General features: G+C 40.9%; 1 protein-coding gene across 3 annotated transcripts; it reads right to left on the bottom strand.

Moving 5' to 3' along the window:
- Positions 1-44,883: 44,883 nt before the first annotated feature.
- DAPK1 (death associated protein kinase 1) lies at positions 44,884-202,874 on the bottom strand. Of its 3 annotated transcripts, none has more exons than XM_063454973.1 (26): positions 202,744-202,874; positions 197,004-197,148; positions 121,329-121,550; positions 114,682-114,820; positions 110,223-110,352; positions 110,087-110,135; positions 109,977-110,003; positions 107,610-107,762; positions 107,158-107,203; positions 105,087-105,176; positions 104,201-104,293; positions 95,796-95,915; positions 93,878-93,976; positions 93,052-93,150; positions 92,321-92,419; positions 91,042-91,239; positions 89,248-89,445; positions 85,659-85,757; positions 83,300-83,377; positions 79,520-79,742; positions 73,736-73,924; positions 73,403-73,600; positions 52,604-52,742; positions 51,592-51,712; positions 47,960-48,148; positions 44,884-46,742 (listed from the first exon to the last, which is right to left on the bottom strand). In XM_063454973.1, the coding sequence occupies exons 2-26, from the start codon at positions 197,063-197,065 to the stop codon at positions 45,507-45,509; spliced, it is 4,296 nt and encodes a 1,431-aa protein (XP_063311043.1). In that variant the 5' UTR covers positions 197,066-197,148; positions 202,744-202,874; the 3' UTR covers positions 44,884-45,506. The 3 variants fall into 3 exon arrangements, with proteins under 3 accessions (XP_063311043.1, XP_063311044.1, XP_063311042.1); XM_063454974.1 differs by having other exon boundaries at positions 73,736-73,918; positions 202,714-202,874; XM_063454972.1 differs by having other exon boundaries at positions 202,714-202,874.
- Between the last annotated feature and the right edge of the window lie 85,484 nt (positions 202,875-288,358).

Raw genomic sequence — 288,358 nt, forward strand, 5'->3', positions numbered from 1 at the left:
ATATGCTCCGTTTCTATATATACACACATGGCCAGACACTGAGAGTATAATGTCCTTATACATCATACAGTCTAATGTTGATGGGCTGGCATTCAGTTAGAACGGACTTGGAACCAAGTTTTCTAGGTGTTACTAGGGAGTAGTGATTCATCGAACGACCACACACATTAGATATACATACATTCTCATGGGGATCCAGTGAGGCACTCTGGGTCTCAGTATACTCTAGATAGTGTCTAAGTCCATTGATTAGTGGAATGCTGGGTTTATGTGAGCATAAATGTTGGATAAAGTTAGGGAAGGGAAAAATGAAATCCCGTTTATAATGCTGTAAGCCAGTGCCGAAGTCATATTACCAACGTCCATTGATGTACATTCTCCGATAGGGATTATCCCCTCTCTGTAGGTGCCACGATGAATGTAGAGAAACCAAACTAGTAATGCTGTAGGAAAATGTACACTTCACATTTTCAACATCTACTAGTTAAAATATTCGAAAAGAAACGAAACAGACCCCTCTTTCTATCAACCTAGAGATTCTTAGGAATGAATAAACGGAGTAAAATTAAATTCTTCATTCAGTCCTCTAGGGTATAGGGTCTGAAAGGAATAAATCCAGCGAGACTCAGCCTTTAGCAGAGAAATATTAATGTCACCCTTTCGATGGTTAAGAACCAGTTGTTGTAATACCTGGAACTTCAAGACTTCAGGTTTAGACGCATGGTTGGTTCTAACATGTTTTGAAATCGGAGTTTCAATGTGTAGATTGGAGATGGAATTAATGTGCTGTAAGATGCGTCTACGTAGTTGCTGATAGGTTTTTCCTATATACTGTAGCCCACACTCACATGTTATTATATAGATAACATTGGTGGAACTGCAGTTGATGAATGCATTGATGGTTATCTCTGTTGACGTTCTTTTATTCCAGACAGACCTAGTTGGTGCAATAAATTTACAGGCTTTACAGTGTCCGCATTTGTAAAGGCCTTTGGTTGTTAACCAGGTGGAGGTAGGAGGTGTTGTCGAACCCGGTTTCAGGTGACTATGTGTTAGTATGTCACCAAGATTGTTTGCTCGTCTAAAAGTCATAGAGGGTTGTTTCGTGATGGTCTTGCTCAAACTGGTGTCATATTGTAGTAACGGCCAATTTCTGCTTAAGACATGTTGTGCTGTGTTCCAATGTTTATCAAAAGTTCCTATAAATCTTGTCAAACTAGGGGTGGTACTGAGTTCCCTAGGTGGTCTATGTAGGCTTTCGGATCTGTCTACATTAGTGGTTCTTTGGTAGGCTCTTTTAAGAATTCTGTTGGGATAGCCCAATGACTTAAATCTAGTTCTTAACTCTTTCGCTTCTTTCTCAAAATCCTCCTGGTTGGAACAGTTTCTCTTAGCTCTTAAATATTGGCCATATGGAATGTTGGCCTTTAAATGAAAAGGGTGGTAGCTTTGCCAGTGCAGCAAACTATTTGTTGCTGTTGGTTTCCTAAATAGTGATGTGCTTACATCCCCATTTTCATGTATGTTAATGTTCAGATCTAAGAAGACCAGGTGTTGTTCGTCAATGACATGAGTGAGTTGGAGGTTAATATCATTGTGATTGAGTTCATCAACCAGCTGTTCGAATTGGGAGAAGGAACCTGACCAAAAGATCAGAATGTCATCTATGTAGCGAAACCATTTCTGATCTTTTGGTCAGGTTCCTTCTCCCAATTCGAACAGCTGGTTGATGAACTCAATCACAATGATATTAACCTCCAACTCACTCATGTCATTGACGAACAACACCTGGTCTTCTTAGATCTGAACATTAACATACATGAAAATGGGGATGTAAGCACATCACTATTTAGGAAACCAACAGCAACAAATAGTTTGCTGCACTGGCAAAGCTACCACCCTTTTCATTTAAAGGCCAACATTCCATATGGCCAATATTTAAGAGCTAAGAGAAACTGTTCCAACCAGGAGGATTTTGAGAAAGAAGCGAAAGAGTTAAGAACTAGATTTAAGTCATTGGGCTATCCCAACAGAATTCTTAAAAGAGCCTACCAAAGAACCACTAATGTAGACAGATCCGAAAGCCTACATAGACCACCTAGGGAACTCAGTACCACCCCTAGTTTGACAAGATTTATAGGAACTTTTGATAAACATTGGAACACAGCACAACATGTCTTAAGCAGAAATTGGCCGTTACTACAATATGACACCAGTTTGAGCAAGACCATCACGAAACAACCCTCTATGACTTTTAGACGAGCAAACAATCTTGGTGACATACTAACACATAGTCACCTGAAACCGGGTTCGACAACACCTCCTACCTCCACCTGGTTAACAACCAAAGGCCTTTACAAATGCGGACACTGTAAAGCCTGTAAATTTATTGCACCAACTAGGTCTGTCTGGAATAAAAGAACGTCAACAGAGATAACCATCAATGCATTCATCAACTGCAGTTCCACCAATGTTATCTATATAATAACATGTGAGTGTGGGCTACAGTATATAGGAAAAACCTATCAGCAACTACGTAGACGCATCTTACAGCACATTAATTCCATCTCCAATCTACACATTGAAACTCCGATTTCAAAACATGTTAGAACCAACCATGCGTCTAAACCTGAAGTCTTGAAGTTCCAGGTATTACAACAACTGGTTCTTAACCATCGAAAGGGTGACATTAATATTTCTCTGCTAAAGGCTGAGTCTCGCTGGATTTATTCCTTTCAGACCCTATACCCTAGAGGACTGAATGAAGAATTTAATTTTACTCCGTTTATTCATTCCTAAGAATCTCTAGGTTGATAGAAAGAGGGGTCTGTTTCGTTTCTTTTCGAATATTTTAACTAGTAGATGTTGAAAATGTGAAGTGTACATTTTCCTACAGCATTACTAGTTTGGTTTCTCTACATTCATCGTGGCACCTACAGAGAGGGGATAATCCCTATCGGAGAATGTACATCAATGGACGTTGGTAATATGACTTCGGCACTGGCTTACAGCATTATAAACGGGATTTCATTTTTCCCTTCCCTAACTTTATCCAACATTTATGCTCACATAAACCCAGCATTCCACTAATCAATGGACTTAGACACTATCTAGAGTATACTGAGACCCAGAGTGCCTCACTGGATCCCCATGAGAATGTATGTATATCTAATGTGTGTGGTCGTTCGATGAATCACTACTCCCTAGTAACACCTAGAAAACTTGGTTCCAAGTCCGTTCTAACTGAATGCCAGCCCATCAACATTAGACTGTATGATGTATAAGGACATTATACTCTCAGTGTCTGGCCATGTGTGTATATATAGAAACGGAGCATATACATAACTACTGCTTGTGAACATCTTGTTGGAGAAACTGGCTTTAAGGTTGATGCTCGTTGTCCCATGGACACTATTGTCACCATTGCCTAAAGACAATATGATCATTATTTATCTTTACAGGGTACAGCAATCTGAATGATGTCGGTTGAAGTGCCGAACTTGTACCCGATCCCAAAGGGTTAAATTAACACTCACTTACTTCCAGCCCCTCCCCTCCCAGTATTGGCTAACAATCGACCAATGGGAAGGGAGGGAGGGATATTTAAACTACCACCAGGCAGTAACCCGGTTCCCCTGGACGAGCCAAGTATTGGCGAAACGCGCGTCGGGACGCCTGATTATTTTATGCTTTATACTAGCTAAAGATGGAGCTTGAAAACTAGGGACAGATAGAAGTTTTCTTTGAAATATTCTCCAGTTGATTCTCTAGCGCAGGGACGCCTGTTTACTAATTATCGTAATCTCTATGGAGTTTGAAAGTAGGGACCGACAGTATGTTTCCTTTACTCTCCAGAGAATCTTTGAATAATTGAACTGAAGCAGTTAGCTGTTGTTTTTTAACCGGCGGCAGGGACACTTAGCTTAACTATACTTACTGCTATAAACTAGGGATTTGGAGGTTTTGATCAGGTTTTTTCTGGTCACAACTTAGCCCTGTGTGTTACGCTAATTAAAGACTATTACTTTAGTGTCCCAGCTGCTGTGACATTTTTTGCAGCAAATAAGAGGGGGTTCAAATCTGGATTTGTTTGGGTTTGTTTACCTCCAGGGTGGCGAGTTTTTTGGTATGAGGATGGTATTTAAGTTTAAACTATGAAAATTTTAACAACTTTAATAACCACTATAATTTTTTCCTCTACCTGCAACCACCGCGGCTGCAAACAGACTGAGGCTATTGAGCCCTTACAGTAACAAAGGCTAGTTGATTACAGCCTTTTTTGATTTTTGTGTGTATATATATATTTTTTCTACTCGATCTACATTTTTCTTTACTACTAATTTTTAATGATTTATTAAAGGTTATATTTTAGATAATCAACGTATACTGTGAATGGGTTGCTAAATATATACTCGCTCCATATAGAGAAGAGAGAGAGGTCTATCCTATTGGACACCTCTCCTCCTTCAATTTGGGGTACGAGTATTCGGCTCTACTTTTCTAATTTACTTCTCATAGGGGTTACCCCCCAATTATCACTAGCAACCTGACACTGTCTCTCTACCTGAGTCTCTTTTGTATTTCATTGTGTAATATGGTACAGAAAGGAAGAAATGGAGTTAGAGCATATTAAAAGATGATAATAATGTAGGCAGTACATGTACTCCTGAGTAAACAGTCTCATTTTTTATAGAATAATTATGCTAGACTCACATGTCGCTATGAGCAAAATAATGGTAGAGTAAACGCTAACCAAATTAGACATGTATATTCACGATAGAGCAAGAAAAGGGTTATAAAAACAAGAGTAATAAACAGGCAAGGTCAGTGTGTCTAGGTACAAAGAAGATTTTCCATAAGTAGAGAGACACTGAACAAGTTGGCTAACAAACGCTGAGTGTCAACAAGCTAACACAAGCTACAACAACCTGACTAGACGGAAAGCTGAAGTCAGATGTATATAACAAGGCATATTGAAACGATGCCTGCACTGCTATAGAGAAAAGACTTTGGAACCTATAGTAAAGTGGAATAATAGTATCTTCCTAAGCAGGGCCGGATTAACATAGGGGCTGATGGAGCTGCAGCTCCAGGCCCAGGCCCATTGATTTAAAAAAAAAACACACTACACACTACTCTTAGGGTTGCCAGGTATTTTTCATGTATTTCTTATGGTTGCCAGGTATTTCTCAGAAGTATTTACCAGGTATTTGAGGCTGCCTAGCCGTTGCCGGTATTGCAGTAATACCGGCAATACAAATGTCTGTCTCAGTATAAACAGATATTATTCTGCAATACCAGCGCCGGCCAGTAGGGGTCGCTGTTTGTGTGGAGAGAGGCAGTGATAAGAAGTTACAGCATCTCCCTCCCTGCCTCTCTCTACTCACTGATCCGCAGGGGAGCAGCTCTGCACAGAGAGTCCAGACAGCAGTTTCGAGCCTGCGAGACATGGGGACAGTGAGAGACTTGGGGACGCTGAGACATTGAGACATTGGGAGACATAGGGACACTGGGGAACATTGGGAGACTAGGAACACAATGGTCCCATGTCTCCCAGTGGCCCCTAGTCTCTCAGTGTCCCCATGTCTCCCAGCCAGTGTCCCTAGTGTCTCGGTGTCCCCGTGTCTCCCAGTGTCCCTGGTGTCCCCATATCTCCCAGTGTGCCTGGTGTCTATCAGTATCCCTAGTGTCTGTGTCCCTAGTCTCCCAGAGTGCCCTAGTCTCTAAGTGTCCCCATGTATCTCAGTGTCCCCATGCCTCTCCCATTGCCTCAGTGTCCCCAAGTCTCACAGTGTCCCAATATCTCTAAGTGTCCCCTAGTATCCTAGTGACATCGGGACACTGGGAGACATGGGAATACAAACACTAGGGGACACAGGGCGACATGCGGAGACTGGGCGACTTTGAGACTTGGGAGATATGGGGCACTCCCAGTGTCCCCATGTCTCCCAGCCAGTGTCCCTAGTATCTCAGTATCTCCATGTCTCCCTGTGTCCCCCAGTATCTCCATGTCTCTGTGTCCGTAGTGTGCCACTGTCCCTAGTCTCCCAGTGTCTCAGTGTCCCAATGTCTCCTAGTGTCTCAGTGTCCCCTAGTATAAAAGAAAAAATCTAAGGCACTCACTGTGATAGATTTAAGCAGGTTTATTGGACACCGCAATGTTTCGACCTGTACCCAGGTCTTCATCAAGTCTCCAGTGTCCCCTATGTATCACAGTGTGCCCTATGTATCAGAGTGTCTCAGTGCCCCATGTCTCCCAGTGTCCCTGGTGTCTCCCACTGTCCATAGTGTCTCAGTGCCACCTAGTCTCTCAGATCCCCTAGTATCCCAGTGTCCCCATGTCTCACAGTGCCCCCAAGTGTCTCAGTGTCCCCTAGTATAAAATAAAAAAATATCAGGCACTCACTGTAATATATTTAAGCAGGTTTATTGGACACTGCAATGTTTTGACCTGTACCCAGGTCTTTATCGAGTCTCCAGTGTCCCTATATATCACAGTGTCTCAGTGCCCCATGTCTCCCAGTGTCCCCATGTCTCCGTGTCCCTAGGTCTCCCAGTGTTCCCTAGTATCTCAGTGTCCCCATGTCTCCCAGTGTCCCCATGTCTCTCAATGTCCCCTAGTGTCCTAGTGACATGGAGAAACACTGGGAGACATAGGGACACAGACACTAAGGGACTGGGAGACATGGGGACACAGACATGTCCCCTTTTTGTGTATGTTCATCCCTTTCAGCAGTTCTGGTTATGTGATTTGTGTCAGTGGCCCACCCTTTTACCCCTTCCATAGACTTCCTGCTTTACTGGACACTGTTGTTAGGGGGTATGGGATGTGACGGGTTTACTTGAAAGATGAAAGCGTGAGATTAGCATAGGGTATGTGTTTTCTCATAGCTGCATCCTATAAGTTTCTCTCCAGCACCATATCCATCAGATACATGACGCTTAGGAGGTAGGACTGTTTTAGTGTTGTTGGTCAATAAGATTTTGTAATTAGGCCCATCATAATTGTCAGCACCAGGCCCACTGGGCTCTTAATCTGGCCCTGCTCCTAAGTTGCGGCCTAGTGCCCTAATAAGTACTGAAGCAGTCAGCCCACACGCATAGCTGGGAGAGCCAAGTCCCAGTGAGAATACTGGGGCCTACAAGCCTCCAGCATACGACCTGGCGGTTCCTCCCGTCTCCTCCCTCATTTAAGCATAAGTGTGCTGGGCTTACTTTTGCAATCTTTCTTGCAAAAAGCACTATTTTGATGACCCAGCTTAGAGGGTCTGTGAAAGCGACTTTTCGAAGATGCCCCAAGCTGTTGAGGAGATGGGACGTCGTCCGTAGAACACTGAGGCCATCAACGTGGGGGCAGGCCTGTTGCTTGCGGGGAAGACTCAGCCTCCTGTCAGACACTTCTATAGCGGGGGCACTGGGGTATGTCAGCTGGCTTAATCTCTTGGTTGGTGCATTGCAATCTGTTTGCCAGCTTGGCCCAGAATGCTTCAAAGATTTTCCCAATCCCCGTTAGAACAGCTGGGCTGTTTGACATGAGGCAGCCGCCATCCTCAGAATATGTCAGAGACCGAGAGAGTAATCGTGTCTCAAGGCCTCCGCCCCCAGGTAGGCCACGTTCAGTACTAACTGGCTTGAAAATCAGGATGGAGTAGTCCCTTAAAATAAGTAAATTGTTGTCCGGAGCTCATGTAGCATGTGACCGCTCAGTTTGGCCCCCTGGTGGGTTTTAAAGTGAGTATATGTGTAAATGTATGAATATCATGCATTAATATATGGCTGAGGCATGTCCGTGCATGATTGTAGAGTGTAAATCCATGTATATACCTCCCAACATTGGGAGATATGGAATTGGGATGGGAGAATGGCTAACTAACTCCACTGGCATAATGGGCTCAACTAACCACTGGCAAGTGAAAATTAAGCCCTGGTGAGTGGAAATTCACCTCTGGTGAGTATGGGTCATGATCTTTTGCAGGTCAGATAAGAGACTTATGCCAGGGTTGTTATTTGAGACTTTATTGGAGCTTTTAGACATATTAAGGCAAATTGAGGAAAAACAGACTTTAGGCAATATGCCACAAAACAGGATACTTGAAAAATGAGAAAGAGTCTGTGATCTCCAGGTAGGGTTGAAACAAAGGCAGGCTGGTTACAGAGGCAGGCTGGTAACAATAGAAGGCTGATAATGGAGGCAGGTTTGTAACACAGGAAGGCTGGTAATAGAGGCAGAGGTCAAAATCATACGTGAGAGTGGAGCAGGTTTGAAGGTAACTCTGGAACAGGTTGGTATGGAGCAGGGTAGAAGGTAAATCTGGAGCAGGTTGGTATGGAGCAGGGTAGAAGGTAGATCACCAACTTCAATGTAAAGGCCCTGTTGTGAGCAGGGTGTAGCCTTATGTAGCTGAAGCAAGTAATTAGTCCTAGGCAGGTGAGGACTGAGGTGACTAGTGGCTAGGGAGGCCACTAGTGGTTGAGAGCTAGAACTTCTTTTAAAGGAATAAAAACAAAAAGGAAGATAAAACATAGCTGTCAGTATACGATCCTGACAGTATGCCATGAAATCATAATGGTTGCAGTGATGAGTAACGTTTAAGGCCTGGCTAATAGCATACAACTTGAACTTTAAATCCAGGCTATTGCTATTGCTACCCAGTTGCTAATAAAATACATTGGGGACCTGGCACATGCCCCCCATAGACATTACAAAAAATGTAAGGGAACATTTTAGTGCCCCCATGTATAGGTGGGGATAGGGGATTTAGTTAAAATAAATAATGTGGGCATATTGTACCGCCAAACCCCACACATTGATGGCAGGTGGGTTCTAAGAATATAAATAATTGTAGAGTGACATAGTGTGACTATTCTCATAGCTAACCTCCAATAGAAGCACAGCACTGCCGCACATCCCCAATGTATGCGACATTCCAAGAGGCTGGTCGAGTGGCTGCAGGCCGTAGTACTGGAAGAATGGTAAGTGAAACCTTTTTTTCCCCAGTTTTAATCTAGATTTAGGGTGGGCACTGAATTGAAATAAAGAGGAGCAGACTATAGCATTCCTTTAATAGCTTCTAGATTTCTATCTACCAACTCCTCCTTTGGCTTATTCAATCGACTAACCTTCACACATAACTGACAATACGTTTAAACTTGTTTTTTTCAACATTTGATCTGTCTCTGACTATAAAAGTTACTTGAACACTATCCCAAATCCCTATGCACATTTAAAATAACTGAAGGATTTTTAGTATCCCTTCAATGGCCATTTAAGTGTAAGCTCTCCTACCAACCCAGTGTGTTCCCTATTAAGGGTTAATACGTTTGTAAGGGTTTAGAAAAAGTAGCCTCTCTGTCTCATTAGAGATTTTACCTTCTAGCTGTAAACAGAAAGGTGAATTGTGTAGGACTCCCCTAAGAGGTTTTGCCTTGACGTGACAGGTGAGCTTAAACTTGAATGTCCATTGGGGTGATACTAAAAAAACTCCAGTTATTCAAATATGCATAGGGGTTTCGGATAGTGCGCAAGTAACTTTTTTTTTCTTTGGTTTTTATTGTATGTATTGGGGCTGATGTGTACTATAGTCATTTCTGCTGCCCAGGAGTTGTTGGCGTTTTATAAATGCTAATAATAATAGGTGATTGAAGACAGAGCAATGGAAGACAGGGATATTCTAGTCAAAATAGGAGAGCCAGGGACCTTAATTCAGTGTGAAACTGCTCAAAAATGGATTAATACTAAACAGAGAGATGGTGCCAGGGGACTCCAAGAACTATCATCAACTCAATGAGATAACATGGTTAGAGTGCTTTATGTGTCCCATAAAGTAGGAATACGTTATAGTAGCATCTATAATACCCATTACCTAAATGCCTTACTAAACTAAAGAGGTGCTGCACTTACCCATCACTGTAGTCTACCACAGTCCCTGATAGAACAGAGGAGATTCTCAACAAGTTTTCATCCACCATGGGGGCTGATACTTCTTCCATGACCCTGGGTCTCACTACCCAGACAGATATCCCTTTTGGAATATCAGCTGCATAACCATGGGACATCCAGAATATTTTTTCGTGACTCCTGGTTGACTCCTTACAGGTATTGTCATACCATATCTTCACTGTGGAGCATAAGCTGATGTTATACATTTTTTGGACTCTATGCTCTAAAGTGCCATCTATGATTTTCCTTGTCTTTGTTTTTATTTTTCTTATTCTTAATGGAGGAAATTTTCTTAATGGAGGAATGTAGCCTCCCCCCTCCCTGGCCACAGGTAGTGGCAGGATGGGATGGGGGGCAGGGAGGCAATTGACCCCAGGTCTAAGGCTGCCAGCCCTCCCCTGGCAACAAACCTTGGAAAATATTCCTTCTTGACCCTAAAATGGCAGTCAGATATCTCCTTGGATAAAGCAGCTATTACCCCACTAATTAGAAATTATATCCCTGTATGTTATGTTTTTGGAAATATTTATTCGATTGCTGTTTAAACATCTGTATGGACTCTGATAAAACTACCTCTTCAGGCAGAGGATTCCACATCCTTATAGTCTTACTGTAAAAAAAAAACCTTTTCTTTGCCTTTGATTAAATCTCCTTTCTTCCTGTAACATATTCATCCTTACCTTGTGCCGCTCCACAGCTATGCGCCAGTATACCTGATGTCACGGGTGGCGGTACGGAGACCGGGACCCCTGAGTGCCTGATGATGGGAGTCTCAGCGTGGAAATGGACCATCAGGGTAACCACACGCCCCCTGGTGTTGGGCACCAGCGTTTGTGCAGCCACATACCTGGCCCTGATGCAGCTACTGCGGATCCCAAGAGCTAAATGCTAGATGATATGCAAACCTCCCAGGAACTGGATAGGGAGGTTCTGCAGCAGATATGTATCCAGTACAGAAGCAAGGCAAGACTAGGACAGGCACCTAACAAGAAAAGACTAGAAGAATCCAGAACCGGAGCAGGACAGAAGGTAGAACCCAGAACATGAACAGGGCAGAAGAGGACTGTACATGTACTGGGAATACAAGACAAAATAAAACAAGACCAGAGATGCAAGGCAAAACAAGAGGAGACATAACTAAGTACTATGTATGTAAAACATTGGCGATTTAGACATACATAAATGGCCAAGATGTATGCAGCCTGCCACTGCAGCAAAGTGCTCCAATTACGGTGGGTTCCTATCTGCCTAGATATGCATGACTAAATAAACAATAATAAAACACACACAGCACTTACCTGCAAGAAAGGGGCAGAGGACTTGAAGCAACTGCCTGCAGGAACCAACTGAAACAAAAGGATAAATGGAAAAGGAAAGGGTGTAGCAACAAAAAAACAAACATTTAAAGGAATCCAAGAGACTGGGAATTCCAGGAACGGAATAAAGAATTGAACCCAGAAAACCCATCATAAAGAAAACCAGACATGGAATAGAAAACCAAAAAACCAAGAAAAACTAAACAAGAATTGTAAAAAGAGTACTGGATACCAGAAGCCAAGGCCAGACATCTCCGCAGAACAGGACAGGATGTGACATCCGACTACTGCAACATGTTGGTGGACGCCGGCCACTGCGGATCCATGCCATTTTACAGCCCCACGGCAATGACGACGTTCTGGGGTCAAAGGCCGGTTACGGCCAATCGAATCCGTAGGAGGCTTTTTAAAACACATTTTTACTTCTTCTCATTATCCTGTCGTGGTTTCCCTTAGTAGGTTATCCGACAGACACACACAAAGGAGCTGGGAAGAGTAAAAGACAAAGGGGCTGGGAGAGAAGGAATCACACAAAGGGACTGGGAGGAGTAAGACACACAAAATGTGGGAGGATGTAAGAGTCATACAAAGAGGAGAGATAAGAGACACACAAAGGGAAAAAATAGGAGATAAAATACACTAAAGGGAGTAAGATATTTAAAAGACACAAGAAACACAAAAGGGTGGTTAAGAGGTACACAGGTGAAGATTTTTTTTGGGGGTAGAAAAATGTATCTTCGCCTATGTATCCAAAGTTCTTTGCACCAGCCCTGCCCTGATGCCTCCCATCTGTTCTCTGTAACCTCCTCCTTTGGCCTCACGCAGTTGTCTACTTCAGCAACTCACTCAGCCAGAAACAATCTCGACCTCATCTTCACCAATCTCTGTACCACCTCTAATCTCTCCACTGTTCCATTTCCTTTGTCTGACCACGATCTGCTAACATTTGACATCAGCATACCCCGTACCCAAATTTCACCACCCTCAACTCTCCAATCTTGCAGAAACCTCAACTGCCTTGATCTCCAGCATTTCTCCACCAAACTCCAAACTCTCCTTTAACCCATCTCAAATCTAACTTGCCCTAACTCTGCAACCTCACTCTACAACTCAGCTCTCCTTTAAACTCGACATGGTACGACATGGTACCTTCTACACTTAAACGCAGCAAGCTTCTACACTTAAACGCAGCAAATACACACATCAAGATATGGGAACCCTGGATAACCGAGACATCCATTAACCAATAATGTAGAGCATACTAATAAAAACTGGTCCTTAAAGTTAGAAACTTTCATCAGATATTCTCTAATGGCTTTGGTGCACTGTTTGAGTACTTTGTCATGTATGTTTTATATGTTTAGTTTTATAAGACATGACTATGGGGAAAGCAAGGTCTCAACATATTGGCTGATATAGATTACGATGGTACAATAGGTTAGATATTGATACCCTATTGCCGGTCTTACATCTAATAAAAATAATATAAGAAAAAAGAAAAAAAATATTTTTTATAGACTACTTCTTTTTTTTTATATTTATTTTATTTGTAGATTTTTGTTTTCCTTTATACATATGTCCAATATTCAATAATTATACAAATTTTAATATTGCAGCATTAAAATAGTTCTTGTAAGTATCCACAACATTGAGTGTATTTCACAATCCAAAAACAGAGAAGAAGGAAGAAAAAAAAAAAAAGGGAGGAACATATCGGGTTACAGTTATAGGGATCAATACATAGTCAGTTCTCAATTTAACAATTCTCCATTATATAGAACATATATTTCTCGAATTGAAAGGTATTTATAGATTTACATCTTATATTAAACCTTTATCTATTTTGCATTTGGTCCCTTCCCTATTTGCCATAATAGTCATCTATAATTTATATAAGTTCCAAAAAAAAAGACATAAAAACATGTATGAGACTCGGCGTGGGCTGGGTCCTAATCCAATATTGCGTTATTATATAGGAAATCTGGAGGTCCAGGGTTGCCAGAGCTCTCTCGAAGCTCTAGTTGTAGATTCCATCTTGTATTGGAACCTTATTTGGTCCATTATTTCTTGCCAAGATGGTGGGTTAGTTGATTTCCATGCTCTAGCGATATTGATTTTTATTGCGAAAAATATATGTGTCATAATATATTTTTGTTGTTTAGCAAATGATTTATAATCCATGTTAAACAAAAAAAATTCGGGACTAATTACAGCAACTTCCTTGAAGATACTTTTCATTAAACCTAGCATTTGGGTTTTGATATTATTCAGCCCCGTACAAGCCCACCATATATGGAGCATGGTACCCTCTTCTCTACCACATCTCCAACATTCTTTTGAGTAAATTGGGGATATTTTATGAAGTCTAACCGGGACCATATACCACCTATAGATAATCTTTAAATGTGTTTCGAACAAAGATATATTTTGTATACTTTGTTTTACTAACATTGTGGCATTTATCCAATCTATCAATGGGAGGGACTTTCCCATGTCCCTCTCCCATTTACCGAATGGAGGCACATCAATAACATTGTCTAATGTATCAAACAATTTATTAAATCTAGAGATTCCCCCCTTTTTTTGACTACAAATAATATAGGGTTCAAGATAGTGATCTTTAATCAATATTTTAGTTAGAAGAAAATTCTTAATCCTCAAATATTGAAATATTTTCCTAGGTAAGAGTTTATATTTAGATTGTAGTTGTGTAAATGTCGCTAATTTAGATCCCTCATATAAATTTCCTATTCTTTTTATTCCATGGTGTGACCAGGTTTTAATATTCATATCTGATATAGCATAATGAAGAATTTCTATGGGTGTATTAGATAATAATTTCCCTTTAAGGTTCAACTTAATATTCAAATATTTTGCAAAGTCCACCATATCTCTTATAATTTTATTAGAAAATTGCTCCGTTTCCAAAACCCCCAGATTCAAAAGTCCTAGCCACCCTAAAATACATACCATTTGTCCTGGTCCTAGTTCCTGTTCGATTTTAATCCAGGATTTAAATATGTTTTGATCCAGATTTAACCATGTCATAAGCTGGGAGGCCCTATTTGCTTCGTACATCTTGATCACATCAGGAAAGGCTATACCCCCTTTCCGATAGCTTCTACATAGGATCTCCGCCGCTATTCTAGGTGGTTTAACCCGCCATATATAACTAGAGAATAGACTTTGAAAACGCTTTAAAATACCCCGTTCAATACTATAGGGAATCATCCTAAGGAAATATAAGAGTTTTGGCATCAGGTACGATTTAGTAATATTAACTCTTCCTATCCAAGATGGTTCTAGTCTCCTCAGTTTATGTATCTGGAATTGTAGATCTTTATACAAATTGTCAAAATTTATCAAAATTGTTTTTGTGGTATCAAATGTTATCTTTATACCTAAATAATCAATTTTATCTTTTATACATTTTATATGGAAATTGGAGGACAAGACTTCCAACTGTGTCTTGGTCAATAAAAATGGAAGAATTTGAGATTTGTTAATGTTGACCTTATAGTTAGAAAATTTACTGTATATAGAGATATCTTCTAATAGCGGTGGAATTGATGATAGGGGGTCGGCAAGAGTGAGTAACACATCATCAGCGAACAAAGATATCTTTAAACAATCCTCTTGAAAATCTATTCCCTTTATCTTTTCGTTCTGTCTTATCATCGTAGCCAACGGTTCAATTGTAAGAATAGAAAGGAGTGGAGCTAGCGGACAACCCTGCCTAGTCCCATTCCCAATATCGAAGGGGTCGGAATCAAAATATGGGCTGCTAATACTTGCCGAGGAGTTTTTATATAAAGATAGAGTTTTATTTCTAAATGATCCTTCTAATCCGAAATGGCCCATGACAGTCCAGGAATCTCCAATTGACTCTGTCAAAGGCCTTCTCGGCATCTAGGGCAATGATAACAGATTCCCTGTGTTGTCCGCTCACTCTATTTATTACACTAAAAATCCTCCTTGTATTATCTGAGGTACTTCTTCCTTTCACAAATCCTGATTGGTCCCATTTTATCAAATCTCCCAATACTTCTTTTAAACGGTTAGCCAAGATTGCCGAAAATATTTTAATATCAATATTTATTAGTGATATTGGTCTATAGTTAGCAATTATTGTGTTGTCTTTATCTGGCTTAGGAATCTGAATAATTGTTGCTAACATCATCTCTTTTGGAAATGGAGCATCGCTAGATATTAACGAGTACATCTCCAAGAGAATTGGAGTAATTATTTTCGTGTATGTTTTATAAAAGATAGAGAATCCATCCGGACCTGGTGCCCTATTTGATTTTAATTTCTCTATCGCTTCTTCAATTTCCAATTCTCTAAAAGGGGCATTTATATATTCTAGTTTCTCTTGGCTTAGCCTAGGAAGTCTAAGATTCTTAAGAAATTTGTCGATTTCACCATTACTAACCTTGACCTCTTCTAAATTGTACAATGAACTATAAAATTCGGCAAAAGCCTCTGCTATATCTTTAGGTAAATTTACAGCCTTTCCTCCCTTTGACATCAGTTTTTTTTATAGATTTATCTTTATGTTGATTCTTAATTTTATTAGAGAGATCTCTATTGATTTTATTATTATTATGGTACCATCTTTGTCTAAGGAAGGATAGATTTTTACTGATCTCCTCGTATATTTTTTCCTTAATATTTGACTTTATATTATTGATTTCCTCTATTATTTCCCTAGTTATTGATATTTTATTTAACCTTTCCATTTTCGCTAGTTTAATTCTCAGGACTTGTAGTGACTCACCTTTCTTCCCTTTATATTTGGAACCAAACTTTATTAATAATCCTCTTATGAAACTTTTCATGGTACACCATACAATTGGTGTTGCAACTTCTCCGTTGTAATTAATTTTTCAAAAATTCTCTATTTCTATTTCTATTTGGTCCCTGATATAATCAAGTTTTAAAAGGCTTTCATTAAGCCTCCATTTAGTCCTTGGGGTATTACCTTCTTTTATCCTAATTCTCAAGAAAACTGGGGCATGGTCCGAAATTTCTATAGAACCAATTGTGGATTTTATGATGTTATTTAAAAGTCCTTCTTTCACAAAGAACATATCTATACGAGAATACGTTTGGTGTACATGTGAGAAGAATGTATAATCTCTTCCTTGGGGATTCATAGTTCGCCAGCAATCAAATAAGGAATTTTAGCTAAAAAATCAGATAAACCAAATGTTCCTAAATGACAAGGGTTACCATTCTCGTAATATTTATAACTTCTATCCTTAGCCAGATCAATGACACTATTGAAATCCCCTCCTATTATTATACTGCCACAAGCGATTTCGTCTACAATATCCATAATTTGGTCTAACAAATCTGAAGGGTTATAGTTCGGAGCATATATATTTACAAAAGTATATGTGAGGCCATTAATTTTTATAATTAAAACCTGGTATCTACCATTTTTATCAGTTATTGAATGAATGGTTTCAAGACTAATTCGGTTTGAAATAATAATAGCCGTTCCCCTTTTTTTCTTCTTACCTTCTAAATTCGATGCGTAAACTGTTGGAATTTTTTTATATTTCCATAATCTATCAGGAGGTTCAATCCAGTGAGTCTCCTGAATAAAAGCTACGTCAATTGAATTTTCAATTAGAAATTTATATATTGCTCCCCTTTTTTGAGGTGAGTTCATGCCCTGGACGTTCCAAGTAATAATTTTAAGTGACATCTCTATTCCAGAAATCCCTATCCCAACCCAGACCGAGTCTCACACAATTAATCCCGAAAACAAAAAAGAAAAAAGAAAAGAGAAAAAAAATAGCCAAAAATACAAAGAAATAAAAAGTAAAGTTTAAAATTAATTGAATTGTGAACAAAAATTTGTTGAGGGGACTAAACCCCCCTTTTTAATAATCCAAGAGAAGATGATTCCCATATCACCCTTGGACTAGCCTGCCCTGTTATGCAGGAAAATAAGGTTCCCTTGGAGGGCGGGAGGGACGCCCTAGTCAATATAAATTTTTATCCTTAATCAGCAATTACTCATTTCCAGAACTACCATAGCAATATCCATTGACATCCATTATATATAGAGATAGATGATAAAGGTATTTTATCCCTATGATTTTTATATATATATATATATATATGTCTATATAAGCTGTACATGCTCAAAACAATGTCGTTAATTCAAGTTATTCAACTTATATTCATCGTTAGATTTCCCAAATTATAGGATATAGACAAATATACGTGTAGATGTGGGTATAGATATATCATTCTATTATTTATAATAGGTGATCTGTACCCTATAGGATATTAACCAGTCAAGATATAATACAATTATATATTTACAGGGGGAGAGAGAAAATAAATAAATAAATAAATAAATAAAAACATTCATTTCCAACACATTATTATGTCAATATAATCATTAAATAAGTTGTTCCGACTCCTATTCCAATATTACACCAGGCACAGATGAGAGAGAGGAGGATAGATGCATAAATAAACAAATACATTTTAGTTTACTTCCTAGATTTATAATTAGTGATAAGTGAATTATTCCGTTTTAGATATCCTCCTTCCTATTGATATCTCTGAATTTGTTGAAAAATTTTTACTCCTTATATATTACAAAAGAATTTGCAAAAGAAAATATAATTTGTGAATAGAAAAAAAAACATTGTTTACCCCTTTCCTATTATTATCAGTGAAATAATTTAGAATGATTTGTTCCTTGTATATTTATGTGTTACTATTTGTTAATATGCCAGCCTAATATTTATAAAAAAAATTATTATTAAGCTCCAACTTGTGATACTGAAAAGTTAAATAAACTATTTCAATCATTATGACTCCTTATAATTACTGTGTTATAAAGTGCTGATATATCATCTTAGTATTTGGGTTGTGTTATAAATCACAGTGTTTACATAGGCTTATTACCATGTGTTTAATATAGGATGTGAGTACCTATTAAATATTATTCCCTTTTAATATAAATGTATCCCTTCCCCTTCTTTTCTCTCTCTCCCTACAAAAAAAAAAAAAAAAAAATAAAAAAAAAAAAAATTAAAGATTCTTTTTTCCCCCCTCTTTCCTCCCCTCTCTCTCTCCCCTCTCCCTCTCTTCTAATATCATTGATCTATGTCAGCTTCCATGTTGAAATGAACTGTTGTGCGTCTTCTATATTTTTTAGAAAAAAATGTTGATCTTGATAGTATACTTGGAGAACCGTTAGAAAATTCTATTTGTACTTAATCCCATGAGATCTTAAAGTGGCAGTCTGAGTAGCAAAATGTTGTCTTGTTTGACGAGTCATCATAGATAAATCCGAAAATAATTTTATATCTTTAAAATCAGGATCGTCCAATCCTTTATTTTGCATAGCTTGCATAATCCGGTTCTTCACCTGGTTATTGGAAAAACATATATCTCTGGGCACATTGGATGTCAGATGTTTTGGTTTAGTTAATCTATGGAATCTCTCAAATGGTAAGTCTCCTAGAGGACTTTCAGGAGTAAGTCTTTGAAAGAGGGTTTTTAGATATTGGTCCAATTGTTCAAATCTGATGTTTTCAGGAATCCCTCTTACTTTGATATTATTCCTCCGTGAACGATCCTCTAAGTCACCTATTTTTGTTTCTAAGGTTTGTATTTTCCCCTCCAGGTGATTAAATTTCTTCATCAATTCCTCGTTATTAATTTGTATTTGCTTAAGACTATCGGCTTGTACTTGCAGATTAATAGATAGATTTAAAATTTCCTCTTTTAATATTTTGGAGTTATCTTCTGCATCCTGTTTCAGTTTGACATATAAATTCTCCAGGGCTTCATTCAATATTTGCAGTGTTACCTCCTGTGAGGGTATCTGAGTTTGTTCTTGACCTAGGGCAGTAGATTCTCTTCGTTCTCCGTGGGATAGTCTACTCGTAGTGCTTCTTTCTTGAGGTTTAGGTGAATAAAAATTATTAATCCTGGGGCGGAGCCTGAACGCCGATGAAGACGGACGTGTGAATCCTGAGCTCCCTCACCCCGAGCACACAATCAGCCAGCATCAGCGGTAAAACTTACCCATCCGCTCCTAAAAACGAGCATTATACAACGCTTACACTGCCCCCACCACATCTGCACCATGGGAGGCAACAAAAGACGGAAGGAACATACCCCTTCGGTGGCCACGCTATTCCGCGCCTCAGAACAGGGGCGGCCATCTTTGGCCCAATCCGCACAACGATCCGACTCAGAATCGGACGACAGCGATGTCCCTGAAGACACTACAGCCCCCATCACGATGGGCAACTTACGACAACTCCTTAAGGAAACATCGGAAGACATCAAGGCCCACACAGCAGCAGAACTTGAAAAGCAAATGGCGGGCCTCAGAACAGACATAGACGCACTGGCAGAACGCACCGCACAGGCCGAAACCGATATCTCAGACCTAACTGCGGCGACTAAGTCTCATGACCATGAACTATTACTCATGCAGGACAGAATAATCCAATTGGAAGATGGCTTAGAGGACCTCAGCAACAGATCCCGCCGGAGTAACATAAGAATCAGGGGCCTGCCAGAAACGGTCACCACGGAAGCCATCCTCCCAGCCGTCAAAGAAATTTTCTCCAATCTTTGGCCAGAAGCCTCTGCCAACGACCTCCAGATAGAGAGAGCACACCGAGCATTACGGCCTCTAACACCGACCCTAACTAGGGATGTAATCGTGAAACTGCTCCTATTCACCACAAGAGAAAAACTAATGGCCGCGGCCCGCACAAAGCCACCAATGTACCAGGGACACCAACTACAACTGTTCCAGGACTTGGCACCAGTAACCTTGCGCAAAAGGAGGGAACTCAAACCCCTCACAACTGCTCTGGCACAAAATGGCTGGAAATACATGTGGGGCCACCCTTTTAAATTAATGGTCCGAAAAGAGAATCACTCCTACACCCTCCACTACCCTGCAGATATGCTGGACTTTGCCAAACATATCGGGGTACCACTTACCCACGCAACAGCTCCTACTACCAGAGTCACCTCACAACCAGCCCGCCAAGCAACCGGAGACGACCCTACAACACAACGCCAGTCCCAGAGAAACAGGTCGATGCAGACACCCAAGAAGTGAACGGAACGAGACTCATGAGGACATGGACCGGGGACACCGGTAACCTTACCTGGACTAACCTCCACGCAGGTCTGCAATACAGGTTTAACCCCTACTGAACTACCCCCCCGGCACATGGTCCCCCCCCCATTCCCGCTTGCCTGAGCGCCCAACCCCATTGGGCACATCCACCAGCAACGGGGAGCCAACCCTCAACCCAGCAGAGACCACCCATAGGGACCCAACAACCCCGGCCCTACACGCTACCAGCCTAGCCCGGCTATTGCTAGGCCGAAAACTAGGTCCCCTGGGTGGGCTCAGGAGATAACAAGACCCCCCCCCCCCATCCCTCTTCCCCAACTTCTAAGGCAACCAGTAGGCCTACTCAAGAACTGACCGAACATCCTCCCCCCGGCTACCCCATGAATCACGGGGGACCCCCCCCCCACCTACACCCAAACAGGCCTGTCCCAGGAACCCGCTTGAACCCTCAACATGGACAATGAGGTATTGGTGACCCACAGAATCCAGGCTCCAAAGGCGCACAGGCGCTGTATCTCGGTCCCATGAAAGTTTATAACTTGAGATTTATGTATTACCTGTATGCTATAAATAATAACAACCAACCTATGGACTAACCATGGGCCGCCTGCCAAGCCCTCGCTTTGGGTAACAGTATATTATTGTAATCTGTATGAAATGCAAAGGGTTAAGAGGGACATAGCGACACCTGACTCATAGCCGGGGAAATGCACTACAGGGGACGAAAGGCCTGACACATACGGAAGGTACCGACACACAGGGAACTAGACATGGGTGGTTTCCCCCCGACAGCTTCAGTCAACACCACAGCCTCACACAGGGCGCCTGCCTCACCCCGGAGAACCAAAGATGATTACAAACAAGCTGGGCCTACACAAAATGCACCCAGGAATTAGGGACGCACACTCAGAGATATACAAGCCCTACACCTACAGACCAACGACCTTCAAACCCTAAAGGCCCCTAGGCACCACCCACAAGACTGGGAGATGGCACACACCCAAACCGAACGAAAATAGAGGCCACCCGCACTTTCTAGATGGGACATGACCTCTCCCCTTAACCACACTAGAGACCAGAAAACAGTCAGACCAAGGGGAAACAGATTGATATATGTTATCTAATGTTGAAATGTTAAAATGTTGTAATGTTGAATTGTCATAACTGTTCTTTTGTACGTATACCATACCACAGAGATTGGCGCTGATCCACACCTCCCACAGGCCAACTAACCACTGCACCAAGGGAACCACATGACCTCCCACACACAGCGCTAGAGAGGGAAACCCATCCTCAAAGGAGGGGAACACCGAACTGAGACGACATACAAACTTAACAAGTAAGCAAAACCACTGTCCCCCCAAGACCAAAACACCTCACACCCAGAGGTATACCCTTAACTGCGCCACCCTCCCCTCCATAGAACCCCCATTCTCCTAGAGAAAGAACAGAAAAGCACCTCTAAGGTCGAGACCCGCTCCCCCACCCGACTCGCAACCCCCCCCCAAAAAACTGCACGAGTAGAAACCTGTGACCCGAAGAGAAATAGACCCCACAATACCGCAGTACCACCCAGCGACCCCCCCCCCACCCACGACTACTCCAGTTTACTAAAGCTCACAACAAGGGCGCACCTAGACCACCAGGAAGTCTCACCACTGACGGAACAAATACAGACCCAACACAAATATGACAACAGGCAACCGAGGAATACGACTGGCACACGCAGACCCATGGTAAACCCAACAGGAGACAATAAGACAATCAAACCCCACCTAGTACTATAGAATAACGACCATGATCACACACTAATGCTCATTATCACTGCACAACCAAACAATCAAGCTCACCGTAAACTTACGAGCTCGGGGGAAGGCACGTGATTCACCGACCTTCTTGACCCCCACCACCTCTAAATCCGGCTCCAACACCCCACCCTTGACTTCCCATTTCCTCAGCGAGTCAAGGAGACTAGCTCCGCTCCTAACACCCCTGGCCAATAACTTGTAAGACCAGGAATACCACACTACCCACCATACTCACACACCACTGAATAACACTCCCATCCACACCAGACACATCACTACACCCCAACACCACACTACCCATCCCAATCCCCCCCCCACCCCAGCAACTCGTACAGCTCACCCGCCTGGTCCTCATACACGTAAACCAGGAACGTTATACTCCTAATAAAACTAAAAGGTAAGAAGGAATATATATGGCACCCTCATTGTCATGCATATCAATCAATTGTAAGGGTCTCAATAACCCACTCAAAAGGCATCAGACGATGCGTTGGGCAAGCAGAACCCACGCACAAATCATCCTGCTACAGGAAACACACTTCCAACACAATAAGACATTCCCACTGCTAAACCGGAACTTTAATAGATACTTTTTAGCAAACTCGCCGACCGGGAAGCAAAATGGGGTGGCGATCTTACTCCACAAGGCATGCCCCTTCACAGTCGATAAAACAATTGGTGACCCTCAGGGGAGATATGTAACGGTTGCAGGAAAAATAGGCCCCCAGAAATTCGCATTTACATCGATCTACGCCCCCAGTGTCCCCTCAGCCTCTTTTTGGCAATCACTACAAGCACACCTAGCGCTATTCTCCTCACACCACCACATCATAGGAGGAGATTGCAACGCTACACCCTCCCCGGTAATGGACAGGCATAGAAAGGGCCCACACCCACAAAATCGCGGACAAACAACACAATCCGACAAATTATTTAAAAACTTCCTCGCACGTACCCGCTTAGTTGATGTGTGGAGGACCCAATACCCGACCACGCGGGACTATACATTTTACTCCCACCCTCACCGATCCCACTCGCGTATAGACCTATTCCTGACATCCCCATCCACTCTTCCTCTGATCACAAACACTTCGATAGGATCAATCACATGGTCAGATCACGCTGAAATTTCACTCGCACTGACCCCACCACTCACCACCCGCCAATGGTCCTGGCGCTTAAACCCCAAACGACTCCACGACCCCACAATCAGAAACACCATGTCTAAAGCCATCGCGGACTACTTTACCCTAAATACGCACTCGGTCACCTCACCGGGCATTCTATGGGCAGCGCATAAAACAGTGATTAGGGGCACCCTGATAAGTCAAGCCGCTCATCACAAAAAGCAACGTCTAGCAAACCTAGAAAACAATCTAAGAGAACTCCGCCAATTAGAAAGCGACTTCAAAATTCAACCCACACCAGACCTAGCGACTAAAATACAACAACTCCAAGCCGCGATAAAAGACTTCATGTACACAGATACCACCAAAGCCCTCCAATGGACCCGCCAACTTTTCTATGAAAAGTCCAATAAAGCGGATACACTACTCGCCCGCAAACTCAAATGTAGAACAGCCCGTAAAAATATCACCAAAATTAACTCAAAAGATGGGACACCACAAGAGTCCCCAGATAAAATAGCCACTATATTCCAAGAATACTTTACAGACCTATTTGACCATAGCCCCCAACACATACGTGACCCCACCCCCTTGACCACTAAAATCAACAAATACCTAGACTCACTCACCCTACCCTCGCTAACACCCGAAGGAGCTCACCGACTATCAACAGAAATCACAGCGGAAGAAATAGCAAATGCACTCAAAACTCTCAAACCCAACAAATGCCCAGGCCCAGATGGGTTCACAGGCCTTTACTATAAGACCTTTGCGACAGCACTTATCCCACATCTAAGTAAACTCTTCAACTCACTTATGCAAGGAGACCCTCTCCCACCCGACATGCTACGAGCAAACATATGCCTCCTACCAAAACCTGGAAAGTCCCACCTTGACCCCGGACACTTTAGACCAATCTCCCTACTAAATGTCGACGTAAAACTATTTACAAAAGTAATGGCCGAAAGACTGAACCCCCTACTTCCCCTCCTCATACATCCTGACCAAGTGGGATTTATCCCACACAGACAAGCCAGTGACAACACCCGACGCACCTTCGACCTCATCTGGTACGCAGACTATAGACGCCTCCCAACCCTCCTCTTATCCCTTGACGCGGAAAAAGCATTCGACAGATTACTCTGGCCCTTCCTTTTTGCAACACTACGAAAATTCGGCTTCCCAATACCCTTCATTGACGCGCTAGGATCCCTTTACTCATCCCCCACAGCCACTCTCCTCCTACGCTCTACCACACCCCCCACCTTTCCCATTAAGAATGGCACGAGACAAGGATGCCCACTATCCCCAATACTGTTCGCCCTCTCGCTCGAACCCCTCCTCCAGACCCTCAGACACCACCAAGAAATTCAAGGACTTAACATTAGGGGGGAAATATATAAGATAGCAGCGTATGCGGACGATGTTCTCCTCACAATCACAGACCCACTACACTCCCTCCCACCCTTGTCAATTGAACTAGCGAAATACGCTGAAGTCTCGGGCTATAAACTCAACCTTGAGAAAACAGAAGCCCTTCCGATCCAGGTAGACAAACCTACACTTCAGATACTCCAATCACGGCACCCTTTCACCTATCAGCACACAGCCATCAAATACTTGGGCATCACACTCCCCACAGACCTCGCACAAACCTACAACCTTAACTACACGCCCCTAATTGAAACCGCCTCACAAGACCTCGAAAAGTGGAACAACATGGCAATCTCCTGGATAGGCAGGATGACATCCATTAAAATGAACCTCCTCCCTCGGTTCTTATACCTGTTTCAAACACTCCCAATTCCGATCAACGCCTCAGACTTCAAAAAATTACAAACCAAGATAGATAAATTTATATGGGCAGGAAAAAGGGCAAGGATAGCTCGCAAGACTCTGTACATTCCAAACAAACAGGGAGGACTAGGACTCCCCAATCTCACCCAGTACTTCCAATCGACCCAGCTAACACAAACAATCCAAGTCCATGCCACCCCAGGCGCTAAAAGGTGGGTGGACTTGGAACACATCATATTCGGATCAGACTTTCCCTCCCTACAAATATGGCTCCCAAAAGACGCCAGACCACCGATCCCCCCCACTTCCCCAGCGATACTAACCATGATCAAAACCTGGGACAAAGTCACTGAAAAGCACAAACTTATCTCACGCCCCTCCCCACTAATGCCCATTCTCAGGAACACGAACTTCGCGCCAGGTATGTCCCCGAGAGACTTCGCCCATTTCGAAGACAATAACCTAACACGCATCCACCACTTTTATAAAAACCAAAACATCATACCCTTCACAGATCTCCCCCAGCAAACTCCCCTCATAACTAGAGACCTGTTCAGATATCTACAAATCCGTAGCTATGTAGAGACCCCACACATACAACAAGCAAGCATTACCCCACTCACGCCAATAGAAAGCGCATGCATAAACCACCCGCTCCAAAAGGGACAAATATCGAAGATATACTCCCTACTGAGTAGACACACACGAGAAGGCTCTATGCCATATGTAGCAGCCTGGGAAAGAGACCTGGGCCCCACGAGGGAACAAGGCGACTGGATAGACATCTGGGAAGCCACCGCAACAATATCAATATGTGTCAATCACAAAGAACAAGCTTATAAAACCCTCTTTAGATGGTACCTCACCCCACTACGCTTAAAACAAATGAAACAAACAAACTCAGACCTATGCTGGAAAGGATGTGGGAGTAAAGGTACATACCTACACACATGGTGGGAATGCCCCAAGGTAACCATACTATGGCAACAAATAGCACAAAAGGCGACACAGGCACTTCACATAACCATCCCGATGGACCCATGGCTTTGGCTGTTATCCAGACCCCTTAGAGATATCCCTAGAGCACAGAATAAACTCATAGCTAAATTGGCACTAGCCACCAGGAGGGCAATAGCCGAAACATGGGGAAGCCCAGACACCCCAACAATGTCACAGATAACACGAAAAATAAATGAAGCCATGACTATGGATAAACTCACAGCCCTCATACATGACACCACTAAATACTTCAACAAAATCTGGGACCCGTGGTTATATGAATTTCCACCTAACTGAAACAAATCAACACGATAACGACGGTCCAGGCGGGTGAGCCCAACCGAGGCGCATAACCCTAAATAAAACAAGTCCCCCTCCCTACCTATAACCCACAACACTTCACCCCTAACTTCACTCCAAGCCACACCCCCCACCCTCTCACTTACACGCACTATACTCACACCACATCACACCCAGCCTACCTCATTCCAGCTCACTTGCAGCACACCACCCGAAAACTCACTACGACCACTTTAACCCGCTAAAACAAGTACCACATAACAGAGAAAACCCGAGACTATGCACCTGGGGACTCCCAGAGACAGACGTACACCCACGACATTCGACACACATCCAGTCGGACTTAGGCCATCATAACCCATATAAAACCATCAAAACCGACGAGGAAGGAACCATCAGTGAGAACCCACAATCTCGACCAATAGAATCCACAAAACACAAGGCTCACTTACCCAATACAAAGACTATCTAACCATAATGACCACCCTACCCCACTACCCCACCCCCTATACCCTTGGTCCACCCCCACTCGCACTCTCTCCCCACGTTCCCCACAAGGGAACAATACGAACCAAGGCCGAAACAAAACCCCGAAAACAAGAACGCTAGGGGCACCCTAGAGTTCAATTTACGATTCATCTATCATACAAACAAACAGACAAGTCACTACTAGACGACATACACCACGAACCTACTCACAACTAGAACAACAGAGCGGACTCGCTCCCCCACAAACACACCGGGAACAAATACGTAAACAAATGACCAAGCAGACAGCAAAATCACAAGCTATTCGACTAAATGCTTCACAAAATTCTACAATCCAATTTATATTGAAGAGCTTATAACATCAGGGAGAAGTCCGAACAATATTGTTAAGTAGATATTATGGGTATAATAGCAACCGATAAATGTCGAATCCTAGATCGAATGACTAGCAAGTGTACATGTGATGTCTGAATACTGTAACAGTACATGTATAAGCTGTAAATACTACACCACGAACTAACCCCCAGTTTTCTTTTTTGTACCCCCACCCCATAATACAAAATCTTTCAAAATAAAGAATTTATAAAAAAATAAAATAAAATATTAATCCCCTTTGTCTTGTCCGCAACTGTATTGCTATTTTTCTCCTTTTCCTTTTCTTTTTTAGAAGGCATTGTCTTTTATATCGATCTACTTCTGTATCTATTTGTTAGGTGTAACTGTTCCCTTTAGTATTTTCTACTTCCTTGCTTTTCCCCCTCTTTCATAGCTGTTTTGCTGTATTCGCTTATTTCAATATAGGCTTAGATACTTGTGGGTGCCTCATCTCAGGTCCCTATTTAGCCTTGTACTGCAGAGAGCCTCAGATGGAATTTTTTCCCAAGTAAGTGGTTAATCTCATAAGAGCAGACATTAGACTGTGAGAGTAGGACCTGCCAAAGATGGGGTACATTGACGTTGTGGCAGGCTTATGCAATGTATGATCATATAATGTAACTAAATCCCCATTTTTTTGCCTAGATTAGGTGTTTTTAAAAAAAACTTTTACAAACTAATAAAATCTGTCAACATTGAAGTTGCTGTTTAGTAGATAGGAGAGTGCGCTGGATCTTGTGTATTTATTGTATAATATGGCCCCCAGCAGCACCCCATTTAAGCATGTTTAGGTGAGTGCAACCATCCCCCCATGTTTCCTTTAGATACTTGTGTTCAAACTTCCAGCAGCGGCTTTATAACCGTTTGTAAGCCACCCCTGAGGGTGCCATAAATCAACAATAAATTTCGTGTAAAGGAATATCTCTGGGCTTAGTTACTTGTATTCATACTTCCAGCAGCGGCTTTATATCCATTTGTAAGCAACCACTGAGGGTGCCATAAATCAACAATAAATTTGGTGTAAAGGAATATACGCCCATCAATCGTACCACACCGTCATTCAGCCTCAGCTTTATATCATCGGCCTTAATCAATCAGTTGTTAGTTGTCAGTTATTAATTCTATATCGATATTTAGTTAAGGTTCGAATTCCACCGTTATCAAAAAAACGTCACTGTAAATATCGTGGATTTAGGGGGACGGTCACCAAATCTGTGACAGTTATTTAGAAGTTGTCACTGTCACTGCCATAAATCAACAATAAGTTTGGTGTAAAAGAATATACGCCCATCAATCGTACCACACCATCATTCAGTCTCAGCTTTATATCATCGGCCTTAATCAATCAGTTATTAGTTGTCAGTTGTTAATTCTATATCGATATTTAGTTAAGGCTCGAATTCCACCGTTATAAAAAAAAAAAAAAACGGTCACTGTAAATATCATGGATTTAGGGGGACGGTCACCAAATCTGTGACAGTTATTTAGAAGTTGTCACTGCAGGTGCCATATAACAAAGATAAATTTCATATATATACACAAGATAGTCAATTCTATTTTAGCTGTAATCCAGCTGTTTCGCAGTTCGCAACTGCAATTTAATATAATATACACAGGGTAGTCCGATATTAATTTGCACAGCATCGATCTTCCAACATTAGCTCAATCAGCTTTATCTCCTCAGCCTTAGCGTTCAGCCGCCATCTGTATGGTCATTTAATCAGACCCTGGTTTCCGCCATTGTCTGAGTAGCAATCGTTATATCTGTAGCAGTTATCTAGAAACAGTCATTGAGGGTGCCATTTATCATCATTTATCAACAGAAAAACTTCATATATGTGTGCTATATTAATTAGCAATATAGATAACTTATTTGCTCCACACCAACCTTCCAACCTTCCACCTTTCCAGCTTCCTCAGCCTTAACAATCAATTATTTGTTCGGTATCGACATTTAGTTAAGGAACATTTGAGAGGCAGGTTCTACCGTTGTCTAAAAAACACTGCTGTATCGGTTATCTCCCAGCATCAGCCTTATGTCACCCTTGTTTCGGCCTTGTATCCTCAGCCTTAACAATCTTGATATTCAGCTGTTGGCATCAATGGCACCGACGTCGGTTTCACCGTTGTCAAGGAGGGGGAAAAAAGAAAAGAAAAGCAGCCGTTGAAGCTATATCGGTTATCCAAAGGCGATTATCTGGTAGCGGTCACTGTGCATCCATACGGGCATCCATTCGAGCGTCTCCTCACCCCTCCCTGGAACCTCGTGGAGCGCGTGCGTGCGTGTCACGTCATCACGTTCACGTCCACGTAGACTAGTGACATTTGCAGAAGAGGAATCAGTCAGGAGACTACTTCTTTATATATAACAACATATGATGAATTGGTATTTATTCTATTATTAAGAGATAATGGTACAAACTTATGGGATAAATACCTTTCTGATGTTTAAAGAAAAAAAAAAAGAGAAAGAAAAAGAAAAATAAAGAATGGTTACAGTATCTTGACCATGGATTTGAAATTCACCTTGAATTCTTATTTTAATGAATAAATCTGATAATTTTTCGGAAGGAATTCAGAAGATATATGGATAGATATATTATGTGTCTAGATGAACTTTTAATTCAAATCTATTTTGACTAATTTAGAGATCCTCGCACTTACATTTAAATTACAATATTATAGATAATTTAAATGTTCTGTCTTTAGCAATATCAAATTAGTATACATTGTGTAAAATACTTTGTTATTATTATTATTATATAATGTAACTAAAATAAATTCAGATGATAGCGACCTCTTGTGATCGTACTTGGTATTGAACTATTTTTCTTTTACCCTAAATAAGGGCTGGTTAAAATGAAATATATATATATATATATATATATATATTCTTCTCTAAATTTCTCTACTGTTCTCTCTCTTTCTTTTCTCTATCGGTATCGTAATTTTTTTTCCCCTATCCCATACTTTCAGAATGTTGTTGCTAAAATTACAACTACATCCTACATGGTAGCCTATGGTCAATGCAGTTGATTAACACACCAGACAGATTAGACACTATCTTCATCTGCTTATAGAAAAGCGAAACTGATCTTACGGTGATGCTAGTAGATTGACTGTATACTATACTTTAACCAATGTATCAACACAAAATAATTACTTTAGTTATCTTTGTTTATTAATTAAAAAAGGCAATATGCCATACTAATTCGTATGTGCAAAATATTTTTTTGTTTTCCTTAATGTTATATGTATACGTAACACTCTTTGAGCCCAAAAGAATGTCGAACAGCCAAGATATTATGCACTGATGTATAATGATGCTAATGTTTAAAAACAAAGAATGAAAAATAGAAGGCTTTTACGTTCCTTGACTTCCAAAAACGTTTTTTAACCCCTTAAGGACACATGACATGTGTGACATGTCATGATTCCCTTTTATTCCAGAAGTTTGGTCCTTAAGGGGTTAAAAAAAATGATTTGTTCACTAAATTGTTACCTGTGGACATTTCACAAACAAATTGCCCATTGTAGACCAAAATAGACAGAAATGGAAAATATCTAAAGTTCTACTATTTTCTATTTCTTTTTTTGCCTTCTCACTGTTTAGAGAACAAACCCTGTAGTTTGAAAAATGCAAATCGATAGAATGTTGTCACTTTTAATTTAGTATTTTATATTCTCTGTTTGATCTATACTTTCTCATACACAGATAAGTGACAGAATGTTGAGGTTGATTTTTGTTTTAAAGGCATATCTCCTAGTATCGCTGGATGAGTACCTTGTAATTGACGTGGTATTGCCAAGACTGACGTCTACTTGCAGATATTAGATTATGCAACTTGCCAGTCACTTAGCTGTTTGGGTCCTTCACAGGCCAAGGCCAAGTATGACAGAGGGAGAGGAGATTGAAAAAGGAGAGCTCTGTCTCTATCATAGTGGAGAGAAGCGACTTTGATTCTGCTGCTGGCCCCTCTAAATCTGAGTTTATGCTTTCAAATTTTAACTCACTAAAAGAATTGACATGCTTTCCATAAGGGCAAAAATGCTATTTGCCATTTGTAAATTTCATTAATTTATAGAGTCTACTTCAGGTATGCATTTCATTGGTTTGAAATCAGGAGATATTGAAACACTAATACCTTTACCTAGGCCTATGAATTCTGTGCCACAGTTTTAACAGCACAGCAGAAGGAGAAAGAGCGATAGGAGTTAAAGGGACACTATAGTCACCAGAACAACTACAGCTTATTGAATTTGTTCTGGTGAGTAGAATCATTTACCGTCAGGCTTTTTGCTGTAAACACTGTCTTTTCAGAGAAAATGCAGTGTTTACATTACAGCCTAGTGATAACTTCACTGGCCACTCCTCAGATGGCTGTTAGAGATCCTTCCTGGGTCATGGCTGCCTAAAATGCATCCAAACATTCAGTGTCTCCACCCTCTGCATGCAGACATTGAACTTTCATAGAGATTCATTGATTGGCCAGGGCTGTGTTTGAATTGTGCCGGCTCTGCCCCTGATCTGCCTCCTTGTCAGTCTCAGCCAATCCTATTGGGAAGCACTGTGATTGGATCGGGCCACCACTTCTGATGATGTCAGAAGATAGCTTGCTATTCTGAGGCAAACAGCATGCAGAGCTACAGCTTCAGGCTTAAATACAAGTAAGATTTTTCTATATTTAGGGAGGCATGAGGGCCCCAGGGGGGATAGATGGTGGTTTTAACACTATAGTGTCAGGAATACATGTTTGTGTTCCTGACCCTATAGTGTTCCTTTAATGCCAGCATGGCTGCACAATTGCTCTTTCACAAACTGGACACCGATTTTTCACAATTTTTCCTCACAGTTATAAATGACCTGGTATCTGCTTATTGATTGATTTATGAACTTTTTTCCCATTACCATTAACAGATACTGTCAGTATGCAAAATTTTGATATATGCTGAGCTTGTTTGTGCATGTCTAGCGTCTAGTAAAGTTTTGTTTTTAGAAACTTGCTTCTCCAGTGTCTATCTATGCCGCAATCAGCTTGAAGGCCTAAATGTACAGAATTAGAAGGTCATCATTATTAAAAGCCCTTTGGCACAAACTCACATTTCTAACTCTGCGCCAGGGCTCATGTGATTCCTCCCCCCCCCCTTCTTCCCCCTTAAAGTAGTTAAAGGGTTAAAGACACTTTAATACATGCACTTTATTCCAGCTTTGTGCAATTAGAACTTCTCCGTAGGAAAGCTTGAAAGAATACTTTCCTATGGGGGATTTAATGACGCTGAACATCCTCAGCGATGCAAAGCATGACAGTCACTAGAGGCGGTCTTAACTCTGCAATGTAAATAGAGAAACTGCAATATTTTAGATTGCAATGTTGTAAGGGCAGGAACACTGCACCCAGACCAATTCAATGAGATTAAGTAATCAGGGTGCCCATCGTATCTCTTTAAACTACAAAATAAGTCAGCCGTGAAAATAAGACAATAAAACAAAACAAAAAATAATGATACATGAACCGATACATAAAAAGATACCACTATATTTTTTATATTATATCAAGCTTTTATATAGCATTACGTCTTTTTATATTGTTTTACCTTTATACACCCTTTCGGAAATTGTCATGTAGTAGATATGCCCCCATGAAACCATTTCTATTCACTCTTAATTAAATTGGGGGGGAGAGGGGAAATAACCGGAGTATATAGACAGGTGCCATCAACAGAATGTGAACATCGACTGGTGTTAAATTTATCTCAATTCGATTAGGTACACGATGCATACAGAGGAAGGAGGAGGCGTGACTTATGCTTATTAGCCACGCAGAATTGGCATCTCCGCATATAATCCATGCTCAAATATATTTTATTAAAGAGATGTTTTTACAACAACAATAACGCTTTCAATGAAAGAGAAAATACCATATATGTTATACATAAAAAAAAAAAAGAGTAAATATCAATGTATCCAGTCCATATGTATATCAATGATGAAAGTATTGAACAGGCGCTTTATAGTCAATTTTCATTGTGATAACATATTGGTATGAATGAACTATGCAATTAAATTGCAATGTTAATAAGTAAAACTAAAAATTAAACATGGGGGGGGGGGTAAGAGGACAAAGGAAGAAGAAAATAAAAAGGAAAACAGGGTAAGGGGAGTGCATCCATCCACAATTTTTTTCAACTTAAATTCTAATGAATATAACCAATTCTAGTATACATAACATGACACAACAATACCTAGTTCAAATAATCACGTAATAGAATAAAAAATGTTGTCGTCAAACTATTTTCCAAACACATTTCTTTATGCAAGCAATCAAAACCAACATGCTCGCTGGTGGGGTGTCAATGCTCTGTACAATGCTACTACTCTGAGTGGACAGGGCCCACCTAGATTTACCTCTAGATGGGAAGAGGAGACGGAGACAAACCTCACAGAACAGGAATGGGACAAGATGTGTACACTGACACACAAAAGTTCCATTAACACAAAAAAACAAGAGACTGGGTATAAACTCTTGACCTGATGGCATAGGACTCCCGATGTCCTAAACTGCATAAATAGCAATATCGACACCGCAAGCCGCCACCATTACAGCATGCCCAGTAAGGGGCAATACCCAAACACACTATTGCACAAATTGTCTGACACTACCTAGCAGTGATGTACTATAATACGATCCTATGGCGGAGGCTAATAATCTAACATGTGATGTGTCTCTCTGTAAGCAAACTGCTGTGATATTGGTTGTGACCTGTTAAATAATCACTTTTACGCTCTATATTACTTGTGAAACTGTACATTTCTCTCTTCTCCCAGAAAAAAAAAAAGTGAAACTGAAATAAAGATTGTCAAAAAAAAAAAATATATATATATATATATAAAAATAGAGGTTGTCACGGTGCCTTCCGGGTCCTATCAGAGAGTGGTCTTGGACCCGGCGAGTGCACTTTGTTGTGGCGGGTTCCCAGAGCACAGTCTCGGATCAGACAGATGCACATAATTTCCCTCCTTCCTTGACAGCGGATTATTAGATAAGCTGGCAGCTGCAAGTCAGAGCCTTTTAAAGCTCTTATTTCACATGGCTGTGAGGATCGGGGTTGTGCATTTGAAGTCACGCACACACGTTTCTGATCATCACATGGCCTGTAGTGCCCTACTTTTTCTGGGCCCTGTCGTGGTTTTCTTTCTGGTTATCCAAGAATGCGTTTTTAGTATTAATTCCTGTGTATTTTGACCTTTCTTCTTATTTGACTAATCTGATTTCTGGATCCCTTGACCTTTGGCTTGCCTACCATTTATGTACACTCTCCTTTCCTGACTTCGGCCTGTCCGGTATTCTTTTGTAACGTTAAATCCGGCCATTCTAATCTCTGGTAATATGTTTTAGGGTTTCTTTCTTTTCTTTTCTTTGTTACTTAAGTTCTACATGTTGGACATTTGGTGTATCCTGACAGTGGTTTACTATATGCACCAATTAAACCATTAATATGGAAGCAGATACTATTTGATTACTGTTCACAGTAATACAAGCAGAAAGGTCTAGGATAGGTACACAAGTTGGTATAACATTTTATATATAAGAACTGGTGTGTTATAACTAATGTTTAAAAGGAATTGGATTATTGGCAGAGGCAACAGCATATTAGTATATTTAGTGGTTTTTGTAAGGACAACTTTTTTTTTTTTTTTTTAAATATATTTGTAATAATAGCAAAGATTCCAATGTTCTCTAGGGAGGATAGACCGGTTGCAAGATTGCATTTCACAAACCAGTCTAGTCATTTACGTGTTTCCTATATGAAAGGACAGTATTATTAAAGCTATTTATGATCTTCAAATGCTCCAGTAAATAAGAGTATTAGTGAAGACATATGGAATGCTGTTACTCTTGTAAATCGAGTTGGAGACATCGAGGACAATGTCTTGATAATTAAACCTAATAACACTGAGCTCAAGTTATTGCATCTCCAAGAATGTCAACACAGATAATTTGCATGACATGATTGTCTTCTGAAACAATTAGTCATTTTTCAACAGCACAACCATCAGTGGCTACATGTGTTTTTGAAATAATGATGTGAGTCATATTAATACTTCATAGTGTACAGACTAGAAACACCAGGTCTCCCTAAACAACAGAGGGTTTTTAGATAAACCTTTTTCCATGAATATTGTGGGAGGTTCCTTGGCTCTATGCCAACCACAAATCCACAAATACTTCTACAACAAATGTAGGACTTCCAGATATCACATGGTAAAATACAAAAACACTGAGGATTTCATTAAAGGGACACTAATGCCCGTTATCTCAGCCCTGCAATGAAAACATTGCCGCTTTGATGAAATTTGTTTTGTCAAACCACTAAGCCCGAATAAAAAAAAAAAAAGTTCAGGAGGGCAGAATTTCATGCATGTGGTGATTTGGCAGAATTGTGTTTCCCGATAAATATTCTGGAAAATGAATCGGATAAACCAAAGATGGCCTGAAAATTGACTTATAGTGTACTGCAAAGTTTATACAATATTATGAATATTATTAAATATGTATATATTTAGCTGTAAACTGGTGCAATTTCCACCTTTAAATTTATATATAGAGTGAGAAAAAGTAACTAATAGACAGAAAAAGAAGTAGTAAATCTATATTTCTGTAATTATATGTGGGGTGTTCCAGGTATGCAGTGGTTAGTACCTGAAAAGTTGTAAAAAGGAAGGACAAATGATGAAGCAACATCAGGGTGCTAGCATGCCTGGACTGATCACACAGAAGAGCTACTGTACCTCAAATTGCTGGAAAAAAATAATGCTGGCTATGATAGAAAGGTGTCAGAACAAACAAACAGTATTGCAGTTTGCTGAATATTTGGCTGCATATCAGCAGACTGGTCAGAGTGTTTATGATGACCTCTGTCACCTGCGCTGAATGTGACTTCAATGGGGACAAGAGCATAAGAACTGGACAATGGAGCAGTGGAAGAAGTTGCTTGGTTTAATGATTCATGTTTTCTTTTAGATCCAGTGGATGTCTGGATGCCTGTGCATAGTTCTCCAGTGGAAGAGACACAGCAGGACACACTATGGAAAGAATGCAGCCGGCAAAGGCAGTGTTATGCAGTAGACAATGTTCTGCTGAGAAATCTTGGGTCCTGGCACTCATATAGATATTACCTTGACGCTTATCACCTAACTAGAAGTGCGTTCGCGCACTTTAAACGTGTGCCCACATTTGCCTACTTTCTCCTTTTCAATCTATCGAATGCGTATATCGATGTGCACTCGGCGGTTTGTATTTTCTATCAGGCATTCGCACGGGTCCGTGCATTCGCCTACGCCTGTTTTTCATCCTTCAATCTACCAAATATGTCTTCAAAGCAATGCGCGTTCGGTGGTTTGTGTTCCTTCCTGGTCGACCCTTTGGACCGTTCTACTCCCGAACACACATACTCAGCATTTGTTTCGAGTTTTGTGCTCATTTTTTTCCGCCATTCAGTTTTTTCCTGTATTACTGTTCTGTCTCTGTTCGCTATTTCAAACGACCGTTCAGCAGATTTCCCGCAAACGCATTTTGCATTTTTTTTCTGCGCCTTGTGAGAGCCGCGGCAGCCATTTAACCCTTGCCGGTTACTAGCAATTAAACAGGGGTGAACCCCTGATTTATAAAGTACCCTAGCTTATGCTAGCTGCTGCTTTTACTGGAACACTTCTACACTAATATTACTGGGGGTGAGCCGCCCCCCCCCCCCCCCCACCGCCCAATCGTGTTACATATACGCTGGTACCTTACCTTTCAAGAAAATATTGGCTATTTGATCTGTCACTGTTACAGCTGCTATGATTGGCCTGTCTGTGCCACTGTACCTCCCTATGGGATATACTCCTGGAGGTTTTATTATTACTGGGTGAGCCAAGTTATTACACTATATATATATATATACACACACACACACATATACACGGAACAAATTGAGAGCACTCAATGGATTTAGTAAATAAAAAAAATGTATATTAAATAACACGCATATAAATCAACGTTTCGACCGTCTAGCGGTCTTTATCAAGATGCTGTGACATGTAAAATTATCAAATAAATACATTAACAAGTGTTGAACTTACCCAATCACCAAGTGCTCCCTGTGTATCCAATCTGCTATGTGAATAGAGCCGCAAAAACGCATAGCAGATTGGATACACAGGGAGCACTTGGTGATTGGGTAAGTTCAACACTTGTTAATGTATTTATTTGATAATTTTACATGTCACAGCATCTTGATAAAGACCGCTAGACGGTCGAAACGTTGATTTATATGTGTGTTATTTAATATACATTTTTTTTGATTTACTAAATCCATTGAGTGCTCTCAATTTGTTCCGTTTATACTATTGCACAGAGAAGCACCTGGTAGTTGCTATTCAAATTATTTTTGTTTGGGAAGAGTGCCAGAAATTGTTTGTGATATATATATATATATATATATATATATATGAATGAATCGGTGCAGAAATTGGCTTCTGTTCACCTTGACTGCTACAGGGACCTGTCAAGGTTAGTATTAACCCAGGGGTGGTTCAGCCGGTCAGGTTTATACCTAGTAACCCGGCTTGGGGTGAACCCCCATATACCGCTGCCGAGTGGAGCTGTACTTGCAGTCTCCTTTTACCTGGGTGATCCCCAGTGTTGCATCTACATACATTACTAGGGGTCAGATTTTTGACCACCATAAACCCTAACAGTCCCTGCTACCAATTTGCCTATTAACTCACAAATCTATTGAGTGATCCCCAAGTATATTGGGTGGTAATAATGGAAGACTCAGATGCCCTCAGAACTCCAGGCAGTAATCAATGCGGCAGTTGCTGCTTCTGTGGAGAAGGCCTCAGCCACGGTGTTCCAGCCACTCAAGACGCAACCAAAGCACCCACTAAACGCTCCCAACAGAAAGATGTCTCGGAGGAGTCCGACTTCTTTTTCAAGGAGCAAGGCCGCCCTGCTAAGCGCCACTGGATAGGCGAAGGGTCAAAAATAAAAACCCGCTAAGGGTAAAGCTCCCCTTAAAACAGTAAAACATATAACGACGATAAAAACAAAAATGTGTAAACAAAAATGCAAAAAAACAATAGGAACGCTAACTTTGGCAAGCGTTTGTGACTAAGTGGCTACTACAAAAAAATGGACATACCCCATTTTGAATACCCTGGGTTGTCTACTTTTTCAAATGTTATGTCATGGTGGGGTTAATTTACATTTCTGGGCTACCATACGGTCTCAAAAGCAACATAGCTAATCTGCAAATAGCAATTTACAAAAACAGAAATAGGCAAATCTTACGTTTGACCCTGTAACTTTCCAAATCACCATAAAACCTGTACTTAAAGGGGACTATTGTACTTGTGAAACATTACAATACACAAATATGAGTGTTTTAGAGAAGTAAAATGTATTCTACTGATATCATCTGTGAAATGGCAGTTTGTGTATAAAATGCAAAAATATATATATAAAAACGCTAATTTTGGCCAGGGTTTGTGACTAAGTGGCTACTAAAAAAGACTGTACAAAAGAAAATCCAGCGCACTCCCTTATCCACTAAACATGGAATTTTCCCCCCAAGTAAGCATCTCATGAAGCAGACATTAGGCTGTTAGAGTAGGACCTGCCAAAGATCGCGTACATTGACGTTTTGGCAGGCTTATGAAATGTATGATCATATAATGTAACTAAAATCCCGTTATTTTTTTGCCTAGATTAGGTGTTTATAAAAAACTAAAAATCTGTCAGCACTAAAAAAGACTAGACATACCCCATTTTGAATACCCTGGGTTGCCTGCTTTTACAAATGGTATGCCATGATGGGGTTAGTTTTCATTCCTGGGCTGCCATAGCGTCTCAAAGGCAACATAGGTCCAGCAAACCAATCTGGCAAACATGGAAAAGGTGAAATCCCTACATCTGACCCTTGTAAGTCTGCAAAAAACAAAAAAAACTGTACATTTGGGGGCATTGTTGCACTCAGGGGATGTTGCTGAACACATATTAGGGTGTTCTTTGTCAGGAATACAGAACAGGAACTGAGAATCCATGCCTAAAGTACAATGTGAGAGAAAAATTAAGAAAAAATTACTACTCAAAAGACAAAGACTGGTGGTAGAATTAGAGAAAGACCGTCTTTTCCACTGGGATCATCACCCTCTCTAACTTTAATGGAGGGCATGTCTTCTCAAATCTGTTATAGTTGGACAGACTACATGGGCCAAATGGTTCTTATCTGCGGTCACATTCTATAGTGACTAAATGTCTTTATCTGCTAAAAGTGTGAAACTCCTCTCACAATTGAATGAAAAGTTTCTATGTTAACAGGAATGCCCAGGGATTCATAGGCGTGCGCAGCCTACTGCATTAGGGTGTGCACCCTAAAGCACAAACACACGCCGCATGTGTATGTGTATATATATATATATATATATACATATATATATATATATACACACACACACTGCTGTGTGTGTGTTGTTAGTGTGCTGTGTGTAAGGGTGCTGCTGTGTGCGTGTATGTGTGAGGGTGCTGTTAGTGTGATGTGTGTGTGAGGGTGCTGGTAGTGTGCTATGTGGGTGTGGGTGTTTGTGAGGGTGCTGTTTGGGTGTGAGGGTGTGTGTGTTTGTTAGGGTCCTGTTAGTGTGCTGTGTGTGTGAGGGTGCTGTTTGTGTGCTGTGTGTGTGAGGGTGCTGTTTGTGTGATGTGTGTGTGATGTGTGTGGGTGTCGTGTATTTGTGAGGGTGCTGTTAGTGTGCTGTGTGTGAGGGTGTTGTGTGTTTGTGAGTGTGGTTAGTGTACTGTGTGTGTGAGTGCTGTATGTGTACTGTATGTGTGTGGGTGCTGTGTGTGTGCTGTTTGTGTGAGGGTGCTGTATTTCTGTAGGTGCTGTATGTGTGTGTGTTCTGTATGTTTGGAGGGATTGTGGAGGTGGGGGCAGATTAGTAAATATCCCCCCTCCCTTCGTACCTTATGTAGGGAGGGGGGATCCTTGCTGCCATGTGCCATCCCTGGTGGTCCAGTGGAAAGTTAACTCTAGCCTGCGGGGCTAGAGTTAACTCTCGCGAGATCTGAGCGTTGTCATGGCAACGCCAAGATATCGCGAGAGGAACCTGGCGGAGCTGCTGTCTGGAGTTCCCCGGGTCCTCTCCTGCCTCCCTCCATGCTGCTGTGGGCCGGTGAGGTAGATCTTTGATCTCCCGCCGGCCCATGGAGGCTTAGAGCAGAGCCGGCACTCAGATAGCGCCGGTTCTGTGTGAGCCGACAGGGGAGAATAAAGTGTGGGAACTCTCCCAAGATTTCCCCCCCCCCCAAAAAACAATATACACTCCAATGTGTGTGTGTGTATATGTGTATATATATATATATATATATATATATATATATATATATGCACACACACACACACACTGACACGCATACTCAGACACACACTCATACATTCACAGACAAACATACACACACACATTCACATACACTGACACACACTCGTACATTCACACATACACATACACACACATTCATATACACACACACATTCACAGACACATACACTGACACACACTCATACATTCACAGATACACATACACTGACACACACTCATACATTCACAGATACACACACACACACATTCACAGACACACACTCATACATTCACAGATACACACACACACACACACACACACACTGACACACACTCATACATTCACAGACAAACATACACACACACACATTCACATACACTGACACACACTCGTACATTCACACATACACATACACACACATTCATATACACACACACATTCACAGACACATACACTGACACACACTCATACATTCACAGATACACATACACTGACACACACTCATACATTCACAGATACACACACACACACATTCACAGACACACACTCATACATTCACAGACACACACTCATACATTCACAGACACACACTCATACATTCACAGATACACACACACACACACACACACTGACACACACTCATACATTCACAGATACACATACACACACACACACATTCACAGACACACTCATACATTCACAGATACACATACACACACACACACACACACACTCACAGACACATACACTGACACACACTCATACATTCACAGACACCCATACATACAGACACATACACTGACACATATACACACACAAATTATTATTTTTTAATGAAAAAATGTCCACCCAGCCTCCCTACCTGGAGTGCTGGCGTGGACTTGTCCTTGGGGTCCAGTGGGTCGGGCGCCTGTCTTCATCTCAGCCGCGGCGAGGGAGCTGTGTGCTCTCTGCTCCCTCTCACCGCGCGGGCTGTCTGCTGTAGCTGGGAGCCGGAATATGACGTCATATTCCGGCTCCGGCATCAGCAAACGGCGCGCGGCGAGAGAAGCAGGAAGCACACAGCTCCCTCGCCGCGGCTGAGATGAAGACAGGCGCCCGACCGGGGGGGGGGGGGGGGGGGGGGTTTGGGGTCCATCACCTCTTGCCTCCCCATGACAGGAGGAGGAAGGGGGTCATTTGGGGGCGCTGAGTGCCTGCAGGACTGTGAACAGGACTTAATCCATAGGCGTGCGCACGCCTATGCAGGGATTGCATTCCACATGGTAATTTACAGTGGTTTCATTGGAGGCACAGATTTGCCCTCATATCGCACTTCCTCTCTCTCCCAAAGAAAGCATGAATTAATCCTCTCTTGGTATCTACCATAAAGGAACGGAATTGCTCCAATGGCAATAAACACAATGTACCCCTTTCCTCAGTTTCAGGTAGTACCCCCATCTTTCCTTGGAGGCTGTTGGAATTAATAAAATACATGATTTTCTAGATAAAAGCACCAGGTTGATACTCCCGCTTTTGCAAACAAGTTTCCAGATCTTGATGTTCTCTTTTTTGCATATTTAGAAACTTGTAGCATGATTAATACCATACTTCTACACCTTGGCCCCACTGATTGAAAACATCTGATCAATAATATCATCATACAGCCCTCCCTCTTACTCTAATAGCCAATATCTATTGGAGTGTGAAGGGATACAAAGGTTTTGGAAACTAGGCATGGGATTATTTGAATTCCTTGTTGGGTGGACCACTACATCTTGACATAGCTACGGCAATTCTGAGGCACAGCTCAATAACTCCCATGCCATTTCCAAATTAGTTCATATGATATTCGCTGCGGCTCGCAAGTGTGCTTCATCATTGGATTCTCTCCTCCCCTGCTTGCTTTCATTATTACATACTAAAATACCATATTTATTTCAAATCCTAATTGCACAAAATCACCTAAACTAAAAAATCCTTACATAAACTCTCTGGATAGGTTCACCCAAGCCAAGATTAAGTCAACTTTAGAATTTACTAATTGGTATCTCGCCACTTAACTGCAGGCCAATTCCGGGACGAGAATATCATTTTGCCTCTCTATAAATCACTGGTAAGACCACATATTGAATATGCTGTGCAATTTTGGGCACCTGTTCTAAAGAAGGATATCATGGCACTAGAAAAAGTGCAGAGGCGGGCTACAAAATTAATAAAAGGAATGGAACATATCAGCTATGAAGAAAGGTTAACAAATTTAAACCTATTTAGTTTAGAAAAACGTCGCCTGAGAGGGGATATGATAACATTATACAAATATATTCGGGGCCAATGCAAACCATTGTGTGGAAATCTATTCACAAACCGGACTTTACATAGGACACGAGGCCATGCGTTTAGACTGGAAGAAAGAAGATTTCGTCTAAGGCAAAGGAAAGGTTTTTTTACTGTAAATACAATCAGGATGTGGAATTCTCTGCCTGAAGAAGTGGTTTTATCAGAGTCCATACAGATGTTCAAACAGCTACTAGATGCATACTTGCAAAGACGGAATATTCAAGGATATAATCTTTCAATGTAGGGTAATAACTGCTTGATTCAAGGATAAATCTGACTGCCATTCTGGGGTCAATAAGGAATTTTTTGTCCTAGCTTGTTGCAAAATTGTGCTTCAAACTGGGGTTTTTTTTTTTTTTTTTCTCTTTTGGATCAACAGCAAAAAACAGGTGTGAGGAAGGCTGAACTTGGACGCAAGTCTCTTTTCAGCTATCTAACTATGTAACTATGTAACCTTCCTTGAATTATGGTACTTCTACCGACGCTCATTCTCCCCTAGCCACTTAATGTAGTAATTTACCTACCTGCACTTACAATTTTCTTCACTGTTATTATTGTTTTAAATAGGTCATGAAAATAAAAACTGTTTAAAGAAACACAATAGGGTCAGGAACACAAACATGTATTCCTGACCCTAGAGGGTTAAACACAATTTATTTGGCTTGCCCCCTCTTAGCCACCTTAAAAGGTAATAAAACTTCCCTTATTTCTAGCTCTGTGCAGGTCTGCTAGCGCTGGCCACGCCCCCAGTCTGCCTCCTTGCTGACATCAGAATTTAGGTTTTGCCATAAGGAAAGCATTGGAGTGGCTGAAATTGGCAAGGGAGCGGGACGGGGCCCAAACACTGGTTTGGCCAATTAGCACCTTGGAAAATTCAGCGTCTCCATACAGAGTGTGGAGACACTGAACAGCAGTGCTACACACTGTGAAAATGCATGCAATAAACTGTAGTTGTTCTGGTGACTATAGTGTCCCATCAAAGTAAAATAATGTCAGTCTAAGTATGTCTTTGGTTGGAAGATTACGTTCATGTAATCGCACTGCTGAAAAGATTTACAATGAACTATCACTCACACAGAACATAGCAATAAACCAAAAAAAGCCAGAAACAAAAAAATAAATCTATGAACAGCAAACAGATTAACAGAAACAAACTGATCAACAAAACGCTGGTATTTTGGTTGCTAAAAATTAAAACTGATTAAAACCAATAGATCAATCAGGTCAGTACTTTGCATTTAGGAAGGGACAGACGCAATGCAACAGGCAACATATTTATTAATATAGATATATATATACATATATAAAAACAAGTTTTAAAATTGTACTACAAATAAAAGCTTAAGAAACAGGATCATTTCAGTATATACATCTAGAATATTTCATTTATATCACATGCATGTTGTGTATTTTATAATTCAGTATTGGTTGTAAGTTAAAATCTCAGCAAGAGATCTTACTTGTTTGTTTAAAGTACAGGTACTATCATTACATCCTTCATACTATAAAATAATAAAAAGATGCTTGCTGTATTTAAACTAAAAATAACTGATAACAAAGGTTATTTTGCAGTGAATCTTGAGATGCAATGTGTACTGCACAGACCAGAAAGACCTGCTCCTGAGATGAACGGATATAAGATTTGAATCGGAACTTCACATTGCTCAGAATTTTAAGCCTGTGTTTTGGAGTAGCTGCAAAACAAGGCTTAGTAAAGCCACGCTGAAGAAGCCAGCTTGAAAATAAAAATAATACTTTGACACATCATTTCAGATATATGCCCCATACCTGGTAACACTAATCATGTACCTGAGCAATGCAGTCACTATAGAGACTGCACTGGAAAATCCTCTCTTTATGATTTACATGTATTTAACTACTGTGATCTTTATAAAGCAGGACGAGTACCTTGCATATAAAGCACAGCAGTATATGAAATACTCATGTTACAGTTATCATGCAGACTGAAGAGGTAGAGGGAGATGTAAATTTATCGCAGTACATATCCTGACGGATCGCAATCTAGGTGTTTACAGTTCCGCGTTTCTGAAATGCAACAACTTAGCACCTACTTCACATCTATATCTTCTTGCTCCTCCTTTGAATATAAAACATTAAGCAAAATCAATAGGCGACCATGATTTATACAAATTAACAACTGTGCAAATAGATTAGGAAAATTTACAAAATAATCAGTTTAAAAAAATAAAAACAAAATGGACAAATTTATCCAGATGGCAGTAATTAGCAGCACATTTGTAGAGAAATCTGGACTGTGTTGAAAAGTATGATCCTTTAAAAAGCTATGATAAAATCTAATATTTCTTACTAAAAAGTACAAAGATCTATTACAAGATTTTAAGGGCATGTCGCATTCCTAAATGGAAGCTTATAAATTAACGATTAAAGACTCAAACTCTAGTAACACTTATCAGAGCTTAATTCTTTTACACTGGTTTCAGTATAACAGAGGTAAATTCATGCCAATCCATAGTCATCGTGACACTACTGAGCTGATTGAATTATAGGAAGTGCCGCTGTTACAGCTTCCTGCATAAGCTTCTTGTCCATGGACATCCAGATGCACCTTAAATATGTTGGATGCTTTGAGTAAGAAATCTGCTGCATCTCTGCGCCCAAGTTCCCTCAGTTTTGACATTAAAACAGCAACAGTACTTTCAGAACAGTTACTCCATTCTTGCAAAACAGCACAAACTGGGCTTGGAAGAAAATCTTTTTGTGTTGTATGGCTATTCGTATTGTATTTGGCAACTAAATCCAGCAAGCCCAGGTTCATCGCTAGAAGACACCAGTCTTTGCCCATGGGGTCTGGAGGATCTAAAAGTCTGCTGAGTTTTCGTCTTGTTAGAACATTCAGATCTGAAATGTGATGGTCCATTCCTAAATTTCCTTGAGCGTAAATGTCCAGACAGCCAAAGCACAATATGCTGCTAAAACTTTCCTTGTATCCAGCCATTGTGTTTGCCAAATAGGTTTCTTTTTGACCCTGAGCTCGGAAGAAATCTCTAGGTTGGTAAACCATCACTGGTTCATGGTGTTCCCTTAATTGTTGAGGGCTTAAGTAATGTTTTACAGTTAAAAGTCCAGGCAATGTTGTGGAAAATAAGTTGTCAATGATACTGCAAATAGAATCTTGAAGTAAGCAACATTTTATTTTCTCGGTTTCCAGGCCTCTCACTTGTATTTCAATACCTTGACCATGGTTGACCAGCAACACCAAAACTTCAGCCCCTCGGTTTGCAATTTTGCACCCATTTACCCAAAGGCGTATGTCTGCATCACCATCAGTGCTCTGTTGATGTGTCCATCGGCACAGATTGACTTGGACTTTGTGAAATATTCCGGAAGGGAAAGGAGTAAGATGTTCCACAGGAACAATTCTAACTCCTCCATAAATCATGATGTCCTCTTCTTCATCTGTCCATGATCTGTGAAGGCTGTCTGTTTTTATGAGAGCAGGGATGTCTACCATTGATCCACTGCTAAGATCTCTGGCACATATGTCCATTGCATCCAAAATTTGCACAAGTTCCTCAACATCACTATCAGAGACCAGACGTTGAATATCCTCCATGGTGTATCTACCTCGATAATGATGCAGGGCTTTCGGGTTCTCCACAGACAGAAGTTTTCCAAGCACATTGCAACACAGCCATCGTGGATCTAAAAGCACTACATCTTGAACGGTCTCACTCTGCATTACGTTGACCTATGCAATTAATGTACAAATAAAAGAACATATTACATTAGATGTAATATACAGACATACTGTGCAATTAGAGCACACATTATTTTAGGTTAATGGCTTACATATTTAACAGCATGTTACAAATATGTCAAATGATATTCCTACTAGAAGAGATGGCATTCACTGACCCAGCTATTCACACTGCTGATCTTAGCGATTTCATATAACGTGTTTCACCAATTTAGGCTTTATCAATGGATTTTTTAATGTCTTCAAAAATTACTGTTAATAAATAGATTTTGGTCATTTTACTCGTTGGTACCATTATCTTTTATTTACTTTTTTATTTTATTTATTTTTTATTATGACTACCTGGCTTTTTACCCAATTATCTCCATAACTCCTAAGAATCCAAAGGTGGGGATTATACCACCCGTGCCTGTATCAGAGCAGTTAGCCTGCCCTATACATTGTGAGTACATTTTATTATATTTTATATACCAGCATTATTTTACTGAGAGCACCATTACTGTTTTATTATCTTCTCCCTGAGCTCCTGTTACCATCTTAAGAACCATTTCAAAGAACGCTCACCACATATCCCAGAGGCGGGGATTATACCGCTGTATGCCTACTACACTAGAGCTAGTATAAGTTCTATTAAATGTGAGTGGATCTACTATATTTAAATACTTTTTATCCACTTTTGGAACATACTGCACCATCACTGTTTTTTGTTTTATCTCCCCCCCTGGCTGTCTGTCACTACACCGAAGAGGATACTCACCGCATATCCCATAAGCGGGGATCATACTGCTGCAAGCTATTCATACCAGAGCTGGATTAAGCTCTACAAAAAGTGAGTATTATCTCTTCTATTTTATTTGGATACCTTTTGGATCACCCTTTACCATTATTATTTTCATCACTCATCGCCCTCCTCCATATACCTGCAAGGAGGATACTCTACAACTTCAGAGACCAACATAGGACCAAAGTTCCATTATACTGGACTCTATTTAAAAATTATTACCTCAACCAGGACTTTTAATTTCATTTACTTTGCTCACCGGCGCAGTCCCATCCCTTTGTTTGTTTGCCTTTCTTATTTATTTCAAGGACACGTGAGGGAGTCCTTGTTTGGGATTGCTGCCCTTTGTACCTCTTTCTGATATATTAGCGCTGACTCTATTCTCTGTTTTTTCAATATGGGATAATGTGAATTAATTAATTCTTACCTCCCCGATGCTGTGCAGTTGTTGTGCTATATTCCGTACATCGTATTCACTCGCCAATGGATTAAGCTGCTCCTGCACATCATAAACAAACTGCTGGAATGAGAGCAGCTGGTTGGGTCCATTTAGCTTTCTCCAAGATGGCAGAATGGAGATAATTTTCTCACACAAAGAGGTCATTGGAGGACAAGCCTAAAATAAAACAAATGACAATGCTCTGCAAAGGAATGGGAAGCTGCTACAGCAACAATAGAAAAGGTAAACCAAAATTGTAAAAAAAAGAAAGAAAAAAAAAAGAAGAAAACCAAAACAAAACCGCACAAACTGTCTCCACATCAGCAAAAGCTTTTGTATTTCACAGACATGTTACATTTCTTCTACCTACTCCATGTGTGTCCTGTTAGGTATTAAAGGAACACTATAGTCACCTAAATTACTTTAGCTAAATAAAGCAGTTTTAGTGTATAGATCATTCCCCTGCAATTTCACTGCTCAATTCACTGTCATTTAGGAGTTAAATCACTTTGTTTATGTTTATGCAGCCCTAGCCACACCTCCCCTGGCTATGATTGACAGAGCCTGCATGAAAAAAAAAACTGGTTTCACTTTCAAACAGATGTAATTTACCTTAAATAAATGTATCTCAATCTCTAAATTGAACTTTAATCACATCCAGGAGACTCTTGCAGGGTCTAGCAAGCTATTAACATAGCAGGGGATAAGAAAATCTTAATTAAACAGAACTTGCAAAAAAGTAAGCCTAAAAATGGCTCTGTTTACAGGAAGTGTTTATGGAAGGCTGTGTAAGTCACATGCAGGGAGGTGTGACTAGGGTTCATAAACAAAGGGTTGTAACTCCTAAATGGCAGAGGATTGAGCAGTGAGGCTGCAGGGGCATGTTATATACACCAAAACGGCTTCATTAGGCTAAAGTTGTTCAGGTGATTATAGTGTCCTTTTAATACGCGTTAGTGGTTCATAATAATCTATCTTTCTGTCTGTAAATAAGATTTTTTCTCATATTTACCGGTTTCTTTCCACACCCTGATCTAACACACTGATCTAACCAACCCCATGTCATATCCCTAGGAATGCTGAAAAAATGCATTGGGCATGCTTGGGAAAGAATTGCAATTAAAATGTTCTTGCATTACTGGACATATGGTGATTTACTTTTGATACTGTACTTTACACTAACTTGATCATGTATAACAACACTGGACTTGAAGGGACACTATAGTCATCAGAACAACTACAGCTCAATATATTTGTTCTAGTGAGTATAGTCAATCCGTGCAGGCTTTTTGCAGTAAACACAGTCTTCAGAGAAAATGCAGTGTTTACATTACAGCCTAGGGACACCTCCAGTGGCCACTCCTCAAATGGCTACTAGAGGTGCATCCTGGGACAGGGCTCTGCCCCCAGCTCACCTCCTTTATGATCTCAACCAATCCAATGCTTTCCTATGGAAAATCATGATGATTGACTGAGATCATCACTTCTGATTATGTCAGCAAATGGAGGCAGTTCGGGGGTAGAGCAAGCCCTGGCAGACTGGATATAAGGAAAGATTTTACTATATTGAGGGAGGCTAGATAGTGATTTTAACACTACAGAGTCAGGAATACATGTTCCTGAACCTATAGTGTTTCTTTAAAACAAAAAGGAGGATCAAAGCACGCGAGCATAAGAAGGTGTGGATTATCAAACAAGGCTGACTATTGAACCCAGTCTGTTTTCCTTCTACAGGGAGTGCAGAATTATTAGGCAAATGAGTATTTTGACCACATCATCCTCTTTATGCATGTTGTCTTACTCCAAGCTGTATAGGCTCGATAGCCTACTACCAATTAAGCATATTAGGTGATGTGCATCTCTGTAATGAGAAGGGGTGTGGTCTAATGACATCAACACCCTATATCAGGTGTGCATAATTATTAGGCAACTTCCTTTCCTTTGGCAAAATGGGTCAAAAGGAGGACTTGACAGGCTTAGAAAAGTCAAAAATAGTAAGATATCTTGCAGAGGGATGCAGCACTCTTAAAATTGCAAAGCTTCTGAAGCGTGATCATCGAACAATCAAGCGTTTCATTCAAAATAGTCAACAGGGTCGCAAGAAGCGTGTGGAGAAACCAAGGCGCAAAATAACTGCCCATGAACTGAGAAAAGTCAAGCGTGCAGCTGCCAAGATGCCACTTGCCACCAGTTTGGCCATATTATAGAGCTGCAACATCACTGGAGTGCCCAAAAGCACAAGGTGTGCAATACTCAGAGACATGGCCAAGGTAAGAAAGGCTGAAAGACGACCACCACTGAACAAGACACACAAGCTGAAACGTCAAGACTGGGCCAAGAAATGTCTCAAGACTGATTTTTCTAAGGTTTTATGGACTGATGAAATGAGAGTGAGTCTTGATGGGCCAGATGGATGGGCCCGTGGCTGGATTGGTAAAGGGCAGAGAGCTCCAGTCCGACTCAGACGCCAGCAAGGTGGAGGTGGAGTACTGGTTTGGGCTGGTATCATCAAAGATGAGCTTGTGGGGCCTTTTCGGGTTGAGGATGGAGTCAAGCTCAACTCCCAGTCCTACTGCCAGTTTCTGGAAGACACCTTCTTCAAGCAGTGGTACAGGAAGAAGTCTGCATCCTTCAAGAAAAACATGATTTTCATGCAGGACAATGCTCCATCACACGCGTCCAAGTACTCCACAGCGTGGCTGGCAAGAAAGGGTATAAAAGAAGAAAATCTAATGACATGGCCTCCTTGTTCACCTGATCTGAACCCCATTGAGAACCTGTGGTCCATCATCAAATGTGAGATTTACAAGGAGGGAAAACAGTACACCTCTCTGAACAGTGTCTGGGAGGCTGTGGTTGCTTCTGCACGCAATGTTGATGGTGAACAGATCAAAACACTGACAGAATCCATGGATGGCAGGCTTTTGAGTGTCCTTGCAAAGAAAGGTGGCTATATTGGTCACTGATTTGTTTTTGTTTTGTTTTTGAATGTCAGAAATGTATATTTGTGAATGTTGAGATGTTATATTGGTTTCACTGGTAAAAATAAATAATTGAAATGGGTATATATTTGTTTTTTGTTAAGTTGCCTAATAATTATGCACAGTAATAGTCACCTGCACACACAGATATCCCCCTAAAATAGCTAAAACTAAAAACAAACTAAAAACTACTTCCAAAAATATTCAGCTTTGATATTAATTAGTTTTTTGGGTTCATTGAGAACATGGTTGTTGTTCAATAACAAAATTAATCCTCAAAAATACAACTTGCCTAATAGTTCAGGGATCAGGGATAGGCAACCTTCGGCACTCCAGCTGTTGACTACATCCCCCATAATGCTCTTACACCCATAATGCTGGCAAAACATCATGGGAGGTGTAGTCCAAAACATCTGGAGTGCTAAAGGTTACCTATGCCTGTTCTAGATGGTCTTATGCATTTAGATGCTTTTGCCCTTCACAATTAATTCTAATGAATACATCCATTATTTATCAGTAGTTTACTTCTTTAAGTATAAAGACATTTTTATATGGCAGACGTGATAATTTATCCAGGTATTCTGCCTTAAAATAAAACATTAGCAGTTAATGATTGCTACAGGAATCAAAATGAATTACGGTGATTAGTTGGCTTCTCAATTCCTGGAGGTGGTTCCGTAGAAGCTTCATATCCTTCGAACCAGACGCACCAGCATCCAAGACAAACAACTTGTCGGATATCTGCAGATCATTTCCAAACCTGAGGAAAACAGAATTTGCTTTTACTTGGAAAGATTATTATAACTCAGGAAGTTAAATAAATGCAGTACTTATTTTACTTGTGGCACCATTAGGTAGGGTAGTACAGAATAAAACTGTAGCTAGAAATGCTTTAAACAAAATATTCCAAATTAGGAATTCTAATTTGTTAACAACCTGCTTATTTGCAGAAGATCGAGGGTCCATCTCATATTCAAAGCATACTTCATACAGCTGTGAATAAGGTAATTGAGATACTATATAGCTGCTTAGCTTTGATTGGCATCATGGAGAATTCTAAATATTTTTATACTGTGGTCTTGGCATTGCTTACTCCATTATTGTTGTTATTTGTGATATACTAATTGATTCAGAGTACGATCTAATATATTTGACTTTTTCTTTCCGTTTCCAATTGTTTAGCCCATGTTAGGTTCTGTTCTGTACTCTTAAAAACTACAAGTGTATTCACAATCAGACAACTTTCTTAAAGCCCAGCTACTTTATATGAACAGGCACATCTAATCATTCTTAACTAAAAAGTTGTCTTGCCTCAACATCAAATTCCTCCTACATTTCACTTTTTAGGAGGGACAATTTTTTAGATGCTAAAAATGTTCAGTGTTTTTAACCAAGCTCACACAGCTTTTAGATTAGTACCAACAGGTATTTTAGTGATGTTCAAAAGTATTTAGAATTACATAATTTTTTATCACCTAGAATGTTTTGTTATAGCTCAAGCCCAATAATGACATCCCCAGCAACCACCCAAAACAAATATGTCTCTCTTTGGATTCTAAAGTGTTGTACAGGCTAGCCATAATAATTTAATACAAACAAGAATAAAATTTCGTCATTCAAAAAAATTGCTGAGTGCTTTGATAGTTCTTACCGATTCTTGATTTCTTTCAGTAGCGACATATCTTTGTCGTATCCAAACTCTCCTCCGGCTGGGCGAGGCAGATTGACGATGTCAGCATGGGTGGCCACCAGGACAACTCTAAGCAAGTTTTTCAACTTCCCTCCAAACGCTACAGCACACAGTGCAAGGAGATAAAAGACAATTATACTGCAATAACTGTATGAGCTACATTGCATTTGAAATAATCATTTCATACACTAAGTCACAATATTTTCTAACATAACATAAGTCATACAATAGTGGCATTCTTTCAGATCATAATAAAAATAGCTTTTGTTTATTCTTTTTCTGATCTCCTATGCTCAGGTGGATGTTTCTCTTATGTGTTCTTTATTTCTAAGTTTATTGATGTACCAACACATTGCAACACGTTTCCATAACTGTCCCACACTGTATTACTCATTGTACTTTAAAATTATTTCCAAACGAATAATAATAATAAAAAAAAAATACCCATGTGTCTCCCACTTCCGAACACCACAAGATCTATTCTGTACTATCTCGCTTTGGGTCTACCTATAGGAACAGAGAAGGGTTGGCACTGGGCAAAATGAGACATGTTTACTAAGAAAGGTAGTAGGGATTGTACAAAAATCCCACCTTTAAAAAGGACATAAAATCACAGTCTGAAAATGTGGGCCAGGTATTGCACGGATTGTTTCACCAGGAATCAGACTGTTAAGCAGATATTTTCCACGTGTCCATAAAATGTAAAGATTTCATACATTACATGTGTGTTTAATATAATGGTATATGTTAGGTAAACAATGGTTCATGAATGGATTTTTTGATATTTATCAACCAGGAACCATATTGAAAAATTTACTATAAAATACTTGCATCCTAGCATTACTGCTACAAGACAATATGATGTATTAACACTCTGGATAATCCAGATAACCACTTGATTAGACTTGAAAAGCCTAAATTGAGAAAGTGATCTTATGACAGGGAAAATTAAACTTCATGGCAATATTTGATCTCCTACTGCCCTCTAGTGGAGGATTTTTTTAAAGACTAGTTGTAAAAGAAATATTTAAATATCCCACTAAAAATGCTCATTTTGCATAACATTTTTATTGGAGATCACAAAAAATAAATATATATATATATTTGATAGATACACACACACTCACACTTCTAGCTTTATCTAGTGATTTAAATATTACTGTCAAAAAGGATACACTATTTTGTAATAAAGTCTGTTTAATTTATTTCAGTTGTATTGAGGAATAAAATATCTGTAAGCCATCTATCAATGAGTAATTAGAACATTACATATGGCGCATGGCCTAGCTCACTTGCAAGATGGCAGCATAAAAGTGGAGTTCAACTGTATCTGACCTAACATCAGCCAAAAAACTCAGTAACCAGTCCTTTATTGGGCAGTAATCAGAGAACAAACACTTCCCAACCATCCCACTGCTTCATGGTCCCCATGAAGTCTGGTCCCATGGGTTAATTCTTGTCCGCCCCTGCTGATCTAACAAGCCATGAAGCCTCTACATTAGCGGCGCCATCATCACCTAAGCCTAGCAGTCCTGGCAAACCAAGCTTGGAAGCATGTGGAGTTGTGTCAAGTGTGGAGCAGTTGAGAGCTGACCTCAATATCTACACAGCATTTTTCACCAAAATGGACACCGCTACACTGGAGATGTATTTTAGAGGTGTCAGATGGCAAGATATGGTGGATCTCTGCTGTGATAGCACAGTCCTGGAAGATGGGATTGTGACCCTAGAAGTTACATATCAGCAATCAAAATAATATAATTGGGCAGGGCAATATGCTTTTGGATCTTTGGATGCAGATCGCAGATTTGGATAATAGGGGTCAAAGGTATCCAGGGATTACCAGATTACCCCAAGGAGCCCTTGTAAGCAACATTACAGGAGAGATCATTCTAAGCTGGGTCAATCGAGCTCTCTGCCTTCCAGGCCGAAATGGCACACAGCAGGATGTAATTTGCATTCCTGTCGACAAAAAGAGTGCATCATGCTTAAAGCACACGAATGCCTTACATGAAACTTCACTGTCTACTTATACCAGGGGCTACTTTGAAAATCTGGTATGATTTGCGCTTTCAGCTATTGCTTTCTTCTAATTACAGACTGGGTATTTAACCCAGTTAGCTGAAATGCTTCAGGAGAGGCAACCTACACCACTCGAGAAATTCTGCTACCACCAGGTCAGACACATCTACTCAGGATGAAAACCTACACAAAGAACGTCTGCTGTTTGTGGAGCTCTGCTATCAGGTGTAATCATTATACCAAGGTGTCTCCACTCTCAATTGATCTTCCCCAGAGCCCAGCCTGTCCCATTCAGGCTCAAGTCGTACTGGGAGATGTTCTGCAACTAAATTTCACAAACCAGGAATGGCCAAAAATGTTCATAATGATGCACCACAGTTCTTTAGGCTCAAAATATCAGTTGGTATGACACGCCACAAATTCTTTGAAGGGGCAATGGACCAGTGCTGGAGAAGCCCTGGGCAGTTGAATTGTATATCTTCTGGGACTGCCCAGTCCTAATTCCTTATTGGAGGAAGACATAACATTATGAGCATGGTGGTGGATGAAGCAGTGGAATTTCACCCATCAGATATGAATTAGCTATCTCTAAATATAAGAAAACACTATCTAAACATTTTCCAACGCTGCCCCATCACTGATTTCGGCCCTTTGGCTGAAAATAGAACTAACTTCACATTAGAATTGGCTGGGCCATGTAGAAGAGTCGCCAGATGGAAAAATGTATGGCTGCATTGAAAGGCCAGACTGACTAGTATGAAAAAGTGTTGAGAACTTGGCAATTCTACCCCTCCTAGTGTGTGGAATCAAAAATTGTGGGCACAGGGAAAAAGGGTGGCACCTAACCATAGAAATGGATAAAGCCGCTAGAAAGAGTGCGGTCCTGTCCCAAAAATGATCAGGGTTACTCTCTGCATGAACACAAAATTGGCAGACCACTTTGTGTTTCACCTAATAAACACAATATGCAGAGCCTAGGTTAAACTAGGTAAGTGCAGTAAGGTTGACTGCAGTTAAAAAACTAAGCAATATGCATGGTTTATCACTGTGGGACATACATATAGCACACATTCTCAGTTTATGGAAAAGAGAAACGTTTCTAGGAAATAAATAGGAGTTTCAGAGGTACAATTAGGACACATAGCAGGATCACCTTTAAATCATTCATTCAAAAGCAATACCATATAATCAAATCAAGCTGTAGTATTTAGCACATATTACCTAAGGTGTAATATTATTATCATGAAAGCAGGCAGAAGAGAGTGTAATATAATACAGAAGAACCCAAAATGTACATTTTTATCACACTTCACTATAAATGGTTTAGTAATTTAACTGCACCCACAATTTTTCCACACTCATATCCCTTTAAGAACACAATTTTGACATTTTAAATGAAGCCATTTTGAAAAAATATATGAATACAATAATTCATTTAGAGCGGAGAAAAAAAGATTAATGGTTCCATGTCTTTGTGTTCTGAAAAGTTAAATTGAGCAGATCTTCATTGCTTTAGCATGGCTCCCATTATGTGAATCAGACAAGCAACCTATCCAAATCAATTGATCCTTCACCTCTATTTCATTTGCTGTGAATCACCATAAAGTGCACATTAAACAGTTATAAAACAATTTATGCCTTCACACCATTGATTAGAAGAGAGGGAGACAGCTCTGAATGACATTACACAATGGACCACAAATTAATATGTAGCAGTAAAGGGCAGACTGTCCTAAAGCTCAATAAAAACCACAATTGCTTCTCAGTAGAATGACCACCCACATGGAAACCAGGCAAAGAAGTGCAGGATTCTTAATGGAGACGCATTATCTAAACGCAAGCTGTTGATGAAAGGTGGAGATTAGCTATAATCATTTGTGCTGGCTCATGGATATAAAACTTATTGGCGACTTTCCGGGGCCACATACATTTTTAATACAACAATGGATGCTACCATTTTGTTGATCTGTCAAAAGGCAACACAAGATTATTAATAACATTTATAAAACTACAACATATTTGTAGAGTTCTTCAAATGGAAGACACGTCATAGTAGCCCCTTCAGGACCGGACTGTTTTGGCCATGTTGTGCGTTAAGGACCAGGGCTGTTTTAACACTTTTGCAGTGTTTGTGTTTAGCTGTAATTTTCTTGTCTTTCATTTACTGTTCCCATACCATTTATATACAGTTGCAAAAAAAAGTATGTGAACCCTTTGGAATGATATGGATTTCTGCACAAATTGGTCATAAAATGTGATCTGATCATCATCTAAGTCACAACAATAGACAATCACAGTCTGCTTAACCCCTTAACGCCCTTACGGCGTTCTATGCCGTCGCGGCTTTAAAGGGCTTTAAAGCCGTTGCGGCGGCATAGAACGCCGTAACGGCTTGCAGCCCCAGGAGCAGAGGTGTACTCACCTCCGCCGCGATCCTCTTCAGGGGGGCTGTCTGAGAGCCCAGGCAGCCCCCCTCCGGCAAATGAGGCCCCCGGGGGCCATGTGATCGCTCTCAATGAGCGATCACATGGCCCCCTATAGCTGGCTATGGATCTGCCAGCAGGGGGACTGTCTAAAATATTAGACAGTCCCCCTGCTGGTAGGTAGTGTAAAAAAAAAATATTAAAATGTTATAAAATAAATTAAATGCCTTTTTATATATATATAATATGTATATACATATTATATATATGTAACGTCATACGTAATGTATTTTAGTATTAATATTCGTATATATATTAATATTAAAATACACTTCGAATGACGTTACATATATATAATATGTATATATATATTATATATATAATAGATCTACATATATATATTATATATATATACACGCATAATTACAATAATAAATAAATAAAATAATTAAATAAATAAATAAAATATTGAAACAAAATATAAAATAAATTATATATTCATATGTAATTTCATTCTAACGGTTTTTAATATATATATATTGGAAACAGAATACACTTAGAATGACATTCTATATATATATCTATCTATATATAAAATACAAATAACCGCAAATATATATATATAGAGATAAATACATATAATTACATAAAAGATTACATTAGTATACACGTAGAATTTATATACCTATAAATGCATATATATTAAAATTCTACGTGTATATTTAAGTAATTTTTTAACATAATTATGTCATTTGATTAATTAAAATTTGATTGACATGCCTGACAACACAGGGAGAAAGTGCAGAGAATTTAATTCGCAAGCACTATATTAGACCCTGTAACTCTCCAAGACACCATAAAACCTGTACATAGGGGGTACTGTTTTACTCGGGAGACTTCGCTGAACTCAAATATTAGTGTTTAAAACTGGTAAATTGTATTACAACGATGATATTTTAAGTAAAAGTGACGTTTTTTGCATTTTTTACAAACAAACGGCACTTTTATGGACTATATTATTGTTGTAATATGTTTTACTGTTTTAAAACACTAATATTTGTGTTTAGTGAAATCTCCCGAGAATAACAGTACCCCACATGTACAGGTTTTATGGTGTTTTGGAAAGTTAGAGAGTCACATATAAGGCTTGCATTTCATTTTTTTGACATTGAAATTTGCCAGATTAGTTATGTTGCCTTTGAGACCGTATGGTAGCCCAGGAATAAGCATTACCCCCATGATGGCATACCATTTGCAAAAGTAGACAACCCAAGGTATTGCAAATGGGGTATGTCCAGTCATTTTTAGTAGCCACTTAGTCACAAACACTGGCCAAATATTAGTTTTTTGCTTTTTTCACACAAAAACAAATATGAACGCTAACTTTGGCCAGTGTTTGTGACTAAGTGGCTACTAAAAAAGACTAAACATACCCCACGTTCAATACCTTGGGTTGTCTACTTTTTCAAATGGTATGCCATTATGGGGGTAATTCTCATTCCTGGGCTACCACACCGTCTCAAAGGTAACATTACTAATCTGGCAAATTTCAATTTGAAAATGGAACGTTCTATATTTGACCCTGTAACTTTCCAAAACACCATAAAACCTGTTAATGGGGGGTACTGTTGTACTCGTGAGACATCGCTGATTACAAATATGTGCATTTTGTTGCCGTAAAAACAGTATTATGACATTTACAGCTAAAATGTGAGGCGGAACTACAAATTTAAAAAAATTAAAATTTCTCAGTTTTTTTTTAAATTTTATTCATAATAAATTGTTTCAAATACAAATATTTTATATGAAATGAAAGCCCTGTTTCTCCTGAACAAAATGATATATAATAAGTGTGGGTGCATTTAATATGAAAGAGGGGAACTACCGGTGAACAGACATATAGCGCAAATTCCAGTTTTTGTTTACGTTTTGTTTTGATCAGAACGTGTACTATTGACTCCGTCCTGAAGGGGTTAAACTAATAACAAACAAAGAATGAAATGTTGCCATGTTTTTATTGAACACACCATGTAAACATTCACAGTGAAGGTGGAAAAAGTATGTGAACCCTTGCATTTAATAACTGGTTGAACCTCCTTTGGCAGCAATAACTTCAACCAAACGTTTCCGGTAGTTGCAGATCAGACGTGCAAAACGGTCAGGAGTAATTCTTGACCATTCCTCTTTACAGAACTGTTTCAGTTCAGCAATATTCTTGGGATGTCTGGGGTGAATCGCCTTCTTGAGGTCATGCCACAGCATCTCAATCGGGTTGAGGTCAGGACTCTGACAGGGCCACTTCAGAAGGCGTATTTTCTTCTGTTTAAGCTATTCTGTTGTTGATTTACTTCTATGCTTTGGGTCATTGTCCTGTTGCAACACCCATCTTCTGTTGAGCTTCAGCTGGTAGACAGATGGCCTTAAGTTCTCCTGCAAAATGTCTTGATAAACTTGGGAATTTTCGATGATAGCAATCCGTCCAGGCCCTGACGCAGCAAAGCAGCCCCAAAACCATGATGCCCCCACCACCATACTTTACAGTTGGGATGAGGTTTTGATGTTGGTGTGCTGTGCCTCTTTTTCGCCACACATAGTGTTGTGTGTTTCTTCCAAACAACTCAACTTTGGTTTCATCTGTTCACAGAATATTTTGCCAGTACTGCTGTGGAACATCCAGGTGCTCTTGTACAAACTGTAAACGTGCAGCAATGTTTTGTTTGGACAGCAGTGGCTTCCTCTGTGGTATCCTCCCATGAAATCCATTCTTGTTTAGTGTTTTACGTATTGTAGATTCGCTAACAGGGATGTTAGCATTTGCCAGTGACTTTTGTAAGTCTTTAGCTGACACTCTAGGATTCTTCTTTACCTCATTGACCAGTCTGCGCTGTGCTCTTGCAGTCATCTTTACAGGACGGCCACTCCTAGGGAGAGTAGCAGCAGTGCTGAACTTTCTCCATTTATAGACAATTTGTCTTACCGTGGACTGATGAACAGCAAGGCTTTTGGAGATACTTTTATAACCCTTTCCAGCTTTATGCAAGTCAACAATTCTTAATCGTAGGTCTTCTGAGAGCTCTTTTGCGCGAGGCATCGTTCACATCAGGCAATGCTTCTTGTGAAAAGCAAACCCAGAACTGGTGTGTGATTTTTATAGGGCAGGGCAGCTGTAACCAACACTTCCAATCTCATCTCATTGATTGGACTCCAGTTGGCTGACATCTCACTCCAATTAGCTCTTGGAGATGTCATTAGTCTAGGGGTTCACATACTTTTTCCACCTGCACTGTGAATGTTTACATGGTGTGTTCAATAAAAACATGGCAACATTTCATTCTTTGTGTGTTACTAGTTTAAGCAGACTGTGATTGTCTATTGTTGTGACTTAGATGATGATCAGATCGCATTTTATGACCAATTTGTGCAGAAATCCATATCATTCCAAAGGGTTCACATACTTTTTCTTGCAACTGGATTGGTTTTTTTTCCAGGAAAAGAAGGGCTTTCTTTATATACCATTATTTGTATCATGTCATATAATTTAATTTATAAAAAAAATAATAAAATATGGTGAAAAAGCGAAGAAAAAACAAAAACATGTTTGACTATTACTTGAAAAGTCTTTTACTCATATACAAAAGCTAATATAAAAAAAACTGCTAAATAGATTCAAAACTTTGTCCTGAGTTTAAAAACACCCAGTGTTTACTTGCTTTTTTTAAAGTCAAATTTTTGGGTAGTAATTTTTTTGTGTGTGTTTTTCACACACATTGTACTTTAGGCATGAATTAACAGATCCTGTTATGTGTCACTGCCAAACACCCTAATATGTGTTCAGCAACATCTCCGGAGTACTGTGATACCACCCATGCACAGGCTTGTTGGGTTGTTTGGGGGCTTAAAGGCCACAATTTGGCAGGTGCGCATATCCATTTTCCAAATTGGAATTTTGACATGTAATCAACCTGCTCCCATGTCCTATTTGGGGCAATGTATTTTACTCCCATCAAACCATATATTTTTGAAAAGTAGACAACCCAGGGTATTTCAAATGGTGGTATTTTAACACTTCATGCACTGAATTTACTACCAGCCTTTGTCAAACTTTTGGGTAGCAATATTTTGTGTGTGTTTTTTTCACACACATTGTACTTTAGGCATTGACACCCCAATATGTGTTCAGTAACATCTCCTGAGTACAGTGATATCACCCATGCATAATTTTGCTGGGTTGTTTGGGGGCTAAAAGGCCATGATAGAGACTTGTGCATGTCAATTTTTCAACTTGATATATAGGTATGCTTGGACTATCTTCAGTTTGGCATATTTTTGCATCCCCCAGTTATGTTGCCTTCATGGAAGTATATATTTTTATAAAGTAGACATGCCAGGGTATTGTATATAGGGTGATTTAAAGGGACACTATAGTCACCAGAACAACGACAGCTTATTGAATTTGTTCTGGTGAGTAGAATCATTACCTTCAGGCGTTTTGATGTAAATACTGTCTTTTCAGAGAAAAAGCAGTGTTTACATTATAGCCTATTGATAACTTCACTGTCCACTTCTCAGATGGCTGTTACAGATCCTTCCTGGGTCATGGCTGCCTAAAATGCATCCAAATATTCAGTATCTCCTCCCTCTGCATACAGACACTCAACTTTCCTCATAGAGATTCATTGATTCAATTCATCTCTATGAGGAGATGCTGATTGTCCAGGGATGTGTTTGAATCATGCTGGCTCTGCCTCTGATCTGCCTACTTGTCAGTCTAAGCTAATCCTATGGAAGCACTGTTATTGGACCACTTCTGATGATGTCAGCAGACTGCTTGTTTTTCCTAGGCAAACAGCATGCAGATCAACAGCTTCAGGCTTGAATACAGTAAGATTTTGCTATATTTATGGAGGCATGAGAGGCCCAGGGGGGCTAGATGGTGGTTTTAACACTATAGGGCCAGGAATACATGTTTGTGTTCCTGACCCTATAGTGATCCTTTAACATCCTTCCCAAAATCATTGTGCTAATAAATTTTCAGAGAATGTGCATGGTGGTAATTTTTGAATTCTGCTTTTTGATTTTAGCTAGCTGGTTATATGTTACTGCCAGAAAACACCCCGTTTTCTGAGTACACCTATGCCCCTCATGGATTGGTTTGCCATGATTTTATAGTAACAAGTTTTGGACCATTTTGGCTGAATATAGTTTGCTTGCTTTGCTAAGCACATGTTGAGTGAGGTGCCTTTTTCTATCCCAAAGTTGAATTTATGGTTTGAAAGTATATATTTTTTTATAAAGTAGACATCCAAGGTTATAGAAGATGGGGTGGGTATTTTGACTTCTTTCCCCCAACCATTTTGCCCCAAATTCAGAGAAAGTGTGTGGTGGTAATTTTTGGATTCTTTTTTTTTTATCTTAAAAATAAAATGTGTAGCACCAATTCTGGACTCCTCTAGTACGGTTAAATGGGTCTGGTATGCCTAGTGCAACACACAGGGATGAGGGAGTCTGACTTGAAGTGAAGGGCTCAAAAACTGGATATAGGCAGAAATTTCACCAAAAACTGTCTGAAATGTGAAGTATTGTGATTAACACTGTAAATCCCGTGTCATGGATCCAGGAGCTGGTTCACTTAAAAAAGGCTTTGTTAAAATTCAGGATGAAAAACATAAAATTTGTATATATGGTGTGTATACCTTTAAATCTGTTTCAAACAGGATAAGATTAGGTACACGCCAAATACTATACTTCTAGAAAACAGGAAATTAAAATCACCTTCAAGTATAGGAGACTGTTTCCTATGATGTAAAAAATCAGTGTAACACTGATGCGAGATGGCACAAAAATATATATAGGGTGTCTGTGTCTTTAAATTTATGATCCTTGAGTGAATAGAATATATACCAAATGGTGTACTTTGAAGTACGGAAATATATTATTTATAAGGTAGAAATATAATGTAAATGACTGTATTTCGTAAAATTGATACAATTCAATAAAGTCCAATGAATTCCAGATGAAGTTTAAAAATAATTCAAAATTTATTAGAAAAAAGGCGCCTATATCGGGGCATTCAAAGTAGTAGAATAAAAATATATAAAACTGCATAAAAATGAATAAATATAAGTCAGGGACGTTATGCAAGATTGTTACCAGCACATCTGTGTAGGTTGTTCCGTTTTCGTAGTGAGGACCGATTAGGATGGATATGGATAGTTTGTTGCTCTCTCTGCCGGCTGTTTGTGAGGTTGGCGTGCGTCCCAGACCTCACTCTGGATGATGCACGCTGTTGGCCGGCGGGTCCCCCAGATCTCGGAACACTCTACGTTGGATGGGAAAATACTGCAGCTGGATCTTTGGTCTGCGTCCGTACCCTGCTAACTTCTTTGTGGTCTAACGCGTTTCGTGGGTGTCAGCCCCACTTCCTATACCATCACGTCTCTGAGGAAGTGGGGCTGACACCCACGAAACGCGTTAGACCACAAAGAAGTAAGCAGGGTAAGCAGGGTACGGACGCAGACCAAAGATCCAGCTGCAGTATTTTCCCATCCAACGTAGAGTGTTCCGAGATCTGGGGGACCCGCCGGCCAACAGCGTGCATCATCCAGAGTGAGGTCTGGGACGCACGCCAACCTCACAAACAGCCGGCAGAGAGAGCAACAAACTATCCATATCCATCCTAATCGGTCCTCACTACGAAAACGGAACAACCTACACAGATGTGCTGGTAACAATCTTGCATAACGTCCCTGACTTATATTTATTCATTTTTATGCAGTTTTATATATTTTTATTCTACTACTTTGAATGCCCCGATATAGGCGCCTTTTTTCTAATAAATTTTGAATTATTTTTAAACTTCATCTGGAATTCATTGGACTTTATTGAATTGTATCAATTTTATGAAATACAGTCATTTACATTATATTTCTACCTTATAAATAATATATTTCCGTACTTCAAAGTACACCATTTGGTATATATTCTATTCACTCAAGGATCATAAATTTAAAGACACAGACACCCTATATATATTTTTGTGCCATCTCGCATCAGTGTTACACTGATTTTTTACATCATAGGAAACAGTCTCCTATACTTGAAGGTGATTTTAATTTCCTGTTTTCTAGAAGTATAGTATTTGGCGTGTACCTAATCTTATCCTGTTTGAAACAGATTTAAAGGTATACACACCATATATACAAATTTTATGTTTTTCATCCTGAATTTTAACAAAGCCTTTTTTAAGTGAACCAGCTCCTGGATCCATGACACGGGATTTACAGTGTTAATCACAATACTCCTCTAGTACTGTTGTTGGAACTTGACCATCTTCATAAATGATTGTGGAAATCAGCTTGAGCTGAAATTGGAGAAAGATGTTTTTTTCTAGATTTATTTTTCTTAAATAGTAAAAATGAATTGTGCATTGCATAAGATAGATAGCCACCTTTTTATACCAAGCTTTTGTCTTTCTAAAGATAAGATATGGCTGCATCAGCTGATCAGTCAAATCAACATCCCCCTTGTGCCTGTTATAAGCACTGATGCAAACATTTGTGTTGAAGATGGTCTACCAGTGTGCGTATTTTGTGAAGTCTATCATACTGGGGGTGATCTCTGGGATGAAAGAGGGTATTGTCATTAAAGTGTAAATATCAGAGCAGCAACTCATATCTTGTTGTAGACATAGTTTGGGAGTACACTGGACTATAACAGATAGGGTGCTCCAGTAAGAGCGAATCGATGGCTTCTTTATAATCCCCATGCAGGGCGCACCGGCCCTGGGGGCGCAAAATCAGGCTGACCGGAAGGAGGGAAGCGCACTGCGCTCCCCTCCAACCGACGACCTATTGTAGCGTGGCCGAGCGCCCGGTTCTGCGGGCGCGCGAGGGAGCACTCTCCCATGTGTGCTTCCTCTTCAGCTCCCTCGCGCTGTATACTGATACCGGAGCCGGAAGATGACGTCATCTTCCGGCGCCGGCATCCCTACGCGGTGCGCGAGGGAGCTGAAGAGGAAGCACACATGGGAGAGTGCTCCCTCGCGCCCGCCCGCCAACCAGCCTGCCTACCCGCCCGCCAGCCAGCCTGCCTACCCGCCCAGGAGCCCAGCAGCACCACTGGACCCCAGGGAATCCCTTCAGCACTCCAAAAAGGTAAGGAGGCTGAGGGATTAAATTAAAAAAAAAGTTAGTGTGTGTGTGTGTGTCTGCTAGTGAGCGTCAGTGAGTGTGTCTGCTAGTGAGCGTCAGTGAGTGTGTCTGCTAGTGAGCGTCAGTGAGTGTGTCTGCTAGTGAGCGTCAGTGAGTGTGTCTGCTAGTGAGCGTCAGTGAGTGTGTCTGCTAGTGAGCGTCAGTGAGTGTGTCTGCTAGTGAGCGTCAGTGAGTGTGTCTGCTAGTGAGCGTCAGTGAGTGTGTCTGCTAGTGAGCGTCAGTGAGTGTGTCTGCTAGTGAGCGTCAGTGAGTGTGTCTGCTAGTGAGCGTCAGTGAGTGTGTCTGCTAGTGAGCGTCAGTGAGTGTGTCTGCTAGTGAGCGTCAGTGAGTGTGTCTGCTAGTGAGCGTCAGTGAGTGTGTCTGCTAGTGAGCGTCAGTGAGTGTGTCTGCTAGTGAGCGTCAGTGAGTGTGTCTGCTAGTGAGCGTCAGTGAGTGTGTCTGCTAGTGAGCGTCAGTGAGTGTGTCTGCTAGTGAGCGTCAGTGAGTCTGTCTGCTAGTGAGCGTCAGTGAGTCTGTCTGCTAGTGAGCGTCAGTGAGTCTGTCTGCTAGTGAGCGTCAGTGAGTCTGTCTGCTAGTGAGCGTCAGTGAGTCTGTCTGCTAGTGAGCGTCAGTGAGTGTGTCTGCTAGTGAGCGTCAGTGAGTGTGTCTGCTAGTGAGCGTCAGTGAGTGTGTCTGCTAGTGAGCGTCAGTGAGTGTGTCTGCTAGTGAGCGTCAGTGAGTGTGTCTGCTAGTGAGCGTCAGTGAGTGTGTCTGCTAGTGAGCGTCAGCGAGTGTGTCTGCTAGTGAGCGTCAGCGAGTGTGTCTGCTAGTGAGCGTCAGCGAGTGTGTCTGCTAGTGAGCGTCAGCGAGTGTGTCTGCTAGTGAGCGTCAGCGAGTGTGTCTGCTAGTGAGCGTCAGCGAGTGTGTCTGCTAGTGAGCGTCAGCGAGTGTGTCTGCTAGTGAGCGTCAGCGAGTGTGTCTGCTAGTGAGCGTCAGCGAGTGTGTCTGCTAGTGAGCGTCAGCGAGTGTGTCTGCTAGTGAGCGTCAGCGAGTGTGTCTGCTAGTGAGCGTCAGCGAGTGTGTCTGCTAGTGAGCGTCAGCGAGTGTGTCTGCTAGTGAGCGTCAGCGAGTGTGTCTGCTAGTGAGCGTCAGCGAGTGTGTCTGCTAGTGAGCGTCAGCGAGTGTGTCTGCTAGTGAGCGTCAGCGAGTGTGTCTGCTAGTGAGCGTCAGCGAGTGTGTCTGCTAGTGAGCGTCAGCGAGTGTGTCTGCTAGTGAGCGTCAGCGAGTGTGTCTGCTAGTGAGCGTTAGTGTGTGTGTCTGCTAGTGAGCGCCAGTGAGTGTGTCTGCTAGTGAGTGTCAGTGTGTGTGTCTGCTAGTGAGTGTCAGTGAGTGTGTCTGCTAGTGAGTGTCAGTGAGTGTGTCTGCTAGTGAGTGTCAGTGAGTGTCAGTGAGTGTGTCTGCTAGTGAGTGTCAGTGAGTGTGTCTGCTAGTGTCAGTGTGTGTGTCTGCTAGTGTCAGTGTGTGTGTCTGCTAGTGTCAGTGTGTGTGTCTGCTAGTGTCAGTGTGTGTGTCTGCTAGTGTCAGTGTGTGTGTCTGCTAGTGTCAGTGTGTGTGTCTGCTAGTGTCAGTGAGTGTGTCTGCTAGTGTCAGTGAGTGTGTCTGCTAGTGAGCGTCAGTGAGTGTGTCTGCTAGTGAGCGTCAGTGAGTGTGTCTGCTAGTGAGCGTCAGTGAGTGTGTCTGCTAGTGAGCGTCAGTGAGTGTGTCTGCTAGTGAGCGTCAGTGAGTGTGTCTGCTAGTGAGCGTCAGTGAGTGTGTCTGCTAGTGAGCGTCAGTGAGTGTGTCTGCTAGTGAGCGTCAGTGAGTGTGTCTGCTAGTGAGCGTCAGTGAGTGTGTCTGCTAGTGAGCGTCAGTGAGTGTGTCTGCTAGTGAGCGTCAGTGAGTGTGTCTGCTAGTGAGCGTCAGTGAGTGTGTCTGCTAGTGAGCGTCAGTGAGTGTGTCTGCTAGTGAGCGTCAGTGAGTGTGTCTGCTAGTGAGCGTCAGTGAGTGTGTCTGCTAGTGAGCGTCAGTGAGTGTGTCTGCTAGTGAGCGTCAGTGAGTGTGTCTGCTAGTGAGCGTCAGTGAGTGTGTCTGCTAGTGAGCGTCAGTGAGTGTGTCTGCTAGTGAGCGTCAGTGAGTGTGTCTGCTAGTGAGCGTCAGTGAGTGTGTCTGCTAGTGAGCGTCAGTGAGTGTGTCTGCTAGTGAGCGTCAGTGAGTGTGTCTGCTAGTGAGCGTCAGTGAGTGTGTCTGCTAGTGAGCGTCAGCGAGTGTGTCTGCTAGTGAGCGTCAGCGAGTGTGTCTGCTAGTGAGCGTCAGCGAGTGTGTCTGCTAGTGAGCGTCAGCGAGTGTGTCTGCTAGTGAGCGTCAGCGAGTGTGTCTGCTAGTGAGCGTCAGCGAGTGTGTCTGCTAGTGAGCGTCAGCGAGTGTGTCTGCTAGTGAGCGTCAGCGAGTGTGTCTGCTAGTGAGCGTCAGCGAGTGTGTCTGCTAGTGAGCGTCAGCGAGTGTGTCTGCTAGTGAGCGTCAGCGAGTGTGTCTGCTAGTGAGCGTCAGCGAGTGTGTCTGCTAGTGAGCGTCAGCGAGTGTGTCTGCTAGTGAGCGTCAGCGAGTGTGTCTGCTAGTGAGCGTCAGCGAGTGTGTCTGCTAGTGAGCGTCAGCGAGTGTGTCTGCTAGTGAGCGTCAGCGAGTGTGTCTGCTAGTGAGCGTCAGCGAGTGTGTCTGCTAGTGAGCGTTAGTGTGTGTGTCTGCTAGTGAGCGCCAGTGAGTGTGTCTGCTAGTGAGTGTCAGTGTGTGTGTCTGCTAGTGAGTGTCAGTGAGTGTGTCTGCTAGTGAGTGTCAGTGAGTGTGTCTGCTAGTGAGTGTCAGTGAGTGTCAGTGAGTGTGTCTGCTAGTGAGTGTCAGTGAGTGTGTCTGCTAGTGTCAGTGTGTGTGTCTGCTAGTGTCAGTGTGTGTGTCTGCTAGTGTCAGTGTGTGTGTCTGCTAGTGTCAGTGAGTGTGTCTGCTAGTGTGTCAGTGAGTGTGTCTGCTAGTGAGTGTCAGTGATTGTGTTACTGTGTGTCTCTTACTGAGTGTGTTTGTGTGTGTGTATTAGTGAGTCTGTTTGATGTCTGTTAGTGAGTGTGTGTTTGTCAGTGAGAGTGTATGTTTTGTAAGTGAGTGTGTATGTATGTCTGTCGCTGAGTGTGTCTGTCAGTAAATGTGTGTCCGTTAGCTGGTGTGTATGCATCTGTTTGTGAGAGTGTGTGTGTGTCTTCAGCACTTAGCTTTCTCCCTTGGCGCTGGGGATTCCTCCGCCTCTCAGCTCCGAATGCTCTTGCCGCGCACGCATTCAAACCGCCCATAGGAAAGCATTACTCAATGCTTTCCTATGGACGTTCAGTGTTTTAGAATAGCGGAAGCTCCTCTAGTGGCTGTCAGTGAGACATCCACTAGAGGCTGAATTAACCCTCGGTGAAACATAGCAGTTTCTCTGAAACTGCTATGTTTTCAGCTGCAGGGTTAAAACTAGAGGGACCTGACACCCAGACCACTTCATTGAGCTGATGTGATCTGGGTGTCTGTAGTGGTCCTTTAAGTGTGTGTGCATCTGCATGCACTGGCGTACATACCGCGGTCGCAGGGGTCACAGCCCTGCAACCCCTGCGACCAGGTGCCCGCCGCCATGTGTTGCAGCCCCGGCCCGCGCAAAGTAAGCGCGAGAGAGGGGGGGTGGGAGCACGGATCAATTTGCGCACTGGGGCCCCATGGGTCATGTGTACGCCACTGCACCTACCCTGGTGTCTGCCGCAGGCTGTGTGGAGGGGGCGAGGATATGAATTACATCATATCCTTGCTCCCTGTGTACCACACAGCGCGGCTGGCGCCCTGTGATGGGGCTGGGCTGCAGGACAGGACTCCAAGCCAGACAGCATGCATCCAGGGGACAAGATTGAACTGATGTAAGTATGTAATTGTGTATGTCTCTGTATGTATGTATGTATGTATGTATGTATGTATGTATGTATGTATGTATGTATGTATGTATGTATGTAGGTCTCTGTATGCCTGTATGGCTTTGTATGTATGTTTCTGTATGCCTGTATGTCTCTGTATGCCTGTACAAAATGTATGTGTCTGTATGTTTCTGTATGCCTGTATGTCTCTGTATGTACAAATGTATGTGTCCGTATGCCTGTATGTCTCTGTATGTACAAATGTATGTGTCTGTATGCCTGTATGTCTTTGTACGTATGTGTCTGTATGCCTGTATGTCTCTGTATACCTGTATATATGTATGTGTCTGTATGACGGTATGTCTCTGTATGCGTGTATGTCTTTGTATGCCTGTATGTCTCTGTATGTATGTATGTGTCTGTATGCCTGGATGTCTCTGTATGTATGTTTCTGTATGTCTATGTATGTATGTGTCTGTATGACGGTATGCCTCTGTATGTATGTCTTTATATGCCTGCATGTCTCTGTATGCATGTATGTCTCTGTCTGTGTCTGTATGTCTCTGTATGAACCTTATTTTAAACGAGGGTGGGGGGCACCAAAATGCATCTTCGCCTGTGTAACTAAAAATCCTAGCACCGGTCCTGTCCCCATGAGCATAGTAAGAACCCAGATTTTTTTCAGTTCAGGGACATCTGTGTGGTGCCAAGCATGTTCTCTGACTGCATAGCTACCCAGATTGGTATTAATAAATTGGGTAGCATATAGATACGTCTGGGAAGCAATCTCCTCCCAGATGGTATCCCCTAAAAATAACTCCATGTATTGCATAGGGGAGAAGTCATCCACATGCACTAAATGCCTGCGTTCACGGCCGGTGCGTCCATAAGGCGGCACAGGCGGCCGCCTTAGGGCGCACCGGCTCTGGGGGCGCAAATTTCCAATGACCGGCAGGAGGGAAGTGCGCCCTCCTGCCTGGTCACCTCCTGGATCCCCGGAGCGGCGCTGAAGTTCATTAGGAGGCGGCGAGGGAGCTCTCTGATCGGCTCCCTCGCGCGCCTTTTGCTGATGCCGCGGGAGCCGGAATATGACGTCATATTCCGGCTCCCGCGGCATCAGAAAACAGCCTGCGAGGGAGCCGGTCAGAGAGTTCAGAGAGCTCCCTCGCCGCCTCCTAATGAACTTCAGCCGCACGCCTCCCAGCAGCCCCACTGGACCACCAATGAAAGACCCACACCAGCACTCCAGGTAGGGAGGCTGGGTGGGAAATTTAAATTTAATTTAGATAATTAATTACTGTGTGTGTATGTGTGTGTGCATGTGAGTGTAAGTGTGAATGTCAGTGTGTGTGTGTGTCAGTGTGTGTGTGTGTCAGTGTGTGTGTGTGTCAGTGTGTGTGTGTGTCAGTGTGTGTGTGTGTCAGTGTGTGTGTGTGTCAGTGTGTGTGTGTGTCAGTGTGTGTGTGTGTCAGTGTGTGTGTGTGTCAGTGTGTGTGTGTGTCAGTGTGTGTGTGTGTCTGTCAGTGTGTGTGTCTGTCAGTGTGTGTGTGCATGTGAGTATGTGTGTCAGTGTGTGTGTGTTCGAGTATGTGTATGTGAGTTTGTGTGTGTGTGTGTGTGAGTATGTATTTTTCTGTAAGCCTGTCTGTATGTATGTATCTGTATGACGGTATGCCTCTGTATGTATGTATGTGTCTGTATGTCTTGTACGTATGTTTCTGTATGTCTCTGTATGCATGTATGTAACTGGATGTATGTTTGTCTCTGAATGTCTGTATATATGTCTCTGTATGCCTGTATGTCTTTGTATGCATGTTTCTGTATGTATGTATGTGTCTGTATGACGGTATGCCTCTGTATGTGTCTGTATGACGGTATGCCTCTGTATGTGTCTGTATGACGGTATGCCTCTGTATGTGTCTGTATGACGGTATGCCTCTGTATGTGTCTGTATGACGGTATGCCTCTGTATGTGTCTGTATGACGGTATGCCTCTGTATGTGTCTGTATGACGGTATGCCTCTGTATGTGTCTGTATGACGGTATGCCTCTGTATGTGTCTGTATGACGGTATGCCTCTGTATGTGTCTGTATGACGGTATGCCTCTGTATGTGTCTGTATGACGGTATGCCTCTGTATGCGTATGACGGTATGCCTCTGTATGCGTATGACGGTATGCCTCTGTATGCATCTGTATGATGGTATGCCTCTGTATGCATGTATGTCTTTATTTGCCTGCATGTCTCTATATGCATGTATATCTCTGCTTGTATGTCTCTGACTGTATGTGTCTGTATGTCTCTGTATGATTATTTCTGTCTTTGTATGACAGTGTACCTGTATGACTTTGACTGTGTGACTGAAAAATGATGCCTGTGTGCCTGTGGCTTGGGAGGAAAGACACACAGGTGAAGATGCATTTTTTTTTTTTTTTAATGAGGGTTGGGGGCGCCAAAATGCATCTTGTTGGGCTCAGCTAACTGTGGATGTACCCACTCATCCTCCACATTCGGCATAGCGGGGTAAGCACAGCTTCTTTTTGCAGCCGGCTCACACACAGATGATGTGTCAGAAACTGACCTGGTTCAAAATCGGACGCAGTGTCAGAGTCTGACACCAAGAAGGCATATGTCTCCTCCAAACTGTACATGCGCTGCATATTTCACCAACACACTACCTAACTAACTGACTAAGCTAACAAATTACTAACACAATTTCTTTACAATCTATCTAACCCTATGCTAAAACAGACTAAAACTTCCTATAGCAGCAATCTCTAAACTAACTCCTGCAAAAATAATCTAATGGAGATTTGGGGGACGTTAACTGACTTCCTAAAATTTGCCGCTTTCAAAAACCAGACTAATACACAGTTAAAAAAAAAAAAAAATAACCCTTAATGGCAAAAAAATAAAATAAAAAAATACAGACAGTACAAATGCACTGCTGTAACAGGATTTGACAGGGAAGGGGTTAAAAAGGAATTGTATTTATTTTTGATAGTTTTTCACAGGTTCTGGACTACAAACTATCACGATCTCTGTCTCTCTCCCTCTCAAAACGCTACAGAGGAGAGAGGGGCAGAGATCACTGTCAAAGTGAGTGTTTATAACACCCACTTTGACAGGAGCCAATTATGTGCGCTCAAACGACATAATTTGCTGTTACTATCTGCCTCGCATGCCTGGCAGATAGTAACAACGGGATTTCAGCGGAAACCCGCTGCTCGTTTTCCGTTATGACGGTTCAGGACCGTCATCGGTCCTCAAGGGGATGTTTCCAATGACGGTCTTTAACAGTTATCGGTCGTTAAGGGCTTAGTAACACGAAAGACTATGGCTGTTATAAAAACCAAAACAATGTACACAAAGAAATTGATGAAAAAAATAAAACATATTTACTAAAAAAACAAACCTTTTTACTAGTGGAAAAATCCACACCTATTAGAGAAAGAAGGTGATGAAAGAGAGCAGAGAAAAAAAAAATATATACAACACACAAGTAGACAATTTAAATTCTGTATGTATTGTGACTGACCATTTCAAGTTTCACCTAATACAAAAATTAATAGAATTCCAATCATGGTCAGCGATCATACAAGTTTCAGTAGCACTCCACTTTGTTCTAAAAATGTAGACCTCTGTAATATTTACCCATGTATTGGGATTTCTTTAAGTATTATTTATAAATCATCAACATACTTAGCAGCGCTGTGCAATAGACAAGTCAATTTGGACATACAGGAGCAGACTAGCTTACACGTTAAGGGAGTGGGGTAAGATGACACAATAATATTGCCTTTTTCTGTTCTAGTGGCAGTGAAGGCAAAATGTAAGGGACACTAAGAACTATAACCACTACAGTTCATTGTAATGGCCTAGATTCTTTTATCACAGTCTCCCAGATTTTTGTCAAACTAAGCAGTGTGAGAATAACCATGATTCTCCAGTCGCCTATAACTACCATTTTAACCGGCAGAACCAAGGATAGCATTAATAGGTTGACACTGCTGGGGTGTGTATCCATTTGCATGTTCTAAGCATGTGTAATAACAAATGACATTGGTATTTGTGGGGAATTAAGGTTTGGTTTCCCCCGATAAATATAAAAGAACATTGAATTTTTGTTATATTTCCATTATAGGCAAATGATAAGCATACCTATAGGTTCTTCTACAGGAACAAGAGACTTTAAAAAGTTCAGCCAAAAAATGACTTGATTCAGCTGGGTCTCATACGGTTCCTCGAGACTGAAGACTATGGCGTGGATGGATGTGGGATCATTTGCAGCAAAATAGTCATAACTGCAATAATACGTTGGGTTCCCAGAAAACTCCCATACACTGAAATCTCCTACACCTAGAAAAAAATAAAAAATTAAATGTTTATTCACATAAAACAAAGATAAATAAACGATTGTTATGGGATTTGTAGGCTATTTTATTAACAGTTTAAGGAATAGGTGGGTCGAAAACGCACAAGTAATATACTTACCATTCAGGTTAGCATTTTGAATATCAATTGCTCTAGTGGACTGGTCATCTGTGGAGCAGTGAGGGTGATGAGATGGTGAGACAAACACCTCTAGAACGCCTTTTGTCAGGCCTGGTTCAAACATCATGCTTCGACTTCTTACACTGACATTCTCGCAGCCAGGGTAAAGATCAGAGATACTCACTGAAACTTACAGAAGACAAACATGAGTCAGGTTAGAAGCCACGGCAATGCACATTTGTACTGTGAAGCACCACAGAACTTAGAATCAGTTAAAACGAAATGTGCATTCATTTTTCCTAGATGGGCTGAGAATATGTGAATAAACTTTAAAAAAAAACAACCCCCAGTGCTCCTTCGAATTAGTCTACTTGAATTATGATGTTCAATACATATGCTCTGAACGTATAACTCCCAGAAACTCCAAGTTACAATTCAAAACTCACATAATAGTTCTATGCTCCAGTTTTCCTGCAGCCATGCTAAACAGTTATAAAAGAACTGCTGAAAGTCACTATTCTGAACACTTGAAATATCTGCTTTTATCTGATGCATACCCACCACCAATGCGTAAGATACTCATACATTTCTAAAACAATCATTGGATGGTTCTCAAATTCTTAGGTTCAAAGATTCCTAACATAGTATCAAAGAGAGAAACCGCACCAAACATTGTACACCTATTTCCAAATTATAGCATTAATTAGTATTGCATGCTGCCTTAAAATGGTATTTCAGAACATTCTATGATCTATGAGTAGCTTCCTTGGATTGTGAAGATTATCTAAAGCAGTCTTTAATTCAAATGTACTGTACACACAGAAGTTGGAGGCAGCGCACTTGCAAACTTCAAGAGTGATTTCTAGTGTAGTTTATTTCATTTAATTTCTGTTTATTGTGAAAACGGATAAGAATTAAGGTGTATGTATGTATTCACATTTAAAATCAAGTTACTTAAGAGATGCCTAGGAGAAAAATAAAAATAATTTATATATAATTTATATATATATATTAAGAATTTTTATTTTATTTTTCATCTAGTCTGTCAGATTTGGTGTTGTTTAGTACCCATTTGGAACCAGATGCTTTCACAGCACAGTACACAAAAATAACTGTAGGTAAATAAATGAAAGCCAGTTTAATTGAGCCAGTCTGACATGTTGGAAAGAAAATTTTCCTGACCCAACAATTTCCATAGCGATGATCAAAGGATGTACTTTATTATTTTCATTAAAGTTGCCTTTTGCTCAGCACATTTGCAGTATTATCTCAAACTCAATTTACAAAACTACATGGCATCAAACACTAGTCAGCACTTCCATGGAAAACACCTACAAAGTACCATTTCCTTTAGGGAAAAAGATCAGTTTGTCAGGTTATCCATCGTAAATTGTGACCATGTTTTTCTGACTAGATACAAAAAAAATGTGTGTGTTCTAGACAACTCATTATTACGAAGTAAGGAAAACAGTGGAGCCCATAGATTAAACATACACTGGAAGTGGAACAGTTGAAAATCAAATTAAAACAAATACAAATGATCATAGTTCGGAAAGTCCGATATCGATGCCTACACCAGGCATCGATATCGGACTTTCCGAACTATGAGTGGAGATGTAAAACACAAATCAGGGAAATTACAAAAAGTCTTTGTGAGATGTGATGTCTTCGCAATTATCCACAAATAGATTGTATACTTAAAGGATCACTATAGAGTACATATAAAAGCAAGAAAGACAGGTCCCCTAGCCTTCTTCCTTGCTTTTATATGAACTTCCCCTTATTAAAAATAATTTTCATGGTATACACTTACCTCCGTTCCAGCTCAGCGATCCCCGTCAGGCCGTGCCCCCTTTTTCATCAAAATAACGAAGTAGCAGGGCTCAATCAGACGCTTCTCTTAGAGAAGCGTCATTGCGATCTGGTACCCATCCGCGGCTTCGCACTGCACCAATCGCGTTCTTCATAGAGCAGCAATGAATGCCGCCCTATGAATGAATTCCAAGCTCTACCGCGCGTTCGCGAGCTGAGCCGACAGCTCAGCTCGTTTTCTATACCCACCCTCCTCCTACGGCAACCCACCAGCCCAAACTGTGTTTGTTTGCATAGAAACACTAAATATAGAGATCTCTCTATATATAGTGTTTGTATACAAACACACAAATATACCCACAATCAGTCACCCACACCCACCCACCCACCCACACTCACAATCACACAGCAACTCACCCACCCACCCACCCACCCACCCACACTAATAAAATAAGTTTACTTACGGTTTGGATCCTCCTACTCGGTCTCCGGTTTTCAGCCTGTCAGCTCGAGCCGACGCTGTGTGCAGGAGATTTTATCTCCCACACTGTCGGCTCTCATTGCTGACAGGCTCCAGGGTTACTATAGGACATAGGAGGCACTGAACGCGCCTCCTATCTCCTGTATGCGGATAGCACATTTGATGTCTTCACCCAAGCGTGAAGACGTCGAACGTGGATGAATGTGAATTATGCATTCATCAACTCGGAAGTCCCTCTGGTGGCAGTCTGAGTGACTGCAACTGGAGGTGTTCCTAGCTTTCAATGTTAACACTGTATTTTCTCAAAAAATTGTGTTTACACGAGAAAGGCTGCAGGAAGCTTTAGTTCTCACCTGAACAACCTCATTAAGCTTAAGTTGTTCAGGTGACTATAGTGTCCCTTTAAGACATTGAACATTTACAAAGTGTTTAAAGGGGAATTCTCATTTTCCAGGATGTTTTATATTTTGTTTACTTATCCCTTATATGTAACAAATATAGATTTGCAGTGTGAGGAAAAGGAAAAAAATACATACAATGTAGAAACCACACATTTTTGACCAGCAACTGGGCACCTCCATCTTAGCTCCCTGACAGCCATTTCCATAAGCTCTGTCCTTTGCACCTGTCAGTCAACAGAACGAGAACAGGAAAACAAAAACAAAGTTTCCCTCTTCATCTGCAATGAGAGTCTTGAATGTGCCTTGACTAAACAGGATTGTGATGTAATTTGCCAAATCTTTACTATAAACTTAAAGAAAACGGAGAATCATATGAAAAGAGGTTAACACAAGTTATACGAGATTTGCAAGGTTCCATACAATGCCATAATTTATAAAGCAATGACAATTTCCCTTTAAAGTCAAAGTCAAGCTTTTTATTCCTTTGCTTCAAATGCATGTTATGCCCGGACCAACGAGCCTGGAATCGGTAGGAATAGCTTAATGTAGGGTTAATGTATACTGCAACCATTGCTAACAAAAAGGAAAGTGGAATGCTCAATATCAACAATCTGTACCTATGCCTCTATACACTCAGCTCTTAAGGCATTCCTTTTAACAAAGCAGAAATGTTCCCAAACAGAAAGTTCAATAGCTGCCTGCTTAGCTACATTGTTTTTTTTCTGTGCTTTATGTGCAAAAAAAATAAAAAAAAATAAAAAAGGTTTTTAAGCAGGTTGCTTTGTAAATGGATTGCCGTATATTATAAAGACTGACTTAAGCATCAGAATCATTATATCATTCATTACCACTGTACACTAGCACTGGAATACAAATCATATGATTAAAAGCTGTTCATTTAGCAAGTGAATAGGAGAGCCCTGTATCTGTGTAAAGAATCCTGCTCTCTGGCATTAGAAAGGGCTTCACACAATGGTATAAAAAGGTGTGTAGTACAAAAAGAACACTCCAAGCACTATAACCACTACAGCGTTTCAAGCGGTTTGTAATGGGGTCTACCACTTCCTGCTTTTCAGAGAGCAAGAACCTTTCTTGAGCTAAGCACTGCCAGGCTTAGTTGAGGCAGAGAGCCAGTGGAGGAACCTAGCAGTTGCCTATGATTCAAACCAGAAGGGAAGTGGCAGGAGATGATGCCGTTCGATCCCGTTGCAAAACGGTTATACTGCTTACATTGTGGAGGTGCACTGCTTGTACCATTATCAGAAAGCAAAAACAAAGAAAACAAACGGAAAAAAAAAAACACACATTTTTATAATATATATTTATTTTGGGAATTAAGGATGGTAATTTATTTATTTTTCATAATAATAATAAAATGGGCATCGGAGGCAAAGGGCAAAGCCCAAGCAGGGTAGTGTTTTCACACTTTTTAGTGCATTTGTTAAGTGTTATCAGCTTTACTTAATTAACCAAACATCTGAAACAATCAAATGGTTTGAAAAAAATGGTTCTATATGAGACAGAACAAGATCAGCCAGGCCAAGTGTGACCTCCGAGCGGCAGTTACATTTCTGCAAGATTGTGATCCCTGTAATACAAGCTCATCTGCATTCCAAATCTAACCCTTCAGAAGGTATAGGGTGTAAGATTTAGCTTATCTGCACATGTGACAGATGCAACACTTGTGATGAATAAATGTGTCAGTAGCAAAGCTTTTAAATATGCGTTTTAAAATATTATACACCTTCACATACTTCACATCTGAACTACATTTTTGAATAGAAGGCCCACAATCTGATAGTTCTCCAAAATGTAGCATACATAAGGATAATTTAATGCATTACTTCTGGGAATGTCCACCCATATTGGCTTCAGCTTTGTTGTGCACAATACACAATTTTTCAAGTAAAGTACTTGGTCATGCATTTCAGCATCAAAGTGGGCACTGTTCAGAATTTTGAAGGGCATGAATGGGTAGAAGTCTACGGAAGGCACATAATCCATGTTTCACTCTTTCTTACAGGTGTAAGAAAAGCCATTATAACTATGTGGATAGATGTCACCCTCCCAACCTGGCTGGTCCAAAAGCTTCATACAAAAAGACAGGCTAAATGGACCTTGTATGTCCTTCTCCCAACACATACGAGAACCAAAAATTATCCTTTAAACATACAGCATAGTGTTCACTAGAGGCATTTAAAGAAAAAAACTATTTCACTGGATGTGGAACACCACACACACCTGTGCCCATACATGACCATATCAAGTTACCAAAAATATTGCTTGACATCCACATTTAATAAATAATCCTAGCAGAGTTACAAACCTTATTGCAGGAGTTATCACTAAAAACTACCTAAATATCCATATTCCAACACACCATTTCCTACTTAACAGGTTGGCCAATTCTGTTCTACCAAATATATCATCCATGGTCTATTCAATGTGGTTGGGTGACATGCTTATTCTATTGCCATGTGGAGAGAGAACCCATTTTTATAATTATTAAAAGTTCTGACCTATGAGTCAGACCACAAAGAAGAAAAAGAGTGCACCATAAAAACAAAAAAAAAATGGAGAAAATGCAACCACGCAATACATTATAATGGACATAAGCGCCTCATCATTCCCACCCATACATTAGTTATCCTCCACCCTGTACTGTTCTCACTGAGTTACTTGTTCTCCCTAAATGTTTCCCTATTAGTCTCTGGCTCTCTTGAACTGGTAACATAAACTACAGTGACATACAAGGGGACTCATCCAAAGGGACTCATCCAAAGGAAACAATTTCTCCCCCTGGCATGTCAGAAGTCAGAATAGGTTGCCAATACCTAGTCTGGCCTTACTGTACACAACTAGTAGATTGTCATGATCAAAATCCCAACAGACACTAAAATCCAAGACCCAAAGCTAAATGGTGCTTTAATGTGCCTGAACGCTGAAGGCAAAGCTGAACATTTGGGGAGCATAAGAATCCAGGCATAGTTTGTTTTTAATACTGTGCTTATACTCTAGTATATATATTTAATTTTCTATTTTTTTTTATATAACCAGAAAATTAGTTTTTTTGATAAAAACTCTACTCACCAGATGTCTTGGAAGACAATGGGGAGGAGGGAATACGGCTTGAATTGGTGGATGAAAGACGGGGTCTGCGCCTTCTGAAAAAGCTCCGAATAAGTCCACATTTTAGGGACTCCACCAGTGTTGTTTTTCCTGATCCTACATGTCCAAATAATTTCAGCTTTATTCTAGGCTGTGGGCTTTGCGAGGGCCTGAGCTGCTGGATAAACAGACTTCGGTGGGTGTCCTGAAAGATAAGTGCCAAGAGAGTCATGAGTTTATCTTTAAAATGCCAGCATCTCTTTGTATTCCTGCAATATTGATCATTACAATTCATACAGAATACATATAACAGGTTGGGTTTTCTAACTTCCAGATAGATCATCATATAAGACAGAATAAGGAATGCCCAAAAAGGTTAATGAGTGAGTGCGTTAAAATGCATCTTCCTTGCTTGGCAAGGAGCTTTTCAGGCATAAAATGGTCCTTAATGATGTAAGAAATCTACCTGTACTTTGATATATAGATTATGGTTTACAAAGATTAAATACATTTAATAGGAAAACTTCTACTGATTAATATCGGACAGATTTTGTTTATTGGTTCTTTAGAATAAACTAATGCTTATTTCGTTGTCTTGGCTATATATGCTGAAAGATTACATTAGGCATTTTTTCATAATAACTGTGCCGAAGGCAGACTTTTTCCAAGGTTCGACTTGAGATACAAAGTTAAATTTTTAGAACTACACACACACACACTTTGAAGTGCCCCTCTAAAATATCAAATTATATCAGGTGAGATGCACCTGCTTGCAGACATAATTTAAATTAACATATTATAATTTAACAAATATTATTGTATAATTAGTGGCACTGCTGTAATACAAAATACCTCTTTTACTGTTTGAATAATTGAATAAATGTGTCCCATTGATGCAACATTTACATTATTTTTTATATAATCAATACTTAAATTAAATGTATAAATAAATATATATATATATATATACATATACTGGTTTGCATATGCGCACAGGGCGGCATAGGACGCCGATCAGGAAATGCACTTCACCTGAGGGTAAGCTCGTTTATGCTATGTATCTTGTATATAAATCGAATTGTATGCATGTATTAATGTGTTTGGTCCTGAGGAAAGTCCTGTTTGTAGGACTGAAACGTCGACCTCATTTTAATTTGTTCGAAATAAAGATTGGATTTTAAAATTATACCGTGAGTGCTGCTACCTTGTTGGATTTTCTGGATATTCAAGCCCTGGCAAAGCACCCGGTTCTCGAGGGATACTACAGCGTGAGTGCAAGAACTTTCTCCTTTTTTCTTTATATATACATATATATATATATATATATAATTTTTTTTTTTTTAAATATTAATTATATTAAACATTTAAATAATATAATTTACACACTAAAAATAAGCAGTTTGAACAAGCACATATAAAATCCAAGCCTGCATAAGTTTCGTAATGGAAGATACATAAAACTAGAAATGTGATAACTGCATGTAAATTTACATGTGGTGTTTAACCCCTTAATGACACAACTTCTAGAATAAAAGGGAATCATGACGGAATATATCCGTCGTCTGTCCTTAAGGGGTTAAGATAATCTGTAGAATAAATGCACTGGATATTTTCTTGAATAGAGACACACCTGTCTACATGGGAATACATTTCTTTAATGCCTAGGACTGCACACATCAGATGAGCAAGGTATGCAAAATAAGGGGATCTGCGCTCTTCTATAAATTGTACTTTGAAGCAGAAAAGCACATGATGATCCGAGATAAAAAAATGAATAAGACTCAGCTGAGAATCCGGCCAGACTACAACTAAAGTCACTATGAATCTTGATTTATTTTTTTTAGTATCACTCGACCTCTGTAAGGCAACACTAAAAGGAAAATTGGATCTTACCATAATAACTATTACAGAGATATTTATTGTTACCTGGGGCAATAACTGGGTTTATACCCACCTCCTAGATGATGGAGAGATGCCCAAAAGGTGTTTTGATAAAAGACACTCAGAGTGCAGCCTTATCTCTGTGCTGATGGTCACAGGTTAGTCACATACTGAATTGACTTGAGAGGGAAAGGGCTGCTTTTTAATCTCTAATTTATCAATGTCTAGATGAAATGCGATTATTTAAGATCTTTACTGCATCAGTGATTTAGCTATGCTCTTGATGTATCCTTTCTATACAGACAGGAAGCTGTGAAGAGAACACCGAGTCAAAACTGGCAAGCCTTCACTTAAGACTAATACATAACGCGATAATAGAACACAGTAGATTTTCCTTGCTGGCATTGTAGGGCTCTTATGTTTGTAATTCATCCATTACAATTAATAGATTTTATTTTTGGTCTTTCAAACGCATCAATAGCATTTCAAAATCCAGCTTCACTTGAAGCGCCACAAACACTGCAGTCCACTGTAGAGAGCATTGAGTCTTTGGGTGCAATCCACCCATCAAAATTTTACAAAAAAATGTGATTTCCTGGGACCCCCCCAAAAAAATAAAAAACAATAAAGGATGTGTCTGCTGCCCAGAGAATACTAAAGCTTTACTTCCAAATTACTCGCCCACAGTAGAGCAATCATGAGCAATCAAAATTATTGTAGTACCGCTATTAAAGTACCAAATTTACTTTAAAACCTAATTAGCAGCTTGCTTCCAAATGACAAAATGAACATGAGCGGGTATACTAGCCAATATAAGAATATCTAATCTAAACAAGGCTAGCCATCTATGAACAGTGTCTTATCTTCTTGACAAAGGCTCAACCAAAACGTTGCAGTGTTCTGCTGGTTCCAATAAATGGGTCCTTAACCCCTTAAGGACCAAACTTCTGGAATAAAATGGAATCATGACGTGTCACACATGTCATGTGTCCTTAAGGGGTTATAGGGACACTATAGTCACCCAGACCACTTAAGCTCAATTAAGTAGTCTGGGTGCAATGTCCCTCAGGTTTTAACCCTACAGATGCAAACATAGCAGTTTCAGAGAACCTGCTATGTTTACATTGCAGGGATAAGCCAGCCTCTAGTGGTTGTCTTCCGGACAGCCACTAGAGGCGCATCTGCGACGCTTGAGGCATATTATGCCTCCATCACGCAGAGTGTCCATGGGAAAGCATTGAAAAATGCTTTCCTATTGACAGCTTGAATGCGTGCGCGGCGCTTGCGCATTCGGCTCCGCTGACGGCGGGGGAGCAGAGGTCACCAGCGCCGAGGGAGCCCGGCGCTAGATTAAGTGGCTGAAGGGGTTTTTACCCCTACAGCGCCACAGGAGGGGGACCTTGAAGGTGGGGGCACCCTCAGGGCACTATAGTGTCAGGAAAACCACTTTGTTTTCCTGACACTATAGTGATCCTTTAACCCCTTAAGGACACATGACATGTGTGACATGTCATGATTCCATAAGTTTGGTCCTTAAGTTTCTTTTTCTATATCTAGGAACCTATTTTCTAGCATATAATGGTTGACCATATAAGTCTCATTTGTACCTACTGCTCTGTAAAAAGTGCTACATGCCTCTGTGGGAAAAAAACAGATAAAAAAAATAAATATTAATATTGGCAATTCTGTATGACAGGTATCTATGTGTAAAATTGCTTTTGATCACACAAGTAAGACTATACATACAGCTAGCCTCTAAACCAGGACATATCCACCTCTGAACTGAAGTCTCTTCCAGTTTTTTTCACGGTAATAAGACATTTAATAATTTCAATTTGTTAATACTCTTTTCTTTGAACATACAGAACTAACAACCATTACCTTCCGGAGTCTAGCGAGCAAATTGACTACGGCCTCATGCTGCTCTGCTCGGGCTAAATCCTCTGCGCTCTTTCCATCCTGTGAAACAAAAATCGAGAACTGAAATTGTAGCAATTACTTTATTTCATCATCCATTTGTTAAAAGAACTACACCATTAACTTATGACAGACATTATCAATCAGGTAAATTTTATCCGAATATAGGGAAGCATAAGTGATCAATCCCTTGATGCGTATACCGCAGGGCTTTTGTACTCTATAATGGATCAATTTGTTGGTATTATGCTTCAAATGAATGTGTATGCTATTGGAAAACATTTGGCCAATATTCCCAAGTATCAATGGCTGCCCAATATTTTCCCCTTTTGGTTAGTCTTTATAAACATTACATTGTTGAGTAGCTTAATTACCCTGACTCTATGATAACCAACTCCCACTAACAGGAAAAACACAGGGCAGAGTTTCTCTCAATGACAATGATCCACTTGATTGACCTCCTCAGCATAGATTTAGCCCATCAATTATATAATGCCAACCATTACACTGTAGTATATTAAGAAATTTATTTAACAAAGATTACAATCCTTCCCAAAAATAATTATAGAAAATTACATATTTCGTTATGAATGCAAAGGTGTTTTTTTTCTTTCTGATTTAGGACCATTCATACATAAGTGGCCAGACTAGAGATTTAGAGAAGACAGGTGTGCTCACACAGACAATCTAAATCAAACAAGGACTGCAGATATTATTTTGCTTCAGTGGACTCTAAAGAAGAAACCTAGTCTGTCATCATTTTCCTTCTGACATTCAATTATAGAGTAAGGATAAGTCAGCAATTCAATGCACAACTGAAAGGCATTGCCGAATGTTCTATTCTAGCATTAGTGCTCATTAAAAGGTAAGTTGTCTTTGTCTGTACATTAACGTAATTTCTCTATGGCTTTATAAGTGAGATTATTATAAACACTAATGATCTACGAGTAGACAAGTATATGGGAAGGAGTTGCTTAATGAGTGGTGTACTTATGTACATATGATTAAGCAAATATTCCTAGATTTCTTTTTTATGTTACATAAACAAAATAAGGGGAACGAAGGTCACCCATGTCACGTATGGTGGGGCTTTTTGATACAGGGTTCTCTTCAATGAATGCTTTGACCATATATGTTAAATATATGTAATACAATCCTTATACCAACTCCAGGATGAAATTAAACTAGACTGATAGCAGCATTTGATTGTAGGAGTGTGGAGTTTTGCTGCACAGGACTTCTCTAATCCAATGCACTGGATGATTTCACGAGTGACGTCAGCTTGACTGCGGACATTGACGGAGGTGGAAATAAACAGTACTTTCACCACAATATTGTGAAAATAGTGAATTACAAGTATGCAATATACTTATCAAGGTAATGATCTTGTATAAACCAGAATACAAACAGAAGACATATGGGATACAGCTGTTAAAATCTAAAAAGAACATAAACAAAAAACATAGTGTGATACAATTTAAACAGGAAAAAGTGTGTTTTAAATGAATGAACTCACAAGATGAAGATTTCAAATGGGCTCATAGGGTGCCTCCCCTGATGTTGTCCCTCTTCTCAGTCTGCAAGAATTGCTGGAAATCAGGACTCCAGATGGTAAATTTGAAAAAGTAGCAGCTTTATTATAAATAAAAAGGTGGACAAACACCCAAATAATGCTATAAAAACAGCAAAAAGTGGCCTTGAGCGCATTTGATCTCTTCATCTTGTGAGTGCATTCATTTGCAGCGCACTTTTTCCTGTTTAACCCCTTAAGGACCAAACTTCTGGAATAAAAGGGAATCATGACATGTCAGACATGTCATGTGTCCTTAAGGGGTTAAATTTTATCACACTATGTTTTGTTTATGTTCTTTTTAGATTTGAACTGCCGTATCCCATATGTCTTCTGTTTGTATTGACTGAGGTGGAGCTGGAGGCTGCTGTGAAGGAGTCTCGACGCTGAAAGCTGGGTTAGTTATCTTTATTTACCTTATATTTTACTGAGAAATGAGGGGCAGAGATCACATCACAATAAGGGAGCCCATAATTATTTTTTATATTAAGGACTACAGGTTCCCTTTAAGCTTCTGCAACAGTCATGGTAATATGCATAAGTGACGCATAGTAAATATAAAAAAAATCTCTCTCTCTATCTCTATAATTTTAGATATTATTAGTGCTGGGCATTGCTATACATTATAGTGAGATTTTTCAATAACATTCTCATCTTAACTGCAAAAATGCTGCAACAAAATACAGAGTTATCTGACATGGAGTTAGCATTTTCACCAGGTTGGCTAGTGGTTTAACATAATTATTATGTTACCATGGTTAACGCCTCCACGTTAGCACCAACAATACAAAGGTACCGAACCACTTCCAGGATGCCATTATTTGCTGCCAGGTGTAAAGGAGTCCGTCCATACTAGGAGAAAAGAGCAAGGGCAAGTTGTGTTTTGAGCAGTGGTATTGAAAAGAAAGTGATGCAAATACACCTTTTCTATTGTTGAAGTACTACTAATATGGCATAATGTTAAAGAAAATACAATTTAGTCTCTTACTGGGGTAATGGAAATAAAATGTAGTTTTTCGCACCATGTAAAGTAGTATATAATTGGACACATTCACAACTTTGAATAAAAAAACACGGAATTTGTATTTCTGATTTTGGAATATTTTTCCAACACACAAAATATTAAAGGGACACTATAGGCACTGTAACTATTCCATTTTATTGAACTGGGTATCTCCTTGTGGCTTCCCTCAGTGTTGAACTATTTCTGAACAGTTTAACACTAACCGGTTTATTCACTATAGTGAGAATGGACTGTGAATTCAAACTTAAAGGAACACTATAGTGTCAGGAATACAAACATGTATTCCTAACACTATAGCCCTAAAGTGGCTGTTTAGGTTACTGCCCCTCCCCCCTGCCCTCATTAGAAAGGTGATTTTACTTCTTTTTTACCAAGCTGCATCTGTCTCGCCTTAGCTGGCCCTGCAAATTAATGGCTGAGATCATCAATCTTGATGATCTCAGACAATTCTAAACATTGCTATAGGAAGGCATTGGGAGGCTATTGCACATATGAAGCAAAATGCTGTGTTGCGCCAATCAGCATCTCCTCATAGAGATTAATTGAATAAACGCATCTCTTTTGGGAACGTTCAGCATCTCCACTCAGAGCGTGATGACGCTGAACCCCAGTGCTGCACAATACTTAACTAGGAAGCACCTCTAGTAGCCGTATGAGTGACTGTCCCTAGAGGTGTTACTAGGCAGCAAAGTAAACTGTTTTTTTTTTCCGAAAAAGCAGCGTTTACAGTAAAAACCCTGCAGGGACAGGCTGTAGACACCAGAACCACTACAATAAGCTGTACTGGTTCTGGTGGCTACAGTGTACATTTAAGGTCAAAATAGTAAAATTGGAAAAATTCTTTAAGTCAGCTACTCTGACCTTGAAATTTTAAATACTCTTTGGATTTACATTAGTAAATAACCCTGTAAATGGTGGTATTTGGTTTCCTACAGCCCAGCCCCCACTGGAAATTACACTCTTCCTTAGCCATAACAGCAATGGGCAGCTGTGATAGGCTGAGAGTGGTCAGCTGACACTTTCAGCAAAACTGACAGGAACAATACCATTAGGAATACAAAACTGCATTTCTAACACTATAGTGTCCCTCTGACTCTGCAGTGTCCCCTCCCCAATCATGAATGGTTAAAAACCCTTTCATTCAATTACTCGATACAAGTGCTGAGGTCTTTGGGTGCTGGATCTGGATCCCCTTACCGCAAAGTAAGTGATGGGGGGACGACCTTGGGCATTAGGGCTTCCCATAGGAAAGCACTGAATTAATGAGATGAAGTGGTCTGGGTGCCTATTGTGTCCCTTGAAGCTCAATGCTGCTTGGCTTTCTTCCTCATTAGTCCGAGCAACACTACAGGGACTGGCTTCTGCAGAGTCTTGTTTAGGATTAAACTATGGAAAAACTCCTAGAATGTCAGTTTAAATAATAAAGAATAGTGAATAATTTGTAACGCAACTTTTTTTGAGCTTCCATGGATACTAGTTCGGGCAAAGGACTGAGTGAAATATAGAAACCCATTTACCAGCATAATACAATTTAGTCTTTAATAATTCAGAGCAGAAAATCATAATTATGTAGAATGAAATGAGACACTTTTTGTTCCATGTTTCCTGTATAATTTCTAAATCTTTAAGTGCAGTCTGAGCACACATGATAGAGATGGCATGCAGGGCACACACTATACATTACACATTCTAAACTTTCACAAAAGGGGGACAGATTGGTCTAAAGGGGGGAAGCTGGTTCAGACCAGTAATGACACTTGGAAGTATGCGTTGTAGATGCCTATGCTTCAGGTAAGAAATCATTTAACACTTTACAGGTAGATATTAATAAATATATTACATAGACAGATATTGGGTAACAAGAGTACTTTTCTAAAGCTTTAGAGCATCTTCCTTAATAATCCCAGTGAAGGGTGAGATATGGTTGTGTTTATGACCAATGATTATATACAAGTATCTCAATTTGAACCTGCATAAGTGATTAATATTGGTTATTAAAACACAAACAGTCTGATTATTAATTTTACTGGGTATTAAAAAGTGAGGTGGAAATTGCTAATCTCAATCAAAAGAGGAAAATGGAAACTAAGAGGGAGTGACAGAATTTGCCTAATTCAGCTACTTTGGGCTAAACTTTGCTGTTCCTTTCCCGATGCTACACATTTCCTGGTTTTGTGAAAACCCCCACATGCGAACAATCTGATTGTTCCATTTAAACAATAGACTTGCTGAAACATAGAGACATGGGAACATGACATTTTGCATAAGAATGAAATGACACACATTAAATGTGCACACAATGAGTAACACATGTAATAATTAGCATGGAGAGAATGCCTGTACATTTTTTTTTTTTTTTTTTTTTTTTAAGCCTGGATTCCAAATTTTGAAGAAGCTATGGACATTGCGAAAAGAAGAGCATTTAGGTGCACGTAGTCTTTCTATGGTAAATGCAAAAGTTGTCTAAATGCTCAAAATATTAACCTCCCAAGGAAATCAGTGATGTGGGTCAGGAGTGTAGAAAGTAGCAAGGGGAGTCTTGCCTGGCACTGGATTCCAGGTAAGTTTAAAGCTTATTTTGCAGCTTTATAAGGGAAGGGGGAACATAATTACTAGAGCCTAACAGGGCATTCTAAATAAACAAATTAAAAAAATGTTTATTACGAAGTGTTGGATTAACTCTTTACTGCTACTGTGGAGATATCTCTCAGGGTAAAACGGGCTCTACTCTGGCAGAAAGTACTGCTTGATGAGAGCCATACGTTTCCATGGTGATTGTTCTTTAGTTAAATCCAGAATAACTTCTATTTTTCATTTGACAATACGTTCAGTGTCTGGGCCATTTTTATAGGTCAGCATGCAGGACATGTATACTAGAGAATAGATAGAGATTTTAGAATGTCCTGGTAACTGATGGATGTCCAGAATGTAAATAAATAATGTCATCATTTTGTCTTGAATGGTATACTTGAGCTGGTGGCATAAATGAACTACTTCTATCAAAAGTCTCTACGACAGCAGCTTGCACCACAACTGTAGAAGTCGAGAAAGTCTGTGAAGTGATGATTTCTGCACAATCTAGCATACAACATTATGTTAGACTTCCAAAGTTTGTGAACTGGTCTTTAAAATGAACAATACTTTTTCTGTCCAAAACATTTTCCCTCTACCATATTATAAATAAATGTTTTAACAACAAAATAATTAAATTTTAAATCAATGCATTTGTATTTGCAGCGGGGGGAGACTTTTTGGGGGGACTTGGATGTAATTTACAATTTATGCATATTGTTACAGATAATGCTAGCTGCAGCTCACCTTGTTAGGGATATCCAAATTACAGTTAGCTTCACAGAGCGCCATAACAATAGGAATATTCCCATCTTTGCAGGCAACATGCAAGGGCGTGTTACCATGACGATCCTGGAAGTCTACAATGCACCCCTGAGTGATGAGGGTTTTAACTACTTCCATCTGACATCTTCTCACTGCAAGGTGCAGGGCTATGTGCCCATCCTGAAAGAACAGCACATAGAATCTCATCAGCGACATTTGGAATTCAATTTAAACACCCACGTTCTGAGCTCCGTATACAGGTGTCTGCTCAAATCCCAATACACCGAGGTAATTTGATGTACAGGCTGATTTCAATCTCTGCATCTGGCACGGCAGGAAGTGTTTTTGGGTTATAAAAAACTAAAAATATGCTTGTACACTGTTGTATCAAAACTCTCTGGCCTATGAGAACAGTAGATAGAAGTTTGTTTTATAGTTATACAAACCTATTAACAGTTCTCATTAATGCAGAATGCTTTTTTTTCTTTAGAATATTCTAGTTAAAATAAGTTACCAAATATCAGGTGTGCTTACTTAGATGATTAATGGTCTAGGCTGTTTTGGGTCTTGGCCCAGCATTAAGAACCATTGGTGGAGGCATAATATATATATGCTGATAGACACAATGTGTGTTAATTCTACAAGTGAAAGCATGGTACTGCGCATCACATGTAGGCCCAAAAAAATAGAAGTGTCCTCTGGGGTAAATTATATAAATGATCTTAAGAATGTCTGCTTAACTTAGAAGCTTTCAAGATTATTTTATTTTTCAATGTACAACAAAGCTTTTTGGGGGTTCTTAATTTAGCTTATCCAGAGCGGCCTAATTGGTCAGAGTGACATACACAGCTTCATAAGAAAACACAAGCATAAAAACAGAACAAACAGAACTTACAACAAACGGTTAATTACAATCCCAGTCACAGCACAGGCTGAAATATATATTTAATACACAATCCTCTGTCCCCATGTTCTTTCATGAGCCCATTAATGTTATTTAAAAAAATAAACAATGCCACAATTAAACGATTGTACTTATACAAAATGCTAAATGTAGCTCATAAAATCATTCACGCATGAAATAAATATATTGTTTACTCACTAGAGTAGATTTTCAAACAAGCAATTAAAGGTTTATCGTTATTCTGCTGACTGTAAAATGCAGCGATTGCGCTGCAGACTATCATTTTAATATACTTCTTATATTTGCTTGAAATCTTACACACAGGGTTTAATGCACTGAATGAGTAATTTCTGCATTTTAAATTATTGATGGCCATTCCTACTGTACTGCTCATAATACCTGAATAACATTTTATGCATTAAGAACAGTGAGTGTGTACAGTCAGCTCTTGTGAATTCTCAGACAGAACCGTGCACATGACTGACTTCACATTAATGCCCCTGGCACTGATTTATAAAATGCTAATGCCAGACAAAAATAAGTGCCAGGACCTGCATTTTCATCCAATTTCAAGCCGTGCAGAAAGCTAAAAAGCAAGTCAGCGCCGCTCATTATTTACCCAGCTGCACAGGGTTCGTTGGCAATTTCTGCTAAACTGAGTGGGTACATGTCAAGACTGGCACTGCTTTTCTATACTGCTGAGAGTCCTTGCTAATGCTTTTATGTTTTGCTACCAGGGTTAACAGTGAGGGATTGGAGATTACTGGCTACAGGAGAGGTGTCTGTGGAGATGTAATTCACTGAGAATGACTGTCCCTCAAGTGCCTGTGTATGTAATTTCTAACAATGTGAATCATTCAGCCTTCATTCACCTTGTCTGTTGCATTAAGGTCAGCTCCGTGTTCAGCCAAGCATTCCACAATATCGTGGTATCCTCTCGCCGATGCAGTCAGAATGGGCGTCTCCCCTTCTCTGTTGCGAATGTTAACACTGCAGCCAGCTTGGCACAGAGCTTTTGCAACAGGGTAGTAACCGTGCCAGGCAGCACAGTGAAGAGGAGTTTCTTCTTCCTAGAAAGTATAAATACAGAATTATCACAACGTAGCACAGTACCTAAGTACATGTATTCAACGTGCATTGCGCTTGCTAACAAATTCAGGCCAAACAGCATTAAAGTAAAAATGGAGGAGTTAGAACATTTTTATAACTTGGCTATTATGGTTTACAACCTATTACAACCAATGTATATTATGGTGGAAGATAATTGAAATTGAAAAGGCAAAACCGGCATCCCTCAAATAAAGCACAAAGCGAGAAAGATGGATCCAAAGAGAGATAGATATATAGTTGAACAGACAAACAAGACGTAAAGCACACAGGTAAACATTTAAATATTCTAACAAATATTTCTAACAGTAAAAAATGTGAGAAAGACTTAGACAATATGGTAAAAAAGAGACAAATAGCAAATATTATGAATTTATACATAAGACTATACAGAGAATCTTACCAACAATGTTAAACAAGCATATAGCGTATAAAAAGAAAGCCTGCCTAACACAATATGCCTCCATGGAATCTGTGGAGATAAAGTTGGCGTGGCACCGTTTAGAATGGAAAATGTGAACCTCCCACACAGACACCTGCTCGTGGCCTTGTATTCTGGCTCCAAGTTACACGCGATATAACACACTGTGCTACCAGTCAGGCTCTGTGTAAGCAGGACTGCTATTCTGCATGTGTAAGCAGGACTGCTATTCTGCAAAGCCTTGGATGTTTGAAGTAAGACAATTAGTGACAGCGGTATACATATACTTAAAAAAAAAAAAAAAAGGCAGGTGTGGGAGGGTAAGTCTTCAAATCTATTATTCTAATTAACTCATTCTCTGTCAGGGGGCATGTAAAACATTACTTTGCTCTGCAAAATAAAGGCATTCATATTGTGATTATAAAGCACTGCAGTGTTTCTTTGCTGTACTTGAAATCATACATTAGCAATAATTTGTATTCATTTCACAGGTCAATAATTACTTTCACTCCGGTCCTGATGGTTTGCAATTATAGGAGTAGCATGATCAACAGAATTTGGGAGCTATACTTGGATGAGTAAGCATTACTGGGAAGTTTAAAAAGACAGGTTGGCAGGCTTACCTTATCCTGAATATCTGGAAGTGATCCGATACTGCATAGATACTGTATGACATCAACGTGGCCATAACGGGCTGCAACGTGAAGAGCAGTCTCTCCAGACTACAAAGAAAAACAGTGATGGTGAGTTCGAAAACAGCAATATTAGATGTGGGGATGATGTTGGGGGAAGTCTTGCCGGTGCATGCTAACAAATCCATATCCTGACTTGTAGGTTTGTGACAACTTGACACGGGCTGCCAAAAATAAAAGCAACTAAATCTTTTTAAAACCATACTTCCTGATTCTATCCTTCTATTACGGAGCGTTTCCAAGTAAGTGTGCAGATATTATGACAAAGATATTATTATCCAACACGGGAAATATGCAAGCCAGTAAAAGTCATAACCCAAGGCAGCATTCAGTATCTAATGAGAAACGCCATTGATATTTCTGATTCTAACCATGCAATCAATTTAATGGTGATAACGATCTTTTGACGAAACCAAAAAGGTGTTTCAGTATTTTATTGGCTGTAGATAATAAGCATGTCCAGAGGACAATTGTTATGTGATACAGATTATAATTTCTATGTTTCTTGCACAGAGTGGATGGTTTAGTTTATCTGTATCTTACTTGCAGTATGAGAAGTGCCATTAACAGTGGAATGCACAAAGTGCACCTTTTATACCAGAGCAGTTAGCTTCCAGATCCAAATCAAACGTAGCACAAACGTACTATAGGCCCAAGCGTACCTTATCCTTAATATCTAAAGGGCACTTGTTCTGATGAAGAAATTTCAATGTCTCAACATGACCATGACGGGACGCCCAGTACATTGCGTTGGAACCAGCCTAAAAGAACACAGTATAATAATCAGAGATACAAGTGAACATTAAAAAGATCAATTTGAAAAACATACTGTACAAAAAAGGAATTTCATTTACTTCTTAGCAGAATAAAAAGTACATCTTAGACATTATAACAACTTCCAGTTGGAAACAGTAGTCATGGTGGCAGGACTCCATCCTTGCAGTACTTCCTTTGAGAAAGGATTCAATCAGAGTAATCAGTGCTAAAAACTGGGAGCTACACCTCCCAGCTTTCAAAATACACTGTGTGCTAATGTGCAGGGACTTGCACACACCGCTCCATGAAAACTAGCTGCTTCAATGTACAGAATGCCAAATCTATCTGAGCATACACACCACCAATCATATATCTAGGTGCAGACTTTAGCCTTGCAAATGCTCACAACTAGAGAGAACGCTTGCATGTCCTGCTACGTCAGTACTGCTTTCCAACTCATTAGTAAGAGTTGCTACACAAGCAAGGTGGTGTAATACCCTTGCTCTCTGAACAACAGGCCGCTTTTAAGGCCCTATTCTGTCACTTTTATCATTTTGTCAAACAAAAGCCTGCAGAGAGAGTACGGCACCACAACCACTTCAAGAAGTTGATTTGGGTATGATGCTTTAAAACCAGCCATTGCCCTTCCCCCTTCTTCAGTAAACACATGAGAAATGAAACCTTGTGGCTATTGAAATTAGCTAAAATAAGGACTATTCCATTTATACAAACCTTATCCTGTATTTCAATAAGTGCTCCACGTTTTGTTAGCAATTCTAGCATTTGGATGTTTCCGCAGCCTGCAGCAATTAATAACGGAGGAGTGCCATGCTGCAAAACAGAAGCAAGAAGTATAAAAATGCTGAGAAACCATATACCGTTTGAATACTACTTGGATTCTAGTGCAGTACAATCCTATCAGTAATAGGAAATTCACATGAGAAAAAAAAAAAAAGTTTCGTTTAAAAAAAAAAAATAAGTCACTACTACACAAAGAAATCTTACTGTGGACCAAGTTTGTGTAATTTAAAAAATATGTGCAGCGTGTAGTTTAAAAGAAATGTCCATCAGGCTGTACATACCTTTATACTGATGCAGGCAAGGACTTTATGTACTAGAGAGTTAACTGAGTTATTAACAAGGGAATTGCAAATGTAGGGCTCCCACAGTCCCTACGTTAAAGGGGGTCCACATGAAACGTGGAATATGATGGCAGGTTTATTTTTCTCGTAATCCCCTCCCCCCCCCCCTCCCCCCCTCCCCCCCTCCCCGCAAAAAAAAAAAAAAAAAAGGAGTGGCATCACCGAAACCGGTGAATGAATATGGGGGATGGGGGATAAAGCACTGTTATAAGGAGACTAGGGAGTGATGCTAACAATATTTAATTTGCAAGGAAAGCATTTCAGAACCCTTTGAGCATAAGTGTTTGATTTCTCTTCCTTTAACGGAAATATAAATCCATCAGCTCAACAGGAGGGTCTGGAGATACAGCAAATATAAGGTACTTCATAAAAAAGGTAATTGGAAAGAATGGCAAAACTATAACCTATAAGCATAATGCCCATAGCGGGGAAGGTAATAGAAATGCTGTTGAAGAAAAGAATCGTTTCATACTTAAAATCAAATAACTCGCAAGGTCTCGCACAGCATGCATTTACTGAACTCAAACAAAGATAATATAGTTATTTTACTGAATAACTGAAGTGCCAGGATAACTTTGAGTCATATAACAGAACTGAGCAGTGTTCTACACAGCTCTACATGGTGAGCTAATCTATAAGTTGCGTGCAGTAGATCTCAGTTGCAAGCTGAATGATTGCTTTAATCAATGGTGTACAATCAAGGACAGCAAGGCTACAAGAGAACCAAGTCGTAATGTGTGTTATATGGTTCATAGCTACCTAGCATAAGAAACCAGGGCATTGAATGGATGGGACTGATACACAAAAAATGTTCTTGATTTGTAAATCCTGCATTGCTAAAATGTGTTGGTTAACCCAAAAGGTGGCCACTGAAAAATACATTTATCAATGTATCATCGGAAAAGTACATTATTTTGCAGGATACGTTCAGCCTGTTCTCACAACTGCAACTTGAAAGGTTGCAGATTGTAATTTTACTAAACAATATAAATGAAATAAATATTACAACCAAGTAAGTAATATCTAGTTACGTGTTCTGGATTAAAATTATTACTCTACACAGCGGTTTATTTATAAACTAAAAGTTAAAGGCTTTACAAAAAAACTAGACCAAGGTTTTCAGTAACTTTCCACAATAGATGCCTATGATGTTTTTACAAACAGGGCTGTCAGTTTGAGGTGCATTTAATATCGGTTGATTGGTTGCATCAAGACAACCGCCAAAGGAAAACATGCAAAACTAATAATTATTAAAAACATATATTAAAATGGCATATCAATCTATGAAATGCAGGAATCCAGAATAGTAAAGTGCAGACATAAATTAGTCTTCTGAACTCATGAGAACATGGTATTCCACAGGGTAAGATTTCACCTCCAGGAGAAAGTACTTTAGAGGTACTACTTTTATCAAGACTGGTATATATGTAACAGATTCTGCATTTTGTAATTTTTACTGAAATAATATTGCATTAGTAAAATATACACTTTATAGTACAGCAATTTACCTTGTTTGGCTGGTTAATATCATAGTTTGTCATAGAGCCAAGGAGATGTTGCAAGCCAGGAACATTATCATCATTTATGGCATGAATTATGGCCTTCATTACGAATGAGTCTTCTTCATCCTACAACGCAAACCAAAATTATCACAACTCAATAAGCAATAAAATGCAGGCAATGTACAAAAATATTAACACATGGGTTCATTTAGATGCAAGATACAGTTCAGTGTGATTTGGAGAATGTCAGAATATCTGACAGAATGGAGGAACATAATCAGATAAGATGTTGTTGAGTAACAAAACTTTAGGGGAGATTTATCATGGCAAGAATGGGTGCTACTCTGGGGTGATGTGCTACATAAAGAACAATTACCAAGGAAACCAACAGCACTTCTCTCTACATTTAGCACTTTGTACATCTAATGGCACCTGCTTTGCCTTGATAAATCTCCCCATATGACATAACACAATGTTAGGACGGGGGCGGGGCCTGACCGTCATGGTGGAAGGACGCATCCAGACTGAGCTCCTCCACTATTCTACCAAACTAAGCACTTTGTGCCCCCATCAAGCTCATTTTGGGACTAGTTATGAGGAATTCTATTTACCGTATCTACCCGCTACGCTGAGCAGCAGTCAGCAACTCTCCAGGAGCTACGTTACTCCACCATGACATATGCAGCCTAGTGCGCACCAGGCAGGGTAGACGGCCGATCCCACGGCCTGGAGATGGTGGGAGTGATCCCTTTCCAACCCAGGGAAGCAACCCCGACCTAGCTGGAATAAAGAGTGAAGCGATCAAGCCTGCTGAAACGCACAGGACAATTCCAGAATGGTGAAGATCGCATGTTCCCCCACTCCCAGCAGGCTGTGAAAACAACTAAACCAAAAACATGCATGTGGTATAGAATTGTCCAATGAGTGAAATTTCCTCACAATATATTTGGTGTAAGATCATGTTGGCCTCCTCCTGGATGGCTGCCTGAAAGGATATAAACAAACAAGTGTCTATTTGACCACTGTGGCCTATATGTGGCCTATATCTATATATATATATATATATATATATATATATATATATATATATATATATATATATATATATATATATGTCTATATATATATATATATCTATATATATATATATATATATATATATATATATCTATATATCTATATCTATCTATCTATATCTATCTATATCTATCTATATCTATCTATATCTATCTATATCTATCTATATCTATCTATATCTATCTATATCTATCTATATCTATCTATATCTATCTATATCTATCTATATCTATCTATATCTATCTATATCTATCTATATCTATCTATATCTATCTATATCTATCTATATCTATCTATATCTATCTATATCTATCTACATACATACACACACACACACAGAGTGGTCAAATAGAAACGTGTTTGTTTATATCCTTACAGGCAGCCATCCAGACAGTCCAGCACCTAGTAGACGGATGCAAGATGTTAGCAGGAACAGCATACACGGAGAGACACAACCAAGTTGCGTACAGAAACATCTGCACAGAATATGGATTGGACCTGCCTAAGTCCAGATGGGAGATACCACAAAGGGTAGTTGAGAATGACAGGATTAAGATCCTGTGGGACTTCAAGATGCAGACAGACCAGCAAGTGCTGGCCAACCAACCAGACATTGTGGTGGTAGACAAGGAACGAAAGACTGCAGTCGTGGTGGATGTGGCAATACCCAGGGACTATAACATCAGGAAGAACAAACATGAGGAGGTGGACAAATACCACGGAGTGAAAGAAGAACTAGAAAGGATGTGGAAAGTGAAGGCAGTAGTAGTCTCAGTTGTGATAAGAACACTCTAGGCTGTTACTCCCAAGTTGGGGGAGTAGCTTCAACAGATTCCAGGTGGTACAACTGAGATTGCTGTCCAGAAGAGTGCAGTTCTAAGAACAGCTAAGATACTGTGCAGAACCCTCAAACCCCCAGGCCTCTAGTAGAGGACCCGAGAATGAGGAATAAACATACCACCTAGGAGGGGTGAGAGAAATCTTTTTTTACATTTTTTTTATATATAAAATCTGAAGCTCTATGAGGCACGAAGCTATAAAGACATCCTATATTTACCCTTGCTTCTTAAACCAGACACTGAAAATAAAAAAAATATGCCTCTCTAATCAACCCAAACATGTCACAGCATCTTCAGGTCAGAAAGCCAGAAAAACAAAGCAAAATAATCTAAGAAGCACGCTGCCACACTGATAAGATGATGACTAGCAGAGCAGTCATTCCTCTAGCATCCAGAGCAGGCATTGTCTAGGAGTGGCAGTATGTCACATTTTATAATACTGAAAAGAAAATCAAATACAGAAACAAGCAGGGTTTGGCTCTGTACACAGAGTTTATGGATATTTGTTTCTAGAGAAGGCAGGCACTATGCGTCTGCAAACAATACTCCAGTATCTTACATCCCTTACATTTTAATTTTGTATTGAAAACGTACAGCACCATTAGAGTTTCTTTATTTACGGTAACAATATCAAAACCAGACTTTGCGAAAAATTAAGTTATTTCAATTTCAAAGAAACTTCATTAATAATTACAGCTTTTAGTTCCCTTTGGTTTTCTGCACTACAATCACGCTCTGATAATTCCCATCATCCTCTGATAGAACATCTGCAACAAGAACATCTGTGTTTGGAAACCTATTGCCAACTTGGGACAGCAGAGGTAAACCTTTTACATATATGTTGCACTATGTTTACTACTAATTAAACATATGCTGCAGTTATTGGCTCTCTTTTACAGTTACGAACCTTTCGATTACCCAAATCAACACACCACTAAATTCCTTTTACATCAAGTTAAATCGAAACTAGCCAGATGTGTTTATGAGAAAAACATGGTCAAAGGACAAACATAAAACAGAATTGCAAAGAAATGTGTAGGAAAGATCAGGACTGGATTTACCGCAAGACAGTTGCCGATAACAAGTTCTTACCCTGACTGAAAATGTGAATTTATGTTGTTTTCAAATACGATTTTTCTTTTGCTATGTGGTAATTATAATTTGTTTCCCTATTCACAAAGTAAGTGTTGCATTTCCTAACTGTAGAGCATTTTTAAATTTTTTTTTATTTAGAACTCTGTATCTGTGGATGAAAATCTAGCCTGAGGTAAGATTAGGTTAGGTTTTAAAAGAAGATGATGTCCTGGGAATAGTTTTGACACAGTTGTTACTATACATCTATTAGCAATACACACACGAGTAATCCCTTAGTACTGAATACACATTTAATGTAGATCTTGCTATGGGTCATTTTTTTGAGAGATGGGTTCACTAAAAACAATGATATGGATACAGAATGACCCACTGCATCTTGTGATTTGCATATTTTAGTTTAACCCCTTAAGGACCAAACTTCTGGAATAAAAGGGAATCATGACATGTCACACATGTCATGTGTCCTTAAGGGGTTAAGAAAAGTTTATTCGATGTTTAGCTTCTTAAACATCACTAAACCACAGGACGGTTATTCCCCACAACCAGCCAATATTTAAAAGGAATGCCATAAAATAAATGTATGAACCAGTAGATTTTACACAGACAAAACAAGAAGAAAAGACAGTGTTACAGATAAAGGGATGTGGCAGCTCATTGACTGAATGTGCAATGTCTTTATGTGTTGTTTAAACAAGTTCCTGCAATAATCACTCTAAAGGTCAATCACTGTATCTGAGCATTACTGATTCAGAACAGGTGCTTCTTTCATACACAATAGCCTTAAATATCCTTTATCATTTCAGCATAACAATACTGAAGTGCTTGGTCTAAAAGCCACTGTTCATTATGCCATTACGAAGACAGCCCAACCTCTGAATATAGAATTTTTGTTAAAGGGACACTATAGTCACCAAACTACCTACAGCTTAATGTTTACATTACTGCTTAGTAATACTTCCAGTGGCAGTCACTCAGAGAGCCACTAGAGGTGCTTCCTGGGTCAGTGCTGCCAGGGCCAGCCTTAGGCCTTTGGGCGCCCTGTGCAAAAAAATCTTCACAGCGCCCCCCCCCCCCCCCCCCTTCCCGTCCCCCCCACACCCTGTCACACACACACACAGGCAGACAGTGTGGCGAAACAAACCTCGCCACTATGAACTGGAGAAGCCTGGTTGCCCGCCTGCTGCCTTTGGACTTTGGCCCTGGGAGATTGGGTCCTTTAAAAACCGTATTCGGCCCTAACAGAGTGCATGTCACTCATTCTGGCCCTTTAAACACAGTGGGGTCATTCGGTACTTGCCCTGTGTGAGCGGTGATAGCTCATTCATATAATGAAAGACTATGGGAAAGACTTAGCTCCATGGCAATTGAACTGTGTGAATAGAATCTGAGCGCTATTCGGTAGTTTTGTGCGCTCAGATCCCAGCTATCTGGGGATATGTGAAATGTCTGTGTGTTATGTGTAAAATGTGACTATGTATTTTAAAGTGTTTTACTGTCTTTGTGTCCTCATGTGCATAATGGAGTCTGGTCTCTGTCCTGGGAGGTAATTGGATTACTTCTCCATTGTCTCCAGGAGAGAGGGCTCTGTAAAACCGGTCTGAGCCAGATAGCCATGTGCCAGCCAGGGCCCAAAAGATATTTTACTAACTTTTGAACCCCTGGTCTGATTCATGCCATTTTTTAATATGTTGTTCCCCTGAATGGATTGATTGTGAATATGTAATTTTTATGTGAATGTGATGTATGGTTTTAGAGTTATGAAAGTTGGGTAGAAAGTATGTTTTAACTGTATGTGTAATTGAGTTTCCTCTCAGGATGAGGGGAGGGAATATGTGGGATGTAACTGATGTGATTGGTTGTTTTATACCTCCCTGTGGGCGAACCTGTATTTGCAACAACTGTAATAAAAACCAGGCTGGGTGTGCCAGCACCTCAGATTCTGCTTGACCCTCAAAACAAAGTGTCGTCTCGTTATTGGGGGAATTGGATTGTATGCTGACTGCCAGGAGTGTAAGCGGATTGTATGCTTTTCCTGTTCAGCTATTCCAGGGTTCGTGTGTTTCCAGTTCGTGAGTTGGAAGATTCGTACAGTTTGGAGTTCGGGAGATTGGTGCTTGCAGTAGCTGTGGGTCTATGGGAAAGGGGATTATCGCCTAAACGTTTTTTTCCCCTTCTGAGCTAAACGGTCCGTTACAGACAGCCATACACACACACAAACACACGCAGGAAGTCACACACAGACAGCCACACACATACACACACACACAGACATAGAATGTGACGGCAGATAAGAACCATTCGGCCCATCTAGTCTGCCCAGACAGTCACACACAGGCAGACAGCCACACACACAGGCAGACAGCCACACACACAGGCAGACAGCCACACACACAGGCAGACAGCCACACACACAGGCAGACAGCCACACACACAGGCAGACAGCCACACACACACAGGCAGACAGCCACACACACAGGCAGACAGCCACACACACAGGCAGACAGCCACACACACAGGCAGACAGCCACACACACAGGCAGACAGCCACACACACAGGCAGACAGCCACACACACAGGCAGACAGCCACACACACAGGCAGACAGTCAGGCAGACAGCCATACACACAAGCAGACAGTCAGGCAGACAGCCAGACAGTCAGGCAGACAGCCATACACACAGGCAGACAGTCACACACACACACAGGCAGACAGTCACACACACACACACACACACAGGCAGACAGTCACACACACACACACACACACACAGGCAGACAGTCACACACACACACACACAGGCAGACAGTCACACACACACAGGCAGACAGCCACACACACACACACACACACACAGGCAGACAGTCACACACACACAGACAGACAGCCACACACACACACACACACACACACAGGCAGACAGCCACACACACACACACACACACAGGCATACAGTCACACACACACACAAACACATGCAGGAAGTCACACACAGACAGCCACACACACACAGACATAGAATGTGACGGCAGATAAGAACCATTCGGCCCATCTAGTCTGCCCAGACAGTCACACATAGGAAGTCACAGTCACACACACAGGCAGACAGCCACACACACACACACAGGCAGACAGCCACACACACACACACAGGCAGACAGCCACACACACACACAGGCAGACAGCCACACACACACACAGGCAGACAGCCACACACACACACAGGCAGACAGCCACACACACACACAGGCAGACAGCCACACACACACACAGGCAGACAGCCACACACACACACAGGCAGACAGCCACACACACACACAGGCAGACAGCCACACACACACACAGGCAGACAGCCACACACACACACAGGCAGACAGCCACACACACACACAGGCAGACAGCCACACACACACACAGGCAGACAGCCACACACACACACAGGCAGACAGCCACACACACACACAGGCAGACAGCCACACACACACAGGCAGACAGCCACACACACACAGGCAGACAGCCACACACACACACAGGCAGACAGCCACACACACACACAGGCAGACAGCCACACACACACACAGGCAGACAGCCACACACACACAGGCAGACAGCCACACACACACAGGCAGACAGCCACACACACACAGGCAGACAGCCACACACACACAGGCAGACAGCCACACACACAGGCAGACAGCCACACACACAGGCAGACAGCCACACACACAGGCAGACAGTCACACACACAGGCAGACAGCCACACACACAGGCAGACAGTCAGGCAGACAGCCATACACACAGGCAGACAGTCAGGCAGACAGCCATACACACAGGCAGACAGTCAGGCAGACAGCCATACACACAAGCAGACAGTCAGGCAGACAGTCACACACACACACACACAGGCAGACAGCCACACACACAGGCAGACAACCACACACACACACAGGCAGACAGCCACACACACACACAGGCAGACAGCCACACACACAGGCAGACAGCCACACACACAGGCAGACAACCACACACACACACACAGGCAGACAGCCACACACACACAGGCAGACAGCCACACACACACACACACAGGCAGACAGCCACACACACACACATGCAGACAGCCACACACACACACACACACAGGCAGACAGCCACACACACACACACACACAGGCAGACAGCCACACACACACACACACAGGCAGACAGTCACACACACACACACACAAGCACACGCAGGAAGTCACACACAGACAGCCACACACAAAAAAACACACACACAGACATAGAATGTGACGGCAGATAAGAACCAGACAGTCACACACACACACACAGGCAGACAGCCACACACACACACACACAGGCAGACAGCCACACACACACACACACACAGGCAGACAGCCACACACACACACACACAGGCAGACAGCCACACACACACACACACACACAGGCAGACAGCCACACACACACACACACAGGCAGACAGCCACACACACACACACACAGGCAGACAGCCACACACACACACACACAGGCAGACAGTCACACACACACACACACAGGCAGACAGTCACACACACACACACACACACACACACAGGCAGGCAGTCACACACACACACACACACACACACACACACACACACACACAAGCAGACAATCACATCATTACCTATGTTCCTTGTGGAGGCAGACAGGCAGTGCAGCTCCTGGATTCTGGTTGTTGGGGAAAGTGGGGAAAGCGGGGACTCCTTCCTGCTTCCCCTGCAGCAGTTAGACGGCATTTTAGCTCCGCCCCGCCGCACTGTAATTCCCGCCCCCGCCGCAATTTTTTTTTTATCAAGGCCAGCCATGTGTGAGCTGTGCGGCCGCAGGGCGCCCCCTGCTCCATGGCGCCCTGTGCGGCCGCACAGCTCGCACACCCCTAAGGCCGGCCCTGAGTGCTGCACACGCTCTACATGGAGGCATGGAATGTCCCTCATGGAGATGAATTGATTCAATGTACCTCTATGAGGAGATTCCGATTTGCATAGCGCTGCATTTTGTTAAGCATGCACAATAGCTTCCCAATGCTTTCCTATGGGACATAAAATGTGATGATCTCAGCCATGGAGGTGGAGCGGGGGTGGGGCCAGCCATGAGGTAAATCTGCCAAGCACTGGAAAAAAGGGGAGTAAATCACGTTACTTAGCTGACAGGGGGCAGGCTGCCTAAATAGCGCATTTAGACCTACAGTGTCAAGAATACATGTTTGTATTTCTATGGTGTTCCTTAAGTGTAACACTGGAATGAATACAGCTGTTTTTTTCTGATGCAATTTAGTTTATGATTTTTAACCACCCACACTAAATATTTTTTATTAAATAAGAACGACTTATATTGTTTATATTACATATTTACCAGGGTGTCATCACTTCTAGCAATGCTCATGTTGCTCCTGGACAAAAACGATCTGGACAATCTTTGGCACAGTGAGATTAAACGGACAGATTGCTAAAAAGACAAAAACATATAGCTTGTCAGTCACAGTATCCATATTGTAAGCCATACACAAACGAACAGCATTATTCACAAAGATGAAAATTCTAAATTAATTCAGAGAGAATTGCAAATTTAAATGGATACTATAGGCAGCACAACACTTTTAGCTTAATAAAGCAGTTTTGGTGTATAGAACATTCTCTTGTAATCTCACTGCTCAATTCTCTGCCATTTAGGTGTTAAATTTCTCGTATGTACAGAGCCCTAGTCTCACCTCCCTGCATGTAATGTGCACAGCCTTCCTAAATACTTCCTGTAAAGAGTCATCTAATGTCTACACTTCCTTTATCGCACAGTCTGTTTAATTTATAATTTCTTACCTCCTGCTCTGTGTGATCATGCAGAGCAGGTTCCGGTGTTGGGTTTCTCTTTCCTGTTGCTACACATTGATGCCCTGTTTCTGTTATTAGTGGACTTGTCAGAAACAGAAGATAGGTGGGTAAAGGGGTTGGGGGGTGGAGATGGGAATCCAAATCACATTAGAACGGTCAACATGCTTTACTGGCTGAAATGGTCACAAGCTGCACTGCTTCAGCAATTTTACTCATTACCTAATGAACATTGCATTTATACCTTGCATGTAACATTTAGCAAGATAATAAATAACTCTTATATTTTACATACATCTACTTTCAGGATAACATATACCAAGTACAACGTCACTGTTTGATGTTTAACTACAATTTTGTCAGCGATAACAAAACAAAACAAAACAGCCAGTAAATTGTCAAATTTGTAAACTTACTTTCCATTTTCTTCGCGCAGCAAACTTTTTAAATTTTTCCATGTTTACAGCTGAGGCTTTTCTACTGAGTGCCTGTTGTGTATCTTTAGGCTGCAACACATTCCCAAAGAAAATTGAGGCAATAATGGCAATTTTGTTTAAATGGCAAGAAAAATAATAATTAAATAGAAAGAAAAATAATAAATCAAATTTTACACACACACAGTACAATACGAATATATAATCTTTTTGTTGGATTTTCATCTTAACGGGACACTCTAGTCACCGTAACCACCCTATTTCACTGAAATGGTAATGTCTAGAATCCCCTAGTGCCAACTCACTGTTCAGTGTTAAACAATTTCTCAATCAATTTAATACTTGAATGATGTTCCGAGGTGCTGATGGTACTATTATCCACTGTCAGCCTACCGATGCTTAGACGAATGGTGAATCATTAGTCCAAGCCGCAGAGAGCAACAGGGTTCTAAACCATCAATTCAGTGTTAAAGGTACACTATAGGCTTCTAGACCACTTTACCTCATTGAAGTGGTCTGGGTGCACTGTCCCTGTCTTCTTAACCCTGCAACATTGCAGTTTCAGAGAGCATGCAAGCAATGTTTATATTGCAGGGTTAAGATTGCCACTAGTTGCCACTTTAGTGTTCCTTTAAACAATTTAAAAACAATGTTTCACTTAACGGTAGGATGACACCAATGAATCCAGGCACCATAACAACTTAAATTGGATGACGTGGTTATGGTGCCCAGAGTGTACCATTAAGCACAGATTTTGAGCCTTCAAAAAGCATTAGCGTGCACTAGTTTCCTTTGATATAATCAATCAGTATTGGATTGCTCCCAGAAACTGGATTTTTTTTGTATTATGGAACAGAGCCACACATGCACAAAAAAAAATCTGCATATCTCTCTCTCTCTATATATATAATGCATTAACATTTTTAGCATTAACAAATCTCTTTAAAAAGGTAAAAAAAAATAATACATATTACTCATGTTATCTCCTGTCTGCTCTAAGCACCACTGGGTCATCGGGGAGAGGAATCTAGGACATATATTGGAATAGCAGAAAGCTGTAAGGTAAAATGAAGTTCAATTTCCCCCAGGGCACACACTAAGAAATTGAGTGGAATCACACTGCCAGATACTTAAATTAACACCATCAATAAAAATATTTAGCACAAAGCTCATTGCCAAATGCTGGCAATTCACACATGCAATTATGTAGCTTATTTTTCTCTGAGCCCATATACACACACACAGAAATCTTCTGTTATTAATGAGGCTTAATTTGCGAAGCCACATTCTGTAGATTATACGCCTGATTATTTTTATTCTAGTGCTGGTTTACACATCATTTAAAGAACCAGCTGAGGAACTCTGGTCTGCTAGAAGAAACCACATATGCTACGTTATTGCACTGTATCTGCTGTCACAGACATGAAAAGTATATGATCTGCGGCTGATAAACTAGTCCTTCACAGATCACTTGAACTTTATATAACAGATCGTATAAAGACTGAGCAAAGCCTTATTAATAACAGCACTTTACACGGAAGAACACACTGAGATCTTTCATATCTAGCTAATTTTATCAATCTTGGAAGAAAGAAGATCCTGGTTAAGCCTGCCAAGTTTAGAATTTGCACGAAGGGTTTAAAAATGTTTTTTTTTTTTGTATTGCTAGCAATCGTAATGTATGGCTTTTTTGACATGCGATATACTTTTTATTCAGTAGTAAAATTTAGTCCAGAAATGGCTTAAGTACATAAATACACTGTTAATTATAATAAATCAAGATTAGTCCAAAATTATTAACACACTCAGTAGCATATTCAGGGTAAAGCCATTATACTTGTTCTCAACCAGAAGTGTCATGTTTGTAAGGCAAGAAACTTGCGTGAAACTTGTCTGGTTACAAATACGTGTCTGTTAGTCCACCTATTCTACAGCACTACGGAACTTGCTGGCAGCTTTATCAATAATAATTTCTCCATGAATTTCTACATTTTACTATTGTGCAGATTTCAAATAAATAAACAAACAATTAAGGATAATTTTACAACAGTACCTTAATCCATGGGTGATGTAAACTGTCTTTAATCGTCATCCTTTTCCTTTAGAGAAGAATAGAAATGTTAGAACACTTAACACTTGTTATCCAATTAACACTGCGTAAATACTGTCAACAGGTAAATTCTTCTCAAATGCCCATCTATTGTAGCAGAGCAATCCATCCCAACTAAATAACCAACACATACACCTAGAACTCAACAGAAGCATATCAAGGAAAAGTCAACAATGTCAAACACGCAATCCCCATACACAAGAAAGGAATGTCTGCAGCCTAAATACGTAACAACTCAAAATATTGAAGAAATTACTTTAATTTTAAGCTGTATTCAAAATTATTATTAATTGGCAAACCTATGAGGAAATGAAAAATAATGACATGACAGTTTTTTTTTATTTTTATGAAGACAAAAAAATATAAAAAAAATCCACAGAATAAGAACAGCGTACTTTGGGTCCTTGACAAGAAGTCGCCTGATGAAATCTTTGGCCAGGTCACTTGTACTACTGAAGAACTCTTCCTCAAACTCATAGCTCACAGCAGATATATTAGCTAGTGTTTCCTGCTTTGTTTCACCGAGGAACGGAGATGCACCACTCAGTCTAAGAAAGAAAAAAAAAAAATCGAATAGTTACTTTAAGGCTTTTTCAAACATACTAGCAGAGATTAATATATTTTAATTGAGATTGTCTGTAGAAGACAATGGAACAGATCGGTTTATTACATGCTTATAAAATGGCAGGTAGCAGATATTTTTCCCAAAATCGTTTTCTCTACAGTATTTTATTTTTAATGAATGCATTTAAAGGAGAGAAAAAAAAAGAAAGATGTTCTTAGGAGACAATTCTAATGACAATGAGAAAAGGCAAAATTGTCGGGTCTTTATTCTGCTTTCCTCCTTAAAATTAACGGCCCAAGAAGGAGGATGCATAATTAAAACTTAATGGCATTTCCAGAATTAAACCTTACATTAGTACACTGCCAACACACAAAGTGGTACTCATTGAAACACGAGGAACAAAATACACTAATTATCACTGTATTTTTTACACTGTATTTTATTGTTAAAATGTGTAACAGTTGATCAATGGTTATGTCTCATTGACAGGATGTAATACTGCTGGCTGTCACTGAGAGGATGTGATACTGCTGGCTGTTTCAGAAATTATACGCACATTATAACCAGCGTACACCATATAGTTATATAGCAGAAGATGGAGTATGTAGGCAAATGGCACACAAATATCTATACTTCTTTATAATGCCACCTTGTATATTATGTTGGCAGTGTGTACACAATACACCACCATTGAAAGGAGAACAGAGATCACTCTGTAAGTATAAGGAACACCAGACATCAACACCAGTGATGTCCAAGAAAGTCTTTCTTGCTAAATAGATTCAGAATACTCTAAGATCATAAGATTCACATGAAATTGAAAAACTGCCTTATAGAGAGAACTGATGGAATTGTATCCTACAGGTATAACAGCGCTAGATATAGCAACAGCTGTGACCAGAATCCAATCCTGAAAGGTCTGCAAATGTTATGTAGATGCACGTTATACGCTTGTCATGGGCCCTTCATGAGTTCATCTGATGCATGTAGACAGATTTGTCAGCCAATAATCACTCACTTCATAGATGCCAGACTCTAGAGTTCCCTCTATTGATTGGATGTAAAATCTAGAATGGCTGTATCCTTTTTAAGTACAAATGAGGCTCTCATAATGAAAGTTTGTTTGGCGTACTTGTTTTCCCAAGCTCAGCAGTCTTTGATCGTAAACAAAATGCATGCGCTTGAATGGGCTTTTTTTTTTTTTTTTAAACATTTTATTAATTTATTGTCATTATCTGCATGTTCTTTATACAACCATTTTAGTGGTATATTAAGATGTGTATTTAAATATTTTGTGACTTTCCTTTTAAATATATTTTTACAACATATGCTGAGGGTTTTGTTCCCTTTTCCTTTTCCAACCGTACAAAGGTAAGTATTAGATGTAGAAAAAGTTGAAACCAAAGCCAGAAGTTGAAAGGTATTTGTAAAATGTTGTTTTTTTTTTAACTAAATAAAAATAAAATTACCTAAAAGAGCTAAAGCAACACTCCCACCGCATATCGACTCCATCTTAATTAAGTTGTTATAGTTGCAGGAGTGCTATCTTACCTTACAGGATGAAACTTTTTTCCAAATGGTTTTGCCCTCACATAGTCCTCCACCGACAGCCTTAACGTACAGGAAGGTATGCCTTGGTGGACATTGATAGATATCCCTCTCAGTCTATCACTGGCCGCACATTGAGAGTAACAATATGGACGATTACTTCCAAAGGGAAGCCAGTGATAGCCTATCACAAGCCTTCAAGCAAATCTTTAAGAACGGCACATTGGCCACAGAAGGAGACAGTGCTCTCAGGTGCCAAGTTTGGAGGTAAATCGATTTTAAATGGTATAACCCCGTAAGGTAGGACAGCGCATAGTGACTTCAGTTGACATTACTTAATTGAAAATCAATTTGCTATGGGGCTAACCCAAGGCCAGAGGTGCCCAAAAAGTAGCTCTCAGGATGCTTTGCCATTCTAAATGCATGCAAATCATCAAGGGATTTGTAGTCCTACAAAATCTGTGGATCTACCTTTAAAAAAATACATGTATGCTTAAAGCATTATTTGTTTCATAAAGTATTTTTTTATTAATGTGATTTTTCAAGAGAACAAACAATATAACCAGTTTTATGAAAAACAGGCTACACAGAGAAGAATGCATGCACTCTACTGGAATGCTGTGTCTGTAATACTAAATTGGATACTTACAGAATATAGGTTATGACACCAATACTCCTAAAACAAAAACAGAGAAAGTTAGAATTAGAAGCCGAAACAGAGGAAATGACAGAATGTGTCAATAAGTAAATTCAGCTTACCACATATCTGACTCAAGGCCAAGAGGCTCATAATTCACAATTTCTGGAGCTAGATTTGAAAGAAAATGATAGAGGTCACATTCATGGTATTTTAATAATATTCTGGAATATTACCACCTGATGAATGCATACTAACCAACAAATTCTGGTGTTCCAAAGATATTCTTGAATTCATTTCCAGTGTCAATCTTGTGAGCAAGTCCAAAGTCTATGATCTTAATGCGAGGCTTTGGAGTGTTCCTGTCGAGAAGCATAATATTTTCTGGCTAGGTACAAAAAAAAAAAAAAGCCAGCATGTTAAACAAATGATAAAGTAAGGTAATTTCATATAAATTTGCTATCAACTAAAGAACAAATGACTCCTGCCAATAGAGTAATGCATAAAAGGCACTCAAAACTATTGTTGCGGGATTGAAAGCATTTGAGATATATGCACCAATTACTAATATTTGGAGCCACATTTTTGTGCTGAATGAGGTTACATACACGGTAAAGAGAGCAATGTTTTGTAAATACTAATTTCCATAGCAACGAATATTAAGAAAAATAAATTATACATTTATATTTGTACTTCCCATGAACAATAAAAATGTAACTTCCTCTGAGACTGTGGGGACTTTTCAACCATCCTCGATTACGTTTGAGAATTAGAACCAATAATAGATGTGAAACCTAGCTAGTGAAATTCCCCTAGATATTCTGAGGACTAGGACTAAGATTTGCAGACTGCTTTTTAGCAAATAATGGAAATTGTTTGACTACTACTACAAAAAATAAAACAAAACACGTTGTCTCTCTTATTTATTAAGCCAAATATGTCAACACCAGAATAAACATCTGCCCTGTTAATCGTACATTAATTTACCTCCAAAACATAACTGTTTGAGGGCACTTCACTCTGCTAATAAAATATTTTTTGGCAACTATATGAATTCTTCTTCAGGGTTGCCTGTGTCTAAAGAAAACATCAGAGGAGGACACAAGCATTCCAGACTAAAAGTGTCACCCAGAGTTTTATGAAAGTTAGGCATTGTATTGTGGACCAAAGTGGAAAACTGGTCTATGAGATGATTGTCGTGAGCCATTGTGCAGCTAAAGTGTGTTGTGCAACAAAAGTGATTTAGTCGTATGTGTGTAAATGCCAAGGAAAGACATTTATTTCCTTGGATAATATTAAAGACCAGGGATCAAGATCAAAAGGTCTATGGGGAATTCATCCTAATCAATTCTGGATTTGCTTCCAGAAATTAGAAGCTCTCGGATGAATTGCCACCTGCGGAGCCAAGTACCTCTGTTCGATAAACTCAAAGAATTAAGAAGCTTTCTCTCCCCCAGGGGGTGGGGGGGGGGGGGGGGGGGTGGGGGGGAGGTGGTGCCATACAACTATCTGCACCAATTGTGCTGCATAAAAATACATACTAAAATTGGGAGGACCTAGTTTATGATGATAAAGCACATTCCAAGATATTCTGTGTCTCTTATTGTTCCAAATAAAATAATTTATGCTGGACTGCATTGAACAAAGTGACTGAGTGGATCTTGATGCAATTGTATTTGGAAAGAGCTTTTGGATCAAAAGAAATTAATGTCAAGATATCAGAATACAGTGACTTTGATTTGCAAGCCATATAAAGAACATATCAGTTTCATTCATTGGCAGTCAATGGATTAATGGACTGGTTTTGTCCAAATTAATTTTATAACCATAGTTCTCCAAAAGTATGCAGAATCTCAAAAAGAAAAGAAGAAGGAGTGTATAGGATCTGATAAGGACATCGGCATAGGCAAACATGTTGTATTCCTCTCCGAAACCTTGAAAAAGCAGTGTGTTTCCTAATCTTATGAAGGAGTGGTTCTAAGGAAAAGACAAACATTAAAAGGCAACTGGGGCACGCCTGATGTGTGCTAATATGTAGTGTAAAGGGGGAGCATTCTGTAACTGAAAGAATGGGCTAAACTCTCAACCCTGAATATAAGACAAACATAAAGGAAGTAGGAAAACCCGAGTAATGTTAAACGTCAAAAAAATAGGGACACTGGACTGTGTCAAAATCTTTCTCCACATCCAGAAAAAAGGACTGGAGAAGGCATGTTCCTATCAACTTCCCATCAGATTATTAGTTTTCTTTTTCATTACAGCTAGTCTTCCAAGTAGAAAGTGGGAAGACTACTCTGAATTTAAAGTGATCCACCTACCTGCTACAAACATTTTTTATCAAGGCAAGTATGTACGATTACATATACCACAAAGGTATTTACCACCCACAGGAACAACGTCACAACATTTTATTTTGATTATATTATAAAAAATAAATAAAAATTTAAGTAAAGTCAATCCCAATACCAAATACCCAATGTTCTCCTTCCCTAACCCCTAACAAATCTACAATAGCAGGTGATGTTATCAGCCCACTAAGAGTGGTAAAAAAAAATATAAGTTTAACAAAACATTTTAATTAATCCAGCTGTGTACATTTTACAGGATTATGAAACTCCTTGAAGAAAACGTTTGAAAGCCAATTCATAATGCCAAAACTACACGCAAGAGTGGGGAAAGAAAGCAAACAAGCCAACCGATAAAACATAACAAAATCATAACCTCTACAGTAACATAAGCTTCAGAATAAACACATTCTTAATACTTCCTTTAACCCCTTAAGGACACATGACGTGTGTGACACGTCATGATTCCCTTTTATTCCAGAAGTTTGGTCCTTAAGGGGTTAAAAAGGAAACCGATCGGGGGCTGAGCCACTGAGCGGATCAGTCGCATGTCTGCTGAGCTCCAGGAACTTTAGGCCTGTACCACAACTTTAAACAAGCCAATCCCGCAATAAACAGACCTAAATTGGTGCCAAAGCATACTGAAGAGGAGGCTGCCTGATCCCACAACTACCACATCAAAGCTCTGGCCGCTCCGGCGATACCCCGCGGTCTGCGGCCTAGTGGAACGGGGGACGGGGTGGACGGCCACCGCCCTGCCCTACTGTCACGGGCTGTTAACGCACACGCTGGAGAAAGCTGAGGCGGGAGCTGATCTCCTCCCTCCCCCCCCCCTTTGGACCGGTGGGGGTAATCCCGGTCCCCACTGGCCGCTACACATACCTACGAGCGGCAACAATAATGCAGGCGGAGATCGCCATGTGCTCCCCCAAGATGGCGGACGGATGCGCGGCACTGAAGTCACCACACACCCTGAACTTACCTGCCAGCCTGGAACAAAGAATCGACGAGCTCTTTCTCCGCTTCTGGGCAAAGCTGGAAGCCCGAGCCGAAGCCAAACACTCACAGAGCCAGGAGGGCCCACGAGGGGGAAAAGAACAGCAGGCGCAGGTACACCCTCCGATCACTCGACAATTGCGAGCTACAGCCACTAGCACAAAAGGCTCACCTGGGCCAAGGGCCAAAAGGGGGAAACCCCCAACGCACCGGCCACCACGACGGAAAGCCCCCCGCTATAGGTGGCGAAAACGCATCAGGGACCAATGTTGCACCCCCCATGGGAAAGATTTGGACTCCGACAGGAACCCCCGAGTCTGTGGCCATTTAATGCGGGCCCCTCCCGAGGTCTGGGGCAAGAGGGTTACCGTGAAGCACGCAGACCCGGCACCCTTATGGGCACTCACCTACCTGTTCCCGAATACTGGGGTGGGGTGAACGACCTAAACCGAGCACGGGACTGATAAACTGCTGCCAGTCAACCCCATCAACCAACGCCATGAACTTACCAGCCTTATAACCCACTCCTCAGACCGCCAGAGAAGTGTGCAGCCAGTGGATAACGGTGGTGACCACTAATGTTATAAAAGCATATTTTATTAAGCAAAATTATCTTCACCCTTTGTTTTGTTACCTAGCTTTGCAGCTTTTCATGCAGGCACACCATGATTAACTTTTAATCGCGCACGAAAGCATACTGTTTTTACTATTCATGCTAGTCTAGCAACTGTTTAGCTTGGAATATTAGCCTGCAGTTTTGTAAGCTCTACCAATAAGCATTATGTTTAGCGAGGTATGCGAACCGAGCGCTTGCAGACTTTAGTCCCATGATGTGATTTAATCTACAGCTTACTAACCATAACTAGTCTTACGTATTACACTGGTATTTTTAGATTTAGCGGTAACGATATTAAAGCTAGAGATGGCAGTATTGAGGCGAGAGATAACAGTAATACAGCGAGAGACAACAGTATTAAAGCGAGAGAAAACCGTATTAATGTGAGAGATTACAGTATTAATGTGAGAGATTACAGTATTAATGTGAGAGATTACAGTATTAAAGCGAGAGATCACAGTTTTAAAGCGAGAGATAATAGTATTTAGCCATAGTATGTTACTATATATAAAATGAGGTTGATGATCATAGGAGACAATGTCAATATGTTATGACGACCCCATCCTGTACAACTTTTGAACGTCTCCCTCTCTTTTTTCTGTACCCCCATAACCACATGCCTCAACAAAAATAAAGAATAAAAAAAAAAAAAAAGGAAACCGATCATTGGACTAGGTCATTCATTTGTAGTGGCATCCACGTACATGAGGTATTGCACCCTCAACAAACAAAGTTCTTGAGAGTTAAACGTTTAAATTACCTTGAGATCAAAGTGGGCAATCTGCAGAGAATGAAGGTAATTCACACCATTAAGGATTTGCTTGAGGAACTCTGTGGCTTCTTCCTCAGTCAGTGACTCCTTCTCAGCCAGAAAGTCAAAGAGCTCCCCACCTGCAACTCTGTCAGAATGCAAGGAGGAAATGAAACAGATAGCTCATAAAAGAACAAAATAAATACATACAGGTGTATGAATTGATGTGTTTCAATTTTTTTTTTAGCACAATAGGGTTTGCAAATATCCATAACATTTTCTTTACTCTGGTTCCCAGAACAGAATCTGTCTTCCACCCTCACTATACTTAATTTAGAAAAACAATTTAGTTTTCTTTTTTTTTTTTTTTTTTAAGTGGTAGCCAACAAAAATATAAGCAGTAGATACAACTGAAAATCAACAGGCAGACTATATGTTTTGTTTTCAAGTAGAACAGAATATGTGCTTATTAAAGACAAACCTGGCTCATAAATTAGGGTTTGAACCCGGACAAACACAGGCTAAACATAAAAAAAATAAAAAAATAATTAATATGATTTTACAAATCTGGTACAAACTACTTAAAGAAAATAATTGACAACTTGGGACTTTATTACTCTTAAAACCAAAAAAAAAATACTTTCAAAAAGATATATTCGTTAATGGATGTTAAAGCTTATGCACAGTAACTTACTTGATTTAATAAGTATCGTTATTTGAATTCCAAATAAAACAATGTTGACTACCACCACCCCTTATTTTCTCATATCAATAAATCATTGTATTGTTTAATTTTTAATGTATACAGATATAATATAGTAAAGCTAAAGATTGCCATCAGGGACTTCCTGTGATTTTCTTTCCTTAGACATTCTGCACTTTGAGAAAGTGCTTACAAACTAAATGCAATGCTACAAAGTAATCAGTTGAACTCTGGATATCATAGATTCTGATAGATTAAGGACAAGAATAGATACAATACAGGAAGTCTATTTTTTTTTTTTTTTTTAAATCACCAACATTTTAAGATAAGAGCAACCCAGAAACAATAGTTTCATCCATGTCATGACCGAGTCCTGTTTAAATTTACATTGTGCTAGCCAAATTCTTTGCAAATGCAAATATTTGCAGCTGTACTGAAAAATATTTAACAAACACCCATTCCCAGTGCAGTGGGAACAGGGAAACACAATGAAGCTCCTCTTTCACTTTGTCTCACCTGTCATCCTTTCTCATTTGTCCAGAAGCAAAGTATTCTGGAATCAATAAGAGAGGATGTCAACTGAGATGCTGGCAGTGGAGGCTGGTCCAATGAGGCTGGTGAGACAGTGCCCTTCTTAGCTTTTACACAATTGTAAAAAAAATAAAAAAAAATCTGTTGGTGTTAGAACTGTGAACAGGGTGAAGAAATGTGTTTCTGGCAGAACCACTTCATCTAAAAGCAAAACATTTTTGGAGACAGCAGAATTTTGTGCATGTGGTGATTCAGCGCATCAGAATTTTGTCCACCAAAGATGATTCAGGAAAACTAAACTAATCAGATTAAGAAAAATGATGAAAAAATGGACAAATCAAAATATGTGCATAATATTTATATATTAATATCATGCAAAATTTATATTATTTTCACTTTATGTGCAAATAAAATAAACAATTAGTGGCTGTCTCCTAAGCATAAATCATCTTTTATCCCCAAAACAACTAACTTTCTGTCCACCACAAATCACAAATCAAACAAACACGCTCTTCCATTACGCAAGTTATTTGTTTTGTTATTAGTCTATTTGGCACTTAGGTAATCAGGAATTCATATGATCACCTAATGGGACCAAATTTGCCTGAATTACCTTCTACAAGTCTAGTTGTTGAGGTTAGAACTTATGATAAGTGTTTAGTAGAAAAGAACATGCTATTAACACGATTTGTTCTGCCTTTCTCCCTTTACTGATGGCTATTCTTTGGTTCTAGAGCCCTTAAACGTGCTTCTGTCTGCTCTAACCGGATTTCAGCTATTGGTTTTGTAGAGGGTGGTCAGTTGTAATAGACAGGCCTCTTTAAATTGGTGGTTTTCCAAATATGTATAGCAGTAGGTATATGGTGTTGAACAGGGAATGACCCTTTGAATGACCCAGGGGATTAATGAACAAAGACCCAAAATTCGGAGGGTAAAGTTTCATCATAATATCTAGTGGTCACCAGTTTTAAACTTCCTCCACTGCCACTGGGTGCTGGACTTCTCCAAGTAAAAGAGAACAGGAAAAGAAGTCATTGAATACATAAGACGAATAGTTTATAACAAAAAATAAGTAAAACAGGTGTTCTGCAGTTGTAAGGATTACTGTTTTATATAAAAAGTACTAAACACCTGGTATAGTCTTCAGGAGTAGTAGTAAAGGCAAACAGTACATGTGTGGCAGAACCAGCCTCACCACTGGAGAAGACTGATTGCCAGCCTCCTGCCCTGTGACTATGGCCCCATGTTAAAATGCTTGATTTTCCCATGCAAAGACCCGAAAGCCGGGTCATTCTGTACTTTCCCTATGTGAGAAGTGTTACCCCAGATAGCTATGCCATAGACCCCATTCGTATAACGAAAGACTATGTGAAAGACTTTGGCTCCATAGCAATTGAACTGTATGTATGTGATCAAAGCGCCATTCAGTCATAATGTGCGCTCAGATCTAAGCTATCTGGGGATATGTTGAATGTACCTGTTTTATGCAATAGCTGCACAGTTATATATTTTTATGTATTTTATTGTATTTTGCTACCATGTGGCTAATGGAGTTTTGCCTCTGTCCTTGAAGAGAATTGGATTACTCCCCAATTATCTCCAGGATAGAAGACTCTGCATTAAACTGTATCTTCCAAACTACTGAACGGATCTGGGTGAATTTTTGGATATGTGGTTCACCCAGATCCCCCGGTTCTGAGGATTTTTATGGGGTTATTGCATGTTTTGGGGTCCCTGTGATATATTTTATAAAACTGTATTTCTCTGCCTGTGATAATTATATTACCCATTGTGTTCAATAATCATATCACAGGCAGAGGGGGGATTTTGTGTGGGAGTGTCTGTGTGTATTGTACGGATTGATTGGTTGTATTTCAAAACCCTGTGGGCAGTACTATGTTTGTGGATTGTGAATAAAAGAGGCTGTATGTGACAGTACAGTCAGTTCTGCTTGACCTCAAAACGAAGTGTCGTCTCGTTATTGGGGGAATTGGATTGTATGCTGATTGCCAGGAGTGTAAGCTGATTGTATGCTTTTCCTGTTCAGCAGTTTACAGCATTCACATGCTTGAGAACATTCGTATGCTTCTCCGGTTCGGTGGTTGTGGTGTCTGCTGCAGTGCTTGGAGTCCTCAGGAAGTGCTAGGAGCATCCTTCAACGGAGGTACCCAGTTGGGGTGCCCGTCGATCTGTTACAACATGAATGCTCAGGAAGTATGATGTTCCAAATTAGACATCTGTTTAGATGTTCTGAAAAGTTTTGCTATGAAAATGTGGTGTGAAGAGGAATCCCTGTTTTTTTTTCAGTAGAATAAAAAAAAAAAAAACAAGGTAGTAGTGAATTGATTAGTGTAAATGAGTGCATTGTATGTCTACCTGCTGTCTCTTTTTTGCAAAATAAATATTAGTACAAAGAGAAAATATATATATATATATATATTTATATTCATACATTCATGATTAAAAAAAAAAAAAAAGGGAAAAACACCACACAAACAAAAGGATATGACATCCCTCTCTGTTTCCTTTTTCAGTGACCACATTGTGCTTTAACATCCAGTTTTTGTGGTAAACTCACAACCAGCCAGACTGGGTGTCTGAACCACATTAGTGCATATGCCAGCATGCTGGCTACTGATTCATACAACAAATAGAACACACTAATTTTAAAAGTAGTTAACGAGTAGTTTCAAGTTATCTTATTTTAAAGGGTGGGTTTATTCTTGTCACCAAGTTAATCGCTACCGGGACATCCGGTCATTTAAGAAAAAAATACTGATTATCAATTCTACTACTAAAATTACTGTTAGTTCTCATCTATCATCATGAGGCATGGGTTGTAGTGCCAAGGTTTACCTATCATTGACTTGCACTGTTCTTTTCAACCAATTATTTCCCAACAACAAGACTTGGGGGAGACTACTGTACATCACAACCTTTGAATAACATTAGGGAAGAAAAAATTGAAATAGCAGAAATATGTCAAATGGTCAGGGATGTTTTATATTTGAGGGTTTTCACTTCATTTTACAAATGTATTTCTTCAATAACTAAATATCTCTGAAAATCACTGAAAACGCAATGGGAACCAAGTTTGCCTCCCGGTACTCCATTATCTTTATGAGGAGTTGCGGAGACCAATATATCTGGTCAGATGTATTATGAGGCAAACTTGATCAAATGGTGTTTTATAAATTATTTACTTTGGAATTAGGAGGAGTTCATTTTGATAATTTATTAAGCTTCATCAATGCAAACCAGGTTGCAATTCCTAAACGTTTCACACAATATTTTTGTTCAACCACTTGAATTAAAGCTGGAATTCTGCACTTTAATTGCATTTCGGTTGTTTCATTTCAAATGCATTGTGGTGTCATACAGAGCTAAAATGGCTTGCGCGAGATATGAGACCAACTCTTGATATTTTTACAGCTGGGTACCTGATAACTGGTAGGGTATATGGGCTGATGGCTCAGATCTTGTTCTTGCCATTGAGCTGAGACTTTGTAATGCTTTTGCGATTTGATTTTTCTACAGATTCTAGACGTGTTCCCATTATTTGGTTTTATTTGTAGATTTCTGTGCAGGAAGCTATAGTGAAAGGTTTCTGGGAAGGCAGCCATATTTTTCACCATATAACTAAGCTATATATTGTAGATTCTTTTAACTTAAAAATTGGTGGAATATATTGTTTTGTATTGCTACAAAAAAGGATTATATGATGCTTTAAAACCTACAGATTGTGCTATTCAGTACCAGGTATCAACAGTATCTTTGTTCCATACAGAATGATTTTGATATACTTCTAAAAGTAAATGTTGCCCCTTGCTGATCAGTCATTCATATAGCTACTAGTATCAACTATTGTAATGCAGCAGCTGAATAAGAAACTAAAAAAATCCCTGGTGTCCTTTTTTTATTTGCACACTACATTCCCAGCTGCAACAAGTTCCACACAGCTCAAATACACACAGGATAAAAGCTCAGGTGAAGCAGTAAAGAATCCTACACATGTGGGCGATTTTGTAGCACACCCTGAGCCACACAAAGACAGTGTCAGCATCTAAACATCATTGGGGAATGGAACTGGATGATTGAAGAGGTAAACATACATTATATAACGTGAGCTTAATAAAATGCCTCTAGGTACGATTTTATATAAGGAAAATACTAGTGGTCAGACGGATCAGGGCTCTGCAGTAGGCAACACTAGAACAAAAATTGTGATTTCTGTACTTGACAAACAGGGGCAACTAAGAATGCGGCTTTCAAAGGGCACCAAATAATCTACAACACACTCAATTCACCGGTCCTCTCAAGCAAAAGGTATAAATCAGGATCTGTTGGTAATTTTAGAAAAAGAGCATAATAGTTTGATATTATAATTATCTTCAACCAGTGCTGCCTGCTTATAAAATGAATCAAATGGCTCTGTTTTTCATATCGACAAAGAGAGAAACACTGAAGTAGCAGCTAACATTTGCTGTTGTTCCCAGCTCTGTTGCTTTGCATACTCCTTTTAATTTTTCAACTCATAAAGCACACAAAATACCCCTCTATATACACTTTGGCTTTTCACCTTCCTACTCAAACCTTCATATCTTGAATATCTCCCATCATGCTGCACTGCCTGCCTCACCACCTCCTCCCTTCTAATGTTACCCCCAACATTTTTCCTAGCCATTGGTTGTTTAGGAGTTAATGAAACAAGCAGATGTGGAACAAGAGATGTTAATTTCCTTGTGAATCCAAATAAAGAGAAGGCAGAATTGGCAACTGCCGACAGTTGACATTCTAATTAATTTAAAATATTGTGCTTTACTGTCTATTTCTGGCAAAGACATATGTATAGGCAGGAAAGTCTATGCATGGAGTGTACAGAAGCGAATTACAGCTAAGTAAAACAAAAACATTTATGACGGAAAGACAAACTGAAGTGGAAGAAAGCTATTGCACAGTTACATTTGGTACCAGATCAAATCAATATGTTTAACCTGTTTGAGTATGATGGCTAAGCTTTTGACACTCTAGGAGTTGTGAATAACATTTTTTAAAATGCAAAAGGCTGACTGAGCATCATGATAACATGATCTACAGTAGCCAATGTGTCAACGGAAAGCTAGCATTGCCCTACAACCGAGAGCTACAGTGCTCAATCAAGACATATCGGCACTGAATGGGTTTGAATGGCTGAATGCTAAAAACCTTCTATTTCACATTCAGATCCCTGTTGTCAAAGTAAGCTTGCTACAGACTGGTCCTGTTAAACAAAACTCATCAGTGGCATAATCAAGGGCTCTTGAAATAGCCGGCTTCCGGCAGTTTGCTGCAATTCATGTGGTTGCACAGGATACCCCATTACATCATGCTTTTCCAATCCTTAGGACACAAACAAGTAACAGGAGAGCTTTGCAACACTTACAGTTCCAGAATGAGAATGACATCAGTTTTGTTCTCGTACACCTCATGAAGTGTGATCACATTGGGATGCTGAATCTCTTTAAGTATGCTGACCTCCCTCTCGATATCCTCCCGGGTCACCCCACGCCGGCTCGATTTGGTTCTTCTCTTCTTGATGAATTTTGCAGCATACTGCATGCCAGTACCCTTCTCCTGACATTTCTTTACCACGGCAAACTGCCCGCTGTAAGAAAAATACAAATGGTTATGAAAGTATTATCTTTCTCCACTGATTGATTATACAAAGCTTTGTTTTGAAGCTCTTCGACAAAAACAATAGTCAAAGGTAATAACATAGTATATTTGCATACAGAGTGGCGATATTTTAAGAAAATATGCATTACATTTAAACAATAAATAAAGCCAAGCTTTTGGCAATTGTAAAGAAAAATGAAAATCACAAATATTTTCGAGCAAATTTGATTGAATCAACTCCATTCATTCCAACATTTTATTATAAACTTTTTTGCCATTGGCATGCAGAATGGTATCTAAACTTGGCAATAAATGGTCACGCAGAGTGCATGACCTGCTTATTTGAAGAACTGTTTCAGCAAGAATGTAAGATAAACTTTAAGAAAAAAAAAAGCACACAACTTATCAGAAAATGTTTGAAAATAAAAGTAATAAATCCTTGTGTATAATGTTGTAATGTTTATATACATATAAACACACGCACACACAAACACAACATGTTAATACTTTCCACTGAGTTTTCCGACATACAATAGCTACATATGGACAGTCATGTTTAATTATTTTTCGGTCAGAAACACCATGCTCAGTTAGATGTTCTGAAGTCATCCCATGGAGCATTTTTTTTAAATCCCCAGCACAAACCACTTTAGCTTAATAAACCACATTTGGTGCATAGAACATACCCCTTCAATGTCACTTCTCAATTCTCTGCCATGTATCCACCAACACTGCTTCATTAACCTAAATTTGCCACCTCCAGAGTGTAGCAGATGATTTCCATAAGAACATGCTACAACACATCTACAAAGGCTCTCTAAAATACATTATTACAAATTATATCAACTCTTGCATTTCAGTTCTCACAGTTTAATCTCAAGCATTGCGTGAAGGCTGTTCAGTACAGTTCATCATTGACAAGTCATCACTTTCTCTCCATTCATAAACAAGTTGCAAAGTAGAATGATTGCTACTTTTAGTAAAAAATTAGATTGCAAGCAATTAACTAGAGGCGAATACAGTTGGATCCAGGGTCTTCACTAATTCATGGTATGTCTATCTACTATAGACAGCAGAGAGCTCTTGTAAAAAGGTTTACGACTTTTAATAAAGGAAAGTCAGTCAAATAATTTGGAGGTGACCTTCGCAAACTACATCATCTTGTGAAAATCATGGATGCAATCATAACGTCAAAAGCAGTTCATCATATCCATATTATGGGGGAGGGGACACACTAGATAAACTATCTTGTTGATTGAGCACAAATGTAACCTGCCTTTATTCTATTTACCAAATAGGATGAATTTTCACATGCTGTAAATTAAGTTATTCCTTACTATTTTGGCATACAATTTTAAATTACCTGGTCAAGACAATTACTCAAACCAACCAAAATTTAAAGGTTTAATTTATATTCCTTAAAAAGGGAGACAGATGAAATAGTCATGGGAAAAATATAATTCTATTTCTTGACACAAAGTTATAAAAGTAGCAGAATCATTTCCTTTGGTTTCCATGGTGACTGCTAGAAAGTTTCACCAGAGTAACTAATGCTAAATATTCGTAGGTAGTCTGCACATTAGGCTCACACAAAACATATAACCTATAACAGTGATGGCGAGCATTTTTGAGCCCGAATGTACAAACCGCAATACAAAAACTTTTTTCCAACACTGCAACTAAACTTGAATACTGAGGTTTAAGTTTGGAAAAAAACAACTCATACAGTTGTCCGAACTAGGGGTGTAGTGTGAGCATGGAAGTGCAGTGTATACATGGGGTGCAGTGGGAACACTGTGTGTATGGGGCCAGTGTGTGTATAGGAGTGCAGTGTGTGTATGAGGGTACAGTGGGGGCAGTGTGTGTATGGGTGTGCAGTTGGGGCAGTGTGTGTGGTGGGGCTACAGTGTGGGCAGTGTGTGTATTTGGGTGCAGTGGGGGCAGGATGTGTGTGGGGGTGCAGTGTGTGTATGAGGGTACAGTGGGGGCAGTGTGTGTATGGGTGTGCAGTTGGGGCAGTGAGTGTATGGGGGTGCTACTGTGTGTGGGCAGTGTGTGCATGTGGGAGAAGTGTTTGTATTGGGGTGCAGTGGGGGCAGGGTGTGTGTGGGGGTGCAGTGTGTATGGTGGTGCAGTGTGTGTATGGTGGTGCAGTGGGGGCAATGTGTGTGTACTTGGGGGCTGATTAAAACAAATCATGTTTTCTTAATTAAAAACATATGCTTTATATTCCCCCTCCCTTCTTACCTTTGCCCAGGGAGGGGGGATATCGATAGTGAAAGCCTGGTTGTACGGTGGAGAATCCCTGGCGGTTCTAGTGGGGAGTGAACTCTAGCCTGCAGCTCCTGGGCTAGAGTTCACTCTCGTGAGAATGCAGCGTTGTCATGGTAACCACGGCAACGCTCCATGCTCGCCAGAGGAGACCCAGCAGAGCTGCAAGCTAGATCTCCTGGGTCTCCTCTTCCTCCCCTGCTGGCAATGTGCCTGCGGACCAGTGATCTCTGATCTCCCCTCCGGTTAATGAAGGAACCCAGCAGGGCCGGCGATTGGATAGCACCGGCAATGCAGGAGTGAGCATCGGCTCTCGGGAGGGAGGGGCAATTGCGGCGCCCCTCCGGCGACCTATGGCAGCGTGCCCATAGGTTCGCCATTGCTGACCTATAATATATACCCTCAACCAAGTAGCAGGATGTGTCTTCATTTACTAAGCAATATGACAGTTTAGCTCTGACTTCAATCAACTGTAAAGGTTGTTACTTAATCACTACTGAAGTCTGAAGGCCCAATTAATTTTTTTGTCATTATAATTTAGTCCCTAAATATTCTGTGAAAACATAGAACCTGGAGTTTGTATTGCACAGGTAGCTCTATACACTCCTGCTGTCTCTAAATTAGTTAATTAGTTTTATTCCATTTATGAGTAGGATTCTAAAAACTAGATTTTTTACAATGGTCTAGACCGCTACTGGTACTTTGGAACTTCTACCAATATCAACAAAACACAACTGAACCAATAATAGTTCATACATTTGATAGCGAGACAACCTATAACAGCAGAGAGTATATGTTTTAAATTAACTCAGTCTGCACCCATTGGCATTTCTCAGTTTAGAGGATATATGACATTAGGCATGTTGTCCACAAGAAGAAACTAGACCCAAATCCAGAGATAAATACTGACTGCTAATCAGTTCCTCTGCAATGACGGATGCCCTACCAATCATTTATATTTTTCTGCTGGTTCCTAAAGAATGAGGAAGTTGGGGAGGAGAAGCTACAAGGCAGGAAATTCAAACAAAATTGTCAAATCTGGACACTTTATGATTAATATTATTGGTATTTATATAGCGCCAACTTATTCCGCAGCGCTTACAATATTATGAGAGGGGAAAATGTAACAATAAATGAGACATTTACAAAATGATACAGAAACAATAGGTAGAGGAGGGCCCTGCTCAAACCAGCTTACAGTCTAGAGGAGGTGGGTTATAAAAACACAATAGGGCAGCAAGGTGGACAGCAACCCAACAAGGTGGAAAAGTAGCAGAACTGGAGGTGAGAGTGGAGTATGGCACGTTAGGAGAGCAAGAGACAGATATGTGGCAAAGAAGTTACCCCAGGAGGCCATAAGTATTTCTGAACAGATGGGTTTTCAGGGACTTCTTAAACGATTGAAGACTAGGGGAGAGTCTGATTGGGGTAGGCAAGAGCGAGTTAGCAGTAAGGGTGAGAGCAGTGGACAGGAGGTGGTCACTGGCAGAGCGGAGAAGCTGAGAAGGGTTATTGAGCTATGGTGAATCTTAGTGATAAATAATTGTCACGTAAAAAAGCTCTTAAAAATGAGAGTGCAAGAATGGACTATGGGTGTTCTTTTTCCATAAACAATAGACAAGAGACTGAAAAGGAGGAAAGAGTGTTACAATTATTATTTACCTTCTGTTGCCTCATTCCCTTTTGTCTTAAACATTTATTTCACTACAAACCACCATATGCCTGCTCCCATCTTCTTCTAGTTGCATTTTCACTTTCCCCATAGCTCAATATCCATACATCACCTCTCTATTGGAATAATGAATAATTATATATTGTTTTTTTTATCCCTTTAGTTATAGCTGTTAGCCAACGCCACAAGCTCACAAGCTGTAAGCTTTTATAATGCTCGAATGGACGTGCGATTGTGCTGCATCTCTACGATGTCAACAGAACTGTTAATTATTAACACACCCTAAAGCTTCTGCTTTCAGGATTTTTATGACCTGGAACTTGTGCAAACACTTGGACTCTGACCAAAAGTTCCATCCAACACATTGCACTGCATTACTGAAAACACCTTCCGATTCCTCAAATTCCTTAAATGAAGATTATATAACCCTTGACCAGTTTACAAAGATACACTGAAGACTATCAACTATTCACACAAGTGAAGTACAAATGCATTGCTTACGACAGAAGTATTTGACATGGCCGACTTGTTTTTATAGGATACATAAAAAAAACTTTGTTGGAACCCTGCCAAACATCACCTGACTTGAATTTTCAGACACATTAAAAATACCAGTAAAATGGGTGCTACATTTTTCGACTGCGAAACAGTTTTATATATCAAGGGCACATGTTGAAAAAAGAACCTCTTAATGAAACAATCTCCGATTGGAAAAGACAGCAAAATCCTTTCACTGAAAAGGTGGTCTGCGGTGTAGTTTAGAGAATAGCAGTAAAATGGTTACAATATAAATACGAACATCGAGACAATTTCAACCAGTTTGTTATTTCTGAAAAGTATTAAGTAGCACAATAAATTTAAAGAGTAGGATTACGCTGAAAAAAAAAGGTCTTGACATACTAGTGATTTGCAAACTGATCTTCTAACGCCTATCAAATTACTGCTGAATTATTACTCTGGGATGTATTCTTTCAATGAATTTGGCAGGCTGCCCTTACCTACTTACATAAATGATACAAACCCAGCAATATATGGTTATTTTGTAGTGTGTTTTTTTTCTTTTCTGTTATTGAAACAAGTAAATACATTTGCTTTTTAGGTCAAGCTGAATTTTGATTTGAAATACATTTGTGTGGAGTGAAAAATGTCCAGCAAGTGAGCGCTGTAATGTAGATTAGCCATCAAAAAAAACCTCTTAATATACATGCAAACATAGTTCAGCATCCCCAAGCATGTTTCAGCATTTCAAACATCTCAGAAAGAAAAAACAAATACGAAAAAGGGTGCAGGATTGCTTAATCCAAGCACAGGTAGGTAGCAATACAAACAGAAATAGTAAATACCCGGGTCCTGGGTGAAACAAGCAGAGTGGCGTCGTGTGCAGTGTCAAGATCCGTTTAAAACTGCAGCACGAGCGTCGAAATGGCTGGCGGCATAGGGCGGCGAAGGGAAACCAAAAAGATGGCCGCCGCGAGCGTCGTGCACATGCGCGGCGCTCGCGAGCGGCAAAAATGAAGAAAAGAAACTGACTGCCGCGTGAAATCGGCGGGCAGTGAAGGGAGCCAAGAATGGGGAGGGCTGGGGTTGGAGAAGGCCCTCTAAAGGTACCCGGTCGGGAGAGGGGCTAGGGGGCGAAGCACTCGCCCAGAGGGGGGAAAAAACCCTGATCTGCCAGGCAAGGCAGACATATTGGACACCACAGGACCCAGGGGCACACAATACAGTACAATGGAATAAATAAATAAATAACACTATATAAAACTGAGTTAAGAAGTACTACTAGTAAAAGTAAACATGTGGGATCAATACATAAGCCCCTAAGTGAATAGGGATAATATAAACCGTCCCACAGCAATAATATCACAAATCAAGTAGGAGAAAATGTACTTAGCTGGTCTGAGGGAGCAGCGAAGAAAGAGGAAGAGAGTGCTACACCTTATATACTGAAGGGGGTGGATACTGATTAGTAGCACTGTTGAATATGCTAATGTTATGTTGTTTTTTCTCTTTTACATACATTTTTTCTCTTCGCTGCTGAGGGAAATTTAAAGAAAGAGAAGCATAATAGGAGCCTCCATGTCTTTAATAAAATTCATGGCAAATTTAACATCTAGATCTAGAGCCTGCTGTCCTACTGTACAAATTATGTAGAGTTCTTGTGAGAAAAACAAAACACGTCTTTCCAGTGTCTGAAAAGCCTGTGCCTTCCTAGATTTTCAGTGGAAATAATAAAGTTCAGCAAAGTAAAAGAATGTTGGCATGAGGCTAAAGAACAAATATGCAAACTCAACCTGTGATTTCATAACAATCCGACTAGGTGGGTCAATTGGTTCTGATCTGCTGTCACAATCTATCGTGACACGTTCATATTTTGTCTAACCTCTAGATAACACAACAGTAATGCATGATTAATATCTCTGTTTTTCACGGGTCAAACCTCTGCTCTGATCAATGATTTTCTATCAAATCTGATCATCATTGCCACTTGTTTTCCTACTAGGTATTTTGCACACGTACATTATCTCACACCACTCTCAGATAATGACATGTATCTATTGTCACTCCAGCAGCTGGAATCACAATTACCATCACAATAGTCATTTTTTCCCTAGACACTCTGAGCACGCTTATTAAGGTACAGGGAAAACAAAAATGCTGACCAAGTACATTTCTACATACAGGTTGATGAGGTCAAAGGCAAAAAGGTAAGATTTTCAGGTTATTATCATGTTACATTGTTAGTACACTTATACCTGAGTCAGGATAAAGATAAAGATATTATTACAACTCAGCAGGTGCTATAATTCTTGAATGCACCTTTAGTCCAATCATAAAACAACGAGTTCTGCGGAGATAAAGAAGCTGTGGCATTTAAATGACTATGCACTCTGAATTGTACATATTCTTCCTGTTGCACATTGGAAGACATTGCATTATTAGTATTTCCCTCCTGGACAAGTTTACATGCTGCTATGGATTATTTTAAAAGGACACCTCAGGGTTGATAAATTATTAGTTATACAATGCTTGAAAACTAAATATATTTATAAAGCATATATTAATAAACAGATGTCACTACACTAAGATATTTCTCCAACCGCAAATCTCTAGACTCAGGTATGTCTGCAGCAAAATCCACTCCAACCAGGAAGCTTGTAAGATAACTCAGACAATCACCAGTCTCCCACAGAAGCAGCTCCAGATGGTCTTAAAGGGTTACTACAACCACCATGACCACTTCAGTGATATGCTTGAAACACTGCACATACTGAGTGATTGTTTTTTTGGGTGCTGGGGCTAGACTTGTAAACACCAAAAATTTATTTTGTGGTCAGCACACACTTGTCAGCTTAATGTAGTTATGGTGAGTATAATCATTGCCTTTAGGCATTTTAATACATAATAAAAGGCAGTGTTTACAATGCCCCCTAGGTACATCTACAAGTGGCCACTCCTCACATGGGTACTGGAGGTGCTTCATGTGGCAGTGCTGCACAGTAATCAGCACTGTCATTCATGTTAGGAATTTTCCTCAGAGATGCATTGATTCAATGCATTTCTACTTTAGGTGCCGATTGGCTAAAAATACATTTGGCCCCACCCCCATGCCGATTTCAGCCAATCCATAGGAAAAGCATTGGATTGGCTTAAAGTCGGCGATTCTGATGTTACCAAGGAGGCAGATCGGGGGTGGGGCCAGCACCGGCAGACCGAAGCAGTGCTGGAAATAAGGTGAATTTTCACCTTTTCTAAGAGGACTAAATGGTGGCTTGAACAGTATAGGGTCAGGAATATAGTTTTGTGTTCCTGACCCTATAGTGTTCATGAATGATTTGGAACACTCCCTCCCCTTCTCCCAACCCTTCCCCAGTTCAGATTTTGCACATGTGCTCTGAGAAGCCTATGATTGCACTGCACAATGCTGTGGCTCCGCCTGTCACTGGATTAAGACAAATTCAAAAGTTTCTAATAGGGTTTGGTGGGCTATGGACCAAATATTAATTTTCTGTGGGGCATTGTAACCTAAGAAGAAGAAAAAATAAGGATTGAAGTAAGTTTACAGTGTATTTTTCACACACATTTGTCAAGCCCTATTTTCATTAATGTACTTTGTGGATTCCTAAAGATTGAGCATTGTGGGTTATAATCTGAGGCCGAATATCAACATAATATTTATAAAAATATTTACAGGATTTGTAACCCCCTTTTCAAATAGAGTTGGCAGTGCACTCATTTGCTGATGTTTATTACTTTACAACCTTCTATATTTTTTATCTTTCAGGGTTTATTGAACTCCAGGTAAGATGTCAGGAAACATGGCACCATAACCACTAGCATACACCATTGAAAATCTACTATCACCTGTATTAACATTTTTCAAAAAAGTTATTTTAAATTTATATTCCAAACATTTAAAATAACATCATAATCATGTTTAGAAAAAGTAAAGCCCATGTAAACATTGCAAATGGAGAGTTGAAATAGAAAACGGTTCCATTTTTCCTATTCTCTGTATGCTTTCTCTATGCTGACTGCCAGATGCAAAGGACAAGGTTTATAGCAACAACAGGGAGCTGGTGAGAAACCAAAAAAGTGTAGATTTACATTCAATTTTTTGTAAACATTACAAACAGATTTTGCTAAATTTAAGTAAATATTAAAAATCATGATAAGCAATAGTTCTTATTTAATAGTTAATTAATAACACTAGTCTGATAACTAATTGTATTAAGTTGTGTAAAAATTTGTTTTAAGTGGTTTGTCCAAATCAAATTCTTTTTAATCCACAATGGAATGAATTCACGCAACCAGGATTTATCTGTAGAATCTTGCCCCACAGGTAAATCCCCAAAAGATTGCTTTATTCCAGTGTGGATTAAAAGGAATTTGATTAGGACAAACCACGTTAAATCAAGTTTGGCACAAGTCTGATAATGTAAAGCTATTTTTGCTTTGACAATCTTCCCCCTCCCCTAACATGGTAAAAAAATTATGTAATCTTACCGTACACATTAAAATCCGCCAAATTTAAAAAATATGTCAAATTAAATATTCCGGTCCAGATGGATGGAAAAATGTCATAACTCTTATGTACCTTTAAGCAGTTGAACTAGAAGAACAGTCTTCAGGTTAAGCTTTTGTTTATATGTGCACTTCCTTTATAGTTTATTAGGTACAGTGATAGCGGTCAAACTGGTATTTTTGTTTTCAAGGGAAAAAACACCATAAACCAGAGTCTTCTCTGAACCACTCATTTCTGTCTAAACGCAATATTCTGACCTATTATAAACACAACTATTGTACTCCCATAGTGGGGATAGTTACAAGAGTTATAACATGACATCCTGTGAAGAGTGACTATTTAAGTGTGGATTTCACAAATTCTCCCTATTTAACGAATATTCCCATTATCCTCTGCTAACAGAAGATGTTCTACTTTATTTAGTTTGAACAAGAATGGCATTATCCAAATTTAGTGGCTTTTTTTTTTGCCGACACATTGCTCCTACCAAAAAAAAAAAAAAGTAGCACGTTTAAGCCCATTTAATATATATTTGGCAGTGAAAGGAACGATTTTAGGGATTATTTTACAAATAAGATAAGCGCACATGAACTAAAAAATTTATGAATCTTCAGAAGAATTAGCGTGAGCAGTGAAGTGGCAGTGATTGGCTGAGTGTCAACTAATGATCCCAGTCAATCACTTTTTGCCTTTAGGGTGTAAACAAGAGCAATGTACTTATATTTGCTCACAATGAGTTGCCAGTAATAGGTTGCGATTATCTGATGCTCTCAGCCAGCAACTGCCAAATCCTCACAGCTTGTGTTAATGCTTCCGCATTACCCAAGCAGAAAAGGGGCGAGACCAACGTCTGGGGCTATGCCTGTAATGTTAAACCATTTAATAGCAGTTTAAAAATGTAAAGCGAACACTGCCTGAGGACTAAAGGCAGCATTTCTTCATTGAGATGTGAGGAGCGCTCTTTTTATGATTACATTTGCACTATTGTATATAATATATCGAGCTCTGACAATAGTACCCACTGTTTTTTTAAGTAAGCCCTAAAACAGATAGTATGCCATAGTAATAATAATTGATATTAATTCATAATATTGAATTAGAAGACCAAGTGTCTCCTAAGCCATTATAACTTTAGGTGAATGATTTGATAGTGTATTTTAATTTGCCTTTTGCAAATATGATGTATGTAATCTAAGGAAGATGATGTCTATGTAATGCACAAATGTAAAGTTAAGAAATGGTTATGGTTAAAAAGACTGTGAAGGAGGGGTCTCAGGGTTATAAATACTATAACTGTGTGATTAGGAGTGTGCCAAATTAAATCTCAGGAAGCATATCCATACACAAATTGGCATTCGGAGGGTCGGAGTCATTTATAATGTTGCTGAAATTCTATTTTAACCTGGAGCCCTACCTAGCAAGCAGACGTTTATGAACTGAAATGTAAAATTCTGTGTGTGAAATTACAACTTGTATTTTGTTATTTTTAGATCTTTTATGGGATTTGCCTTGTTTGTTGGCACACTGACAGGAACACACCACTCTCACGTCTTCAAGTCAGGAGGCTAAATATCACATGAGCTACTTTAGCCTCTGCTAAAGGCTCTGTATCAAGTACATGTTCTAGTTACTGGCAAAGGCAACCTTCGGCACTCCAGATGTTGTAGACTACACCCCCCCATAATGCTTCTACACCCATAATGCTGGCAAAGCATCATGGGAGGTGTAGTCAAAAACATTTGGAGTACTGAAGGTTGCCTATGTCTGTTCGTAGTATAATAATGGACCAATCGCAATTACATACAATTTACTTAATCAATCTGCATGTACTTTGTATTTTTTAATGACAAGGAAAGGCAAAAGTGTACCTATGTATATTGAGTGATTGCTCAAAAATACGTTAATGCGGAGAGAGCTAAGGTGAGCTGTACACAGAGTATTCAACTGTGGGACAACGTCTACCTTAGGTACGATGCTCAGCAAAAAAAGGAGAAAAAAGAAAAAGAAAAATAAATAAATTTTATTAATAAATATAAAACCACAACGTGCTAGTGTACAAAACTGTAAACCTAAGTTAGTGTTAACCAAAAACCCAACATAGGTGTAGTAAGTGAAAAGATACACTTATATTGTAGGTCCATATAATAAGGTTTCGTTCAGGACGAAACCTTATTATATGGACCTACAATATAAGTGTTGCCCGGGAGTTACCGCAAGTAGGGTTTGAGGTCTCTTACACACCTACCCAGCGGCCTGGAATAAACTCAATAAGTCCTGATATTCTTCACTATATATGAATAAGATAGAGGTCCTGGAAGAGATTGTTCTCTCTTTTTAATATCTTTTCACTTACTACACCTATGTTGGGTTTTTGGTTAACACTAACTTAGGTTTACAGTTTTGTACACTAGCACGTTGTGGTTTTATATTTATTAATAAAATTTATTTATTTTTCTTTTTCTTTTTTCTCCTTTTTTTGCTGAGCATCGTACCTAAGGTAGACGTTGTCCCACAGTTGAATACTCTGTGTACAGCTCACCTTAGCTCTCTCCGCATTAACGTATTTTTGAGCAATCACTCAATATACATAGGTACACTTTTGCCTTTCCTTGTCGCTATGTTACCTTTGGGGTTACCCCCCGTTCTCTAAAAAGTGTACTCCCCCTTTGGCTCTTTCTCACTCCCTGCTGTCCTTGTATTTTTTAATGTTTTACTTACAAGTCACTGGATGTTGTGAATTTTGATGTGTTAAGTATTCTGTGTATATCAAGTGTTGATTACACAAGCGCAGATTTCTTTTTCCATTTACACCAACTAAAAAGAATTTCGTAAAAGGTGTGTTTTTTTTTTTATTAATAGTCATTCGTTGCACACATCGGTTTACTTTTCGAAAATGTGGATAGCCTATGGCCGTGTCTTTAATCAACCATAAAAAAAATTTCTGTTCCTGTTCGCTCTTTTAGATCATAAATAGGCAAAAAGGTGGGAGAAAGAGAGGGTGGTTGTGGAATACAGTCGGAGGTTTTGTGGGTCATGTGACCTGACATACTTACTGACAATCTTGGATGTGTTCGATATTTTGCATAGAAACTTCAAAATCTCACATTTGTTATTGCGGTTATCTTATTTTTTTTTTTTGTGGCAACAATGAAGCCTAGCAGATCAAGGGATCAGCATGTGCTAATTGCATGTCATGCAATGTATATATATATATATATTTTTAAATACAAATGTAAAGTTGGAAGAGTAATATGATCTAACCCTGACATAAGTAAGCTGTAAAAGACAATCTCTCTCAGATACAAAGAAACTTATTATATGTAGAGGAAGCCTATATTTCTAAAACCTGCAGCGGTTAAAGGTTATCACATCTATTTCAACAGCTTCTTTTAACAGCAGTTTTAGCAGAATAAGTCTCAAGATATATTCACAAGTACAGCACTATATGGGACGCAATGCTTATTTATGATTCTTTGGGTATTGCTTTTTTATTTTTTATGAGAGCGGCCCATAAACTAAACTAAACTTTAAAAAAAAAAAAAGGAACACAATCATTGTAAAAATCTAATTTTAACACGTTTCTTTACGTGGTTAACTGCCAGTAGAGAAGTCATTGCTCTTTCCTTGTTAAATGTCCATTATTTGATATTGCTATCCAAGCAAGCAGATAATTTTTTCAGCAAATTCAGATTTTTTTTTTTTTTGTAAATCTTTCTTTTATTGAGGCATAGGGTTATGGTGATACAGAATAAAGAGAGGGAGACTTGCAGGGGTTACACAGGTTAATATCGTCATATCAAGTTACAAAATCTCCAAGAGTTGTCCGCCTCATTTTATATATTTTTTTTAAACAAGCTTAAAACATTGAGCCATTCAAACATGTGTGTTATAATGTATGTCTCGGTTATCCTGCTTAATTAACATGACGTTGATACATCAAAACATATTTTGTGTAAAAACATAAAGAGATCGGGCTTTACAATAGTAACACATTAGTTTAAGTACGCTTATGGGTCGTTCGGTGAAGACGATTGTAAGCAAGCTAGAAGTAGATGCAATACAGCAAATCAAAGCTTTACATTCAAGGGTATTGTCATGTGGAGCATCTAAAGTGAGTGATTCAGGTTAAAACTGAGCCGTGGAGGCCAAGATAGGCACAAGTTAAACTGAGACCACAGGATTATAACAGTCGTTTAGTTTAGTTATGCTAACAGATAACAAGTAGGCCAGTATATCGCATGAAATGCCACTTAGTGTCTCGTGCAGTTAAGCCTAGGTATGGTGTTTAACGGTCTATGTCAGCCAGACCGGGATAGAGGGTTTACACTGGTTTCAGCAGCCTATTAGCAAGTCGGTTCGCCAGTAGGGGTACCGCTCGAGTGGCCTATGGTTTTTGCACCGTATGGTGGCAAGTAACAGTAGGATATATGTGGGTTAGGAGCCTAACAGAATACACCAGCATAGTCGCATTAGTGTGGGCAGCAAGCAGCTTAAAAATATCGCTGGGCAGGACTGGTTAAAGGGTATACATGAGACATTGGACATATAGAGGAGACATATATTACATCGCTGAAATATAGGGCAGCATGCATGGTGACTGCCTGGAATAAAAATGTCCCTTCTGTTACTGTATATCGTCCAGTGGAATATGCCTGCTGTGCTCCTGGGTGTATGGGTTCTGTCCGTTGAACCATGGGTCAAGTGTGGTCAGGCTGTCAGGTAGTCCAGAGCAGCCCATAGACAGGTTCCTGTAGGCGGTATCCGGGTTGTGTGGCCCAGAACATGGGTAGGCTTATAGGGGGTCTATATTTGGTGGTCGGTGTGTCCGGTCATCTCGGTTATATCTCGCGCCGGGTGCGCCGTGGTACCTCAGTTGCTTGGTCGTAGGATTTCCCGGCGTTGTGACATTGCCAGCACCATGGGTCACCAGCCTTCGGCCTGGGGCCTTCGTAGGCGCTCGCGCCCTTGCGCCATTGATCCCATCAACAGGATCGTGGGCCCCGGGTTCCGCCGGGTTGCGGTCTGTCCCCGGGGGATATGGCAGGCTGTAGAGGGGATCCTCTCGGTGAGCGCCCAGCCCAGAAGAGGGGTGTGTGGTCCCACAGGTAGCTCCGTCTCCAGGAGTAGAGTGATGCGTGTCAGTGAGTTACCGGTTTTAGATGTTGCTGTCCGGTATATGTCACCACAGGTTTGCAGCTTTGTATTCCATGCTGGGTCCTGTCTGTAGTCTGCCTCTGGGTCTGCCGGTCTGGCCTCGCACACGTGGCCGCCGCCATTTTGACTGCGGGTCTCAGGCCTTCTCGGTGGGTAAGTAGTGCCTCCGAGTGTGGTCATAAGGCTTGGACCGGGATCACCCCCCCGGTCCGGTGGGGGGGGAACAGGGCCGGACCTGCCGATGTGCTGTGCGCTTGATCGGCTCCGTCGGGCAGGATAGCGAGGTGGCGGCCGTCCACCTCACTCACCGCCAGGTCGGGTCCCGCTTGGTGCTGCAGGGATCCCGCCTCCGGGGGACTGGAACTTCAAGAGCGAGCCTCACCCCGACTTCGGTAGTCCGCATACAAGGTAGTTGGTCGCTGGGTGCCCCATAAATCGCGGGTTATAGCGTGTATATCACTCGGTCTGCAGGAGCTGCTCTTCCCTGCGACCGCTCGGCTCGGCGGCCCGGCCCCGCCCCCAGCAAATTCAGATTTTGTAAGAAATTGGCAAACCTAAGCTAAAGTCAAAAGCCATTTCCCCTAAAAAAAAAAACAAAAAAAAAACCTTTGCTTCCCAGCAACAAGGCCCCCGTTAGCGCTGGCTAGGACTCCTTCTGCTATGTCATAGCAATGATGGAACATAAGGCACATGTGTGTTGCTCACCATGCACGCATTAAAGTTTTTCCATAGGAAAGCAAATAATCAACAAGCAAATAATCAACAAGAAAATAATCAACAAGAAAATAATCAACAAGAAAATACCTCTAGTGGCTGCCTGGAACATATCCATTAGAGGTGGAGTTAACTCAAGTTTCTCAAAAACTCCAATATTTTACATTGCATGGTTAAACAGACAGGGGCACGTCACACAGACCACTTCAATGAGATAAAGTGGTCTGGGTGCCTATAGTGCCCTTTTAAATGGTACACTGCAAATTGCATACAGCCCAACAATGGGAGTATGCAGAGGGACAGGTTGGTAGACCTGTGAGATGGTGATGTGACTCCCAGACGCATCCCAGAATGGTCAGATCCACTTGAGAAAAGGGACGGGCCCTCTTGAGAAAAGGACTGAAGAACTGAAGTGCTCTCTGCAGGGTCCTTGTGCAGTGCTTCATGAGGACAGTTACTTTGTGTCCCTGGATACAGGACACCTGAGAACTAAACTGGGACAGGACCCCGAAATAAGGACTGTTGGGAGGCCTGAAAATGCACAAATCAGACTTTATTAAACTCATTAATATGAAGTAATGAACGACTAGACTAGACTAGACTAGACTTCTATTTATATGGGATCTATATGAAGACAGAAAAGATCTGAACAGTGCTGATTTGATTTTAGAGTTTGGCCAATGCCACCACGTCAACACAAGCATTTATTTCTATATTATCCACATTAACCAATTTGGATGGAAACAATGACACATACAAAATTGTTTAGGCTGCCAAGCTGCACTTAATCTATGAGGACTATGAATAATTATTACTGGGTAGATATGCAAATAATTTCACTCACTAAAGATTGGGCACTTTGAATGTATTCCACATAAATTACTGATTAGAGCAGACATTTAGTAGCAAGACAGTTTGTTTCAATTACCTAAGCAAGATAAAATTAACCCTGCTTCACTTCCTGTAGTAAGCTTTAAAGAGACACTGCAGGTTTTTTTTTTTTAAGTCCATATGATGCAGAGAAACGATAAGAGCAGTCCCTCATACTTTTATCAAACTGTTTGAAAATGGAGGACGCACATCACCCAAAGAACAATTAAAACTGCCTCACTATTAGTCCAAATAAAACATTTGTATGGGGTGTAGCGGAGGGCAGTATTATAATCCCCGATATCCGCTGGTTCCACAGGTACCTCCACAGTCAGCGCTGAAAAGTAAGGCAAGTTCCCAAATCCTCCCAATAACCGGACGAAACACAGTCTGGGAGTCAACTAACTGGCTTTATTCACAGCTGGCATATTTATACAGTTCCCCATGCAAGGGGTTTCCATACAGTAAATCCAGGGGATTTCTCCCATCATGCAATGTAATTTTCCCAACAGGCTGTGCTGCACGAGAAGGATACTCCCACTAAAATGGACGATTAAGTGGATTATCCCCTCGTGCAGCAGAACTGACAATCTGTATTAAAATACGGTTTTCACATTTTATTCGGTAGATTTAAATGACCGAACGTTCGGCAGGTAGCTGGGACCTGAGCGCATCTTTTGGGAGAATACCGCTCAGCTCCCAGCTGAACTGACCGAACGCCGCATAAAATACACTTAACCATCGAGTTCGGTTTAAAACTACCGAACACCGATGGGAAACATAATGCGATGAGAGCGGAACTCCCGAACGCTCGGGAAGTCCAGCGGTGTTCGTATCATTGAGTAGCCGTTTTCAGTACCAGGCGCTCGACGACCGATCACCGCTGGAGAGACAAAGGATCCAAGATGGCCGACCGCCGCATGGTCGGTAGTCGAACGACGGCCACCTAGGAGAGCCTTTAATTACCGATTGCAACAATGTTGCAATCGGTTAACGAGCGCCACACGACTGCTAAGTGTGTGGTCCACCTGGGGAGCCCGTGTTCGGTTGGCGAACGGCCCGGATGGCCGCAATTCGTCAAACGAAGGGTTTGCATGCTGGTAGCTTAGGGCTGCCAGCATGCGAACGGTGCTATACAATACACACATAATATAGAAGATACAGTCCCCCCTTACATCCTATGGACAACCTCTACATATCATAGTCCAGAAGTGGCTAGGTTTGCCACATGGGGTATAGCAGAAATTAGTAGTGCATAATCTCTCAACCTTTTTAGTATTAAAACAACATCAATATTAATGCCTGTAAAATACAAAGGTAAATGCAATTTAACATGATTCAAGTTCCAATAGACTGTAATTTATGGCATTATGATCTTTGTGGATGCTGTGCTCTTTGCAGAACAACCGACTGGAGGCCAGGGTTATCAATACCCTTTTCATATTAACCTTTTATCATAACCACTATAGCCCACTGTAGTGGTTGTGATGGTAACCGTACCCTGTTAATGTGGCAAATGGTTTGCTTCTTACCTGGTCCTCTGAAGCAGTGTTTATGACAGAGTTGCAGAAGCCTGATGATGATACTGCTTATTCACTGGCTGAGATCATCAGCTTACTGCTCCCAGCCAATGAATTAGAGTCATTAAATTTGCTCAGAATTGACATTAGCCTGTTCCTGCCTGTCTGATGATACCTCAGTGATGCTGCTGGAGATAGAGTTACACCTCTGGCAGCAGATGATTTAACCTTGGTTTTTGCAGTGTATTAAAATTTAAATGCTGCACATACAGGCTATAGTCACCATGGCCACTTCAGATCACTGAAGTAGTCATAGTGCATGGAGTCACCCTTTATTTATCCTTATTCTCTTTACTCAAATTGATTGGTCACTATGCTTGAAAACTCCATGAAAGGCTACTGTGAACATACAGCTTACAGCTCTGTATTACCAGTGATACTAGGTAATAAAAAAATAAAAAAATAAATCAAGTGCTGTGTGATCAATATGGGCACACAACATGCAAATGAAGAATAATCCAAAACTACCATATGCATTCCAAATAATAAAAAGATGCTCGACAGACAAAAAAAATTAAAAAAAGATCAGAGAATAAATATACTGTAGCATATTTAATAATATGTGTAGCAGGAATAAAAGCAATTCAAAAGCACACTCAGAAAAAAAAAACACAATAATAAGTGATACTGGAGGTTACAGCAAGTTTGATAACCTCCTGGTAGGAGACACATTGAAACACATGCACACACAGACTTTGTGTCCCCATTGCACACATGTAAACTCTCACATATTCCTGTAGCTTGCAAGTTGCCTATTTTGCCTCCCTTATTTCCATATATTCCCTCAGCACATCAATTTATTCTCAAACCTGGCTTCATGTTATTTTTCAACACAAATTTTTATCAACTGTAACTCTAAAACCTTAACAGAAAGTAGTGTTTGTGAGTGGGTCTTTCTATTGGCTCTGGCAATGTCATTAAAGGGAAAAACGAACCGTTTAATGCATTATATAGACAATTCATTATAAGAACAAAAAGAAAAGAAAAGACAAGAATAAATATCAGAAACAGACAGACCTCTCACACTAGGATTAGATTCGCCAATCATGAAATCTCATTCTTGTTTATAGGGTCTGCTCTTGTCCCATATGCTTGATTGACAGCTCTGGGGGGCAGTCTTCTAATGCCAGCAATATTTACAACTTGCAGCAGTTAGAATCCAGTCTCACTTACGAGTGTGCATGCAGGGTACTCACTGCACCATCAGCTGTGCAATCATACATAGTTTTAATAGTGCCTAGACCAGGGGCACAATCGGCACTCTAGATGTTGTGAACTACATCTCCCATAACGCTCTTACCACCATAATACTGGCAAAGCAGCAAGAGAAATGTAGTAAGTTGCTTACCCCTGGCTGAGACTGCCACTTTTAATGTGCCTTTTTATGCTCTATTTGTATTGTGCATGCCAGCAAGTGTTTTTTTTGTTTGTTCAGGGGTGAAATGGGGGGGGGGGGGGGGTGTTTGAAAGAAAACTCACAGGAAGCTTCTTCTACCAGAAAGTATCCGCTTCAATAAAAGCAGAAGTTGTTAAACCAGTGCTCATGCCTTTTAACTTCCGGTTTACTTATGCAAGTCTTATTTGCTTAAGATTAATTCATATTGTTTGAATAATGAAAAACAGATATAGTTATCAGAGTGCCTCTATGTACAGAATAAATACCAGAGAAAAAACAACAAAGATGAAATCTAGTCAAAGATACTGGGCTTGGTGTAAGGAATCTAAAAAAACGTGTAAATATGATCCAGAGGGATATGCCAGCATCCATTGTGAAATGCCAATACCTACTGCCCACCTAGACACAACGGCCATTTAATAACCAGTTTGTTTTACTAACCTATAGTTAGGCACTGGGGTTATCACAGAGCATAAAAAGATACAGGAAAGCAGTTTGCGCCTAGGTAAAACAACAAAGTATAAGGAACAGATATAAACATAACAAAAAAACAAAATAAAATATAAAATAAATAGTCCCAATGTTATTCTGATGATTTCCTACGTGATTTCTGATGAGGTCCTACGTGGTGGAATCTGTTCTCATAATGTGCATATGCAGGAAAAAAAGGGAATACTGATTGTAAAGAGTGAATAACATACAACAAAGTTGTAAGTACCCACTCACATTTACTAGAGTTACCATAAAAGCTCTGGTAGTAATAGTGTGTAGTGATACAAAGTACAGTATGTATGGATACATGAAGGTATGATCTCTCTCATGGATCACAGTGAAATATGTAAAGACAAACATTGAATAGGGCAATATTGCTAACAAAGTGACTAAAGTGCTTAAAACAGGAATTGCATTCACAAATAAAGTTTTTACTAAAGCTTAAATTTGGAGGTATAAGGCAGTTCTATCCCCACCTACAGATATAACTGGTTCACAGATTCTTCGTCCGCACTTGCAAATATGGAAGAAAAAAACTGTATATAGGGCTTTCTGTATGTAATTAAATAAGAAAATAAATAAAGATGTACCGGTACTTACAATTTTTGGAGCAGTAAAATTGCTCTATTTTAACAGCGTGGATTGTACAATTCCCACTGATAGAAAATCTAAATTTGCTGTACTTCAGGGTATGCCAGGAACAGATGAGGGTTAAAAAAAACAAGTAAACTGATAAAAAAAACAAAAAAACCAACTTCTCCAAATTTGAAATTAACTACAGTTGTTTATTGAGAATAGGTTAAAAACAGAACAAAAATAATCCACAACTCGTTTCACCAGTAATATAGGGCTTTATCAAGTCAAAAGATCGTCAGACTGGAAGACCTAGTGGCTGTTTTAGGTGCTCAGTGGACCACCAGGCAATGTATCTGTGCCCCCCTTCCAGACCAGGAGGCAAGCAGAAGATGGGCAAATGTTAATAAAGGGAGTTCCAGTGTGGCTTTAACACAGCCTCTCTATAAATTGTCCCTCCCACACACACACACCGTAAAAACCCATACAGTGTGACCAACTCAGACACCCTGCCACGGTCACTGCCCCCCTAACCTTGTCACTTTCACCACTCAGCCCCCATCCCTGATACACTCACCATAGAAACATAGAATGTGACGGCAGGTAAGAACCATTTGGCCCATCTAGTCTGCCCAGTTTTTTAAAATACACAATGACAGCAAGTAATGCTTCAGAAATATATAAAGCATTTGAAAACAGTTTCACACTCAATGATAAGAAGGCTTTGGTGGACTCTGGACAGGATTACGACTTTATTGATATTAAGTAGTTTTGGTGCTTAGAGTATTCCTTTAAAAGAATATAAATATCTCAACACAGTGCTGGAGATGCGGGGTAGGGCCGGGGACGTTCCTACACATTTGGTGGGAGTGCGCAGAGATACAACCTTTCTGGTGGGGGATACATAAGATGCTTCAGATATTCACGGACCAGCCACCCCCCCCCCCCCCCCCTTTGACCCTGCTGCAATGCTCCTCCATCACACTACCACACCAACTAATTGATACAAAACATCAATTACTATTAGGATACTTAATGTAGCAAAACAGCTCATCCCACAACACTGGAAGAGCAAGGACGCACCTACACAAGACAAGTGGTTCACACAAATGGAGGCCCTAAGGGGGACTGAAGACATACACATGAAATCTACGGACAGAACACAACAATACCTTGACACATGGACACACTGGATTCTGACAACAGCGGGAGCCGGGTTCACAGACAAACTCAGTGACTGGGGCAGACATTAAAACCGTCAAATACCGGGCCCAAACGGAGGACGAGATGAAGCCCTATTACCCGACACCGGAGTAGACATCCCCACTACAGCGACAGACCCTACCGCTCAACTAGACTTAGAGACCTTGCCTGACGGACCTGACAATCGTGACTAGTACTGTGCACCCCAAACCTCTCCCCCACCCCCCCTTCAATCCCTTCCCCTGCTCTCTCCCCTCCCCTCCACCCCCGCCCCCACCCCACCCACAACACATTGAAAATATCATATGCCCAATTCTAAAAGAGCGCTGGGACCTGCAACATGTAAACACTAACGCAACAGACGACTACACAAAACACTGTAGGGTAGTACATGCACGTCTAAAGTGCTCGGGGACCAGCGGGCCCACCATATAATAGCTAATTGTACCATGGAGAGACCAAGTGACCATTACTTCTTGCCACGGTCATTAACCCTAGGTGAAATGGGACCTGCATGTCCACACTGTCATTTAATATACCATGTGAAAGTACTACCCACTGTTTATATATCATAGGACCTGCGAGTCCAACACGTAAATGCTACTTGCGTTAAAATGATCAGCATTTTCTTTTTATTCCAACGCGATAGTTACTAAGTGAAATTAATGGGACCTGCGTGTCCTTGCCGAAGTTTTCTTATGACATGATCGAAACTGAAAAATTGAAAATACCCAATAAAAATATATTTACAAAAAAATATATATATATAAATATTCCTTGTTTTAAGCTATTTCGTTTTTGCAATGTGACATTAACTTTAATGCAACCCTTTATACAGGAATTCCCCAACATTGGGAATCAATTCTATACTTTAAATACCAAGCAGATTTTTGCAAACTTGAGAACAATGTCATTCAATTTTAATGCTTCTTTTATACCCTTTTTAAACATTAAAAATCCTTTAAGATAAATGAAAACCTCTTAACTCATGCAAAGTTATCTTTCAAGAGCTTAGATAAATATTTTTAAGAACAAAGATATTCTATTTCTCGCCAAATATTGAACACTTCCTCAAAATAAAGAAAAAATATTTTACTTGGCTCTATGTATTAATAATAATTTGAGAAGCTACAGGAACCATGACATCTTGCTGCTGCACACCCACAAAAACAGATGGTTTCACAGTTATGCAACTTCTGCCACAGAACAAAAAAAATATATATCTATTTTCTGGCTAAAAATCTGTTCAGCGCTACATTTTAAGAAAAGAAGTAAAAAAAAAAAAAATTAAAAAACAAAACAAAAAATAAACTGTTGAGAGGTTCTATGGTATGACAGAACAGACAGTCGCGTGAGGTTTATTAAAAAAAAAAAAGTAAGGATGCTTTCTCTCAAAATATACTACTGGGGACTGCGGTCAACATTAACTTATGGAGTGCTTTCTGTCTTCAGGATCTGGTTTGTATCCAGATGCTAAAAACATAAATGGGATAGACAATGAGATTTGTCTTTTGAAACTTGTTTAGGTTTGGAAACTAGAAGACCAGTGGGAAGTTTTAAAAAAAAATTCCCCAGAAAACAATAAATTGACAGACTGATTAACTTGAATGCATGCAAGGGTTTCCTAGAAAACAAGGGGTCATGGATTAGCATTGTAAAGTCAATATATGGACAAAGGTTTGGAATGCATCAAGTAGTTTGTTGGCTTCTACATACAACACTTGTGTATTTTTCTCAGATATGAATACCAAAGCAAGAGAGTGGGGATGTGCATTTGTCTAGTTGGATCTCACTAGAAAAGGTAAAAAGCCCCACATGGAAACTTAGTCTTGACCCATTAATGTGGCATTTAATTGTAATTTTAATAATGTACTACACATTACAATCCTACGTCTTTATAACCATACAGACAGAGTACTTGTTGGCTTCTATATTCACACAAGTCTGTAGATGACTTGTGTGAATTCCAGGACAACATATTGAAAGTGGAAGAATAGTCCATTATTTTCAAGATTCCTGGTCCACTTTTGGTCAAATGCCCTTATTATTAGTCTTTTTACGTATCCACACCAACTAATTATGGTTGTTGTGTCAGAAAAGCCTCTGTCATGTGTTCTTGGAGGGGCCTGCTTGCCAGCCTTCTGCCTAAAGACTATGGGCCTTTTAAAAACTTGTGTGATTTAAGTACTTTTGTACTCCAGAAAGAGAGACCGACTGCTAGCCCTAATTCCCTGGAACGTTTTTGGGCACAGGAACATGTGCACGGTCGGTCAAAAGTATGACTTCCATGGAAACCCCGAACCGCTTAACTGATCTGGGTGATTTTTGGATATGTTGGTCCTCCAGATCTGGGCCATCAGTGAACGTGACTTTTGGGGGGTTTTGGGGGTACGTTCGAGGTGTTGTTAAAATTTATGTTTTCTGTGCCTGGATAGAATTGAGTTTAGTACAGTTCCTGACTCCATTATCTCTCAGGCACAGGGGAGGGATTATCCTGTTTTGTGTGGGAGTGTCCTGGACCTGAGAGCCAATGTTATTACAGTGTGTACTTTGTCACAGTCCCCTCTAAGGTCCAGTGGGGTATGCCCCTGGAATATGTTATGGAAAACTCCTTGCATGGGGACTTGCATATAAGGCCAGTTGTGGCTGCGATTAAATAGTTCCTATTCAACCTTAAGAGCCTCGTCTCATGTGTGTAGGGGACACATTCACTCTGGGGATTGCTATAATCACTATACTACCTTGGATTACAACACTTGCTCTTGCAAGAGCATCCTGCTTTACTCTCTGGACTAGGAGAGGTCTACCCACTGGAAGCTGAATCCTGGTCTTGGGTGCAGGGTGGAGGACAGCGAGACCCCAACCAAGCTGTAATGCTGGCTGTGAGGTTTAGGGTGGTTATGGTGTTCCAGTGCGGTGCTTATGGTGCTGGCAATTACTAGGAAGCAGCGATTGGTGGAGGCACCCAGTCGGGGTGACAGGCGGTCCGTCACAGTTGTGGTTGTCCACAACACACTTTATAGTATATGACTTTATAGACGTGCAATATAGGAACATAAATTCTAACACAATAATGTTTTAATCATAAATTAAATGTTAGTTGGCTCTTAGGATGTATAAAAAAGAAAAGAAAAAAAAAGTGTCAAAAAATGAAACTAGGGGTGTGAAGATTAAGTATTTTCAAACACCTGATTCTGGAGAAAAAACAGATTCACCAGTTCGAACACATGCTGAATACAGCTAGCTTGTCAAGTGACTAATTTCAAGCCTGTTCTGCACCATGAAAAGATCAAAAGCAGGATTTTCTCCTTTACACCATTAAATGCACATAATCTATGCAGATAATCTGCATGTCAGATATAAAGATAATCAATTTGACATCCATTCGCCAAAAGCCTATTTTAACTAAATTTAACAGAAAAGCAGAATGACATATGGGAATAAAAGTCGCATGGTGCTTCATCAATCTGTGCAGTTAGCAGTGTAAGAAGGAACAAGATGACAGAGTTTAAATAAATATATTAACTAATCCATGGGTACACTGCTGCCTACACTTTCCTTTTCATGGGCATTCTGCCTTCCATTGTTTTATATGGTTACAAAGAACAGGACAAAATCTCTGCGATATGAAGTGGTAAAGTCAACATTCACAAGTTGCTAACACCTAATGCCCCAAAAAAGTCTCAAATATATGATTAAATCACAACAGGAGATGAACTGGATCAAATGCCATCAACTTGTTTAATATTCACCAGAAAAAGGAAGTAGATAAGGTGATGGCCCCAATGTGAAAAAACTGTTAATAAACCAAAATATTAATATTACTTAAACGCGCCTTGTATTTTAAATTGATGCGTAGCTGTAATTACTGCGAAGCGTAGGCACAAGAACATGTCAGGACTATTGCAATAATGGATTTGACTAAATTGTTTATATAAAGGGTATACTCCAATCATCATAAGCTCGCTATAGTGGTTATCATGTGAGCAGTACCATGGCTTGGTTCTCCAGAAATGAGGCAAACTGTTTAGCAATATCTTCCCCCTCACCTGGGTCCCTGACAGGCTTCCTCCTTCAGCAAAAGGGAAAAGTCAGAAACCACATCCGTTGCCTTCATCAGCCAATTATTGGAAATTAATGTTGTACAGAATTTACATAAGCCAGCCTGGAAGTCTAGTTTTGGGCTGCCTGATGACACACACAAAGGATGCTGTCAGAGTTAGAGTAACATCTCCAACAGCAGAGGGGTTAAACTCCATATGTGCAGATCACTGAACATACAGACTCCAGGAACCATACTTCAAATCAGTGAAAGGGTCATGGGGGTTGGAGTAACCCTTTAAGAGGTTTTGTAGGTTTTCCATTTCTATCAAAATACACGTGTTTTGTGATTTTTTTTGCTGGCATCTGACATTTCGTTGCATGCCTACATGAACTTTCAAGCCTCTAAACAGTGTGAATGGCAGTTTAAATCTCAACTGATTGCAATAGTTTGCTTGTTTTAAATTGTTGATTTGCCAGAGTATTCCTTTGTAAACAAAAGAAAAACATTAAGTTAGACTCACGGGACATAAAAAGTCCCTGATTAGGTATCCCTACAGGAATACACAGATACAATGATGTGCTTTACTGCATCACGCAGCAAACACACTGTACACATATGAGTGTCTGGGAACGAAAATTCCCGTGATGTTTCACCATTACATACACTGAACAAGAAAAAACAAAAATCATTCATAGCCAAATTACATTTACAATGTATATGTATGAATTAGGAATTCCCAGTAACATTAACTATGTAACAATTTTATATGTAGGATTATTGTTGAGGGACTTGAGTGTGCACCATTGCTCCAATCATCAGAACCACTAATGGCCCCTCCCTGTAGTGGTTATGACGCCATGAGTAACCCTGGCTGGTTCCCTGGTAATGAGACAATGGTGTCTGCCGGGCTCCGAAGCTCCCTTGTGATCTGACACTTAGGCCAACGCCAATTATTGGATGCGTGTCCAGTGACAGCTCTAAGCCAATGACGGACTTTCTGTGCAATGAAATTTACACAGAATTTACATTAGCCAGGCTGATGAATACCAGTATTAGAAAAAGGTGTCCAGGCACTCAAATGTCTTCAGGCACCTTTATTAGAACAAGTGGAGCAGTGATACGTTTCGACTCCCAATGGAATCTTCGTCAAGTCCAATGATGCTGTCAGAGGGGTTAAACCATGTATGCATAACATATCATAGCAGAAAACGGCATATACAGACACCAGCACCATAACCACTGAAGTGGTCATGGTGATTGGAGTAACCGTTTAATTCTGTTATGCTTGATGAAAGCACGTTAGCAGGTTTTAAATGAATGCAGAATATTAAGTCAAAATATTTATGTAGAGCAAATATTCTGAAGCACTGCAACACCGGTAAATGTTGCATAAATAATGGTGATCAAACAAGCTGGAATTACAGATCAAGAAAGGAAGATGAATTGCACGTTTACTATAAATTTAGAAGCTGCTGCCTCATGTAATAGGAAGTATTACAAGCGACAATGTAAAACTGACAAATACCATAAATTCCCAGGAAAAACATGTTAAACTAAAACAAAATAAAAAGGTGTTTAGCTTGGAGGCCTAGATGAGAGGCAGAATTAGGAACATCTCTAAATCCTCAGTACACAAGCTCTGACAGATGTCAAGCGAGGCAATATGTATACTTTGACATTATATGTCAGATGCGCTAGGCTGGCTTTAAGCAATACACAGTGCTGAATATATGGAAAAAGAACATTTCAGCACGTAAAGATAACAGCCTGGTTTTATTGTTACACTGAAGTCTAGTGTTGCCACACCCCTATATTTCTGTAGCAGAATATAAATGAGACATTCAGGTAAGTCAACTTTAATGCACTTTTCGCTCAACATGCTGTGTTATCATTTTTTTTTTTAAATGTTTTTTATTTAATAAAAAATATATATATATATATCTCAATCAAAAACAAAACACTACAAAGTTGTAGTATTCTGCACCATATGCATTTTTAGCCCCCCCAAACAAAATAAAATAAGAATGTGGAAATCAATAAGCCTGTATTAGGAGACGACATCCTTACAGACACATAGTAGATAGTAGGTAGGTATGATAACATGTCTGTCTGTCTGTCTGTCTATCTCTGCTTGCAGTTTCCAGCTAGATTAAGGATTGCATTAAGCAGATTGATTGTGTATTATAAACAGGCTGAGAAAAGCAGCCACATGAGCTAAGCACACACTCCCATAAAGATGATTAACAGAATGTAATGTTATTCTACAGTTACTGCTGGCCATGGGGCATTTTCTGGGTACTGCCAAGCCTAGCATTGTCCGAGCTAGCTTTGAAATTATTTATATGTTAAAATAGAAAAATTAAAGAAATCACAGAAAACCCTAGGCGTATGTTGCATAATTTCTTACAGTATGTAAGTAAACAAAATACATACAAAACATTACATTGCGTTTATTTTTAAGACTTAAAAACTCCCAAACATTTCTTAATGATCGAATGACCGCAACTTCAAGAGGTGTAAAACCAGGATGAATATGAGGCAGCCAACCAGAGCTGTCCTTAAAAATCCTACAGTGTACTGATCTTGCACAGATAAAAATGCCCTAAAATTGATTTCTACAGCTGTAAAAACTACTTTTAGTGACAACCAGACCAAAGAACATAGGCTTCATATCAGTATTGTTCAGCTGGGTCATAGACTCTTTGGAGTTATGGGCAAAACAAAAAAACAACAACATCATAATGTTATCTTAGAGGGGAGAGATATCAGTTATACCTCACTGACCAGAAGTGTGCAGTCCTATATGTACATGCGTGGCTGCCTTCACCTCACCATTGCGTCAGTATGGTGTATTAGGATCTTCATTGGAAAGGTTAAACTGATATGCTTATGAATCAGGTTCCCTTAAAATGGTTCAAGTTAGTAAAACATATGTAACACTCAGATGTGGGCTCTGCCATAATTCTAAGGTATTTTCCCCGGAGAACACATTCAAATGTATCTAGTTCTCCTGTATAACTCAGATAGCGTTGTGAAGAAATTACTCTTATATTCAGTATTTCTGCCTGTTTCCTGCTATTTCTTCATGTTTGGAACTGCCGAACAAAGACCACCCCTGGCTCACTTAACTTCAAAGCCGGCATCACTTAAACCCTCTACGTGTCCGGCCAGCGTTCGTACTGCCGAACGCCACGTGGCAGAGAAAACCGCGGCCATCTTTTTTTTGTCAAACAAAGGCAGCGGGACTTGGTCGTCGAGTGTCTGGAACTAAAATCGGACACTCGACTTCCCGAACACCGGTCTCAATCATACGGACGCTGGAACTATATGTACCGATTAGCTAGAAGAGCGCTATTCGGTACGATTGTGCATACAAATGAGGGGAACAATCGCTGCTAGGAGCCAAGGGAATCCATTCAGTACTTTTATTCGTTTTTCTCCCTTTTCTAAAGTGACCGGCAAAACCACCCAAACTTGTGGAACTATTTTGGGCAGCCCACCCACGGTGAACCGGTCACAAAGTACTTCCATAGTTTTTGAGAACCCCTGAACCGATCTGGGTGAAATTTGAGTATGTTGGTCACCCAGATCGGGGCTATCAGGGGACATAATATTTGTGGGGATACCTCATGTATAAAGGGGTGTTCCAGAAATTGGGGAAGCTAGTGATTTTTCTACCTTAGGTTGCTACTGTATCAGACCTGATTATCTCCAGGGCTAGGGGAGGGAATTACCTGTTTGTGTTGGGTGTGTTTATATTTTTACTGTATATGATTGGATAAATATTACTCCTCCCTGTGGGATGTCCCCTTGCATGGGGACCTGCATAAAAGGCTGTGTGTGTGAATAAAGCTTAGTTCTACTTGTATCCTGATCCTTGACTCTGGCTGTTATTTGGAATTTGTATGCTTTACTAAGGGAATTATCTTGTGAAGCTATTTGTATTTCGTATGGATTTCGTGCCTTGGAACTACCGAACGGAGATCTATCTACACTAGACCCTGGCGCTTCGGGAGGAAACTACCGAAAGAGGTTTAAATATACTTTGTTTCCTTACAAGCGTATTAAAAGGAAAACTATTACTTTATTGATAAAATATTATACTTATTACAGAGTATTTCATACATTACTACCAGTGCTCAGTTTAACCTCATACTCATACCACTCATTTGATATTAATTGTGGCTCTTCCCACCGCTCATTCATTGGTAGTAGTGAGCAATTTACAGTGAGTAATTTACATTTGTGCATTATCAATGTCAAGCTGGTCCGTCCAATCAGATTGACACTTATTGGCTAAGTGCGCTAAAGCTGGTTCAGCCCAACATTTCCAGCCAATCGACATCGTCCAGGCTGGACAAAACTGACATTGATAATGTACATGTGTGACTTTCACATGGTAAATGCAGCTGGGGGACCAGGCTGTCAGAAGAGTACATGACTTTTCAGGAAGAGGCCGCAAGAACAGTCTATAAATATTTCTAAATTGATAAAGCATTTAAATAGTGTACCCTGGAAATCCACATTTGAAAATGTAAAAAAAACAAACATTAAAGCTAGGTTTATTTTTTGTTTGTGTATATACACAACACTTGGCATTGCGGTTTTAAAAATGAACACTCACACGCTCACTCATCTTGTTTGTATATAATCCGATTATCTCCCACCAACTCCCTCCTTAAAGCGGCACTGTCATGGCCGAATCCCGCTTTTTTTTTTTAACCCTCCTCCCGACTCCACTTCATCTAATTGACCCCCTAGTCATCCCCAAATGCCCCTAAGCCCCCAATATTACAGATTTATTTTTTTTATCTTTATTTTGTGCCCGAATCTAGGTCCCGGGCGCCGCCATCTTTGTGTGGGTACATGAAGGCCCTGTGGGACACATCACCTGCCCATACTAGGCTGTAAAATTGAAAGAGGACCCTATCCTAAAAGACATTGTCCCAACAAGACCAAAAATTATATTAAGGGGGGCACCGAATCTGAAAATGCACCTGACAAAGAATTATACTAGAGATGAGAAACACAACCACAATTTCTTATCTCTAAATAAAGGTTTCTACAAATGTAACAGCTGTATAGCTTGTAAACAAACAAATCCCACTGAAAAAAGAAGAACCTCGTTTAAATCAAATAACACAGGTAAAATATATACAATTAAAGAAACCATCACCTGTGAAAGTAAAAATGTTATTTTTACTTTCTTAAACAGTCTTAAATTAGAGGGACAAAGGTTTAAAAATAATATCAGGAAGTATTACTTTACTGAGAGGGTAGTGGATGCATGGAATAGCCTTCCAGCTGAAGTGGTAGAGGTTAACACAGTAAAGGAGTTTAAGCATGCGTGGGATAGGCATAAGGCTATCCTAACTATAAGATAAGGCCAGGGACTAATGAAAGTATTTAGAAAACTGGGCAGACTAGATGGGCCGAATGGTTCTTATCTGCCGTCACATTCTATGTTTCTATGTTAGAATGCCCATGCGGCCTTCAGTATATTGGCCGCACAATTAGATCACTAAAGATACGAATAGCTGAACATTGCAGGAACATAAAAAATAACTACATTAATCATTCTGTATCATCACATTTTTGTAAACATAATAATGATCCTAAACAATTAACTTTTACGGGCATAGCCACAGTAAAGAATCACTGGAGAGGTGGGGATCTCATCAAAAATAGTCTATTACCTTTTATATATGTTATTATTTTATGTATAACTATATATGCCTTTAAATTATTTGGGTTATTATACTCTTTGGCTGTATACTTTTATCTACTAAGACTTTTATCAATGTGCTTTATTTATCCTCATAGCCCATAATGCCAATTTTCAGCCCCCTATTATCTTTTCTTTTGTTTTATTTAGTATATATATGTATTATTATAGTAGTGAATGTCCGATTGTATTTGCGTTCCATAGGTGGAACGCACAGTTAGATTGACTAACAGCGCCGCGTCACTTCCGGCGCGTCATATATTGCCGTTTTCTACATTGCCAAATAGTATTATACTCCGCTTGTTTTTTTATTTTTATATGCATAACTACACTTACTCCACCACCTAATCCTACTGGAACGCAGCGTTACTACTTTGGTAACGTTTGCGTTCCATTGGTGGCATGCACAGCAAATCTCTGTGCCTGATTTTTTTTTTTTTATTCTTTATTTTTGTGGTGGGAACAGTCCCACTGGTTTTGATGGTATCTTACAATCATCCATTACAGGTAGATAAAAGGAATACAATGGAATACAAATTAAACATCACAATAATTAATAATAAACATGGGTGTTTCTTGGTTGAACTCGTTAGTTTCTCTGGTACTCACAGGGAGGGAACTGTATTAACCCAAATCTGTAGAACACACCCGCCGCCTATGCGGACTCATGGTGTGCAGTGCACTGTAGCTCTTTGGCACTCCGTGTGGGTTTCGAGAATATCGGGTTGGCTTCTCAGTTAGTAGCACTATTGGGCTTAAGGTGTACATTACCGCATGCCCTGCTTTCGACTCGTGAGGACTCGGGGTTTACACAGGTAACATGTCTTGCCAGCTGGTAAGCCGGATTTAGGATGCGCAGCGCGGGGTGTCAGGGTCAACATGCTGGCAGCTTAGACGGACCCAAAGTGGACCGTATGGCGGTTCGCGCTGGTCCCCCCTGTAGGGGTTAAAGCTTACTGGCCACTGGTATGAGTGCACAGGACCGAGTATATAACTAGAATAGAGAATAATAAAATAAAGGGCTGAGGTTCTTCCTCTTGGTGACCCTGATAGAGTCTTATAGACCTTTATAGCACCTATGGTGTGGCCCTTTTGGTGTGTGTGCTGAACCTGTGTGGGGTCTTAGTGTGGCTACAGGTGTTGTTTGTAAGCCGCTCATATAGAGTTAGAATACACTCTTTAGCAAACTGCGGCGATGACACTTATAAAATTTGGGCACCCTTCTGGACATCCCCTGTACGTATCTCTAGTGGAGTGAGGGTAACAGTGTAAAATTAATGGCAGAGGTGCGCAGTCTTATGGGTCGTGGTGCTGAGCCCCGGGTTGCTGTGGTTAGATCTGTGGACGTAACAGTGGCAGTCATCATTAATAATCAGGAGTCCCGGCATATGAGGGGGGGGGTATCCCGTCATATGGTTGAAAATAACCTGTTCAGGTCTGTAGGGGGTTGTGTGAGTGCTGTTTGCTCCGCTTCCTCTCCGCCCTAGTGTTGTTCTCTCGGACCTCAGTCTCCCGGTTCTCGGTCTCGCCCGCCCCGTCTGTGGGCACTTGCTGCTGCAGCTGGAGGGCCTGGATGAATCTTGCCGGGTTTTCGTCCGCAGATAGTGTGAGGATTGAATCCTTTTGTGGGACCACTAGCGTGCCTGCTGCTCCCCACCGGTACCTGATGCCTTTGTCTCTCAGTTGGCGGGTGATCGGCAGAAATTTTCTCCGCTCCAGCAGAGTTGTGAATGGGATGTCAGCAAAAACTTGTATGTGATGGTTGTCCACGGTGACGGTGGGGGTCTTCCTGGAGGAGGCCATCATTGCCGCTTTGATTGTGACATCTTGGGTAACGGCTATGATGTCCCTCGGTGCGTCCGCCGGGGCGGTCGGGGCTTTTCGGATTCTGAACGCTGCCGTAATCGGCCATGTTTCTCCCTCCTTTTTTGCTCCCATAGTCGCAGCTACTTTGTTTGCGTTAGCTAATAAGGCCTCCGGGCCTATATCTTCAGGGGTTCCGCGTATGCGGACATTTCTTCTGCAGTGGCGCGTCTCCATCACCGTAACCGAGCGGGTGAGTCTTTGGAGTTGGAGTGTCAGTTCGTCCATTTGCCTTCTGGAGTTGGTAAGTAAGACGTCTCTTTGTCCCTCCCGGGTTTCCACTGCCTCCAGGCGCCCCTTCATGTCGGTCACTTCTGTCCTCACACCGGCCAAGTCAGATTTCCACATCTCTCGGAGGTCCAGGAGGAGCTTTTTGATATCGCCCTTTGTTGAAGGTGAGTCATCCGAGTCCGACGACTCCGACCCATATAATGCGGTGGCCGGGGTCGCGTTCTGTAAGTTCTCCTCCTCCATAGATGAATCAGACTCGTTGGCGTTTCTGGGCCATTTAGGCCTGTGGAGCGTGCTGCGGCCTTTCAAAAGATCGCCTGATGTCGGGCTGGTGTGAGCTCTCCAGGCGGGCGTTTTTTTTGTTTTTCTTCCCCATCTCTCTGTAGGGGGTCTAAAACTTGTTACTGCTAGGTATTTGGGTCTCTGCTCGGTAGATTTGTGGCTTTTTGGGTAAATTTTTGATTAGTGAAGCAGGAGCTCCACATAAACACGTCCTGTGTGCTGCTCTGCTAGCCACGCCCCCCCTCTGTGCCTAATTCTAATAGCGCCGCGTCACTTCCGGCGCGTCATATATTGCCGTTTTTCTACATTGCCAAATAGTATTATACACAGCTCGTTCTCTTATTTTTATATGCATAACTACATTCACTCCACCACCTGATCCCACTGGAACGCAGCGTTACTATTTTGGTAACGTATGGGCTCCATTGGTGGAACGCATAGTAAACCACGGTGTCTCCATGCCGCGTCACTTCCGGTGTGACGTGTGCGGTTCACCAATGGACACAGGAAACAGGAAACTCCAATCAAGACTCACCAGGATGGAATTCAAGGAATCCCATATATAAACGGACTCTTTCAGGACATATCCACACTTCTGAAGAAGCGTTTGTGATAGGCGAAACGTGTTAAGTGGACTTTGAAAGACTTTCTATATAGTACTTTTATTTATTTTATTCAATTATTGTTAAATAAATCTTTATTTATATATTTTTGAATTTTACTTTTTTCCATCCTGGTTATCATCCTGCTCCTTGGTGGGGATTATACCACCTACGCTATAGAAACTAGAGCAAGTTCTGCTCTAGTAAATGTGAGTACTGATTTTATATCATTTTACTTATTCATTATTTTATCAATATATATTGCACTATCTGGATTCTCCTGTCTCTCCACATACTACTCCATCCGAGACGACTGGGACCACTACTACCTCATATATATCCTTAGACGGGGATTGTTCCGTCCAGGCGTACTAACGGCAGAGCTCTAGGTCAGCTCTGGGATATGTGAGTGGAATATCATTAGCTTTATTCAATCACATATTTACTGTATTTGACATACTGCACTATTATTTTTTGTATGCTCTTTATTTTTGAGGTCATACTGTACAAGAGAACTATTACTTCAATATTGTGTACGTATACTTTATTGTATATTTATCTAGTTCTTTATACTTAAGGCGCGGTTCCCTCCCTTTCTTTTTCATGTAAAATTCCTGCGCATGCCTAGTTAAACACTCAGGCATGCAAACGGGAATTTCATCTATTCATTCATTCGTCAGAAAGATGAATGAATAGAAACGTCAGACGAACAAACAAACACCGAATATCAGTGTTCGTTTGTTCATACGTTCAGTTTATTACAAGGAGGGAGCTACCGGCGGTAGCCGTGCTCCCCACCACTTCCTAAGCCCCCATGTCCTCCCTCACTCTATGGGGGTCAATGTGACCCCCATAATAGCATAAGGGAGATTGAAATCCCACGCCCTACAATTTGACTCAGAACACGGATTGGTTGACTTGGAATTCAACTAATCAGATTGCTCTGTGTCATTTTACACAGCATGGGAAAATCCCAAAGAACTTTCCCACGCTGTGTAAAATGATTAGCACTCTGATTGGTTGAATTCCAAGTCAACCAATGAGTGTTCTGAGTCAACTTGCAGGGCGTGGGAAGGCTTTCTAAGCCTTTCCTCGCAATGCGGAGCTCAGTCTGCACCGTGCCCATGCCGGGTGAAGATGGATTAATTTTTTAGTGTCAGTTTTTTTGTTTTGTTTTTTCAGCTGTTGGTCGATGGGCTCATGGGTGGGGGCCAGGGGAGGGGGTTCTAGGTCCCCCCTTCAGTTTAATAGCCCCCACTGTTTCTTATTTTACAGTGAGCAGCCATAGGCTGCTCACTGTTTACTAGACATGCCCCTACTAGCAGTACAGCGAGTAGGGGCAGCATTTACCAATACTAAGTAATCTTTACTTAGTATTAGTAAATTTGGCTGAAATACCAATTTAGGTCTTTCATCCTTTTGGTAGATGGCTCCCTGATACCGTGGGAATTAAGGAGTTATCTACCAAGCGATGCAAGATGCAGCCGCGGCACGAATCGGATCGGAGTTTCATTAATTCTAATTAAATTCCGATCCGAACAAAGTTCTGAATTGCGTCCTAACACGAATGGAGAAATTGTTCTCATTCTGTTAGGACGCAATTCAGCAGTTTCGCCGGCGTTCTAAATGACAGGACGTTCGGGAAAAGTGAGAGGAAGCATCGGGAACAGGGAGGAAAGCTAAGAATTATGGGAAAATTTCTCTGACCACCGGAAATGAAGCACACGTTGCTCCTCTGCTGGTCAGAGATGGTCAGGCGCAGGAAACCTCCATAAGACAAATAGTCCCTAGTTTGTCTTATGTTTTAAAGAAAACTAGAGCAGACAAGAAGAAATGAACAGATCCCGAAAGAGGGAGAGAAGAGGAATCGATTAAAGAAAGGTAAGTTCGGCATGACATTTAAGATCTAACCCTATGTTTGACAAATATAAAAGTTGTTTTAATTTGTTTGCTTCTGCTCATGTATATTTACTCCCCTTTGGACACCTGATATTTAAACACAGTGAAATCAATAGGATTGCTAGGTGCATGACAACAACATTGCCAATAGGTTTGGCCATTGTAAAACCACATAAAATAACACACACATTATTGGCACAGCCATATTACTTTAATCACCTTTCTTTCAAGGCAGAGGGAAACCAGTCTGAGTGATTCCTGTAGCATTTGTTTATAGCTTTTTGCAAGTTATAACTTGCTTTCAACACAAACAAATCATAACAATCCTTAAAGCAAATAATCTTGCTATCCTGTAATTTTAGAAAAATGTAATAAAAGTTTCAAATGATTAAAAAAACCACAAAAAAAAAACACCCCGTCATATGTGCAATTATAAAAGGTTATAAAAAGTGATGGCAGATAAGTGCCAGTCGGCCAATCTAGACTGCCCAATTTTCCACATACTTTCATTAGTCCCTGGCCTTAAAGTTAGGATAGCCTTATGCCTATCCCACGCATGCTTAAACTCACTGTGTTAACCTCTACCACTTCAGCTGGAAGGCTATTCCATGCATCCAGTACCCTCTCAATAAAGTAATACTTCCTGATATTTTTAAACCTTTGCCCCTCTACTTTAAGACTATGTCCTCTTGCCATGGTAGTTTTTCTTCTTTTAATATAGTCTCCTCCTTTACTGTGTTCATTCCCTTTATGCATTTAAATGTTTCTATCATATCCCCCCAAGCTATATATATTAAAGTTCCTTTACCCTTTCCTTGTAAGTTTTATCCTGCAATCCATGAACCAGTTTAGAGAGAGTTCAGAGAAGGGCTACTAAAGTATCAATATCCTTCTGGAGATACGGTCTCCAGTACTACGTACAAGACTCCAAGTGAGGTCTCACCAGTGTTCCGTACAATGGCATGAACACTTCCCTCTTTCTACTGCTAATACCTCTCCCTATACAACCATGTATTCTGCTAGCATTTCCTACTGCTCTATTACATTGTCTGCCTACCTTTAAGTCCTCAGAAATAATCACCCCTAAATCCCTTTCCTAAGACTTTTGAGGTTAGGACTATCAAATATTCTGTATTCTGCCCTTGGGTTTTTATGTCCAATATGCATTATCTTGCACTTTAAATGTCAGTTGCCACAACACTTACCATTTTTCTAGTTTACCTAAATAATTTGCCATCTGGCTTATCCCTCCTGGAACATCAACCCTGATACATATCTTAGTATCATCAGCAAAAAAGCATACCTTACCATCAAGACCTTCTGCAATATTACTAATAAAAATATTAAAGAGATGGGTCCAAGTACAGATCCCTGAGGTACCCCACTGGTGACAAGCCCAAGCTTCGAATATACTCCATTGACTACAACCCTCTGTTGCCTGTCACTCAGCCACTGCCTTACCCATTCAACAATATTGGAATCCAAACTCAAAGATTGCAGTTTATTGATAAGCCTTCTATGTGCAACAGTGTCAAAAGCCTTACTGAAATCTAGGTAAGCAGTGTCTACTGCACCACCCTGAACTATTATTTTCGTTACCCAATCAAAAAAATCAATAAGATTAGTTTGGCATGATCTCCCTGAAGTAAACCCATGTTATCTCTTGAAATCCATGTGTTTTTAGATGTTGAACAATCCTATCCTTTAACATGGTTTCCATTACTTTCCCCACTACTGAAGTAAGGCTTACTGGCCTATAGTTGCCCGACTCCTCCCTACTACATTTCTTGTGAATGGGCACAACATTTGCTAACTTCCAATCTTCTGGGACTACTCTTATTAACAACGATTGGTTAAATAAATCTGTTAATGGTTTTGCTAGTACACCACAAAGCTCTTTTAATAACTTTGGGTGTATTCCATCAGGTCCCATTGACTTATTTGTCTTTACTTTTGACAGTTGAAATAGAACCTCTTCCTCTGTAAACTTACATGTAACAAATAACTAATTTGTCCTTTTCCCTAACTGAGGCCCCTTTCCTTCATTTGCATCTGTAAATACTGAACAAAAATATTCATTGAGGCAGTCAGCTAGACCTTTATCCTCTTCAACACACCTTCCTTCTTTTGTTTTTAATCTAATCTCATTTATGTTTTTTACTGACTGAGCTATTTTATTATTATTATTGTTATTATTTATATAGAGCCAACAAATTCTGCAGTGCTTTACAGAGTGTGGACGAACAAACATGTAGTTGTAACCAGACAAGTTGGACACACAGGAACAGAGGGGCTGAGGGCCCTGCTCAATGAGCTTACATGCTAGAGGGAGTGGGGTAAAGTGACACAAAAGGTAAGGATAGTATTAAACAGTTGCAAGAGAGGAATCAGCCGAGAGCTATTAACAGTTTAATCGATACGCTTTTAATGATTTTTTGAAGGAGTGGAGGCTGGGTGAGCATCTAACCCAGGAGGAGGGAAGTGATTTTCTCTTGTGTGTGTGATTTGGAAGCTCTTATAACTTGCTTAGCCTCTTTCTGCCAAATCTTATAGATCATTCTGTCTTCCTCACTGTCTTTTTTACAATTACTAAATGCAAACCTTTGTTTTTTTTTACTATTTTGGCCCCATCTGCGGAGGACCACAGTTGTTTCTTGAATTTTTTGCTTTTACCGACAAACCTAATGCAATTTTCTGTTGCCTTCAATAGTGAAACTTTTAAATAATCCCATTTCTCTTGGACTCCATTTAAATTTCTCCAGTCTGGGAAGGACTCCTTTACACATGTTCTAATTTTAGAAAAGTCTCTTTTTCTAAAGTCTAAAACTTTTGTTTTTGTGTGGTGTGACTCAGTCACTGTTCTTATATTAAACCACACTGACTGATGATCACTGGATCCTAAACTTTCACCTACAGTAATATCTGATACCAAATCTCCATTTGTTAACACTAAATCTAGTGTGGCCTCCTTACAAGTTGGCTCCTCAACGACTTGTTTTAGAGACAATCCCAGTAGGGAGTTTAGAATATGTGTGCTCCTGGCACAAGCAGCTATTTTGGTTATCCAGTTCACATCAGGAAGATTAAAGTCACCCATGATGATAACTTCCCCCTTCATTGTTATTGAAGCCATTTCCTCAACTAGTAGTTTATCTAACTCGTCTGTTAGTCCTGGGGGGCCTATAAATCACACAAGTTACTGTGTGATTACCAGATTATAACGTAACCCAAAAGGGTTCGCCTCACTAACTTTTATTAGGCTAGATTTTATGCTATCCCATAGGGCAACCCATCCCCCTATCTTGCATTTTCTATATAAAGAATACCCTGGTATTGCTATGTCCCAGTCATTATTCTCATTATACCATGTTTCAGTAACAGTGACTAAATCTACATTATTAGTTGCCATTATTGCCACAAGTTCATGAATCTTATTCCTTAAACTGCGAGCATTTGTAGACATGACTCTAAGCTTATAACTTTTTTTTTTAACACACTTGCTACAGGCACCTTCTGTCCTTGTTTTTTTTTGGGGGGGAGGTGGGGGGGGGGGTGAATTTGATTGATATTTTATTACATTTATCAACCTAGAAGGAGTAGGCTTTAGCTATTTTCTTTATTTTTCTCTCTTTCTCTCCCCACCCAAAAGGTAAGTTTCTTTCTAGGCCAGTTTTGCAAATGGGAGTCACTGATTGAGAATATCAGCTGATTGCTCTCAGTCAATGAGTGGCGCTTCGGCCCTGCTGCACTTCATGTGGCAAAACGCACTTCACCATGAAATACTTTTTCAAGTGAAGAAGCAGAGGTCCTGAAATACACTGAATTTATAGGGCATTGCACATTTAAAAATGAGGCGGGCCGGTGAAGTCAAGCACATGCAAATGCAATAGAGATGACATGATCAGTGTAGGTCACTGGAGGAATATGAAAAGTAAAAAGTTTTGTATTTCATGAAAGAACTTGTATTGCTAAGTAACTGTAGGATTCCCTGAAACATAAAAGATCTGTAGCTAAATAGCATCTTATCTATAAGCATTATGAAGCTTGAATACCTACAAGAACCATGATACCAAGTGGTATGAAGTCCAACCATGTGACCAGAAACATCTAAGGTGATTAGACCATGGTGCTCTATAACTTAAAGTCCAATCATGTGATTGAAATTTCCAAGCAATGGCACCTGGAATTGAAAATTCAATTAACATGGCTGGGAATATAAGTATACATGTGCACAATAAAGGAGAAACACAATAGGGACTACAAGGAAGCAACTGTTTAACCCCTTAAGGACACATGACGTGTCTGACACGTCATGATTCCCTTTTATTCCAGAAGTTTGGTCCTTAAGGGGTTAAACAAAAGTCTGACCAAATGAACGGGATATGGAGAAAAATGAAAGGACCAAATTAAGTTGCAATTGAAGGTCCAATAATGTGATGAAAATAACAATATATATATAGTAGTAGAACAGGTTTTTGCTCAACCCCAAATGGCAGTGTACTCACAATCTGACAAAGAGGTTTGCATAGCTAGGAACAAACCTGGTCCCAATGGCAGTGCCCTGTTACTGTAAACAAAAGTGATCTACAAACCAAATGTTGTTGGTTAATAAGATTTTGATGCCATCAACAATAAGACAATTTGTTGATAATAATGCTCAATTAGAGTATCTTATCAATACATGAAAAGGCTTACCATAACCAAAAGTTATAGGACTTTGTCATAAAAACATTTTTTTTATATGTTATCTTGGGGGTCACGGACATAGTTTTCTACATGAAGAATGGATCATCAGGCTAATGGCTAGTCCTAACTAGTGCCTACATGGTGCGTGATTTTCTATAGTGAAAAACTAGCATGTTGTGGTTTGTGTGTCAAGAGCAATTCTTAGAGTCGTCTAAAGTAAGCAGACAGGAATAATTTTCTATTGCTATGTGATGTATCGTATTCTCATTTTTTTTGTATATAGGAGCATACCTTTTTAGGTGGTTATTTAATTACCATCATTTATTATTTTCTTCTTCATCTCTACCAGATCTCGTTTATAATTATTCACCTGACATTAGGTATCTTATACACTCTTGTATATATATTAACCATATCAGTATGACTATATGTCCAGGTGATACATGTGATCACAACACACAGTGAATCACTGTATCTATTTATTTCTTCTTTTTTGTTCAGCAGGGCCAGATTACATAGGGGCTAATGGAGCAGCAGCTTCAGGCCCATTAATTTAAAATAAATACAGTTATATATATTTATTATATTCCTATTCTTCACTTGCTCTTGCATGGAAACTTAAGAGGGATGTATGAGAGCAAAACAGATGTGGACTGGCTGAAAATTAAATTAGTTAAGGTAAAGCTGACTGTGCTCTATGCAAATGCTCTTGCTGCTTCAGATTTTCTAACACTGTGGCATGTTCCCTTTCTTCTAAAACCTCTCTGTCCCAGTGTCCCAGACTGTATAAGAAGAGCTTCTGCCAGCTAGTAAGAAGATTAGGAGAGGAGTGGACCAGGGGATAGTCCTTAGAAAGTGTAGAGCTAGTGCATCATTAGACACATTTATGCCAAGCTCAGGGTGCTTTCTGCACAGTATGCCCTTGGTTGGTCATCATCACGTGCATTCATTCAGGCTGACCGTCTAATTTTCATGCAGACAAGCTCCTTTTCTGGGTATGTTTGCCCCCTTTGGGCAGTTCTGGTTACGCGATTCACATCATTGGCCCACTCTTTTACCCCACCCACTGAAATCCTGCTCCACTGGACACTGCTGTTAAGGGGTATGGATTTACTTGAAATATGAAAGCAAGATATTAGCATAGGGTATGTGTTTATGATAGCTATATCCTGTGAGTTCATCTCCAGCACCACCTCCACCAGATGATGCTGTCGATCTGACGATAAGATTCTGTCATTAGGCCCATCATAACTATCAGCAAACGGCCCATTGGGCTATTAATCCGGCACTGATTAAAAGTATAAAACGTATATTGCACACTAAATAGAACACTAGAGTGTTTTCTAAAGAATACAGTTACGTCTACAACTTTAAAAATTGTTAAATATGCCAATGCTCCTGAAAACCATTATAATAAAATAAAGGTGTGAGGAAGTGGGTCGAAATTTCATACTCTGACAGGGCATACCAAGTAAAGAATGGCATGGCTGTCCAGACTTTGTCCAGAGGGCAATTGAAAATCTGGCATAATTTATGACGCTCTGCAGAGAAAGCAATTACAGAACTGGATGCATCTAGTAAGTCTCTTTGTTTACACTAGGTCTTATGATTTTGTTGTTGGACACAGAGGGGGTTATCCATAACAAATTTGTATTCTGAAAAAGTGGTCTAAAGTACTAAAAGTGGGACAATCTCTAGGGAAACTCATTGAACCAATAGGCATAATCTATTGGTGAATGCACCAGATTTTCATTGTAAATCACAACACTTTAATGCCTTGCCCCCAGCATACCCTCATTTCGGGACATAGTATTGTAGTGGCTATACAGCTGTGTACTAAAAACATACAACGTTTACACCCAGCATGAAACAGGTGAGGAAAGGATACACTATCTCCCTACACTTTACTGCTGTTATTGCCCTCGGTCATGTCAATGATGGACTTTGTAAAGGCATTTGAAGACTAAAATAAATAGAATACATTTTTTTTTTTTTTTTTTAAATACCATGAGCGCCTTCATCTGGGATTTATATTTACATATGTTTCATACATATGGATGGTAAAAACTTTAAGGTTTACAAATGTATTAATACCACTTTGAATTTCACGTGTTTACCTCCCTTTAGGACTAAAGGAATAATAATAAAAAAAAAAAAAACAACAACAATATAATATAATATAAATATATAATGCAATGCAAGTTCTGGCTTGAAGGCATGCTTTAGTGCACAGGCTTTTTTACAGCCAAGAATGAAATGTAATATTTTAGCACTATGCTCGTGCACAAGCTTCTTTAATGATTTAGAGCTGGATGAAATAATGCGGTGGACAAGAAAGAAAAAAAAACAAAAAAACTCCAGACTCATGAATTTGTTATATGTTAACAATTGCAACGTTTTTAAGCATTTTAAAAGTCCAACTATGGTAAAAGTAGGAAATAGAAAGTGCCATTAAAAGAAATGTTATGCATTTCCATGACATCAATGAGTGAAGATACACACCATTAAAAACTCTTATAACCCATGGATACACAATAGGCACTTGTGTAATTATTTACTAGGCCATGTTATAATCATTGAAGCTTTTATTTTGGTTTTAAATTTACTATACTTGGAATGGCGGTAACACAACTGGTTAGAACAGATTATCTGAAAGCCCTCTGTTCTCTACAATTGGAAAATGGTTTCTGAATAGTTGTAAAAAAACAGTCATGTAACGAAGGGTGCGAACTTTAAGGGTTAATCCTGTTTTTGTTCTGTATAAATCCACAGTTATAATTCACCGGGGATGTAAATGACCGTACGCAAGACTTAGCATATTTTGACTGAAGGGCCATTTAAAACTCTACAGATTGTATATAGTTATTAAAGTAGTTCAAAAGTACAGAAGACTTCTTCAAAGTTGCTGAAATAGAACTGAAAACAAGAAAGGAATAAAGCTCATATCTTAACATTTTTTTTTTTTTTTTTTTTTTTTTGAATTCTTTATTTTTGCAGTGCATATGGTGATAACATTCAGGCACGTGGTACCCCAAAGGCAATCCGCATGCTAAGTTCAAAACAAAGAGTGATAATGCACTATTTTTATATATATATATCTCAACAGGTTTAAATCATGTTAGTTAGGCATGTTATAGATTATTTGCGTAGTATGCTAAAGTAACTATGCATGTTCAGAATAAAACATATGTGTGCTAAGACAAGTTAAACTAGCTGTGCCTGAGTTAGCAATACATAGTGGTTCTTACAAGCTAGGTACATGCTATAGTTACCGCTGTCTTAGTAGATTACTTTAGTGAGTAGTGACAATATCTTAGTCAAAATGCATTTTGTTTTTATATCAGATGTCTTCGCTTTCTATAAGATTGTCCACCCCAGACCCGCTTTGTATCAGCAGGATGAAAGTCCATGACTGCGTATCGAGTTGCGTGGCAGTGTGATGGCAGGGTGGCAGAGCAATAGTTTCCCCGCAATGTACAAGCGATGCAGTCCCGTGCCTGCCTCAGGTGGAGAGATATCTCCGCAGCTATGTTGTGTTCCCCTTATGGTGCCGCTGTCGGCTTCTGCACGGCTGCCACCTGTCGGAGAGGGTCGTTTAACATGAGGTCGTTGCTGGGCCTCCATCTCCCGCCATGGGTTTATCTTCCGTGGTTGTGCTTGCTAGTTTCTCCGTCACGGTTTAGCTGGTCACTTGGTGGATCTTTGCAGGTACTTGGTGATTTCCCTGCCTCTCATGTCATTCCGCAGTCACTGCGCGGCAGATGTGTCCGCCTTCTTTCACGCTCGGGTGGCTCACCATGCGGTCTCCGCCATCTTCCTTGCGGCCTCCGCTTTTTAGGGAAGCTCAGTCGCAGCCAGGTGTGTTGGTTTTCTGCCTGTTGGCAGGCCCAGGGTGGGGACCGGGATCACCCCCGCCGGCCCAGAGGGGGGAGAACAGGGCCGGACCCCCTTAGTTCTGCACTACACTCTCACCTCTGGCCGGGCAGGATAGCTGGGCAGCGGCCGCCTACCCTGCTCACCGCCCGAGAGGTCTCCATCGTGGGTGACAGAGAACACCCCTCCGAGGGACTAAAACTCTTCGGCAAGCCTCTCCTCGGAGCCAGGGTGGATGCTTGCACTTGGTCGCCGCTGTCGGTCATTGTCCGGTAAGGATAAAGTTAGATTTTTCCATAAAACTGGGACATTTTGCAGGAGCTGCACCATCGTGCGACCGCTCAGCGTGGCGGCCCGGCCCCGCCCCCATATCTTAACATTTTGATATTATTCTGCCCCCGCCTCGGGAGGTGTTCGTTCCAACTTACAAATGTTGCGGAGGACAGAGAGGTCTCTGAATGCCAGGAATAACCCCGGTTTCGATTACCAAACTGGTCTATGTAGTCATGCTTTCAAGTGTATGATAAAATAATTCTGATTTATAAATTGTGCAAACTTGATAGAATAAAATATATGCCCTCTTCAGAATCCAAAAAATGCTAAACAATGCAGAGTAACTGGATTAATTTCTAGATAGCAGATTGAAAACCAAAATATATGGGCCCTCCAAGAAACAAACCCTCAATCTTTTCATTTTGCGATTTCATACATAAACCAAAATGCGGACATCATAAAAATAAATTAGGATTTTTTTATTTTATTTTTTTATTTAAATTGTAAAATGCATGAGTGCGGTTGTGCTTGGTTAAGACTATTGTGAGATTATTAACAGGTGTCCCAATTTACTAAAAGTTACATAAAAGCAAGGTGGGAAGAGATTATATATATATATATATATATATATATATATATATATATATATATTAGACGTTATTGTGTGGTCACTCGGCCAATGATCTAAACTTTCTCAAGTACTCACTGCTTACAACCCAACTTGTTTAACAAAACAAAATGCCCTATTAAAAAGGGAATCAAATTATTGTGAAGTTAAACAATGTTAACCGATAAATAATTCATGCACAGTTCCTGCCAACAGACAAGAGATAATTGATTTGATTGTAACATATGCTATTCTCTGGAGATTTACACGGAAAGAAAAGTACTAAAACTAACATCATTGAAAGAACCGTGTTCAAAGCTTTATTTTATGAAGTTGGTGTCTCTTCGGATATAGAAGTACCGTATGTAACAAATGCAGCAAACTGAACATAATCACTATTTCAGAGTTGCAGGCAACATACTAAATGAACTATTCAAGACTGCTTCTAATGTTATATCCCTGGATATCAAGTATACAACGTTAGACTAATTTTAGAGAGTGTTATCAACAAAGAAAGGACACACAATAACTACAATGCAACAGGAAACAAAATAATAGTTGATAAATAACTAAATTAGTGTTGTGAAAGCTGCTGGCAATGGCTATGCATTTCTTGTTTCCGCAGGAGTGTATACTGGGTTGTTCAATATACACATTTAAATGGAAATGGAAATTTTTTTTGGATCAAGAAAAAAAAAAGCATGCATTTTAACTATAGTCGTTTTTCAATACTGCAATTCTAGAAAAGCATGGCAAGCTGCTGCTTAATTATCTGCCATACTGCATAACCGACAGCTGAATTAAACGCTTGTTGGAGAAGGAAAACCAAACCGATATAGAAACAAGAATAAACCATAAATCCATTTATACAAATACAGAAAATATATTGGGGGATATTTATCAAAGTGTTTTGCTCTAAAACGTGTTATTTAGTACTAAAAGTGGGACTCTCGCTATGGAAACCAACATAATCACCAAGCACAGTATGTTAGTGACTCTTAAAACTTTACACCATTTTCTAGAACTCTTTGATAAATAACCTCTATTGTATTAAAGGAAAAACACTGCGTTCTTTCCAAGTTCATATTGCACACATACAACAATCGGAAATAAAACAAATCCCTCTGTATATACACACAAGATACATATAGCTAAATACCTCATAAGAGGTCTTGGAACAGTGACAAATTTAACCCAAGAACAGAGATATTAAAGCCCACCATCAAAAGTGCTGGCAGAGACACACACTTCTCAATTTTCTTGTAAACAAACAACTCTGCAGCCTTCTGTACATATACAAGCTCAGATGGCTGGTTTTACTCCAACCCCTTCTTTCCTAGACATATATACATAAACACACACAAAAAACACGCACAATGACATCCATACTTTAATACTTCAACTGGTACCAAAAATGTTTTCCAGCTGTAGATTAAAGACATATGTGCAGCCTCAGAATCTATAAGGCTAGTCCTGGGATGCCTGTCTAATTACATACCTCCCTTTATTTTGGGGACCAAATCCCTTTGTCCTTTTACATCCCAATGTCCGTAATCCTAGGAGTGCCATATTGTTTGTGTCTATGTGTATAACAGAGTTCCAAAGCAATTATACTCACGGTTATGTGTCTTTAAAACTATAAAACTAGAGTTGGGTGAATTGGGGTTCATGAGAACCTGTGTGGAAAGTGTCTACCAGTCTGCATTTTGTCTTTTCTTTGGTATCTAACATTTATTTTTATTTACCAACAAGTCTCAGACAATCCATGTGTGGCTGCTGGGTGGTTGCTCCAGTGGTTCCATACTTGTGCATTTAAGCATTTAAATCACAAATATTTACTATTCTATGACAAAGCTGCTTCTTTTTCTAAAATTATTTTATTTAAAAAAAATAATAGATTTTATGTATGTTTTAGTTCAGCTTCTACATTTTATGTGTACAATCCTTACTGTTATAGAGATGTATGCTAGAAAATTAAGCGTCTGTACTATGCTATTTTCTCAACAAAATGTAAATTGCAAAAAACAAACCCTAAACTATATGAAATGTGTTTACATAAATACGATACATTGTTCTTGTTTTCAATTACATTTTAGTTGCACAACTACATTAAGTTATTCGCATATTAACCAAAATTTCTCAGAACAGTCCTGCCCCTGGCCACATCCCCTCACACCTCTAAAATTAAAGTGTACTATCTAACAGCAAGCAGATTCTATGATCAATCAGAAGATAACCCGATTATTAAAGGGATACTGTAGTGCCAGGAATACAAAGCTGTATTCCTGGCACAACCGATCCCTCTGCCCCCCCCCCCCCCCCTTCCTGGGTAAATAAAGGGTTAAAAAAAAAACCCTTTATTTACCTGATCCCAGCACCGATGTCCCTCTGCGCTGGGTCGAAGCTCCGCCTCTCCTCTGTCCCGCGATGAGGAGTGTCTAATGCGTATGTACTGCAATGGCTGCGGGCGCATTAGACCTCCCCTTAGGAAAGCATTATTCAATGCTTTCCTATGGGGATTCTGGTGACGCTGGAGGTCCTCATGCATAGCATGAGGACGTGGTCCAGCATAATTTAAAACACTTTTCGTGTTCTAAAATGCCGGAAGCACCATCTAGCGGTGGGAGGTGGGATTGGCCCTGTGATCAAAACACTGCGGTTTCTCCAAAACCTCAGTGTTTTGACTAACATGGCTAAGGGGAGAGGGGCAAGGCACCCAGACCACTCCAATGAGCTGAAGTGGTCTGGGTGCCCGGAGTGTCCCTTTAAAGATGAATACACACATAACACAATTCTTCAACGAGTTGGGAAATTCACTTATGAATATTATTTTCAGTGCAAATCGATTTATAAAAATAATTATTTTAATATTGGTTGCTTGGTAACCATATCAGGTGTAAATTAATAAATTAAAAAATAGCAGGCAAATGTAAAAAAAAAAGACAATGAGAAAAAAAAAAGGGTCACATGACAGGTGATGAAATATGTGTATCTGATAAGTGTACCTGCTGCATAAGTAACACTGGTGTCCATAGATTAGCAGTATAAATTATATAACTGGCAGTGATGTATTGCCCTATATAGAAACAGTGGTGAAGTAAACCAGATCAAAATGGGAATCCACAAAGCTCTGATCAAGACTGACTATGATGGATGACTCATAAGCTTTTTTTATACAGTTGATCCTTTACTTTAAGCAGCCATATGTACACTTAATTTTTGATGCACACAATTCTATTGCACATAACTGGTGCATCTCTTATAGTTGGAATCTCTATTCCTCCAATTCTAAAATGTGGTAGAACAATAATAATGCAAGTTTAAATGGTGCTCTAAGCACCACAAATTTAAAGGGACGCTATAGGCACCAGAACAGCTACAGCTTGATGTCATTTTTCTGTTGAGTATAGTCCGTCCCTGCTGGCTTTTTAATGTAAACAATGCCTTTTCAGACAGTTAAAGTTCAGTAATGGCAGCTATTATTGTTTTTAACAAACAGTTTGAAACACCGTTACTGTAACATGATTGGTTGATTGTTTGCATTAACAAGCAGGTGTACATAATAAATACATTTCCTACTAAATGCAGAGCCAAAATAGTACCACTGATATCTGAGCCTTTTATGTAGCTGGTCCAGAACTTCCATTACTTCTCTGCCAGGCTGCCATTACTTTATAAAGGTTCATGTAAAAAGACCCAAGCCAGGGTTTATAAATGTGACTGGAGCAGGAAGAAGAACAAACAAGTCCAATTAAAAAGAAACAAATAAAATAATGGTGTTGGTGCTATAATAGGTATGCACGCATTGCACTACAACGGACACTGGGAGAAACGATCAGCCAGCCCTTACATTTAGTTAATACATAATATAACTCTTGTGCCAGGTGCTCAATATTGACAGAAAAATAAACTCGTTCAGCATTGCCAGGCAACCTAACAAAGTCTGATGCTCCAACTGGTTAACCCTGACATTCACAGTTCAAACTGTAAATAGCAATGCACTAAAAGCCATTGCTTTCTGGCTTATTTATGGTTTTGTTTTATGACATACTTTTCACCCAGGAATACACATACATACATATGGGGTAGAGTATGGGGAGTGTGTTATTTCTATGTTTAGATATTTTTGCCATTGAAGGGTATGACTCAATACAGAGGGGTTCATCTCATCTTTAAAACTTCCCCGTAACCACTAGGGTCTGCAAATGTTTCCTGAGTTTTTCCAAATTAGCTTACAGCAGTTACAGTTCTAAATTGAAAAGAAAAATAATTCAGAATTTATACAGAAATGCTATTTCCAAAATATTTTACAGACATGCTAGAAGCTTTAAAAATAGGTCTGCCATTACCCTTCAGCCAACTGTTTTATTTCAGTACAAGATTATCATGCAGATTAAAATGCAACTATAATTAAGGCATGGAAAGCAACCATGTTACATAATTCTTTTAATTTAGCTGTGAAGTGCTTTCCAAGGGTAATCACTATAAAGTGGCAGTTAGAAAAGAGGGTGGAAAGGAAAAGGATTAACCACTCAGTGGATGCACATTGATGCACCTGTAGCCTTTGGCTGTATGGGTCATGAGGCTTTATGAAGGCACGGTTTGATCAAACAAAAAAATGCTTGAGATCTTACTTGCACCAGCTCAGACTAGTCATTGTACCACTGCAGTTTGTTGCAGATTGTTTGGGATTTTAACATGATGTTGCCAATATTACAAAATCGACTGAATATATCTTACAGTGGGTATTCCGGATACACATGTACTTTCTTTACAAGCACAGAAAACATCTTGCAGAGTATCTGAATATCTGTGCTACATTCTGTAAATGCAGAACTCAGTTTAAGCCAAAAGCCAATGCAAACCATGCAGCAAATTTATATTCCAAGAGACTGCACACTCTGTACATAAAACATTAAACTAGGCTCTTGGGATTTGTTTCATGCCTTGACTTGCCTTTTCACCCGTCATGGCAAAAGCGCACATGGACAGTGCATAGCCATTCAATTGAAAACGCTGGTAAATGAACAAAATTTTCCCTGTCAACAGCAAGACTTTGCTTCTTAAAGAAAAAAATATTTCTAAAAAAATTATTTCATTTGGTGTGCTTCTTTTTAATATAAAGTAGTTAAAATTCCTGTTTTGTTACAATAACCTTACAGTCTCTTTTATATTTGCCCAGGGAGCACTGGTATTTTAAGTGTTCTCCTGTCGGAAGAAGTCCAGTCCAAAACAAAGATCACTCAACTCTGCTTGACTGCTGTGTTTACACATTGCAGTGACATCAGTGGTCATCTCTGAGCAGTTATTGGCAGGTCAGTGTGTGCTCCCTCAAATACTCAAACAATGGTAATTATGGCTACTCAAAGCTGCCACAATTAACTAGGTCAAACTGTTTCATTATATTCATTACACCTGAGGCATTACAAAACATTAATTTTTGCAGTAACTTTTTTTTTAATCAGTTTAAAGAATTACAATGTGCACAAGTGGGCCTGTGGCAGTCTGTGTGAGACAACCTGTGTGCGTAACATGACAGACAGTGTCACAAACACACACACTGAAAACACAAACATGGACAGGTATCCTAGATCTAGTCAATGATGGTCTTTGTCTACCATCCAGGCCTGTCCAATCTGACAGAATCAGATCTGTTTATAACCCCAGTGGCTTTCATAGATGGTTACGGATCTTGAATCCCAACAAGACTGATGAGTCAGCTGCAGTTACACAGTATTCCGTCTGCTGTTTGCTTAGTGTTCTGTTGGGGATTCATTCTGTCATCAATGTACAGTTTTAAACAGGGATTTTTTTATTCCATGCATTAGATTGTCCCTCATTGCATAAATACCACTTCCTCAGTATGTTCTGTACTCCTTTATTTATGATGTTGGTGTCCTGGTACTGCTCTTCTGTAAATGCAAATACTGGCCAATGGTAATCAATTACACTCCACACCAACACACAATGAAGAAAGTGTCACATTTTTTAATGAGCTCTGTGTTTCCAGCTGCTCTCTAGCATTTTCTTTGGTTATACTTACTGCATTTAATGCACAATAGGAACCATCACCCCTTTCTGTATACACAGCAATACTAAAGAGGACAGTCCAGGTGACATTCTCCAGTGCTTATTAAACATAGCTCAATACAGCCATTTTGCCTAGCTCAGAACGTCGCCATATTGTTACTTTCCTTGGATATATTCAATGAAAAGGGGTGGAATTATTTACAGGTAGCCAAACTAGGTCTGTTGAATCAACCTTTGTTACAGTCCACCTCTCTCAAGGAAGCGGAGCAATGTCTCGTAAGTCTACTAATCATAAGTATTACACCTCTTGTAAAGTATATGGATCTATAATTAAAAAAACACTATTTTATTATACACCCATTGAAAGACCAGATGCTCTCAGCCTCTGTGAGCTTGGGGATGCCATCTACACAACTGCACAGCAATTTCCAGTTTCTGAAGGACTGGTGACTTATTCACTAAAATCTCAGTATAAGGAAAGCAAAACCATTTGAGCAAAAATGGACTCGTTCACATTCATATTTAGATCCTCGAAGAAGTGACTCATTTGACTGCCACCCTGTTACAGACACCAGTGGTACAGATGACTGTCTGCTTTATGGAGTGCCTTATTTGCAAAAGACTGTAGAGATGCATTTTAAACTCCTGCATGCTTCCAGCAAACGTACCAGAAAACCAAAAACCTAGTGGATTCGTCCAACAAGACACTGAGGTTTGCACTTTGAGCTGTTCTTTAAACCACCATCTGTAGCACATTCTGCAAATTAACAGCATGTGTGATAAACTAAGAAAGAACAAATTAAAAAACAAACAGAATTAAGTGTTTAGATGATATATCCCTCCACCTAAACTCCCAAGTAAGAGTGCAGTGCTATGATACAAGTATGCACTTACCCTTCAATGTGATTTGAAGGGATAGCATAAACATGGAAGCAAAAAACAAAAAGGAACATACATAGAATAGTATTATAAAGCCTTATTAATGTATTAAATTGTTGTAATTTCAACTCACATTTATTAGAGCCTTTTAGATATAGGCTCTAACCAAACAGGTGTTCGTGCACTTATCAGGTGGCAACCAGATCTTATTCTCCAACTTCAAAGTGGTACTTGGATGATGTTATCGGCCGATTGAGAAAGCCCCAGGAGGGTGAAGCACGTCTTGGCAGAGAGGAGAGGTTCTACCCAGACTCAATATTTATTCTTATGATTATATTTGTAGACGTAATTAATTTATTTAATAAATATTATTCTTTTTAAACTCCATCTGGTTGCACAGAGGATCTTTTTTTCCTGGCCCTGAAGAGGGTGTGTCACCCCAAAATATCGACATAAGGCTTTCATACAAAGAGCCAGGTTTACAGGCTCTTAACAAGGAGCAAGAATTCTGACCAGTGTGATATATACACCAAAAGTACCAACATTTATATACGGCACTTAGGTTTTGCTATACTGTTCTCTTTTTGCTTCTATATACCATCATCCAAGTACCACTTTGAAGTTCGAGAATAAGGTCTGGTTGCCACCTGAAAGTGCACGAACACCTGTTTGTTTAGAGCCTATATCTAAAAAGGCTCTAATAAATGTGAGTTAAAATTACAATTTACTACATTAATAAGGCTTTATAATATTAATATATGCATGTTCCTCTGCTATGTACATTAGCACATCTCCATTAAACTCAGGAAAAAAAAATGTTTTATCACAATACAATAAAAATAAAAACCCAACCATACAGTTTGCAAAAAAAAAAATGTTTTACTTACATTTTGGAGATTTAGTCGACTAAAACAATTCAGATGACTAAAATACGACTAAAACTAAAGTGGCTTTTTAGTCAAAAGACTATGACTAAAACTAAATTGAAAATTACTGCCAAAATTTACACTGTTAATATACACATGACCATTAATTGATAAATCCTGACATAAATACATTTTACTGAAATCTATCGTTTATAAAGCATAAACAAATGTAAAAATCCATTTTACGGAGAAATTTATTTTTATTTTTTTGCAAGCATCAGTGTATACAGTTTGCTGATGTGAATAGAGTTTCGTGTATCACCATTTTGAATAATATTCGAAAATTTCCAACTGCAAATGCAAATCTGCTCTACTCAGGAGGATAAGGCCGCATTGGCTTCAAAGGAAACCATCTCTAGAGTTTGTTTAATTTGCTTTGCAATGTCCACATTAACTTTCATGGGAACTTCATATTGCAAGTTTCCCTGAGATATCACAGGAAATGTAAATAAAATGAGGTTTTTTTTTTTCTACTATCTGTTTCAAATTCTACTCCTATAGTTTAACAGTTGAAACAAAGTTCAATCGAACATTTTAGAGCAAAGCAATTGTAGATTTATAACCAAAATTAAATTAGGATATAATATCAGAAATATTGTTCTATTATAACAACTCTGTTCTAACAATCTAGATGTTAAAGACAAGTTATCAAAATGGAATGCCCCACTCACTTAGGGATATTACAGCTGAATACAACCGCCAAAGACAAAACAAGACAATGTAACAGCCAGCTGGTATAACGTTTTTAGAGACCTGACTGTAATAATGGCAAGAGTGATCATTGTTCCTCATGGAAAAGAAGAATCAACTAAAACAATTGTCAGATTTAAAAATATATGTATTTCAATATTTGCACTACATCGCAAAGGAAGAACATAATTAGACAAGGGTGTTGGGAGAGATCCCACATAACGCAAATACAAAAACAAAACCCTACGACTCCTGGGTCAACACTGTTCATGATGAAAGCATCACTGCTTTCGGTGCCAGGCAGAAGGTACACATGGGATCTTTGAACATCTGCTGTAAGAGATATCACTGGCTCCTTTGCATATCAGTCTATTTAAAGATTAGGCTTATCAAACACATAGGAAAGTATAGGGAAAGATGCAGTCAGTCATGAGGAAGCTGACATTTGGAAAGATTCACACAGTTACGTCAAAGCCTTGTGCAGGCACCGGGCTCTGCTATTAATTAAAACGGATTCACAAACAAGAATTATAAGCCATAACAAAAGTCCCCAAAGCAACAAGCTCATTTGGCTTAAGCCTCAAGGTAGCAACCATATCCAACAACAACTAAAAGAAGGAGCGAGATCATTTCGAAAATTCTAAAGAACTGCTATGTATGCAACAGTGTTCAGTGGTGATCGGCACCCTTGATAAACAGTGCAGTTTGATGTGCAATCTATTTCAAGAGAACAAAAACTTTTTTTTCTAATAAAAAGCAAATTCAATGTGTCAGTGATCTCAAACCAATGTAGAAAAACCAACAATATTTCTTGTTTTATCAAAATACCGTTTACTGCAGAATGGGAATCCCTCAGAACAGGGCTGATTTGACAGGCATTGCTGTACATGCCCCCAACTCATGTTAAAGGGACTTTATAGTCACCAGAACAACAGCTTACTGTAGTTGTTCTGGTGTCTACTACCTATCCCTGCAGGCATTTTATTATAAACAGTGCCTTTTCAGAGGTGCTTTCTGGGGCAGTGCTGCACAGAGAGCAGCACAGATGTTCACGTTCTCCACTCTCTGCATGGATGGACTCATCATTTGTCATAGAGATGCATTAATTCAATGTATATCTATGAGGAGATACTAACTGGCACAGCAAAGCATTATGCTGCGCATGTGCAATTCCTCCCAATGCTTTACTAAGGGAATATGATGACTTTAGATCACCCCTGTCTGTATTCTTATCTTTCCTCAGAAGAAAATTCAAAGCAAAAATTATTGTTACAGCTGAATAGAACAGGTTTTGCCCTTAATCCCTGTATTTGCTTTTCATCCTAAATACAAGATCCAGGCACTCCATGCTGAATACGACACATTTCAATGTGCAAAATAAATATGATGTTAAAATATACTGTACAAAAACAATAACCAAATAAATAATGACAAATATCCCTCTCATTCAAAGCTCTGGTACTTGCCCCAAAATACCTGCCTGTACTCAGTGTAAATGCAGGATGTAAAGTATTCACAGTGAGCATTCACCAAGCAAGATAATCCCTTACAATTTTCTGTAACACTGCAAAACATAACCCACGAGCAGTGTTTCGGGGGCACAAGTTTCAAGGATTGCAGTTTAATATATGGCTCTGTAACATAGAAAGCCAACAGCTGATCTAATACAGAAGTATTTTGGAGAAGGCAAAAAAGGAAACCTTGTAGGTTTGGATCGAAATGACGGGGCTGGGCATAAAAGTGTGCCCTTTTGAGGCTTAAATAAATTATTTCGGTGCACAAATGGTACCCCTGTAGACTTGCAAAGGCAAACAGTGCATTTTGTTTGCAATTTCCCCACCTTGCGTGGTTGTCATTCAGACGGACATTAGGGTCTCCAAACTAATATAGATTCTATAATTGAATCTTTTCTACATCCAGTGTCAGCATGAAAGGATCTTGACACCATGCAGTTGTGTGCACCCAATGCTTCATAGAGATGAACTGGATTTAGAATTGTGGTGACTGCTACAAATGCATTATATGTATGAAGTATTTGACAGACTGTGATATCACTTTATCAATTTTATTATATTTTTTTATTTTATTTTTTAAATTGGGACCCAGCAATACAACATAATAATAGAACATATATACTTTTTCTTTTCAATTAGATTGTTCCTTTAAAGGACAACTAAAAGGTATCCAAACCACTTTGTAGAAACTGCAATCTTTCCATTGTAGGATTAGACACATCTCTGGTGGCCCCGGTCTACCTGACAACCAGTAGATGCACTTTCCCAGTGAGAACTGAGTCAGACTCCATTCTCAATCAAATGCTGCTCCTACAGATCACTTGATTGGCGCAGTACAGCGGGTTGCACATGCGCAGTAGCCTTCCAATGTTGCTCAATAAAATAGAATTGAATTTGCTGAGATTATCAATCTTCATAATCTCAGCCAGGAAGGTGGAGTGGTCACAGCAAAGAAGTAATGGTAATTAAACTCCTTCAAACCCTTCTGGGAAGGAGAGGGAGGAGACAACTAAATAAATAGTAGACCATTAAAGTGTTGAGAAAACATGTTTGTATTCCTAATTCTACAGTATTCTTTTAAGGAATAATTGGGCAAATATACACCCATAATCACAGCAACACAGCTAAAGTAGGGTGACTAGGTATTACTATTGAATACAGTTAAAGGAACAGCACACACACACACCCCAAACAAACAAAACAAAAAAACAGCTTATGCATAACCCTCAGTTTTTCCCCAGAATTATCAAACAGAAAGAATAAAATTAGTTTATTTTTCCCCATAACTTTTATTTGGTTTCCAATTGACAAATGTAATTTCTATTGAATTACTCAGCCACCCTTAGGCAGCTCAATTGCCCAGGTCAACGTCAGGCCAATGACGGTAAATGTTTCCATATTTAAGGTTTCTTGAAAAGGCTATCAACTCTGCACATTGTTTGCTTTCATGAAACACCTTCAAGTGTAAGAAAAAGAAAAAATAACCCATCAAAAAAACAAAAACCCCATGTTCTTAAAATAGTTAAACAAAGGCACCCAGATCACTTCATCTCAATTAAGTGGTCTGGGTGCAGAGGTACTTTATTTTAACCATGCAATGTAAATCAACTGATGTTTAGTAGATATAGCAATGCATACATTGTAGGGTTAAAGCAGCTCTGCTCTATATGCACTTGCTGTCCTTGAGCGCTGGATGGGACATTTAGAACAACATGTCAACATGACGTCACAGGAGGCAGATTGAGTGGCTGCAAGGACCTGCTCTGAAAGATGGAAAGGTAAGTAAAACTTGTTTAGCTTTAGGGGGACCTGAATCTAAATAAAGAGGAGAACACTGGTGAGTAGTGATGTCCCGAACTGTTCGCCAGGAACCGTTCACCGGCGAACATAGCTTGATCGTGGCGAACGCGGCGGGTGAACATATGCGATGGTCGGTCCGCCCCCTATTCGTCATCATTGAGTAAACTTTGACCCTGTACCTCACAGTCAGCAGACACATTCCAGCCAATCAGCAGCAGACCCTCCCTCCCAGACCCTCCCACCTCCATGACGAATAGGGGGCGGACCGACCATCGCATATGTTCACCCGCCGCGTTCGCCACAAACAATTCGGGACATCGCTACTGGTGAGACCTCACTTGGAGTATTGTATGCAGTACTGGAGACCGTATCTCCAGAAGGATATTGATACTTTAGAGAGAGTTCAGAGAAGGGCTACTAAACTGGTTCATGGATTGCAGGATAAAACTTACCAGGAATGGTTAAAGGATCTTAACATGTATAGCTTGGAGGAAAGACGAGACAGGGGGGATATGATAGAAAGATTTAAATAGATAAAGGTAATGAACACCGTAAAGGAGAAGACTATATTTAAAAGAAGAAAAACTACCACAACAAGGGGTCTTAAATTAGAGGGGCAAAAGATTTAAAAAAAAAAAAAAAAGAATATCAGGAATTATTACTTTACTGAGAGGGTTGTGGATGCATGGAATAGCTTTCCAGCTAAAGTGGTAGAGGTTAACACAGTAAAGGAGTTTAATCATGCGTGGGACTAATGAAAGTATTTCGAAAATTGGGCAGACTAGATGGGCCGAATGGTTCTTATCTGCCATCACATTCTATGTTTCTATGTAACACTATAGCGTTGGAAAAACAGGTTTTTATTCAAAAACTATAGTGTTCCTTTAAGCACAGTGCAAAGTATTACAACACAATTCCCAATTCAATATCGATGCTAAATCACACAAAGGTTTCTATCGGTGATCTCATTTAAGCTTTTATCAGATTACCTTGTAATAAATATTATTTATTTAACAATATCTCTTTGATGATGTATTACACAACTGACTTTACTAACCCACCCAGCTGACTCACTGACATCTGTCTCAATTAAATCATTCATTGGATTACTGGCAATATAACAAGGATATGTATACAATTCATCAAACCTCCTAGTATTGGAGATTGATCGGTCAGTCTGCTGTTGGTATGCCAAGTTCCTTTTAGGTTGGTAAAACGTAGGCTGGTTAACATGCTGGGTATCTATGGTAAACTTAGAACGATGGGTGTTCTAGACTAGGTTAAAAAAAATGCAATTGAAAATATAAACATTAATTAGAGCAATGTGGGGGCTATAATTACAATTATTATTGGCATTTACAACTCATTCCGTCCGGCTTTACAATATTACAAAGGGGGGAAATTTAACAATAAATTGTTATAACTGGAGATAAGGTGATTGCGCACACATCGGTAAATTATTTTCTTGTTTTTAGTATGTAATCCATAGGTTCTGTAAATATAAAAAAACAACATACGGCAATATGCATCAACACAGTATATACAATAAAAAAAAAAAAAAACACCTTCAACACCTTATGGGGGACCTGACCATACATCTCCATATGTACATCTGATTGATGTACCTGCTGTTACAGTTTAGAGACAACTCAAAGGCTCTAAATATTGTGAGAGTGTTCCAAGTTTTTTTATTGTATATACTGTGTTGATACATATTGCCCTATGTTGTTTTTTTTTTTATATTTACAGAACGTAGGGATACAAACCAAAAACAAGAAAATCATTTACCAATGTGTGCACAATCACCTTATCTCCAGTTATAGCCTTTGTATGCAAGTGTTATTTAGTGACTAAACACTTGGGTGATTCTTAGCTGCACTGGGTTTATTTCTGATATTTTATAAGATTTTAGCGCCACCTTTTCTCGGTTTCTCTTTTTGATTTAAAAATTGTTGCACAGAAAATAGGTTGGTGAGGGCCCTGCTCGAAAGCACTTATAATGAGCTTTCCATCTAGCTTTACCCATAAAAGGAAGACTCTAAGCACCATAACCACTACAGTATGCTGTAATGTTTATGGAGCCAGGAGTGCTCAGTCAATTTTCCCCCCATATTAGCAGTCGAACAGTTTTTGAATGGTTTGACCTCTTACCCTGGGTCCACTATGCCAATGACCCAAGGATTGCATTGCAGGTTTAGCAAGCAGAGTGAAATAAAGTTCCTGCTAAGGAAACTCTTGTTCTTGGGAGATTCTAGAGGAGGTGGGCAGCAACACCTGGCAGACATCAGGTAAGAAGACAAAGCTTTCAAAAATATTTTTTTACTCCTTACAATGTGTTGTGCCAGAAAACCCCAGGCAACATAACCACATCATCAAGCTGTGGTTATGGTATTTGGAGGGGTTCTTTAAAAATCAATACAGTGAACAGAATATGATAGTGAGTGACTAAACATGCGTATGCTAAATATCACCTGCATATATACATCCTCTCCCTCTATACATGCTTACATTTAAAACAGAATTATTAAATCTTCTCTAATGCTGGACTAGAACTCTCTAATCACCACACTAAAACAGTAATTATCAGCCAATTAGCAGGGTGTATGAGCAGTCACACTGAATTGTCATTGTGTTTAGGTATGCATGAGTATTTGGCTACATACCATATCCAATCCTCCCCATCCTCCATCCCAGATACTGTATTAAAGAGACATGTCCTGGCCAAGCAAATAATTAAAATGATAATAGAGCAGAAAAGAGGGTTTAAAAAAAAATGCACAAAAAGAAACATCTGATTCATTGATGTATTGTACCAACGAATGGGACACACATTTTGAGAGCCTCAATATTCTCTCACTTTAACGACCAATGACTCTCTTTGCAACCATAGCAATCTTTCCCATTAAATATAGTGTTCTAAAATGGAATGTCCCACTGAAGTGACATCCAGGGATGCAAGGACACTGCAAGACACTTAAATAAGCAAGACACTGCATATTGGCATAACGTCTTTAGGGACCAGATTGTGATGTCATTGTGTATTATTTGACACGAGTCAAAAATTATTGCTTCAATAGTTCTGCTTAATTGGAACACTTGATGGGTAAATTCCCTGTAAATTCTCTGCAAATCAGAAAGCAAATATTGTTGCTTTACATAAGGGTCATTTTGTTCAAGGCATTATGTCCACACTAAACTTCAGCTGTGTGCCATACTTGGAGGTGAAAACATACTTCAGAGTACAACCAGCAGCATTTCAACTGACCTAGACAATAATTCAGAGTAAAATTCAGTGATTTGTGTTTATAACACAATTCAGATCCTATGTAATGGAAAGCCTATGAGTTTTAAAAGATTGGATTGAAGTATAAAAATAATTGAGCTACAACAAAGAATACTATTAAAAACACACTGCAAGCTATAACCATACCAATTTTATAACATGGTATTAAGTGTAAATAGAATTAACTATAAAATTCAAAAAAGGATGGTTAGTCCAAAAGTCTGTCTATAAAATAAGTGTGTTTTTATGTTCCCGGTAGAGTGAGGTTAAAACCCCTCCTTAACTTTTCTGCTTCACCCCTGCCCCACTTACCCCCTTTTTTCTCTTAAGCGCTCATCTTTTCATTATTAAACCACCTCATGTAGTGTTAATGTACAAAATAAGTGATTAGCAGGCATTGGAGGTTTACTTTATTGTGCACTAAGTCTTTTTAAAAAAAAAAAAATACAATTGGAAAATATTTAAATGCTTTCCAAGGATGTATGGCATCATGTGAAATGTTCAAGTAACAGGAGGAGGTCAATGTGCACTACCATTGTGCTCCATTTTTTAAACGGCTATTGTTTTTATTTATAGAGCGGCAACAGAATCTGGAGCTCTGTACAATGGGCAAACTAATCATCTAAGAAAAGCATGACACATTTAGGGAAACAGGGATATTGGACAATGAGGGCAATGCAATTTTTTTTTTATGAAAAAAGTTGTAAAGAATTCACAGCCCTAGAGATTAAACAATACACAGGCATTGCTCTACAGGAGTTTAAATACCCCTAACAGGACAACATAAAGCAAACAAATATCTGTACCCATTTCTAGAAATACAATTCTTTCCTTGACAATGGAGTTGTCCTATTGTCTAAATAAACTTTAGAAATGACACATTTTAAGTGTTTATCAAAGCCGTTCATTATGGAATAAAACAATCACATGCAGCTGTGCAGTAACCATGCCTTACTCCCACTTAATCCCATAAATACACTTCTTAAAAGCAGTTTCCCTCACCGACATGTCTAAAAGAGATACAAAAGATCTTAGAAAATGGTTATTTCCTCAACGTGACTAATAAGTTAAAAAGTGATGAAGTGTAAGGACATAACTTTCCAAGAATTTATAGAATGTGAGGAATGCAGCCGTGAAAGAGATCTTGTAACCAAATTTAGTTATTAATTGTACTAAATTACAGCTGCTCTTTATTCACTGGCAATATATGTAATTAAATGTGCTTTATCTGTCACACCCAGTTAATGGCTTACCAAATCACGATGTAGCACCACCACCAGAAAAAACTGCATTGGTGGCGCTCTGCTTATACTAAAAAGTTATGTGATTAGTTAGTCGAACGCATAATCATTTATTTTATTGCAATGTGTATTTTTATTGAAAGCATGCATGACATAGCTATTTTCTAGTATTTAGCATGCAAACTTGTTTTGAGAATACAAAGTGGAATACAGTACTTCTAATTCTGTGACTGTTAAAAGGAAAAGTAGAGTATAAATGCCACTATTATGTTAATTGTATCAGCAAACACACAGCAAATCTAGTACCAGGTATGCCTTCCTTTTGCTCAAATAAATGTCAGTGATTTATGGTAAGTATAGAAAAAGGTGTCAGAAAATTAACTTAGAGATGCTACTTTAGGCCAACTTGAAGGGTTAAACCACACTAATTGTAAACCCATGTTAATTTTGCTCTACATGGGTCCACAACTACAACAAACATTAAAGAGGGCAAGAAAATACCAGCGCCGAGACAGTTTTTCCTGAAGCGCTCCCTGTCCAATATTTTGTCATGTTGCGTTATCCATTTTCATACCAAGGTCCAATCAAATGCTTCTTATAGAGAAACATTGTAGAATATCGGATGCATGTGTGGAAAGCGCCACAAAGGTAGTGGAAGCAGAGACAGAGGGGGCTGGACAGTGAGAGGTAAAAACTGGGCTTTATCACAGTCACTGGAGAAAGTACCTAAAAGGGGGAGGGAATAATAGTACAATTTTACAAGGTATTGAGGACTGGACAAAGAAAGAGTTGAGGAGAGAGAACAAGCAAAGTATTGGACTGTGTGCATGCAGCCCTCTCCTACAGGCTTCACACTGACGACTGGTGTCTTTTTTGCATTTTTAAAGTTCAGAGGTTAACATGAAACATACACACCTACATTTTCCATTGAGGTCAGGCTTTACATACATTTCCAGGTATATTTTCCCATAATAAAGTGGAGATTAGCACACCCCAGAGTTTATTTTCTCCATTTCTGTAGCACATTTTAATTTACGATTACATGAATTGTTGCTGTGCTATCACATTGAAGTATGAATGTCGTATGAGCTCATTTCTTAGCAATCATGACCGGCAACTTGAACATATCCATAAAATGGTGATATAAAGAACTTGCTTAAATATTCCTCAGGGCACTACCCTTACAATTAAATTCAACTAAAATGAATGGAGGTGTTTTTTTATTTTATTGTAGAAATTTCTCCTCAGTTGAAAAATATTCAAACTATTTTCAGTGGCTCAGATGATCCTTTAAAATGAAGATGATTGAGAGATTTTTTTTGGATGCTCAGCAAGGTACAGTTTAAAAATTGAAGCTATTTTCTCCTGGCTCAGCTGTTTCACGGAAAACCACTGAGAAAATGGCCCTTTTACTTTAAATGGGGAAGTTTTACTCCTAACAGAATGCAAAAGCAATTTAAACCATCACATCTTCTGCTATAATTAAACTCTAGAGAGTGAGCAGTTATTAGCGTTCTTAGCTTTTACAAGATTACAGTGTGGCTTCATTTCCAACAAGCAGAAAGAGAGGGGGAATAAAAGGCATTGAAGAGTACAGTCATTTCTTAACCCCCGAGTGAAACCAATGCATCTGGATGCAAAGATACTTGTTAACATCATAACACAAGGCAAATAAATAATGTGTCAATGTTTTCATGCTGCAATACGATCAATATTCTGTTTTCTAGGGAAAGCATTAATAACACATAACTGGGTAGTTTCAGGACCCAAAACAATAGCAGATGGATTTCATGTCATAGTTTTAAAGCAAAGCTATGCTCCTGTGGAACCCCACTTTGTCAGATGTTGAGGAGACTTTATCCTAACAGTTACCACTGTATGACTCCTTATATAGACATTACCGTGCAAAGTCGCTCTCCAGCTATAAGGTCTCATGATGCTGAGCAGTCACCCAAACAGAAAAAAGCATGTCTGTGGTCTACCATTTAACTGTAGATTAGACACAAGAGAAAAAACAAACACAAAATACCTTGCACCTCGAACATGTAACGATCACATTAGAAACTTTATTAAATTTGTTCTGAGACAGGAGATATTATGTATATGAAATATAGATGTGTGTGTGTGTGTGTGTGGTGTGCACGTACATACACACACACAGAAAGTAAAAAAACATATCTAATCCCATTGTACGGTGCTACAGATTTTGCTGGCACTATATAAATAATAATAATAATAATAATAATAATATTAATCTTCTTAGGATAGTTGGAATTTGAAAAACATTCTCCAGGAATCAATGAATCACTGCCATAGACCCATCCACAAGCAGAAAATAAAAATGATGGTACAACAGGTAGCTTAAAGGCTGATGGAAAGGATGTAAGGGGTTCAACAAAGAAGACAGACTAGGCTTGAGGAATCATCCAAACAGTTGCAAAACACAGCTTACTGTTAGGCATTCGGATACTATAGAAGACAGTCCGAGCTAAAAGAATGTCCAAGTATACATACGGGTTACCAGAAGAACATGGATCTATCCAAAGAACTACGTAATCTAAAGCTGCTGAATGGAACTACATAAACAGAACACTCCAAGCACCATAACCACTCCAGTGCATCGTCCGGTTATGTTTTTTAGAAAGGAGTGACTTCTTTGCTGGGGATTGCTTGGCACAGCTCCCTGCATCTCCAATTTCTCAAAGAAAGCCAGAAGCTCTAAAGCTGAGCCCAGTTGTGCAGAGCTTAGTTTACTGTCAGAGTGACCAACGGAAACAGAAACTTCTGGCTATCTGTCCTAAGTGGTGGAGGCAAGGAACAACACTGGGGGACCCCAGATAAGAAGTTAATTCTAAATCATTAGATTAACAAGAAAAAAAACTAAACTTTTTTTATTTTTAAAAACAGAAAGTGCTTTTCATTTGATAAATATTGTGTAATAGGTCTATCACTGCCATGAAAAGGACCCAGTTGCACATATATATGAAAGATATATATATGAATATATGAAAGTTCTAATGCATAATGCTAACTAGGACATGCACGTGTGTGCATGTTTACATATCATATACACATTTAAAAACATAAAAATAAATAGGGGCTCAAAACTTGTAGTCCTATGCTACTAGTCAGGCCTTAAGATTGCTTGCCACCCCATAGTATACCCTCCACAGGTGAATTTCTCGTCACTAGAGCTAAATGTTCACTCGCCAATGGCTACTGTCAAGTGAAAATTTTGCGGTCAAATACATCACGGCTGAAATCACCACAAAACGGACTGTCAATTAGCCTGCACCTTTTCTCGCCTGGAGAGAGATTGTTAACACGTCTACACAAAATATTGCATTAAAAAACTTTTCATCTCTGCCCAAATTTTGGTTATCATAGTGCAAAGACCAAAAAGTCTTACCTGTAAAGTGTTTAGACCACATTTCAACTGACAGGAATGGACAGCCTTGTCCAAGAGGGGGCGGTCCAGCTTTAAAAAGAAGGACCATACAGGGAGTGTTGCTGAAGTACTCCCTGCATGGTCCTAGTGCCCGTTGCATTAATTGTTTTTAACAAGTCACCTAAAATTCCTCAGAACAGCCCCTGGTCACCCCCACCCTCACCCCTAAAATTCCTCAGAACAGCCCCTGGTCACCCCCACCCTCACCCCTAAAATTCCTCAGAACAGCCCCTGGTCACCCCCACCCTCACCCCTAAAATTCATCAGAACAGCCCCTGGTCAACCCCCACCCTCACCCCTAAAATTCCTCAGAACAGCCCCTGGTCACCCCCCACCCTCACCGCTAAAATTAAAGTGCCCCTCTTTGTCCATTTAAAGTGTTGGGGTATGAAATTATTACGGTTTTTGCCATCTTTCCTTCCAAAAGATGAAAACGGCAACCACAAATATTTACAGTGACTACCAACCACATGTCACAAGGAGAAACTGAAAAAAGGAAATGAAAGATTAGATTAAAAAAAAAAAAAAATGAAACAAAACAGTCATATCTGACTGAAGGGTGCAAATAAATCCCAATTGTAAGAGTTTTATTATGTTTATATACATTTAATCAACACTGCCTGATTGTTTCTAGAATAAGGAGATTGAGTTACTCTTTTTGCTCTTGTACCCTCCATCTATACTTCAAATTATAAAAAGCCCTTTTGAAGACAGGCTCATAATCTGTCCAGATACACAATACCAGGTCACCCATTAGCAAACTCTGCCATAAGATGTGACTACCTGTTTATGCAAAGGAGAGTAGCCATAAGATAAATGACCTCAATCATTTGCAACATACAAAACATTAAAATGAAGCATGCTGCTTTATATAGTACTGAATATATGGTTACCCGACAACCATCTTATATATTTTTAAGTTTTTCCACAGTTGCATAAAATCAAACAATTTTATGTAATATGAATGGTTGTTAAAGGGTCACTAAGCATCATGTATCATTCTGCAAATCTCTATCAAACTGTTATTGATACCGGAGAAACTGACGGAAGCAAAGCACAGAGAGATGGACACAGGTTTCTTCAGGAAGGAAGAGATTCTTTATTGGATCACCGATCGGGACTCAGAGGGACTAATGTCACCAAAATACAGCAGGTTCTGAGCCCCGGACAATAGTGCAGGCTCCTTATATAGGCACATAACTCCTCCCATATTAAGCCCCACCCGCACATTCTCTTGACCAATCAATACAAATAAGAATTAACTTCCTGCTTGACCGCATGGCTTGTCCAGCACAATGGAGGAGGGGAATACTACATCCTGTATTCTTGCACATGCTCCGTACACTACTGATCGTATCTTGCCTCGTGCAACCAACTGATCGATACGTCAGCATATGCACGTACACATGCCACGTGGTAATCTCGGCCTACTAAATTTATTTTTACCGAGATTCCACCACATTATAAACACAAACCCGAGTGTCTTCTGGCCACAGGTGGCCTGGCTATTAGCTCAATATTAGCGGTATCAATTTAGATGGCAGTGAGTGCCATCGATATATAGACATCATTAAAAATAGCAAAGCGGAAAAGTGTAACCTTTGCACTACGAATATGGAGGGGTTGGTTCACAGTAAAGAACCAAGAGGACTGTGTCAAAAGCATATTTGCATCATAACCATGACAGCAGATTGCATAAGCTATGAGTGCCCCTGGAAGTATTATATAGGATAGGGGACATACAGTACATTCTAGGACATATAAACTCAACTGTGTTCTTACAAGTGTTCATGCCTTGCATTAAGCCGTACTAGAACATAACGTACACACTTACTCATAGTCTTTTTTACTGAAAACAGTAAAATACCATGTTTCAGTAAAACCTATATAATCTCATTCACATGGAAACATCATCCTAAACACTATAATGCAGTCATCAGGTAATAAGTGTATTTTATCATGTAATTTTGTTACCTATGTGTCAGTTGTCATGACAGTTTCCGACTGCAGTGTTATTTTAATAAAATAGTTCCCATAATGTACATGTTTTTTTTTATCTCCCCATTGCTCCGCGGTAGCTCTCAGTAAGGTAGAACAGTGCATTGTATTGCAAACAATGGACTATGGAAAAGAGCAGCTATGTAGTTTCAATCTATGGCCTCTTGACCTTTGGAAATTCAACCAGGGGTATCAAATAAGATAGCAAACACATATTCATGCAATCATTCCAAATCAGTAAAAACTGAACAGCATTAAAAAATACTAAAAACCCCAACGGTTAACTTTTGGCATGGAAACATTTACAATCATGTGGAGAAAAAAAAAAGGTCAAAATGCAAGTGTCGTAACAAAAAGAATACTGAAAATTAGTTTTACGTTCTAGACCAGGGGTAGGCAACATGCACGGCACTCGAGGTGTCTTTGCACGGCACTCAAGGCTGCTAGAGCCAAACAGGCTCTGGCCTATCAGGAGTCTCAGTGAAACTTCAGATAACTGCGAATACGAAAAGGTGGTGAAGGACAATCCTCAATGTATGCATTGCAGCACGTAGATCACTTCCTTCCAGCACTTGTGAATGGGAATCCACACTGAAGTAGAGCAGCCCGCAGCTGCTGTTGCAGCTCCTGTCCTTGACCTGTAGCTGGCCAGCTTGGTACCCACTGGAATCCAAGAAAGCCATCCAAACTGCTAGATATACACAGAAATGCAGAATAACCCTCCCCTCATACAAATAATACCAACAGCCCACACACAATCCCCACAAACTCAATACCACTAACAATCCACAAACATGCACACACCACATGTAGCCTCTCACATGCAATACACAAGCAGCCACATACTACCAGACATATCCATCCAGACACACAATTCCACAAGCAGCCCCTATTCATAGGTATCATACACAACACCACAAACTACTTGTTAACATAAACAATATAATAGCTCATATACGCACAAATACAAAGATCCAAAGCAACTGCAGTATAAATAACACAAGCAGAATATGGCAACATACACACCTCAATTTAAAAAAATAGGACCGGCACGCTACGGTACATCACAATCTTATTTTGGCACAGTGCTGCTAAAAGGTTACCTACCCCTGTTCTAGAGTCTCAAAAACAAAATAGTTGTAAAATGGGATTAATTCTGCTTGTTTCTTAGCACACAGGCCATTCATAACAGTACGTTTTGTTTTTTTTAACATTACATAAAGCCATTGTTATCAAAAAATATATGCCTTCATGAAGAAGTAACAGGTCCTATATTTCATATAATAAAATTACAATTTGCAACTGTCTGATGATCTGTGACTCGCTGTCTAAATGCATGGCAAAAAGGTTCTGGCAATAAAATGATTAGATGACCTTGTCTCCAATATTGCGCTGACAATGTGGTTTTAGATCCTAACTGAACAAATGTACTTTATTCAACTTGTTAAAGATATTATAATGATAGAAGTGTGGTTTGGTGCCAAATACTTGTCAAAAAATAAAAGATCTGCTGTAAAGACAACTTGCATTATTTGCCGTATGAAGGCACATTTGTAATAATGAGGATTTCCAAGATACAGTGGTCTTACTGCCAAACAAGTTAAAAACACATTAGAAAACATAGAAAGACCACCGATGAAAAGCATTACTAAAAGCCAAACTAAGGACAGCAATATTGTATTCCCTCTAATTTTATAAAATAGGGATTTACAGACATTTTAAAGGCTCATCAGTCAAAGAGGAGACAAGATATCACCAGACACCTGATGGAGTGTTCTGTCCCTGGAAATAAGCAAGGATAATAATTGGACACCACCAAAATATAAAAGAAGGTAAAACAGCAAAGTTAATTCAGTGTGCAATAACTTAGATGTGCATTATGTATATTCTAGGTGACCTAGAAGTGAGAGGCAATATGATGGATAAAGCAATACAAAAAGATGGAGTAGGGCTGCACCAACAGAAAATAAAATAACGTTAAATAGTCCTAAAATATCTCACTAGAGCAACAAAAGATCGCCAAGAGTACTTGATAAAATGTAGATGAATAGACTCTTCAGTGGGGATATGTGCGTCTGAATGTCTCAGGGCATTCATTTACCGTATATACGTCGAGTTTTTCAGCAAATGTTTTGTGCTGAAAAACCCCAACTCGACTTATACTCGAGTCACTGTCTGTATTATGGCAATTTACATTGCTATAATACAGACAAGGGGCTGTTGGGGGCTGTCAGAGAGCATTTACTTACCTCTCCTGCAGCTCCTGTCAGCTCCTCCCTCCTCCGTGCCGGTCCGGTCAGCTCCCCTGTCAGCTCACAGTGCAAGTCTCACGAGAGCCGCGGGGTCAGAGCGTTGCCACGGGTTACCGTGGCAACGCTCCGTGCGGCCGCGAGATTTACACTGGGACTTGACAGGGGAGCTGACCAGACCGGCGCAGAGGAGGAGGGAGCTGCAGGAGAGATAAGTAAACGCTTCCTGCCAGCCCCCTCCTACAGCCCACCCACTGGACCACCAGGGAGTGAGAGCCACCCTCCCTGCCATGTATCAAGCAGGGAGGGGGGACGAATTTTTTTTTAAAAATAATAATAAAAGAAAAAAAAAATTTAAAATAATAATAATAAATAATAATAATAAAAAAAAAATGCCCACCCCCCACCAAGGCTCTGCAAAACATACACAAACACACCCTGCATCACACACACACTGCATTCATTATATACACACACACACACACTGTAAATAAATATTCAAGTAATATAATTTTTTTAGGATCTAATTTTATTTAGAAATTTACCAGTAGCTGCTGCATTTCCCTCCCTAGTGTTATACTCGAGTCAATATGTTTTCCCAGTTTTTTGGGGTAAAATTAGGGGCCTCGGCTTATATTCGGGTTGGCTTATACTAGAGTATATACGGTATATGGACGAAAAAGAGACAGAGGCAGCCAATAGTGCAATAAGTCTAAAATCCAGAGTGCAAAATAGTAATAGGAGGTAGAAAACTTACATTTAAAAGAGCTATGGCCAGCTCTGGAGTGAAGGGTGTACAGCGGTTTAATCCCCGCTTATGGGATGTGTGACGAAAGTGCGTCTATCAGCACAGTCTGGTCATCCAAGAGGAAATAAAAGAGGCAACAATAGTGCTCTCAATTATGATTAAAAAAAGGTAAAAGTAAATAAAATAATACAGGCATAGAGCAGAAGCACTGCTCTATTAATAAAGCGTTGGTGGTATGATTCCTACCTCCGATTTCTTTGTACAGGAACAATAAAATATAAAATATGATGGAGCTAAGTTGCAAACATTTTTGCTATATTTTGGTTTTACACAAAGTACTTGCATATTCCCCAACTGCCCTGAATCCTGCAAGACTGTTTCAAATCTGGGTACTGTTCAGATTCTCACAACCAGCAAATAATTATATGAACTAGCAGCCAACAAGGAGTCTGACTGACACTATCCTTTAGTCTCGAGCCCTGTCCAGATTTCACAAAATTCATACCTCTAATTGCCCGGTTCTTACATATGCAGCTCATAAATAACTTTACTAATGAGAAATCTAGGGATAAACACATGACCCAACTATGCCCCATTATATAGGTGTAATCTGAGGAGGAATTGCCTTGGTAGTTGAGATAGGATGTGAGAAGTCTAAGGTGCTGAGAACAGGAAAAAGCCTAACTTATTCAGTATTCCACCTATGGCCAAGCAAACCATGTGCATCACCACCAATTCTCTCCAAACTTTTGCTATGAGATTGCTTGGCATGGAAGATCAAGGGTCGGATGACAAGTTGTCACATATTCTCAGCAGACCCTGGTAATTTGAATCAAATGATGGAGATTCCTAAGTTTTATTAAGGTCTCTTTTTTTTTTTTTACTACTTGCATGATTGAATTGCATTGTTTTCAAAAGGTTATCAGACCATGACTTTAAGAACAACTCCTACAATGTAGAATCATGCAATTCAAGAACGACTTTTTGGGAGAATGTCAAAGGCATAATTTTAACAAAACTAAATAAAACTATTTTTGAGTCTAACAATTATAGCCATTCACTTTCAATAGGAAATGTCGAGTTCCTATCAGGAAGTAATACAATACTGCTAACTGCATGTGAAGAGGTTTCGTAATAGAAATACCTGTGAACGTAAGCACACAGTACTTATATCTCACTTGTAAACAATTACAGAACATGTAATTGGTAATTATTATTATTTCTTTTTTTTATGAGATTCGGTTCAAATATAACATTTAAAAATATACACACACACACACACACACACATTCAACACCCATTGAAAATCTGGTTTATAGTCACAATGTACAGACTTTCAACAGCTTGCAGTGAACAAATCAAACAATAGCAATTTTAAATAGCTCAACATAATGCTTCAAGTGGTTGCCCCAAATACAACTGAAAATGCAACAAACTTATAATGACCTCTCCAGTTTTTAAAATTATTCAACCCCCTGAATATAATCACTCACAACAGCACAAATATTCAAAACAGGTGTTGTCTCAAGCACACCTGATGCAACTAATCAAGAGCTTTGCACCAGGTGTGCTTGAGCAGGAAAATTTGAAATACCTGAACTGGCTAGGGGTTTGTTAAATGTCACATTTGACTGCATGCTAGAAATATGGCTAAGTCAAAAGAATGGTCCACAAATTTAAGAGAAGAGGTCATCGACCTTCAAAAAACAAGGAACAGGATACAGAAATAGTGAAGGCACTGAATGTTCCTTGGGCACGATTGGAAGCATAGCTCACAAGTTTAAAGTTGAAGTGACAGTGCTTACACTACCTGGACAGGGCAGAAAAAGGGAGCTATCAATGGCTAAAAGCAGATTTCTTGAGAAGGCAGGTTGTGAAAAACCCTTGAGTGACTGTTAAAGACCTGCAACAAGACTTTCAGTGAGCACAGTAAAGTGCATACTAAATGCAGAAGGTTCCCATGCCAGAACACCAAGACATACACAACTATTGACCCAAAAGCACAAGTCAAAATGCCACAGAAGTTTGAGATTCGATTAAATGCAGCAATGAAACAAAACTGGACGTTTTTGGCCCAATGGATCAGCAGTAGGTCTGAAAGAAGAAGAATGAAACATATGCTGAAAAGAACATCTGCCTAAAGTTAAGCATCGTGGTGGCTCAGTGATGCTCTGGGTCTGCTTTGCATCCTCTGGCACTGGAAACCTGCAGCATGCGGAAGGCAAGGAAATCCTAGAAGAAAATGTCATGCCGTCTGTGAGAAAGCTGAAGCTTGAGCATCATTAGACGTCCCAACAAGACAATGATTAAAAGATTACCTCAAATTCCACCAAGGCTAGATTGCAGAAGAAGTCCTGGAAAATTCTACAGTGGCCATCACAGCACTCAAACCCAAGAATATACTGAACTGGAGGCCATTACTCATGAGCAATGGGCTAAAATTTACAGTCTTTCAGCTGTTTGCAATAAACAAATCAAACAAAAGCAATTGAAATAGCTCAACACAACAAATGCTTCAAGTGGTTTCCCCAAATTCATCTGAAAATGCAATTTATTATGACGTCTCTAGTCTCAAAATTATTCAGACCTTTGATGGCAAGCATCTTTAGTAGAGCACCCTTTTGCTGATATGACCTGCTGAAAATGAGATGCATAGCCAGACACTAGCTTCTGTCAGCATTACTGAGGAATTGTGACAATAAACCTAATTTTCAATGGGGGTTGAATCATTTTGATTTCACCTGTATATGTTTATATATTCCTAATGTGATATAGTCATTGATCTGGCAGACCAAGACTAAACTAGCTCCATGCATCCATTAAATCTGAAAAGCCATTTTTATTCAGGGACAGATGTACAACTTTTAAATTAAGTGACAAGTCCTTTGATCAAAAGAACATAATTCTGAAAACGAATTAATCAATCTGAGAACAGAGCTTACAGCTTGGGCTCTTTGACAGAGATGGTGGTAAGGAATTAGGCCAATTGCCACTTCTTCAAAAATAAAACGGAGGTCAGTCTAAGAGGGTCTCAATTTCCACAAGGTTTATTAACAGACCAGTTATTTTAAAAGTTACCATCACAGTAGGTTTACATCCATCATTTAGGAAATACTTAATGGATAACACATCTCACATGTTAAATTTATTCAGCATGCATATTCTATGTTCTCAATGCACAAGTACAGCTAGAGTAGTGTGGATCGGGTAAAGGGAAATAGACATTAGTATTTTTTCATGTCAATTAGGAGAGGATAATTTGAAGCATTACCAAGTAATGAGGAATGCTGCATAATTATTAGATTAGTATGCAAATTGCAGCTTCAGGTGCAACTATTTGCATTACAAAATTCTTACTGACCATGTGACAGATTTAATTAAATAGCTCACTGCAGTTATTTTAAGTGGTCATGGTGTCTGGAGTCTGTATGTGCAGCATTTTGATTTGAGCCATGGAACGTCAAGCGCCAGCCCAGTGTTAGACTTCCAGGTTGGCGAATGTCAATTCTGTACAAATAGTTTTTTGCACAGTACGTCATTCATTGGCTGAGAGTGATCACCATAGTTTTTCAGAAGCCGGAAGCAAGACACCCCAGTGGCAGGGAGCCTCAAGATTCTGGCGAGTACTTAGGTAAGAGGGTAAACGGTTACTAAATAGTTTTTGTCCCATTACCGGGGAACCAAGCCAGAGTACTCCTGGTATAATGGTTACGATGCTTAGAGTGACCCTGTAAAGTGTTTGGGGTTACCGAAGTCTCAAACCTGTTACGGTAGTACCACTTAATTCTTGGGGGTTACATGTTGGTATCCTTAGAAAAATAGGGACAAATAACATCCTAGCATTAATGGCTGAGCACCCAACTTTTTTCAGGGCTACGACTTGGCAGCTGACTTTATCTGTGACACATACTTACTCAACATTCTCAGAACCTGAAAGCTTTGTAACACACTAGAATGCATGATGGAAAATAGTGTATGTAAAAAAAAAATGTAACATTTTGAAATGCATCAGGCTGCTGGCTCAGTGCATACATTTTATTAAGTTTGTAATAGCTTGAGAAATAAGGCACCTGCTGGGAATGTTTTGTTGACATACTGGAGATGTGCAATTTTGCTGTTTCACATGCAAAATATGCTTAATTCTGGGATACGTTTTCCAAACATGCTTTATATACAAATTAAAAACGTTAAGAAGTTTGTGACATCTTGCAAGTCAAATCTACCATAAGTGTCACTAAAGATACCTTGAATGTCCCAGTGATTTGTTTTGGTATCTGAAGAGCATTCAAGGGGTAAAAAAATAAAATAAAAATAATATAAAAAGATACAGGATTCCAGAAAGTAAAGATACCCATGGGAAACAAATTTTCACAGCCAAGAAAGTACTAGGCAAACACAAACACACTAACTGCACATCATTTTATTCACTTGCCTAGCTAAAATAAATAGGTTCAACTTTCCCACCCTACCAAATCACATGTATAGCATTATTCTGGCTGGAATTAATCAGTTTAATGGTGGTCACTTTAAGACTGCACAGAACACAAGTCATCAGATAATAGGATGTTGACATTTACATAGATTTGAATCATAGAAAACAAACCGGTAACTAAATGGAAGGCAGTTCAAAAAGGAAGTCTAATTTAATCAGCTTGTTGCTTTCTATCTTCATTACATTATTGAGGAAAATAATTACAAAAGAAAACCAAAAGGAAAAATTGTCCACAAAAGGAATAATGAGGAAAAAATGTGTAAAAATAAAAAATAAAAGCAAGGAAATACGAATTAACACAAAATGCTAAAACTTACAGGGTTATTCATTGAAGTGAGAACTGCTGTATATTCAAAGTGAACTTAAGGCCAGAAGTAGCTGAATTGGAATTCACAACAATTCTCACGTTCGTATAGCCCTATAAGATTCATCGAACGTTTGAAATCAGAATACAAGGTCTAATAATGTTTAAAGTGTGTTATTTTACAGCTACAAAGTACTTGCCAGGAACCTCCGAAATATTTCAATATGAGGCATCAATCATCCTACTTAAAAATCACTTTCACACACACACACCAAAAAAATAACTTGATATTTTTTAAACAGTTGTTCTGAACACTGCAAATTACAACTAAATAGTGGATTGCTCAGATTGAATATGCAACAATTAATACAAGTCCTCTCATGTCACACATCACTTTAAAAGGAATTCTCCAATCTATAACCACTAAAAACCAAAACTGTGCCAGCCCATGGTAAGAAGTCACATCCATTTGCAGTTTGACTAGTTATCTGGGGTCCATGGATAACCCGTCACCTCTTCCTCTTTAGCCTAGAAGCTCCGCAGTAAGCCATGCCTGGAGATGCATGGATTGAAGCTCAGTGGAGCAAACGGGATATCCTAGCAGGAGCTTCCGGCTCCAGAAGAGGCTGCAACTGGCGATAGACTAGGTAAAGCAGTCAAACCGTTAGCAGGCTATGCTGGTTAAGGTCCTCAGAGTGCTCCTTTATAATAGTACTAAAGTCACTCAACTTTCAGAACTCAGACTACTCAAATCCTGTGCTTCAGCTATGCTTATACCACTTGTAGATCTTAAAGCCTGTACATACCTTCCAAGCTCTTCCCCAATCTCATAATAATCCTCCAAATTCTCCTGTCTGAAGACCGTCATGATTTTTCAGCCACTGCCTGCTCCACCTCCAGGTCATCACCATATAACCAGCCAGCAAGTCTCCTCTGACATTCTTGTATGTCCTGTTGGAGTCAGTAAAACAGTGATCATTAGTAATTACAGAGTTTAAGAAAAAAAGGGTAAAAAGGCAAAAGAAAAGATGTTCAACAAGTTTTGTAAGGTAAAATATTCAAATGAATGTTACCTTCCTAAAGCTTAGTATTGTTACAGGGAGTAATGCATGTTGACTTGTTCCTTATGTTTTATGAAAGTTCATATACATGGACCAAACAAGTCACCAGGCACCCCCAACATTCCAGTTAATAACAATCTCATAATTGTGACAGATTTGGGGAACCCTTAAAGGGAACTGTAAACTTTAACATGTTTGAATATTAGGTGTGAACAAATTACATTGTAAAAATCCACACCTCCTTATGCTGCAACTGGGCACCTCCATCTTAGCTCTCTGTTAACCATTGTTATAAACTCTGTCCTTTCCAGCTGCTATTTTTTTTTTTTTTACATAAAAGAGAGAAAGTGAATCATGGGATTAAAATGGTTAACAGGAGTGATAGGTGATATTCAATGTTTTATTCGGTGGTATAGTGACCTTTAAATTCCAATCTAATGTGATGCTTGGGAATCTTTGAGACTGCTTGTCCTAGCCAAATTGCTAGCAAATGTACAGGTGACTTTATTTTTCATGTTTCAAAGTGCAGTTTATATTTCTGTTCATGTGCACGCCCCAACGATCAGAGATTTTAATAGCACTTTATAAAGATTAAATTGTATTGCTTACATTATTATGATACTCCATAAAGATTCTTAATGGGATCTTTAAAATGGGACTAATCCCTGCTTTAAGTCTAGCGGTCTGTAACGGAAGAGCTGAGAAATATCCCCAGTACTGCGACTTATCTAGTGATGCAACATTCTAACACCAGGAATCATTTCACTAGTTAAATATGATAGACTGGCAACAACTGAGAGTTTTCTTTTTGATTATTACAGATAATGAATTAAATGAGTGGGTCTAATACAGGTTTATATGAAATATTTTAAACATACATACATCTCAAAAATATCAACTTTTAAACGCAGGACTAGACATTATTCATGAAATCATTATCAAAATTTGGTAGTAGATTGAATAAGCTAATTCATGCAAACTCCATTTGTTCTTGGTTCTTTTTTCCCCTTCATTTGATTGTTGTTCCAAGAATTTTTTTTTTACTGTGACCATTTTGAGAATAATCCTGCTAGTGCAAGTCTTCTCATTTTGAACATAGTGTTACTAAAAATAAAGTATCTCAATATTTTTTCAAATTTCAATATACATTGTACTGGATTGGAAATCTAAACTTGGTGAAGTGGAATAAATATCAGTAGAAGAGAATTATTTTAACTGACAAATAATTGGATGGAATAGACTAGAGGGTTCTCCAGAGGCCTAGTAACATTAGCCCTCCCACCATCACACCTTGATAGAGATTTCTGTCTGTGATATAGAGGATTCTGATGAATGGGCAGGTATTTTTGAAAGATTACAACAGGCAACAATAGGCTTTATGGCCATTGTATGACTATATAAAACCATGGATATATGGGTGTATATATGGTGTAGTGCAGGACTAGCAGTTTTGTTTTACTCTCTTTGGGTAGGCAAAGAGAGTTGCCGTCTTTGCTTTGCTGCTTACATGACACTAGATGGTCTGGTAGAATATATTATCAAGCAAAAGCTTCTGTTTGTGTGGTATCTGTGTGCTGTAATGCAAAGGAACATGACAACGTTATTTTCATTTAGATGTCCATACTATAATATTGACTTCATACATTTTAGCCAGGAGAGCATGCTTAAAGGGACACTCCAGGCACCCAGACCACTTCTGCTCATTTGAGTGGTCTGGGTGCCAACTCCCACTACTCTTAACCCTGCAAGTGTAATTATTGCAGTTTTTCATAAACTGCAATAATTACCTTGCAGGGTTAACTCCACCTCTAGTGGCTGTCTACTAGACAGCCACTAGAGGTCACGTCCTGGTCCATAGCACAGGAAACCTGTGCTAGAGCGTCGCTGGACGTCCTCACGCTGTGTGAGGACCTCCAGCGTTGCTCAAAACCCCATAGGAAAGCATTGAAATGATTTTTCAATGCTTTCCTATGGGGAGACGTAATGCGCATGCGCGGAATTGCCGCGCATGTGCATTATGTCTCCTCGGCCGGTGGGATCAGTCTCGCCCACCGGCCGACGCAATGGACAGGAGGAGCGTCGCGGAGGATGAGACAGCGGCGAGGGACATCGCCGCTGCCTCAGGTAAGTGACTGAAGTGGTTTTCACCCCTTCAGTAACTGGGGATTGGGGGGTGGGAGGGAGAGGGCCCTCCAGTGCCAGGAAAACGGATCGTTTTCCTGGCACTGGAGTTTCCCTTTAATTTAAATCTGACCTACCCATGGTGCTACAGCTCTATCTGCATGTTGCGATGCAATTTACAAGATAAAGTGTAATGTAAGAAAAATTGACAAACTGAAATGAATGGTCCATTTTATTTTCCCCACCATGTTGTAGAAGGTATAAAGACATCAACTATTATATTATCCTGGTAAGAGACATTTCACGACATGATCACATAAGTCAGTGTTGCTTGCACTATGCTGGGAATGTGGGTCATTACTATTAAATCATTTGGCATTCAGTAAATTAACAAGAACGACATACTCAAGGAGTTAGAGCAGGATTGTTTATAACCAAACAATCCAAAGCATTTCATAAGAATTCTGAAGAAGCATAAACATAAAATTAAAAAGGTTTCACTTCCTTTATTATTTACATTGTGTAATGTCTCAAGATTTTCTTTAGCCTCACATATTATTCTTTTGTGCTTTTGCTATACCATATTACAGTAGCACTGACATAAGAAAACATCCAGTCATATTCAGAACTACCTTGCTATTCTAACCTTATGTTATTGGCATTCTACCATGGTACCAAATTGATAACAGACCTTCCTTCAGAATAAATGTTATACATTTTATTAAGATCGGCAGTATAATACAAGTCAGACTAATTATTAGATTTGTATTCACTCATTTTAACCAGACCAGAAAAAAAGAAAATGGTTTCAACATCAGACACTTTGTACACATTGATACTCAATTAGAAACCACGGTGGAAATAGAAAAAAGGTCCATAAATTCAAAATATTGATTTTTTTTAACCTAAGGAATTTCTATGGGTAACGATCACTTTTTGGGATTTTTTTTATATTGTTTCCGCCCTTCTATATAACAAACATATTTGTGAAATGTGAAACATTTTAAATAATTTAAATATAGGAATCGCCACCTCTTTATCCTTCAATTGTGTTCCATCATCTTGGCTCTCTGTCAATTGTGGTTATAACCGCTTTCCTTTAATCTGGCTGTCAGCATAAGGAAAGCATATAAAGTAGATGAGAAGTTAAACAAGGTTTCTATTTCTCCTCCTCATTTGCAATGTATGCCCTGGCTGTGCCTGAACTGAACTGGGTTGTGACATTATCTGTTAAATCTCAAATGTACATTTAAGAAAAAGTAGTGCATGACATGAAAATAAACATCAGAGTGAGTTATACAGATAGGTCATATCAATGGTGCCCATTTAAAAAGTACTGAATGTCATAAAAACAAACAAACCAAAACCACATTTTTATGTGCAAGAAATCATTTTTTTTACTTTTAATAGAAGAAAGTCAATGACAGATAAATTAAAACATTGTATCCGAGACTCAACCATATCTGCAGCTCAGTCTCTCTCATCAGACTTGCTTACAGTTGGCTTTGCCACCATGACATACTGAAAGATGTGCACACGTTTATGCTAACTCTGCATTGCCACACGGAGCTATAGGTTAAAAAGGTAAAATATAATGTTTAGTGTATAAACCCAAAGTAGAACTTGTGAATCAGAGCTGTTTATACCACTGGTAAGAGTACCGCCCCAGTAACCACTGCCTACAGAGTTCTCTCTTAATGTTTAACACCAGAATGGCAGGTGTATATGCAGTGGAATTGTAGCTCAGAGGCAATTCGAGGCCATGTAATTATCACAGAATGTGTTATTTTTGACCTTGAATTGCAGTAGTAAACGCTCGAATGAGAGAGACGGAGACAAAAATGAAGTACGACAGTTTGTGCGACATAAAAAAAAAATCCAGTGTAGCTTCCTTTAACTTTTGAGGAACTAGAGCATTAATCACCATATCTATATTTTGTAAACAGATAGACGTTTCAATCTACGGACACTAATTAGTCATCCCATAAGGAAAGTCAGTATTTTGTTTTTAAATAAAGCCCATTGTGCTAATTTTATATTGATTACCAGGCAACCTTACACTCACCATTTAAATATCTTATCACCTGTTCCAGCAAACTGTCTATAAGGAGAGATGATTTTTTTTTATTTATTTTTTTAATGCCGATTCCTATCTCCACAACCTGAACTGGAATAGCAATGTTATGAATAAACACATAGAAATGTATTCTTTAAAATCAGCTGCTCCTGCTGTTTAACCCCTTAAGGACACGACATGTCATGTCATGATCCCCTTTTATTCCAAGTTTGGTCCTTAAGGGTTAAAAACACCTCACTTTTATCTCTTGAAAAACTTGTTTTGCTGTACAGCACAAAGGGTTGAAACGTAGGACTGTGTAAATAAATCAAATAAAAACCTTTAACACATTCAAGACCAGTAATAGGGAACTCTCTTGTTATCACCACTGATCTGACATTAGTGGCCCTGAATGAGAGAAAATCAAAATGTGTAGTAAACACTATACAAACAGGAAAGAAAAAAAAAAACATGAATACACATGCATACAGGTTTATGTATAAAAATGTGCTCAATAAAGGAGTTCCTATTTATATCACCTCAGCTATTACAATGCCAAATGATTAGAGATGATTCAAGGAAACTTCAGAGCATGGCTCCATCCAGCTGCCTAGAGAGACAATCCACAAACTTGCCCTCACAAGGTATACATTATGCAAAAGGCTACTGCATATGCGATTACAGGTTGGGATCACACAGGAGATCTGTTAAAGTGAACACATGTAACCAGATTCTTTTGCTAACAATGATATACTAATCCCACATCGAAAAACAAAATTAAAAAAAATACGTTTTAAAAATTGCATCCACACATTAAACTATATTAAAATGAAAATTCTCAATCATTTTAAAATCACGTCCTGGGAAAATATGTGATTATTTATTTTTACTAGTTAAAAAGGTAGCACAGAATGTAATGTTTAAATTCAAATATCCCCTGGCTAGACGTCTCAGTACTCCAGTGTGAACTATACAGCAGCCTGCATTTTGGGGACATTACATCACTACCTGCCAGTACAAAGATCCCCAACACAAGGTACAGAAAGAGCCCAGAGTAGTGTGGCTAGGAACCTGGCAACTCCCTATATGCCAGGCAGGCACGGGCACCCAAACCACGAAAGCATATAGTGACTGTGTATAAAGAATCACGGCCTTTCTGTCTGTGCCAGCAATAGAGAGACAGATAGGAGAGCCTTCCTCTTCTTCCCGTTTAACGAGGCAGCTGTAGCAACAAGGAACCCAGACTAATCATGGGAGAAAGGGAGAGCTGGGGCTTACCAGACAACACCCCGGCGCAGCAGGGCTCACCAGAGTGCAGGAGGGGATAATAGACCAGCATACGTTCAGCGCACACAGGTAGCTCAGCCAGGGATGGAACGGTGTAACCTGGGATCGAACGTTCAGACACCCACAGCAGCCCCTCCGCTCAGGGTGTTCACAATGACTGAGAGAGAGAGAGGGAGGAGGGGGAAGGAAGGGAGGGGGTGGGGAGACAGACACTAACTGGGAGGGGAAAAAAAGGGAACTGCAATGTGTCAGGTACAAGGCGGAGAAGGAGGAGATAGGGAAATTGCAAAGGGGGAGCTGATAACAGGCTGACAGTATGATCAGTACATTTTAAGATAATAGTTTGGTGTGCATGCTTCCCCTTTAATTAAGAGTTACATTCTACAGGAGAACATTGATATGTAGCCGCCATGCAATAAAGGCTTTCTTTAGGATCTTTACGAAAAAGCGATATGCAGTGACCCTATTTTTGATCACCAAGAACAGCATAGCTTTGGGGATGGGCGCGGGTCATATAAGTCCTCTCTTATTGGGTTTCGTATGGTTCAGTTTTATATTTAATCCTGTGAGCAGCAACTGTAATGTAAAGATATCTCACCTCTGCACCAATAACCCACATTGCTTGTTATAGCACAAGCATGCATCTAACAAATCATAGTCAATGTGAAGAATCTATAAAGGGTGTTATTCACTGAACCAGGAATTGTGGAGAAATTAGTATTTTAACCCCTTAAGGACACATGACGTGTGACATGTCATGATTCCCTTTTATTCCAGAAGTTTGTCCCTTAAGGGGTTAAAGGGTTACTCCAAGCACTATATTACTTCATTGATTTAAAGTGGCAATGGTGCCTAGAGTGTGGATGTGCAGTGGTTTGCTTTGAAACATTGTACACACAAGTGTTAAAGGATGCTGGGGGGAATAGACCCACAAATGGTATTATGGAGAGAAAGAGACACACAGAGGGGCTGGGAGGGGGGAGGCAAAAAGCCACATAGGGGCTGGAGAAGGGGCAAAAGAGACAGACAGGGATTTGGGGAAAAACACCCAGAGGGGCTGGGGTGAACACAAAAGATATACAGAGGGGCCGTGTAAGGGGCACAAGAGACATACCTGGGCTTTTGAGAGAGAGAGACACCTAGAGGAGCTGGGTGGACTCAAAGAGACATAAAGGAGCTGGGGTAGAGGCGGAAGAGACAGAAAGAGGCTTTAAATCCACTGGAGATTTAGTCAACTAAAAATAGACTAAAACAATTTAGATGACTAAAATACGACTAAAACTAAAATGACTTTTTAGTCAAAAGACTATGACTTTTTAATATTTGCTGCCAAAATTAACACGGTAAAACCAGAACTTAACCCCTTCGCTGCCAGATGTGTAACTCCACCTTCTGCAGAATCACAAGTTAGCGCTCAAAGTTCCATGCAAAATTGGCATCTGACACCAGCACACACAATCATTATGGTGCCAGACAGCCTCTTTGCGGCCCTGAAATCCTAACTCCCTTTGGTGAGGTGGAGTGATGTAAACCCAGGAGGATTGAACTGAGGGGTGAACTGATGTGGCTCGCTCTGTAAACTTTTTTATTTTATTTACTTTTGTAGGTTGGGCCACCTCAGAAAGGGTTACTCTAAAACACAGTTTTTTGGTTAGCATAACCCTTTAAGCTATTTAAATTATTTTGTTTACTGAAATGTTAAATTCCTGCTTGTTATAGTGTTTATGATGCTAAAGATGCCTGCAATTTTTTATCTTTATCATATATGTGGTTCCACTCCTCTAGCCACTGACATCATATGTGAGAGACTATATTCCCCAGTGAGCTTTACACAGCTGTCTCTTTCACTTGCATGAGTTGAGCTGAGAGACTGCTCAAAAACGGCATAGTATCCTGCAGGCTCAGAAATGCAAATTATAGTGTCAATAATTTAAAAGGTAAGAAGCTTATTAGGACCATGACCACTTGCAAAAATATGTAGTGGTTATTGTGTGTGGGTTTCCCTTTACTAAATGGTATTATATTAATTGTTATATAATGTAACGGAACATCCTGATCACCAAAACGTCTTGGTGCTAGGTGTTGTCCTTGAAGACAAATATATGAATTTACTTTTCTGAGAAACAAATTTGCCTACATTTGTCAGTCATTGTGATTCTAGTGGTTCATAGTGACAATTTACTGAATTCAACAGAAATACAGAAAACATTAAAACAGCCATAGCTCCCAAGTGCCTTGGATGTGGTGAAGGTGGTGCCGGGGGAAATTCACGGGATGCATTTATAAGAATACACATATCTTAGGCTAATTTCTCGCTTTTTATCTCAGCCAAATCCATACCCCCAACATTGGTGTCTTGCGAAGCAGTAATACGGTGAGTGAGGAAAAAAGAGCTGGGCTGTTGATGCAAATCACATAAATGGCATCACCGAAAAGGTTGGAACCACCCAGAAAGCGTCTGCCCAAAGAATAGGAGGTCAGCCTTGTTTGAATGCATGTCTGGCTGACTAACAGTCATGCAGGACGGTCAACTAATGGGCAGACTTTGCAGACAGCGCTGTTTCAAGGGAACATGCCACACTGTTAGAGAGACTGAAGCAGTAAGAGCATTTGCACAGTGCGCAAAGTCAGCTTTACCTTAACTAATTTATAGTCAGCCAGTCCACACAAGTTGTATTACAATACATCCCATCTGTGAAGGATTTTCCATGTACTTGCCTGTGGACCCTCTCCCTGCTGTTTTAATACCTGTATCTGTTCGGTTTAAAATGTATGAAAGAAATGTATTCGTTTACCAAACAGAGACCACACACCCTGGGTAGCAATCAACATTAGAACAGAGAAACCGCAACTTAACTGCTACTAGGTGGCCGCCATTCGTCAAATGAACACGTGGCGAGAACAAAGGATGGCGGCCATCTTAGAACTCACGAACGCGGTCAGCGGGACTTATGCAGCGATTGCCTGGAACTAATTTCGGCACGGCAACCATGCGAACGCCCGGTCCCCACAGAAGTCCTGGATGAATACGTTCCCCTCCACGAATCAAACTGGCGTTCGGTAGATAGAATCTACCGAATGAGGGGAACATTCACATGTAACCAGCTACACCATACGAATGGTGGTTTTCGTGTAGTTAGATGTGAACGGAGACCGGCTCTTGCTACTGATTCTATGGAACTCTAGATCGGATACCTCCACATGGCAAGCCGGTCAAACTTCCACACGATGCGACACGGAAACTACTGAACAGAAATTCGTGACATTTGGATATATGACCACGAGTATCCTCAGCTACCCAGGGATGTTGAAATTATGTTTGTATGTTGTATAAAAAGTACTTTTCTGAAATTGTTAAAAACTGTAAATGTTCTGGCCAGCAGATAATTGAGCTGTGTGTATTGTAAGAACTCAATTATCTAGCCTGGCCCAGAGGAGTTTTATGTTGCATAAATTGTGAGTTCTGTGTGCCAGTAAATCAGTCTTGTACTAGCATTAAGCTTTGGCTCATGTGTGGATTATTCGGCGATTCCAGGGATATTTCTACTCGTGGAATATTGGGTGATTTTCTTTTATGGGAAGAAGGGAATACTTGACGGAGTAACGGATTGTACCATCACAACTGGTGGCAAGCGGCGGGATTTTCCCTTCTTTTTCCCTGCACCGAGGATTCAAGGAGCACTGGTGTATAGTGCATGGAGGGCAACGCTAGCACTCGTGCAGCGACCCTGGCTTCGGAGGAACTCAAGGGATAGAGCTAGCTACCGGGCAGCGTCCCTATCCACAGCAACATGGAAGAGGAGTTTCGCTGGAGGTTACAGCAGCACTTGGCCCAACAGGATGGGCCTGTATCAGAGGAGTGCATACTGGACTGGAGAGATGCCACTCGTAAGGAGTTGTGGTATGATGCCCTGGAAGAGGTACAGCGGCGGCGGGGAGAGAGTCTTCCCAGTGACGAGCAGCGGTTCCAGGTACTAGTGGCCCTGCGCTTCCCTTTGCTAGAGGAGCAACCCTTGGATGAATGGGTGATGAAACTCTGGGATTTAATTTGGAAGGAGTTGTGGCTGGATGGGCGATGACTTTGGATGCCCCACAGAATATCGGTTCTGGGACATCCACAACATCAGGGAAACCCTGCTGGATCTTCCCCGAGCGGACGACCTGGGGCCAGACCTGATTCACCTGGTCACAATGGAGTGGGAGCTAGAGCAGAGCTACCAATGTCTGCTCAGCCTAACACAGCCACCAGATATACCACCAGGAGTAGGGACAGGCGGTCCTGCTCCCCAGCGGCAGTGCACCTTACAGGGAGAGGAGACCACTGGAGAGAGTGTGGATGCACTAGCCCCCTCGGACCCACCAGATCATGGTGAGACTAGTTCCTCCCAGGAGCAGGGCCTCACAGCCACCACATACATAGAGTCACTAGCTGAAAACCTTCCCACTAAGCAAGACATTCAGGCATTCCTGAGAGACATTAAAAAGCTGCTTTCAACAGACATAGCAGAGATCAAAAGGAACGTTCAGCAGGTCACAGATCGAGTGAAGACCACAGAGGAGGATGTGATGGATATCTGCTCAGAGGTTTCCAATATGAAGTACTCACTCCATAAGCTCCAATCCACTCATCAGGTATTTACCTCACAACTGTCGGCCCTAGAAGACCGTCATAGATGCAATCATATTAAAATCAGAGGCATCCCAGCCGAAATCACAACAGAGGAAATACTCCACTACTTAAGACTCCTTATCGCTACTGTACTACCCCTTCAGGTAGCTAGAAGATTTGTTCTGGATAGGACATACAGATTCCCTGGTGCAACCAACTCGCCCAACATTACACCACGGGATGTAATTCTCCGCTGTACATCCTCCCAAGATAAAAGGCAGTTCTTGGCTGCACGGAGGGGCAAAACACCATTCCCATTCGAGAGCTCACACTTCTCTTTTTACCAAGACCTGACAAGAGATACCCTGCAATGTGACAGACCACCCTGTCCCTGGATTATGAAAACTCTTTTCCATTCTCCTGTTATTTTGGTATATTGCATTCACCCTCAATGTTAATATTATTCTGTTTGAATACCAAACAAACCAATGAATGACCAGACCACCTGTATGCGGAGTATGCTGCTTGTTAACCTCCATCACCCCTGTCAGCACCTCATTAACACTTGTAACCGGAACATTCTAAATGGTCGGCTGAGTGGTCACCGTTCGTAGGTACAAACACGTAGGCAGCCATCTTGAGCCACAAATGCAGGCAGCAGCGTTTGTTCGTCAAGTGTGTGGAACTAAATTTGGAAACTCGACCGCCAGATCACTGCTGACCTTCCATCTTCGCTTGCGTTCGCCTACATTCGTCTGGAAGGAACAACGTTCGGTGGGAGCTTACTCCCAAACAAGAAAGACCTAACTAGCATATGGGCTAATACTTCCATTTGGTATTTTTTGTGATTCTGTACCCCCCAAAAGAGACCGACTGGCCCTCACAATTTCATGGAACTGTTCTGGGTAGGTTGGTCAGAACTGTACCCCGGTGGCGTTTCGGCTTCATGGGATCTGATCGCTTTCTGGATATGTTGGGCACTCAGATCCAGGGATATAGGACTTGAGGGGGTACCTGTTTGCAATATGTATGTTTTGAGGTGTAGTAAATGTACATGCTTTATACCTGAGAGATAATTTAATTTAGAAGTTACTTGCAACTAAGTTCTCTCTCAGGTCCAGAGAAAAGTATGGGAGGGATTCCCCTACAATGTCACTTTGGAAATCCCTTGCATTGGGAGTCGCATAAAAGGCTGTGTGTGGCTTCCAATAAACCAGTTCACCCCCAGCATTCAGTCTTGACTAATTTCTGTGGGGGAAAGCTATACCTGCTATAACACTACTTTGACTGCATTTGGATTATCGCTATTGGGAACACTGCTTAGGATTACTACAGCATTACTCACACTAGGGGGAAAAGAAGATCTCTGGCGACAAACCCCTCTTTCTATCGGGGTGGCCGCCACATCTGGTGGTAGAAGTGGGATGGTTTTTTCTCCCCAGAGAAGATGCTAATCCTGGATGTAATATCAGAATAGTGGATGGAGAATCAGTACGAAGACTGAAAGGATCTACCTTAAAATATTTATTGGAGAGCCGTGGCCGAACGGCGAACAGTTACCCAAGCGGGAACTCATTGCCGGATTGCTGGAGATGGGCCGAACCAACACTATGCCTGAAACGGTGGTTCCGAATGTGGAGGACGATGAACAGATGCGAACCGTTCGGTTACTATTAGCCCTGTTCGGCCCAAACCCTCCAGCTGACATCGTGATACAAGTGCAGGCCACCGCTAATGCAGAAGCCCGGGCCAAGCGGGAGTACCAATTGCGCTAAGCGGAAATCAAGCGCTCAGGGAGCCCAACAGCTGAAAGTCCAGCTGCCCCTCCAGAACGGAAAAAGGTACCCTATGCTGCTTTTAAGACTTTTCAAGAAACAGAAGGTGAAATAGATGGGTACCTTGCTGACTTTGAGAGACAGTGCGCTTTACACAAGGTACCCACTGATGAATGAGTCACCATTTTGGCAGGAAAGTTATCATGGAGAGCTGCAGAGGCATTCAGGGCTATCTCCGATGACAAGATCCAGAATTACCACGCCATCAAAGAGGCATTGCTCACCCGGTATGCCGTCACCCCAGAGGCGTACCGCCGGCTGTTCCGAGAGTCCAGGAAGCAAGGAAAACATTCCTACACCGAATGGGCTTGCCACCTCACTGGATAGCCGAGTGTTGGGGGAGGATGTATTACAATTGTTTCTACTGGAGCATTTCTTCAATACCCTCAACCCTGGCATTTTTTAAATTAATTTGTGACCAGAGACCCCTTACCCTACTGAGGCGGCTCACTTGGCTGACGAGTATACGGATTCCAGAAAGACGGAGCAACCACCGGTAAGACCCCCTCTCCGACCGAAGATCCAAGCTTTTGTGCCACCTAACCCCACTTCTTACCGGGGACCACCCAGACATCAGCGCACTCCTCCAAGGACGGGCCCCCGTTGCTTCAGGTGCCAGCAGATATTGCCTGTTTGCAGCAACTGCCCTCTAGCGCCTCCTCGACCATCGTGGGGGCACCCCAACAGTTCACCCCTTAGCTCAGCTCGACAACAGAAGCACCGAGTTTCCTGAAGGCCTTTGGACTTTCCATACCTACACCCTTTTCAACCCACCAGATGACACCGGGTGTCTGGGACTCTGCCAACGTGGTACTCTTTGTACCGAGAACTGGAGAAGAAACCTCAAGGGCCACCTGACTACTCCTGGCGTTCCTGACGATCATCACTGTGCAGACCTCTGCTCACTGTTATGTTTTATGCTTTCTCTTTTCTTTTCTGTCTTCGCTTCTGAATATGTATTTATGTACCGCTACTCAAAAGCCCTACGACACCCGACCTACTGCCTGGGTTACTGCTGAGAAATAGGTCTAATGAGCGTCCACAAGACTATAGACAACGGTGGCTAACCACCAATTCAGTGCCGGCAAGCACCTTTATCTCTGCCCCACCACCCCGTTGGGTAGGGGTACTCACATAGGAGATGAGCTTAAACACCCGAGCCCCTAACTAATCTCAGCAGCAGCAATCTACAACCCTGATGGCTCAGCACACCAATTTCTAGCTATCCATCTCATACCTTACTCTATGTCTAGAATTTAACCATTAGATCAGGACTTGACAAATTTGCTTGTAATCAAGGAGCCAGCTAAAAAATTAAGGGGCCAGGTTTTTCAATGTCAAAAATACAATTCTTAAGGGGACACTATAGTTACCAGAACCACTGCAACTTAATCTAGTTGTTCTCGTGTCTATAACCTGTCCCTCCACACTTATCAATGTAAACCCTGCCTCTTCAGAGAAAAGGCAGTATTTACATTGTTGTCTAGTAACACTTCTAATAAAAGTCACTCAGACGGCCTCTAGAGTGCATCCTGGGTCAGTGCTGCACAGTACGCAGCACCTACATTTAGCATCTCCACGCTCTGCATGAAGGTGCTGCATGTTTCCCATAGAGATGCATTCATTCAATTAATCTCTATTAGGAGATGCTGATTGGCGTAGAATGGCATTTTGCCACACATGGGCAACATTCTCCCTCAGGGGCTGAATGGGTCAACAATTTCCAGCCATGGCGACTTGGTGCCTGGAATTTGTTGAGCCCTGCGTTAGGTCCAAAATGCCTGCATACTACCTTACATAAGGTTATCCTTGAGACACTCGCACCTCATGCAGTACGACGGAATGATGAATAACCGCACCAACTGATTAAATCATTGGTTACCTCTTGAAGGCATAGCTACCTATTTATGACTCCTTACCTGATCTGTCTACCCATGCATATCAAGCTTGTCTACTTTAAAGGTGCCAACCTATGCATGTTTAACCTGATTCCTGTATTTCTTGTTGAAAAATTTTTCTTAAGAAAAAATTGGTGCAACTATTTCTGACATGTTATGTTACAATCTCTTGTTTCTCCACTCTTATCCATTCAATACTGTCTCATTGATATCTTGTGTATTAAAATTGCACCTCAAAAATAAAGAATTATAAAAAAATTATAATTATTATTTACTGTTTGAGGGGAGAGTCTGTTTGGTGGCTGTTGGTAATATTGCTTTGGCGTCTGGATAGAAACAGGGTTATTTATAAGTAATGACGCAATCTCTAACACATTAACTTGTTGGTCATGTGTGTACATTTGACTCTATACACTTTGTATAAAGCTATCTACATGTGCTTTATATATGAGATCAAATTGAGGAACAGTCTGAAATGCATAGAATAGAACATTACATGACTTTCCGAGTGTCAACTTCATTTGGCATCATCTGTTGTTAACTAATTTTCTTGATCTTACAGGTTATCAAGGGCACAGTAATTAAGATGAAATACAATGAATGAGAGCGCTCATCATGGTGTGACGGCTGATTTTATGTATGATTTTTCTTAATCTAAGTCTATTTTTAAATGTAGTTTTAGATTGTAAGCTCCCATAGGGATACAGCCCGCATCTCCTCTTGTATTTGTAAATGTTTTAATTGTTTCTTAGTTACAGCGCCTAGTCTGTTTAGCTGTACTAATTGTATACATGGACAGCGATGTGGAATGTGCAGGTGCTTTATAAATAAAGTACTATAATAATTAATGGTGTTACACTCTATGCGTCTACTATCTATTTTTCTTTGGGTTTTTCATTGAAAAGATATACTGCGATTGTGTCAATGAACCTTACTGTATGAGTGCAGTCTATATTGTGGGTAAAATTTATTTTAAAGGACCACTATAGGCATCCAGACCACTTCAACTCAATGAAGTGGTCTGGGTGCCAGGTCCCTCTAGTTTTAACCCTGCAGCTGTAAACATAGCAGTTTCGGAGAAACTATGTTTCACCGAGGGTTAATCCAGCCTCTAGTGGCTGTCTCACTGACAGCCGCTAGAGGTGCTTCCGCGATTCTCACGGTGAAAATCACAGTGAGAAGATGCTGGACGTCCATAGGAAAGCATTGAGTAATGCTTTCCTATAGGCAGTTTGAATGCGCGCGCTGCTCTTGCCGCGCATGCGCATTTGGATCTGACGTCGGCAGGGGGTTGAGAGTTCCCCAGCATAGAGGGAGCCCGGTGCTGGATAAAGGTAAGTGGGAGGGGGGCCCTGAGGGTGGGGGGGACCTAATGACCCTATAGTGTCAGGAAAATGAGCATTATCTGCCATTTTTCTTCAACTCCTGGCACTTGATCTGCCAGTAGCCTGCATGTATGATGTTCTCTCACACATTTACAAAGCCTATACGTGATGGATGGAGATTGATAACTCTCAATGAAAGTCCAACACATTTAACAAGAGTAATTCATAAAGATTATATATTCATGAACTACTAAGAAAGCGTCTAGCGTTTACAGAGTTTCTTAAGCCAAAATATTCAGCTACAGCCTTAAACAATGTTCCCAAAAGCATGTTTTAAATTCTTCTGATCTGCATACACCCGTCATATAACCAGTTTAAAAAAAATAATGTTACCTGTAGCAGTCTCAGGAGTTAATGTACTAATGAGCAATAGTAAAATTCCTATGATACATTTTTTTCATGAACTACTGAATTGGATTATACAAATCAACTGAACTGTGTATGAAAATATAGAGCTTACTGCAGTAATGAAATTCTAGTTTACGTCATTTATTGGCTTCAACAAACTATCCTTTTTCCTAATGATAATAATCCCAGAGATTGTGTGATCCTAATAAAAACAATAATCCCAGAGACTGTGTGACTTTAGTTTTACTGTGATCTGCAATCCAAGTCTTGTTTATTTTTGCAAATGACCCCCAGACCACCAGTAAGGTATTGTACTCTGTTGCTAGGCAGACTGATATTGTTAAGAACTTTTTGTGAGTAAGGCACACAGCTACAGTCCTTATTTATCTAGGCTGTGACTTCATTACTAGCTGTTGCTGCTTCAACAAAGATAAAGCAACATTCAGTTTCTCTTTTTAAAGAGCCGATTGTCTGCTATGATAAAATAAGGGAATACTATGATCATACCCTTCCCAAATCTCCGGTAAATAGTAATTGGCAGTTCTCTCGGGCAAAAATCAATCCATCTTTTTTTTTTTCTCCCAATTTGTTCTCATATCTGTCCATATCTCTATCTTTTAGCATGCACCTTCATGACACGTTTTTTTCTCCTCCATCTCAATGAGTCCTTCACTGGGACTAGATTAACATAGGGCTGTTGGAGAGGTGGTACCAGGCCTGTGCTTTGAAATAGGACTAAAGCAGCTACAATATAAATGTTCAAGTTTATTAATTTGATTATTATGGAATACTCTTGTGCTGCTACAGTAACACTCAAGCTCTTTTTTTTTCATTGGAGGTGGAATCCAGATGTTGTGTGGTTCAGCAGTAGGTTTGCAATATATTACACATGTAGACCATAACTTATAAGACAATTGAAATGGAAATTCTACTTCTATTATTTCAGCTCCAGGCCCACGAAGCCGTAAATCCAGCACTGCCTGCCATTCTGATTGATGGAGGACAAGTGTTTCAGAACAGTGCACCAAGATCAACAAATGACTGATCTTTAATTTTGGGAAGAAAAACAAAAGATATAGCACTTACCAGAGGGGGAGAGATCTTGTTGCTCACGGTGCTCACAGAAGATCCAGAGGCAAACACAAAGACTATAAAACAGCAAAGAAAACTGATCCAGCAAAAACACATAAACAATATTTCAGCCTAGTTAGGTGCTTTCACATGATAAAACCCCATAACCAGGGTGAAACATTGCTTACGTGTTTCCAATAAATCTGTACTTATGGGACTTTCCATGTGATGGATTTGTTTTGTTTGCTTTTTTATTTTGTGAAGGCAGTTGAAAACAAGTTGCTTTTGCTTGAGCGTGGGTGAAGACTGAACATCAATTATAAATATCATGGACCAATCATTTATAGTGCCCTGCGTGCTGTTTTAAAGATGTTAAATGTGACTTGTTGTTTCACCAGTAGCCAGTGTAATTTCCTCAGTTCTATGTCTGTGCAGCAATGCCCATGGATCTGTAAGAATACAGTGATTCTTTTCTTTGTAGTTATGGTTGCCATTAGATGACATCAGCAGATGACTGAGGTTAGCAGGGTATATTAAGAGATTAAATATCGGAGTAGGAGCTGTTTTACTCTGATCCCAAATGTTTGGCAGATTAGAGTAAACATATCCAACTAGGGTGTTTGGTATTAGTCTCTTGTTTATTTGACCCAGTCCCTAATCTATGAGATGGGGTATAAATAACCAGGTTGAATACTTACCTTAATAATATAATATTGGCCTATATTAAAGCACACTGTCACTCACCAGCCCTGCAAAATGGAGTGCTGTTTCAGCACCTTAAACTTGGCGCAATTGCGCCAAATGATGTGCTCACACTATGTTTTCTGGAGATACTTCCATGATGTTCCTCATCACTCACTTGTCCACTCATCTCCTTCCCTACTTACTAACATTCTGGAGCTCCTGGTATGCACCCTGGTACAGAGAAGAAGGTGGATGTAGTGAGTGTAGAAATAAGGAGACATACCACACTGTTACAGAGACCGAAACTGCAAGAGTATTTGCACAGTGCGTGAAGTCGGCTTTACCTTAACTAATGTATATTCCGCAAGTCCACACAAGCTTTGTTATCATACATCTTCCCATACTTTATTCCATCTGCACAAAGCAAGAACATAGTAGTAAAAAAAAAAATATATATATATATATATATATATATATATATATATATACACACTGCTCAAAAAAATAAAGGGAACACTTAAACAACATAATGTAACTCCAAGTCAATCACACTTCTGGGAAATCAAACTGTCCACTTAGGAAGCAACACTAAGTGACAATCAATTTCACATGCTGTTGTGCAAATGGGATAGACAACAGGTGGAAATTATAGGCAATTATCAAGACTCCCCCAATAAAGGAGTGGTTCTGCAGGTGGTGACCATAGACCACTTCTCAGTTCCTGTGCTTCCTGGCTGATGTTTTGGTCACTAATGCTGGCAGTGCTTTCACGCTAGTGGTAGTATGAGACAGAGTCTACAACCCACACAAGTGGCTCAGGTAGTGCAGCTCATCCAGGATGGCACATCAATGCGAGCTGTGGCAAGAAGGTTTGCTGTGTCTGTCAGCGTAGTGTCCAGAGCATGGAGGCACTACCAGGAGACAGGCCAGTACATCAGGAGACGTGGAGGAGGCCGTAGGAGGGCAGCAACCCAGCAGCAGGACCGCTACCTTTGCCTTTGTGCAAGGAGGAACAGGAGAAGCACTGCCAGAGCCCTGCAAAATGACCTCCAGCAGGCCACAAATGTGCATGTGTCTGCTCAAACGGTCAGAAACAGACTCCATGAGGGTGGTATGAGGGCACGACGTCCACAGGTGGGGGTTGTGCTTACAGCCCAACACCGTGCAGGATGTTTGGCATTTGCCAGAGAACACCAAGATTGGCAAATTCGCCACTGGCGCCCTGTGCTCTTCACAGATGAAAGCAGGTTCACACTGAGCACATGTGACAGACGTGACAGAGTCTGGAGACGCCGTGGAGAACGTTCTGCTGCCTGTAACATCCTCCAGCATGACCGGTTTGGCAGTGGGTCAGTAATGGTGTGGGGTGGCATTTTTTGGGGGGGCCACACAGCCCTCCATGTGCTCGCCAGAGGTAGTCTGACTGCCATTAGGTACCGAGATGAGATCCTCAGACCCCTGGTGAGACCATATGCTGGTGAGGTTGGCCCTGGGTTCCTCCTAATGCAAGACAATGCTAGACCTCATGTGGCTGGAGTGTGTCAGCAGTTCCTGCAAGACGAAGGCATTGATGCTATGGACTGGCCCGCCCATTCCCCAGACCTGAATCCAATTGAGCACATCTGGGACATCATGTCTCACTCCATCCACCAACGTCATGTTGCACCACAGACTGTCCAGGAGTTGTCAGGTGCTTTAGTCCAGGTCTGGGAGGAGATCCCTCAGGAGACCATACGCCACCTCATCAGGAGCATGCACAGGCGTTGTAGGGAGGTTATACAGGCACGTGGAGGCCACACACACTACTGAGCCTAATTTTGACTTGTTTTAAGGACATTACATCAAAGGTGGATCAGCCTGTAGTATGTTTTTCCACTTTAATATTGAGTGTAACTCCAAATCCAGACCTCCATGGGTTGAAAAATTTGATTTCCATTTTTTAATTTTTGTGTGATTTTGTTGTCAGCACATTCAACTATGTAAAGAACAAAGTATTTCAGAAGAATATTTAATTCATTCAGATCTAGGATGTGTTATTTTTGTGTTCCCTTTATTTTTTTGAGCAGTGTGTATATATAGAAGGCTTGGCCTGTAATTGTGGGAGGCACTTAATTTCCCTATTTAAACCCAGTAAGCCCCTGCTTACCTGTCTTCGACGATCTCGGAAGTGCTTCAGTGTACTTCCGGTTTACAGATCTGTGACGTCAGTATTCCCGCCCGCCGGCAGCCCGGTTCAAACGCCCTGCGGCTGTATTCGTGAGTATTCCGCTTTTGCCTCACACGGACGGCATCAGAATCGTAAGTTTAGCCCTGTCGCTCACGGGCTTGGATTCAATCCGCTCCTGCATTTTCTCGGTCAGTGTAACACGTTCAGTTACACTTACACCTCGTAGTCTCGTTCAGCCACCGCGGGTTGCCATACGTTTTCGTTCAGGGGGTACTATATCTTCATTCTGTTCCGTATTCTGGGTTTTTGTTCACGTTTTAAGCTATGTCTTAATAGTTACGTTTTATATGAAAGGGGTTTAAGCGGTTTTAGTAGTGCCCAGTATTCTTAACTTCTGTGTTTAAAGTAGTTATATGGTCCCCTTTATGTCATAAATAGCTAAATAGTGTAAATAGGGGGTATGTTGTTCCATCGTGTTAAATGGCTGTTCCTGTCCTGTTTTTGTTGTAGTTCTTACTAGTACTGACACTTCTCGCAAGTGGCCCTTCGCGGGTGTACGTATTCGCAGCTTTGTTAAAGAGGTAGGCCTCGGTGTCACCCAGTTCTTGTGTGTATGTTGTAGTTAAATAGTACATTTCATAAATAGGTCACGTTTCTTTTCCTTTAGTTCCATTGGTTCCCTGCAGGATTATACTTTATTAGGTCAAATAAAGCAGGTATGTTATCGGTGTGTCCTGGCGGGGGGGGGGGGGGTTCGAGGACTAGTTGTAATTCTCCCGCCAACTTAGGTATGTTCCCGTGGGCTCTTTGCCTATAAGGTTAGAGGTCCAGCAAGGCATAGGTCAGCCCTTACGTTCGGAGGTTCAGGCCAATCGTCCCAACGCATAGCTATAGCCTTGCTTCAAAATTAGTTAGGGCCTCACCAGTCACGGCCAATCGTATTGCTTCTTTTTCATGTCACCGAGAGGCCAACTCCCCGCCACCCACCTCAGTGGCACCAAGGCCCCACGCGCCAAATCATAGTTAGTGCCTCTCATAGCCACTTGGCAAGTAGTTAGGGCCTCATCTGCCACCAACGAAAGCTAAGCTAATACAATTTCGCCTATGGGCACTAGCCTAGTGAGTGGGGTCCCTCCAGCTTTTTATTTTTCAGTACTAAAACTCGCCCTCTCTGCCCCTTAGAATGTCCAACGCTTCGGTGTTAGAAGACAATCTGTCGGTTACCAGCACCCCGCTCAGGTCGGGCACGCAGAGAACGCAACCAACCCCTCCAAGTCCAGCTTCCAGCTATCGCTCCTGGACTATCCCTAAGATTACCGCTGAACTTAAAAAGAGAAATATCCCTTATCCGGCTTCAGCTAGGAAGAATGAACTTTTTTGTTTATTGAACTCTACTGAGGATAACGAAAGGCCTGGCCCTAGTTCACAGGTTAACGTACTTAATAGCCTGGCTGAATTACACGCCATGATGGCCTCCCTAGTGTCCTCAGTTGCCACCATCAATAACAGATTGGATAACCTGGAAGCTAATAACGTTCCTTCAGTCCCCGAGATTCCCGGGCCGGTTGTCCAACCCACGCCCGCTCTAGGAGGTAACAGTGACCCTCCACCGGCTAGGAAAGTTTCCAACGTTATTAATCCTATTCACCTGATACCGCAGTCTCTCAGACGTGACATCATAGAGGGAAAGGATGTTAACTTGGCCTCGCTACTGATAGCGGCTCAAGACGTGGTTGAAAACAGGGCATACACGTTTGAGGACCTATCAGTAGTGATGAGGGCCAGGGACCCTAGGTTGAATAGGAAACTTAACATCCCTGAGTTTGTCTTGGCATTTGGCCTATACAGAGACGTTATCTGTACTGCTTTTCCCCTCCGCAGAGAGGAGCTAGATTTGCACCTTCACAAGGTGATAGAGCTGGCTTATAAGTACGGGGGCTTTGCCTTTTACGACTATCACAAGTCGTTCTCCGCTAGGTCAGCCGCTTCATTGTCCCAGTATAATACAGTTACGGACTGGGGTCAGTTAGATACAGAATTGTTTCTTATGCATTTTGCAGGTCTCAAAACCCCTTCCTGTGCCATTTGCTCGTCTGCAGCTCACTCTATTAATTTCTGTCCTTAGAATGTAGCTATCCCCTCTACCAGCAACGCCAACTCCGATTTTCAGTCAACTTCCAACCAGAAGGAGATTAAAGATAAATTAGGCAGGCCAATAGTGTTCTTGGGAAAAGCTCAGGTCTGCAATAATTTTAATGCTGGGGGTTGTAGTTACAGTGCTTGTAGGCTGCTGCATGTGTGCTCGCTTTGTTTCAGGGCACATGCCAAGACGATGTGCCCTAACAAGTTGTACCCTAAAAAGGCTTCTACTCCAATAAACATACCGAGTTTGCAACGTTACCTGGCTAATCATCCTTCTTTACATCTGGTGGAATTTCTCACGTCAGGGTTCACTCACGGGTTTCACACAGGCTTTGTCTCTCTCCCCTCAGGCATCCTCGAGTGCCCCAACCTTCAGTCAGCTCTCACAGACCCCGATACCCTACAAGTACTCTTACAGAAAGAAGTGGATAACGGCTTCATGATAGGCCCTTTCACTACTCCTCCTTTCTCCTCATGGAGGACTAACCCTCTAGGTATCGCCACTGGGAAGTTTAACAACAAAAAGAGACTTATTATTGATTTTTCTGCACCACACGCCTCTCCCACACCTAGCCTGAATGCACTAATCCCGTCAGAAGATTTTTCTCTTCAGTACGCTAGAATCGATGATGCCATTCAGGCGATTATTAACTCCGGGAAGGCAGCCTGGTTAAGTAAGTCAGATATTACCAACGCCTTTAAGTTACTTCCCATCCATCAATCACTCTGGCATCTGCACGGAGTTAAGTGGCTAGACAACTACTATTTCGCTACCAGGCTTACTCTCGGCTCCAAAAGTAGCCCCAAGTTATTCGACCTGTTCGCCGAAACCTTGACATGGCTTCTCCTTAACTTCTGCAGATGCCCAGTTGTTATACATTATTTAGATGACTTCCTCGCCATAGAACCTCACCACCGCACTCCACGCAGCCTTCATCTCTTGCTCACGCTCTTCAAAGATTTAGGTGTCCCCGTAGCCCAGGACAAAACTGAAGGTCCCAAAACCGAAATTACTTTTCTGGGGATTACACTCAATTCTGTCACCATGCACGCCAGCCTGCCCCAGGAGAAAGTAGACCGTATTCTATCTTACATTAGCACCTGCATGTCACTAGGCACTTGCACCAGGAAACAGCTACAGTCACTTTTAGGCTCACTTAATTTTGCCATGAGAATAATTCCACAGGGTAGGTCTTTCATTTCCAGGATCCTTTCACTTTTGCACGGTCTCCCTGACGATGACTCCACTACAACCCTAGACGAGTCAGCTACAGCTGACCTGAGAATGTGGCAGCTGTTCCTTTCCTCGTGGAACGGCAGGTCGCTGTTTGTTCCCCCCGTTTCCGACGATTCCCCAGTACTCTGGACTGACGCTTCAGGTGCCTTAGGATATGCGGCCATTTTTGGAGACGAGTGGCTATACGACTCCTGGCCGGTTGAAACCACGTCACTCGAGAGATTCAGTACCACCTCCTCTCTTTTTGAGATCTACCCTATCGTAGCAGCAGCTTACACGTGGGGGGTAGAGTGGAGGGGGCAGTCAGTCAGGTGTTTTTGTGACAACTTAGCTACCTGTAACATCATCAACAAGGGCCGCTCTCAGTCCCTCACGATCATGAACCTAGTCAGGAGACTCACTTGGCTAGCAGCTAATCTCCAGTTCTGCATATCCTGTGTTCACGTCCCAGGTATACAAAATACTGCCGCTGATGCTCTGTCACGCTTCAATTTGCAGGAGTTCTTCAGACTACATCCTACAGCTTCCCAGCAACCCAGGGTACCTCCAAAATTCGAAGACCTGGTAATGCATTAAGCTCTCTCCTACATCTGAGCGGCACGCTTGCTCAGGCGGGTTTATCCCTCAACACGAGGAAAGCCTATTACAGAGCATATGAACTGTTTATGTGTTTCATTCGTAATTACTGTGTAATAAATGTTTTTTCTGTTGAAACCATGGTTGCTTTCACAACTTTTTGCCACTTTTCTCTTAATCTATCTTACAACACAATCAAACTCTACTTAACGGGAATCCAACACTACATGTTAACCTCCTTTCCCAACAAGTCTCCTTTCCTATCTTCCTACCCTCTTAAAAGTGTCCTCAAAGGCATCCATAACTTGTCAGTACACATACCCACTAAACGCCTTCCCATAGATAGTAAGCTGTTTAAGAACTTGTCCGATATACTCGACACGTCCCCTTTCGAACATATCACAAACCTCGTTGTCAAATCAGCGGCTTATCTAGCCTTTTACGGTTTCTTGAGACCCAAAGAGTTCACCGTAGAGAGAGCCTCTGATTTCAGCCCGTGCCTACAGAAGAAACACTTAGTTAAAAATCTAGATCACTACACTCTGTCCGTTACCCGCACCAAAACAAGCCAATCAGGCCCACCAGTGGAAATTAACTTTTATCCCACTTCAACCAAATGGTGTCCCGTTCGTGTATTGGATAAGCTTGTAGCAGCCCAAGCTAATTCCGCTCCCGATAGCCCACTTCTAGATATTCTAGGGAAACCCCTGACCACAAAAATTTTCATGCTTTACATACGCACCCTTTTACTCCGTTTGGGACAAAACCCACGGTCATTCTCGGGCCATTCTTTTCGCATTGGAGCAGCCACAGCTGCCTCAGGTAATCATGTACCGACACACATAATTAAAAACATGGGGAGGTGGAAATCATCCGCATACAACAGATACATTCCCAATCCAGAGAAAGAGATAAGGATGGCTTTCTGTGATATGACTAAATGATGTACCGCTTAATAAACGCATTTTGTTTTAATTGGTTATTATTTTTGCCCTCTTTTACAGGCCTAACCTTACGTCAGTTTCGGCACACCTCAACTGACTTGCTATTAAGGAACTACTTATTTTAAACCCTGTTTTCCTTACGTCCTCGGAATGTGCCGTACACAAATAGAAGGCTTGGCCTGTAATTGTGGGAGGCACTTAATTTCCCTATTTAAACCCAGTAAGCCCCTGCTTACCTGTCTTCGACGATCTCGGAAGTGCCCCTCCCACCGCACCCTCAATTTTATCATTTTCCTAGGTGGGCCCTCTTTTACAGGCCTAACCTTACGTCAGTTTCGGCACACCTCAACTGACTTGCTATTAAGGAACTACTTATTTTAAACCCTGTTTTCCTTACGTCCTCGGAATGTGCCGTACACAAATATATATATATATATATATATATATATTATTTTTTTTTTTCTAATCAATGGACATATTCCATTGGCAAGCGCCTGGAGCTTCAGCTCCATCAATCATCAATGTTAACATCTACTAGGATTTTATTGATGAGATTCAACATTTGCAGTGATGGGTGGCCCATATTTTTGTATAAAAATTCCAGGAAAATAATTAGCTCAGAGTCTTTTGAAGACCTCTTATTGAGCTGCATTGGGAAGTCTGTGATGTGACAGACACATAAAGTCTGGTCTGGGGAATTATGGAAAGGCATGTACAGGCTTCAGATGAGAAAGAAAATGCATATTTAAAGGGCTACTATACAAAGCTGTATTCCTAGCATTATACTTCCCTCTGGTCCTCCCTCGCTCCCTGAAGAATGTCACAAGACAGGGGCGCTTATGAGCGTGATCGGTTTAGGCCCTTCCCATAGAAAACCAAAAGTCGCCTAACCACCAGGAAGTGCCTCTAGTGCCTGTTGAATTGACAGCCGCTAGAGGCAGTCTTAACCCTGCAATGTCATGATTGCAGTTTTTTCAGTTAAGGGGACAGGAACATGCATGCATGTTTTCATTCTGAATATATCTCCTAAACAGTGAATATTTTTGTATCTGGGCAATGCAATGTCCCTTTAACCCCTTAAGGACACACGACATGTGTGACATGTCATGATTCCCTTTTATTCCAGAAGTTTGGTCCTTAAGGGGTTAATGAACAAATTTTTGTTAGATTAAATTTGTATGACATGAGGAATTTGAGGCACCATACAACAGACAGTAAAATATTTTTTTTTTTTACATCTTCTACTCACTGACACAAACAAAATTTAAATATAATTTTCATCTGTTTTCATTTTTTTATTTGAGCATTTTGCCTACTCCAATGACTTGTGTTTGAAACTAATGTCTGTATTTTAGATCAGACCGTGAATTTTAGTTTTATTGCAAATGTGAAGGCAATAGGAATTCTAAAGTACAGTCTTTCAAATATGCTGTGATTGCCTTTGATAGCTTTAGAAAATCATAAGTGGAATCCGTATCATAACATTAAGATTTGAAGATGAAACAAAAAGTCAACATCTTTTCATTTTTAATTCCACTATAGGAAAGTTGCCAGATCATAAGAATTTAAACTAGTTTTTCTTCCCAGGGTGTCTGGATTTAGAACAAGGAACATCATCATAAGAATGGGTGTGCCATTTTAAGAAAACACAAATAGAACAATAGTCTTGTGAAAAGACTTTAACCAATATTTTGTGATAATTTGCTACTTAAAGCAACATTCCTAACACTATAACCACTACTACTTGGTAAACTCCTTATATGCCAATGTATGTGTAGTTGTGTGGTGTAGTAACATGGGACCTGAACGTTCTAAATTTTCTTCCAGAAGGGATGTATCGTGGGACAATCCCACCATATATGTATGAGAGTCCCCACTACACTGTGACAGCTCCAGCACGGGCTATCAATCACTGGATCTATGGTGTTTAGCAAGTGTGGGGTTCTGTACCAACATACTAAGAGCTTATAGGAAGTTTCTTGTATTGCACTAGAAATTACACAGTATTGTTAGATAATCTACTAGTTGAGGAAATAGCTAAAATGACAATGAAGGGGGAAGTTATCATCATGGGTGACTTTAATGTTCCTGATGTGAACTGGACAACCAAAATAGCTACTTGTGCCAGGAGCACACAGATTCTAAACTCCCTACCGGGATTGTCTCTAAAACAAGTCGTTGAGGAGCCAACTCGTAAAAAGACCATACTAGATTTAGTGTTAACAAATGGAGATTTGGTACCAGTTATTACTGTAGGGGAAAGTATGGGATCCAGCGATCATCAGTCAGTGTGGTTTAATATAAGTCACACCGCACAAAAACAAAAGTTTTAGACTTTAGAAAAACAGACTTTTCTAAAATTAGAATATGTATAAATTAGTCATCAGACTGGAGCAATTTAAATGGAGTCCAAGATAAATTGAATTATTTAAAAGTTGCACTGCTGAAGACAACAGGATATTGCATTACGCTTGTCAGTAAAAGCAAAAAAATTCAAGAAACCACTGTGGGACTCTGCAGATGTGGCCAAAATAGTAAAATACAAAAAGTTAGCATTTAGTAATTATAAAAAAAACAGAGTGAGGAAGATAGACAGATCTATAAGATTAGGCAGAAAGAAGCTAAGCAAGTTACAAGAGCTTCCAAATCACACACAGAAGAGAAAATAGCACAGTCAGTAAAACAGGGGCCAAAACATTTTTTAGATACATAAATGAGAAAAGGAAAGTAAAACAAGGATTAGTTAGATCAAAAACAAAAGAAGGAAGGTATGTAGAAGAGGATAAAGGTTTAGCAGACTGCCTTAATGAATATTTTTGTTCAGTATTTACAGATGAAAATGAAGGAAAGGGAAAAAGGACAAATTAGTCATTTGTTATATGTGAGGGTCTATTTCAACTGTCAAAAGTAAAGACAAATAATTCAATTGAACCTGATGGACTATACCCAAATTTATTAAAAGAGCTTAGTGGTGTACTAGCAAAACCATTAACAGATTTATTTAACCAATCATTGTTAACAGGAGTAGTCCCAGAAGATTGGAAGCTAGCAAATGTTGTGCCCATTCACAAGAAAGTTAGTAGGGAGGAGTGGGGCAACTATAGGCCAGTAAGCCTTACTTCAGTAGTGGGGAATGTAATGGAAACCATGTTAAAGGGGTAAACCACTTTAAGTTTGGATTCCAATATTGTAGAATGGGTAAGGCAGTGGCTGAGAGACAGGCAAGAGAGGGTTGTAGTCAATGGAGTATATTCGAAGCATGGGCTTGTCACCAGTGGGGTACCTCAGGGATTTGTACTTGGACCCATTCTCTTTAATATTTTTATTAGTGATATTGCAGAAGGTCTTGATGGTAAGGTATGTATTTTTTGCTGATGATACTAAGATATGTAACAGGGTTGATGTTCCAGGAGGGATAAGCCAAATGGCAAATGATTTAGGTAAACCAGAAAAACGGTCAGAGTTGGGGCAACTGACATTTATTGTGGATGAGTGCAAGATAATGGATTTTGGACATAAAAACCCAAGGGCAGCGTACAGAATATTTGATAGAGTCCTAACCTCAACATCTGAGGAAAGGGATTTTGGGGGGATTATTTCTGATTACTTAAAGGTAGGCAGACAATGTAATAGAGCAGCAAGAAATGCTAGCAGAATGCTTGGTCGTATAGGGAGAGGTATTCGCATTAGAAAGAGGAAAGTGCTCATGCCATTGTACAGAACACTGGTGAGACCTCACTTGGAGTATTGTACGCAGTACTGGAGACCATATCTCCAGAAGGATATTGATACTTTAGAGAGAGTTCAGAGAAGGGCTTCTAAACTGGTTCATGGATTGCAGAATAAAACTTACCAGGAAAGGTTGAAAGAACTTAACATGTATAGCTTGGAGGAAAGACGAGATGGGGAGATATGATCAAAACATTTAAATGCATAAAGGGAACCAACACAGTAAAGGAGGAGACTATATTTAAAAGAAGAAAAGCTACCACAACAAGAGAACATAGTCTTAAATTAGAGAGGCAAAGGTTTAACAATAATATCAGGAAGTATTACTTTACTGAGAGGGCAGTGGATGCATGGAATAGCCTTCCAGCTGATATGGTAGAGGTTAACTTCAGTGGTGATGTTGTTAGGAGTCTGTATGTGCAGCTTTTTTCTTGAACATTCAGAGATATTGGCACTTGTGTGCTGGGGACCAGTTACACCCCTGGCACACATGACTCTGGCAGCATGGACTGCAAAATTTACATTTAGTGCAAAAACTATTTCCAACGTCAGTACACTCCCTCACACACCCCTTTATAGATTAGATAGATTTAGATATTTAAAAGAAAAAAATCTGCTCTCTCTTGCAGCTACGGTGCAGCCTCATACGCCTTGAGCTGATGAAATCTTTTCTATGAGAAGCCTTTGATTGGGTTGTGCAAAGCCCTTGATAACGTTGAATGGGGAGTGGAGATTACTAATGGATCACAGGAATGTTTTAAAGTATTTTTTCTAGTTTTAAAGTGGGGGGATTAGCTAGTAATGCCCAAAAGGGCATAATAAATTAAAAAAGAGAGGTCTGAAAAAGGGTTACATTAACACATTAATTGGTTTCCTTTACAAGGTCAGGCTTAAGGCATAGGGTGCTAGCACCATAACCACTTCAATAAGCTTAGAGTATGACCCTTACATTTTAAAAAATATTTTCTGGAGGCATTTGCAGGCATTCTTTTTCTGCTGTTACACATAATGAGACAAAATGTACTTAATGTATAAATGTTATGTCATGGAGAGGTTTATACATATATGTATTCAGGTCATGAACATTACATATTCTTCCAGACCAGCAAAATGTGTATAAAATTTAAAACATAATACAGTCACTTTATTGGGATAAAGGGTCGAGCCCAAAGACCTCATTAAATAGCTTATTATAATATTTTTAGCAATCTTTATTAATAAGAGGCAGCTTGTTGAAATATAGCTTTCAATTCCAGGGATCGCTCCTGTAATACAAATTACCTTGTTACCTTATTGAATATAAATTATGCTGCTAATAAGGTTTGATAAACATTTTTATGCATAGTATCTGAACTCGATTACAGGAGCTTTCCATAATCTGATCATGTATAAACACATCCGTTTTACTGCTGTAGCCAGTGGTGTACATACCAGGTCGCAGGGGTCGCGGTTGCGACCGGGCCCGGCCCACCAGGGGGCCCGGCCGCCCCTGCGACCCGGTATGTATGCACTGTGGCCAACCTCTTCTCCTGGGGGGCCCAGGAGCCGGCCACCTCAGGGCCCCCCGAGGCTGGCCCTGCTGTCACCCCACGGCCGGTCCTTCGGGCGCGCAAGGTAGCTTCCTCTTCAGCTCCCTCGCGCATTGCACTGATACCGGAGCCGGAAGAGGACGTCATCTTCCGGCGCCTGCATCCCTACGCGGCACGCGAGGGAGCTGAAGAGGAAGCACTCAGGGGAGGAGAGTGCTCCCTCGCGCGCTGGCCAACCTGCCTGCCCGCCCGCCCGCCCAGGGACCGGCCACCCAGGAGCCCAGCAGCACCACTGGACCCCAGGGAATCCCCTCAGCACTCCAAAAGGTAAGGAGGCTGGGGGATTAAATAAAAAAAGAAAACATGTGTGAGTGTGCAAGTTAGTGTGAGAGTGTTAGTGTGTGTGTTAGTGTGAGTGTAAATGTTAGTGTTAGTGTGAATGTTAGTGTTAGTGTGTGTGTTAGTGTGTGTCCTAGTGTGAGTGTTAGTGTGTGTATGTGTGTTAGTGTGAGTGTTAGAGTGTGTGTGTCTGCTAGTAAGTGTCAGTGAGTGTGTCTCTTGAGTGTGTGTCTGCTAGTGAGTGTCAATAAGTGTGTTACTGTGTGTGTCTGTTACTGAGTGTGTTTGTGTGTGTGTTAGTCAGTCTGTTTGATGTCTGTTAGTGAGTGTGTGTTTGTCAGGAGCTGCACTGCCTCCACTCCTCCATAATGAACAGAGGTAACTATGGTTGATTGTATATCTGTGTGTGTGTGGCTGTTTGTATGTGTGTTTGACTGTCTGCCTGTGTGTGTGTGTGTGTGTGAGACTGCCTTCTTATGTGTGTCTGTGTGTATGACTGTGTGTGTGTGTGTGACTGTCTTCCTGTGTGTGACTGTCTGCCTGTGTGTGTGTGTGACTGTCTGCCTGTGTGTGTGTGTGTGTGACTGTCTGCCTATGTGTGTGTGTGACTGTCTGCCTGTGTGTGTGTGTGTGTATGGCTGTCTGTGTGTGACTGCCTGTGTGTGTGTGTGTGTGTGGCTGTCTGCCTGTGTGAATGTGTGTGGCTGTCTGTGTAACTGCCTGCCTGTGTGTGTGTGGCTGTCTGTGTGTTTGACTCTCTGCCTGTGTGTGCCTGTCTTCCTGTGTGAATGTGTGTGGCTGTCTGTGTGTAACTGCCTGCCTGTGTGTGTGTGGCTGTCTGTCTGTGTGTTTTACTCTCTGCCTGTGTGTGACTGTGTGTGTGGCTGTCTGCCTTTGTGTGTGTGACTGTGTGCCTGTGTGCAGGCCCGGACTGGCCATCGGGCATACCGGGCAAATGCCCGGTGGGCCGCGATGGCCATTGGCCGGGGCCGGCAGGGGAGATCACAGGATCTCCCGGCCTGCCCCTGCAGGGCCAGCACTATCCGAGCGCCAGCACTGCTGTGTGCCTTCGTGGGCCGGTGGGGAGATCAAAGATCTCCCTCACTGGCCCTCAGGCACTGTAACACTGCCGACGGCTGGGAAGGGAGGAAGGCAGGAGAGAGGACCCAGTGGAGCTCAGGCCAGCAGCTCCGCCGGGTTCCTGTGTATGTGACTATCTACCTTTGTGCATGTGGTGGATTTGACAGTGTATATGTATAACTGTGTGCATCTGACTGTGGAACTGTGTGCACATAACTCTGCAAAAATATACACTTGCATTCACACATGGGCCTAAATGCATATTTTTATCTGAATTAAATACCCATCACACACAGCCAATAAACCCAGCACAAATATCACATACAACCAATACACGCATATCAGAGACAGTTAATACACCCATTACAAATATCACACACAGCCAACACATAGCATACATATCACACACGGCAACACTCAGATCTCGCTAGACTGAACTCTAGCCTGCAGGCTAGAATTCACTCTCACCACTAGGACCACCAGGGAAGGCAGCATGGCACCCCCTCCCAGGCAGAATGGCTCACCCCTTACAGGCTAAAGGTAAGAAGGGAGAGGAGGATATAACCTATTTTTTTTTTTTTTATAAAAAATATATATTCACTCGCGAGAGTGAACTCTAGCCTGCAGGCTAGGACCACCAGGGAAGGCAGCATGGCTCCCCCTCCCAAGCAGAACGTTTCCCCCCCTCCCAGGCTAAAGGTAAGAAGGGAGGGGAGGATATAACTTTTTTTTATTATTAATTTATAAATTAATTAAAAAATAAATTCACACTCACAGCACCCTCAGACACACACCCCTCAGACACACACAGCATCCTCAGACGCACATAGCACCCTCAGACACACACAGCACCCAGACACACACAGCACCCAGCAGGGCCGGACTGGGAAAAAAATTAGCCCCGGGCATTTTTTAATCAGAGCGCCCCCCTAAGAAGGGGGCAGGGCCAGAGAGGGTTTGTTTTGTCATCACTAATGACAAGCACTCTCAAAGTGAGCATGTTAGTTCAACGCGCAGAACCCCGCTGAAGAGCTCTGGCATTAGAAAAAGGCCCTGAATTTGTTCTGCGCAGCGCAAGAAAATTTATTAACATGCTTGCGCTGTGTTTGCTTTTAAATTGTCTCTGGTGTCTCCTCAAGTAGTCTACCAGAGGACAAAAGGGCCAGGAAAATGCATGGTGCATATGTTTGGAGCCTGCTTGTGGGATTGCGTGTGTGTAGAGTGTGGTGTGGTATTGTGTAAATAGGTCAATTTCATTTGTGTTTGTGGTGTAATATGAGTGGCTAGGGGCTGTAGAGAGTGTGTTTATAGGGGGCATAGTGTTATAGGGGATGTAGCGAGTGTGTGCATACGGGCTGTAGTGTGTGTGTATAGGTGACGTAGTGTGTGTAGGGGTTGTAGAGAGGGTGTGTTTAGAGAATGTTGTATGTGTTTGCTGACAAGGAATGTAGTGTGTGTGTAGGTGGTGTAGTGTGTGTGTGTAGGAGATCTACTGTGTAAAGGACCCAGAGTGTGTATAGGAGATTGCGTGTGTGTGTGTATAGAGGATTAAGAGTGCATATAGGGTAAGGGATATAGCGTGTATCTGGAGCGTAATGTGTGTAGTGGTGCAGTGTGAGGGGTGCTGTAGTGTGTGTGTGTGTGTATATATATATATATATATATATAGATAGATATGAACGTATTGTATGTAAGAGGGGTGCTGTGTGTGAGGGTGTTTTTATCTGCCGTCACATTCTAGGTTTCTAATTTTCTTTGTCTGTTAACTCACTGAGGGTTATTTTATATATATATATATATATATATATATATATATATATATGTATGTGTGTGTGTGTGTGTGCTGTATATGTGTGGGGGTGTGCTGTATATGTGTGTGTGCGAGGGTGCTGTGTGTGTGAGCGAGGGTGCTGTGTGTCTGAGGGTGCTGTGTGTGAGTGAGGGTGCTGTGTGTGTCAGGGGGTGCTGTGTGTGTCTGGGGGTGCTGTGTTTGTCTGGGGGTACTGTCTGTGTCTGAGGGTGCTGTGTGTGTCTGTGGGTGCTGTGTGTGTCTGAGGGTGCTGTGTGTGTGAGAGGGTGCTGTGTGTGTGTCTGAGGGTGCTGTGTGTCTGGGTGCTGTGTGTGTCTGAGTACTGTGTGTGTCTGAGGGTGCTGTGCGTGTCTGAGGGTGCTGGTTGTGTCTGGGTGCTGTGTGTGTCTGAGGGTGCTGTGTGTGTCTGAGGGTGCTGTGTGTGTCTGAGTACTGTGTGTGTCTGAGGGTGCTGTGTGTGTCTGGGTGCTGTGTGTGTCTGAGGGTGATGTGTGTGTCTGAAGGTGCTGTGTGTGTCTGGGGGCTGTGTGTGCCTGAGGGTGCTGTGTGTGTCTGAGGGTGCTGTGTGTGTCTGGGTGCTGTGTGTGTCTGAGGGTGCTGTGTGTGTCTGAGGGTGCTGTGTGTGTCTGGGTGCTGTGTGTGTCTGAGGGTGCTGTGTGTGTTTGGGTGCTGTGTGTGTCTGGGTGCTGTGTGTGTCTGAGGGTGCTGTGTGTGTCTGAGGGTGCTGTGTGTGTCTGGGGGTGCTGTGTGTGTCTGAGGGTGCTGTGTGTGTCTGAGGGTGCTGTGTGTGTCTGGGTGCTGTGTTTGTCTGAGGGTGCTGTGTGTGTCTGAGGGTGCTGTGTGTGTCTGGGTCAGGGGAGGTCTGGCAGCCTCAGGCCTGGGGGGCAAATCCAGTCAAGTGGCCCATTGCACCCCCGAATCAGCTCACCATCCATGCGCACCTTTTCCTGGTTTTATAACGGATGTTTATGTTATGCTAATCAGTAACTCTTTGCCATACCCACTCCTTTGCGGCTCCGACTTTCTCAATGTTGTTAGAGCGCAGGCTGAGAATCTCTGAGCCTGTGCTCTGACTCACTAACTGAGCACCGGAACCACAAGGGAGAGGATATGATCTAAGGCAACTACTGCTGGTGCGCACCAATGGACCACCAGGGAATCGTTTAAATTAAATATGCTGGTGTCCCAAACTTGTGAGCTGTGTTTGCCGCCGGGCACCTCTGTTGTCATGGCGCCCTACGTGGCCCCACAGCTTGCACACCTCAAAGGCTGGCCCTGCTGACAGACACACTGGCACTCACTCTCAATAACACACACACACAAACCCTGACAGACAAACACTCACTGACAGGCAGACACATACACACACACACACACACTCACAGGCAGACACACATTCACTGACAGACAGTTACTTGACAGACACACTCGCTGACACACACACTTACTGACAGGCACCAGTGCCATATTAACAACTTTATGGGCCCCTGGGCAAAGCAGTGCACTGGGGCCCTGCCTACACAACTTACAGGAATAAAAAAGTAAATTATAGATACAACAAAGATTATATTGATAAGTACCTCCAACAAACGCAATGCATACATACAATACATACACACAGACTGCTGAATACAGTCACACACCGACTGCTGCCTGGCTGCAGGCTGTCTCCTGTCCTCCTGCGCGCAGAATGCTGTGTGGAGCATTGCCATGGTAATGCGCGGCAACGCTCCACACAGTCTGCTTGCGGGAGGAGCGATCTGCCTTATGGAAAGGATCGAAGGGGGCCCACAGCCAGAAAACAGGGACACCTCTCCACTGGCCGGCCGGGGAGATCAAAGGATCTCCCCTGTCGGCCGGGCATGTGCTGGGTAGCGCGGTAGGGCCCCCATGCCTGTGGGGCGCACGGGCAACTGCCAGAGTGCCCATGCGGAAAGACGGCCCTGCTAAGGGACAGACACACACACTCACTTCCAGACATACACACACAAACAAATACAGACACACACACTTACGAACAGACACACACTCACCGACAGACAGACACACACACACACACTTACTTTCAGACACACACGCACACACTTCCAGACAGACAGATACACATACACACACACACACTCACTTCCAGACAAACACTAATTTCCAGACACACACACACACACTCACTTTCAGACACACACACAAATTAATTTTATTTCTTGTAACTCCTACCTTTAGGAGTCCTCTCCCCAGGGTGCAGTGACTTCCTGCTCCTCTCTCCTCCCTCGCGCAGTTTAGTGATGCGGGGCCGGAATGACGTCATATTTCGGCTCCCGGCATCACCACAGAGGGCGCGCGAGGGAGCAGGAAGAACAGCAGCAGAGGCAGTGCTTCCTCGCCACCGCCTGCCTCCTTCCTCCCTCACCCGGCCGGTATATTGCTGCAGAGTAGGCACCTACCATCTGGGACAAGCAGGTGCCTATTCTGCCTTGCTACTAGGGCGCCCTAGGTGTCCAGCTGGCCACCTGTTGGCCTCCCTGTAACAGGCCATCGGCCTGCTCCGCGCGGCACCCCCCTCCTTCTGGCGCCCAGGACCGGCCCTGCAGTGGCCGTTTTTAAAATGACTTAGGGTGGCCTGGGGGGCAATTGCCTCCCTGCCCCCTGGCCCAGCCCGCCCCTGGTCTGGGTGCTGTGTGTGTCTGAGGGTGCTGTGTGTTTGGGTGCTGTGTGTGTCTGGGTGCTGTGTGTGTCTGAGGGTGCTGTGTGTGTCTGGGGGTGCTGTGTGTGTCTGAGGGTGCTGTGTGTGTCTGAGGGTGCTGTGTGTGTCTGGGTGCTGTGTGTGTCTGAGGGTGCTGTGTGTGTCTGAGGGTGCTGTGTGTGTCTGGGTGCTGTGTGTGTCTGAGGGTGCTGTGTGTGTCTGAGGGTGCTGTGTGTGTCTGGGGGTGCTGTGTGTGTCTGAGGGTGCTGTGTGTGTCTGAGGGTGCTGTGTGTGTCTGGGTGCTTTGTGTGTCTGAGGGTGCTGTGTGTGTCTGGGTGCTGTGTGTGTCTGAGGGTGCTGTGTGTTTGGGTGCTGTGTGTGTCTGAGGGTGCTGTGTTTGGGTGCTGTGTGTGTCTGAGGGTGCTGTGTGTGTCTGGGGGTGCTGTGTGTGTCTGAGGGTGCTGTGTGTGTCTGGGTGCTGTGTGTGTCTGAGGGTGCTGTGTGTGTCTGTCTGGGTGCTGTGTGTGTCTGAGGGTGCTGTGTGTGTCTGGGTGCTGTGTGTGTGGGTGTGAATGTATTTTTATTTAAATATATTTTTTTAGTAATAATAAAAAAAAGTTATACCCCCCCTTCTTACCTTTAGCCTGGGAGCCGATCTGCCTGGGAGGGGGGGGGGGTGGGGGGCGTTCTGCCTGGGGGGGACCATGCTTCCTTCCCGGGTGGTCCAGTGGTAAGAGTGAACTCTAACCTGCAGGCTAGAGTTCACTCTTGCGAGATCTGAGCGTTTCCGCAGCACCCTCACTCACACACAGCACCCTCATACGCACACAGCACCTTCAGACGCACACAGCACCCTCAGACACACAGCACACTCCCACACATATACAGCACACACACACATATACAGCACACACACACACACATATATACGTGTATATATATATATATATATATATAATCTATAAAATAACCCTCAGTGAGTTAATAAAGAAAATTAGAAACATAGAATGTGATGGCAGATAAAAACACCCTCACACACACTGCACCCTTCACACATACAATAGTCCAAATATATACATACACACACAATACACAAGATCCAGCGCACTCACCCATCCACTAAACAGCAACTTCAATGTTGAAAGATTTTATTTGTTTTTTTTTAAAAACCACCTAATCTAGGCAAAACAAAATGGGGGTTTAGATACATTATATGATCATACATTGCATAAGCCTGCCACAACGTCAATGTACCCCATCTTTGGCAGGTCCTACACTAACACACTACGTTACCTATACACACACACTACAACCCGTATGCACACACTCGCTACATCCCCTATAACATTATGCCCCCTATACACACACTCTCTACAGCCCCCAGCCACACATATTACACCACAAACATGAATGAAATTGACCTATTTACACAATACCACACTACACTCTACACACACGCAATCCCACAAGCAGGCTCCAAACACATGCACCATACATTTTCCTGGCCCTTTTGTCTGCTGGTATCCCACTTATGGAGACACCAGAGACAATTTAAAAGCAAACACAGCGCAAGCATGTTATTAAATTTGCTTGCGCTGCGCAGAACAAATACAGGGCCTTTTTCTAATGCTAGAGCTCTTCATCGGGGCTCTGCGCATTGAACCAACATGTTCACTTTGAGAGGGGGCGTGTTTGTCACTAGTGATGACAAAACACACCCTATCTGGCCCCACCCCCTTTTTAGGGGACCGCCCTGATTGAAAAATGCCCGGGCCTAATTTTTTTCCCAGTCTGGCCCTGCCTGTGTGTGTGTGTGCGTGACTGTCTGCCTGTGTGTGTGTGTGACTGCCTGCCTGTGTATAACTGTCTGCCTGTGTGTGTGACTGTCTGCCTGTGTGTGTGTGAGCGTGGCTGTCTGCCTGTGTGTGTGTGACTGCCTGTGTGTGACTGTCTGCCTGTGTGTGTGTGGCTGTCTGCCTGTGTGTATGTGTGTGGCTGTGTGTGACTGTCTGCCTGTGTGTGTGTGTCTGTCTGCCTGTGTGTGGCTGTGTGTGTGTGTATGGCTGTCTGTCTGTCTGTGTGTGTGACTGTCTGCCTGTGTGTGTGTGTGTGTGTGTGGCTGTCTGCCTGTGTGCATGTGTGTGGCTGTGTGTGACTGTCTGCCTGTGTGTGTGTGTCTGTCTGCCTGTGTGTGGCTGTGTGTGTGTGTATGGCTGTCTGTCTGTGTGTGTGTGACTGTCTGCATGTAAGTGTGTGTGTGTAAGACTGTATTTGAGGCTGTATGTATGTTACTTTCTGTCTGTACCTATGTTTGTGACTGTCTGGCTGTAATTGTGTATGAGTGTGTTTATCTGCCTGTAACTGTGTATGTGTGTGAATGCCTGTACCTTTGTGTTTCTGCCTGATCCTGTGTATGTGACTATCTGCCTTTGTGCATGTGGTGGATTTGACAGTGTTTATGTATAACTGTGTGCATCTGACTGTGGGACTGTGTGTACATAAGTGTGAAAAAAATATACACTTGCATTCACACATGGGGCTAAATGCATGTTTTTATCTGAATTAAATACCCATCACACACAGCCAATAAACCCAGCACAAATATCACATACAACCAATACATGCATATCACACACAGTTAATACACCCATTACAAATATCACACACAGCCAGCACATAGCATACATATCACACACATTCATCACACCTATCACATACACAGACAACACAAACATTACATCACATTATAGTGAGATGTATTACAGTTGAGCTCTGGTATATAAAATGCACATTACTCTGTGTTTTATAGTAAGGGAGCTCTGTGATACACTAATAGACACATTACTTGGAGTTATATTGTTGTGTAGTGTATGATCTTGTCACAGAGCTCCACATTACTGGGAGTTTTATTATTGTGGAGCTCTGTGATAAATGGAGAAGTAGCGCATTACTACAAATTTTTATTCCAAAGAGGTCAATGTAAATAAGTATAATCCAGAGCTCCAAAGCAAAACCACTCACAGTATTATGTGACATAATTAGTCTGCTCCTCTGTAATGTAGAGGAGGCAGTCTGGCACTTCTGCCCGCTGCAGACCATAGGTAGCTGTCTTCCTAGCTCAGGATAATAAGAGCGCTGCCGCAGATTACCATAAGACACTGCAAGTTCCTGAGATTGCGAGACAGTTATGCATGGTCTTTACCCAGTGGAGGGGCAGCTTTGATTGAGATCAGCATGCCCCTCTCCCAACTGGGTAACAACTGGAAAGGAGGAATGACTATTTGTTTTTAAATTATTATTAATTTAATAAACCCTCTATACAATCAATACACTCCTATACACACACTATACTAGGATGACAGGGAGGTGGGGGGGCAGTGAAGATTTTTCGCACAGGGCGCCTAACGGCCTAAAGCTGGCCCTGGGCAGGTAGAGAGCATTATACCAGGCAACATACAAAACCAGTGCCTATGGAACCAAAAATGCATTAAAAAAAACAGATTAATATATTAATTAGGGGAATTCTGATTAAATAAATGATGTAGAAAAACATGTACATAGTGTCAAGAAATAATAGAAATCATGACATTTGTGACATTATATTGCACCTGATTTCTGAATTTATTATCACAATTTTTTTTTGCAAATAAAATACTTTTTTTTGTTTTTACTTGTTGCATTTAGTTGGCCACTCCATCACAATTACTCTATAATTAGTAACAGGTGTTTCACTGATTAAAGAATGCTCTTATATTTGAAAACGTATCGTCAGTCAGTTTACATGGGGTGTTCGATTGAAAGGACCATCCCTCTCCTGCTGAGCAGCGTGTCATTTCCTGTAGTTACCTTGATGAGTGTATTTGAACAGCCTCAAGTCATGTGGAACGTTTTGGACACAGCAGACAAATAATACCTCAGCTGCAGAAACTGTTTATTTTTAGATGTGTACGTTTTGTCTCAGTGATATGCTGTTAATAGGAATAAAACATTTTCGGAAGGACAAAAATATATCCGTTATTTAAGCTTCTTGAATGGAAATGTTCAGATGGAGAGCGACTTTTTAGCAATGTGCCAGATTGTGAATAAGGGGCTCAAGTAGTAATTTGGGTGATGCTCTGTACTACTTCCTGGCACAACAATGGCACACATTGCTTGGTGGAGGAGAAATAGAAACTTATTCTATCTGCTCTTTCTATTATTATTATGTTATTATTTATATAGCGCCAACAAATTCTGCAGCGCTTTACAGTGGGTGCATGAACAGATATGTAGTTGTGACCAGACAAGTTGGACACACAGGAACAGAGGGGTTGAGGGCCCTGCTCAATGAGCTTACATGCTAGAGGGAGTGGGGTAAAGTGACACAAAAGGTAAAGATAGTATTAGACTAATGATAGTTGCAAGAGAGGAATCAGTTGGGAGCTATTAACAGTTTCATTGATACGCTTTTATGAAGAAGTGGGTTTTTAATGATTTTTTTGAAGGAGTGGAGACTGGGTGAGCATCTAACGGAGGAGGGAAGTGAGTTCCACAGGAACAGTGCAGCCCTGAAGGCGAGCATCAGAGGTGGGAGTACAGACAGAAGATAGACGTAAGTCTTTAGCAGAGCATAAGGGCCTAGACGGGACATACTTGTGTATTAGTGAGGAGATAGGTGGGAGTAGTATTATGTAGAGATTTGAAAGCAAGAACCAGAATTTTAAATTGAGCCTTATATCTTACAGGAAGCCAATGTAGGTACTGACAGAAAAGGTGAGGCGTGGGAGGTGCGGGCGGACAGGAAGATGAGCCTCGCTGCCGCATTCATTATGGACTGTAACGGCGCAAGTTGGGAGCACATAAGACCACTGAGAAGTGGATTACAGTAGTCAAGGCGAGAAAGGACAATGGAATGGACCAGCACCTTAGTCGCATCTAGCGTTAAGTAGGGTCTGATGCGCGCAATGTTTTTGAGATGGAAACGACAGGATTTGGTGATAGATTTGGTGAACATGAGGCATGAAGGAGAGGTGGGAGTCAAAGAGAACACCTAGGCAGCGAGCCTGCGTGGTGGAGCTGATGGTAACACTGTTGACTTGGAGGGAGACAGACACAGGGGTAGCAACACTTGAGGGAGGAAAGACCAGAATTTCAGTTTTGGTCAAGTTGAGTTTAAGGAAGTGGGTATCCAGTTAGAAATAGCAGAGAGGCAGTCAGAGACACTAGTCAAGAGGGACGGGGAGAGATCAGGAGAGGACAGTTAGATTTGCGTGTCATCCGCATAAATGATATTAGAAGCCATAGGAGCTAATGAACTTACCAAGGGAGGCAGTATAGATAGAGAACAGTAGTGGACCAAGGGAAATATAAAATGGTGAGAGCACTCAATTATCATAACATTTACCAATACTTCATAAGAAATATTCCTAAAAAAAAGAGATAAAAGACCATAGGGTAATATAGTAAAAACTAATATTAAAACACCTTGCTATTGGTCAAACTCACATGTAGCTGAGTCACTTAAAAGCTGACTCAGACTAAAAAGCGGAGAAGAGCATCTGTGATGGTGGATATCTGTTTAAATCAGGATACTTCCTATTGTGCCAAAAGATAATCTCTCCAAAGGACCCAGGATGCAGGATCAAATAAAAGATGATTTATTAGGACAAAAATAACAAATAAAAATATAACAGAAAGAAGTCCACTAAGAATATCGCCACATGACGCGTTTCGGCGTTACAGACTTCTTGTAGCGTTACTTACCTTATCCGGGGGCCGGCCGCGGTCCTCTCTTCAAGCCGCGCGCGGTCCTGCGGCTGCACGAGCCGCGCGCGGCTCATCCGACTCTCCTAACAGGAAGACGGGCAGTGACCGCGAGATGCGGTCACGTGTCCCGCCTGCAGATAAGAGCGCGCCGCGAGTCTCGGGCGCGCTCTTAAAGAGACAGTGGGAGCCTAAATTGCAAAAAGGCTCCCATTGGCTCCTGTCATGCCAATCACCCCATACACTTACCTTTTGGGGGTGTGGAAGTGACAGGAGCCAATCACATTAGTTTGAAGGCTACTTATACTTACCCTTTTCCCTTAGTTCCTTGCCCTATCGTGGTTTCTGCTACAGTTCCCTTTAGTGCTTGTTGTGTTCAGTTGTGTTTCTCCGTATTTGACCTTGGCTTTGTATTCTGACTTCGTTTTCGCTTTATCCTTGTCTGTTCTGTTTGCCGGCTTGCTGATTCCTGTGTACCAGACCCCGGCTAGTTCTCATTTACGCTGTCTCTTTGTGCCCTTGACCTCGGATCGTTCCTGACTCTGTACTTCTCCTATTACGTCGAGCCCGGCCACTCTAAGGTCCGGTAGACGTATCTCTCCTCTGTGCTGTCTTCTGTTTGGGTGGATCTTGCGTGTAGGGGTATATTCTCGTTACACTTCTTCAGAAGCGGTGATTCTGTTCTTCTCCGTTGATTTAAGATTATCTTTTGGCACAATAGGAAGGATCCTGATTTAAACAGATATCCACCATCACAGATGCTCTTCTCCGCTTTTTAGTCTGAGTCAGCTTTTAAGTGACTCAGCTACATGTGAGTTTGACCAATAACAAGGTGTTTTAATATTAGTTTTTACTATATTACCCTATGGTCTTTTATCTAATTTTTTAGGAATATTTCTTAAGAAGTATTGGTAAATTTTATGATAATTGAGTGCTCTCACCATTTTATATTTCACTTTTGTTTCACTTTTATGTGTGTTGAGTGGTGCACATAGGTGATAGCAGCACCATATTTTCACTTCTTTCCAACATTTTGTTTATTGTATTATAGTAGTGGACCAAGGACTGAACCTTGGGGGACACCAACAGAGAGAAGTTGGGGAGAAGAAGCAAAGCCAGAGAAAGAAACACTGAAAGAGCACTGGGAGAGGTAGGAGGAGCACCAGGAGAGAGCCATCTCTTGTAGACTGATATTGCGGAGGATGAGAAGAAGCTGTTGATGATCAACAGTGTCAAAAGCTGCAGACAGGTCAAGGAGAATTAGGATAGAGTAGTGACCACGAGATTTTGCAGCGAGTAGATCATTGTATACTTTGGTCAGTGCCGTTTCCACAGAGTGCTTAGCGCGGAAACCAGACTGAAGCGGGTCTAACAGAGAGTTAGACTGGAGGAAGTCTGTCAATCTTGCATACACGACTCTCTCAAGGATCTTGGATGCAAAAGGCAGTAGTGATATAGGACCGTAGTTGGATGGGGAGTTAGGGTCAAGGTTAGGCTTCTTTAGAATTGGGGTTACAGTTGCATGTTCGAAGGGCGATGAAAATATGCCAGAGGAGGGGGGCGGGGTCTGACTGCCGAGCAGACTGGTCGCACCAAACCAGAGCTCCGTGAAAGAATCGGCAAATAAGCGACAAATACCTAAAAATACCACACCGAACCTTCCACAAAGAAGCAGCAGAGTAGGGGTGTGATCCCCGAGGCTCACTTAGCCGGATCGCCGAACTCAGAGAAGCGACCTGAAGCAGATATAGGGTTGCGGCCTACCAACGTATGCAGGCGCGGGAGAGGCGGCCGACCTCCGCGCCAGCGGCACAGCGGGAAAACACTGCGATCCTCATGACCCCGTTAACCCCCCCTGGCCGGTGAGGGATATCCCCGCACATCCAAGCGACTGACACAACCGATACCTGATCCAAGCACGCTAACACTGTGAACGAGCTGAACCGACCACACACCTCGCAAACACATGAGGCACCTGAGGCCCAGCCAAAATGGCCGCCCAGCAAGGACCAAGAAAAAAGACAGCAGCCAGCCGTACCCCATCCCATCCCCTGGAGGCCCTTGACCGGCTGTGCCTGAGGTTCTGCACAACACTGGTGGACAGGGGGGTGGCCTACCAGCGAGCAGCAAAACTAGTGGCCTCATGGGTTAGGCCAACCATGCGCAGACGCCGCTACGAGCACCCATATCTAGCCTTCCAGGCGGCCGCCCGGCCGCACAGACATCGAATGCCGGCGTGGCAGGCACACAAACTGGGCACACACGCCTGCCCTCACCCGCGGGGGAGTGGGACACCCGGACAGGCCCCAAGACACAGCACTATACCCAAGCATGGCAACAGGAGCACGCCAAAAGCCCCAGGGAACCGACAAGTACACCGGCGGACGCACAGTAGCCCGACCTCCCACCAACCTAACAGAAAGAGCTTACCCGCAAGAGGTCAGAACCACCCTATGCAGAAGCAGCCAGCGGCAATGAAGAAGGCCTCAACATGGAGGCGCATAAAGCGACATTCACCGCACCAGCGGCTGGCACCAAGCGAGCGGGCACTGTCGACCCCGGTGAGTGGACTTACCATCAGACCACCCGGGTACCAACTAGCAGGCACACGTGCCGATTACCACCCTCCGGGTTCTCCACGCTTCCCGCTGTCGGGAGTAGGCTGAGCGCGGACTTACCTTCTGCCGCACGAGTCACGCCGGAGCTACCTGATCTGCCGGACCCCTCTTGCACGAAGATATGGTTATGATTATTATTTGCTTCGCCCTTGACATTAATCGTTACTTTCATCGTTACTTTTGTTACAGACACATGCAACAGATAAACCTTGAATAAGCCTGTACCTTACAATTTACATGCAGTCAGTATGTCAATTTGAATACTCTCACTCTACTAAACTTGCCTAACTGAGTGTTAGTTAGACCTAGCAGAGCGGCGCAGACACTAATGGAGGGTTAAACCCTTCTAGGTAGTCTCTCCCCAGATGGCTTCACTAGCTTGTATCCTATAACCTCAGCTGGATCAACATGTTAACCTACTTATTGTGTTTTTTAATGCTTATATATCACACTAGCTTATATATCATACTAGCGACACCTAGCTTATTAACCTACGTTCTGTGTCTTTAATGCTTATATATCACACTAGCTTATATATCATACTAGCGACACCTAGCTTATTAACCTACGTACTGTGTCTTTCACGCTTATATATCACACTAGCGTCACCTCGCTTATTAATCTCTGAAATACACACTAGCATCGGTAAACTCTTAAAAAATTTAAAATGTGCTTGACTCGCAAAAACCACGACATGTACTGCATCTTGACGATATCTATACCTTGACACCGCTGTTGTGGCGCTTCAAGGCTGTTTGTAATCTTTTGTGCACAACAAAAAAAAAAAATAAAAAAAAAAGAAAATATGCCAGAGGAGAGAGATAGATTGCACATTTTAGTGAGAGGTGGAGAAAGAGAAGACAGAGTACGAATGAGATGCGAGGGACTTGGATCTAGGGAGCAGGTGGGAGGGCGGGAGCAGAAAACTCTTCCACTGTAGCAGGTGCGAATGAACATAGAACAGGAGAGGGACTTAGGTTAGGGGAAGTATTGTAAGAGGAAGAAAGATGAGAGATCTCTTCCCTGATTGTAGAGATCTTGTCAGTGAAGTGAGTTGCAAAGTCTGAGGCGGTCAAGTTAGTAGGTGGAGGAGGAACAATAGGGTTAAATGTGTGAAATAGTCGTTTGGGTTTACGGGAGAGTAAATCTTATATAAACTATGATATAAACTATGATAAAGCATTTAGTTCCAGAATAAAGGTAAAATACATATCTACATGTAATTAGGAAAGATTTTTCTTTACAGTAAGAACAATAAGGATATAGAATTATCTGCCTAGTCCGTTCAAATGTTTAAACAGCATCTAGATGTATACTTGCAAAAAGATAATATTCAAGGATATGATTTTTAAATTGTAGGGTAAAACCTTCTTGATCCAAGTATAAATCTGACTGCCATTCTGGGGTCAAGAAGTAATTTTTTCCCCCTAGTTTGTTGCAAAATTGGAAGTACTTCAAACTGGGTTTTTTGCCTTCTTTTAGCAAAAACAAATGTAAGGAAGGCTGAACTTGATGGACACATGTCTCTTTTAGACCTATGTAACTATAATTTTATTTTTAAGACCTCACAAACAATGTTTAAATATATGAGGAAGGTTAACATAATATTAAACATCCTAAGTAGAAAATGGTTCTAACTGGAGAAAATTTGAAAATTGAATGCATCGTGAGCAGTTCTACTGTGCAGAGCAAGAAATAACCATCTTTATTTATTGTAGTGCATGGGTAGACAGACAATGCTCACATAGACATATTTGCATAAGTATATACGATAGAGTTATAGCATAAAATGTCAAAGTACTACACTTTTTACGTTAATAAACAAGATAGAACACAGTGCTACTTATCAAGACCTAGTAGATTGCCTGAGTAAGATGCTAAGTTAAGCACTGGATGTCCAAATTAGCAGAAAAGAAATAAGCAAATGAAATCAAAAGTGAATATACAGGATGCTGGAAAACCTCTGGATGCAATAATATGAATAAGCTAATAACATTTCTGTACTAGTCATGTGAGTAGAAAAACAGTCTAAAGCGGCACTGTTATGCCGAGCTTACCTTTCCCTAATCGCTTCCTCTTCTCTCCCTCTCTCAGGATCTGTTCTTTTTTTCCTATCTGCTCTAGTTTTCTTTAAATCATAAGACAAAGTAGAGACTACTTTGTCTTATGTATTTTTCCTACACTTGACCAGCTCAAGTGGTTCAGAGAAATGTTCCCACAATACTCACAGGCTGCTTATTGTTTAGTAGACATGCCCCTACTCGCGGCATAGTGAGTAGGGGCATTTGGGAGCTTTTAATCTCTCCTATGCTATTGTGGGGGTCACATTGACCCCCATAGAGTGAGGGGGGACATTAGGAAGGCTTAGGAAGTGGCATATTGCAAGGAGGGAGCTGCGACCCGGCAGCTCCCTCCTTGTAATAAACTGAACGAATGAACAAACGAACACCGATATTCTGTGTTTGTTTGTTCGTCTGAAATATCTATTAATTCATTTGTCTTTCTGACGAATGGATGAATAGACAAAATTCCCGTCCGAATTTTGGACAATAGCGAATGCCCAAGTGTTTAACTGGGCATGCGCGGGAATTTCACAGCACTATCTAGTGTGGCAGATGATGTTTCCCACAGGGACTTCATCTGCCCGCACAAAGATGGAGGCACCCAGTACCAAGGTCTGGGCACGAAATTAAGATTAAAAAATAGGGGGATTTGGGGGTGACTAGGGGGGCAATTAAATGTAGTAGAGTCGGGAGGGGAGTTAAAAAAACTGGATGCAGCCATGACCGTGCCGCTTTAAGAACACAAAAAACATAACGTGAGGATACTCTAAAGGTAGCTAAACTTAAATCGAAATGGTAAATATTAGAACATCAGGAGTACAGCATGTAGTAGGCACTTGCATGGGGCCTGTTGTTCAGCCCACTCCCTCAGTTGGTAAACTCTGGGCATATTTGCTCTGGGGTAGATGACATGACTGTGCCTGTGCAGAGCTCCCCTCCAGCCCCAGGCTCGTGCATAGGTCAACACTACCTCATGATAACAATATTTCTTGGATTAGGTGTCGGTAGGTCCGTCATAGCACCCTAAGTATAGGCAGTGTGTGGTGGAGGTGATAGCCGTGTTAGAACCTGGGAAAATTGTGCAAAAATCGGTACTATATGCAGGAGCTCACTTAGCATGCATCTGGTCTGAATGGTGACCAGGTTCAACCCCTCGTAAAGGATATTTTAACCACTTTCCTATTTTGGAATTTGGATAAGATATTAAAAGAACACTTTAGGGTCAGGAACATAAACGTTTGTTCCTGACCCTATAGTGTTAAAACTCCCATTGATGTGGCTTACTCCCCCGTCCCTCTTTAGAAGGGGTTAAAACACACCTTATTTCCAGTGCCGCACGGGTCTGCCGGTGCTAGCCCCTCCACAGGATCTGCCTCCTTGGTGACATCATCATAATTTATGATTTCCAGCCAATCAAATGCTTTCCCAAATCAACAAGGAGGTGGGATGGGGTGGGGCCAAATGTTGGTTTGGCTAATCAGCACCTCCTCATAGAGATGCATTGAATGAATGCCTATCTATGAGGAAAATGTTGCGTTCTGAACGGCAGTGCTGCACACTGTGCAGCACTGCCACAGGAAGCACCTTCAGTGTCCATCTGAGGAGTGGCCACTGAAGGTGTTCCTAGGGAGAAATGTAAACATTGCCTTTTCTGTAACAAGGCAGTGTTTGCATTAAAATGCCTGAAGGTAATGATTCTACTCACCAGAACAAATACATTAAGCTGTAGTTGTTCTGGTGAATATAGTGTTCCTTTAAATATAATTTTTTTTATTTTTTTGCACCTATCTATCTCATTTATGATAAAACCTTCTCTTTCCTGTGTAGCTGAGTAAATGCAGAGTGACACATGTCGGGGCTACATTACCTAGACTATTACGGTTGCACAAAGGGGCTCAGAATAGTGGATAGTGTAATAACCTTTAGAACAACACTTCAGAAGGGCAAATCCTTCTGTTTTAATCCTTCTGCTTGAAAGATGTCAAGTGTTTGTAAAGATTTTATCCTGTGCTCACCAGAAATGCTTCTATGATTTGCATGATGTGCACATAATGTCTTCATTAATTGCTGGAAATAGAGCATAACAGACGGGAAAGTCAGTTAAGAATCTGTTCAACCTTCCTTTGCAGTCAGATTGTATTAGTTAATAATTATTATGACCATTATGCACCTTGTGGTCACAGAATTCAGGTAGCTCGGATGGGTGGATTAGCCAAAAGGTTGAAAGACGTGAGATGGAGGTCATAGTGGTTGTGGTGGTGGGAAGAAGAATGTTTGTTGCCAGCTGTGCCTATAAAACCGTGTCTTTGTCAACTTCACATTTTCCTTGCTCATGGCCAGCATATAAAAAGGAGAGAATTTCTGTTATTGTAAGGAACTGAAAATGTCTGTACTGTCAAAGGTAAAACAGCAAATGCCATGTACAGAAAAAGAAACGGTTAATGTAGCCTTCAGTCTAATATAAAAACAGAAATACAGAATCATTTCTTCTTCTACGTTTGAGGACAATAATTGGAAACATTGCTATGATGAGATTTTCTTCTTCTTTAAATAAGTGTTCAATTGACAATGAAATAACACATTTAAGATTTTACAGATGTTTTATATTTTGCAGCAACTTTTGTTTTTGTTTTCCCACAAGCCAGCGTTTCATGAATAAACCATTATGTTTTTTAGTAGCATCAGTTATCATACAGAAAAACACGGTGTCAAACTGCTACAATAATCTCACTTCCACACCAATGTTTACTTAGAACAGAAAAATAGACATGAACTAATAATTTAGCATTTTCCAAAATTTGTTTGGTTTAATTTAGTGAAATCGCTGCAATTTGTTTTTTAGTAAAAAAAAAAATTAATTCTTTAATAGACAACAATCCTGCTTAAAATAAATGATTAAATAATATGAACATAATTATTTATTTAATACAGTTTCAATGATCGTTACATTTATTTCAGTAATGTCTAATATACAGTCAGGTCCATAAATATTGGGACATCGACACAATTCTAATCATTTTGGCTCTATACACCACCACAATGGATTTGAAATGAAATGAACAAGATGTGTGGTAGTTGCTGTCAACTCTCAATATGAGATCCAAAGAGCTGTCACTACTTCGGAAATTCGGCAACTTTGGCACTTCCACTCAGGGGTGGGGGCCAGAAGGGAGGACATTAGGTTTCCCCCTTTATTAGTATTTAGGGCCCCCATCCGCTGCTCAGGGGTGGGGGTAAGGGGGGAAGGAAATTAGGCCCCCCCTTATTAGTATTTAGGGCCCCCACCCGCCGCTCAGGGGTGGGGGCCAAGGGGGAGGACATTAGGTCCCCCCCATTCTGATTTAGGGCCCCCACCTGCCGCTCAGGGGTGGGGGCTGGGGGGGAGGACAATAGGTCCCCCCCTTATTAGTATTTAGGGCCCCCACCCACCGCACAGGGGTGGGCACCAGGGGGGAGGACATTAGGTCCCCCCCTATTCTGATTTAGGGCCCCCACCCGCCGCTCAGGGGTGGGGGCCGGGCGGGGACAATAGGTCCCCTCTTTAGTTTAAAAGCCCCCACCCACTGCTCAGGGGTGGGGGCCAGGGGGAGGACATTAGGTCCCCCCCTTTATTAGTAATTAGGGCCCCCACCCGCCACTCAGGGGTGGGGGCCAGGGGGAGGAAATTAGGTCCCCCCCTTATTATAATTTAGGGCCCCCACCCACCGCTCAGGGGTGGGGGCTGGGGGGAGGACAATAGGTCCCACCCTCTATTTTTTTTACATTGGGGCCCCCACCCGCCGCTCAGGGGTGGGGGCGGGGGGGGGGCAATAGGTTTTAAACCTTTAGTTTAAAAGCCCCCACTCGCACGTCGCGGGTGGGGGCTTGGGAGGAGGGACCTTTTTTTTTTTTACAGTGAGTTGCTCACTGTTTACTAGACATGCCCCTACTCGCAGTAAAGCGAGTAGGGGCATAATTTACTAATACTAAGTAATCTTTACTTAGTATTAGTAAATTTGGCTGAAAGACCAATTTAGGTCTTTCAGCCTTTTAGTAGATAGCTCCCTAATACCGTGGGAATTAGGGAGTTATGTTCTTATTCATTCCTGTCATTACATTGACTGGCTAAGTAACTTACATTTTATATGAATGTATGTTACTTGATTGTTGTAAGTCTTGCAAATGCTTACAGCTGAATCCTGGCTATGTTTGCATACTTTTTATTTAAAATTGTATACAATGTAACATTCTTCTTCTTTCACTGGGTAAGTATATTAGTACTTAGGCAATACTGTGCTTCGGAACTTCGGCACTTTGACACTTCGGAACTTCGGCAACTTTGGAACTTCGGCACTTCGACACTTCGGAAATTCAGTAATTTCGGAACTTCGGGACCTCGGCAATTCGGACATTTGGAAGTACCCGAATGTCCGAATTGCCCGAAATTCATCCAAATTCATATTCGGACCGAAACGAATTGCACATGACTACAAAGAAGTGGAATGTTATGCAATGGCCAAGACAATCACCTGACCTGAATCCGATTGAGCATGCATTTCACTTGATGAAGACAAAACTGAAGGGAAAATGCCCCAAGAACAAGCAGGAACTGAAGACAGTTGCAGCAGAGGCCTGGCAGAGCATCACCAGGGATGAAACCCAGCGTCTGGTGATGTCTATGCGTTCCAGACTTCAGGCTGTAATTGACTGCAAAGGATTTACAACCAAGTATTAAAAAGTGAAAGTTTGATTTATGACTGTTAATCTATCCCATTACTTTTGGTCCCTTAAAAAGTGGAAGGCACATATACAAACTGTTGTAATTCCTACACCGCTCACCTGATTTGGATGTAAACACCCTCAAATTAAAGCTGAAAGTCTGCAGTTAAAGCACATCTGGTTTGTTTCATTTCAAACCCATTGTGTTGGTGTATAGAGCCAAAAAGATTAGAATTGTGTCGATGTCCCAATATTTATGGACCTGACTGTAGTTGCTCATAACACTGTAAAGGAAACTATTCAGTCTGTATTGAGAATGTTCTCTGCATCATGGTTCAAATTTACCAGTAAATATTATGATCATGCTGGGAACACTACATACACCTTTATCTTTCTATATTTATACAGATTTGTGCACATTTTGTGTATAATTTCCCATCATAATAATCTGAATAATTGATGTTGTAAAAGAAAAAAAATCTATGAAGATGGATTTGGAATGTTGACTTGAGCTGTAGTTGTGTAAAGTACTTGGCAGTATAAGGATCACCCGTAGAGATCACCCGATACAGGTTTAGCCTGTATCGAATCTGCCCGGGGATCTCCAATTTGTTTCCAGTGGCAGGACTCCTTTTGTTGTGTGCCCAGATCATTGGATTCCAGCAGGGCTCTCTCTTATATCCCAGTACTTGACATGTGATTTAGCTGGTTTTGTGGCCACACTAGCATCTCTATATTTCATGATGGCCTTGGACCCTATGGAAACAGCAAACCCTGCACACAAGTACCACATATATGCTCAGGCCTTGCACCAAGGAGGTGCTCAGTGTTAAGGATGGACACTGCTGAATCCACCAATATAGTCTCAAAGGCTGAAGGATACAGGCAACACTCCAGGATCAAGAAGGTAAGTTTATTAGTGGGTTCACCACCTCACACCTTTATTTTGTGAGGTGATGAACCCACTAATACACTTACCTTCAGCCTTTACGCTGAGTATTGTCATGGCTGCATTGTGCTATGTACAACACTGTTGTTGCAATCTGCATGCTGAGGGTAGGATAAACTGGCAAGTGCACACAATAACAGAGGAACAACACCACACACAGGTTTAGCACTTCACAGCTCCATACTCAACAGGGGCAGAGGTTGAGCCACAATTGTACCATGGACAAAGAACAAATAGAGGGCACTTTAGGGTCATATCCCCAGTACCTCGCAATAAATTTAAAGATGCCAAGGTACCATATTGCTACAATAGCAGTTGGTATATAGTAGGTGTTTCTGCAGGTGTTATAGTAGGTGTTTCTGCAATTAGTAATAAAAGTGCTGATTTCAAATATAAATAGAAATCAGAATCTTTAAAAACTGCCCATTCACAGGTAAACAAGGTGTGGCTTTCTACTTTTATTTTTTGTTTTTCACAATTCAGATACATATTTGTTAAATATAGACATGGGTAAACATAATATAAAATTTCCTGGGAAGTGACAGTTCCCCTTTAAATTATATTTGGAAGCTAAAATGTAAATATATTAAAAATGAGGAGTGGTAAGTATACAACTAAGATATTTTTAAATGTCAATTAAATGTCCATAGAGTATTCAGAGAGGAGAGGAACTAATGGGTAATCTTAGTCTAGGCCTATTACATTGATTCATTTAATAGCATCCGAGTCAATATTGTCAAAACCTGAAATATTTCTGATCAGACTTATTGTTCATTCGATCAATGAATTACCCCCAAAATAGTGAGGTAATCGTTACTAGCAGTCATCATAGGAGTTATTTATAGTTAGTTTTATAGTACCACTAAAATGTTAGAATTGATTTTTTTTTTTTAGAAAAAGGTTGAGAGTATAATTTCTAACATCAATAATATTTATGGCCACTGCCGACTGCCTTCCAATTGTAATATACAATGACTCTTTGTTTCCTGTATACATTGTTTTCCTTCTGTATTACTGATTTTAGCACCCTCTTCAGGATGGAACCTTCTGAGCACCCCTGCCTTAGACCTTATTACCCTAAAGTTCTTCATGATATCCCAACATTATCTTTATAAACCTGGGAGTTCAGGAATGCAATGGAGTATCGTTTGAGGGATCTAAACTATGACTTTATTCAAATCGATATTTACCTAGTAAATGCAGCTGTTCTTTATCATTCTGGGGTAACGAAGAAAGAAGTTGGGAGCTAAAAAAGCCAAGAGATGTTGGTTTATTTCTGATCAGGGTGTCTAAGCTTAGCAAAACTAAAATGGCTCTAAGAGGGTTCAGATAGTTTGAAAGCCTTCCACTCTACTGAAGCTCTGTGTTATGTAGTCCATAGGGTCACTGAGGATCAACCCTTGACAAAACAACATTCATAACCTCATAATAAAAATGAAACCTAGCATGCTACTTATTCATCGTAAAATTTCCACCTCCTCAATATTGCAGATGGAGCTATTCTCTAACATATAGGGTAAAGAGGAAAGTAGGTGGAAGCACCTTCAGGTGAGAGGTATCCTGGAAAGAGTGGATGGGTGGGAACTACCACAATATTTTCAATGATTACTGCACACTCTGATCTTGTCCACACAGGCCAAAAATATATAATTGAATGGCTTTTTTAGAGCCCCTGAATTCCCAAATGCACCAGAGCCTACGTCTCATGATGTGATAGTTAAGTTTCTGGGGGGCTAGGATGAAACTACCTTATTGATGGCTATCAAGGAGAAAACCCTTTATATCTTAAAGAACTCTGCACTAACGTTTTCATGGATTTACCGTATACAAAGCTACAGTACTCTGGCATCAGACTATACGCCCAGTCACATAGTGGCTTTTATAGCAGGGTATAATCTACCATTAGGCTGACCTGAGGGCACTTCTTGTGGTTCATAATGAAACCAGACATAGGTTATTGAACTTAAACAACATGGACTCTTTCTTTGACTCTTTAGGCTTATGAGATACTAAAACTGACACCTCTAGACCCAATGGTTCTGTGACAGATGGGATGCTTCGACTATCAAGTAATTTGTCCCTGATCAAGCTACCTCCTTTCCCCACACCATTACTAATATCATATTTTTTCAGTTTGGCTATTTTGACATTAAATTTGAAATTCACTTTGAATTCATCTTGAATTCTCACTTTAGTGAATAACCCTAAGTTTCATACATTCATAAAATTTTCTCTTTTGATAGTGAAATCTTAACTGATACTATGATTTATAAAGTATTGTTTTTTTTCCAATGTTGAACTCATGCCTCTTTAAAAACATATTAACTATATATCAAGGATTACATATATTTTTTATTTTAAATAAATATTGAGATGCAGAGCTAGCAGATTAGCTAAAGATAAAACAATATAGAAGCCTGCAAACAAATTATTGTTCAATGATAACTAAAAAAAAAATGATAGTTTTTAAATGTTATGGAATTATATTCAGGTATTCATTCGCCCTTTGTTGAAAGTTAACATTTTAGAGAATATATTGAACTCCTGTCCTCCAATACTTCATGATAGTTTAGAAAAATAAGCATAGTAGAACAAATTGCAATTTTATAATTTACAGAAAAAAACAAAACAAAAAAAGCACAACTCTGCACTAAATGGTAAATACTCTGCCTTATACTCCTGGATATTTAACCCCTTAAGGACTGATCCAAATGTACACATTGTCATAAAAAAAAAAAAAACGTTAACAAAATCTGGAATTTGACTATATGTCTGTTCAACCGTAATTCACCTCTTTCATTTTAAGTGCACCCACACTTATTATATATCATTTTATTCCGGGGAAACAGAGCTTTCATTTAACATCAAATATTTAGGTATAGAACATAATTTAATATGAATAAAATATAAAAAAAATAGGAGAAAATAAGAAATGTTGTTATTTTTTTACTTCAACGTCACATTTTAACAGTGAATTGGTCACAGGAACCACCCTCACTCCCAACGACCACAGATGCTCTGGAACAGGACCAGCAATCCCAATACGACAAGGCAATAAGAAAGATTCCCAGGCACTCAAAATGTGAAAGCCGCAGGCAGATTTATTGCAACAAAATGAACAGCAACGTTTCGACCTAGCAAGAGGTCTTGGCAGCTTTCGCATTTTGAGTACTTGGGAATCTTTCTTATCGCATTTTTACTGTGAATGTTATAATACTGTTTGCTTTTACTGCAATAAAATACACATATTTGTATTCAGCGATGTCTCACGTGTAAAACAGTACCCCTTATGTACAGGCTTTATGGTGTTTTGGGAAGTTACAGGGTCAAATATAGCATGTTAAATTTTTCAGTTTTTTTCACATTGAAATTTGCCAGATTGGTTACGTTGCCTTTGAGACCGTATGGTAGCCCAGGAATGCAAAAAACTAATTTGAACGCCAATTTTGGCCAGTGTTTGGGACTAAGTGGCTACTAGAAAAGACTGGACATACCCCATTTGCAATACCTTGGGTTGTCTACTATTGCCGTCCTTAAGGGGTTAAAGGAAATATGCTTTTGGCAAACTACCCAGAAACCATCATCATATAAATATGATGATTGTATGCAGGTATAATGCTTGCCTGAAATCATGATTCTATATTGTAAAGGGATTTTCAGCTTGCATGAATGTCGTAATATGCACCCAATCTTTACAAAATCTAATTTTTGGGTGAATGGCACTAGAACCAGTGTTTTGGTGTTATGTGTATCTGGCTTTAGATTGAATGATAGCGACAGATATATGTGTTAAATGACAGAAGCATGCAGTGTCCTGTCAGGGCTATCTTTGATATTGATTGGACCCTGGGCAAGCATTTGCTTGTGCCCCCTGGAACCAGCCCTCCCTCCGCCCCCACACCCTGGCATGCATCATGCCCTCCACCCCAACACAGTGGAGGATCTAATATAGAGAGAGTCCTGGTGCAATAATTTTTTGCCCCCTCCCCGCAATTGCAAGGGTGGGGCTCTATTGGTCATGCAGCTCCAACAATGCTTTGACAGCTGGGGCTCTACCATTTTCTCATTCTTGCAAGGTTGTATGTAGCACTGAGCAGTGTTTGCGTGTTTGGATATAAGCATGTTTTTGTATGGATTATGTTTGTCTGAATGTAGATGTGTATTTGTATGTGGTGTTGGTGTTTGAATGCAAGCATGCATTTATGTGTTAGTTTTTGAATGCAGAGGTGTGTTTATATATAACTTTGGTGTTTAACACAGAGGTGTGTTTGAATGTAGTGTTGACATTTCAATGCAGGTGTGTGTGTGTATGTAGTGTTGAAGTTTGAATGCAAGGGTGTATTTGTGTATAGTTTTGGCGTTTGAATGCTGAGATTGTTGCACATATACACGTACACAACCACACACACTGTGATACACGCGCACACACAAAACACATGCAGATATACAGACACATATACGCACTGACACACATGCAGATACTCAGACAGACAGAAACACACACTGACACTCATGCAGATTCACAGATGCACACACTGACATGTAGATACACAGATACACACAATGACAACATACAGATGCACACAGATTCAAACTGACAACATACAGATACATGGATACACACAATGATGACATACAGATACACACAAACAGGTACACAGACAAATATACTGTCAGACATGCTGACATACAGACATGTACACTGACAGACATACTGACACACACACACACACATACACTGACAGACATACTGACACACACACACACACACACACACATACACTGACAGACAGATACACTGACACACACACAGACACACTGACAGACACAGGCATGCAAATTTTACATTTGTAAACCTACCCTCCAGTTACCTAGCTACCCTGGAGGGTGGCTTCCCATGGGTCCAGTGTGGTGTCTGAGGCTGTTGGTTCGCCAGCCCCCTCCTTAGTGCTTCCTCCTCCCTCCCGTGCGGCTCTGTGTGCTCCCTGGGAGTTCATGGGCTACCCGCGGCTGCACCAATGAGCAGATTGGGCATAAAAATAAATTGTTGAGGGCAGCATGGCCCACGGAGCAGCTGCATTGGGCCCCCATGAGTAACTGGACCAGAGCAGCTGCCCCGTTTTCCCTGCGTTAAAGAAGGTGCTGGTCTCTGTCCCCTTTCCAGACAGCCACTAGAGGTTCTTCCTGACTTTTCACCGAGTTTAACTCTGTGAAATGATGCTGGACATCCTCACATCCAACATCTTCAAAATCCACATAGGAAAGCATTGGCCACATGGCCACAGTCATCCTTTTTTAAGTTTGGTGGCCACATTAGAAACATGGCACTTAGGTGCCTCTTGAGTTTGTGCATTGAGACCAGGAAGCTGACTATCACTTATCCCTCAATATGTGGACAAGGGATGTTAATGGTAAATTAGTTCTAGTTAGGAATGTCATGTATGTTGACAGTTATTGCCGTTATTTTCATATATTGAATAAACCTTCCCAAATAACTTTCTATTGGAGTCATTTTATTGATTGACTGGTGAAAAGTGGACTCAGAGGTACTTTTGTACTGGGCTCATGACTGCAGGCCCCAGGCTCCCACTCATTCTGGTCCCCACACTTTTCTTGACCCTCACATTGAAAAAAAATGCATCCTGGTGTTTATGAACATGTAGTGGTTAGTACAGGGAAGTCTCATTGCAGTTTGTTTCTCCCTGTAGCAGAGCCCCCACAGGATAGCAGTCCCCACCTGTAATGTATATTGAGGAGAAAAAGATGATTCTTATTGTCTTTGCATGCTGGATTCTCTTGTGGCAGTAGGATATAAATCCCCAGCCACCTGCCCTTATCTGATGCCTGTATGTCCATCTGGTTCTTTTTTGTTTTGTTTCTCTCTGTTTCTAGAGATGTCACAGCTGCAGGTTAGGGTCCTGGCCTACCGGACGAGAACATGATAAACACAGTGATGGTGTTGATGGCACATAACCAAGAGGGGCAACCTAAAAGGTTGACATCATAACCTCCAAGACATTTTCAAGTTATTTTTCTTGAGGGACTTTGATGACTGGGGACATATAAAGTTGAAGGAAGGATCTCTGGGTTAGAACATTTCATAGATTTGAAGGACTTATCTCTATTTAACCCCTTAAGGACCAAACTTCTGGAATAAAAGGGAATCATGACATGTCACACATATCATGTGTCCTTAAGGGGTTAAACTCATATTTCAATGTTTTTTTGTTTTAAATCCACCAGCAATTCTACACACCTGTTTTTATCCTGCTTTATTTTTTTCACCATTGCGACTATTAAATGTGGTTGCATCTTCTCTGACCACAATAACTTTAGTCGCTGGCTGTTTGATGTTGGAAATGATCGATAGAAATACCTTTCAAGTTGCAGGTTTGGGAAAATGCAGCGTATGTTTTTCAAAGGATTATTGTCTGTTGTTGTTGTTAATGCAGTTTTACCAAAATGCCTGAGATAGACTTTATGATGTTATTTTTCTGGGAGTTGATGGAACAGCAGCTGCAGCACCAGCAGCAATTTTAGATTCAGCATGTATTTCATCTCCAGAGGCCTGGCCGTCTGCATTATGCTTATCTCCTAATTTCCCTGTCCTGTTTCTTTTTTGTCACTTTCCCTAATCAAGTCAAGAGTAGCCTTAGTGAAAGGGACTTTTGTAATACAATAGATTAAATGGCATGGAGAAATAAAAATTATTTTTTTGTTGGTACATTTTTTTGCTTTATCATGCAGTTTCGAACACTTTCAGTGTTATTTACTGAACTCCAAATTTTCATGAATTAAATTTACGCTAAATGGAAAAATTAAAATAGCTGATGTGGAAAAATTCTTCAACTGAGTAATAGTCACAATTTGGCTATTTTTGGATTTAATTTATTCGGTGAATAACCCTTTCTGTATACATTTGTATTCTTATTTGTTTATTACTCTAGTCTTTTTGTAAAACAAAGAAAAGTAAAATATTACTTAACAGTAAAACTACCAATGATATATTACATTTTTTTCCTATGCTTAAACATTTTTGTAAGGATATAAATAGATATCTACATATTCTTCAGAATTGTACTGTGAGTGGTGTGCTTGGGATCATTGTCTCATAGCATTATGAGCATTATGCTTAAGCTGTCAGGCAGATACTTTGGTATCTAGAGGAGTTCATGGTCGACTCAGTGATTGCAGGGTTTCCAGGATCTATGGCTGCAAAACAAGCCGAATCATCATCCGTCCACTGCCGTGCTTGACAGTTGGTATAAGGTGCTTGTGCTAATATGCAGTGTTTGGTTTTCGCCACTTTGGTCTCGTCTGTCCAAAGGACATTGTAGTTTGTACAGATGCAGCTTTGCTAACCTAAGCCGTGCTCTGTTCTCTTTAGAGAGGAGAGTCTTTCTTCTGGCAAGCCTTCCAACCAAACCATACTTTTTCAGTCATTTTCTAATTGTACAGTCATGAACTTTCACATTTAACATGTTAATTGAGGCCTGTAGATTCTGAGATGTAACTCTTGTTTTTTTGTAATTTCTCTGAGCATTGCACATTCTGACCTTGGGGTAAATTTTTCTGGGATGCCCACTCCTGGGAAGTTTAGCAACTGTCTTGATTTTTTCCACTTCTGAATATTTTTTCTCACTGTAGAATGATGGATTTTAAAGTGTTTGGAAATAGCCTTATAACAATTCAGCCTCAGCCTTGTTCCCTGGAATACGTACATGCTGAGACTGTACTTCATGACCTCCCGAACTCCCGGGCCTACCGCCGATCACATCAGCCTCCGGCCTCAGATCCTGGGATGGACTCACCCTTCTCCTCCTGGTGGAGCCAGCGCTGGGGTTGGGTTCTCCGAGTGGGACATCCAAGAAGTACCTCAGCCGTCGCGGTGGTCCCCAATGTAGTAGGCCCAGATGGAACCAGGGCCTCTCCCAGACACTCCTGGAGCCAGGAAACACCTCTCTCTATTTTTTAATCAGCAGCACCTGCAAGATACAGAGACACTACACAACCTGCCACAAAAACAGGTAAGTAAGGATTAATTAAGATGACCCCGGATTTAAAATGCCCACTATATAAATGCCTACAGCCAAACCCCACCTCCAATTCCTCTAGACAATCCGCAACACTACGCCCCTTCTATGCCTATCTCTTAGCAAAGTCAAGGCCAATTCCCCTTAGCTGCGCTGCGCCATGGGCTACATTCAGTAATTTCATCTTAGCCAAACACAAGGTATTTCCCTGACTATTGCACACTAGCTGTGAGGAACATGGACAAAGAAAGAGGCCTGGAGAAGATATGACTGCCTGCCAGGTGCACATATCCATGTTGCCTGACCATGCTGCACAGCTATTTTTTGTGCAGTCCACAGTTAGCACCAAAGATAGTAGTAAATCATAATGGACCAGTATATCCTCTAATCTCCTCTCGTGGCCCTTGTCCATGTTCGTCATGATCAAGAGGGTCGGCATATGTTTTCAGGGTTAATTACTAATGTGAGAAGAGAATTCAAAGTGAATTTCAAAGGCCAGAGTAGCAGAATGAAAGGCATAGCTGACCATTCACTATAGTAAAGAACCTTGCTAGGGGTGATGGACAGCTTAGGTCTGATCTCATGATTATATATATATATATATAGGCTGTACTGCTGGTTTTGGTGCTTAGAGTATTTCTTTATAGTTATTAAACTTATCTTCACCTACATCTAGCAACGCATTTGAAACCCTTTCCTTTGAAAGTTGTTTTCTCAATAGTGTTCTATTTCCCAGTGCTGCTTTCTCTGTAATTTCTGAACAAATGTGGTCTGCAATGCTTTTCAGTCCCTGTGAAATCAGTTTTAGTAGCTAATAACTATCATAAATATTTGTTTTCTGCTACTTTGCATATTACACAGAGCATGCACGAATTTCAGTAAACTGAGCTCTAATTTCTTTACTGTACCTGTACCTTACTATAATGACCTCTGCCTGGTGCCTTATAAACGTTAGTAGTTAAATATATTTGGTGACTAAATAGAATTCTAATGTAGAAACAATTGTCAAGGATGTCCACGTTAAACATATAAGGAGTTACTCACTAAACAATGCACCAATATGTTCTGTATTAATTTTGGGTATACCTATTAGATGTGAATTTAGATTTTTGTTTGTTTTTTTGTTTGGACAAGTGGTGTGTCCATTTCAGTAGATTACTCACAAAGCTTTTTATCCTTTTTTTTGTCTTCCCATAATGTTTACCAACCTCCTTTTGTATCCTGCATTCTGCACATTTTATACAGCCAGCAGTTTCTCATTTCATCATGCTCATTAATCTAACTTTTGTTGCCTATGTCCAGGGCCAGCCAAGAAAGGAGTGAGAGGCTGCAAGAACAGCTCCTCGCCGCCTGCCTTCTCCGTCCCCCTCTCCCCCGGTCACCGGCATTTGTTGGCAGAGCAGGCCCCTGCCATCATGGTAAGCAGGTGCCTGCTCTGCCTTACCTAGCACTGCATCAGGGGCGCCCTGGAGTGGTCTGGAAGAAACACAGGGGAGGCAGTGTGTAGGAAGGTAACAATATAGGGGGGCAGTGTGTAAGAAGGCTGTAGGGGGCATGATGTGGTCGTGACAGTGTGGGGGCAGGATGTAAGGGTGACAGTGTGGGGGTGACAGTGTTGGGGGCATGGTGTGTGGAAGGATGTGAGGGTGACAGTGACAATGTGAGGGTGACAGTGTGGGGGTGACAGTGTTAGGGGCAGAATGTGAGGGTGATAGTGACAGTGTTGTGGTGACCGTGTGGGGGGCAGGATGTGAGGGTGACAGTGACAGAGTGGGGTTACAGTGGTGGGGAGCAGTGTGTGAGGGTGACAGTGGTGGGTGGCAGGATATGAGGCTGACAGTGACAATGTGGGGGCGACAGTGGTGAGGGCGCAGGCTGTAGGGAGGCTGTGACCAGCATCCCCACACTAATATACCTTTTTGAAGTAATTCTCTAACTGGTGGTCCAGTGGGCTGACTCCAGTGTGAGCTACAGACCACGTGGTGGTGTTCTCGTGAGCTCCGGTCAGAGCATTGCCGTGGTAACCTGCAGCAACGCTGTGGGAGCTTGCATGCCCTCCATCACATGGTCTGCAACTCACACCCAGCAGAGCTGCAGACCAGAGGCTCTCTCCTCCATGGGCAGACTGATGGAGCTGCAAGATTAAGGAGGGGGAGCATGTGGCACCCAGACCACTTCATTGAGATGCAGTGGTCTGGTGCCCATATTAAGATTTAGCTACCCATTATACTACTTTGCATTCTTTCTTATGCAATACCTGAGAATATCTCAAGGACACTTTGCATATAAAAGAAACACCTCCACAAGACTATATATGAAACAGGAAGCTCCATAAAACCTAGTGTGCTTTTGAGCTGCCTCTGCCAGTTTGTGTCACATGCGGATTGCAGTATTTTTAGTCTAAGCCTGCATTTGGATTATCTCATTGTAAAGGTGAGTTATTCCTCAGCAGACACAGTACGATGGCAGAGCGAATGGTAGTTGGATCAGTGCTATGAGACCAGTGGACAGCTGAATATCAGTAAGAGATGGGCCGCAACCTAAGGGTATGATGTTCCCTCAAAACACATCAACAGACTAGAATTGAACCAGCTTAATCGCTTTAGCAAGGGATGGACAATATATTTATTTGCCAGCCTCTCGAACATCTCTAACATTATATGGTTTTTGATAGAGGGTGCCGTGAACTGGAATTGAAGAGAAAGAGTAGAGGAACTCAAATAAATTATTATTATTGCCACTTGATGAAGCCATTTATTGGTGAAACGCAAAATAAGATAAAATCAGTATCAGCGCTTAGTTGATATACCCCTATTATTCACATAGAGGTCAACAAGAAAAATGTACTAAATAAAGAGTTCCAATTTCAGTCTTAATGTGGGTACTTTCAAATGTCCGCAGGGATTGATGACTGCAACAATAATTGATACAGGAAATCTGTGTCTTTATACGTATCCAACAATAAAATATTGTGAAACTTATTTCTAAGGTTCACAGTAAAAGCGTGGTTATACAGAGCATTAGCTGGAAGGTAGATTGTTACCGCAGATGTAGATGTAGATTTCTAGACTGGTCTTGTGCACTCAGGTCGGTCTTCACAGGAACGCCAACTAGCCAGTACTACTGTAGTCACCACAAATTCAAAAGTCCCGCCAAAACACGATCTACGCGTTTCGCTCGTTCAGTCGAGCTTTCTCAAGATGCAGTGTTCTTTCTCAAGATGCAGTGTTCTTTCAGAAGATCAATGGCAACTCCTGAGATTTCACCTCAAAATTTAAAGATGAAGATACCTGGTTACAAACCATGGGCGGTCGATCGTAGAATTGGTCCTTTTACTTCGTGGTAGTTTAGCTCAATGGAGCTAAACTGAAGAGGCAGCAATTGCCCAGAGCAGTATTTCTCAACACTGAAGACGACTCTCCACAGGTATAAAAAAAAGTAGGGAGGGCTTGCAAAAGCAGCAGACAAGAGAGCTCTCTTGTCTGCTGCTTTTGCAAGCTCTCCCTACTTTTTTATACCTGTGGAGAGTCGTCTTCAGTGTTGAGAAACACTGCTCTGGGCAATTGCTGCCTTTTCGGTTTTGGTGAAACGCGTTTGGCTGTTTTTTAATGTATTTTATTATCTATTATTAAAGGAATATTGGCCTCTAATACTGTGCTTATGCCATATACCTAAATTTTATATTTCTTATAACATTTTTATTTATTTTGTATCATTTTATTTAACTCTTACCTGGCCATTGTAATCTTTGGATTTTTCACTCACCGAGGACTTGTACCTACCAACACCTATATCCTACCAGTGGGCGATCAACGCCACTGAACGCTACATACTCCTGAGCTGGCCATAGCTCTGAAATAGGTGAGTAAGAAGAACTGATATTACCACCGCTGTCATCTTCCCATTACAGTTTCACACTATTGGAATTTCTCTCTTCTATCTGCATGCTTCCACATCATCTGGATACCTGACTTCCTCGGATCCTACAAGGTCTATTGATTCTACTTATCTCTTCAATCAAACTTGGACTATTATCTCTTACACTTTTTATCAGGACATTATTCCTTTTTTATTCATTTTTATGTAAGTGCGCATTGTTTTTACTGTTGTTTTATTACAGTTTTGGCGTGACCTATATTCTGGTTTGTACTACAGTATGATGGCACACAGGGCCAGCCTTGCCAGAAACATTAGTAAAGCTAAACTCTTCACCATCATTCACGATTAGTTACACCATCTCCTATATTTTTGAGCTTTGGTATCTACAAAACATTTTAATTCACTCATGCAGTCTCTCCATTTATTTCACAACAACTCTCATCTCCTGTCATAAATCATCCTTCATTTCAACATTCATCTTTGCATTTATTTGAGTTCCTCTACTCTCTCTCTTCAATGCCAATTCACCCTCTATCAAAAACCATATAATGTTAGAGATGTTCGAGAGGCTGGCAAATAAATATATTGTCCATCCCTTGTTAAAGCGATTGAGCTGGTTCAATTCTAGTCTAGGCCTCACCACCCCAACTCTTTCTCTCATTGGGTGGTGAAAATCATCTCTAACATTTTTTTCAAACAATGCTGTATTTTCTTTTAAATGTGTATATGAGATTTAGCAGCTGACTCACCTATCCAATTAAGGTTAGGTAGGGCACATATTGCAATGGAGGAAACAAATAAACATTATTTCTATTTCCCCTTCTCTGCTTATGTTTTCTATGCTGACTGACAACATAGATTGTCAGGGAGCCAAATAGAAGAACTCAGTTCTAGGTGAATGTATCAGCGTGGATTTTTACATTTAACTTTATTTTTTTAGTGTACACTCACATATTTGTTTAAAAAAAAAACAACAGGGGATAAGTTAACATAACTTAAGGACTAAATGTTACGCATTGCTATGATCCCAGTCTGGTTTGGTCAACAACTTATGTCAGCATGAATTTATTATATTTTTTGTTTGTTCAGGTTTGGCAGCTCTTTGTAGTTCTGCAGTAGTTAAAGGGATTCTATAGTGCCAGGAAAACAAAGCCGTTTTCTGGCACTATAGAATCCTACAGTGCCCCCCTCACTTGCGCCCCACTCCAGTGGCGCTGAAGGGATTCAGTCACTTACCTGAATCCAGTGGCGATGTCCATGGGCACTGGGTCAGGCCCCGCCCATGCTCCTCCCCCGCCGACATCAGCCGGCGGGGGAGACCTAATCTGCATGCGCAGCAATAGCTGCCCTCGCATTAGGAGTTCCCCATAGGAAAGCATTGTTCAATGCTTTCCTATGGGGAAAAATCTGACACTGGACGTCCTCATGCAGAGCGTGACGATGTCCAGTGTCGGATACCAGACCAAAGGTCTGTTTCAATTCAGGTAGTCCCTCTAGTGGCTGTCTGGACAGGCACTAGAGGTGAAGTTAACCCTCAAAGGTAATTATTGCAGTTTCTCAGAAACTGCAATAATTACCACTGTAGGGTTAAGGGACATTGCACCCAGACCACTTCAATGAGCTGAAGTAATCTGGGTGCCTACAGTGTCCCTTTAACTTAGATGACCATTCAGTTGCCTAACAGCATCTTTATAGAAGACATTGTTGTAACATAAGCCCCCATGGGATCTTAAGGGGTTAAAAATTCGGGCATGTGAAAGTTCCATACGAACTCAGATTTATGTATAAGGCACTGGTGTCTGTTTTATAACACTGTATTTTGATGGCAAAAGTTTTTTTTATAAACTTTCAACCCAGGATGGTATCGGAACACTTCTTTTATTTCATCCTTCTTGCATTTCAAATTAATGTTTGATCAGAAAACTGTAGTGGCAAGCATTTCTGCTGTAAACCTGAGAATAAACTCTAATACAATGTTAAAAAGGCTCTCTGGGGTGATCTTCTTTCACAAAGTACATACAGACATTTGGATTTCTTTTCATTATTTATTTGGGAATTACATATATTTCTAACTGTATTTGAATAGAAATTTAAATTACACAAAAAACTAGAACATAGTCCAATGATCATGCATTTAATTGAAATGAAAAAATGGTTGACAATCACAGCTTGCATACTGTGATAAATTATATTAAATTGCAGACTTAAATATTTTTCATTCACTAACATAGGGGCTAATGGAGCTGAAGCTTTCTGCTACATCCACCTTTTTCTCTGTTCCAGACAGGGCCAGTGAAAAGACATTTGGCTACACAGGTGAAGATGCATTTTGCTGCCCCTCCCCCCCCCCCTTGCAAACAAAATGCATCTGTACATGTGTTTCCCTTAACCACCATTTTCTTATCTCCTTTTGTGTTTCTCATCCCCTCTTTTGATTGTCTTACACACTTTTGTGTATCTTATCCCCCATATGTCCCCTTTGTGTGTCTCATTCTCCCCTTCCTAAACCACTCTGTGTTCCTCTTTTTCCCCTTACCTAGCCCCTCTGTGTGTCTCTTTCTCCTCTAAAGCTTCTTTGTCTGACTCTTCCCCCCACCACTTTGTATGTCTCTTTCTTGCCCAATTCCCTCAGCGTGTCCCTTTCTTCCTCCAGCCCCTCTGTGTTTCCTTTCTCTCCACCCCTATGTGTCTCCTTCTCCCCCAGTGTTTCTCTCCCCCAGCCCTTCTGTGTGTCTTTCTCCCTGAGTCCCTCTGTGTGTCTCTTTCCCCCAGCCCCGTTTATGTGTGTCTCTTCCACTCCTCCCAGTGCCTTTGAGCTTTCTTCCACTCCACCACGTACTTTTGTGGTCTCTTCCCACTTCCTTCTTGTTTACCTCTACTTTGTAGCATGGCCATGCATATCGCAATAGAGGATCTTCTGTATCCTCTAGCTCAGGGGTAGGCAACCTACGGCACTAGTGCCATGCACGGCACTCAAGGTGTCTTTCCACGGCACTCAAGGCTGCTAGAGCCAAGCAGGCTCTGGCCTATCAGGAGTCCCAAGGAAACTTCAGATATCTGCTAATATGAAAAGGACAATCCTCAATTAATGAATTGCAGCACATAGAGTAAGTGAACTCAGGTCCCTTCCTCCCAGCACTTGTGAATAGAAATCCACACTGTGGTAGAGCAGCCCACAGCGGATATTGCAGCTCCTGCCCTTCACCTGTACCTGGCCAGCCTGGTCTCCACTGGAACCTAGGGAAGCCACCCCATACTGCTAGATATACACAGAAATGCACAATAACCCTCCCCTCATATAAAAAATAATACGAACAGCCCACACACAAACATACACACAATCCGCACAAACGTAACCCGCTAACAATCCACATACATGCACACAACCCCACATGCAGCCTCTCACATGCAATACCCCACACATACACACACTACCAAACACACAATGTGACACATCCATCCACACACACAATTCCACAAGCAGCCCCAATACACAGCCCACATTCATATGTATCATACACGATACCATAAACTACTCCTGAACATATACAATATAATAGCTCATATCCGCACAAATACAAATATACAAAGCAATTACAGTATAAATAACAAAAGCAAAATACTGCAGCATACAGACCTCAATTTTAAAAAATAGGACCGGCACGCTACGGGACATCACAATCCTATATCGGCACAGTGCTGCTAAAAGGTTGCCTACCCCTGCTCTAGCTGGTATGATAGGAAACTCTTAGTTGCTCCCAGTGAGTACTTCCTGTACAGAAGTTCCTTTACCCACAGACTTCGCAGTCACTCTGCGTTCTTCCTTCCTACTGTTTACCCAAAGATTGCACCCTCTGTGCAGGTGCACCCTTGAAAGCCGTTTGTGCTGCTTTACGGTTAAGCAAGATTTGGTCCAAGACTGCATACCATGAGCTTCTGTCTGCCATTAAGAAGGGAAATTATGGAGAGGAATGAACAAGTGAGTGACAGGGGACACCAGGTAACTGTCCTTGGAAAGTGTAGTGAGCGAGCGCGTCATTACATGCGTTCATGCCAAGTCCAGGAAGCTGAAACAATTGCTGTCTGCATAATCCAGCCTATGTGATTGGCAGGCAGTCGGGCATGCATTCACACTAGGCTGACCTTCCAATTCTTCAGGCATACCCATACCTTTTCTGTGCCAGTGAAGTGATAAGCTCTGGCCCATCTCCTTTTACCCTGCTCACCAACATCCCTCCTCACAAAATGACGATGTTGGGGGTAATAGATTTGCTTGAGAGATGAAAGTGAGAGATTAGCATAAGGTATGTGTATTCTTATAAAGGCATCCTGTGATTTTCTCACGGCACAGCCTCTACCAGATACATTACAATTGAGAAGGATGACTTTTTAGTGTTTTCTGTTGATAAGATTATGTAATTATTTGTCAGCACCAGGTCCAATGGGCTCTTAATCCGGCCCTGAATTTGCTATATTAGAAAATAGATTTATCAAGGGAGAGATCCCATTAAATAATTCAGCCCCCAAAATTCTGGCTACTTTGAGATGAATTTGTCCAAAAACTAGATCCACTGTATGTCTAGATATCATGTAGGCTTGGTGTTAATAAATACATTTAAAAAAAAAATGGAGTAGAGGTCCTTAAAGCTCTGTTCTCTTTCCTCAGTGCTTCAGGAAGAGCTGAGTTTAATCAAACTTTACACATTCGGTAATAATTAAAATTCACTGCTGGTGGTTCTTTTTCACTCTTGCTATACACACACACATATTCATTTACTTATATGATTTAACAAAACAAAATATATTGAAATATATCATATTTGAGAGAGAAGAGGTTGACATACTGTCTGCAGAAACCAAGTTGATAACAACAAAAATTTCTGACATATCTAAAGAACCTTTTAACACCTGGGCTATATTTAGTTGCCCATCTGTCCCGATCTCACAAAAAAGGTACATCCGTGACCACTAGTCTGCACCATACCAAAAGGTTGGCTGTAAGAAAAATAAAGAAAATAAAAACAAATATATATAAATTATGAAAAGTAGGATACGCCATTAACATTCTCTCTAATCTCCAATACCACAGAAAATGTCTCAACTTCTTCCCTACTCTTTTAATGGGGATCTCCTTCCAACCTGCCAATTCCCTGCCCATCCTTAACCTGAACCTTCTAACAATTGTTGATATAATTTGGATTCTGTAAATCGTTTCCAAGGATACAACATCAAAGCCGTACACAGATATTTATAAACATAGGATAGTCAACAACTGTTATTCCTAGTTAAATCTCAGTGCAGGGGGCATGTATCTCTGCTTTGGGAAGACTTCCGTCTCTAAAGGACAGAATTAAATCTTATTACTTTCACAGAAGAAACAACTGCCGCTGTCAGCTGTGAACCAAACATTCCCTCAATGCATTGTTGCTTAGAACAAGCAGAATGATCACTCATGAAGCTCATTTGAATATGACTCATGTATGCAGGCGTGATTGCTTGTCTTCATATATAGCAGTGAGCTGAGACATATATAGTTTGTTCAGGTGACAGGTAGGCAAAAAGAGTACACAATATGGATCTACTCTGCTCATACATTACACATGGAGACAAAACGTCATCATGTTTCCATTGTATTCTATACTGGAACCTAGAGAATAAATAATTTTACTTAAAGGAACACATTTTACATTTTACTTAAACAAAGAACCACAATTTGGCTTGACTGGTGTGTGTATTTGTGCTTATATATAATAAAAATAATAAATACGTGACATTTTATATTATATATATATATATATATATATATATATAATACATACACAAAACAAATACAGTTTGGCACTCTCATGGTCAGTTATTAATAATAGAAATCGCCTAGGTGCTACCCGTGTTGTATATATCAAAAAAATATCAGAGGTACACTCTCAGGTCTTGTGAAAATAAATAATAAAAACAAAATTGTACATCTGTAATGCGATCAACGTTTCGACCCCTAAGGGTCTTTTTCAAGATATTGAAAAGATCCAGACTCTGGCTCGCAACCATCAATATTCCAAATAATGCAAAATATACCCAGGTGAATCCCAGCAAGTTATAAATAAAGTGAAATAAGGAGCACTGTCTTGGTTTTCCAAAAAGTGCATTAAACAATCCAAATAGTTAAAATAATACCAAATACTGTAGCATGCTAGAAACTGCATAAGATGCAATATCTAAAATAAACAATACAAAATATAGTGCAGGTGTCTCCACTCAGTCACCTTTCCTTTCATTTGATCTGAGGGAACTACCCCTCTCCAGTGGAGCCATTCAAATCTAGAGCCAGGGGTGATAGGGCTCTGGTACACGTGAGTTCTCTCCCAGACACTCTATTATATGTATATGACAGCTGTATCAGATAGTCTGCATTACATTTTGTATTGTTTATTTTAGATATTCCATCTTATGCAGTTTCTAGTGCACTACAATATTTGGTATTATTTTAGTTTTATGGTTTGTCACTCTGTGTCACTTTGAGGGTAGTGCAGCTGTACTGCATGTGTATATATTCATATTTGTGTAAGGGGCAAATAGCCGTATATGGAGTAAGGACCCAGCATAAGCGTAGGATACTACAGTTGTGGTGTGCCGAAACCGACGATACGATTGTGGTAACTTGCTTGTATGGATGCCGACTCATGTCGTATGCCCAGTAATGTGATGATAGTGTCTGGGCCTTCTGTTTCTTATGGGGTACTGGGACGCCCAAGTGGTCAACCAGACTGAGCTGCCGTGAGGCTTCTAGTGAAAAATATGTTATCTTTGATCAACAAGAGGTCTTCTAGATAGTGTATGACTGTAAGGCCTCTGGATATGTTATCATAACCAGCACAGAGTATCTGTGAATATCGATAGTAGGCTAATCTGTAGCCCGAAAGTTGAGCGGGGAAAGGATTGCCATGTAAGTGCCAGTGTGTAGGGTAGATGGTAGCCGTTTACTACGTTGATGATATTGGTCTTACTTAACCAAGCTTCAACCCATGCTTGAGTGATGTGTTGTATAGTAAGGATAGTTGTTTAGTAAGGAAACTCCTCGGAGGATATGAGGGAGTTGAGACTTGGGGTAGCGGAGGTGTGTGGTGCCAATAAGTCTATGGTTAGTCTTTGTTTAAGGGAAGATTTCCTTGTGACAATACCAATGTGATTGTGTTTGGTGCCATGCTGTAAATGGTGGAGATTGGAAGACCCCTCTGCAGATCTTTGCTATGAGTGTGTTTACAGCCAATGGTTCTGTTGTGCTGACTGTAAGTGATCTGTAAGGGAGCCCTTTGAAGCTCCAGAGCTTTAGTAAATCTACGACAAGTCTGGAAGGGTGATGAGTCAGGAGTGTTGAAAATGCATTGGTGTGTACAGATGGTGAGTACGTTATTTGTAAGTTGTATTGGGACACATGGTTTGTCATGTGCCCTGAACCATTTGAACATATATGCAACAGTCTATATGCAATGCAACTACTCATATCAATTGTCTCTGGTAGTTCAGAGGTGCTGGTACCTGGAGCCTGAGAGTGCTCGTCCATTTGTTTGGGACAAAATCCCTTCTGTATGGGTACCTGCACAAATAAACATCTCTACATATTCCAAATTCCAACCCAACCAAGGGATGGTCAGTTCCTGATTTACCCGGAATCCCTGGATCTGACCATCACAGATACATCATCATACATATATATGCCTTGCTTCCCCAATGTGCTGGGATCATACGTGCAGGGTTAACGGCTTGTGTGTCATAAGAACTGATTGTACCAGGTAACCGAGTTTCGGTTGGTGCTGGTTGTACAGTAGCGTGAGGCCCAGCCTTGTGAGGGCTATGGTGACCGACTCGAGATTGCCAGTCTGTCATAAGCCGGGGTGCTAGGAAGAGGTGATTCTTCACCATCTTTTTGAGAAATAAAGATTGCAATTATTATTTGTACCCAGGGGTCTTGTACTGGCTTGCTAACTAAGCCGTAAGGCGAAACGATTAAGCTTGGTGTTTTTTGGTGACTGGTGAGGCCCTGCTAGTTGCCAAGTGGCTTGAGAGGCTCTATCTATGCTTGGCGCAAGGGGATTTTGTGTGGCCACCGAACGTTGTGGCAGGATGTTGGCCTCTCGGTGACAGTAACCAGAAAATAGGAAGGGGAGTGACAGGTGAGGCCCTCTCTATGATACAATGTGAGGCGGCTAACTCACGAGTGGCCCGAGGGGTGTATGCCTCCGAGTGTGAGGCGGGGTGTTGGCCTTGCGGGACCACTAACCGAAGCATAATGCAGAGAAAAAAGGGGGTAATACCTATTGGGCCCTAGAACCCTAATTGCCAGTACACTATTACTATTCCAGGGAAGGTAAAAGATGGATAACTACATGAGCAGGTGTATGTACCTGGTAGTATGGTATTGAACCTGGCAATCCGTATAGGTTTTTTAGTAGTAACTGTAACCTGAATGGATAAAACCGTATGGCATAAGGAAATATGGCATAGACCAAGCTTATCTTAATACGTACAGTATTTGTGAAAAGTTAAGTGCCGTGATGTGTAAATATTAAACATCGTAGCCATACTGGTTAAATATGTATCAATCTTAACCCATTAAATGCCGTATGTACAAGTGAAAAAGTGGTCTGTCCCCACCTTGTATGTTGTATGTCCCCTTGCTAGGGGAAAGTCTGTTGTGTGAGCAGCGTGCTGTGAAAAATGTATGTGAACTATATTACCAGTTACGTGTCTACAGATGCATCTGCTACTGTGTAATAATATATGTATTTATACCAGATGTTTGATATAGTACTTGCTATGTTAATTTTTGGATGTCTTATTGAATGGTAGGGGTCAGTGAACATGGTGTTGCAAAATGCAAGTGCACTGGAGATCTGCCGAGTGCCCTATAGGTGGCAGCAGGGGCGTATTTGCCGCGAGGCAAACAAGGCATTTGCCTTGGGCGGCATTTTCCAGGGGGCGGCAAAAAAAGCCGCCCCCAAATGCCCAAGGCAAATGTCTTGTTAGCCTTGCGGCTAAAAGACATGCCGGCGGGCTGCTGGGCGATCGGGCGGCACTGCCTGGCGGGCGGGCGGCCGGCCGGCGAGGGAGCACTTCCCCTGAGCTGTCTGCTCAGCTCCCTCGCCAGCCGCAGAGTGAGGCTGGGAGGCGGAGCCGGAATATGACGTCATATTCCGGCTCCCAGCCTCACTCTGAGGCTGGCGAGGGAGCTGAGCAGACAGCTCAGGGGAAGTGCTCCCTCGCCGGCCGTCCGCCCGCCAGGCAGTGCCGCCCGATCGCCCAGCAGCCACTGGACCACCAGGGAGGAAGAGACACCCCCCTCCCCAGCATTCCCAAAGGTAAGGTGGCAGGGGGGGGGTCGGGGCTGTTAAAAAAAATGTGTTAAAAATAAATTTAAAAAAAATGTGTTACAAATAAATAAAAAAAAAAACGTGTTAAATTTTTTTTTTAAAACTGTGTTAAAAAAAAAAAATGTTTTAAATTTTTTTTTAAAAAATGTGTTAAAAATAAATTTAAAAAAATGTGTTAATGTGGGTGGGTGAGTGTGTGTCTGTTAGTGTGTGTCTGTGTCTGTTAGTGTGTGTGTGTGTGTGTCTGTTAGTGTGTGTGTGTGTGTGTGTGTGTCTGTTAGTGTGTGTGTGTCTGTGTCTGTTAGTGTGTGTGTGACTGTGTGTCTGTGTCTGTTAGTGTGTGTGTGTCTGTGTGTCTGTTAGTATGTGTTTGCCTGTGAGTGTGTGTGTATGTCAGTGAGTGTGTGTGTCTGCTAGTTTGTGTCTGCTAGTGATTGAGTGTGTGTCTGTTAGTGAGTGTGTTTGTCTGTTAGTGAGTGTGTCTGTTAGTGTGTGTGTGTTTCTGTTAGCGAGTGTGTGTGTGTGTATTTAGAATGCGGGGCGGGGGGAAAGGTTGGGTGGGGGTGGCGCGGGGGGAGGTGGGGGCGCCTGAGTTTTGTCCTGCCTAGGGCAGCACAAAACCAGGATACACCCCTGGGTGGCAGTGTAGTTTGATACTGATTGGTATGTGAAATGTTGTTTGTCTATTGACCTATAGGTGTCAGTGTTTTGGTGTTTGTAAAACCCCATGAAAATTGTCAATGTACTTGACAGACCTGTAGGTGGCAGTGTTGATAGAACCACTGTTGGTCTTGATGTGAAATGTAAATTATTGTGAATTAAACCTGAAGTTGAGCCTGTGCTGGAGTTTAATTTATGGTTTATGGTTATGTTTAAAACAATCTTATGTGTCATTTATATTGGCTGGTAAATTGTATATGACATGTGAAGACAGTTTTGCTGTTGACTAGTGATGTCCCAAACAGTTCGCCAGGAACCGCGCGATGTTCGATCCGCCCCCTATTCGTCATCATTGAGTAAACTTTGACCCTGTACCTCACAGTCAGCAGACACATTCCGGCCAATCAGCAGCAGACCCTCCCTCCCAGGCCCTCCCACCTCCATGACGAATAGGGGGCGGACCGAACATCGCGCCTGTTCGCGACAGCGAACACGCTATGTTCGCCAGCGAACGGTTGATGGCGAACTGTTGGGGACAGCACTACTGTTGACCAGTAGGGGTCAGAAATGCTGATTGTATGGTAAAAATACCCTTTAATCCTACCGTTTGACAGATAGGAGTCAGTATAAAAGCGAAAATGCTGTAGTTAGTTTGTTTGCTTATGAAGTGAAATAAAGTCTGAGAAGCCTGTAGTATACCGATTGACCGGTAGGGGTCAGCATGTAGGCAAAAATGCTGTGGTTCGTTGGTTTGTACATGAAATGCAATAATGTCTGAGAAGCCTGTAGTACACTGAATGACCAGTAGGGGCATTGTGTAGGTGTCAGGATCGGGACAGGGATCCAACACGCAGAGTACAAAGAGTAGATAGATACGTATACCGGACCTTAGAATGGCCGGACTAACGTAAGAACTACGATTAGAATGGTCAGAGACAAGCCGAGGTCGAGGGAACGAGAGGACAGGTAAGCGAGAGACAAGCCGGGTCAAAGGAACACAGAGAGACAGAGTAGTAACAACAAGCCGGGTCAGAACCAAAATATAATCAGAATACAAAAGCACTGTGCGACTAGACTAGCTAGAACCACGACAGGGCAATGAGCAAATACTGAAAGCTCCATTAAATACCCTGTTTAGGTGAGTAATCACGCCTCCGCCGAGTGCTGATTCGTCTCCGGAGTTTGATTGACATGTCGGACTGGATTTGCATCATGACGTCGACTATTGAACGTCACGTCACAAAACGGCGTCCTCCCATCGCGGCCGGCGTGTAAACAAGCGGAGGGACCGCGAGTAACGAGGGGAACATGCTGTCTGCAGGGAAAAACGTCTAAGTCTCTGTCTCTCTCAGAGACAGAGACCGCAGGTACCCTGACAGTACCCCCCCTCTCAGAAACGCCCACCGGGCGGAAGGAACCGGGACGAGATGGAAAGCGGGAGTGAAAAGCCCTGCGAAGACGAGGAGCATGAACATCCTCCTGAGGTACCCAAGTCCTCTCCTCAGGACCATATCCTTTCCAGTCCACCAGGTATTGAACCCTCCCGCGAGAGATACGAGAGTCGACGATAGAGTTGACCTCGTACTCCTCCTGGCCCTCAACCTGAACAGAGCGAGGAGATGAGACCTTGGAGGAGAATCTGTTACAGATTAACGGTTTCAACAATGAAACATGAAAAGAATTAGGGATACGCAAAGCAGGAGGAAGCGCTAAGCGATACGCCACAGGATTAATTCGAGTCAGGATCCTGTAGGGCCCAATGTAGCGAGGGGCGAATTTCATAGAAGGTACCTTCAAACGAATGTTTCTAGTGCTCAACCATACCCTATCCCCAGGCACAAAACTTGGAGCCGCCCTTCTGCGTTTATCAGCGTGTTTTTTGTACAGTACGGAATTATGTAGAAGAATTTGTCGAGTCTGATCCCACAACTTCCTCAGATTGGCAACATGAACATCAACCGACGGTAACCCTTGGGAAGAGGGGACCGAAGGAAGAATGGAAGGATGAAAGCCATAATTCATGAAGAAGGGGCTAGAGTGAGTTGAATCGCAAACGAGATTATTGTGTGCGAACTCTGCCCAAGGAATCAGACCGACCCAATCGTCCTGATGTTCAGACACAAAACAACGCAGATATTGCTCAATTTTTTGATTGGTACGTTCAGCAGCTCCGTTAGACTGAGGATGATAGGCAGAAGAAAAATTCAATTTGATGCCTAATTGAGAACAGAATGATCTCCAGAAACGTGAAACAAATTGGGAGCCTCTATCAGAAGTAATTTCAGAAGGTATCCCATGTAAGCGAAAAATTTCTCTTGCAAATATTTCCGCCAATTCAGGAGAAGTCGGAAGTTTAGGTAAAGGTACGAAATGTGCCATCTTGGTAAACCTATCAACCACAGTGAGGATAACAGTCTGTCTCTTAGAAGCAGGCAAATCCACAATAAAGTCCATAGCCAAACAGGTCCAAGGTTTCTCTGGAATCTCCAAGGGATGTAAAAGACCATAAGGAAGCGAATGAGGTAGTTTGGTCTTAGTACAGACCTCACAAGCTCCGATGAAATCCTTAACATCCCTCCGTAAAGAAGGCCACCAGAAATCCTTCGAGACCAAGGAATATGTTTTGCGAATACCCGGATGACCAGCTACCTTACTCTCGTGAAGACACTGTAAGAGCTCCAGTTGGAGTTCAGGAGGAACGAAGTGTCTTGACGCAGGAGTCAGTTTGGGTGCCAGATGCTGCAACTTCATGATTTTGGCAAGCAGCGGAGAATGGATTTTGAGAGTTGTGTTAGCGATAATATTACACTTGGGTACTATAGAAGACAAAACCGGCTCCGATACAGCAGCAGGTTCATATTGGCGAGACAATGCATCGGCTTTAGAATTCTTAGAACCAGGTCTATATGTGAGTATGTAATTGAAGTGAGTAAGAAATATAGACCAACGAGCCTGCCTTGAGGATAATCGCTTAGCCTCCCCAATATAGGACAAGTTCTTATGATCCGTTAAGATAGTAACAGGATGCAAGGTCCCTTCCAATAAATGTCTCCACTCCTTCAAGGCCATGATAACCGCTAGAAGTTCCCTGTCACCAATGTCATATCTGCTCTCAGTACCGGACAATTTTTTGGAAAAATACCCACATGGATGTAATGGTTTATCCACACCTAACCTTTGGGACAGGACAGCACCTATCCCCGTCTCAGATGCGTCAACTTCGAGTAGGAAGGGTAGAGTAGTATCAGGGTGAACTAAAATTGGTGCGGAAGCAAACAATTCCTTGAGAGTCTTGAAAGCAAGAAGTGCTTCAGTAGACCAATTCTTAGTGTCAGCCCCCTGTCTGGTCATATTGGTGATAGGAGCAATAATAGAAGAGTATCCCTTAATGAAACGTCTATAGTAATTGGAGAAACCAATAAACCTCTGAATGGCCTTGAGACCCTTAGGTAAAGGCCAATCTAAAATGGATTGGAGTTTCTCCGGATCCATCTTAAACCCCTCCCCAGAAATTACGTAACCAAGAAAGTTTGTCTGGGATTGGTCAAAGCTACATTTCTCCAATTTGCAGTACAAGCCGTGTTGAAGGAGTTTTTGCAAAACCCTTCTGACTTGGTCCGTGGTGAGTCTCAATCTCTCTAGAGTGTATAAGTATATCATCGAGGTATGCAATAACACAGTCCTGTTGAAACTCCCTGAGAACTTCATTAATTAGGTCCTGAAACACTGCCGGAGCATTACAGAGACCAAAGGGCATCACAGTATACTCATAGTGCCCATAACGAGTATTGAACGCAGTCATCCACTCGTGTCCCTGCTGAATTCTGACCAAGTTATATGCCCCTCTGAGATCTAACTTAGTGAAGATCTTGGAACCCTTTAATCGATCAAAGAGCTCGGTGATCAATGGAATCGGATAGGCATTCCTAATGGTTATCTTGTTCAAACCTCGGTAGTCAATGCAAGGTCTTAAAGAACCATCCTTCTTTTTAACAAAAAAGAATCCAGCCCCAGCAGGGGAGGAGGATCTCCTAATGAAACCTTTGTCTAGGTTTTCACGAATATACTCCTCTAAGACTAAGTTCTCATTCACAGACAAAGGGTAAACATGACCCCTGGGAGGCATAGTACCAGGAAGTAAATTAATTTTACAATCAAAGGACCTGTGTGGAGGTAAAGAGTCGGCTTTTCTTTTGTCAAACACTGCCTTTAGATCCAGGTACACGGGCGGTATCTGTACCTGAGTAGGATCGGTAGAGTTAGTAAGTGTGTTAACTAGACCAAGCGATGACACTCTCTTTTTTTTTTTTAATTCTTTATTTTTGTCATATTTTATAACATTTTCATTGTCATTGGGGTGGGGGTACAGAATGAAACAAGGGAATAAGATTATTATTATTACAAAGATCAAAAAGCTTAATTACCCTGTGAATGACAGACATACATGAGATACTTATAAGATAAGGTCTTTCATTGGTTTACATTATCAGATGTTTGTTAGTACGTTTGTGCTACATATGTAACATTTGTTGCTGCTTTGATTCTAAGGGTTAGGGAAGGGTACAGAACTAGAAAGGGGAGGGGGTACGGTAGCCCTATTCGATTTTGCTGTAATTATCCCAAGTAAGTGGGGGTGTGGTAACATGTGGGGAATTCCGGGGAGGGGTGGTGGTGTATATTTCACCCCTGAGCATTCTGAATAGTTTTCCCGTATATTCATCCGCTTGTCCGTCATATGTGTTGTCACTATGCGTCGTTGGGAAGGGTTTGGTCTCTCAACGGGGTGTTGAAAGCGAGAGAGTTAGTGTGGCGGGGAGGGGGAGCAACATTGATAGTGGGTGGACCTTGGTTGTCTTGGTGTATATCATCGTTACCCAGTGCACACCCGTATGGCTTGATGCGTCTCTGTGGTTTCTAGGGAGTCTTTGTTGCGTTCCGGTAGTAGTCATTTTAGTATCTCCCTCCCTCCTCCCGCGTCTCCCTCTGCGATTCCCAGAGAGGATGCAGTTGGTCGTCGAGAGTTATGGTGTATAAAGTCTGTGTTGTTGTTTCATGGGGTCAGTTCTGGGCCTGAGTCACAAGCGTCTTTTGTAGTTTGGGTTTGTGTGTGTTCGGGCTTGTGTGTCATGATATATTGGGGGATCTAAGTATCTGAGCCTGGTATCGGGGTGAGGTAATGGTGTCCTGGGTGGGGAGTAAGTCTTTGGAGAGTTCTCCCCGGTAGGGGATACTTTGGGTGGTTAGGTAGGGTGAGGTACGGCACGGGATCCCAGCCCGATGTTCCCGGTGGGGTTAGGTGGTGGATATGCTCTATGGAGACCCTACAGTTAGCGGGCCATTTTAATCGTGTGTATTGGTGGGCCCATATTCCAGAGGTGGCGGGTCTTTTTGTTGCGTATGTTAGCGCTACCATGGCAGTGTGGTGTCTCCCTCGATCCATGGGTCCCAGATTTTGTGGAAGCGTCGAGGTGTGTCATGGATCAAGGACGTAAGTTTGTCCATTTGTATGTGATCTAATATTTTTTTGGTGATTCGTTGGTGATGGGATTCGGGTGGTCGACCAAAGTTCCGCTATTGCTCTCCTTGTTGCAAGGGCGATACGGGCACTAAGTTTGTTTTCTGCTCTGGTTAGGTCTTCCAAGGGCCTGGAGAGCAGCAGCGCCCATGGGTCTAGTGGGTACGGTTTGTGCAAGATTTTTGTCAGTAGAGCAGTGACCTGCGTCCACAGGGGTTTGATTTTGGGGCAAGTCCACCAGCAGTGGAGGAACGTTCCTTGTTCCCCGCACATTTTCCAGCAAGTGTCGGGTGTTTTGTGTATAATTGCTAAGCGTTTGGGCGTAAGGTACCAGCGGAATAGCATCTTATATGCTTGTTCTGTGTGAGTTACATAGATAGATATTGACGCTGTAGCGTCCCAGATGTCTGCCCAGTCAGTGTTGTCTCCCGGGGGTCCCAGGTCTTTCTCCCAGGCTGCTATGTATGGGAGCGTGATTTGAGTGGGGTGAGTTGCTATGGATGTGTACAGGTCTGAAATTTGTCCCCGTCTGGTCGGGCAGTGTGTGCATTCTTTTTCGAATCGGGAGGGCGTTGCTGTGCCTGCTTGTTGAATTATCGGGTTTGAGGCAAAGCTGCGTAGTTGAATGAATCTAAAGTGATCAAATGTCGTCAGCGTGTCCGCCTCTTTGATTTCCGAGAATTGTATCACCTTATTGTTTAGGTATAAGTGCTTAAGCCTGTCCATGTCTCTTTGGTCGAAGCTAGCGAAGTGCTTCGGGGTTAGTCCTGGTGGGAACAGTCTGTTCCTCCAGATCGGGGTCATTGGGGAGAGGAAAGAGGATAGGTCATATTTGGTCTGTAGTTTGTCCCATAGGTCCAGGGAGTGAGTGATGGAGGGGGCGGTTGGGGGGGGCAGGGGTCTGTATGGTTTAGGGACCCACATGTAGAGAGACGGGTGATCTCTTCCAAAAATTGTGTGTTCTATGTCTACCCACCGTTTGGTTTGCGGAGGTGCATGCCAGTGTTGGATTTGGGTCAGTTGTGCAGCTGCGTGATAGTGTATGAAATTTGGTAACCCCAAGCCTCCTTGTTTTTTTGGGACATATAGCGTGGTTCTGCGGACCCGGGGCTTACGCCCGTTCCAAATGAACTTGTCAACCGCTGTTTGTAAAGCTTTGAGATGACACTCTCTTTAAACACCTCTCCTGACAATTCTGACCCCACGAGATTATCTCCCCTAACTCCCAATCAAAACTAGGGTTGTGTCTCCTCAGCCACGAGTATCCCAGGACTATGGGAACAGAGGGAGACGAAATGAGTAGTAGAGTTATCTCCTCCTCATGTAGGATACCAGTAGTTAAGTTGAGAGGTGTGGTTTCACGAAAAATCACAGGCTCAATTAAAGGTCTGCCATCTATGGCCTCAACGGCCAGAGGTGTCTTCCTTAACTGGGATGGGATAGCGTGTTTAGTGACAAAAACCTGGTCGATAAAACTCTCAGCAGCCCCGGAGTCTATCAATGCCATAGTCTCTAGAGTTCCCTTCTCCCAAGTTAAAGAAACGGGTAATAGAAGCCTGTGATCTTTGTAATTATGAATAGAGGACAAAATAGAAACACCCAAGGCCTGTCCTCTAGAGAAACTTAGGTGCGAGCGTTTCCCGGGCGATTGGGACAATTCAACAGTAAATGACCTCTGGCTCCACAGTACATACACAGTCCCTCCCCTCTCCTGTACTGCCTCTCCTGCTCTGAGAGGCGAGCATGGCCTATCTGCATAGGTTCCGGAAACAGTGGAGTTTTGGTCTCAGGACTTTGGAATGATGGAGCTAGTCTAAAGGGAGATCTACAAGTTCTATCTTGAGTGTTCTGCCTTTCTCTTAGACGTTCGTCAATGCGGGAGATAAAAGAAATTAAATCCTCTAAATTCTCCGGAAGCTCTCTAGTCGCTACCTCGTCAAGTATTACATCGGATAATCTGTTTAGAAATACATCTATATAAGCCTGTTCATTCCACTTAACCTCTGCCGCCAAAGACCTGAACTCTAGTGCGTAATCCACAAGTGTTCGGTTATCTTGTCTAAGGCGCAACAGTAATCTAGCTGCATTGGCTTTCCTGCCAGGAGGGTCAAAAGTTCTTTTAAAAGCAGCTACAAAGGCATTATAATTATATACTAACGGGTTATCATTCCCAGAGCGGATTAGCCCATCTCAGAGCTTTCTCAACGAGTAGGGTGATAATAAATCCCACCTTTGCCCTATCAGTAGGATAGGAACGAGGTTGTAACTCGAAATGGATACTGATTTGGTTTAAAAAACCACGACACCTTTCAGGAGAACCAGCATAGCGTACAGGTGGAGTAATTCGGGAAGAAGCACCTACAGTAGCTACCTCAAGACCAGAAGTCACCGAAGGAATAGAAGGATTACGCATCTCCTCTGGTGGATTATTAGGACGGGATAATAACGCCTGTAGTGCTAGCGCCATCTGATCCATTCTGTGATCCATGGCGTCAAACCTAGAATCAGAAGAACCAATCTGACTGTTTGTACCTGCAGGATCCATTGGCCCTGTCGTAATGTCAGGATCGGGACAGGGATCTAACACGCAGAGTACAAAGAGTAGATAGATACGTATACCGGACCTTAGAATGGCCGGACTAACGTAAGAACTACGATTAGAATGGTCAGAGACAAGCCGAGGTCGAGGGAACGAGAGGACAGGTAAGCGAGAGACAAGCCGGGTCAAAGGAACACAGAGAGACAGAGTAGTAACAACAAGCCGGGTCAGAACCAAAAGATAATCAGAATACAAAAGCACTGTGCGACTAGACTAGCTAGAACCACGACAGGGCAATGAGCAAATACTGAAAGCTCCATTAAATACCCTGTTTAGGTGAGTAATCACGCCTCCGCCGAGTGCTGATTCGTCTCCGGAGTTTGATTGACATGTCGGACTGGATTTGCGTCATGATGTCGACTATTGAACGTCACGTCATAAAACGGCGTCCTCCCGTCGCGGCCGGCGTGTAAACAAGCGGAGGGACCGCGAGGAACGAGGGGAACATGCTGTCTGCAGGGAAAAACGTCTAAGTCTCTGTCTCTCTCAGAGACAGAGACCGCAGGTACCCTGACAGTAGGTGAAAATGCAGTGGTTTGTTGGTTTGTACATGAAATGCAATAATGTCTGAGAAGCCTGTAGTACACCGAATGACCAGTAGGGGTCAGTGTGTAGGCGAAAATGCAGTGGTTCGTTGGTTTGTACATGAAATGCGATAATGTCTAAGAAGCCTGTAGTACACCCAAAGACCGGTAGGGGGTTTAAACGAATGATATGCATGAACATGCAATGGTTTTAGAACAGACTTAGACAAAATGCAGCCGTAAAGTGAGGACCTGACCCGTGCATGGTGCCGTGGGACTGATGCCTGGCGTAACGGGTAGGTCATCTTACGGTTTGTGAGTCACTTGGACACCATCCACGGAGATTGATTGAAGAAAGAAGGTGGTAGGCCGGAAAAGCTTGTGGCTGGATTCATGACACAGCTCCGCTTAGAAAACCTCATGCAGTAATCAGGTAACATGGCGTCTGGATGACCCGGAAGTGGAAATCATTCTGATGCTGACCTCAAGCGATATGAGTCAGGTAAGGGGTTTCCCTTATATAGGGGAGTGGATTAATTTAAGCCCCTCCCACAAATACAGGCCAAACGGCCTTAATAGATATATATATATATATATTTTTTTTATTTCTTTTTTTTTTTTACCACTTTGGTTTACAATCCAAATAGTTAAATCAATTCTAAAAAAGCAAAATATGAAAGCATAGGTACATCGGAAACAGAGATGGGTCTGTTCGTTAATGAAGACCAGGAAAAGGCATACATTTTTTATAACTATTTTTCTTCAGTATATATTAATGAGGATCGCATGGCAAGAGATATGCAAATGATTGCTGCAAAAAAAACAGATAACTTGTGATTGGATGACTCGAGACAAGGTGCTACAGCAGTTAAAGAAAATTAATGTAAATAAAGCTCCGGGGCCTGACGGTATTCACCCACAAGTATTTAAGGAGCTAAGTGGGGAAATACGTGAACCTTTGTATTTAATCTTTCAAGATTCTCTTGTTTCAGGTATTTTACCGGAGGATTGGAGGAATGCAGATGTCGTTCCTATATTTAAAAAGGGTTCAAAATCTTAACTTTTGTGACTGGGAAAATATTTGAAGAGCTATTAAAGGATACTATTCAGAAATGAATTGGGGAGAACTTTGTTATTATCAATAATCAGCATGGTTTTATAAAACATAGGTCATTCCAAACTAACCTGATAGCATTCTATGAAGAAGTAGAATGCTTTTTATATGTATGCTTTTCCTGTTGATCCAAAAGGCGGCAAAAAACCCAGTCTTAAGCGCTTCCAATTTTGCAACAATCTAGGAAAAAAATCCTTCTTGACCCCAAAATAGCAGTCAGATATCTCCTTGGATCAAGCAGCTATTACCCCACTAATTGGAAATTATATCCCTGTAGGTTATGTTTTTGCAAGTATTTATCCAATTGCAGTTTAAACATCTGTAAGGACTCTGATAAAACCACCTCTTCAAGAAAAGAAAGCTGCATCATATCCCATAAGCGGGGATTTAAACCGCTGTATGCCTTCAAAACTAGAGCTGGCTATAGCTCTATAACATGTGAGTGCAATATTATCTATTTTATATTATCTGTTATACCCTAGTGAACATATTACACTATTTTGGGTCATCTGTTTTATCTTTTTATATCATTGGATCCACCTGAGGAAGGACAGCGAGGACATTGTTCCAGATTCACCACTGTATAGACTATCCCATCTAAGGAAGACCTATTCAGCTAAGACTTATTTTATTTGGACTTTGTCTTTTATCTGGACTAATTTTATTTGTTGTTTCTTTTTATTCACTGGTTTTAAGAGAATTCCATATCCTTATTGCGCTTACGGTAAAAAAAAACACTTTTCTTTGCCTTATATGAAATCTCCTTTCTTCCAGCCTAAATGCGTGACCTCATGTCCTTTGTATAGCCCTATTTCTGAATAGATTTCCAGATAATGGATTGTACTGGCCCTGAATATATTTGTATATTGTTATCATATCCCCTCTGAGGCACCATTTATCCAAACTAAAGAGACTTACATTTTTTAACCTTTCGTTGTAACTAAAGGCCTCCATTCCTTTTATCAATTTTGTAGCTCGTCTCTGCACTTTTTCTAATGCCATGATATCCTTCTTTAGAACAGGTGCCCAAAACTGCATAGCATATTCAAGGTGTGGTCTTACCAGCGATTTGTAAAGAGGCAAAATTATATTTTCATTATTGGCCTTACCAACTGCAGATTGATATTGCATATTGCTGCCTAACTTGTTGTCTACAACAATTCCCAAATCCTTCTCGTGTGTGGTTATCCCTAATTCACTAGCATTTAGGGTGTAAGTTGCTTGTGCATTCTTGACCCCGAGGTGCATAACTTTGCATTTCTCTACATTAAATGTCATCTGCCATTTTAGTGCCCAGTCCCCCAATCTATCCAAATCCCTCTGCAGCAAAGCAATATCCTGCTTACATTTTATTACTTTACAAAGTTCTGTGTCATCTGCAAACACTGAAACATGGCTTTCAATGCCTATTTCAAGATCATTTATAAATATGTTACATAGAAGCGGTCCCAAACAGAACCCTGAGGGACAAAACTTAACTTTTGTCCAGCCTGAAAATGTACCATTAATGACAACTCTTTGTACTCTATCCTTAAGCCAATGTTCTACCCAAAAACAAGAATATTCATCTAGACCAATTTATTTTAGTTTGAAGACTAACCTATTGTGAGGAACTGTATCAAATGCCTTTTCAAAATCCAAGTAGATCACATCCACTGCAACATCCTGATCTATAATTCTACTTACTTCTTCATAGAATGCAATTCGGCTAGTTTGGCATCACCTATTTGTCATAAAACCATGCTGATTATTGCTAATAAGAAAGTTCTTCCCAATTAATTTCTGAATAGTATCCTTTAAAAGCCCTTCAAAGATTTTCCCAGTCACAGAAGTTAAGCTCACAGGTCTATAATTTCCAGGCAAGGATTTTGAACCCCTTTAAAAAAAAAAAAAAAAAAAAAAAATCTTTATTTATTCCAAGACAATCTGAGACATTACAAGCAGTTCACCAAGTGGGTTTCATACATGTTGATTATTGCTAATAACAAATAACATGCAATAAAAGTGTAAACATTAGAATAATCTTTACAGGAAGTGTTTATGGAAGGCTGTGAAAGTCACATGCAGAGAGGTGTGACTAGTGTTGCATAAACAAAGTGATTTAACTCCTAAATGGCAGATAATTGAGCATTGAAACTGCAGTGGCTTGATATATGCAACAAACCTACTTCATTAAGCAAAAGTTGTTTTGGTGCCTATGGTGTCCTTTTAAGAGCAGACATATGTATCAGCATCCTCTGAGCTGTGACTGACAGACAGTTTCACCTATCACAAGCAGCCCAAGGTTTCACTGAAAAGGGATAGGGAGGGGAAGAGAGATCCGGCATGTCAGAGAGGAATCCTGCCTGAGGGAGGAGACATTTTGTTGTGAGGAATCTGCTGGTGAGAACTGAAATCCCCTGCAAATCAATCCTGAGTGATCTGAAAGTTGCCAAGGATATGTGAAAGAGACAACATCCTGCTCCTTGTAGCTGTACTTAGTAAGAGACCACATTCCGCCCTTAGTAAGCAATGAGCATCAATAGTTACTCAAAGGATTAACTCAGGGGGAGGGATATATAGGATTGGACATTGAAGGTAACATACTAAAAGGAATGACAAGAAAGAGTGACAAAAGGGAATGCCCATATACATCAATGAAATAGAAAAATTTATTGCTGCAGTTTAAAATCAAAACAGACCATGTAATTATTGTGGGTATTCCCTAACTCTAGTAAAAGGTTCCAAGACAATTACTGAGACTTATTCCATTGTATGACAAAGATGAATGACACAACCAAATGCCTAGAAACATTAATAGAAAAAAAAAAAAGAAAACTGCTGTGGATTAACAATCACAACAGACCACATAAATAATTACCATGGGTATTCCCTAACTAAAATGACAGGATCTAAGAACCAGGTTAATGTTGCATTCTATGGAATGACAAGTGAGAATGACACAACTGAATGCCCATAGACAACAATGAAACATTTATAAAATAAAACTAAAAGGACCGTGGATTAACCATGACAAGAAAGACCACATAAATACCGTATTTTTCGCTCCATAAGACGCACCTCACCATAAGACGCACCTAGTTTTTAGAGGAAAAAACCCAGAAAAAAAAATATTCTGAACAAACTGACCCATAGTGTTTCTTACTATGGGACAGTTTGTACAGAATATTTTTTTTCTCCCCTGTCCCATAGTGCCCCCCCTCCCATAGTCTTCTCCTCTCTCCCATAGTCTTCACTCACCCCCTCCCCATTGTCTTCATCCCCCCATCCCCATAGTCTTCATCCCCCCCATCCCCATAGTCTTCATCCCCCCCATCCCCATAGTCTTCATCCCCCCCATCCCCATAGACTTCATCCACCCCCTCCCCATAGACTTCATCCACCCCCTCCCCATAGACTTCATCTCCCCCCCTCCCCATAGACTTCATCTCCCCCCCTCCCCATAGACTTCATCTCCCCCCTCCCCATAGACTTCATCTCCCCCCTCCCCATAGACTTCATCTCCCCCCTCCCCATAGACTTCATCTCCCCCCTCCCCATAGACTTCATCTCCCCCCCTCCCCATAGACTTCATCTCCCCCCCTCCCCATAGACTTAATCTCCCCCTCCCCATAGACTTCATCTCCCCCCCTCCCCATAGACTTCATCTCCCCACCTCCCCATAGACTTCATCTCCCCCCTCCCCATAGACTTCATCTCCCCCCCCATAGACTTAATCTCCCCCCCTCCCCATAGACTTCATCTCCCCCTCCCCATAGACTTCATCTCCCCCTCCCCATAGACTTCATCTCCCCCCCTCCCCATAGACTTCATCTCCCCCCCTCCCCATAGACTTCATCTCCCCCCCTCCCCATAGACTTCATCTCCCCCCTCCCCATAGACTTCATCTCCCCCCCTCCCCATAGACTTCATCTCCCCCCTCCCCATAGACTTCATCTCCCCCCCTCCCCATAGACTTCATCTCCCCCCCTCCCCATAGACTTCATCTCCCCCCTCCCCATAGACTTCATCTCCCCCCTCCCCATAGACTTCATCTCCCCCCCTCCCCATAGACTTCATCTCCCACCCCTCCCCATAGACTTCATCTCCCCCCCTCCCCATAGACTTCATCTCCCCCCCTCCCCATAGACTTCATCTCCCCCCCTCCCCATAGACTTCATCCCCCCCCATAGACTTCATCCCCCCCATAGACTTCATCCCCCTCCCCATATTCTTCTCTCCCATACTGTCCCCCTCCCCTTGTCCCATAATTACTTACCTGTCTTGTAGCATTGGCCGGCAGCACAGGGCGCACCACGGTAGTGGAACTTGAATTTCATGTTCCGGTTTCCGGCGGGACTGAAAGGAAGTGCGCACTCAGCTTGTGCACACTTCCTTTCAGTCCCGCCGGAAACCGGAACATGAAATTCAAGTTCCACTACCGCGGTGCGCCCTGTGCTGGCGGCCAACGCTGCAAGACAGGTAAGTAAACCTTCATATTCGCTCCATAAGACGCACAGACATTTCCCCTCACTTTTGAGGGGGAAAAAAAGTGCGTCTTATGGAGCGAAAAATACGGTAATCACTGTGGGTGTTCCCCAACTACAGTGACAGGTTCTGAGACTTAAATTAAGATAGAATATTGCTGCATTGTGTGGAATTACAAGAGTGAATGCCACAACCGAATGTCCATAGACATAATGGAACACGTCAAGCACTATAACATTACATTGTACAATAGTGGTTATGGTGCCATAAGTGCTCAAGTAAAATCAGTCAAAATATAGAGCTAACTGAAGCTTCTAAATAGCAGGTTCTAGCTCTTCTGACTGCTGAGAGGTGGCAGGAAGTGGTAAGGTATGAAGTCAATCTGTTCTAAAACGGTTTGACTATATACTCACGCATCGAGCGAGACTGTTGGGATGTGATGACTGCTGGGGGTAATGACACTTTTATTCGGGCTTAGCTCCGCTCAGGCTCAAGAAGTAGCAAGCATAAGAAAAATACTGAGACAAAGTAGTGAGATTTCAAGAGTCAAAATGAGCATTTCATAAAGATTCTAGTGGTGAAAATGCCGTTTTAAATTAATAGTTTCAATATGATCTTAGTTACATAACCTGGGGGATGTACGTCCTACACGTATATACTTTTGTATATTGGTTTTGGATTCAGGGACTATTATTAAAGTTGTAATCTCATCATGCCAAATTTTGCCATGTTTTAACTTTAAAACTGTAAATACTCACAGTCTTTGTTTTATAACTTCTAAAAATGTATTTAAATTCTTGACATAAAGGACATTTTAACAAGCAGGACTAATTAGTGAATCTATTTTGAGTTTGTTTTCTTTATTTGCACTCGCTGTGTAGGATTATTTTTTCCATTTTCAAAGTATTCTATTCCTATTTAATATTGTGTTATGTATACGTCTTGGGTATATAAGAAACGCCCATTTCTCCCTTAAAAAAATATAAAATAATATGTATGGGTGCACTTAAAGGACCACTCTAGGCACCCAGACCACTTCAGCTTAATGAAGTGGTCTGGGTGCCAGGTCCAGCTAGGGTTAACCCATTTTTTTTTATAAACATAGCAGTTTCAGAGAAACTGCTATGTTTATAAATGGGTTAAGCCTTCCCCCAAATCCTCTAGTGGCTGTCTCACTGACAGCCGCTAGAGGCGCTTGCGTGATTCTCACTGTGAAAATCACAGTGAGAGCACGCAAGCGTCCATAGGAAAGCATTGTAAATGCTTTCCTATGCGACCGGCTGAATGCGCGCGCAGCTCTTGCCGCACGTGCGCATTCAGCCGACGGGGCGGAACGGAGGAGGATCGGAGGCAGAGAGCTCCCCGCCCAGCGCTGGAAAAAGGTAGGTTTTACCCCTTTTCCCCTTTCCAGAGCCGGGCGGGAGGGGGACCCTGAGGGTGGGGGCACCCTCAGGGCACTATAGTGCCAGGAAAACGAGTATGTTTTCCTGGCACTATAGTGGTCCTTTAAGCATAAAGGGGGAAATTGTAGTAGGATGAATGTATGGCAAAAGTAGAAAAAAGTAATTTTGATCATAAATGAGTTGCATCTTAAAAAAAGCATTGGTCCTCAAGATGTTAAAAAACACTAATAAAAATAGATATGTATTCTCTTTACTCTTGGTTACTGGGTCCCTTGGTTTTATAAAAAACAAACAAACAAAAAAAAAAAGAACTAAACATGCCATAAAAATGTGTTGAGACAGACTCCTTACTGCAGCCAGAGCCTCCTATAGTGAAGTCAGCAATTCCAATGACTTTTGTCCAATTAGATGTTTCTCATTAGAGATTAGAGAGGATGCATACACAGCACTGGGCATACTTTGCATGCTGACTCCTGACGTAGAACAGATTCAATAATTGAGTCAGTTTGTGTCGGAAGTCCCTAGTGGCTGTTTGTCTAACAGCCACTAGTAGGCATGTTAATTGCAAAATGGAAACAGGGGAAATTCCCAGAACTGGAACGGTTCTCATCATTTTCAAGGCTGTAGGTGCATCTTCATTAAGATGATGCGATTTTGATGCTTAGACTGTCTCAGTGGACTCATCACTGCTGTTAGGATGATAGCCTTGTCATAGAAATGGGCAAACAATGTGATATTTCTGTAAACAAATGATGTAGTCCACTGAAAGAATAGAAACTACTTTTTTTTTTTTTAAACTCTAGTTGATTTCTATAGCAGTACCATTTTCAGTACTAAGGAAATGAGGTGCTTTGGTGACATCTAGTGGCCACTGTAGCATATTGCAGCCTATAGCCTACTGTACTGTAGATGACAGAGAACATGCATAATAGTGAACTGTGCATTATGAGAACAGAATGTCATCAGGGGGCCTTGAGATAACAAAATAAACTGAAAGATAAGCAAGAGATGATAAAAGATGCATTATTTCCCCTAATAAATATTGCTATGTATCGCTTATATTACATGATTATATTTAGAGTTAAAGCTTAAGTTATGGATAGAGCTAGGTTTAGTTTTGAGGCAAGAAAGAGGGTCTCTTTAATATTAGGGCAGCACTGGGGCATACATATCTCAATCGAAATGCGAATGGCCGGAGTTACATTCCTGGCTAGAGGGTTCTATTTTCAGCGGTCACCATTCATTTAGCCCCATGCTGATAGCTATATGCCAGTAAAAGAGATTGGGGAATGACTAGCGCTATTTCTGCCTTTTCCACAGTATGAATATTGATTTAGCATGACAGTAGCTGCAGGTAACAGCTTCATCCCTAAAGTATAGCAGCTTCAGCCCTGAGATTAGAGGCCTATGCAGTGCATTGTCCAGTCAAACCATACATTATGGTGAATAATGCCTGGATGACATCACCTGCTATGCAGGAAGGAATTTCAAAACATGATCTGCCTGTTAATGTGAGTGGCAGATAAGGTTTTCACAATATGTACTGCATCTGTGCAATTTTATAACATGACAGACTGCTTCATATTTGCTTAAGTCTCTCTTCAACCAACCAATCAACCAATCAGAAAAAAGTTAGATACAATAAAGCTCCTCTCCCCACACATAACTTCCTCTTTCTTTGCTGCTCCACTCCAGCACAGGTCAGAGTACCACTGCCTCCTGCTTTTATGTGGGTTGCTTTTGGTTTGTGACTTACTTGCTATTTTATGCTTAATTATTTGCCTGTCATAGTGTGCCCCTTGTATTTTTTTCTTAACCTATATATTTATCTGTTTCTTTCTTATTGCCTTATTGTATTTATTACCATGTGTTTAATTGGGTCTAATTCTGGAAATATTTTCCTTTCCTGGCCTTTATATACATCTGTTCCTTTCTCCTGCTCTT

This window comes from Pelobates fuscus, chromosome 5 (genome assembly GCF_036172605.1).
Source record: "Pelobates fuscus isolate aPelFus1 chromosome 5, aPelFus1.pri, whole genome shotgun sequence".
Lineage (NCBI taxonomy): Eukaryota > Metazoa > Chordata > Amphibia > Anura > Pelobatidae > Pelobates > Pelobates fuscus.

Coding starts and splice junctions, on each gene's coding strand:
- DAPK1 (XM_063454973.1), bottom strand. CDS start 197,065: ATGACGGTCTTCAGACAGGAGAATTTGGAGGATTATTATGAGATTGGG. Junction 110,353..114,681: donor TTGCCCACTTTGATCTCAAG/GTAATTTAAACG, acceptor TTTTGTACCTAG/CCAGAAAATATTATGCTTCT. Junction 91,240..92,320: donor TTCCAGATATTCAGGATAAG/GTAAGCCTGCCA, acceptor TATACTTTCTAG/GAAGAAGAAACTCCTCTTCA.